The sequence below is a fragment of the Rhinolophus hipposideros genome, assembly GCF_964194185.1.
Source record: "Rhinolophus hipposideros genome assembly, chromosome: 25".
Taxonomy (NCBI): domain Eukaryota; kingdom Metazoa; phylum Chordata; class Mammalia; order Chiroptera; family Rhinolophidae; genus Rhinolophus; species Rhinolophus hipposideros.
In genome coordinates, this window is record NC_138071.1 from 29,567,724 (window position 1) to 29,807,149 (window position 239,426).

The following is a 239,426-nucleotide window of genomic DNA, read 5'->3' on the forward strand; positions in this document are numbered from 1 at the left end:
GTCTTTCCTTAGCTCTTATGTAGTTATATCAGGAAACATTTGTTCCCACCACAGTCATCAGCTGCATGAAAGCTTAAACATCTGATTTACAAGAGAACTACAGTATAATTTTAATACTGTACTTGCTTATATTTTACTTTAAATACAGAGTAATCTTTTAAATTGAATTTACCTATAAAACTTTCATAAAATAAAAATGCACGATCTCATAAAATCAAATCAGTCTTTAATTGTAATAATAAAAATTACATTTAAGTAATGGTGTCTCTGAGTTAATAGCTCCATAAAATCGCAGCTGAAAAGCCAATCTTTGCTACCCGAGTGACTATTTCTTAAACATTTCTGCAATTAAAAGATGAAGTTCTGATACGAACCCAAACTTGGCAGAAGTCCTGCCTGCTGTGAATCCCTAACCTAGCTCACCAGCCAGTAGGGAAGACAGAGCACAGGGCAAAGACATGTTTTCTCGGTCTCCGTATGGGTTATTCATTTTAACTAGAAACCAAGGTAAAATGCCAACATTAAACCAGGAAAAAAAAAAATCTGTGCCAACATAATACTAATTCATGTAGAAATGGAAGTAATTTCCTTTGTGGGTTTTTTTTTAATGCACACCAGGAATAATATTTTCCCAACATTGTACATTGTTATTGCTAATTTGTAAATTAGGGGATTTATAAGCATGATCTCCATTTTTAATGCCTCATGAAGCAAGCCAATGAGGAAATTCTACCTTACAAATGCATTTTATTTCTAAGGAAGGCTCATATTCATTTAAATATTCAAGGTAACTAACACATGTTACTTTTGTGCATCAAAGGAGAATATTGGAAAGGAAGGAAAGGAAAGGAAAGGACAGGAGAAGAAAGGGAGGGAGGGAGGGTGGGAAAGAAAGAAGGAAAGAAGGAAGGAAGGAAGGAAAGAAGGAAGGAAGGGAAAATAAGGAGGAATATCAGCAGAATTAAAAGGCAACCCATGAAATGGGAGAAAATATTTGCAAAGCATATATCTCATAAGGGATTGATATCCAGAATATATAAAGAACTTCTAAAACTCAACAAGAACAAAAACAACAACCCAACTTAAAACTGGGCGAAGGACTTGGATAGACATCTCTTCCCAGAGGATATCCACATGACCAACAAGCACATGAAAAGCAGGCCAGTCTTACTGAGCATAATTACTTGCAAAAAGCAAGACTAAGTAGTAACTCTGGTCTAAATCAATGGCAGAGGCTGGCCTCTGAATGATCTGGTCCACACAGCAAGAATATGCTTTTTCTTGATTACTGGAACGAAAGGGACCGTGGGGACTCTGCGAAGACCTCTGGGCAGAGGACCTGGGAGACACAGGCCTTGCCCCTCGCCATTACCATCAGTCCCTGTGAGTCCTGGGGGAGGTAATGTGCCAAAGAGGGACCAGACCAAGGACCCCTGCACCACTGGCCTATGTTCTTGGCAACAAGCTCCCAGCCCCACGGTACAATCTAGTAAACGGGGCTGGCTGTGAAGAGACCTTTTGTCCTAAGCTGCTTAGGAACAAATGACTTTAAACCGGCAGAATGCATGGCTGCCTCTTTATTGTCTGCCTCTGCCCTCCCTCCCCGGACCTGCAGCGGTGGAACCACAGCCTTGATCTGATCGCTATGGTACAAAAGCAGTTTAGTTACACCCACTGGGGCCAGGACGCCAATTGCCCACCCAACACCCAGCCCCTCTTGCTGGTGACAGACACTGACTTTTGCAGGCGCTTTGCTGCCAGGAGTGAAAGATCACATCCTCCATCCTTCCTGGAAACTAGGTGTGGCCATGGCACTAAATTCTGGATGACAGTGTGCGAGTAGAAGTGCTCTGAGGGACCGACGTCAGCTGGAAGGGGTCTCTTTTGCTTCCTCTGTCAGCTTTGCCAAAATGACTGCAGCTTCAGAAGCTATTTTAGTAAATGAGGTGACCTTGAGGATGGAAATCACTCCAGCAAAGCAGAAAGACAGAAGGATCTTGAGAGTCAGATTATTTGGGGGAGCTGCCTTACCAGCCTCATTCTGCCACATTTCTTGTGCATTTAAGTGACTGTAATCAAAGCCCCATTATTTACAGTGAAATATAATCCCAACAGTGCCCCCACCCTAAGCCTGCCACCTCCAAGAGTGAAGACACAGAGGCTGAGATGAAATCCACCCTAAACTTTAAAGTGCTCAGTGCAGGAAACGGGTCCTGTTCATCTTGGTACTCCAAGAAGCAGCGTGCCTGTCACACACACCACATTCAGTGAATACATGTTAAACTGACCATAGAGCTTTATGTTGCTTATGCTTTAACAAACTGACTTATAAGCAATTCTGCAGCAGATTAGAAACACTAAGCAGACACGTTGGCTTCAATATCTCACCTCGCTATTTCATTCAACCCAAATCAGGACAGTTAGCCAACTTTCTGGCTGACTTCAAATTCTCCACATCAGTGCCATATAGTTCCACCCACGTGCTCACATGCGTACAAACTACAGGGTCTACTCTTTCCCCTGTACCCCGTGCCAATAATATGTAAGAAAGAAAGTATTCACTTACAGAGCTTTCAGTAGGTTCATAGTAAAGCTAGTAGTAAGAGAAATATAAAGAAAATATTACATATTAAATTTGTAAACTTCAGCTAAAGCAATAATTAATGAAAAATCTGTAGTCTTACTGTATATGTTAGAAAAGAAGAAAGCCAAAACTAAGTGACTGAAGTATCCATCTCAAAAAGAAAGAAAGAAATCTAAAATGAACTGAAGAAAATAGGAGAAACTATAAAGAGCTGAAATTAATAAAGATTCAATAAAGAGGATCAAAGGCCAAAAGTTTGTTCTTCGAAGTGATTAGAGAGGTTGATAAGTTTCTGACACTGAGCAAAAATTTAAAGAAAAGGAACAAATCAGCAACATCAGGAATGAAAAGAGGGGCATCACTACAGACACTTCACCAGTTATAAAATACTATTATACACAACTTTATTCCCACAAATTTGAAAAATTATAGCAAATTGGAAAATTCTTAATATATAAAATATTAGGAAAAATATAACTAATCAAACTGACTCAAGAAATAAAACAAAGCCTATATGGTTCTATGACAATTAATAAAATTGAATCAATAGTTTTTCCCAATAAGAATATATTGAGATGGTGTTATAAGTGGCTTCATCAGAATTTCAAAGAACAGATCACTAATCCCTTAACCAAGTAGGACTATAAGGTTAATCTTTAGCCAGATAAGGAACATCTACCAAAATCTGCATCCAATATCACTTTAATGGTGGAACATTAGAAGCATTCCTATCAGAAACAAAACAATGATGTCACTATCTCTTTTAGGCAAAATTAGAGGTACAGCTTGCACAATAAGAAAAGGAAATTAAAGTCATGATAACTAGAAAGGGAATTTTATTATTTACAGATGGCCTAACTGTCCAGAAAACCCAAAAGAATATTCAGACAAGTTATCAGAAATAATCAGTTTATCAAAATAGCTTACCATATGATCCACATATAATAATCAATATTATTTCTTGACTAGTGACAGAAAAGAAAAAGAAAGTGTAATACCATTCAAATAGGAAACAAAAACAAAAAGACAAAAACACCTTTCTACGTAATGAGGTATGAGTCTGACATAGTTGAGCCATCTTTTCAAGTTTCACAGAAAGGCATCCAAGAAGAACAAGTGGGGAGACCTGTGTCATGCACCAGACTCAACGTCACGACGCGGTCTGTCCTGGTGCGCACGCCATGGAGTCACAATCTCAGTCCTAACGAGGCTTTTCATGGAACGCGGCTGATTTTAAAATTTACACAAAGCCCCAAAGGGCCACGAATAGGCATGACACGTAAGGCAAGTGACAGTGAAGAGACTTGCCCCACCAGATAGCAAGAAATATTATATATCTAGCATCTGTATGACGGTGACAGAGCTATAAGCAATCAACCAGGAGAAAAGAATAGAAATCCCACAATTAGATACAAACATACATGGAAAGGTGATAGAAAACAGAGGTAGTTCTGCATACCATTGAGGAAAGGGTAGCTAGTTATTAAATGGTCCTGGAAAAATTAATATCTATGTTGGAAAAAACCCAGATTGGATCCCCACACTATATCATAAACAAAACTCTATTGCAGGTAAACCAAAGACGCTTTAGGGGAATATCTCATGATTTCAGGGTAGAGAAATACTCTTGAACAAATCACAACAAGCACTAACCATAAATAGAAAGTTTGATAAATTGGATTACGTTAAAATTAAGAACTTCTCTTCATCAAAAAATCCCACCCCTCCTGTTCAACATCATACAGGAGGTCCTAACCAGTTCAATATATATGGGGGGAACATATAGAACATATAGAAAATCTGCCCTATGATTGTAGAAATCTCAAAGCATCTATAAAATAAGCTTCTAAAACTAAGTGAGTTTAACAAGTTTGTAGGATACAAACCCCACAACAACTATATTTGTATATACAAACAATAAATAACAAGGAAAAAATAGAATACCAGTTACAATAGCTGCAAAAATGATACATTTAGGTATAAATACAAAACATATTCTGAAAACTATAAAACCCTGAAGAAAGGAAAGAAGGAATACCCACTTAGATGGAGAGACATACATGGATTGGAAGACTCTCCCCCACCAGCCTACGTATTTAATGCAATTCCAGTCAAAATGACAGCAGGGCTTTGTGTATACATTCAAGGTGATTCCAGAATTCACATGGAAAGGAAATGGATCTGAAATGGCCAAACACCTGTGAAAAATAATAGCAAGGTTGGAGGCCTCCCACCCCAATTTTAAGAATTATTTAAAGCTACAGCAATCAAGAAAGTACAGTATTGGCAAGGAATGGAAGAAACGTGTATCAGTGGAACAGAACAGAGTTCACAAACAAAACAGACCCACATAGATACGGCCGTTTGATCTTAGACAAAAGTGCAAGGACAACTAAAGGAAAAAGGATCATCTTTCAACTAAATGCTGCTGGAATAATGGAACATCCATATGTAAAAAAATAACCATGATCTAAGCCTCAAACCTTACATAAAAATTAACCCAGAATGCATCAGAGATCTGAATGTGAACTGTTAATGTATAAAGCTTTTAGAAGAAATCATAGGAACAATCTTTGTGACCTGGACTTAGGTAGACATTGCTTAGCTACAACACCAAAAGCACAATCCATGAAAAAAAATGAAAAATAGGACTTCATCAAAAGTACAGATGTTGCTCTGCAATTCCACTGTTAAGAAAAAATGATATGCCATAGACGGGGGAGATAGTTGCAAATCACTTACCCCACAAAGGACTTGTGTCTAGAAAATGCAATAAATTCAAACAACCTATTTAAAAATAAATAAATAAAACGGCAAAGGAAGACTTGAACAAACACTGCACCAAAAAGGACACACAGAGGATGAGACGCGGTGGGCCACGCCCACACTGCACTCTGGAATTGACAGCATCTTATCAATTAAACACACGGACCATACCACCCTACAATCTCACTCTTAAATGTTTAATCCAAGAAAAATGAAAACATATGCTCGCACAAAAATCAGTACAGGAATGTCTACATTCATGGTCTCATTCATGGTTGCCAAAAACTAGAAACAACCCAAACGTCCATCAGCCTGGGAATGGATAAGCAAAGTGAGGTACACGCACCTGATGGAAAACATCTCAGCAATAAAATGGAAACATGGATGCGTGTCACACCATGAATGAATCCCAAATGCATCATGCTAAGAGGAAAGCCAGATTTCGTGTATGTGTCCTTCTGGAACAGGCAAAACTACAGGGAGAGAAAACAGCGGAGGGGTTGCCGGGACCTGGGGCTGAAGGGAAGGGATGACACACAGATGCAGGGAAACGTTCGGTGATGATGGCTATGTTGTAAATCTTGATCTTGGTGGTGATTACGAGGCTATCTGCCTTGGTCAAAAGGCATGGAACTGTGCAGTTAAAAAGGTGTATGTATTTTTTACCTCAATATACTTGAATTAAAAATATACCAGGCCTAGAAATATAAATTTATAGAAAAGTTATTGCTTCAAAACAGGAAGCAAAGGAAATAAGTAAAGGCATCCTGAATAAATTATGTTACATTCAAACCATGTATTATTTTGCAGCTATTAATAGTATTGGCCTTCGAGCTTGAAGTTCCTACTAATAATTAGTTCTACAAACACAATGGAACAGCATAGCTAATTTTCTTTTAAGAGAATCATAATCTGGAAGAGTAAGAGTTAAGAGGACATGAATGTCCTATATCCCAAACCTCTTTCTTTTTATTGATATGGGCTATTGTTTGTTAAAACTAGAGAGGAAATGGGAGTACAGAGCAATACTGGAAAACAATTAATTTATCTCACAGTCTAATCAACCCAAACTCAATAAAAAGAATCTGAAACCAAATGTTCAGATGAAGATTATATGCCTTTGTTTTCTATCCAGTTTTTATGGTGTTTAAACAAGGATTTTTTTTTAAGCCTTGACTTTCAAAAGTCACATGTGCAGCATTTCCCTAAATCTTTGTCTGGTGGCACAACAAGGTGAGTTTCCTTAATGCTGCCTCGAAGCAGGTAAAAAGGATGCCGGGGGGAAAGTTAAATAAAAACCTATCTCGAATGGCTTTTTTTAAAGGCAAACAGCAACCTCGTAAGTATTAAAAGCACGTCCTAAAATCCACTCTGATGACAGTTTAAGAAAGCCGCTTTTATGTGCGCGGAGCCCTGCTCTGCAAGGTCTTTTAAATGCGGGTGTTTACCTAGAAATACAGGCAGGGCCAGAAGCTGGCCCTGGACAGGCGCCTTTTCATTGCACACAGTGAACTCAATCTTTAACTAATAAATTGTCCCACACCTTTGTCTCGCCCAAGAAAGGCAGAGGTCTGCTCTCTCACAAGAACGTACAAGCCTCTTTAAAGGAGTAGGGTTTTTTCACTCTGCGTCTCTGTACTTGTTGATTTAGAGTTTCTGTGAGTGACAATGCACATCACTGGGTTTTGTTTTGTTTTTAACTCTGTCATCTGTGCTACTGAGTATACTTTGACTCAGATCAAAGTTGAAAGCTTCTAGAAAGATACACAAACCACAGTGTGACAAATAGCATGCTGTGTTTGACCCAGCAAACAATAAATTACTTTCATCAATCCAGGTAAAGAATCCCATGTTTTCAATGCTAATTCTGAGCTCTGAAATGATAGAACTTTACCACATTCTCGAAGAGCAAAGAGCTTTAAATAATAAGGGAAAGACATAAATAAAACACATACTACAAGCACTGATTTTCCTTGTTTGCTCTTGTCTGAAGCTCACAGCAAAATTTAAACTAACTAGCACAAGTTCAATGAAACATGTTAGTGTGCCTCTATTTTCTTAGTTGAAAAATTATTTGTGGGGTATCTGTGCCCAAGCAGACTCTACAGAAAGAAGCTGTCAATCGCCTCTCTCTTTCCTGTATAACCTTGGACCACAAGGGACCCCTTAGTAAGGGATGGTTAATTCAATAACATTGCAGCAGAAACAAGGTTTGCCTGCGATTACATCACACCTTCACAACACATCACCTGTAACCACTCTGAAAGGCAGGCTGTGACCATTTCCTAGCACTTACAATCTGCCAGGCCCTGGATGAGTGCTTTACAGATATGACCTAATTTAATCCCCACAAAAGTCCTGGGAGACAGACACTCTTACTCCTATTTTCCAGATGAGGAAACTAAGCACAAAGAAGTTAAATAACTTGTCCCGTATCACACACGTCTAGTAAGTGACAGAGCCTGGATTTGAACCTATGTCTCTCTACTTCTAAAACTTCACTGGGGCCGGCCCGGTGGCTCACCCGGTGGCTCAAGTAGTTGGAGCACTGTGCTTGTAACGCTGAGGTTGCAAAGGAAAGGGGGAGGGCAATTTCATTGAATTATGGTGAGAACATTTTGTTCTAATAAACATGAGTTATGATAATGGTTTCAGAATTGATGCATTGGTCTTTCATTTCAAAATCCTTCCTGAATCAAAGAGCAAACAGTTGTCCTATTTGATCCCTTACTGAATGGTCTCCATGATCTAGGCATTTCAACGTGGAATTATGAGTTCAACAAAATCTCATCTGGACACCTACTATGAAAGGGTACTGAGCTATGTGCTGGGAACACTGCAGTTAAGAAAACAAGCAAAAGTTATCTTCGATTCCATGAGAACTATGTTTTTCATTTATTTTTTAAATGTATTCTTGGATTCCGATGTCCTGCTAGAAATTAAAAATCAGTAAATGAAAATTGAGCTAACCAGTCAACATTTCAAACTTTCACTAACCCTTCTATCCCCTATGTGACCCAGAAAAACTAGGAAACACAATTTGTGCAATGTGGACAGCAACTGGTCAGCAGCAAACCAGAGAGAGAAACAGCTTGCTCCGGGCTGAACACTACCAGCCCTTCCGTCAGCCGCTACAGTGAGGGGCAGGGTGACAAAGTGACCACAAAGCACTGTGCTGAGCAAAGCACTGGTGGCGACAGCAAAAGAATCATCTGGACTCTTGAGCAAATGCTCAGTGTTGTCGACTGGATTTGCTTCGCGACACTGAGTTTTATGGCTCTAAACTTCTTTTTTAAAGGTTATTACAGAAATTCCTACAGGAAAAGCATTCTTCTTTTCACAATGAAACAAAGTCTCATGAGTTCTGACTATTCCAGGCAGTGTAGGAATGCCCTCACTCCACACAGAGGGCTTCCGCCTTTCCTACCCGCCACGCCTGTGGTCCCCGAAGCTCCGAGTCACCTCTGACTCCTTCCCAGGGACCAGCGCCACTGCCGGTCCATGGAGAGCATGCCGGGGCCCGCCTCCTCTCCACCCCATTCCCTAGCCCTGCTCTATGGCCGTTCAGAAAACCCTCCCAGCTCCAGTCGCCTCCCTGCACCAGAGCAGGCGTCTTGTTGCAGGAGAGTCCCGATGGCATGTCTCCTGTCCCTGCCAGTCCTTCCCAGTGCCCACCAGACAATGTATCAGTTCTTCACGTGCCTACTCCTCTCCTTCTGAACTGCCTCCTGTGGGCACGGCCCTTCGCTGACTTATGTGGTTGTCTCTGTAGGTCCTGGCATGCTACTTTCCTAAAATAGGCATTTAATAGTCATTCAATGAATGAATGACTCAAACATGAATTTAAACACAAGGCCACCGGCTCCCCTAAACTGACTATGCTGAGAATAACACAGAAATAGACATCAACTAAAGTACACATGAAAAAGCTCCCCACCAAACCACTGAGACGATAATAGGACAATTTTAGAAAAAGAATTAACTTTTCACGTATTATTCCTTTATTTACCAGTTTCTTTTTGTATTCCTACTCGCATCAAACTACACCTTTTTCTATTAAAGAAGTTTAAGCTTGGTAAAGTTTCTTAACATGACATTTGCTCCAGTGTGGTGTTTATTCCCTCTTTTAGTAAGTATTTTAAGAGTCCTAAAGCATTTCAAGACAATCACAATAGGACGCTGTCACAACTGAGGCAGCTGGACCCTTTCAGTATTCAACTTCACACACTGCTGTGTACACAAAGCGTGATGCTATCTTATAAAATTCACACACCTGCTGCATTTAAATATACCCCAAACTCACTTGCTTTATGATTCATTTTAAGGGTAATAAAGAGATAGTGACAGTTATTATACTAGGATTTAATGTCAATTAAAAGTATAACCAATGTGCAAGACTGTCGCTACTAAAGGCTCATAACTAAGAAAGAGAGTGAATCCAAAAGAAATGAATGGATACTTCATTATGGAAACTAGAGGATTTAAGTAATGGTGAAAGTAAATACTGTATAAATGACACATACAACACTTAAAATTTTCACAAAAACATTTACTTCCAAATTACTTTGGTGCTGCGAAAAAAATCATATATGAACTGCAGAAAAGGACTTCACTGATCTCATTTATACTTGTGGTCTATAAATTAACAAATTCTGGACTCGTGGGTTACGATCTCATTTAAAAAGTAGTAATGATATGTTTCATATATGAAAATTAATGAACAGCCATCAGTGCAGTAGTTTTCTTGTATCCAACAGTGTCACCTGCCTGGACAAAGCAGACCATGAGGCCACACACAGGGCTGGGGGCGGGCAGAACTGCGAAGCCAGTGGCCAGTCTGGCTCCAGTTCGTCACTCCTCCCTGGACCCACCCATTAAGCCAGGCGACTTTGCAGTGCCTGCCATTCTGGTCCTGGGATGACTCGCTGACTAACAGCATGCTACCGTGTTTCCCCAAAAATAAGACCAGGTCTTACATTAATTTTTGCTCCAAAAGACGCATTAGAGCTGAGAGACCAGCTGGGTCTTATTTTCAGGGAAACACAGTACATACCTTGCTGCTGAATATCACTACAGTCACCTTCGAAGCACTCCCCTTGGGAAGCTATGCACCGAGGCCAGTGCCTAGTTCACCCTTCAAAGCAATTTTGAAACTTTTTTTCTGGAATGGCCATCAGAGCTGTCATCGTATTACCCTTGATGTCCTGAATGTCATCAAAATGTCTTCCTTTCAATATTTCCTTTATCTTCGGGTAAAGAATGAAGTCCTTGGGGGCCAGATCAGGTGAGTAGGGAGGGTGTTCCAATACAGTTAGTTGTTTACTTGCTAAAAACTCCCTCACAGACAGTGCCGTGGGAGCTGGTGCATTGTCGTGATGCAAGAGCCATGAATTGTTGGCGAAAAGTTCAGGTCGTCTAACTTTTTCATGCAGCCTTTTAAGCACTTCCAAATAGTAAACTTAGTTAACTATTTGTCCCGTTGGTACAAATGCATAATGAATAATCCCTCTGATATCAAAAAAGGTTAGCAACGTCCTTTTGACTCTTGATTTGGACTGACGGAACTCTTGGTCGTGGAGAACTGGATGACTTCCACTGTGCACTTTGACGCTTTGTTTCAGGGTCATATTGATACACCCATGTTTCTTCACCAGTGATAACATGGCCCAAAATACCACCTTGCCTGTCCAAAAGGGCTTGGCAGACTTCGACTCTCTTTTGCCTGTTCATCGGTGAGCTCCTTCAGGACCATTTTTGCAAATACCTTTCTCATGCCAAGATTTTCAGCTAAAATTTTCCTTGCCTGACCACTACACTGTACACCTGAAGGTGAAGTTGAACAATAATGAATGTCAACTACAAATATATATATATATATGTATGTGTGTGTGTGTATGTATATATATATATATATATATATATATATATATATATATATATATTTACAAGAAGCGGAGTACAGCATTAGGAATAGAGACAGTGGAAATGTAATGGCTCTGTGCGATGTCAGAGGGGTAGTGAATGGGGGAGAGGGGTTGTCACTGTGTGAGGGACATAAATGATAAATGTCTAAGTATTACATTGTTCTGTGCACCTGAAGCTAATTTTAAAAACGTTTAAAAAAAAGATTTTCCTAACTGTTTCTCTATTGATGTTTACTTGGTCTGCTATGCTTCTCACAGTCAGTGGATGATTTTGACTCACACTTCGACAAAGTTTTGCAATGTTTTTGTCAGTTCTGCTCATTACTGACCACCCCGACCTCTCTTCATCATTGACGCATTCTCTCCCCTCAGAAAAATGTTTCATCCATTTGCACACTGCCGTTTTCTTCATGGCATTATCCGCATAAACTTGGACTAACATGTCCCTGATTTCACTTCCACTCTTGCCAAGTTTAATAAGAAATTTAATGTTTGTTCATTGCTCTAATTCAAGCTCAGACATTCTCATGATGGCACACAAAAACACACAACAACAATAATGGACGCCACTCAGCAAGACACCGCCACACATGGACACGAACACAACTGTGAGACACTGATAGACCAAGGTGTTGAGACCTGACCAAGCTGTGTGCACAGTGCTGCCAATGGAAGAGCAAGGTGGCAAGTTCGCAAACTTCATTGTCAGGCCTCGTGGTGCCAGCTCGAAAACTAGACTGTGACATTCATTCACTTCAACTCTGACTTTTAAAGCGCAGTTTGGTTGCAAATGATCTGAGATTCTTCAGTGTGCCCCCGAGCACTTCTCACTGCCTCACCCTGTAAACACTTCCCTTTCGGAGGTCCTTCCCGGCCAACGTTCTTCTCCTTCCCTCTTCTAAGATCAGCAGTTGGTCTAATTCTGCCGGGCCTCCAATCAGTAACATTACCTGAGAGCCCAACAGGGCACTTTCATCAACTACATTAAATTCCGAATCTTTCACAAGATTGTCCATTTACGCTTTGCAATCTCCTTTCCTCGTGTTCTTAACAGTTTACAGTGTCCTCTGTCTGTGAGAGACTCGCAAAGATGTTGATGGCACAGATGACAGGAACGTAGGAAGGGATGTTTGCATAAAGCTGATTTTATAAATGGTTCAGTAGAGAAATTTGCTAATGAAACCGGATGTCAATACCTCAATGTTTTCATAATCTCCCCTATGTTTTAGAAAGATCTTTTAGAAACAAAAATTTGTACTAAAAATTTTTTATCTAAAAATAAAACTCGATACTTTTTATTTTAAAATAGCACGTATAGTGTGATTCTCTTATCTCGAATTAATTTTCACAATCTATCCGTCTGTACATAGGCATTGGGAATATGGCTAAATGACGGTCACCCAGAGGTCATGAGAACTTCTGGCTGGTGGGATTTTAAGTGTGTGTATGTGTTTGTTTTCTTATTTGTATACTTATATATTGTTAGACATTTTATAACAAGTCTCTATCATTTCACAAAAATAGTAAAGTTATTCTTTAAAACCAAAACTCAAAAATATGCAAATAAAGATCTAAATCTATTCATTCAATAATTTACTAACAATTTATTAAAGTAAAGAAATCAGGGAAGAGTTTAGAAATATATATACACCAAATAAATAGTAGGTACTAGACAGCAAAGAGAACAAGTAAAAACTTTTGGGATCATATAAACTAAAAGTTAGAAAAACTTAAAAGACAGAAAATGAGGGAGAAAAAATACAATGAGAGGGAATAAAAGTAAATAATACAACCGGGGACAGTTAAAGAAAATATCAAAGAAAGCCAAAGAAACTAAAACTTACATGGATTCACAAATTCTGGTTTTCACTCTGACATATAAAGAGCTTGCAGCCATCACTCCCATCCTCCCAACAAGAAAAAAGCTCAACAAACTGAAAATCAAAAGCTCTTCTTAGCATGAACAGAGGTTTTAGGTCACAGGGCAAACCACCCGGAAAACTGGGGAGTAGTGAGCGCAGGGAGTCCCAGCTTGCCGGGCATGAAAGCCCCCACTGGGGCTCCCAGCAGGCGGGAGCGTCAACAGTAACTGACAGTGCCGGCTAGCTTAAGGGTTAAACATCCCCAGCGCCCTGTCTTAGGGGCCCCCACATGCTCATGAGCTTCACCCCCAGAAGCCTAACCAGGTTCTGATGATGAATGTTGCAGAAAAATCCCTTAGTAGCTCCCATAAATATACTGAGTCCTGCCAATAGGCTCACCTAGGTCATACGCAATTCAAGTGACTGTGGCCAGGGCACTGTCATCTTCTGACTGGCATAGGCTGGTCATATGTTTCATCCCAGGACTGGCAAATCCCCAGTGCTACTGGTGGAGAAGGACTAATGGAGGCTGAGAGGAGAAGTAACTATGTCCCCTTAACATATAAGGAACCCACAGTTTAGGAAAATAGAGTAACTTGCCACTATTCAGACACATAGAAAATAAGTCTAGATTTTAACACAGGTCTTCCTATCTGGACCCAAAGCTCTCCCACTCTTCTCTCTGTGCTACACTAACACTCATGGGCACAGAATGAAAAGCCTCAGGACTGCCAACAGACTCTTACTTGTTTCTAAACCTATGACCAATTGGAACATAAATCAAGGTTACAATATTTGTTGGAAAAAGTTTGAACTTTTATGCAAAAGATTAATACCTTAAAATTAACTTCATTATGAATTTAATTTGGCTTATCAAAAAAATTTAGCTTGATTTTAGTCTCTTTTTACAAACTTCCAAACAGAAGTGGCCAGCTTAGAAAATTTAATACTACTAAGAAAAAAATTATCTTAAGTGGAGCTTCAAATTATCTTGTTTCTTGGATATAACAATATCATTTATTCCAAAGTTATGTCAAACATTTTAACTTTTAGTTCTTTAACAATCAATGATCAATTTCCATTCAACTTGGTAACTTCTTTTGATCTCACTTTCAGGGAAGTTAAAAAGGGGAGGGGGGCAGTACTCACATTTTGTATGTTTTCTTTGTACTTTAAGCTGAACTTTATTTCAATAAAAGTACAAACATAAGCTTAAATAGCACAATTGAGTCATTGTCATTATTTTTTTCCTATTGATTTCTGCTTCTGGCCACAATGGAGTATTAGAGATCAGATTTAAGCCCTTACTTCAAACAATGAAAAAATCAGACACAATACGTGGACCAGCGGTTTTCAGACACTGAACAATAGGCAGTACGGGACTGTGATCCTTAAGAGAAGGGAAAACGGAAGTGAGCCACGGCGTTTCCGGGCCACAACCAAAACAGTGGCCAACAGTCTAAGTGACGTGAGGGTAGAGAGTTACAAATTCTAGGAGGCCATACCAGCACACAGAGAGAAAAGACCCTCAGACAGAGAGCTACGGAGACCTGGAGAGAGTCCTTCTTTAGTTTCACCTGAGTTCTGAGGGGTATGTGCATGTGAGGACACTCCCCACTGACAGAGGAAGGCAGAACAATTCTCAGAGCCCACACAGGCTGGGAATATTCCAATTTCCCAACAGGGTGTGTAGAATCCTAACACTTGGGGGCATCCAGTAAAGCACTCAGAGGGTTTTGCTTGGGTCGTGGGGAAAAAGTACCCATGGGCTAAAGGCAGCAAACTGTTTCCAGGCAGCAAACTGACTTAGATGTGTTACACAGAAAGCTGAAAATCATTTAAAGGAACATGAAAAGGCCAGCATCCAACAACATACAATTCACAGTGTATGGCATCTAGTCAAAACTGACCAGGTGCACAAAGAAGCAGGAAAATACAACCCATAATGAGAAGAAAAAGGTATCAATGGAAATAGACCCAGAAAGTACATAGACGGTTACAGTTAATAGACAAATATATAAAGATGCCGATATAAGTATAGTCCACATTTTCAAGGAGCTGGAGGAGAGCGCGAGCATATTAGGAGACATACAGAAGGCATGAAAGCAACCCATTCTGAACTTCTAGAGATAAAAAGCACACCGGAGCTGAAAAATACATGACATGGCATTAAATGCTGTAAAAGAAAAAAATTAGCAAACTTGAAGACATAGCAATAGCAATTGTCCAAAATGAGAGAAAAAAACTAAACACTAAGAGAGCATCAGTGAGCTTCTACACCCGTGCATGTTCGTTGACCTACGACGGGGTCACATCCTGACAAACCCATCATGGGCTGAAGACACCCTACGCCTCCACCATCACAGAGCGTCTGACCGCGCGGCCGAGGGAAAGCTCCCGATTCAAAACTAAAGAACGGTTTCTACCAAATGCGGAGCGCTTTTGTGCCATCGAGTCATGAGAGCATGTGTGGGACATCTGCATATACACACACACAGAGAAGTCGGATGTAAACGAAACGTGTCCAGAGCAGAGACGGGTTGGAGCGGGAGGCAGAGAAGCTCAGTTTGAGTGCGTGGCTGACAGTGTGTCAAACGTCAGAAAACTACAGATCCGGGCAGCTGGGCGGCTCCCAGCTCAAGGCTCAGGAAGGGAGCCCCAGGGCTGACTCCGGCCTCACGGAGCGCGGCGGGGCCGGCACCGACGGGGACACTGCGGCAGGGCGGCCTCGCCCGGGGCTGTCACCGTCCCCGTCCCCCCCCCACCCCCTCCCATCCCCCCGCCAGCACGTGCCTGGCCGGGCTGGTGAGCATGCGCGGTGCCAGGGCCGGTCCTGGGGCGGGGCTAGGGCTCGGGCATGCGCGCCGGGGCGCCGGAGGGTGGCTTCCGCAGCGGTGGTTGCTAGGCAATGGCCACATCGCGGAAGCTGGGACGCAGGTGGCGGTGGGTGCGCGAAAAGCGGGAGTCGGTTGCCTGTGCGGGTGCCACCCGAGCAGGGTTAGGGAGGAGGGGAGGAGGGGACTGTCCCCCAGCAGAGTTAAAGGCAGCGTCGGGAGGCCGAGAGGGTTGGGGCAGGGTGCTGCGGCACGTGGCTGGGTGACGACCGGGACGCCGTGGGGGACCGGCTTGTCCGCGGTGGGCGTCCTCCTGGCCACGGGGCGGAGTCCTCGGCCCCCAGCTCAGCCTCGCGTGGCCGTGCGTTGGGAGGGCCTCAAAACACTGACAGTCTGAAACTCAGCATTTCTTACACCTGACGCTACCCGCTTCTTAAAAGGGAACCGGGTCCAAAGGGATGGTTCAAGTTTTTACAGGGGAGTTAGACCATGTCGTTTTTCATCTGTCTGTGTGCTTCTGGCCACCCCGGGTGGAATCTCCTGAAAACGTACAAAGCAGGAATTTACACGTTAGGATACTTGAGATCGTGTGTCAACTTGTACGTTTGTATCTCTTGTGTGCCTGTGTTTTTAATTAGCTTATTAATTAGCTTAAGGTTCCTTACACAATTGTAACTAATTCCTCTGACACTTCAATGGTACTTTCTGTCACCAAGCCCTACCTCTTTTAACTAGTTGTTAATACTGGAGTTTACAAAGCAACAATATTCCTATTAGTTTTAGTTCTTAATCCTGGACGAGGATTAAGTTTCTAATCCTACCATTGCCACAGTCTAGTTATATAGTCTTGAGAGTCACCTAATCAATCTCTGGTTACCTTTTCTCATGTATCAAATGCAGTTGGACTAAATATTTGAAGTTTCCAACTCTGAAATATGATGATACTATAGGACTTACAAAGGACACAGTTTTTAAAAGTTCTTCCCTTCCTGTTAATCATAGTGGCTTACGGTGCGGGCAGGAGATACAATCGTGGTTCTTAAACAATTTTTAGTGTGATGTAAACTATGTTCTGCCAAGCTACATATAGCATTTTGAAAGGAGGAAATTCTGGTAGGGAACTTTCAGCCCTTTAAATCCTTTCTACCATTTCTCCAACCTAGACTGTCAGGAGATGCTGGATAGAACTTCTCCTGCATCTCTTGATGTCAGGATTGACAGGGAACAGGCTGCAGTAACAGCTTGCGTCCAGCTTCCTGGGAGCTTGGCAGCTCCTGAGCCTTGGAGAGCTCAGATCTGCTCGCCCTCCCTGTGCTCTGCACACTCTCGAGTCCCTCCTGGCAAACTGATATAATGGAGGTGCTGACGCGAAAGTCCTTATCTCAGAGGATTTTTTCTAGTCTTACAATTAGGCCCTCAGGACTACCTTCTAGATTACGTCAGTAACTCATTGCTTCTTCCCATTCCAGCATAGTTTGGACTCATGTCTTCATAAAATATAGCCTTGTCTGAAAACTAAAAGGAATAATTCAAAATTCTTCCACCAGCTTTAAAGGCAGGTACAGCAAGAATATCCATTTACAGAGTATCCTCCATGTGAAAGGACCCATTTAAAATACTTTTAAAAGGTTGTCTTAATCCTAACCCTGCGAGGTGTGTATTATTATTATACAAGGTGTGATAAAAAAAAAATACGGTGAATGTTTCAATATTTAAAAAATATTACAATAAAAGACACACTGCCATTAATCCCCCTTAAAATACTCCCCCTTGCCTCAAACACACTTGTCCCATCATTCTTGCCACTTTCTGAAGCAGTTCTGGAAGTCCTCTTTCGTGCGTGTCTTTAGTTGCTCAGTTGTGGCTGCCTCAATGTCCTGAATCATTTTGACTTTGGAGAAGAACCAGCAGTCACATGGTGCCAGATCCAATGAATAAGCTGGATGAGGACACACCGCAATGTTTTTATTTGACTGAAATTGCCATACCAGAAGTTATGTGTGACTAGAGCTTTCCGTTGTAACAAAGTGAATGCTGCTGCCGAGTGCCATCCAATGGAAAGGCAGGGATCTTCAATACGGAAGGGAGCCATCAAACCTTAGTCACAGTGTGTGACAAGTTTCAACTTGTTTGGTGCAGTCAGTCGGGTGTGAGCTACGGTCGAGAGAAGGTGTGTTTTAAAGTGTGCCATAAATCACCATCATGACAATGTTCCATGCCACACATCACTAATGGTGTTTCTGTCACGATAGCACAACTAAAGACACAAAAGAGGACTTCCAGAACTGTTTCAGAAAATGGCAAGAATGATGGGATAAGTGTGTTCAAAGCGACGGGGAGTATTTTGAGATAGATTAATGGCAATGTGTCTTTTATTGTAATAATTTTTTTTTTACTTAAACGTTCACCATATTGTTTGGTCACATCTCATACCTGCTTTAAAATGAGGAAACTGACTCAGCTATGCAAAGTGTCTGGCCCAGCAAACAGGCAGAGCAAGACTGGAACCCACCGTGTGTTCCCCACAGACTGTGCGTCTGTGTGATGGGCACACTGCTGTCCGCCAGCATCCCTCTGCCTTTCCAGACTGCAGCCGTTCCTGTCCTCGGCACGCTGAGTGCCCACGTGCCTTTGTGGTCCTGTGCCCACCTGGAGTGTAGCATACTTGTTTGCCTCTGCCCTCCAACACCAGTGGGAGTGTTATCTCTGGAGGATGTATTTCACTTAGCAGCCCTACCTTTTTGCTGTGAGGTGTTTTACACTTACGTTTGCCATCATCCTATTGATCAATGGCTTGTCCTCATTTTTATGTGCACTCTGACTTTGTGTTGACGGTGTCTTCACAGTAGAAGAATTAAAGGAATGGAATATGATGACGATATAATTGGATGTAGCCAAAGAGCAACATTTCCTGATCAACATGTTAAAAAATAAGGTACGCAATCCTTTTTAAAACCATAAACAATGTTTTACTTATGAGTATGTTTTAATTCAGCTATTTAAGTGTATAAAAACATGGTTCGCAAACTTTGCTTGAATCAGGGAACGTCAGCTGTATATTTACTGCAAGCATCTCTTAGCTGCATGGCAATTTTATTCTATGTTTTTTACCAAAAAAGCCTGTACTTAAATGTAAGATTCTCTTTAGTACAACAGAAGCAAGATTTGCCTGGAGTCCAATTTAATTATAGTGAGACAGAATGTGTTCAGGCATGCACAGTGTTTATAGGTCATAATGAATTTATTCATATTATAATTAAGGCCTCAGTAATTCAATGAAAAGATAGTACCATGTCGTTCACATAAACAACACTGGGCTTTGCTCCGACTCAGGTAACCACGGGTCAAGCATTCTTTACTAGTAGATTTGGTCTAGTCTGCTTCAAGGTTGGGAATTAATGCCTCTGTTTTCTTCTAAATGCTCCGTTACAAAATGTCCTGGATACATGACTCTTTCCTACTTTTTAGGCTCGTTCATCTAAACAAGATCGCTTAGCGGTCACTGCTGTTGCTTTACAAGATCACATTCTACGTGACTTTGAACTTCAAAGTCTGCCAGTAGCAGATCATTCTAAGACAAAGGTACAAAAGAGAGAGAACAGAGCCAAATTTCTAAAAAGAAATGCAAAAGCAATAATAGATACTGGACTTAAAAAAACGACACAAAGCCCCAAAGCAGAAGATCCAGAAAGAGAATATGTTCTTGACCCAAAGCCACCACCATTAACTTTAGGTAAGCTAATCTCGTCATATTTGGCTTATTAAGAGCTAAAGAATTTAGTTGAAATTAATAGTATGATTTTTTTCTGGTACAGAAATAATTTATAATCTTACAGGAAGCTATGTATGTACTGAAGCTTATAAATGACAATGGGGCAATTTGAGCAAGAATATAAAAACAGTAATGATAAGTAGAATAGGTAAAAACAGTAGAAAATAAATACCCATTCAGCCACACTGATAGAAATAACTGAATAAATGAATAACGGAAAAGAAAAAGCTCTTTCTTACAGTAGGATGACAGCGAGTAAAGCCAGGGGACAGGCTGGAATATGAAATCGCCACTGGCAAACAGAGTGACGACACACTGCAGCGGTGCTGGACCCGCAGGCCCCCCCCACAGGTTCAAGTTCTGTGCAGAGGGAACCACGGCTTTACCAGCTAACCCTGGGCAAATAGCACCTTCACCGAGTGATCAAAGTGACCACACCAACAGCCGTGCCTCCCCATCCAAGGCTCTGAGGACGCAGCACCTTTCTTGGCATTCCTGCCAAAATGCGTACCCGAATCTAATCCTGAGGAAACAGCAGACAAACCCAAGTTGAAGGCCATTCTACACAGTCCCTGGCTAGTACTCTTCAGAAGTGTCAAGAAAAGCAAATAAGGACAGAGGAACTGTCTTAGATTATAGGAGATGAAAGGGGCATGACAGCTGAGTACAGAATGTAATATGGGTCAGAAGAGTCAAGAATGAAATCCAATAAGGAACGTAGGTTGACAGTGTCGGATCAACGTTAATTTCCCGGCTTTAACCACTGTTGTCGAGTTATGTAAACGTTAATGTTTGGGGAAGCTGGGTGAAAGGCACGTGAGCATTCTTCAACCTTTTACAAGTCTGAAATTATTTTAAACTGAAAATTAGGAAAGATTCTAAAATGCTGCTGGGCGTGGAAACCGCGATGCCCAGTGGACAGTTTCATCTTTCACTCTGAGCTGCTCACAGAGCTGGTTGTGTTCCAGAAAACAGCACAGAACACGCGCATTGAATAATGTTATATGACCATCAGTGAGTGTCTTCTGTGTGTGTACAGCTCATGAACGATCAGGTCTCCTCCTCACAGTCAACTCAGCAGGACAGATTTCAACCAGAAGGCAGGAAAAACTTCCCAATTTGGAAAATAAATGAGGTTATAAAGGAGAGTAAATGAGTCATTCTTTTAGGAGCGTTTTTTTAATTTTTTTTAATTATTATGCATATTGGTTGCTAAGAAGGTTGAACTATATGCTCTTAATTATTATCAATCTATAATAATATTGGTATCATCTAGTCTGTCACCATCTTCTAATTTTACGTGTTATTTTATATTAAATAGTCTTCATTCTGATTACCGTTAAATCCATCAGTTTATTTTGCATGTGGCGTTGGAAACATCAATTGGTATAAAATGTAAGTTAGATTCTCCCTTCAAACCCTTAGCCATCCTTCTTCACTGACTGGTGGCACCATCTTTTGCCAGGTTCCCACATGCAAGGGAGGGACAGAGAGACAGCGGGTGAGGTCTCGGTGCTTCTGCTTCTATGTCAGTATTTCACTGTTTAATTTAGTTTTGCAACATGTCTTAACTGGTAGGAAAAGACCTTAAATGTGCCCCCCAAAATCTTCAGAAGTGTACTCTCTCAATATGTTGAAGTGCATGGTGAGGTTCGGACATGGTGAGGTTGGAGGCGGTCCTGGACCCTCCCATCAACCTGCTCTCTGTGGAGGGCCTGCCCCCAGCATCAGTCAGCCTGTGCCTGAGGTCCTGGGCTCTGGTCAGGGCCTCTTCCCAGGACAGCATCCCTCCCCTCCTTGGTAGCTTCTGGAGGAAGAGTGCCCCAGGCCCGCGTGCAAGCTTTCCACCGGAAAGATGCTCCATTCTCCTCTCACATTCCATCTCTCGCTAATGAATTTCGACATGGCATCTTTTTCTTGTCAGAACTTTGAGGAACCATCTTCTAGTGCCTGTGTTGCTGTAGAGAAGTCCGATGCAATTCTGATTCCTGATCTATTTTTACCTGTTTTTTTGTGGGGTTTTTCTCTTTCTGCAAGTTTTTAGGATCTGCCTTTTGTCTCTACCCTTCTGAACGTGCACAGTGATGGGACTTGGTGTGAGTCCCCTGTTCCAGGCCTTGCTGGACCCTCAAACTCAAAACTTGCCCTCTTCTGGGAAATGTTTTGGACTATTTTCTTTAAAATGCTTATTCTCCATTTTCTGTTTTCTTTCGGGAATGCTGATATTTCAGACGTCAGCCTGTTAGACTGATCCTTTGTCTTATTTTCTGTCTCCTGCTTTATTTTTTTTCTCTCCTTTCTATGAGGTGATCTTAATTTCCTCTTCCAGTCTTTCAGTTGACGTTCATGTTTCTATGATTAAAAACTTCAATTTTTAAGAGCTCTGTTTTGCACTCAGAATGTTCCTGTTACCACTTCCTGTTCTTTCCTGGATGTGACACTTCCCTTTCTATCCCTGAAGACAGCCACTAGGGTGACGTTTTATCCATTCACTATCACTTGGTGCTCGCGTGCCTACATTTTGCACAACTTGTTGCAGCCCCTTTTCAGAGTGTATGTTCCCACAACGTGTAAGCTCTGGGCTGACGCACAGCTGACATGGTGGGTACTCAGATACTGTGGAGTAAGGAATTCATCCTGACAGTAATTACTCACTATAAGCATGTTTTAGCAAGGGACAAGCTTGATTGATACTTTATCAAGCTCAGTGGGGGCAGAAAGAGGCTCTTATTGGAAGAAGACTGTGAAGGCACAAAGATAAATTAGGTGACAAATGAGGAACTTTGGCCAATACATGTGAAAAATTGGTACTCAATTCTTCTGCAAAATTGACTATCAGTCCTGCCCACCTTATAGAATTACTGTACAAATGAAATGATATGGGAAATTATTTGTAAATAAGAACATAAGACACTAACATAAGGTATTGCCATCATTGACTCTTAAGTGCCTGCAGGAAGGCGGCATTCCATATGTGGTGGAATAAAGCACGTGATATGTTTTGCTTTGACATGTGTTTGCAAAACAACATCATTAAAATTATATATGAGTACCATGTTCTAAAATGTATTTTAAGTCATATTTTGTGTTGCTTTAACTTTAGCACAGAGGTTGGGCCTGTTCGAACCTCCCCCACTACCTCTGTCATCAGACGAATGGGGAAAAGTGAAACAGAGATCCATCCTGCAAGGGGATTCCATGCAGCCCTGCCCAATATGCAAGGAAGAATTTGAACTTCGCCCCCAGGTAGTTAGTGGGAAGATTAGATAAGAAGCCTGGTGGGCCCCTCTCTACTGAGGAGACACTGCGTTGGGGTTTAAGATTTCAGTATTCTCCCATGTACACTTTAATATGACACACTAAGTACAAAACAAAAGATTTGAGGCTTCTTTCTTCCAGTTCCTTCCTCCTATGTGATCCTCAAATACCTCCATTTTCTTTTCCATTAATTAAAGTACGTGTGGGAGGAAGAACTAAACACCCTCATTAAACAGTTCTGTTCATTTACTAGATATTAATTTTCAAGTACAAAAGTCTGTACAAAAGGAATGGCTCCATTGCACTGGCCATTAACAGTTGGAAAGAGAGTTGAGACACTGATGGAAGGTGTTCATTTTGCATTTCTAATTATTGTTCTCATATTTAGGTTTTCCTTACTTATAAGCCACAGTTGGCATTTCCTGACATTTAAAGATTTCAGAGGGCTTCAGCTAATCTCATATCTCTCTGAGGCAGGCATTAACCCACTTCACAGATGAGGAAGTAAACAATTGTGTGACCCACTGTAGGACAACTTGGCAGTGTGCGCAGGTCCAGTGAGGATCTAACCCTAACTTCTAGGACATTTTGTGTGAATTTACCACCGCCTAATCATTTATTTTTGGTATGTCAGAGAATGTGTGCCAATAACAAATACCTATGGACATTTTAAAGTACATTTTAAATATACAGAAGAATAATCTTATTCAATGTGGGTCATCAAATATCTGTTGGTAAAGGACTCTAAAAGATTATTCTACTAAATGAGTAATCAAGTGTACAAAAGACTGCTATTCAATTAAGTGGTGGTAATTAAAAAGGACCCATATTACTGAGTTTTTCCAATTTTGGCTTATTGTTGGCAGTAAGTCTCAAGAAAGGTTTTAGGTTTCTGAGTACTATTTATTTCAATATTGCATTCTTCCCATTTAAGAGGTGTAGCCTGAATGAAGGCAGGGGGATGGTCACTTTAAAATCAGGGTCAGCCTTCCCCCGGGGTAGGAGAGATGCCTCTCAGGAGAGAAGCCCCGTGGCCGCAGCTGGCCCCCTCCCGACCTGAACCAACCGTTGGGTTCCAGCCACATGGCTGTCCTACCCTCACCTCCTGGCTCTTCTTTCCACAAAAGCCAACTACCTTTTTCTTCCTTCGATCTAAGCTTCTGTTTTTTGTCATAGCCCAGAATATCACTATTTGGTGGGGAGTTTGGGTCACAGAAAGGGGACATCTTCTTGTGAGTACACTGTCCCTACATTTAAAGAAGAAAAAGTGATTCATTTGTCTCTAGGATTTATTGCTTTTTAATTCTGAGCATCAGACTGCCGTCTCAATAGGTGTGATTTTAAAATGTTTCAGTGTAGGTGCAAGCAGCCCTAAAAGCCCTATCGGCTTACACTTTCTCTGCTCCTCTCCCCCACCCCCACCCCTACCTCCACTGTGCGTCCTCTCAGGATCTGCCCAGGACATACATGTACTTCATAACTCTTTCATTTTTCCATACACGCTCATTTTAATGGCTTAAGAGCAAACTTCATGTGTGTGTTTGATGTTTCAGACTGCGGTTAACTTAGTGTTTCTTGTTGAGATTATATACCTGTGCTGTGCTAAATGTCAACACTAAATACTATAAATAGCAAGGTTATTAATTCGCTTTTCTAATTTTTCAAAGAAACAACACAGCTTACCTTTTAAGCATTCCGAATTTTTCTTTTAATTAATGCATTTATGCTGTTTCTCTTTTAAACTAATTTAAACTTCAAACATTTTGTTTGTCTTCTCGTGAGCAGGTGCTGCTTTCGTGTTCCCACGTGTTTCACAGAGTGAGTAAATCCTGCTTGTCCCCATAACAGTGTGTCTGTCATGCAGCATTCTGCAGCTCAGTGACATAGAGCCCGGTCCTCCTCACTCAGAGTCTCCTTAAAGGACCCATTTGTTTTATCCATAATCACCATTTCTAGTTAGAAATAGGACTTCAGGCTACAGTACAATTCATTCTGGTTTGGAAAGTGGGAATTTTATGTGACAAAAGAACCACACGTTTGTATGACAGACTATTGTTAGTAATGGACGTCAGGGTGCGTGATGGCTTGCGTCCCGTGCTTTCACTGAGTGGTAGCCTTGTACATGGGGTCGTCTACCACTACACGCGTGGTCTTCAGACAGTTTTGATATATCTGCATGTGTATTCTTGGGAAACATCATTTGGAGAACAAGTTTCCTGCAGAAGGTGTTAACATCTGATGAAACTTCATAATCTAAACTGGACTAAGTCTCATGAGAGAAAAGAACATTGTAATTAAATTAGAAGTAAAAATGTTGTTTATAAGTTTATAGTCGTAAAATTTTAAGTGCCATGTTTCTCTTCAGGCATGTCTTCAGGCTTTTGAAGAGTTCACAAATAAAAAAACCTGTCCCCTCTGTAGAAAGAACCAGTATCAGACAAGAGTGATCCACGATGGGGCCAAGCTATTCAGAACAAAGTGTGCGACGAGGTGAGAAGGGCCCAGGACGGCTGCAGAGCTCCGTGTGGACGCTCAGAGGTCCAGCGCGGTAATTCCTGTCCACAGTGGGAGGGGGTCCCCTCTGACCTTGGCCGTCTTCACCACACGGGCAGGGTGAGCTCTGCTGTACCCGTGCCAGCAACCGACTCACATTCTCCAACACCCGTGTTCCAGAATCCAAGCCTGCTGGAGGGGACACGTGGTTAGAAAATGGTACCGAGACCTGAGGAAGACTCTGCCTCCCACAGATGCCAAGTTGAGGAGAAACTTCTTTGAAGAAAAGGTAGGTCAGATGCTAAACTCTTGCGGTAGTGTCCACATGCCAGGGAGTGTCTCACCAGGCCGGGGACCACAGGAATCTTGGAAGTAAGTGGACTTGGGCTTGATTCTGAAGCAGTTGATAATGGGGTTCTTCCAGTGCCTTCCTGGACACTCAGGCAGCTGTTCCAAGCAATGCAGTTACCAGTGTGAGAAGAAAATCAGAATCCTGGCTTACTGTGATGTCACTGTACCTCAGATTGAGTTGCGAAAATGCACTTGATTGGCCTTGAGCAGGAGGACATTAAATGCTCTGCGAGAGCAAATGACCTAAAATACTGCATGTCTTGATGACAAAGAGGTTGAACCAGGGGGTAGAGACATTGGTGTCCATGGGGGAGAGGGGCAGTCTGAGCAATGGCCAGGATGCCAGAGTGCTGTCCCTGTCCCAGCCTTGGGAGGTGTCCCCTCCACTGACAGTGGAGTGAGAGTGGCTCTTTTCATTGGGAGAAGGGGATGGGGCAGGAGAGGCAGGCTAGAGGCTGTGGACAGAGAATCTGCCATTCCACACTTTTCCTACATTTATTAGGTTGGTGCAAAAGTAATTATGGCTTTTGTAGTTATTTTTAACCTTTTAAACCGCAATTACTTTTGCACCAACCTAATATATGAGGGGAAAAACTATTTTCCAAGTCATTCATGCACCTATAGCATGAATTGGGGAGCAATGGATTGTTAGGGAAGGAGGACAGCCCTAGTGAAAGGCTGCTCCCCATCCCTGTTTGCAACATCCAGTTCTTCCTCAAACACCCACATTCTAGAAGAAACAGCAGCTCAGCTAGAACCCCTGATGAGGTACTAGATCAAAAGAATACATGCTGGGGCCAGCCTGGTGGCTCAGGCGGTTAGAGCTCCTTGCTCCTAACTCCAAAGGCTACCGTTTCGATTCCCACATGGGCCAGTGGGCTCTTAACCACAAGGTTGCCAGTTCAATTCCTCGATTCCCACAAGGGATGGTGGATAGCACCCCCCGCAACTAAGATTGAACATGGCACCTTGAGCTGAGCTGCCGCTGAGCTCCTGGATGGCTCTGTTGGTTGGAGTGCATCCTCTCAACCACAAGGTTGCTGGTTCGACTCCCGCAAGGGATGGTGGGCTGCACCCCCTGCAACTAGAAATGGCAACTGGACCTGGAGATGAACTGCGCCCTCCACAACTAAGATTGAAAGGACAACAACTTGACTTGGAAAAAAGGCCTGGAAGTGCACGCTGTTCCCCAATAATAAAAAGTCCTGTTCCCCTTCCCCAATAAAATCTTTTTTAAAAAAAAATAAAGAATACGTGCTGCCCTCATCTTTCTCAGATGGGAACCCTTCCTCTTTAACTGCTGAGAAAGCCATGTGATCACCTGCTGTCTGTTTCCCAGTCCCTCTGAGTTTCTGATCTATTTTTCAAAAGCCTGTGTCCATCAACCACGGTCACAGCTGCAACCCAACCTGAAGTCCTCATGCTCACTCCCTACAGAATGCCTGGTTTTCTGGCCAATCGATCTATTTCTTAGCAACGTCTTTCATCGTTCATCAGAGACTGGTCATCACTGGTGTTGTCACTCATTCTCAAGTCAGTAAATGACTGGTTTTCATCCTTCTCAGGCTTTGCTACATTCTGTAGTCTGATAGGAAGGATTATTCTGAATTACTCTTAGCAATTCTAATATAAGATAGTATTGGCTCTCAAATCAGAAGTTATTCATTGTTTTCTCTTATAAAATTTTAATTACACATTTGATAGTCAGTTTACCTTATGTGTATAAAGTTTTTCATTTGCACCCCTCATCTTATAACGTTTGAACATATAGGCTACACTTTGCTTTCACATAAAGCAAAGTCATGAGACTTGACTGATAGTATGTCTGTACACAACACACAAACATACACACACTCTATAATTCAGATCATTTGTCAGCCAAAATATTAATTTGGTGACGTCAGTTTGTTGCACAACACAAATATGCATTTTATAATTGCCTCTGCTTCCTATTTCTTCCTCTTTTTTTTTTCTTTCTATTTTTTTTTTTTTTAAGATTTTATTGGGGAAGGGGAACAGGACTTTATTGTGGAACATTGTGTACTTCCAGGCCTTTTTTCCAAGTCAAGTTGTTGTCCTTTCAATCTTAGTTGTGGAGGGTGCTGTTCAGCTTCAAGTTGTTGTCCTTTCAGTCTTAGTTGTAGAGGGCGCAGCTCAGCTCCAGGTCCAGTGCCATTTCTAGTTGCAGGTGGTGCTGCCCACCATCCCTTGCGGGAGTCGTGGAATTGAACTGGCAGCCTTGTGGTTGAGAGGATGCACTCCAACCAACTGAGCCATCCAGGAGCTCAGCGGCAGCTCAGCTCAAGGTGCCGTGTTCAATCTTAGTTGCAGGGGGCGGAGCCCACCATCCCTTGCGGGACTCGAGGAATTGAACTGGCAACTTGTGGTTGAGAGTCCACTGGCCCATGTGGGAATCGAACTGGCAGCCTTCGGAGTTAGGAGCATGGAAGTCCATAAAGAACCAAAGAGTCCACCACCAAGAAGACATCCATGCAATGATTACTACACAGCATTTAGAAAGACCAAGGTAGATACAAAAAGATTTCCAGCAAAAGTCAAGAAAAGGCAATGAAAGAGGATAAGGGGTAGAAAAGTTAAGATGATAGGATTAAAACATAACAGTAATTACAACAAACACGATTGAGATAAATTTCCCTATTAAAGAACAAACTCTTAAATCACACTGAAAAAAATCAGCTAACAGCTGCTCATGAGAGACACATTTGAACCAAACGAAACAAAAATGTTCTATGTAAAGGCATGCTCAAAAATAAATGAGACAAATGCAAAAAAAAATGGCATAAAACAGAAAATCAATACATGAATTTTAAAGTGTATTTGGAAATTTAGAATCTAAAGTATACACTATTTTGGTGTTCGTGACAATAAGAACACTAGTATTTTGCAGTATACAGCTAAAGCTGTACTTAGAGGACAATTAGTACTGTTAAGTACATGTATTATTGAACATGAAATATGGAAAATAATGAACTGCCATTCAAATCAGAAATGCTAGATAAACAACACTAAATAATTTTATGCAGGAAGTAAAAAAGTATACAGATAAAAGAAGTAATTTATTAGGAAAAAAGTAAAACTGGTAAATGAAGTCAATAGCTGGTATTTTGGGAAACAGAAACTGTAAGATAAATATCCCATCAGAGTTTAAAAAACAATAACGGCTACAAGGTAAAATCTCACTAGGGTTAAAACAAATTAGATAAAACAGAATGGAGACACACATGGTAACCATAAAGCAAAATCCTATAGTACATACACAAAACATATCACTACAGAAAATCATCAATTCACAAAGGAAGAAAGTAATGAGGGAACTACACAACAGCTATAAAACAATAAGATGGCATTAGGAAGTCTTTACCTATCAATGATTACTCTTAATGTAAATGAATTGATTTCTTCAATCAAAAGGTGTAGAATGACTTGATGGATTAAAAAACAAAACAAGATCCAACTATATGCAGCCTACTAGAAGCTCACTTTAGCTTTAAGGACACATACACTCCAAGTGAAGAGACAAAAAAAAATATTCCATACAAGTGGAAACCAAAAGAGAGCAGAGAAAGCTATACTTCTATCAGACAAAATAGACTTTCACTCAGAAGTTATACAATGATAAATGGGTCAGTTCATCAGAGGATATAACAAAAATTAACTCAAAATGGATTAAAGACTTAAATTTAATACCAGAACACAAAATCACAAAACTCCTACAAGAAAACATATGAGGGAAAAATCTTCGTAGGGGAAAATCTTGACATTGGTCTTACCAACAATTTTTTGGATATAATACCAAAAGCACAAGCAGCAAAAGCAAAAATAAATAAATGGGACAACATCAAACTAAAAAACTTCTGCACAGCAAAAATCATCAAGATGAAAAGGCAGCCTGCAGAATGAAGAGAATATTTGTAAATCATGTATCTGATAAGTAGTTAATATCCAAGATATATAAGGAACTCACAGCACTTAACAGCAAAAAAAACCTCAAAGATCTGATAAAAAATAGTCAGAGGATCTGAACAGACATTTTTCCAAAGACATACAAATGGCCAATAGGTGCTCAACATCTCTAATCATCAGGGAAATGCAGATCAAAACCACAGTGACATATTACGTCACGCCTATGAGGATGGCCAATATCAAAAAGACAAGAAATAACAAATGCTGGTACAGATGTGGAGAAAGGGAACCCTCATGCACTGTTGGTGGGAATGTAAATTGGTGTAGTCACTATGGAAAACAGCATGGAGGTTCCACCCAAAATTAAATGTACAACTACCATATGAGCCAGCAACCCACCTCTAGGTATCTAACCAAAGGAAATAAAACCATGATCTCCAAGAGGTATCTGCACCCCCGTGTCCATTGCAGTGTTATTCACAGCAGCCAAGATGTGGAAACAACATGTGTCCATCCACGAATGAATGGATAAAGAAGAGGTGGTATGTATACGATGTAATGAAATATTATTCTGCCACGAGAAAGAAATCCTACCATTTGTGACAACATGGATGGGCCCTGAGGGCATTATGCTAAATGAAATAAATCAGAGGAAGACAGATACAATATCACTTATCTGTGAAATCTAAAGAAGTCAAACTCAACAGAAACAGCAGAACAATGGTCACCAGGGGTTGGGGAGGGCAGAATTGGGGAGACGCTGGTCAAAGGGCACAAACTTCCAGTGATATGATGAGTAAGTTCGGGGATCGAATGTGCAGCGTGGTGACTGTCGTCAACAGCACTGTACTGTACGCTTGACAATTGCTAAGATAGTAAACCTGAAATGTTCTCACCACGAAGAAGCAATGGTAATCATGTGAGACGATGAACATGTTATGGTAACCGTGTTATGGTTAACGCTACTATGGTAACCATGTCACAATCTAAACGTGTTTCGAATTATCACATCTTATGCCTCAAACTTACAGTGTTCTATGTCAACCAAAATCTAGTCCCAGGTTAAGATATTTAAAATAAAATAAAAATACAACTCTTGGGCTGGGTTTCTCATGATTTTTCCTTCCAGTTTTCCAGAACTGAACATGTGTACTGAAGTCCAGCTTCAGAAGAATCATTGTGTATAGGTTTCCTAGTGATACACCCATTTAAAAATAAATAAATTCCAAAGCTAAGAGTCTCCTTTGGGTGGGAGACTAGCTTTGTGACAGTCAGTGACATTCCAGAAATGCCAGGTTTTCCTGCAGAGGCCTGCCTTTCAGCTTGGCCTCTGACACCTGTCTTTTCACATACCTGTTCACCTTGTTACCCTCCCCAAGGCCTAAATGTGCACAGAACTTCGCAGCAATGAACTATGAGAGAGCTAATGTTTGAATTTTAGAAACTGGAAAGTTTACAAAGCCAAAGGTGCAAAATTCAAAATACTGGATATAAAATTCTTAATCATCTGTGGAACAACAACAGTCTTTAATCTGGGGTCATGTGTGCAACCACCAGCCACATTTCTAAGCTGTATCTCTGTTCTGAGCATTGGGGAATGGTAAATTAATGCAAATTCATTCTATTTTAGTCTAAAACAATTGAAGTTACAAATTACTAGGAGAAAAAAATCATGTGATAATCCCACAGTCAATGGTAGATAAATGTTGGATCTCTGGCCTCCACCAAACAAATAAATCAAGACGTGGCAGAGGGTTCTTCTCCTTTGTCTCCCAACAACTCATTCCAATTCTGTTCCCAGTGGTCTCCAGACTTTTGGAGTCTACAGAGCTGTCAAAGAGAAGCCTGGGTCTCCAACAAAGTTGCTGCCCACTTTTTAAAACTTTTTATTTTGCCAACTAAGAGTTAAAACACCATGTGCCATCAGAAATCACCTCATAAAAGAAAGACTATTTTAACATCAGAAAAGTAGGAAGTCCTTGGCCACGCAGGAAACGACAGTTCTTTCCATAAAGACATTTAGCTTTACAAAAATTCACTCCACTGAAGCTACATTTTCTTCTTTGCTGGCAGATGGGTGAAAACTTCTTTTCTGTACTTGAGAACCACTTTTCAGGGAAAAATAAGTCTAATCAATAGAAAAGAGGGGCAACGAGGAATAATAGTGGGATATTTTTAGGCACAATAAATTAGGAACTGCTTGTTTCCTTTAATGTTTTAAGAGCTCGAGAAGATGGATGTGTTTTTAATACTCTAGATTAGATTAGCTCTGGCCATTCTATTTTTATAAATTGATCTATCTTCCTTGTAAAAGAACTGTGGCCTTGCATTTTTACTCTTCTGTTACAGGGGGAATTAATGAAGTCTTTTCTCATTTTAGTTTTCATGCAGCTAGTTGGTGTTAACTAATTAATAAAATACCAGGGTCGTCTTTCTACAAGTAGTAATGCTTCCAACACACTGAGAACTCCTTTTTGTAGATTTGCCTTGCTTAAAAACAGACCTGCCACATTGCCAACAAGACAGAGCCCGAGTAAAGTGATGTCACACTACAGTGCAGGTTCCTTTAAATAGACGGTGGTCCTGTGGAAAGAACCCAGCAGGTCAGATGCTGAGTTTTGTGCCTGTGAGTGTCAGAGAACTCCCCTTGAGCCAGCAGTGCATTGTCACAGGACACGGTTGCTGTCGGGGGACGACACTGTAGTCCATGCACAGTAAGCTCAGATCAAAGCCGCCTGCAGCGGTCCCCAGAGCTGCCATGCTCACGCCTGTCACCAGTGTGTACAGAAAGGCCAAGTGTTGCCCAGAATGCAGTGCTTGGTCCTTGAATGCCTTTGATCTTTATCTAGAAATTCTGCTAGCATATGTCATATAATTGAGGCATGGTCTTTTATGGCTGCAATTAAAACTTTTCAAATGCATTATATTATCTCCACCCAAGCTAAAAGTCCTGCCCATTGTTTAAAAAGTTAGTGATTTGTCAGATGCTGTGGTTGACTTTAGGGGCTGCCCGCTCCCACACCCTCCCGCATGAGACTTCTCTTACTTTTTTCATTTACATCTCACCACACAGCGTAATGGTCTTGGAGTTTGTTTAGTCCTTTGACTTCCTTTATCACATAGAGATGGCAAACACTCTGTTGCTAACTTGGAGTGGCTCCGAGCAGCAAGACTGGGAGGACATTAAACCAGTAAGAGCTTATCAACTGATTCATTGATATGCTGTAAATTCCAGGCTTTTCATTTTGCTTTTGCGGGTGGCCCTAAGTCAACACATTAGTAAGCAATTTGCTGACATGAAGATGGATCACTTAGGGAGGCCTCCTGGGCAGGCAGAGTTCACCTGGGTACTTTTGCTGGTGTATTTTTTTAATGTTTAGCCGGTGTGTTACTTGTAAATGACCAGCAATTGCTTTAGGTATCAATAACCTGAACTCTTAATTACTTAATTTATCAAATATCTGAAATGAGACCTAAAAGTATATGAAGACATTCATTCTTATTAAAATTGAAAATTTTATGTATTTTGTCTATTTCTGTAGAATAATATTAACCAGTGGTGTAAAAACTAGAATTCAATTGTCTTTTATGTTTTTGCCAGTTCCTACCTTTTCAGTTACTTAGGGCATCTGACCCATGTGGCAGCCAGGGAGTAAATAAAGGAAGAAGGATGCTGACTACATAAGAATTTGACATTTAAGAAATATTTAATAAAAGCTACACTTAGGACATGGCTTTGAATTGGCCACAATAGGTAGTCAATAAATTCATGTTGATTTAACTTTTTAAAATATTACCCTTGCTAACTTTCGATACTTGAAGCTATGAGAATAAAGACAGCCACACAAGTTCACATTTAGAAATTTGCCATAAATAAACAGCAAAGGATTTTCAGTATATTTATTAACAAGCAAATGTCAATGTTATGATTATAAGCTAAAGGCCAGTCTTTCGTTGAGTCTTGAAAGTGGCATTAACTTCAAAATCATTCCACACAGACACTGTTGTTGTTTTTAACCCCACAAAGAAAACTATTGCACCCCTTCAGAACATGTACATTGGGAATATATGTGTCCTCATTTCTAATCTATTGCAAACTTAAAGTCAAAATTTTTATTGAATGCTAAGGGCCTCAGCAAGATGAATGCGGTACTTTGCTGAATCTAAGGGACTTATTTGAGGAGATAAGAAGTACACACAGGAGAACGATAACCACATCCAACCGGTGATAAGTGTCAAAAGAAGGGCCTACAAGTGCTCTATGAGAGCTCAGAACGAGAACTCACTTCCAACCCAAGTACATGGGCACGCACATGCCTAGTCATGGAAACGGAAAAACATGAGTTATTTGTGGGACTGAGGAAATGGGTTTGGCCAGACCGGAAGATTCACATAGGAAACAGGTTGGCAGGAGGCCCCACTGGCCCTCAGCACCCGGATGGTGCACAGATGGGAAACTGGGATCAAGTGAGCGGGTGCCGGCGAAGCCGGTAAAGAGGGAGTTACAGGTCTGCCCTGCGCCGAACTGGGTTCTGGCTGAGGAACAGGCCTAGAAGTGAGGAGCACTTTTCCAGGCAGAGAGGAGACATCGGACGTTGAGAAACAGAGGCTGGCATGACCAGGCCTGGTGGGCACAGGTGCTCTCCAGTGCCAGGGACCACCGGAGTTCTGACAGGTGACACAGCAGGGACCTGACGTGTGGCCGGTGACAATCTCTGCAACCAGTGAGAGGCCATTCCCAGGAGTGAAGGCCAGCAAGGCGGCCCAGGGGCCATTAGACACTGTGGACATGCCCAGAGGCAGGCCGACAAGATGTGCTGATGAATTGGATTTTGGGTTTGAGGAACAGAGAGAACTGAAGGTTGGCGCCTAAGACTCAGGCCTAAGCAACTGGTGCTAAGAACAGGGGTCATAGAACGGCCAGGGCCAGTCTGGGCGAAAAAGCAAAGGTTCGCTTTACGAAAGTCTGAGCTACCTGTGACACCTGGAAGAGAAGGTGCCCGCTGGCAGATAGCAGACAAGACTGGCACTTAGTCCTGCAAGAGTGCCAGAGTCTCTGTCTGCAGAGTTCTGAGCACAGCTGGGCACAGGAATGGACGGCTAGAGACAAGGTAGGCCCGGCAAGATTCAGTCCTGGAGCTGAATGGCTGATGAGACATAGGGAAGAGTCGAGACAGCCGTGTGTCAGATGCCAAGTGATCAAGTGTTTCCAGGGAGAGGATGTGACCAGCTGTGACAGGTGCTGCCATGGAGCGGTGAGGAGGGGGAGAGGAAGCAGGGCTCACAGCTCTGCCAGGTGCCTGCACAGATGGGAGCGGTGCCAGCAGTGTGCATGGAGGACGCACGGCTGCAGGGGTGTGGGCAGGGGACACTGCACAGAGCCTGGAGGAAAGTGCCATGAAGAGGACGAAAATGTCAAACTTCTTTCTGTGGCTGGCCCGCTCCTCTCCCTCAGATTGTCATGGTGCTTTTTTATTTGCTATTTAATGTTGTAAAGAAAACATTTTAAATTATTAGCATGAATTTTATACTGTACAGTGCCAATTTTAAGGCAAATATAAGAGCATTTAATCCATACATGGCCAAAATTACACAATCTGCATTTCTACCTTGTACACACATGCATTTCGTTCTTACCAGAACAGCTGAAATACTGAACAAAACTGACCCCGCTGCTGTGTCACTCACGGGGACATATCCTGCCCTCAGCTCACAGCACTGAAGGGGCTCTGCGTGTTTCTCTCCCAGTTTCTCTCTCCCTCTGTATCACCATTTTCAGGGTGAGTGGCTACAGGGAAGTGACATGCCCAGGCAAGGACATGAGAGGGTTCCATCCAATAACCAGGATTCAGAAGGAAAAGAGAACATAGGGACAGAGACTGTAGTTTAAAGCAGAACAGCTAAGAATTTTCCAGATCCGAAGGAAATACAAACATGACTTAAGCCAAAGGAGCCCCACTATGATTTTTTAAAGGACGAAAGAAGAAAGGTGTCTAGTGAAGATTCAGAACTCTGAAGGCACAGATCCTGGAAGCAGTGAGAGGACAGGGAGGTCATGCTCACAGCAGCAACAGTGACAGCAGAGGCTAGAAGACCGAGCGTGACATCTCAGTGTCTTGAAAGAGACAGTGACAGCCCAGAATTCCACGTACACAAATAGAAATTCCAGTCAAGAACGGAGAGAAAAGAAAGGCAATTTCAGACAAAAGCTGGGGGAGTGCCCCTAAAAAGTCTTCATTAAGGAAACTGTAATGATGCCTCTCCTGAGGAAGAGAACAGCCCACAGTCCGAGAGGAGAGGGGCCGTGAAGTGCAAGGGAGGCGCTGAAATGCAGTCGACCTAACAGACACGGACTCTGCATGACAAGCACGATCGTGTCCCGCTCGCAGGCTGGAAGAGAGAGCAAGATGAAATGTGTGACAGGGACCCAAGTCAGGAAGATCGGTCAACGTGCCAGAGACCCTGGCCCTGTGGAGAGGCTTTACGCTTGAATAACTGACGGCTGCACAGCTAGGGTACAGATCAAAGAATAAAAGTGGAGCTGTAACCCCAAAGTAGTCGAGAGAAAGAGAGAGATTAAAAACTCACCGACTAGGACAAGTAGGAAACACAGAGCGGGATGGACACAGTTCTCGGTGTGCTGGTAACTACACAGATTGGGCTGATGTGCCCATAAAAGATACAATCCAGTTATATGTCATTTGGAAGAGAGTCTTATGCATGAAAACATAAGACTAAAGCATGTGAGTATATAAATATAGATATGTAATTTATATATGTCATTTATAATATATTATCTATTTATACATAAATAAATTTAAACTATATATATACATATATATATATAGTATATATATATATACACAAAGAAAACCCAATACGGAAAAAACTGGGGTACTGATGTCAGACAAAATAGATTTTAAAGCAAAGAGCATTAACAATAATGGCACAGACCACCACTCTGCAATTGTAATGCACATATTCTTTCAAAGTACAAATATATCACTTCTAAAAATTGACTGTAAATATTTTCATCATAGCTTAAGGAATTTAAAATATGTAAAGCAATTAAGAAACAGTTCTAAATAACCTGTTGGTCAAAACGGAAATTAGAAAATATCTTGAACTGAATTAAAAGCAAAATACGTATCAGAATTTGTGGAATGAGACTAAAGCAATATGTTTCTCTGTACAAGGTGTCGTTGGCAGAAGCAAACATTTGAGCACAGAAATAGTTTGTGACTCTCACATGTTACAGCACATCCTAACTATTTATTTGCTGGTTTGCTACCTTACACCAATTAGCATTAAGATCACAGTATTAAGCATAAGGTCCACCTTCCCCAGATTTACTTGTTATATTTGCAAAACTGACGACAGTATAAGGTGCTCACCGTGGTCAGGCACATACTAAGTAAGCCCTTGAGAGACCTAAAGACCGAGTGAGGTGACACATGAAAACCCTTGAAAATCACCGTAGGGTGTTATCAGTATCAATTACGTTACACAGCCCCCGAATTTACAACAACATAACGAAGGACTCAAGGTGATGCGAACAGCATGGGAGGCAGGAGAGGGCTCATCTGGGTCAGGTGGCGACATTTAGGATTGTCCCCACTAGGCCACTAAGGAGTCCCCCGCCTGGGAGTTCAAGCCTATCAGCTCTATTGCCATCCCAGGGGTCTTATCTGAGGCTGTGAGACTTCACTGGTGTAACTTCAGGACAGCTGGGAGCCTTTCAGTCAAAGTGTAGAGAAGTACATAATGACCCACTGTGGGGACAGAGCCCCAGAGAGCAGTTTCCAGGCTCCCGGCCTCACGTGGGAAGGTGCTGGCTCGGGTAGTAGATGGCCGTCAGCTGTGACTGGATGGCCAGCAGCTGTGGCTGGTTGGCCGTCAGCTGTAACCAGTGAGCCACTGGCCACTAGTATAACTGTCGTGGCTACGCTAGCAGGGAGATGGGGGCTAGCAAGGAGATGGCGGCTGAGCCAGCAAGCGCGGATTGCAGTTAGCACGGCGGGTTGCAGATCCTGTGGATCCAGCCGCCAGCGAGACCATAGTGGGATGACTCCTCCACCTGTGGCGCCGTGGGTGTGCCTTTTTGGCCTCGCCGTGTCCTGCGTCCCTACGTGGGGAGCGGGAGCTGAGACCCTGCAGGCCAGAGACCGCTGGTCACACCAATGTGACTGTCGGAGCAGCTACATAAGGAAGCGCGTGTTTGCCACCTCTGCGTTTGCTCTGTTGCCGTCCGTGACCTCGGAGAGCTCCCAGAGCCGACACGAGTGGGGAGGTCAGGCCCCCAGCGGCGATGACTGACAGGCGCTGTGCTCAACGACGTGCACTCAGCAAAGGGTCAGGCGGCTTCTGTGACGTCTCCAACTCGGGAGCATCAGATCCCTGGGGGCCGCTGAGCACAGGGGCCCCCAGGTGGTGGCCCAGCGGGTCTGGGGCCCAAGAAGCTGCATTTCTAACACGCTCCCGGGCGCTGCTGGGCCGGGTCCACGTTCACACAGCCCCCAGAGCACCGCGGCGCCACGTGTCACGCGTGTCCTCCCCAGGCGGCGCTCTGGGTGCAGAACCGCCTGGGGACCACCTGGGGACCCGACACCCGTAAGGTCGGGACTGTGCAGCAAGAGAAGCCCTGAGCCTGGGGAACTCGCGCGGCTGAAGGGGAGGCGGCTGCGGACCCGCCCGGACGCAGCGCCCGCCGAGGAGCAAGGAGCCCCGCGAGCATCGCCCTGGCCACTGTGCCGGGGAGGCCGGCGGCCCGCGCGGAGGACGAGCCCCGCGTCCACAGAAGGCGGCCACGCGCGGCCGCGTCACGGGCGCCCCCCAGCCCGGGCCGGGACAGGCCGCGCCGCTCACTCACCACAGCGCCGCCCTCCGCCGGGGCCCACGTGGGTGACGTGCCGGGACGTGCCCGGGACGTGCCGGGACGGCAGCTCCTGAAGTGACTTCAGCTCCACACCCCGCCAGGCGGCTCCGGCCGGGGCCGTGAGGTGACCGGAGCCTGGGACACCCCGGACGCCCGTGACAGGACGGTGGCGCCACGGGGCGCCCACGCCTGGCCCTCCTGACGTGTGGTCGCCAGCACGCGCAGCCGCCGTGACGTGACGCCGGCGTGCCGTGACGTAACGCCGGCGTGTCCTGACGTAACGCCGTGCTGACGCAATGTGATGACGTGGTGTGGCGCCAAAGCGCGTCGCGTGGTCACGTGTCAGTGGTGCCGCTGACGGCGGAAGCGCGGCGACACGACTGTGTGCAGTAGTGACACCTGATGGGAACACACGGCCCTGGTGTACGTCCGTCCTTCCTGCACGGAGCTCAGCGCGTTTGCAGGGTTCCTCCGACTCCCACAGAGACGTCCGTGGCGCCGGCGGCCTCCCGCGCTCTCGGTCGCATGACGTGTGCCTGATTCCTTTCCGGCTGTTCTGTCCGGGTTCGCAGCCCAGGAGCGGAGGCTTCACCGCACAGCCGAGGTGGTTCGTGGGCGACCGTCTGGACGTCAGTGCCAGCACGGTGTTCGCACCAGGACGCCATCGCCTAAGGCCGCATTTCTCAGCACGTGCCCGTCGTCGTTAAACGGCACGTGGCTGGATTCGAAGGTTGGGACGCGCTACAGCCTCTAGGATGTAAGTCCCCGTGTCACACACCTAAGGGCGCATTCCGACGGCTCAGCTCAGCTCCTCCAGCCCAAGGCCATGACACGTAATCACAGAATCAGGACACTGCTGCTTGCTGGAACCAACGACCCTGGGATTTCAATCGCTGGAAATAGAAGCTTCAGTCTCATCCCGGACTGCGGCATGCCACCCACCCTGTGGGACACAAGCACTGCCCGCTCCATCCTTCTGCTCTGCCGGCCCGAGCCTCACACACCTGTGTCTGGCCGCAGAAACCCATTTCCACTTGGGAGAGCTATGTCGCGTGACCCCACCCAGCACAGAGGGAAGGAAACGTGGTTTCTGGGTGAGATGCCAACTTCTGGAGACAGCTCTGTGCAGGGGAAGGACAAACGAGAGCAAGGTGACAGGCACTCCTGTCACTCCCTCTAGACAATAGCTTAGCCCATGCTGTTTATATCCGTCTTCAAAGATTTGGCGAAGGGGCTGCTGGTGTGTTTCTGGGTGAGCTTCCTCTCCGTGCCGCAGATGATATAGTCTGTCCCCAGTGATGCAGCCACCAGCCTCACTGTCCAGAACAGGTTGCCACGGAGCCACCTGGGGCCTGTCAAGTCCTTGAAGAGAGGCAAGTCCGAATTCAGATGTGCTGGAAAGGCACAATACCCACAGGATTTCAGAGTCTCGCCAGGAAAGAAAGAATGCAAAATATCCCTTTACTAGTTTATTTGATCGATACACTTTCAAATGGTAATATTTGGGACATTTTAGGTTAAATAAAATATATTATTAAAATTAATTTCCCATCTTTAAAAACTTTTTAATGCAGATCCTACAAATCTTAAGAGTGCAAGTTTGGCTCAGGGTACATTTTTTTTGGTCAGTGCCAATCTAGAGCAGCTCACAAGTCCTACATTTTAGAAAGTTCTAAACACAACTATACTAAAAGGGTCTTTTTCCCTAAGTATATCATACACCACTTTGAGAAAATTGGGGAGAGAAAAATAATAAAATCAAATACAGTCTGATAATAAACCATTCACACTGAACCGCCACGCCCCAGCTCTTGCCAGTCTCAAGATTTCCTCCACAGCGAATGCTTGCCCTCGTACTCTGATAATCCAGATCTTAATTGAAATCCATGAAATTATTCTTCCTTCCCAACCCACGTGAGACTGACTTCTGGACTCTTCAAGTCTTTCGTTATCACAGGATCACTTATCAATCTAGGCATTTCTGCTAATGTGTATGTTTCCAAAAATCGTGCACGACTTATGGAAAAACGGGAAAACCATCTGAAACCTGTACACCTGTAACCAAAACACTAACAAAAACAATAATTGTCTTCATAAAACCCTACTACAGTTTAAGACATGTTAAATTTCTTTATTTTTTTTTTTAAGGAGAACATCTTGACAGAAGGGCATATACACAAGGGTTGACGGTTCTTAATTTTGAAGATTAAAATTCACAGATATCAGGGAGAATCCCGTAGTAAATATTTCCAAATTAGGGCACACGGCCAAACTGAGCCTAGAGGAGACTGAAGGATACTATGTTACGCTACTTTACCGTTAGCAAGTGTTACCTTGTAATGGCACAAAAATGAACCGGCTGAGGGAAAGCACCCATGAGTCCATTATCTACATTATCTAGGCATGGTCCACCTGACCAGTCACATCGGATTGAATTCACAAATCCATACACTGTATAGCAGGAGAGCCGATAGTCAATTTGTTTCATATGGCAATTCTGGTTTCCTGCCAGCAGGAGGCGATAGCACGCCATGCCACAACCAACCAATAATGTCCAACTAAATCATGTGTCCTAAGATCACTGGGCTTTTCTAAATCTTTTTGTATCAAAAGTTAGTACTTCATATAAAGAAATGAGCTTGGGAGAGTATTAGGGACTGTATTTCAGGGCAATAACTTCAAAGCAAACTTTCTAAAACTTTTGAGATAAAATGTAATGTGCTTCCCCCATATTTATGATGCTGGCAGTGAAAACAGAATTTTAAGTCCTGAAGATGTGTTCTGTAGCAAAGGGGCATACGACTGTCAATGAATTGATTGCATCAGCTTATGTAAAGAGATTTTTAAGGTCCTTAGGCAATGGGGGTTTTCAAATTATGATTTTAGAGCTCAGTGAGAGAAAGCAGGTTGGATGACTAGTTTATGAGGATGGATTTCCTTTCTGTAATGGTCACGCTAAATTAATTCATAATCTGCAACCACAGCGGGAGGATGGCTGGCAAGCAGAGACATGAACCAGTTCCAGCTACCCATTGCTTGGCCATAGCAACGATTGTCCTCCTTTTGTAAATTCTAACTCCCTTCTCTCAACTTTTAACTTCAATGTATTCCTTGCTGACAACCAGGTGAACCTTTCTGGTGATCTCTCAGCACAAATTACCTGGACATGGAGCTACCATGTTTCCCCGAAAATAAGACCCAGCCAGACCATCAGCTCTAATGCGTCTTTTGGAGAAAAAATTATATAAAAAATTATATAATACCCGGTCTTATATTAAAATAAGACCGGGTATTATATAACAATATAATGCTGGGTTTTATATTAATTTTTGCTCCAAAAGATACATTAGAGCTGATGGTCCAGCTAGGTCTTATTTTCAGGGAAACACGGTATTAAGTAAATAGTCAGAGGTCTGTTTCCCCAAAAAGCATGTTCAAGCAGGGACTGGAGGGGAACCAGGAAAACGAGGTGGTCAGGACTCCAGAGGCGCTTGCCTCCTCCTCCCCCAAGAACGGCCCCCTCAGCATGAAGCTAGCTCCCAACTCCAGTGTCCTCAGTTCACAGAGATCAGTCACCGCATCCTGTGCTCCTTCCACACGGACGTAGAAGAGCTCTTTGCAGAAATCGACCGCTGCTTGGCCATAAACCGCAGCGTTCTGCAGCAGCTGGAGGGACAGTGTGGCCGTGAGCTCACGGACGAGGACTGGCGGAAAATCCACATGCAGGTAGGCGCTGGTCAGTGACTGGGAGCAGCACGGCTGCAGGGGTCTGTGGTGACGCTGGAGGGGAGGCTGAGGGACTCGTCAGGGGTCGGGGGAGCCAGGCCAGTGCTTTTTGCTGGCTCCAGCAGGAGGCCCCTTGGACCTTCCTCACCGAAGGCTCTTCAGTTGGAAATTCGGCTTTGATGATGGCATTTTGTGAACAATGAAACACCACAGGGCAAGACGTTACTTCCCGCGTGTTACTTCCTGACGGGTTTCCTGCCCTGCCCTTGCCCTAGTCTGTAGCAACTAGGATGAGCTTTACACAACGAAACGTCTTTGTCTTCACCAGATCCATCTCTTAAGTATACAGTTCTCTCTTCACCCTGGAAATTTCCTCTTAGGATGACAGTAAGAGCCTTAATCTCGTCTGTGTTGCAGGCTCTGCACCGGGAGGCCTGCGAGTGTCCCATCTGCCTGACCCCGCTCTCAGGGAGCAGCAGCTGCCAGCGTGAGGCGTCGGGGACAGGTGGTGGCCAGCCCTCCCGGGAGACGGTACTCCTGTCCTGCTCACACACGTTTCACCACGAGTGTCTCCTGGCCCTGGAGGAGTTCTCCTGGGGGCACAGCTCTCCTTTCCATGTCTGTCCAGTCTGCCGCTCTTGCTACCAGAAGAAAATTCTTGAAAGTTGAACTCATGGTCAGGAAGTAGCATATCATTTGGGGGGAGCCTACCTTAAATGTGGACGAGTTGTGGGGGTTGGGGTTAAGTACCACAATGTAATCCATTCTCTTAGTTCATACAGGGGAAACCCAGCTATGCTATAAAAGCTAACAGCCCATCCAGTTTTATTTCACCTATAAAATTTCAAATTCATTCATTTAATCGGCTCAAGTGAGGAAATGATAAAATTTGGGTTTCAGAGATTCTGGCATTTACTGACTTGCTGTACTTCTCATGGACCAGTAAGGATTGCTCAGAACAGTAAATTACTCCCTTTCTTCATCGAATTAACTGGCCTATTTACACAAAGTTATGAATGGCAGCAGTGGGCCTGCCTGGTTCCAGAACCGTGTCCCAGGCCTGGCCATTGGCATGGGTACTGCATACAGCTCACGTTTGACCAGCCCACTGGTAACCTGAAAGCACTCTTCAAATAAAGCGCCTTTGAGAAGGGCGGTGTACACAGGAAAGACCAGAATGTCTGTCACTTCACTCTCCAGGCAGACTGTCCAGCCAGCACAGAAGGGGTGTACACACTTCCAAGAGGCCATAAATGGAGACCTGCGGCATTATGTCACTGCCACTGCAGTCCCAAATCCGTGATGCCCAGGACCACCGTCTATAGCAGTGTGTTCTTTTAATAATAGCTTTCCAAAGGAAAAGACATCACACAGCACTTCAGTAACTGGTAAAACATCTTCCTTGGGTTCTCAGCCCCCCATCTGACTTTCCACCTCCACACATCCTGACACTAAAGGTCCCTGTTTCGCTTCTGTCCTCAGACACCACGGACAGTGGCTGCTGCCTCCTGTGAACGCTACTTTCTGAGCACGTTCAGAAGGCCATAATACCAAAGTCATGTCCAAAAGTGACTGGGGTTGTCTGACTTTCCTATGTGGTTACATTTGAATTTGCAAAAACGTTTTCCTAATTGAATTACACAGAATTGGAAGTTAAATCACTTCTCTTGAAAGCTAGCTCCTAGCTCTGCCCCTTCAAGATATATGGATCAATCACCTAGTTTTGAAATTTTGTAACCCATTTTTCAGTTTTTGCAATTTCTACTGATTTTAATTAATTTTTGCAGTGCAACAATTTGCATGACAATATATTTGCTTCAGTCGTGTTTATAATCACGTATCTTACCTGAACAATTTTCACAACCCAAAAAATGGTCTTTGTGTTTGTTCTTCTTTCAGATTCCAAAGTCACATTTTTCAAACTGAAGTTTACCATCCATTAGTAGTTCAGGAAACGACTTAGGGGATTGTATCTAGAATTTTTTAAAATAACAACAGAACAGAAATTGCCAGCATACACACATAGTAAAAGTAGGTACGGTTTTGTTAAATGTTAGTTTATACATATAGAAGTGTGCTGTACACTGAGTTACAATATAAAATGTGTCTTCCTGTGGCCAAAGAGCTTAAAAGCCACTGGTGTAAAGGCTCCTGTTTGTCACCTGAGGCTGGTGTCATGTAGTCTTCTGGGAACTCGGGATGAAGCTGCCTGGACACAATTAGGTGGTTCAGGCCTTCTAGGAAGAAATTAGAAGAACCAAATCCAAATAATTCAAACAACTAAACAACATACATAATTCCAATTACTTTTGCTACATTTCTTTCAGGTTGCAAGAAATCGATCTCTGGATGAAGAGAAAGGAAAGAGAAAATACCCACTTCTTTCTCAGTTCTGCATGGCACTAGAATAATTATTGCCATTTATAAAACTGAAACAGAAGTAACCTATATAGACCCTTAGACATGACAGTATTTAAGATTTTTTTTAAACCACATATTTGAGTGCCTGTACGCCAAAATATGAACTCACTTTTGTAAAATTTTAATTTCTATGAAATTTAAAAAGTCACACTGAAAGTATCTCATAGAAACAAACAAGACTGACAATTTTAAACAAAACACTGTAAACAAAAAACATTTTTAAAGTAACATCAAACCAGATTTTTAAAGTTTAAAAAGTCAGCACTTCATGTGTGCTCATATTTTTTAATTACTGTAAGAATTCTGCCTTTATGCATTAGATGCTCTGCTAACTACAAAAAAAGCCACATCGGGTTTCCCAATGAAAATCCGTGCTGTTGGCAAACTCAGGTTCACTGAGGCCACAGCGGCAAGCGCAGGAGGTGCGAGGGTCCCGGAGTCAGAACCACACAAAGGTTCCACCCTCATCCACTGACCCCGTCAGTGTGATGGAGGTCACACTCGTGTGTAAAATGTTCACATAAAGTCTCATATTTGAAACAGATCTATTCTGTATAGAATGCACATAAAGCTAAGTAAAAACTAAATCTAAGAAATACCTTGGGAAGTCAGTAAAAATCATTACCAATGTTATATTCTGTAAATTTGATGATTTTAAAATAACTTATTTCAATATTGCAGAACCAATTAACGGTGGGCCTTGGCCAGGTCCCTGTAAGAAACTGAGTACAGTGGCGAGCTGGGGGTAGGGGCAGCCGGGGTCCAGTGCTAGGGGCATCACAGGTACTCACCCTAGGCCCCACTCGGCGCTGCACCCTCACCAGCCACATCTGCAGCAAAGGGAGACCCAAAAGGTGCGTGTCCTCACCAGTGTCCAGTGCCAGGCCTCAGGGTACCGTCACCCACTCCTGTTGCAGGCTCCGGTGTGTGTCCACAGGCACATCTACATGTAGGACAAGCCCCTCCCTCCAGAGGAAGCTGCCTGTGTGTAAGACTGGGACACACTTGCTGTCTGCAGAGCCCCAAGGGGCTGTAACTGCGTGTATTTGTGTCCATAGAGGCACCTGAGCCCCCAGGTTCACACTGTCCCCCCACGTGATGCGTGTCCTCTGTTCCAACAGCGACAGAGACAACCAGCCTCAGAAACTGATAACACACATTACCGCCGACTAACCCGAGGCCTCAGGTCTGCAGACAGAAACTTCCAATGAACAGAGTAGATACAGACATTGAAAAGTTTAATACTTTACTCAAAAAAGTTCAGACATCTTACAAATACCCAGGAACACTTCCTCTGGACGTGCCCTGAAATCGGTGTAACTTAAAAGTGATATTGTTGTATTTGAAGAAGTCTCTTCCACTCCCTCCCTGACCTGGTCTGCTCACAGCATGGACGGCAGGCAAGTCTCAGTGAGACACAGAGCTTGCAGCTAATGCTTACAGAGGGGCACGTGCATGTCCATGAAACCAGAAAACAGCCAGCTTTGCTTAGGTTCTCAGTGTGTGGACCCGATGCTGGGACAGTCCCCAACACGAGGACTAGTGGTATTTACCGGGTGCTATGTACAATCATAAAATGTTCCTTTTTTAAAAACGAAGCTGCATTTTAACAAGAGAAGCTCAGAAGGAAAGGCAGAGGCATAAACAAAGGACACGCATACTCAATGGAGCTTACAAATATACGATTCATTTTTCTGATTATTTTGGCTCTAAGTGGAAATTTTGGACATCAAGTAATGCAGCCTGTTTTTCATAAATATCTCCTTCCCAAAAAGGCTTTAAATTCAACAATTTGAGAAAAATGTTGTTTCACTCTTGTCTGAACACAGACTATCAATTGCCACACACGTGGATCATATGACACATCGTGCATGTAACACAGTGCATGTGACATGTATTTACAGAGATGGAATGACTACAAATGTGTGCAAACAGCCCATCTCATGTTCCGTGTGCACAATTTTCAGTACTCTGCCATAGGATGGTCATCTCACAGTTTTTATTCAGTGGACTTAAAGTCCAGAAACCACCCCAGGATTATTTACAACTTGATAAGTGAATGATCACTGCAAAACGATTCTTGCCCCAGGAATGCTGGTGCTGTGTGTCTGGGTATTAAACTGGTGACCTTCATGGGTCTGTGGGTTAAACTGGCGTATATAAAAGTGACCCCCGCTGCAGAATGTGTTGGGATAAGGGATTCTACCACAGAGTGTGTGTGGTCTCAGAGGGGACGCAGAGGCAGAAGGAATCAAAGGATTCTGAGAAAAGGCTGAGAACTGTGAGTGCCTGTGCCTGGGCACAGGCAAGGTCCCAACTCAGCAGTGCGGCTGGGAAAGGAGACGCGGCTCCTGCTCAGACTGCGTCCCGTGGACTCTACCCAGGCACAGGCTTCAAAGGTATTTCCTGTCTTCCCAAGACTCAAAGTCCACTCAGCATCGCTCCGCAACACAAATCAGAACTATGCCTTGTGCTTTTTCTTTAAGGAAGTGAAAACGTGATTTGTGATTCTCACAGTTCGAATGCGCCTGCAATGAGGACGTCAGTAAGCCTCATGCTCTACAGCGCCTTCCCTCGCACCCCAGCACCAAGGACGCCTCGCACGCAGGCTTCTAGGTTCTGAATAACAGGCTGTGGCTTCCAGTGAATCCTTAGAAAGGCTGACGCTGGCCTTTCTGGCGTCCTCCTGGGGGTGACCACCGGCGGGTAGGAGCAAACATGCACAGAGGAGCGTGCCGCCAAAGGCGCCCGCATGCGGCTGGACAGCACAGGGCCTGCGCCAGCACAAGGTGAGCGCTTGGGAAACTCTGGAAAGAGGACAGTGACAGGTCCGGCTGACTGTGGCCTGGCTGCCGCATGCCGGGGGCACGGGTGCCCAGCTGCAGGCGGTGCTGTGTCTCACAGCGCTTTCTGATGCCCATTTGCAGAAGGCTTGCTTGTTCCTGCATCCCCTGAAGTATGTGATAAGTGGAGCTTATGAAGCCCTGCAGGAAAAGAAGTAAATGGTGAGATATGATGCCCGAACAGCGCTGGCAAAGGGCTGGGAGAGTAACAAGGCCAACTGTTAAATGCTACCTTGTGAACAGAGGTGCTGACCAGACCCCCTTTAGGGTGAAAGTCTCTTCCCCCGCTGGCAGCTCCTGGGGTGGGGGGTGGCGGGGGCTAAGCTGCAGGCAGCTGCCAGGGGGGAAGTCACGCCCTCTGTCCAATCCAATGTGGCCCCAGCTCCAGGGCCATTCCTTCGTCACCACCCCCAGGGCCCACTAGGGCTTCTGATGAGAAGCACATGGCCCACTGGTGCCTGATCCCAAGAACGCTCCGAGAAACCTCCTGCAAGCTTGTTCCCATCCCGGAGTGCGCTTCCCAGGGAGCCTAACCACAGACAAGTATGATCCTACTTTGTTTTAAAACACACACGCACACATATATACACACACAGGAAAACGTATGAAAGACACCGCAAAATGTTAATCATGTAATTAAAGAGAAAAAGATTACGAAAAAGAGGAAGAAATAACAACAACAACAAAAAAAAAACAGTTGAAGATAAGTAATATTTCAGTACTCAGGAACACTTCACAGAATAACAAAGTACCATTCCCTAAGTTACATTAAGTTCCCTCTGTGTCACACAGCAATAGTTGACCTGATGTGGCCAGTACACAGAACAATACTGCACCCTGCTCTCGCGGGGAGAAAAGGTCAAAGACGGTTTAAGAGTCCCTGTGACTGTAAAGCTCCAGGCATCTGAGTCCGTGAGGCACAAAGGCACTCAGGAACACATGTAAGGAAGAGATTCTGAGGAAACAGCTTTTATGAGGCTCAGATCTTTGTGACAACTCAGAAACGTACCTGGATAAGATTATTTGCCCCCTAAAATTCCAGATGTTATCTGCCTGACAGTTATGCAACTTTATATCACTCTTTAACCAACATAGCACTCCTAACTGAAAATTTTCTATCACCTGCACATCTTAATGAAAAGAAAGGAAAAACTGAGTCTGCCTGTGATGGATGAATGGGAAGGAAAAACTGAATCCAACACAGAAAGCAGCTCTCGCCTAGGGATGGCAAAACACCGAGTGCGACAGGAATCCACATTGGTGGCTGTGAGCTACAGGAGGGAGAGCAGCTGCGAGGGGACTGACCCCCCGGCTGACACAGAACCCCCTTTCGGTAGGTTATTTCCGCTGCTTCCTCCTGAAACGTGGGCGCAGCTCTGAGGACCCATGACGTCTGTCTTGTGCAGGACCAATCGCCCCCACCGCCATCCCCACAGCTACAGTGAGTTTCTACCAGGTGCCAGGGACTACGGCATGGACACTGCTACTACCAATGACACAGCAGCAGAAAGTACCTACAAGGAAGGGAAGAGAGGGGACGGTCACACCGTACTCACATTATGACCCCAGTGAGACCTCAGCTTACCCCTTGTCATGCGTACTAAGGGGGGCCTCTTCCTGCGTGTCAGGCATCACTTCCTTAGAGCACTCCAAAGAATGACAGAAACGTGGGAAAAATCCAAATCTATCGGACACTCTACACGACTGATGATCCAGTCGGTGCGGTGCCGACGGCGCAGGACGGCTCAGACACAGGCCTCCCCAGCCAGCCGCCATCCAGGACACCTAGCGGACGTTCCTGCAGTGCCTGGACCACCGTCTCACTTAGTGAATGCTAAGCAGGAATTGCTCTGAGATCATGGCTAACTAATGTTGCTAATATTATATCAGGTTTAAAAACGAAGTGTTTTTAAACTGCACACCCAAACTGGTCACCCGGCTGAGAGAAGGGTCTAATGACGTCTGACCAGCACTGCAGAACCAAGGCATTAAAATGCATCCATTTGCTGGTGCTTCCGCTGACATAAGACCTAGATTTTCCCTTTCAGGCCGATATTTCATCAGTCAGCCCCTCACAGTGAATATAAAGTAAAACATGAATGAAGAGATAATCTGAAGTCCTTTTCCTTCCAAAGGTCATCCTTTCAATCATCAGGCTTGAAAAGACTTGGTGGGTGCAAAGCTTTACCGCTGCTCATAAGGCTTAAGTTATGTGCACTTCCACAACTGAAGTGTTCTGCTGCCTTTTACAGTAGCCAAAGCCACAGTGGAACACAGAATGCTCACATTCAAATGATGTCAATTCATCCGTGAGCTAATGTCAGGATTTTCTGCAATAAATCACTGCCTTTCTTGTCTTTTATTATGAAAGTACACGGCCCAAACCCAAAAGGGTTTATAGAGCACGATAGTTTCCATTGTCCTAGTATTCCTAAAATGTAAGGCTGAAATATGTTTAGTGCTAATGCTATAGTGAGCATGAAAATGCACTCCTAGGTTACAACTGTACCCTTTATACTTCAGCCAGGCTCCAGAGCTCTTAATGCTATCACAAAGCATGTGACTCATGGAATACACATCCTATTAATGCCAAGAATACGAATATTTTATCCTGAATTATTATTTAGCTTACTGAAGAGAATCAAGGGTCAGCCTGATACTTGTAAAATCTAAGCCTCAAAAAAATCCCTAACTGAAAAACAGTAAGAGGTATCATTACCAAAACTAAGCCTTCAGCACACTCTCACACTCATCTCACAGTGACTACCATTAACGTAACAATAAAAGAGCTATTTTCTGAGCCTTTCCAATGTCCCAGTACAATGCTGGGGCCCTTACAAGAATTATCTCAGTTAATATTCACAACCATCCTAAAAATAAGAAGGATGAGGAAAGGGTTATTTTACCGATGAGGAAGAGGTCATTTACACAAGAGCACAAACAACAAGCAGGGTCAATTAGTAGAAGAGGAGACAGTGTCCATCCCCCCACGGATGGATTACCTAGGGCCTTGAACAGCTCTTCTCGGACGGCAGACGTGAATTTTCTGACCAGACACAGTGTTGTCCCAACGGCGAAAAGCAAATTGTAGGACAAGACAATATAGAAATTTCCCAGCCAGTTAAACCTTCCAAAGTCTCCAAGGAGATCAAATCTAGTGATTCCTGTTAAAAACAAACAGAACAGCCCTTAATAAAATCAGGTATGATGGCTTTATACGTACATGTCACAAAATAAAGTACAAAGCAGATCAAATTCCACGGATTTCTCTCTTCCGTCAGTGAGAATCCCAGTTTGAAGTACATCGTGGCTATTGTGTGGAATGACCTGCAGGAACAGCTGGCCCTAACCTATCCACTTATCCACTTGCCACAGTCACTTGGAAGTGAGGAGCCATGAGGCTGAATGATTCTTGCCAGTCACTCAGAATTTACACTCTCGTGGACAAGAAGCCCACTGTGCTGCTCATGTGGGGAGGCCAGATGAATGCTCAGCTGAAATCAGGAACTAGAGTCATGATGGAAAAGACACCTGACAAACCCGCACACCTCTGCCACCGCTTGTCCCCTCTCTCCCTGCAGGTCCTGGTTCCTAAGTCACCTCCTAACGAGGGCACCTATTTACCCCATGGAAAATAGCTGGCCTCTCCATGGCCAGATTATGGCTCTTCACAGCACACAGTACCTGAGGTGTTTGCTTTGCTGTCTGGCTTACTTTTTGCCTAGCTCCCCAGTAGAATGTGAGTTCCCCGAGGGCAGGGACTGTGTCTTTTCCCCTCCTCTGATCCCAATGCCTGCGTATACTCACAGTTATTACATAAATGAGTAAACAAACAGTTATTAGTTATTAGTGTGCATCGGATGCTACAGGCTGTGGAATTAAGTGACAGAGGTGGCAACATAGTGTGGGTATGTCCTATATGCACTGGAGTTACTGTAATTCACCTACACACATTAAAAAAACAAGTCCTCTTATTTAAAAAAACAATTTAAATAGTCATTCTATTCAATGAACGTGTGCCCAAGGCCTAGTACTTACTGAAAAGAGTATGTGAGTGGTTGGATCTTTCTGACCACTGGTATATTGTGGACATTTTTCAAGGAAGAAATCGAAGAGCTACACAGGGCCATAAAAATTTTTACCCAGAAAGGACTGTGAAAACAAAACCATGGACTTTCACTTTATAGGTGGTCTAAGGATTTCAAGGATAATTTCGACTGAACTGAATTTCACCCTACCAGCCAGCTTTGGAACTTAACTCTCATCAGCACCCCATGCAATCCTGTCCCCTGCTGGAGCGACAGACTCCACAAAAGCAGCTATGGAGACAACAGGAAAACCTTCACATCCAAACAGTGTCAGAAGGATGGGAAGTTTCTTTGTAGCCACATCTACCCAGGGCCGATGGATTTGAAGTTGAGAGACAATAATCTACCATAACCTTTTAAAGGGACAGAGGATTAATGGAAACACACAATGAAATCTCTTTCCAAAGAAGGCACAGGGCTCGACCACAGCAGGCTGCGTGGTACAGCTCACACGGCATGAGATCACGGTGGCCGTGGCAGCCGCGGCTTCTCAGACGCCTTGACGAAACTGTACTTGTTACAAGGAGTATGTATCTAATGATACATTTTATTTTCCAATAAAATGCCACCTATTTCACCTAGGAAGCCATCTTTAGACAAGATGTAGCCCTTACAGAACCAACCTCGTTGGCTTTTGGCCTGGGGTCCCAGACAAGTGGTTTATTTGATCACTAGGCCCAGAGACTCCTCTGAGAATCTGGTGAGAGGCATGGCTCTTTCACAGGAAAAGCACACATCTGCACACACAGAGAACTGTGTATATCATGAAGCTTGTTTATGTAGGCACCCAGAGACCACAGAACACAAATCCTTGCCCAGATGCCCCATAGGTTTTATCTGGTCTAAAAAATGTTTGATCATACTCCACCATTCGCAAAAACAAAATTAGAGCACATATACCCAACATATGTGTGTGTGATTATCTATAAACTATATGTGTACTATTCACTGACAGATACATTATAAACAGACAAAAACTTTAAATCACAATTCCAGCAATAAAGATAAATCCAAGTTTTAACAGTTTTTTCACGGGATACACACTCCACTGGTGAAGCCACTGGTACGTGCTGAATTCAGCCACCACCCGCATGTGGCCCATGTACAAGCTGGGCCGCATTAACACACATGCGAGTGAGGTCGGGGGCCCAATGCACCAGCATAGAAAGAACGGCAGATGCGGTACGAACGATGGGAAAGCGTTCTCGCTAGAACTTCTTCGTGGACTCAACTTGGTATCTCGAGAGTCAGGATCAAGACCAAAGATAAAACACCAGGCAAAGAACAATGTCTGCTGTTAGATGCTTTGGCCCCAGGACACCTCACATTGATTTCACACAGGAAGCCGTGAGCCTGCTGATACAGTGGACTCAGGCATGATACAAGCTGTTAGGTTATAGGGACTAGTTCTAAAGGCATTATTTCAAATTCAACATTTAAAAAATCTAACTAATATTGACTAAAAGATTACTCTGCACAACACACACTGCTCTTCAATTCTGAAAATTCTGTAAGACTAGACAGCAAGAAACCTTAAACTAACATTTCTCTAAACTTCTGAGAGGTTTTTGTCACAGCAATAATTAAATTGTAAAATGTACTTTTTTATTGAAAGTACCAACACTTAAGAAAAAAGTAATATTACTTAAAGTTTAACTTAAAAACACTTACTATGCAAATGTATAATACTTCAAAATCTCTTTCTGGAGAAAGGTATACAAGTTTTAAGGTAGCAAAATTTAAAATACTACTAACTGTAAGAAAATTCATTATCAAATGTGGTTATCTACCTCTCCCAGTCAAATACTGAAATGCTTATTCCCACTTAGAAGTGCATTTCTTTAAAAGACAAGTAAAATATGTACCAAGTAAGAAGCTTAGTGCGTTAAGCAGGGGATAAGCATGAGGCCACATTATCTGGATTATCTGTCAATAAACTACTCTTCACGACAAACCACACATCAGCTCTCCCCACTAGGATTCAGTTGAAAATGTTTTACGCACAATTCCTTGAATAAAGACCTTTTTCTATTCAGACCTTATAAAAGAACTAGGGTACAAAACAAAACCTCATTTCAAGAAAAAGCTGGTTACTCCACCTGCAATATGAGTCAACAGAATTGACGTTCATTAGCCCACCTGAGTCAACTCCGACTTTTAGCAAGCATACTCCTGTGCCTTAACTAGCAAGAAGTTGGGCGCAAGTTTATAAACGACATGCTAAAGGGCTCATTAAAGTAACTTCATTATAAATGATGTTTGCTGGCGTATCACACAAAGGGCTGACGTGGCTATCCATGGTTTTACTATAAGACTGCCAAACAGAGCACATACATCATGTTACAGAAAAACAAATTTAGAGATTAAATGTACTTTGATGAAACATTGGGATTAACACATTTCTCCCCCACTCTAGACTCTCACTATGGTTAGTTTAAATTTTCTTGACTAGGTTTTCAAATTCCCTCCTCTAAACCAGACTTCTGAAATAACTTAGCCTAACGTAGTATCAAAAAATAAATGCAACTTAAAGAAACAGTAAAATCTACAATCATTTTAAACATCATCAATTTCAGATTAATGTAAATAGGCTCATTGCCAATTAAACAATTTGTTCAAAAACAAAGTCATTCTAAAAGTATAGAGGTTCTACTTTGGGGGTAGAATGAAAGATGGTGCTGTTGCAGCACGGACTTTACCTTTGACCAGCCTTACTGTGCAAATAGAGTTTCGTTAAATTACATCAATTAGAAATATGTTTATTAATTTCATGTTCCAGCCAACATGGAGTAAAAGAGAGCAGATGTTCCCTCACACATGAAGTTTTGGGGAACTCAAAGTTAGACACAGATGTTTGTGACTGTGTGGGGGAGTTGGTGCTCCTAAACCCGGCGTTATCCAAGGGTCAACTGTATTTCACAAGCTACAGGAAAGATTGAACTTAAGTAGTGATATGGAAGAAATAAAACAGACCCGAGTTGATCTTCTACAAAGAAAAATTACAACATAAGATATTAAACACACTACATGGGATTAATGACATTAGATGCTGCAAAAGAAGAGATTAGTGGACTTGAAGAAATCAATAGAAACTATTCAAAATGAAACAGAGAAAGCAAAACAGACAAAAAAATGAATAGAGTATTAGTGAACTGTGAATTAGTTTTAAATTGCTAGTGTGCTTGTGGTGAGAGTTCCTGAAGAACAGAAAAGTGAGAATGGGAAAAAAAAACATATTTGAAGAAGTAATGGTTGGACATCTTCCAAATTTGGTGAAAACTATATACCTAGAGCTAAAAGAAGTTCAACGAATTCAATGAACAAGATTCTGAAGAAAACTATACCAAGGCATATCATAATCAAACTGCTTAAAACCAATAAGAAAATTTTTATAAGCAGTCAAATTTTAAAAAGGATAAATTACATTAAAAAGAACAAAGATAATTAGCACCGAAAATTTCTTGTCAAAAGCTATGCAAATAAGACCGTTAAGTAACATCTTTAAAATATTGAAGAAAAAAATAACTCAATCTAAAATTCTATACCCAGTGAAAACATCCAAAAAAAAGGGGCAAAATAAAGACATTTCACACATTGAGAAAGCTGAAAGAATCCATCACTAGTAGACCTGAATTACAAGGACTGTTAAAGAAAGTGTTCCCGGCAGAAGGAAAATGATGTTAAAAGATAATATGTCACGACCAAGTGCGGTTTGTCCCACGAGTGCAAGATTGGTTTAACATTCAAGAATGACTCAATGTAATTCTGCACGTTAAGAATAAAAAAGAAAAGCCACTTGATTGTGTCAATAGATGCAGAAAAAGCATTTAACAAAGTCCAGCATCCATTCCTGATTAAAAAAACAAACTCCAGCAAAGTAGGAAAAGAAGGAAATTTCCTCAGCCAGGTAACAGACATCTACCAAACAAGCGAACAGAAACTACAGCTAACGTGGGTTACCGATCAAAGACAGTGCGTCCCACCAGCACAGGCAACAGGTCCAGAACGTGGCTCGCACTATTCTGGTCAGCATGGTGCTGGGGGCGCCGGCTCACCTGTTCCGTCTGCGCTGACTATGTACAGATGTCCTACTAACACTCTCAGCCAGGTTGGGGGTCTTGATTCCTAGTACAAATTAGACCCTTACCATAGTTTGCTTTCTAGTTTTAATTGTAACATTTTAATTGTTAACATTTTAAAAATTACATCTTAAGGCTCCTTCCAGGTAAATGATCCTAACTGGAATTATTTTCATCTGAAAAATATTTTATGACAAACTTCAATTTAAGGTATTTGAATGTATGTCACCAGATAGCTCAGTTATTTAGATATGTGTGGCTGTGACCTTTTCTCAGGCAAGATTATAAGCCTGAACAGGAACAGTGTCAGAAAACAGAGACACTGAGACAGGGCATTGGGCGGGTGAGTGCCAGTCACTCTCTGAGCTCTCATACACTGGATCAGAGTACTTTCCCTTTATTAAAAATCCTAACTGGGGGCAGCCAGTTAGCCCAGTTGGTTAGAGCATGGTACTCTTAACAAGGTTGCCGGTTCGATCCCCACATGGACCACTATGAGCTGCGCCCTCCACAACTAGATTGAAACAACTACTTGACTTGGAGCTGATGGGTCCTAGAAAAACACACTTAAATACATAGAAGTTTTTTTAAAAAAATCCTAACTAGCTATACAAATTTACTGTTCAGACGAGAACATTAGTAATCCATCAAAAGTTAATTAGTATCACTCATTTATTACGTTCTGCAAAGCAATTGAACATAATTAAGTCATACACAAATTTTTGCTGAAAAATTTCCACCGTGGGGTTTGGAATTATTTCTACATCAAAATTATACTTAGGGATATATATTACGATTTATACTTCTATTTCACATCTGTCATTTCTAACCATCATTTATTTCTGTTGGACTCTCAGAACTAGAGAAGGAAAGCCCAGGGTAAAGACGAGTAGTATATTTATAAATAATAAAAACCTCTCCAAAAAGGACAGGATTTTAAACAGGGTTCCTTCATCAAGGAACAAAAGAGAAAAATCCACTTTATCTCCTGCAAAATGATGGACTATATGGGACCCAGATGAGAAATATGTGGATATACTAAAAATAAATTCAAGCTGATTTGCAAGGGTGTTTTTGTTTTGCTATCATAAGTATGTCATATTTTTAAATCTGCATTTGGGCCTTGAATAACATACAAGTCACAGAAAGCACTTCAGGATGAAAAAATTACTATAAAAATAATTTTAAAATAGTAATTAGTAAAAGTACTGCAAAGTCTGTTGGTTGCATTTGAGAAAATTTTCTAAAGGATATTTCAAATATAGAACACAAAAAATGACAATCTCTCTGTTTTTGGATGAAGCATAATAAAGAACACGTCGGCAATTGGACAAAATCTGTTCTTACAAAATTCATTGCTAACTTTAAAATATCTGATTATAGGAAAGTTTGGGCATCTATAGATCATTTATTAGGCTTGACCCTGTTCCATTGTCACCTTTGTTTGCAAATTATCTCCTCTAATCACCTTGAGAGTCTGTTAAACCAAATAGTAACTCGTTTACTAAAAATATGGATATCACATCCCCCCAAATGTTGGATTCCTCAAAACTGAAGTCTAAACAGGCAGCAAACAATGTTTTGGAAATCATCCACTGGCATGGATGGCATTGCTTTGAAAAGGCTTTAAAGAGTTTGAATAAAAATGTCAAGCACAGAGTCTTAGTCTTTCCTATAAATAACAAAACTGTCATCTATATTAATTATGTTGATTAAAAATACATGGCCAAAATTTTTCTCACAAACTTTCACAGCCAGTGATATGCGTATAAAATCTACTTAGTGGTAACTTTTCAATTAGTACAAAATTTTCCACATTCAAATATAAGAAGGTATTCCAAAGGGATTCTTTAATAAATATGTTATATCACACCAGCATTTAAATCTAAAGCTATAGTTTATATGCAGGAACAATATCAGTTGGCAAATTAAAGAAAAAAAAAAAACCCTCATAGAACACTGAATTAATTATTTTATATAGGATTCAATATAGTTTAATCTACAATTAAAGTTATAATCATCACTAAACCATTATTAAAATAGGAGAAAAGCTGCGTGTGTCCAGGGCAATTCAGAGCATCGTTACTTCATTTCCCATTTAACTGTAGGTGACGCGATGCCACAGCAGAGTTCACAGGAGCAAATGAGAGTGCCCGATGGGTCAGGATTTCCTTGTGAGAGGCAATGAGAAGAGAGGAGAATTCCACAGCCTGGAATGTGGTTGCTACACACATCTTCTATTCTAGTCTTATAAGCTTTGCAGCTAGTAAATCAAAATCCCGTTATACAGTAGGATAATATTCATGACCATTCTCTACATTTTTTCTTCTTAAAACCAAAGACTCAATTCTAAAGGGTTAATAGAGGAATTACAAAGTAACTCTCTAGTTTGCATTTCCCATCATACGAAAATAAAGCTTTTCCTTTTAGTCTAGAAATTTGCTTTTTTTAATACTGTGAAAAGCCTCTATGAATCTGTTTAACGTATTTACTTCTTTTCATCTATTCAGTGCCACTGGGCATAACGCGTACCGCAGTGCGTGTGGGTATTCTGCAAAGCACCACATGATTCACTGTACCCGACCATACTCCATTAATCCTGTTTGGACAGCTGGGGCCAGGCATCTGCTAGTGCCATTTTAATTGTTCCATCTTTCTTCTTCTTCTTTTTATTTATCACTATGGCAAACTACACAGGAATTTAATTTGTTGATCTTCAAAAAGCAAATTTTGCGTTAAACTGTTTTCTTTGTATTAAAACTATACTCAGCATGTAATTTTCTTCCGTAAAAATCAGTATGTATTACTATTAACAGTTAACCTTCAATAACAGCGGACAGTGAGTTTCATAAATGACAAAATGGTAGGGTGACTGTAATATCACAGGAATTATTTGTTGGACTTCAGAATATACACGACAACATTCAGCTACAAATGAAGTTACTAAAGTGCTTATGTTTGGTATTTTCAAGGTTAGCATGCCATTAGGCAGGTGTCAAAACACTAAAAGTCCTATAAAGCAACCATAAAAGAAATAGGAAACGAATAAGCTTCGTATTAGTCTGTGGAGAAGGGTCCCTTTTACATTTACACCTAGACTTCACTTTTTATTAAAACGTGCAATTCCTTTTAAGAATTACAAAGCTAAGTATAAAGCTTATACTTTCTCGGCACAGCCCGCACCCCTCATGGCCAGGAGTCCTGAATAAATAATGGAGGTAAGAGCTAGAACAGAAGCAACTCAGAGTTCCGAGTCATTTGTCAGGAGCTGAGGCCGTACGATGGGATTTTTCTCATCGTTTGTGAACACTCAAGTCAAAACCCAAGTCTAGAAAACCGAACAGAACTGCCTAATGGAAACTGCCTGAAACAATATTTAGTCAAGAACTGAGCGTACAGCCTGCAACAAAGCTTCATAAAAGGTAAGGAGGTCAAATGAAGATGCATTCAGCTACTCAGGGACCAAGTGGAAATGTCTTACTTTCGAAAGAAGATCAAAATTCTCTGGGAAGTGAAAAATGAAGGAAATGTTATAAATGACAGGCAAAGTAAAATCCTAAGGACGAAAGGATGTCCTTTAAATCCGTGTGCTCTCACATATGTCACTCTTTCAAGTCGGTTCCAAGGGCACAAAGCAGCTTAAAAACCAGTTTCACAGTTTTTCAATTTTGTAAACCACAAATTAAATTACAAGTTTTTAAAAATATTTCGTGTAAGAAAAATTAATTTCATATTTTCTAATCATTAAACATTCTTTTAAAACTCAGTTTCTTCACTAGCTTAACTCAAAAGCTTAACTAGTCAGTGAAAAACCAAAGTCCACTGTTTAGAGAAGAAATGTTTTTCAGTATTTAAAAAAAACTAAATGATCTTTATTTGATAAAAGTACTTGTTTGGTATAACTCTGCATGTAAATGAAGTATAAAAGTAAAGGGATCAAATAATGTGGGAGGAAATATTATATTCAAAGGACGATCTTTTAGAAACTGCTCGTTAAGGAAGAAGTGTAGAAAAGGTATTTTTAAAAGGTATGGCCTTTGAATGAAAGTGTTACACTCACCCAGTGTTCTTGACATCACAGGCAGAGCGGAGCTCAGGACCAAGATTGACACACAGTTCCCAATGATCTGTCAAGAGAAGTCAGAAAAACACTTGTCAGTTAAGCAGGAGGATGGAAAATAAAACCCACTCCCCTCCTGGGAAGCTGCTGAATATTCCAGTTACCTATCGGGCTGTGTGCTAACTTCTTAATCATACTATTCAATATAGACTTTACAAAGAACAAGAAACCAGGTCTACAAACATTTCAAGTTATATATAAGTTCTAGAAGATATTTACACAGCCTGGCACAAACATAAAGTTACAGAACACTTAAATTACTTTTTTGTGCTTCCTTTGGCAGCCATATATTAAATTACTTTACACCCCAGACAATGCATTTTACATTATTGATTGAGGTTGCCAATTTCAAAGGATTTGCCTGTCAAGTAAAAAAGAATTAATACATTTAATACTTCTGACTCTATTTTTAAAGCCGAGTACTGCTCAAGATTTATATAAGATCTACGTCTAATATTAATATGTTTAACTATTATAAGATTTAATACCAGAAAGCTAGAAATCCAAAACACCTAAATTCTAGTTAATTGATTTTCAATGTATCGTATGCTTATTCTTTTTTTTTAATTAAATTTATTGGGGTGACAATGGTTAGTACAATTACATAGGTTTCAAGTGTACATTTCTATAATACATCATCCATATATCAAACTGTGTGTGCTCACCACTCAGAGTCAGTTCTCCTTCCATCACCAGCTTATTCTTTCATAATAAATATGAGGAGCTGAAAATACTGATTAACATGTAAGGTCCTTAAACTAGATGCTAAGTATCTCAAGAAGTCACAGCATTTTAGATAGATAGATAGATAGATTAGATAGATAGATAGATAGATAGATAGATAGATAGATAGATAGACAGACAGACAGACAGACAGACAGATATAGATACTACGCAGACGATATGATTGATACATAGAAAATAACTTCTCTCTTTGAAAACAAGATGACGATACCCAGTACGTAATACAAAGAAAGGAACCCAACAGCTCTTCCGAGTTCTTCTCCACTGTCGGCCTGTGGGGACGTTCTACAAAGCTGCGCCACTATAAAGATAACGGCCTTTGTCACTCAGAAGCCAAGGACATACTGTAGAAAGTCCAATCAGCCTCAGACTACAAAATGTTTCTGAATAGAGAGCTCTTCCGCCTTGCTTTAATTATTCAGATTTGAAATACTTTGTCTCTACTACTTGTAGCAACGAAGTTGTTCAGATTGCAGACAAGCTCCCTGAAGTACAGTTCGCGCAGTCCCAGTCACTCATTAGCAACAGTCACTCATTAGCAACACGTTTTCTTTAGAGGAAAAAGAGTCCTTTCAGGAGCCTTCCGCAGCTAGCCAACGGCTCCTGCGCCCTCTGCATTTACAAGTGAATGGACGCCTTCCAAAAGAAACAGAGCACATCCTTTTCCCACTCCTTAAGCGGTCTGAAAATCTTCCCGTCTGTGTTTACACAACTTACAAACAAGTACCTATCACTGCAAGGGAACCATTCAGGGTGATTACCAACTAAACCAGTCCGCAGTTTGTCTGAGACTTCACCTCACCTTTGTCATGGTTGTGTCATCCTTCTTGGGAATAAAGTCTCCAAAAACTCGGAGGCTATAGAAACCGACCACGGAGGACGCCATGAGATAGCTGGGAGAGTCAAAGGAAAACTCTCCACAGAATGCAGGTCTCTTATGTTCTCAGGAGTCCCCACATGTGTTAAGGCCCAAAGGAACCGCCAAACACTGCAAAACCGAGCCCCTTGGCGTGCCTACGGAACAATGACTTGTTTTTTCTTGCAGGCAAGTGTCTTGGTAAATGACCACTGTCCCAGAAAACTGGACAGAAAACTTAACAAACAGAATGTTCAGCTTAAGAAAGGATACAAAATCAAAATGATTTCAAGAGCAGCTCCCACAAATCCAAAAGCAGAAAGAGAAGCATTTCCTATTCCAGGGCCCTGGAAAAAAAAGAAACAACACTTTTCAGAATTCAATGACACTATTATATTTGGTTTCCCTAACACTGGTGTTTATAAATATAGGACAGTTGAAATCAGGAATGTTTAATACCCTAGAATAGCATCTAGACTTTCAAAGGACAATAAAACATGACATTAGACAGTTAGCATCAACTCATTCAACCACATGTGGACAATTTAAACAAGCTCAATAAATTGCACATTTATCTCAAATTTAAGTTACTTATCAAAATGATATGATTATGCTTACTGTGAAATTCTGAATATTCTTGGAAAAAAGTCTTTTAAATATGATAGTACAACAGGAATAAAATACATAATTATCTGAACCCTGAGGCAACATATAAAAATTATGCAATTAAAGTATGTCAAAAGTAAGCTAAGCATAGAAAGAAAGTAAATATGCATATCCTGTTTCTACCCTTGAAAGGTTCGTTTCCCCAAATCTTCCTTGGGAATTCAGAGTTTTAAAAGATATAAATCATGAACCCAGAATTTCAAAATGTAATGCTATAATTTTTTTTCCTGAACATTATACCTATTCTCAAAAACCTATCTTTATCTACAAAATATACAAACAAACACAAAGAAAAAGTAACATTTATTAGTGAGACCAGACTGGCAAAAAAAATTATTTCTTAACTGAAGAAGGAACAATATGTTCAAAGCTTATTAATTAAAGGAACTATCTGAATATAAACGACTATTTTACTATCAGCTTCAATTGCATCTAACAGAAATACCAGGATAATTTAGAACGTACAGTCATACTAAGAAAAAATAAACCAATAAATAATATTATGCATTTTTATGTATTCCAATTTAAGCATAAAGAAGGAAGACTACCATGAAAATTTCATATATAAATAAGGTAAGAGCAAAGAATTGATCAACTTTTTGTCAATATTTGAATAAGAAATGAATGATGCTAGTAGAAAGCTTACTGACTTTGCTGGGGGTCAGGGCAGACCACCCCAAAATATGCCAAGGTGGCACATTAATTATTTCAAATTAGTTACTTGAGAAATAGCCAGTGCAGGAAGAACACTCTAACCCTCGTCTGTTCCACAAACACAAAAAGCCACGGGAAGGCATTCTCCCTGTGCCTGGAGAACGGGGGACGTCCTTATCACCACGGAGGGAATTTGGGGTAGAGGACGCTACAAACAAACTCTGTTACTTCTTCGTCAGTCACTAATCCAAACACAAACCCTTTGTTTTATGCAATCTTCACAAGTAATTGTTTCTTTTTCTGAAAATGGTATATATACTACCTACTTAGGTTGTTTCTTAAGGTCTCATGTCTATGGGGCCTCCTTACATATGTAATTAAATTTGATTTTCTCTGTTTATCTGTCTCATGTCAAATTCTCAGCCAGAAGAACCTAGAAGGGTAGAGGAAAAACATTTCTTCCCCAACAACTGGCATGGAAAACATTTTGGAAATATTCCCTGTCTCGAGAGAAGGCCTACAGGCAGGATTAGGATTATTTACACAATCATACAAGGAGCATACGAGGTATAAGTCCCTCTCTACCATGCACTAAAGGGATGGTACAAAAATGTCCCATGGGGCTTAGGACTTACCTAGAGTGTGGTATGTTGAATAGGTTAAAAGGTGGAAAGAAGGCACCCTAGTAGGTGACTTCTTACTCTGTAGTGGATTTGGGTCTAAACAAAAGACAAAGACCAGGCTGTGGAGAATTGTTTATTGTTGTTGTTTGTGGTGGGATGAGGTACCTGGTGCCTGCTGTTAGGTCACACCGGTGGAGAGACAATGGCCATAACAGATGGAACTGGAAAGTCTTGGAAAGGTATGTTGGGGTTACAGGGGAATCTAAATCGAGAATATGGCTGAAAGAATTCGCTTCTGAAAGAATACGGTATCTTGGTCTTGGACTGGAGAGAAGGAATTAAGATAGACATTGGCTTTTTTCTATGAGAGAAAAGGTATATCATATGGTTCAGAGAGAGAAGTGGCATCAAAAGTCTAAAAGAGTTTTGAAGTCATTTCTGTGGTGAATGGGAAAGCTGCTGACTTAGAAAAATATCATAAAATGTCAAAATTTAAATGCCATTTCAAGTATCCAAAAGTTTATAGACACACCTAGAAAAAGTATGCCAAATATGAATATTTAGTGATAACTACCTTCTATGGAAAATATATTCAAATCAGCTAATTGATAGAATTTAATATAATCATCAATTTTTTAGTTTTTTTTCTTTATTGAAAAACTTAAGACTTGAGTACATCTAATAAAACCAATTTCTGGGGGTGGGAGGATCAAAACTCACAATAGAAAGGAAAAGTTAACACTTCTGGGTTATAGCAGGAAAAATCATCAATTTTTAAACAAGAAAAAAACTAAGTTAATTCATAAAAAGATGTTCATCTGACTCCCCTCCAGTAACTGAATATTTTGACTCAGTTTCATAAACTGTGACTTTTGAAGCATGAGTCCCTACAATCATACATTTCGATCTTTTGCAAACCCAGTGAGTCTCCTAATAAACTGTTCATATGTCACTATTTTGGAGTATACATTTTCTATCACAAATAGTGAATTTCAGTAAAACAAAGATAGACTCTGATACAAAGTATAAAAGGAAACTCTGGTGCTTGTTATAAGGCCCATCCAATCCAAAGTAAGACATCAGAAACAAAAATCATAGTTTGTAAATACTGTTTTATGAAGGCTCCTTGTGTAAAGAAATTCATACAATTTGAAGTATATACATACAGAAAGGTGGCTGTTTTAATTGGCTCATTTGAAACACTCAGGGTATACATACAGAATACTCTTGCAAAAGAGACATTTTAAAACATTTTACTTTACCCTTGTTCCCTTTGGCATTGCTGTTTCATCGACCAACAGGCAGAGAATATTGCAAGCCACCAAGAGGACCGAGATGGACTACAACACAAAAAGTAAGCCATCAGTTCTAAGTTTCAAACGTATTTGCCAATACACTGACACTAAAATCTAAGTAACCAACCAAATGTATGCTTCAGAAGAGAAAAGTAGTCAAGACCAAAATTCTACGTATAAACCTACAATAATCAGACTATCTACAAAACTCCAGAATAAATTCTAAAGAGTCTGCAAATTATTATAATTTTAAGGCTTGTGACAAAAGCTAATAACATAGATCCATTTACTAACTGATTTCACAACTGGAAACCCACAACTCCACAGATTTAAAAAAAGTGGCTGAAATGTTATCAGAACTAATTTAATAATATAATTTTCATATTTTATCACAGAGTTTGAAGCAGGATATCTATAGCACCTTGCCTCAATTTTCATTGAAACAAAAGAATGAATTTCCTGTTTTCTTGAAGAGATAATTTTGAAGACTTTTAAAAAATTACCAATGAATTTCTATTTTTGCTCTAAGTTTTCACAAATAAAGTCATAAATGGATTTTAATCTTGTTGATAGAAAACCAGTTTACCTGGAACCATTTAGCTGAAGGAGTTGCCATACTCAAATGTTAAAGTAAACATAATTTGCTTTATATAACTAGACAAATAAATTCTTACTGTCTCAATAAGGAGGAGAACCATAACAGCAGGATACACCAAATTTCTTTCCCATGCTGATGCCTTTTTTCGCCTCTCTATTAGAAGGAAAAACAATACAATAAAAGATTTCAGTAATTGTCAAAAATTCTCTCCAGATTCTCATTTTCATTTCTGACAACTATCACCAATATGTATTAGTTTTACCAAATTTCTTTTTTAAAAAACACAAATTATTTTTAATTTTCCTCCAACTATAAATATCAGAGTTTTAAAATCAATTTGCTCCACGAAACAGCTCAATCCTGTGCTGGTTATATTTTAGCTCTGGGAAGATATTTCAGAGACACACACAGAAGAAAAAACCTGAAAACTAAAGGAGCACACTTGAGTTAGGGGCAGCTTCGGGTCAGCTAAAGTATATGAGATTGCAGTCCCTGAAAAGGGAAGCACAGAGAGAAGAAAAAATATTGGGAAAAGTAATGGCCCCAAATTTCCCAAAGTAGATGAAAACTATAAATTCCCAGATCCAAGACTCAGTGAACCCAAAGAACAAGAAATATAAAGAAATTCCTCTAAGGCACATCTTAATCAGGTTGTTCAAAATGAATGATCAAGAGGACACCAGAAAAACAGGTAAAGAAAAAAGCCATTGAAAGGAAAGGACAACACGATTACTTGTCAGAATGACTGCAAGTGAAAAGTCAACAGAGCGAAGGCTTTGACGTCAGCATCTATTAAAGTCATTTTGTACACGTACAAAACAAAACAAAGTGAATCAATAGATGCTTAGCCTCTTCCCAAAAAGACAGCCTGTACCAAGGCTTTGGACAAACTGAAAGCTTGTAATTTAAAGATTTCATAATTTTTTAATATTTTGGACTACAGTAAAATCTTTAATAAAAAACCAAGACCAATTGCAATGATACGGATGGACCTAGAGAACACTATGCTGAGTGAAATAAGTCAGACAGAGAAAGACAAATGCCGTATGATCTCACTTATATGTGGAATCGAAAGAATAGAATAATGAACAAACTAATCAGAAACAGTCTCAGAGATATAGAGGGAAAACTGAGGGTTGCTAGATGAGAGGGGGGCGGGAATGAAGGAGAAGGGTTAGAAAGCACAAGATTGCCATGGGGATACGAAAAACAGTTTAGGGACTATAATCAATAATGTTGTAAAGATTTAGTAGGGTATCTCATGGGCACTTGTCTCATTAGGGAGACCACTTCAGGGATGGTGTAGATACCTGATCGCTGCATTGTACACCTGAAGCTGAAGCTGAATAATAATGAATGTCAAGTATAATTATATATGTGTGTGTATATGTATGTGTGTATATATATATTCACAGGATGTGGAGGACAGCATAGGGAATAGAGTCAGTGGAACAGTAACAGCTATATACGATGTCACAGGGGTAGTAGACGGGGGGAGAGGGTTATCACTTTGTGAGGGGTGTAAATGTTTAACTATTACATTGTTTTGTACACCTGAAACTAATTTTTAAAAAAACCATTAAAAGAAAAAGCATACTAAGCTGGGTGGTGGACACTAGGTGGTAAATAAGATGGACATGAAGCTTCATCAATAGAGCGCTCAAGGGTCCCTTCTTGGTCTAAAATCCTGTGAATGTGTCACTTGATCTGCTGTTCAGAAGGAGCACTCAAATTTCTAACAATTAAGTGCCTGCAGAAATCTACCTGACAGACTCAATATAAGTTGACTTGAATTTGTCCATGGCACCGTCTTTAATGTCCTTTTAAATAAACATTTTCGCATGAAACGTGGCAAAAAGAAAAAAAGAAACCAAGACCAAAACACAAGTCAAGGGGAAAAAATGTACAATACCTAATTTTGTCTTAAGAATCTTTACATTTTCAAGTTCTTTTTCCAACTCCATCACGTTGTATTCCACTGATGAAGACACTCCTAGTGAAAACAAAACTGTTTTAGAAGTATAGTAAACAACCAAACCCAACAGAACAGAGCAGGGAGCGTTCACATTTAATTAAAATATAAAATAACACACCAAATTCTGATCATTGAGAATAAAAACAAATGCTGCTGTGATTCACAGAAGAGTACACCCATTTTTTTACCATTTAACAAGTCCAAGTTCTTACTGATTAAACATTACATGTTTCCTAGAAAATACATTATTTTGGTAAAATTCTTATTGGATCTATTATTAATTTTTTATCAATTCTAAAAGTATCATGTACTTATTATAGAAAGTAAAAGAAAGTCCAGATCTCCTGTTCACGATCCCATTTTCCTCCTGTGACAACTGTTAACAGCTTTCTTCACATTTGTGTACATATTCATCTATTCATACACTCCTTACGTATAGTTTTCATTATATATGTTACTAGAGTGGGTCAAATCCCCCACGTTATTTTACCACTTGCTTCCTAGTCGATGACACATCCGTGCCCACAGTGCCAGGTCCTCAGCTGAGTAATAGCCCATAGTATGAGTGCACTTCAGTTTCGCCCAGTCATTCCATGTGTCAACACTCAAGCTTCCCTCCATGTTTGGTCACTACCATGCTGCGGAAACACCTTTGTAAGCGACCAGGACATTCTGGCTCTATTGCTTCTGTAGGACGTAATCTCAAGGGTCCCTTCTTGGTCTAAAACTCTGTGAATGGGTCACTTGATCTGCTGTTCAGAAGGAGCACTCAAATTTCTCTTGGTTTTCAAATTCATCAGTTATACCACGTTTCCCCAAAAATAAGACCTAACTGGACCATCAGCTCTAATGCGTCTTTTGGAGCAAAAATTAATGTAAGATGTGGTATTACACTGTATTATATTACATTATATTACATTATATTACATTACATTATATTACATTGTATTATATTATATTATATTATACTATACCAGGTCTTATAGTAAAATAAAACCGGGTCTTATATTAATTTTTGCTCCAAAAGACGTATGGTTCAGCTAGGTCTTATTTTCGGGGAAACACGGTACTACCCATTTTGTTTTCTTGAAGAAATTCTCCTAGCAGACGTCTGTAGGCTGCCCCAGTCTGGACCTCATGACGCTGTCATCCTGGGACCTCCTTCTCTTCTCTCCGGCAGCACAGCTCTTAAGTCCCATTGGAATGCCTCTTCTTTCCTGGCCCCGTCCCCCTTACTTCGGTGGGGCATACCTCCAGCAGCCTGCTAAGGAATGGTTAGCACAAGCCATTTTTTTAAGACTATACAAGTCTGAGTATTTTACCTTTGCTCCTCTTACACTTTGGTTGGATATAGAAATCTAGGTCAAAACTAACTATCCTTCGGAATTTTGAAGTCATTGCTCTGTTGTCTCCCAGCTTCCAGGTTTGGTTTGGAGGAGTCCAAAGCTCTTCTTCCTATCCCCATGTGTATGAACTGCTTTTCACTGTCCCTGTGGAATGTGTAGGACCTTTGGCACCAGTGTCCTTGTGATGAGTCATTTCAACGTAGCGTGGCAGCACTAAGCGAACCCCTTTCCAGCTCCAAATTCATGTCCTTTAGGTCTGAAAATTTTTTTTGATAACTTCATGTAATTAGATGTTTACACACAGAGCAGGCTTCACAGTGGGTTTTCCAGAAGCTCCAGTGACACTGAGGGACTAAACCCTGCTATCCACTAGTTGGCTTATTACAAAGACTGGTGCTTTCTCCTTTCATGGAATTTCATAATGTCTTTTTGTTTTGCTCTTTATTGCTTCTTTTCCCAGCTGATGGAATTTCTGTTGATTCCTTTCCCCCTTTAATTTGGCACTCCACTAGTTACTTTCTCATGCGGGAGGTAGTCAGAAGTCTGAAACCAAGGTGTCGGCAGGACCACGTTCCTATGGAGACTGCACAGGAGAACCATGTCCTGGTCTTTTCCAGCTTCCAGAGGCTGCAGCTTCCTTGGCTCATGGCCCCTCCCTCGGACCACTCCAGCCTCTGCCTCCATTGCCACATGTCCTCCTCGGGCCCCTCTGCCTCATCTTTCACTCATAATAAAGCTGTGATGACCCTGGGCCCACCAGATCATCCGGGATAATCTCGAGACTCCTTAATCACACTGCACGAAGGGGACATACTTACAGGCTCCGGGGGTTAGGACCTGGATACCCTGGCGACACTGCTACTGACCTTGGATGTCACCTTCTGTCTGGTGAACAGTTCATTTTTTCCCCACATTCTAGGCAGTCCTTTTTCTGCTCTAACTCCTTGAAAGTCTGGATTACTTTTGGGGACTAAGTACAAATTCTCTCCCCATGTTAGCCTTCGCCACTCAGCCTTAATAAGGGAGTGGCAACTTTTCTTCATCTGCTGCTATTGTTCCCTGCACACCTAATCAGGTCAGACAGGCACTCCGACAGTGAGAGAGCATCTGGAGGGCCCAGCAACTTCCATGGTGAACCGGCCAGAAACCTGGCCTGGAAGGAAGAAGGTTCAGTGCTCTGGGGGCTCTGGAGGCAGGACCAGAGCGAGGCCGCAGGGGTGCAGGTGCAATAAGGGAATTCAGAGGCCTCTCTTTCCAAGCCCCAAACTCCAGTCTTACCCTAGGTTTCTAGGAAAAGTGAGTACTGCCCTCCCCTCCCATCTCCTTCCTCACTTCTGTCCACCACTGAGGACACAAATCCAACACCCTCTCTTGTGGAGAACGTGAGTTCTTGAATGCACTGGAATGTTACATATTCTTTCCAGAACTTGTCAATATATAACTTATAAGAGAGTGGGAGTGAAGACAGTACAGAGATATTCAAGTAGTGTGTCCCAAAACTGCTCAATTTTGACTACAAATTTAGTTTAGAGTTTCTAGCAGCCAAAGCAAAAAGGGAAAACATTAAGTCATAGAATTAATGGATATTTCCACATAACAAGAAGACGGCATAGCACTGTAAGATTTTCAAGTGTCTCTGAATATAAAGTCTTAGGTATAAGTACCTTTTACTTTTTATCCCATTCTTTATAAATTATATGGTGTGTACCTACAGCTAATGCTCATTTAACTTCTAGATCTGATTAATTACAAATACAATCCCACACTACATCCCTGTACTTGTAAAAAAGTATTATTCCAGAAACCAGTTCAGCACCACAAAAAACAATCTGGTGAGTCTTCAAAATTTTGAAAGGGGATAGATATCAGAATAGACAATATTCCTGCTGCCAATTTAAAATTAAGAGAAAAGATACAAATGCCTGCTTTGTGGGTCTGATGTCTACAAAGCTCATTACAACGTATTTGTTTTCAAAGGAAAATAACTAACATGGTTCTGAAACACTGTTTACGTGGGGGGTAACACAGGGCAAGGGCCACAATAGGCAGTTAATAAATACTGCCTTGCATACAAAAATCAAGAATATGTTCTTACTGTCCTCAAAGAAGTCATGCTTTTATTAAGTGACTAGATTCATTGGGAATAACACAAATTTCCAAGACATTCCCGTCCTTTACTACACACCATCACCTAAGTGAGAGCAGGATGCTTTCTGTTCCGGCAGCAGCCCCTACTGTGAATGACCAGAAGGAAACAATGGCTGTTGTCAGAAAGCACAACTGCAAACAAATCCTGGAACGGGGCACAAATTTAAGCTGCACCAACAAAACCCTCAAACCGTCCTGGAGAACCGTGTTGCCATGATTTTACCTCAAGACGGATCCAAAACGCTCACGTCAGCATTGTCTAGTCAATAAGTCAAATTGGTAGACCAAACCTGTTTGGACTAGTCATGAAAAATAAAAAGGGATTCTCCAAGAAAACCACAAAGCAGCTCATTTAAGGTCAATTTAACGGTATTATTCTGTTTTCCTTCCAGCCTCGACATAAGATTTCACTACCTCAAAGGAAATTGTAAGAGTATCTATTTGCATTCCCCCAGGTGATTGGCAGTTCAACACCAATTAGTTCAAAATTACACTGTTACTAGCGTGCAATAAAAACAACACCTTTCATCTTTCTTACATCAGTAAGAACAACTTCAGAGCCAATAACTTTGATCAAATAAGTATTTTTGATCCTGCCCCACCCGTCTCTTTGGATTCAGGAAAACTAATGTTGAAGGCAACTTTTCCCAGCTTTACTCTTAAGCTGAAAAACTAGTGTGATATTGAAAACATTTTGCTTCCAAGATATCAGAATTTCCCAAAGTCTAGCATTTCTTCAATAACTAAGTTGTCCTTATACGTTCTTGATGCATAGGACAGCCTTAATTGACATTTTGATGTTAAAGGACAGGTCCTAATTATTTAGTTTAAAACATATAATAATGTATTTCTTAAAACAAACGTAAGTCTCCAACTTGGTATGTAAACACTCCAAATCACCTGAAGCAGTAAGATGATCTCCCTAAACAATTCAGTGAACTGAACTTCGTCTCATAACGAATACCATTTAGAAGTGGACACCTATAGCATAAACAATTATTTTCTCATGTATCTTTTTAATTTAGCATATAACCAAAAAGAAACTTGATTAGAAAATCTGTTACCCAAGTAACAACTCTTCAAATTTTGATCACACTTAGTACTTTAAAGTAACCAGAGTGATCTCTCTCACCAAAATGTGAGGTCACACAAGCACTTTTATTTCTCATCACTTAGGCAAACAATTTAGTTGCAAGCCCAAGACTCCCAATAACTCGCTGAGTGAACCATCTCCTCCCCTATGCCAATAGCAGTGCTGTACACCAGCAGCCGAGGCTGATGAGGCAGACCGCAGAAAGCGGTCCAAAGCCTGGACGCTCAGATGGCTAAGCATCGTTTCCGCATGGACAAACACTGTTACTATCTACAGGGCAGACAGAAACTCCAGACACTCAAAACTTCTGTTTCTAGAAAAGTTCTATTTCATTTGCAATGCTGATATCTGTTAAAATAATAATAGTTTCCATTTACTTCTGACATAGTCACAAAAATATGGCTAAATATGGAAACAAGTAACATGAAACTTTTGATATCCAACACAATTTTGAAAATGCTAATATACTCTCATTATAAATGGCCACAAGATAGAAAATGTTAAACAATGAGGTTTAGGAACATCATATAAAGCTATGTAAAATTAATGGTTTGGCTTTTTTTTCTACTTTAGATATACGAGTACATTACTGGTAGATCTTAAACTAGGTTATTTTTTAAACTTCGTATTTCTGTGTGCTGCCATCGGGAACACCGTCACCCAAATGGGCTACAGCTGAACAAGTAGCCTCTGGGTATATATATATATATATATATATATATATATATATATATATATGAAAGTCGTCCTCTGCTAACAGATTTGGATCATTTATATAACACAATCTCTCTAAATGTCAGAGAATATATGATACTTGACTCAAAATTATTTTATAGTTTCTCATGCCAAAGTATTCCTCTTCTACTGATGTATTAGCTTGAAAACATTGTATTAGCTTGTATCTCTTCAGTCACATCATTTCATTTTGTAACAAATAATCTGTTTGGGCCACATCTTATTGTCTTAAAAGTGATTATATGACCCAAAAAGCTGAATAAATTGTAACAAGATGTCTCTCACTGTTTCAAAGCCTTGGACCCAAATGTTGATATGTTACTAGAAAGAAACCATTTAATTAGTAATACCAGTAAAATTAATATACTTTCCAGTAGCTCAGGAAGTCGAGATACTAATAAATACTTTCTTCTATCACAGTGTTGCCAAAGAAGGGGTCAATTCGGTGTCAGTAATCTTTGCTACGTACGTTCCTGATGAAAGCTGGTATTTGATCACCTTCAGCCTGTCGAAGCCCAAACCTTTCTCAAAGTGGCTCAGAGTCTGACAAATATGAGATAGTTTCACTTTAGTGATATAACCAACAGTAAACTGTATTCGTAGAATAACCATTGCTAGACTACAGAAGAATACCTCGAGAGAGCCAAGATGAAATAAGGTGCAGAACATAAGATAAAATCTGACATAAGTTTCCTTATATCATTAGGGGTGTTAGGTGAAAGACATCAGATAATAACCAAATTAGCAAATCATCTTGCCAATGCTGATGGGGAATGCCTCTGACCATACGCTATTATTCTAAAGCAAGCACAAATACCACCCTCAACCTTGGCATCCTCGTAAAATGGCCTGGCAAACTCAACTCAGTTGTAAATAGCAAGACTCAAGGATGATGGTGACAAAATGCTTCTGACAGGTCACTAGCCCCATGGAAAGGTCGATGTGTTGGTTTTTTAAAATCCTTTATTTTTCAGAATACAAAAGTATTACAACCTGACTTTCAGCAAAAATGCAACAAGTACATCTTTGCTCTTAAGAATAAAGAATACAAGCTTCGACAGAACAGGCTTTAAAAAGAGATTAGAATCAACCAGGAAAGTAACTGCTACCAAAAGTGATATACAAACGTTTTATCGTGAGAATGAAAATAGCACCTAACAAAATTCAATTGAATCATTAAGTTCAAAGTCTACAATATTTTTAAATAAATTACATTAAAGGAACTGTGAAGGGTTTGAACTTAAACAACAAAAACTAATTCCTATTCATTATGGTGTTTCTAAAGTTACCCAGTACACCCAGAGGCTACACACACACACACACACACACACCCCAAAGCTAATTATTTCAATTAATGCTGCTGCAGTACTTAAACATTTAAACATGCTAATGACACATGTACCTCCTAATCCTGGACAGGAATTATAAAAGATTTTCTACCACAATTAATGTAATGGGACTTTCTGTTGGGCTGCTCTGCAGGGGTCTTGGAGCAGAAATGGATCTTGCTGCTCAAACCTCATGGCTTAACAATGGGGAAAATCACCCTACTTCTCCTTCCGCAGCAACACCCCAGCACGCATGGTCCTGCCACCCCTCGACCCCAGCTTGTCTCCAGGACTCCACCTCGGGCTTTCCCAGACACTGTCCACAGGCTGCCACCACCTTCCACTTTTTTCTTCTTCACTTCTGTGGCACATGACAACCCCTGCATGTTTTTCATCTATTTATTTACTCAATCAACCCACTCTGTGTCTGCCACTGCCATAGGATCAGGGGCACAGAAAGGAAGGAACAAGAATGCCTGCCCCTGCGGTGTTCCTGCTCTAGTGTGGACAGATGGACGACACACAGAAAGTAAAGCAGGGTGTCAGACAGTGGCAAGTGCCATCCGACGAAATACAGCAGGAAACGAGGAAAGAAGTGGCAGAGTGGAGGCGGGGCTTAGCAAGAGCAAGCCACACCCCGAGGTTCCAGGGAGAATAATTACAGCACATCTCCACGCTGATGGAAGCGACCCAAGTGGGGAAAGCCACTTACGAAAGGAAGACACGGTAGTGGAATCACTTGCTCGCGCCCTTGAATCACTGATAAAGGACAGAATGCAGGGCCCTGGGGGAGGGCTGACTTGGGCCAGAAGCACAGACAATCCAGGTACCGCATAAGGAGAAGAGGCAGCTCATGGAGGAGGCTGCCCATCAATAGTGAAGGAAAAAGCCTGGGAACATTTCTTCATGATTGCTTCTATCCTCTCAAGCAAGGTTATCAGCTGAGAACAATGGTGAGGAAGGTTTGAGGACAGAGAATGTAAGTCATCTAGCAGAGTCTAAAGTAAATTGAAGACACTGATCACACCGTTAAGGAAGGCCAGGCTTTGCAGTCAGGTGAACAGGTGTGAGTGTGGAGATGTGAAGAGCTGGCTGTTGCCCAGAGTGGTGGGTGGCCTAGCACGAGGGCAACAGAGTAAGAGAGGACTGATTGTGCCAGCCCAGGAATTCCAACTGTGTAAGGACACGAGCAGACAAAAGAAATCCGGGGGAAGGTAACAAAGCTATCAGGATAGATAAACGGCAGATTACCTCTCAATACTGAAGAACTATGGGAAACAGAGTCCTACAGGAAGGGAACTGAGGGTAGGAGGTGGAGAGTGGGATGACGGGTTCTGCGATTATGCAAGGACATGAGTCCCTGCTACTGTCAGCACCAGGCTTCTGATCCCAGGCAATGAGGGGCGGGGGGGCTGTGCAAAGAGAAAGGTCAAGGAGTGTCCCCGAGTCCAGGAAAGGTCACCCATGTACACACTGCCAGCTCCAAGCATGATGACAGGTGTTGTCCCAGAGAGAATGATGGTGAACGCGGAGTTCACGTCCTCGATGATGGAAGAGTGTCGTGCGGGGTGTGCGGCGGGGCGGCCTGCAGGGTCTCCGCTCCCGCTCCCCACATAAGAACGCAGGACATGGTGAGGCCAAAAAGGAACACCCTCGGAGCCATAGGTAGGGAAGTCATACCACTATGGTATCACTGGAGGCTGGGTTTACACGACGTGCGACCTGCTGTCCGCTTTGCTGCCAACCGACCGACTCTCCTCGACTCTCCTTACTCTCCTTCAGTCTCCTCCTTCACTCTCCTCGGCTCCCCTCCGTAGCCGCGGCAGTTATATCAGTGGCCAATGGCTCGATGGCTACAGCTGACGGCCATCCACTATCCAAGCCAGCACCTCTCCACATGAGGCCGAGAGCCTGGAAACTGCTTTCTGGGGCTCTGTCCCCACAGAGGAATAGCTTGCGAGGTGAGGAGTGACTGGAAAAGGGGGATGTATTCGGGTCACAGCCCAATGATGTGAGTTTGAAAATAGCAAAAGAGAACAGGACACCTACCCAAACTCCGGGAACAGAAAAATGAGGGATCTGGGAGAGGGCGGAGCTACCACCGGAGAGGGTGGGCAACGGGACAAGCAAGGGCGCTGGCACAGCCAAGTTTCTTCAAGCAAGATGGTGAGGTTGAGGCTACAAAGGTTTTGCTGCTGGGTCAGTGCTGTTCCAAAGGGTACAAGCACAGTTCCAGAGCTACCATAGGAACAGTGGGAAATCAGGTCCGAAATGGGATGAACAGACGTGGGGCACAGAGTCTGAGATGCAAGGCACCTGGATACGCTGCTCCTTATGCTGACTACCAGAAAAGGAGAAGGGCAAGCGCACTCATTACCCCTGCAGAGCTCAGGCTGTGCCTGGGATGGCAGGAAGCAGGAGTCACGCCACACGGAGTTGAGTCTGGGGACGTGTCTCTATCCCACTATGACGAGGTAGATAGCAGTGGGGCTCTCTCAACCAGATGGCAGAGAGCTGGGGCTCTCCTGCTGCAGAAACAATGGCTTCTCTGCAATTTCTTTTTTCCAAGTGCTTCAGTTCTGGATAAAATCTTACAGATTCTCACTCCTCTTCTCCAGTCAATTAGTCTATGTTTTGAGACTCAGAGTCTAAATTCATCTCCACAAAACCTGCTGCTCCGAAGAAGACACGCAGGAAACAGAAAAGGGAGGAGAGTGTGGCACAGTCTGGAAACAGGACGCTGGCTCACCTCACAGAAGCACACAGGTCAGCTTCATCTTATTAACATATTTAATGCAGTGAGATATTTCAACAAGAACAAAACCTCTAGCACCATCGAGTGGCAAACAGGACGATGGAGGAATCACCGGCACACACTGCATCCGAAAGCAATCCTGAGATGTGGAAAACCGGGCACGGAAGCTCATCTCCAGTAATATAATAACCACAACAAGTCATATTATCTCCCAGAGAAACTAGTGCTGTTCCTGCACTAAAGCACTTCTTGATATTAAGTATCATGTTTTCCAGATAACTGGAAAGCTGGGCTCAGAGCAAACCATGCAGATGTCCCCAGGTCTCACGTGACACGTGTCCCCACACGGACCCAGACAGCACACTCAGTGTGCCATTCATTAACAAAACATCACCTCAAATTCTGGGTAAATTGCCGCTGTAATCTGTATTTTTTAAAAATCTTTTACTCTGATAAAAGTAATTTTATCCAATTCTTTTTAATAGCCCAGAGCAAAAACAATGAAAACTTCACTTGTAAAAAATAATTTAAAATGTAACTGGTACCACAAAATACATTTCACAAAATTCTAGATGAACTAAAACCCATGGGGATGATTTCTATTACTAACTCCCTATGATCTACATTTTCTTAAAAATAGCCAATCAGCAACTGTTGTTTAGTCCCATCTTGGTTTCCTTCCCCCACCCATGTTGGTAAATATACTGAAGCTCACGAGCCTTACTCTGTTAGTAAGATGTCCATTTTGCCACAGAGCCTCTTATGTCACAAACCTATTCTTCTCCGCCTGAAACAGTCCCAGTGCTAGCCAGCAGCAAACAGCAAAACTTCAGCAAGTCCTCCAACAGACTGTTGGTGACTGTCACTGGTGAGACTGAGGACAGCTGGGCAACAAGCAGTCAGGGGTAGCGCGCAGCTGACCAGGACGGCAGAAAACAAATCACACTTAGCTATGGCACCATCCCTGGTCCTCTCCACACGGACATTTCTGGGCTGGCTTCATTTTATAATATAAGCCTTCTGGCAAGTATTTCCTATTCAATTTCTTTAGGTATTACGAACCACTTTCGATTTGAGGAGCCAAAGAACCTAGAAAGATTCTGAAGGACTTTTTTTTCCTACTGTGTCAGAGCAAAGTAATAAAAGGCTATATTTTCGATTTGGTTTGGTTCTGATTAGACTTACTTCAAATTCTTTAATTTATGGAGCACTACACTTTACTTTCCTGGACCCAAGCCTCCTAGTCTATAAGAAAGAAATGGTCTGCACCTCCGCCTGAAACGTGACCCCACATTGCAGGTGGCAGCCAGGCCTCTATTCCTTACAACTCTGGCATCTTTATTTCACAATAGCATGATTATCTAAATAAGACAAATTTATGTAATATTTGTCACTTTCATGAAATGTTATAAAGCTGATAGTATCGATTAAAGTTACAACTCTAGAACTAAACAGGCTTAAATCTTAAAGTAGATTTAATAAAGTTAGAATAATAAAAGATACATGTAATTTCAGTCTAAAAATTATCAGTATCAAAATATACAATATTATTGACAAGAATTCTCCAGAACAGATGCAATCTGAAATTCGCTGATCTAAGAACAAAGTTATAAGTATTATCAACACTTTTTGGATCGATGATTAAAATTCAGTATTTGTAACTGAAAGTAGGTATATTTCTTTCTATTTCTTAGTATTTCATACTTACAGTAAGCCTTCATTTTAGACCTACTCTTGCATTATGATTCTGAAATACAGTTAGCTATTAATAATATGACATTGGTGGTGGGTTTTCAATATTAAAAAAATACTTTATAAGAGAAAAGCGTGCAGGGTGAAAATCACCGAGGTAAAATCAAAAGAAAATTTACCCAAACAATGTCATTTCTCTGTTAAACTAGTGTCATTACTATTTTTTTCATTGGTTCTACATCTGAAGCCAAAACTGATCAGTAACGAAACGTAAAATTTTAAAGTCTCTGACATGCTTACTTGGTTATCAGCTGACAATGAACTGCATTGCCAAATAACAACAGAGTACAACTTAGTCCAATTTCACACCTCAGTGTCAAAGAAACACACTGCTTTTTACCTGAAAGATTCAGCATGAGAGAAATGAAATAGGGATATGACAGTCACTAAGCAACTGAAGTCACAATGCTCCCAATACAGTAGGACTGGCAGTAGAGGTATCCTGCAATGGCCAGAGTCTCGGAACTGACCTTGCTGACTAAGCCAGGCAGTCAGGGAAAGATGGGAATTTGACCAAAATGGCACTAGTCTTCAGCACACCCTTCCCCACCGGGGAGGTCCACGAGCTGCAGCACCAGGTACTGAGAAGCTTGTATTTTTCCTCTAGGTTGTCTGTCTTTTTTGAATTAAATTATTTTTATTCTGGTCTTAATAGGTAATATATACGTACCAATGAGTCGTCTCTGAAGGGCTTCTTCCTCTAGGGTAATAATATAAATTTGTTCATCCAGGTCTTCCAGAATCTAAATTTAAAGAGCAAACTATTGAATGATGAATGATGCGACATACAACACTAGTGCTCATGAGAAGACCAAGGCGATTTGCTCTGTAATTTAGACCACCACTCAAACCACGAGGGGTTAAAACAAAAGTACTCAAACTACTCTGTGTACAAATGAAGTAAAAATATTCTAGTGTATCACTAAGTACATCAAAAGCTGATGATCACAAAATCTACATATTTAAATCGGATTTTTTTTTAAACTTTAAAGGATTAAATTACTCTGCAGCTCTCTCAATGGCAAACAAATGTATAAATTCTAAACATCCAAAAGGGTAAATACAGTAATATTTCATTATGCCCAGGCCAGTATTTTAGATCTGGAAGAAACAGATACCCAGTCCAACGCTGGTTCCTCATCTCTATTTACCCACATAATGTTTCAAACAAGAAATCATTACCATGCAGTACTTCCCATTTATATCATCTTTATAGACTATAAAATTTTCCACAGATATTAAACACTGGTATTATAAAAATCATCCTGTAGACAGAACCCTAGAGAAATAGTAAGCTCTCGCAGATACAACTCACTATCACACCACATAACACGAGTAAAAAACAACCCAAAAACCACTAATCAATAAGCAATTATATGGGACATTATCTGCACTGTCTTTGAAACTGATAAAACCTAAAACTGTTGAATTCTAGCTTTGTTAACACAGCTTTCCTTCTTGAGACAATCCTAAGCATGTTCCCAGCTCCGGGAAAATCTGAAAGGAAGAAGAGCTGATATCAGTGTCCTCTGTCACTGAAACCCAAACCACTTACTCCCAGCACAGCAGTAAACCGTGAGGAGCTGACGGACAAAACAAAACGATGGAAACCCTATATGTGTATATTCTTTCAGCTGCCTGATGAAGTATTTTCAGGAAAAGGACTCTAAAATCATGCAATCCCTATCAGGTACCAAATTTGCAGAATTTATACAAAACGTATTTAAAACAATCCAATAATTCCCAGTATTTCAGTAAACATTGATAGTCTCCTATGGCCTAGAGCTAATAACAAAATAAAAAATATAAGAATAAATATTAACAAAACATAAATAGTTAAAAAAGATACCATCGTGGGGAGACCCATTCGGCAGGCGGCCAGCGAGGCTAGAGTGGAGGAGAGAGGGCGCACTGAACAGCCAGGAGGCAGTGACCCGGGGCTGAGTCGCCCAGGACAGGCAGGGACTGTATCTTTTTGGGCCACCATCCCACGTTTCTTTCCCTTTGGTGTTCTCGCCACTTTCTACTGTTTTTACTTTCTTTCCAGTCTAACACACAAAAGGATTTCCTCTTACTGTGCGAACTGTCCGATAACGGCTGACCGCCACCGGTCTGTGCTGTGTGAGTCACACATGAATGGCATATTTGTGTCGAGTGTTTCTGAGCATGGTCCCCTTGATTCTACAACAAGCCCATGAAAACACACTGTTATCATCCCCATGGGGACCTCAATACAGTCAGACATAGTCCTTGACCTTCAATGGCTTATATTCTAGTGTCCAGGCAGGATGGAGTGAGCGCTGGGCCAGAGCACAGGCTCGGAAGCCACCCCCAGTCACCTCCCAGACCTGTAGGCCTGAAGAAGAGACGTGACCTCCCTGACATGCAGCTGCCTTGGCCACAGCATGGGGACACCACCACCTCACTTACAGTTTGTCATCAGGATCCATGAAATTACGTGTGTAATAAAGTACTTATTGCAAGCACATAGCAGCACATACTCAGTTACTCAGTAAGTAACCATTATTATTGGATGTGAGGAAGATGAAAACTGGCAAAGATAATGAAAGTTTTGAGGAGACTGCTAATAACAGACAAGTCTGGGGAGGGGAGCTGAAGACGTAGTTTGGTTTCACGTACGCTGAGTTTTCAGCTCTGTGGGGTATTCAGTTCCAGCACCTACCCTGGACTGAAGTTTGTTCTCACAGGATTAGACGTTAGGAGTGAAGTAAGTGGCAGGGGGGTCAGGAGAACAAAGAAGAGCACTGTAAACCCAGGACAGGACTTTAAACATCTGCCTCTATGTTAGGGGGCAGGAAATGAAAATGAAAAAAAGAGACAAAAAAACCCAAAAACACCCAGAGAATTAGGAAGAAACAAAATGAAGGCAGTGTCACAAAACCTGTTGAAGAGGGCAGTGAATTTCAAGATTTAATAGCATGGGTATCATATCTGAGTGTGTGTATATTTGGGTAGCAAGTAAAAGAATCCAATTTATTTAAAAGAAGATATGACGAGATTTGGTCATTTACAAAAAAAAACTTTCATAATTAAGCGAGCATTTGCTTTAAAAAAATCGATTATGGTATCTCCTCACTCTTCTCCCTTAGTGAATCACCCTGATAGGAAAACAAACATAAAAACATCATCATTTAATAAGGGCAACTAGTAAGATACAAACAAAGGGGAATATGAGATTGCAGAGGAAGGAGCTTCATTCTCTCAACATAAAGAAGAAGTGAGGGAAGGTTCAGAGACGGTAGTTAAGTGCATGGACACCATAGCCAGACCTAAGGGGGCTGCCCGGCGGCTGGCAGGGAAGGGACGCTGGCGGGAGAAGCCCTCAGACGTGCTTGGGGAGATCGCGCTGCCCACTCCAAGCCAGCAAGTCAGCTGCCGCCTCGCACAGGAGTCTGTGGGGCAATTCAGTGGGAAGGCTGGGAAAGGCCCCAGGACACACAAGTGGTTTAGAGTTTTAGGCAATGAGGGGCCATGAGAGTAATTTCAGTGACAAATTCCCTGCATGAAGCTAAGAATTATTTTCACATTATTAAATATTTGACAAAATAGCTAGAGGCCAAGAAACTTAGGGACAAATCATTAGAATTACTACCAAATGAAAATCACTTAAAAATGAATATATAGAATTTCCGAGACTAAGGGAAAAAGTACAACTTAATTAATCAAGATGTAATATGCAGCCAAATTTTCAGAACCATAGCTATGCCACTTCACAACGTAAAGGGTGTGCAAGTGCAATACTTTCCTTGACAAACCGAGTGGTTTGCTGGGATGGACTTACCGTGGGCTTCACCAGCAGCTGACCCATGACCGTAAACATGCGCGAAAGGCCAACTGGAGTGCACACTGCAGGGGGATCACAGACAGAAAGCTCACTTCAGACTCAGCAGATGAACCACCAGTCCAGAAAATAAAGCAGCTCAAACACTACTGCTTTAAGCAAGTTCTTGTCTTGACTTAGAGTCTCTGAGTTTGGTCGGAGGGCTCATCAGCATCTCTGACAAGGAGCTAAAGGGGGTGTCTTCCTGTACTTAAGGAGAGACGGGTGACGACTAGAGAGGCTTAGAGCACGCAAGACTCTAGCAGTTGAATAGTAAGTATTTTCACTTAAAAGCAATTAAAGAAAACCAACGAAAGAACAGATTAAATTTCAAGTACTAATGGAAGTGAGAACCAGACAAGAATATCTAAAAGTGACAACTATAATCTTAAATCCTTTTAACTACATTTATCTGCTTATAATATCCCTGAGATATGTTGTAATGTCTTAAGTAAAACTAAACAAACTATGAAATAAAGACCACAAATTCACCATACACAATTCTACCATCACCATTCAAAAGTAGAAAGTAGTGTTGCAATGGCAGTGTGTACATGTGTGTGTGCGTGTGTGCACATGTGGGGTGCACGTGCATGAATCTCGCCCTCCCCAGCCCGCCCCCAACCCTGTGGAAGACACTTTCTTTAGAGAACAACATAGTGTCTCATTATTTCAAGCCTTCAGTTTGTCAAAATCTACCCTGAACATAAAAAAAGTTAAGAGCCAACTTTAAAAAAAAAATCTCCAAGTTATTAAGGAATCTCATCAGGAAGATTTCCCATAATTTTCTAGAACACAGAATAATTCTACTTCCCTATCACATTAAGTCAGAAAAATACTTACAGAGAAGTAACAAACATCCCATCAGTGAGATACAGGAATATAAATAGGGTAGGTAGAACTCCCAGAGATCTATAAAAAATGTAAATATATTTTAGTAAGTCCAAAATACTGTACATTAAGATACGGGCTGACTATAAATTAATGTATAGTAAACATTGTAATTGCCTGTTTGAGTCTACTAAAACCATATAATTTCTAAATTGTACAATAAAAAGATCTAAAATAGAAGAACAGGAAATAACCCCCTTGCAAAACCTGTTTGGAGGGAGAAAAAAAGCCTCCATGGAATTTTAAGAACAGAAACCAACTAACAAAAAAAAAAAAATCTGAAAAGCTGCTTACAAGTTCTGCATATAGGAAACACATGAGTATTCATTTCTTTTCTTAAACATGTCTGAAAACTTAAGTCTGTATATTAACAACAAGGGTTAACTCTACAAAGAATTCCTGAAATACTTTAAAAAGGGACTGGTGAGTACGGCCCCCATCAGAGAAGCTGGTCTGGGCAGGGCCATGCCTACCATACAAGGACTCCATGCTCGCAGCGTCATTGTCGATGAGTGCGGAGGCCACCCACACTATCCCAAAAATCAGTAATGCGAGAAGGATAAGCATGACCAGGGTCTCTAGAATCCGGGCTCGGATTCCCTGAAAAATATAACAGACATAATTTTAATATTTTATTTCATCTCATGAACAATTAGGTTTCTGTCTATGTGAAAGCATAAAGATTCTTTGGAAGGAGAGGAAATTTATATTTATTAGCTGGACAAAAAAGCACTAAAGGCTTACAGTTTATAATGTGTAGACTGACACATTCAAAATGACGTAAAATACCATCAAGCTTTAAAGAAACCACCCAAAAAATGCTTCATAAAAACATTTTGCATAACTATTTCAAATAATTACTTTCCTAACACTTTCCACCATGAACGTAGATTAACAATTTTTTTATCTGTGATTCTAATCACAGGAATGTAAGGCTAACTGGGACAGCCAAACGGGTTAGTGCCCGCTGCACTTGAAGGCACAGAAGCCCCAGTCCGCCCGCGGGCACAGGCGTCGTCCGCGGCGCCCAGCCTCCAGCGCCCTCTAGTGCGCGACCGGAGAACTCCTCGTGCTAATCCCACCTGAGAAACCAAGAGGACAGTAGATGAACCAATTACATCTCATTCCTCTCCACATGAGACAGAATTCTCATTAATGCACGAGGCTGGAAGATAACAAAGAATCCTTATGCACAGTTTGCTATAAATATAAAGCAAGTTCTGACCTCAGGGCCAAACGAGAGGGCAAGGCAAAAACAAAAAACAAAGAACCTTCCTTACATTCCTGCAGTCACCAAATGATTGAATCTGTACCTAAACTTAAAAATTCACACAGATATGGTAATGCACTAATCTACAACACCTAACACAGTAAACAAAATGATAAATATTTCCATGTTTCGCAATAAACCACGCAATCTTTCCTTCTGCATTAAGGATAGTTTAGAGATACGAGCTATAAACAAAGCTCCTAAACATACACTTATTTTAGTTTTGCCCTAAATATCATTTTCCAATTTCCAGGTTACAGGAATAGGCTGCACTTAAATCATGGCACTCCAGTTCCTCAAATTCAGTGGCGAGGGCAGGTGCGTCCTAAACCAGGGGTGAGCAGGTTTTCACATGGGTCCAAAGGGCCCAGCACCACCACCATGGAGCTGGTCTGCCCAAGTGAGAGCTGGCGCTCCTGTGCCCACAGGGAGGAGACCGCTGAACCCGAGCCGATGAGACTCATAGTTTACATCTACCGTAGCGACTATTCCAGCGAGATGAAATGTGAACAGTCACAAAACAAACACCTAAGTAACACACTCCCATTTCATGGGAGAACCCTCTGAACCTGACTTCACAACTTTCAAACCACTCAAGCTACCCAGATATAACCACCACTTTTTAACAGTGATTTCTTTTTCTTTTTTTCTCTCTTTCTAAGCGATAATCTTTCTTTTCCTGAGCAAGAATCATTTTATTACACATTAACTATTCTGTGGAAAGCCTATAAAAACACAGATAAAGAGCAGGTACTCTGGTGCGTGTGTTATACGCTCACATTTCGCGCCTGCCTCTTACCAGCCCATGGGAATATTAGGGCTCCCACAACACGTAACATGTGTGTCTGAAGTGTTGTGATATGTGCCGAAGAGTATACCAGTGTTAATATCTATGAGCTAAGAGTAGTGCTCCTTGGAACTATTTGAGACCCGCTGCCCAAGCAAGTGTTTTAATAGTATGTTATAATTATTGTATTAAACAGTTACAACAATGTAACCGTGTTATGATGATGATGATAAACGGTACGGTCTCAATCTCCGTAAGATTTACTCACTTCCTCTGATATTAAGAAATGTTTCATAGCAGTTAAGTTTGTTTTTCTTCAAGTATGTTTCCGTGTTGGGAGACGATGGATGGGGCTCTCCCATTTCTGTGCAGTTCACAGCAGACGCGGGAATGGTCTTTTCAAGGATGCATGTATAGCAAACAGCCTTGGGAGACAGAGACTGTGTCTCTCGGAAGCAGAAGCAGGTGTACGTATTCACTGTCTCGTACGAGAAAGCTAATGTCCCCTTCAGAGCGAGGTCAGGCGGGTTTGCTTGCGGCCCATTTTAAATAATGTGAGTGCCCGAAGCTCGGGTCCCTCAGCTCGGCCAGGAGCCCACCACGGGAGCAGCCTCCAGCTGGGCTGCACCTTCCACGGCACTGGCAGCTGCAGGAAGCTGGGAGCAGGGAAGTCCTTCATCCCTGACTGAGCCACACCTACACCCAGCGTCCGCACAGAGGGCCGACTCACCTGTCAGCTGGCAGTACGCCCCATGAAATCTCTGCACCTCTGCAGTTCTGGGCAGCTCAGGGTGACCAGGGTGGGAAGCTAACATGGTTTCCTGGAGAAGAACAAACAGGGGCCCCCACAGGCTGGGTTGGGAGCTATGGAAAGACCTCCAGGATCTGACAGTGAACACTCTCAGGCAGGCAGGAAAAAGAAGGGTCCCCAGTGACCCACCAACTGACACGTGTCTGGGGCTGAGCTGTGAAAGGGAGTGAGACAGCCGATGATGGCTTGGCTGCAGCTCCCCCTGCCCTACGCGGAAGCAGGAAGAGGTGTTATGGTGACAGTGGGACAGCCAGCCCTGCAGGCCAGCCAGGAGGGACTGTTCCATCGCTAGGACTCCGGCTACGAGGAACTTCGCTTCTTGTGTACTTTGTGCTTCTCTGGGTTTTCTGAATTTTCTAGACTGGATGTGCATCACTTAAGCAATATGAAAACAAACTAATGTTATTTTTGTTTTTCAATTTTTTTCTTAAAAGAATCAATTTCCAGCAGATTGACACCCACAAGAATAGCTTTTAAAAAATATCCAAGTTCAGTTTACAAGACAGACTGTGTAGTGAGCTAGTTAATACCCCAACTCCAGCAGCAGACTGGTTCAAATTCGATTCCATCGCTGACCGACTGTATAACCCCGGGCAAACGACTACTCCTTGCTGCGCCTCAGTTTCCAAAGGAGGAGTCCTCTGTAAAATGGGTTTGTTACTAACGCCCTACCTCGTGGGGTTATTGTGAGGACCAAGTGAGTTAATATACGGATCACTTAGCACAGTGGTGTTTAGAAAGCACCGTACAAGGTTAACGTAATGACTCAAATCATCACCTCTGTCTTTGAACTTTCCAAGGCTTGGGAGTTCTCGTACCACTTGTTTCTCTGAATGAAATTTATACCCCCTTCTAATGCCAGTGTATACCCTTCCTATCTGTCACCTACCGCCTACAGACTTGTGACGAACAATCCCGTCTTTCTTAATGATACGTGCACCTGGCTGACAAGCACTTCTTGTCACATCCTGTCAGCATAAGAAACATACAAGCTCATAAGAAGCTGAACTCCATTCTACATCTACTACAGCCACCCCCGCAGGCTCCACTACCACGCCCCCTCCCTCGGCCCCATTTCCCACTTTCTCTGACACTTCCAGTCCTCTCTCTGAGCTGTGTCCTCACCATTATAACCTCCACTTCCTCCATCCCCCCACCTGTCCATCAGCCTTGTCCTGCTGGCCTGTCCCCTCCGGTAGTTGACAGATAACCCAGTAGCGATATAGTCTGGGATTCCTGGTCCCTCTGGCTTCCCCAGGCCAGCTGAATTCCACTGGCAGCTCACTCCTTGACTTCCCAGCCCTGGGAGAGAATGTACAAAACCATGAGAATTTGTGCTGCTGAGTTCCGAAGTGGGTCTTCAGCGTTGCCTGGCCATCCTTACACCGACCTCCGGCTCAATGACTCCTGCTCTGAGTTTGGAAGTGTTTTATGTTCTCCTTGAGTCCCCGTCACATCTCCTCTTGCTCCACAGCTGACTGGCCTCTCGCTCAGTGAGGCATGGCTGACACGGTCCCTGGCCTCCTTGCCGAATCCTTCATCTCGGTCCCTGTCCTCACGTCTCTCCTTCTCCAGACACCTGTTGGCCCCCTTTTCTCCCACCGCTCAGTCTGAGAGCCCAGCCTCACAGCTGTGTGGGTGCTTCTCAAACCTCAGCATCACAGTTCCCCAGGGGCTTGCTAGCCCGATGGCACCTCTGTCTGTTCTGGAAAGATGGCTCACCCAACAGTTTGCGGCCCTTCCCCGAGGCGACCTTGCCTCCTCACGTGGCAAGGAGTCTAAAGTTTTTACCTTTAGTCCAAATCTTCCCACGAGGCCAAGACCCATACGCCCCCACTTCCACCTCCCGTAGGTAACTCACAGGCACCTTCCACTTAAATCTGACATCAAGCCACGACTGACTCCTGAAACCTGTTTCTCCCTGTGTCCCTCTGTCCCCCCTGCTGCGGTACCGCCCCCAGCCAGCGTAAGTGCAGCTAGGTGCGTCCACCTCTCCTCCCACCGCGCGGGGCCTTCCGCCGGGACGACTCCCTAACCTCCTCCCGGTGTCCTGCCCCAAACCTGGGTCTCTCTCCGACCTGTCGCCAACAGTGCGGCGTGAATGGGATCCTTTCAAAACGCAGATCTGGCCAAGCCACTCTCAGTTATAACTCGCCAACGGGTGCAGCCTGCAACTGGGGACAGATGCACTGATGTGACAACAGGTAATGCAAGTGCCCTCGTGAGTGCCCTCTCTAACCAGCTGACGTGCTACATAAGTGTATCACAGAATGGGGCCTTCCTTGCTCTTTCTTCTGCTGTGTAGACAATAAAAAACAACTGCAGAGCAAAGAAACCGCGTTAGTTATGACTTACGAACACAGAACAGCGCTGTCCAATAGACCTTCCTGTGAGGACGAAAAGATCCTCTACTGAGGTAAGCCGAAGTGACAGCCACCAGCAACATGTGTCTACTGAGCCCTTCAATGGGGCCACTGTGACAGAGAACTGCCTTTGCATTTTCTCTCACTTTAATTACTTTAAATGTGCAGGCCACACATGCTTAATGTTCCCCATAGTGGTCAGAGCACGCTGGGAACAGCCTGCTCCTAACAGGATCTGACATAAGAACTCTCGGTGCTCTCAAGTACTTTCTGGGCATTTTCTACATTTAACCTTGACATAAAATTCTTCGAAAAACAGCTTGGTTGAAGTAACCTCCTCATTTAACAAGTTATGGCTCTATTTAGTGTTGTAAGTAGCATTTATATCAAACAGAGGAAATCTACTATTAAATTCAACAACTCACCCCTTCTGTTTATACTAAGAAAAAGTATATTCTCTCACTGAGAAAAATAGGCAGTATTTAAAATACAACCTACGTATGACAGAATCTGACCGAACATGTTACTAGGGTTAAATATCCACATATTTATCCACATATACTTACAAACTAAGTACCCCCAAAAATCTTGTATGTGTTCAAAAATTACATGTGAGCAGTCTTTCTAAAAAGAAACAAGCTACACAATTCCAAGAGTATGCTTTTTCTATTACAGATACATGATTATTATCAAGAAAAAAGGGTCTAAAATGTATATTCACATGCTTAAGCCATCAAATAGGAAACATTTAACCAAAAAACCCTCTGTAGTCAAATCACATAAACTGTTACAAAAATTTATTTCAAATGGATTAATATTTCTTTTGAAAGCTAGTAAATAACTCACAAACAGAAATCTATTTTCAGCTATTGATCTAAATAAAAAGAGTAAATTAGCAACGTTACATTTACAGAAAAGGCTGCCACAGAGCGAGCCACTGAAATCACTGAAAATGATTATATATTTATGAAATATTAAAGGTGACTGCTGTAGTAAGAAATAATTGTTATTCTGACTTAATCCACTAGGCGGCTAGGACACTTACGTTTTTCTTTTGTGAATTTCATTCTCTTTTTGTGGTTAAATGAGACAAAATCAGCCCAACTTGAAATCCATTAAGTGTCACATGTATGAACTTTAGCTAAACTAATAGAAAAACATAACACATTTGTTCATTAAATGCAATGTGGCAGATTTCTTACCCTGAGCAACTTTAGGATAAAGAGAAAAGGAGTGATGGGACTATAAATAATCAGAAACTTCACTTGTTAATTCAGGATCGACTAGCTCATACAAATACCAAAAATATAAACTTATCAGTACCTTTCTTGAGATCATAAAAATATTACAAAGCCTAACGAATATGAGCTTTGTGGCATGTAACGTGTGAGATTTTTAAACTTCTGTATGTGATTCTGTCTGCAAAGTAATGAAAAGCATTGTGAGAGCTTTTATCACCACCATTAATCACCAGCAGGACGTCATATAAGCAAAAAAAAATATGCCTAATGCTCATTTTTCCATTAAGAGTCAGAATCAGGAGGGGGAGGCCCCAGGGGAAGGTCCTATCAACTCCATTCTCACATACACTGAGCTCAAAGATGTGCCAGATGTCAGAGTAACGCACTGAAATACCCTGCAAACCACAGAGTGGCCAACACTGTTTGCAGGAAGGCGGCGTCCACTGCTCATCATATGAAGACAGATGCGACTCCTGAAGAGAAGCTCAGAGGACTGAAAGAACTGCTGCTTATTTTCAACAGCTGCACCTCCTTCACGGAAGTGTGAGGGCTTCAACTGTCACATACCACTAAGATTTCACCAACTTCCTAACATTTTGGTCCCCAGTATGAATATTTATCCTAACCCCTCCCAAAAAACCATAAATCCAAGTTACTATATGAAACTCCATTACTTTTATTAAACTCATAGTGGAGTAAGCACTCAGTGTATTAGTAAAAACACCAAGGAAACAAAGTACTTTCTGCCAATGAGATGCCATACAATTCTTAAGAAAAGCAAGCTATGTAATTAATTATACTCGTTTCAGACCAGTATTATTTCAGAAATCACAACTACCTCCCTCAACCTTATAACAGTTTGTGTTAGATTAAATAGGCTAGTGAAGACTAAATACATGTAAACTCATACATGTCTTTTTAGATTTAAGTAAGTACTGAATGAGTAAAGTTAAAACACTAAAATAATTATGATATAATTGCTTCTTGAAAGTTTTTGGCTGGTCAATCACTCATTTAATTGCTCTGCACTGAACATCAATAAAGTGAAAATTACAATGTACTTACAAAAGCTCTAACAATAAGCTGATATGTTTCTATGGTGATGAACATTTAAACAAGATTCTGCCTGGATATCTTGACCTCTTGGAAGGTATGTAAACACCACTTTATATAGTATGTCTCCACCCATCAGGAAAGCCTGGGAAAATTTTCTACATTCACAGAACATTTAAAATAAATATCAAGCCATTGTTTTCATTTAACAAAAAGGGTCTCCTGGTAACATTAAGATAAGGTTTGCTCAGCATGACATCAAGACTGCACCAAACATACATGCAGTCATCTGGGTAAGATCGATAGAAGCACTAAGAAAGAACAGAAAATAAAGGCAGGTATTCATTATTTTAAACCATGAAAAAGCTACCAACAAGCATCTCCAGAGAGTGTCAGACATTCCCTTCTCCGCTCCCAAAGAAATCATTAAGGGTATGGGCAGAAGGGTTTGGGTCCCAAGTCAAAGAAAACAGCTTTACAGAAAGCGTTGTTAGGCTCTACAGGGAACTAGTTTTTAATAGCTAATTTTTAATATTTTCTGCAGTCTATTTTATGCTATATACTTATTTAATGTACTCCATACAAGATAGAAAAACTAAACCTACAAGATGCTCAAGTTCATAAAATTTGACAAAAAGTATTTTGGTCTGAGTTAAAATGAAAACACTAACATAGCTCGTTCATTGAAGCACTGTATTCAAGATATCACTGTATTCAAATTCATGGGCTGAATTTCTCATGACATTAACCAAACAAAAGTCCTCCAGATTGCAAGTAAATACATTAATACAGCAAGTTTCCAGCATGTAAATGAAAGAACTGAGCTATAAAAAGACTGCTGGGACGTTACAGCAAACATTTTAAACAAAAATCTGAATTGGGAAGGAATTCTTTCTCAGTATACTGTATCCCATCACTTCCCGGCTACCAGTGAGGGTCTGTCCCCCTAATTCTGTTCTAATTTCAGGACAAAGAGGGGATGGGAGCTGACATTTGGAGAGCTCCCACTAGTGGCTTTAGATGTGCTCACTGAATCTTCACAATCAATGGAAAGGTGTATTTTATTACAAATAAGGAAGCTCACACCGAAAAGGCTAAACAATGTGCCTGTGGCCGCACTGTTCAGTGGCTGCCAGAACTCACTTTAAGTCCGGGCCTGTCAGTTCCCGCAGCTTTGCTTTCCTCTCCCAGCGTGACAGACATGAGACACAAAGACAAACCAACGTGGTAATAGGGAGGTGAGGATGAGGCTGAAAACATACTTAAGGCAAACCTATAATTTTAGTAAAGAAATCAAAACAAAACATGTAAGAGCTCCTTTTACTAGAACATTCATTTTCCATAACAGCTAGATGGTGCTGAGGGCAAGCGCTCCGTCCTATAAGACACTTCACATAGTAGGACATCACAGCACAGCCTTACTGTGCGTTTCATGAATACCCAGGCACAAGCTCCAGTAGAGACACAACAAAGGGACGCCGCTAGGGTTATTATTCATTCATTACAGCAGCAGAATGTCCAAGATATTAAGGTGTTGGACAGAATATAAAGCAGTGCAACATGCTAATGCAGACACCGGTGTCATATTGCTTATGTGGCACAGAGGACACTAGGAATCCCAGAACAGCCCAGAAGAGCTGTCCTTACGGCAGGGAACAACACAGGAAACATGCCCGCAGAGCTGGGGGCTGTCTGCTCTCACCCGCTGTGTCGGGCGCCCCTCTCCCTGACTTCCTCATCCCCTCCGGCTCTCAGTAACGGCTGCTTTGGTGGCTAGGTGTGCATTCACACGTGCACAAGCATTTCAGTTAGCGTTTCCTACTGAAAACCAGTAAATTGGCATTTTGCTTTTACCTATCAGCCTGTTCGCTCATGTGAGCCCATCCCCAAGAAATAAGTCACCTTTTTTCTTTCTGTTTTTAAATAATGAAAGGCCACTGTTTGGCTGTGTACGGCTGTGATACCTGTGGCTGCATCACCCAAAAAGCAACAGACCCAGGACCCAGGAGGCACCCAGCAACCTCCTGCACAACACGCTGCCCAAAGGTGGCCACCAACGCGGTCATCGTGTATGTACTTTATTACAGTAAAGTGCAGAGGACAAAACTGACCCCCATAACCGTCTTGAGTGCACAGCTCAGTGGCATTAAGCACATTCACTGTTCTGCAGACATCACCACATCCATCTCCAGAACTTTCTGTCTTCCTAACCTGAAACCACTAACTCCCCTTTCCCCCACCTCACCCAGCCCCACAACCATTCTATTTCCGACTCTGAATCTGATGACTCTCAGTGCCTCATACAACGAACTCATCCACAGTAGTACTGGTCTTACTGTGCCTGACTTCTTTCACTTAGCATAATACACATCTCTTAGGTTTGGTTTTTCTATCTTGCATAGACTACATTAAATAAGTATATAAAATAAAATAGACTGCAGAAAATATTAATATTAAAAACAGTTCACTATAGAGCCTAAGAAAGCTTTCTGTAAAGCTGTTTTCTTTGACTTGGGACCCAAACCCTTCTGTCCATACCCTTAATGATTACACCTTGGGAGCGGAGAAGGGAATGTCTGACACTCTTTAGAGATGCTTGTTGGTAGTTTTTTCATCCATGTGTAGCATGTGTGGTAATTCCCTTCCTTTTAAAGGCTAAACAATATTCCATTGAATGTGCACACCGTACTTTGTTTATTTGTAATACACTGATGGATAGTGGGTTGTTTCCATCTTTTGGCTGTTGTAAGTAACAGTGCCCCCAAACGGGGGTAAAAATGTCTGTGCAGTCCTGTTTTCAGTTCTTCTGTGCAGATCCCCACACACAGGACTGCGGGATCACACGGTGATGCTGTGTCCAGTCTCTGAGCAACGACCGTGACATCCACACAGTCTCACATGCCCACCAACCGTTTGCAGAGCTCTGACTTCCCACAGCCTCAGCGCTTTTGGTGTTTTCTGAGTTGTTGTTGTTGTAGGGTTTTTGCTGTTTGTTTGCTAGAAGCCCTCCTAGTGGGTGTGAAGAAGTACCTCATTGTGGTTTTGAGTTGCATTTCCCTAAGGACTGTGGTGCTAAGGTCTTTTCATGTGCTTATCACCCATGTGTATACCTTCCTTGAGAAATGTTTATTCAAGTCCTTTGCTCCTTTTTTAATATTTGATAAAGTTCTGTCACCATGTTCTTCGGAATTGCTTTGGTTGTCCTTAATGCTCTGCTCTTCCGTGAGAGTTTTACTATCTGCTTATCCCATAACATAACTTCTTAGAATTTTTATTAGGATTGCACTGACTCTAAAAAATAATTTGAGAATGGATATTTTCACCATATAAAGAAATTCACAAACATAGAAATATCTATTCATTTATTAGGTCTTCTTTAACATCTTTTGATAAGATTTTTTGCTCCCATATATTATTTCCATAAAGGTTTTACATATCATTTGTTGGATTTATTTCAGCATACCTTAGGCTGTCTAATCATTATGAAAGGTATGTTTAATTAGGTTTTCTGTTTATTGCTGTTATTTACTGATTTTCTATATTAATCCTATTTTCACCTTCCTTGATAAATTTTCTTATTTGAATTAATAATTTATCTTAAAATTCTATAGAATTTTTCAATAGACAATATCACGTCAATAATGATTATTTTGTTTGTTTCTCTCAATTATTCCTTTTCTTCCCTAAAAGTCTACTATAGTGTTACTTATTATTAACAATAAAAGTGTTTAAACTGGCATCCCAATTTCAAACCTTTAACATTTTACCGTTAAGTACAATGTTATCTGTAGGCTTAGGGTAGATCCATTATCAGGGCTAAGCAAGTTCCCTTCAGTTCTTAGTTTGCTTTTTCATCGTGAATGGTTATTGATTTTACTGAATGTGTTCTGTGCCTCTTTTGAGGTGCTCACTTGGTTTTATTCTCCTTAACTCTCCTATTAGGAATTACAATCATCAGTTTCCCAATATTAAACCAAACTTGCATACCTGAAATAAATTTTTTTTGATGATGATCTTTTGTACACATGGCTGGATTCAGCTTAATATTTTCAGGTTTACAAGTATTCATGAATAAGAAGGGCCTATAACATTCCTTTCTCATATTATCCTTGATACTTTCAGTATCAAGATTATACTGGTCCCATAACATAAAACTGTGAAGGTTCCATCTCCAAATCTCCAGATCAATTTGTATGAAATTGGAGTTCTCCATTCTTTGAAGAAATACCCTGGAAACTCTCTGCACTTGATTTTGTTTTTATCAGAATGAGTCAGTAAAACTTTCATTTCTGGCAATATGGAGGTTCTGGCAATATGGAGGTTGTTTTTATCAGAATGAGTCAGTAAAACTTTCATTTCTGGCAATTAATTCCTTCTGCCACAAAACATCTAAAATGCTAGATCAGGTATTTCAAAGTCTCCCTGAAATCTTCTCTGTCTATTAACACTTGTAGTACACTGAATTTGGTGTTCCTCCTAGTACTGGCTTTTCCCAAATGTCTCATTATCTTCTCAGTCCCTGCTCATCTTTATATTCAAGAGTTTTTGCCCTGCCTGTTCTCTTTACCATCTCCCACCTCTGGTGACAGTGATCTGGCTCTGGGGGAGGTGTCTCAGTAGCGTCGGTCCTGGCAAACATCTGTAAGTACGGACCGGACGCTCAAAAGCCAGGACCTACATCCTCTTCTTTAGCCCAAAGCCAGCGTCCCTGTTGCTTGCTGACTGCAGCCCCTGCCTTCCTCCCCGGCACCTGGTCCTTTCTCTTACGTCCTTTGCCAGCAGGGCCACATGGTTTTAATTTTTGTTAAAACCACGTCAAAGGAGAATTTGAAAACCCCAGATATACTTAATCGGAAATGCTAAATAAAATCAATTTGCTACTAGACGCAAAACTGGATAATATCCAATGGACAATAAAATGAAATGTTCAGAGCTGTCTTATGTGTAGAGAGGAATCAATTACATCTCTATCAGACACAATTCATTTGCACTGCTCTCAGTTTCCTATCAGTGAACTCTGACCCTAAGGACATGTAAAATGGCCAAGTCATCAGAAAATCACCAAAGCTGTGGGCCCTCCGCACAACGTGCAGGACCCCCTGACAGAGGACGCCTGGCAGAGGAACCCCGGGGTCTCCTGCACCCATTTCCAAGTCCTGGACAATTTTTCCTGCACCAGAAAATTTATGTACACAAAGTGAATTATTAAAGTAGGGACACAAAATATATGTACACACTAATTATAATTATACAATAATCCAAGGACAAATGTTGACAGGTAATTTGCAATGATATAAAATACACTGCAGGGTTAATTGGCTTTCTCTAAAATTGTCTCAATTAAAATTAAAATATTAATGAAAAACCGACAGAAGTCAAGATACACAGGAAAATCAGCCAAAATCATCAGCCTTGTGAGCATGCTTCATGCAAGCCAAGTAAGACACAGGAAAATTAAACATTAAGCATCCTGGAATACAGAGGTAGTCAGGAAGGACTCATCTGTTGGTAAAAATCATCTTGGAATCACGAGAGGGAAACTCTAAAGACCAGATTGGAAAAGATCTTTAAACAACCTTAAAGCCATGAAAGGCCAAAACAGCTACAAAGCAGAGAGGAGAGGCCAGGAGACAACACCGGGACCCGTACTTGTCAATGAAATCAGAACTGATTCAAGCAGGGATCACAGAGCCTCCCAGATCTGGGAAAAGACAAAGAACGCCCCCAAATTGACAACTAACTGAATTACTACTATGTGCCAGACAAAGGGCCAGTAAAACTAACAGGTAGAGAGAAAGAGGAATCAGGGACATTGGTTCAAGATGCTGGATTAAACACATACCGGTACAAACGGGCCCAAATGACTTGTAAAGTAACATGCCAAGTTCAAGCTCCATGTGGGCCAACATTTCCTAGCGATCAGAAGAGTCACACTGTGACATCCTGACAAATGATTCTACAGACAAATAAATATGCATGTCAATGCCAAATAAATGTAAGATTTTAACAGTCTGAACTCCAGCCCCTTGGCTGAGCTCTTTCCTACGGGTCTGTGGTGTGGGTCATAATTATGTAAAAAGCTCCGTAGTCAGCATTAAATCTGACATTTAATTTTACTTTCAAATAAAGTTCATCCCAACCAAGGGTGGACAGTTTTCAATTCCCCCAAAAAGTTTTAGAAAAGAGACTTTAATTTACAATGACTATTTCTATAAAATTGTTTCATGAAAATTAGAAGTCTTAGGACCAGTTTAATTAAAATTACAATGACTTTAAAACCTAAACCTGGTGATTTTTTATTTCCTCCCTACCAAAACTTTTCCCTATTTAACAAAGAGCCCTGAATTATGAGACATTTGTTGGTAATTTAATCGTCATATAAAATAAAGCTTGAACTTTAGTTACCTATTAAACATAATACCTATTTTTACAACCCATACTACTATAAGATAAAACAATTTCAATTTCAAAAAGTAAATAAACGAAGCTGGCTGCCTGTGCCCCTCTAATTTCTCACATCGCGTTGCTATAGACACCGTATAAAAGCACTCAGTCCCACCCAAGCCTTATGGTGTCTCACAGAGGCTCGCACAGCTGCCACCTGCGCACCTATTGTCCCTGCCGCTGCAGCTGTTTCTTGAGAAATCTGCAAACACTGCACGGGGCGACTGAGCCCCTCAGAAATCCAGAGACAAGGTAACACTGCCAGCCCATTTCACAGACGGAGACACCGAGAAACCTGCCTGAAGGCCCAGGGTCAGCCAGGAGAAGAGCCAGAATTTAAGTCCAGGCCTAAAAGCTCACGTTGTTGCCACTACACTACTGAGCCAATAAAGAGACACCTAGCCCAGGAGAAATCTCTCCTTTTCGATAAGTGGAGACGAGGATGAAAGTGCTATATAATAATAGTCCACTTCAAAGTATCGGACCATCAAAGGGGAACCGAGCGATGTCTTTTAAAAACACAGCTGCTATGTAAGAAAAACAGAAATGTTACTGAAGTTATAATTAATTCCCTCCGATATGCAACTGTATAAGAATGGAGACAAAATGAATGTCATTTCATGAAGTAAATGATTTTTAGCTCAAAATCTTTATAAACTCAAATAACTTCTAAATGAAATAAATATATTCTGTTCCTCAAAATAATACTCTTATGTCTTTCTCTGAAGTCCTATGTGCCAAGCTTCCAGGTCTGAAATCTCGGCTATACTGGGGTAACCACGCCTCTTACAGTAGAGTGACAATTCCTAAAGGAACCTCGAGTATAACAACACCGCCAGAATCGAATGTTTGAAAAAGAATCATTCTTATCCATGTTGCTTCTCTGGGGGAAAAAACAGCGCTGCCCATTGCGGGAGGGGGGAAGGATTCTATTAATAACCTACTGAATGATTTTTTTTCTTGAAGGTGTTGGGAAAATCACATTAACACATAACAATAGTTAGTGAGATATGACTCCATCTTCTGTAATAAACACCAAGATCAAAACGCGACCCTGGGTGAATTTCCTTGAAAGGTCCCCAGCAGGAGTTTCCCTTTTGGACGTGATTTCCTCTGGCCACAAAAACCTGCAGAATATGCGCCTGTGCCACTGACACTAAGCAGTACTTCCTTAGTCACTCGTTCCAACAATTTATGGATGAGCAGCGGCAAAAACGAGCAAAAATAATGAAAGAACGCAATGAAAGCTCACGGAGGCCGCGCGGGACTTCCTAGTCGGCCCTGCATCTCTTTAGATGGAGGCCTGATACAAATTAGCCACTGCGGGGAAAAGTCATCTGCTCATAAAATACAGTACAAGGTCACTTTTATGTAAGTTTGCCAAAAGGGACATAAACCAGGACAATCTCAAACTGTGACACAGGATAGAAGCATATTAAAGCGATCTCTGTTCCTCCTCTATTGTGCGGCCGTGGTGCCCGGCTTTATGGGCTCCAAGCACCAGCACGGAGCTCTTCGTTTCCACCTGGTCAGTCTAATTAATTAAGAAAGGAAGTCACCGCAAATTTTGTACTTTTTGCTTTTATTATCAAGCACTCCGTTTGAAGTTATAGGAGTTAACCTCTTAATCCTTCAGAGCGTGTGCTATGTTCTGGACATTTCGGGATGTCTGGATGGTTTGGGTAATTGGTCAGGATGTTGCTGTCACTTATGTTAAATTTTATGCTATGATTTCAAATCAAAGATGGGCGTTAAGGTGAGGCACAGTATTAAGTTCCTCCCACAAACATTTTTGGTTTAGGAATTAATCTGTCACTGAGGAGATTTTTTTCACTTTCGTTCAGTTGTTGAGTTTTTGTCCTCATAACATTTTAATGTAAGAGGTTAAAACATAGTATGAAACAAACATGTTGTTTACTCCCATTCAGACCCTGGCCAGAGTTTCAACCTCTGGGTTCCTCATGAGACCGGAAAACTCTCTGCCATCCTCCAGATAGCCCAGAGGTCTCGGAGGCAGCGGGCAGCTAAGCGGCAGTATGACGGGGCCAGCAGCCCGGCGGCCCGGAGACCCTCAGACTGGGGCACACAGCTGAGTGGCCAAGACACAAACTGTGGGGGAAGTGTCTCTACCACAAAACACCTACCAGAAAATGCAAGCTTTTTATCAGGGTTGAAACATGAAGGTGTGGGCGTGCGGTCAGGTTCAAACTCATATGGACATAAACGATGTTCGCTACAATACATATAGGTGACAACAAAATCATCTACATTTGGTAACCATTCAGCTGGTAATAGGAAGTTAGAGTTCCAAGATAAAGCAAACAAACAAAAACTGCGTTATCAAAACCATTCACGTTCTCCTACCTTTGGGAATTATAAAGACGAGAAACAAGGAGACCATGCCGCTAAAACAGAAACACACGCCAGGGTAAGGCGAAAGAAGAAAGGCTACTTGAGGCCCTTAAAAGGACATGGCCAACCCCGCAGGCCCAAAATGTCCTGTTTGAATTAACATAGAGGCTTAATTAAAAACTAAGCAGAGAATTCTGCTTAATTTGACTTTCAGTCCAAGGCCTGCGCCCGCCGGTGGCTAGCAACCAATTTCCGCATCTCGGCACAACATGCGAGCGGCTGTTTTAAAATCGATCGCCCAGGGGAATCACTGGGAGGACGCGGGGCCATATGCCTTTTGGGGACTCCACCAGACGTAGACACAGTAAAACAGCACCAGGAGGGTGGCCGCGGAATGCAGAGGGACTTTAACTCAACTGCATTCCAAGCTTGTCATTACTCAAATTATTGCCCATCTACCAATTAGAGGTGTTTCCAAGCTCTCTGCAGTATCGCTGGGAACTAATGTGTCAGACGTAACCAATGAGAAAGAGCTTCAAAGGAACATACACAGATCTGCGCTCACTGGCCAGCTGTGTGAAGCAGGCAGCGGGGCCGTGAAGCAGCAGAGATAGTGACTGACACGGCCGGTGGCACCGCGTAAACAACCAGAGGTCGTGACGTGACTAAGACTCTGCACAGTAATCACCTGTGGTCGCCTGTCACAGAAAGGCACAACCGTGTGCTTTACACACATACACTTCACTGTAGTGCTAACAGTCCTTGCAAACGTTACGTCATTCATTCAAACTGAAAACTATGGCTATTTTAAAATAGCATCATGATCCCCTTAGTTTTAAAGCTTTCCAAACATTTCTAATGAGGTCTAGAATGCACCTTATCTTCAAGCAGGTTTGATTCACTTCAGTCCAGGCCATTTCAAAATGGGAATAATAATTGGGAATCTTAAAACTGCCTACGGTAATAAGTGAACAACTGAGAGCTAACTGTTATACTGAGTTGCTTTCGAGAAATCCCACACAACATTCTAGAATACTTATTGGTCAGATGCACTGAGCCTGGGTTAGTGGCAGTAACAGCCACCATTTACTGAGCTGCGTCCTGTGCTATGTGTTTGCTACTAATGAAGAATCTCCTCCATGTCATCCACCAAGGAAACTCTCATTACTGTGCCCATTTTACAGAAAGAAAACCTGAGGCGGTATGAGTCTCGCTGCCTTCTGCAGGTCCCTGCCCCAAGCTACGACCCCTCACCCTCCTCCTTGAACAGCACTAAGGACCCAGTTTTCCGTTTGGTTTCTATAATCTCCGTTCACTCCATGACTACGGAGCCAGATGAGCGGGAACCTCCCAAGTGCTGGCTGCCTTCTGCCCGCTTCTTCAATTCTTGGTTGTGTCTGGAAATTACTCAGACTGGTCATGCCAACGGTACCCTACCATTCACTGCGTCAATCCCCTTTGCTCATGAAATAGAGCTGGTGATCCTGAGGAATTCTGAGGAGAGTAACAGAGGCAAAGATGAGCTGAGAAGAGAATATTCAATCGCGGATAGAGGGACTTGAAGTGAACAATGTAGAGGGAAGAATGCTGTACAACTGTAGGCGCGAAGAATCTTTAATAACCTCGTGTCCCTCCTCGAGCAGATTTTCCCTTTACCCTTAATCTACGAGAGGGACACGAGAATACTGACGTGTCACTAGGTTTCTGTGTCAGTTTCCTTTTTGATTTTTAGAGATAGTTGCTAATTCTGCTCTAATCGCAGCTGCCAAGTCCCTTCTAGTTGGTTGGTTCACAAGACAGGAGGACAATCATTGGCAGGCAGGGAGTTGTCCATATTACACACTGGGTTTTTTTTTTATCTATTTAATAACTAGATTTTGGTAAAAAGCATAAGCTGGGTGCCCCCTCTGATACCAAATGTGAAAGCAGATTTAACACTGAGCTTTCGGGCTGCTTGGGCACATGGTGAGGGGCACCAGGCATGCAGACAGGAAGAGAGGATGTGGCGACCTCAGGGACATATGTGGAAACATTCATTTAACAAGAGCCACGTGCGTGATTGGTTCAGCATGGTGGTGCCGCTCCAAAACACAGGGTTTCGCCTTGCGTGGCGCACGTCCTCCTTCCCTAGGTGACATGTTTAAACTCTGTGCTTTTATCTCTGGATTGAACTGAAACAGTAGATGCGAAAACCCTTCTCACTCCCTGCTGTCGAGAGCGTAAGACCCACTGAGCTGGCGGAGGGTGCAGGCCTGCAGGAAGTGACGCCGCTGAGCCTCTGACCTTCACCTTCTGGATCTATAGCACGTGCAGCCATTCCCTGAGCTGGCCAGAATCATGCCTGCAAGGCCATCACTCAGGTAAAAGTCTGCTCACCCTTCAAGGCCCCGCTCGAGTGCAGGCGGGAGCTCGGCGGTCGGACGCCCACTCCTCACGTCCCTGCCACCGTGTGCTGTCCCTGGGCTCTCTGATCTCGTCCTCTGGCACACTGAAGGCAGGAGCCCTGTCTTTTCAGGTCTGTCCCCAGGAAGCTCCTCTAACAGCATAACAATTAGTACTTAGTAAGTGCTTAGTAAACCTCTGCCACGTGAGTGAATATCTATCAAAAGGCTCAAAATGCCCACAGAAACTGCTTTCCCAAGTGTCTCCATGGACCCCATTTCCTCTCAGTGCTTACCCACAGCCCCTCGTGAACGTGATGTTTTACATGCCACTCCCTTAGACACTCTCGCTTTTGGCTTCCAGGAGGTCATCCTGCCTTTGTCCCCAGGCCATCTGACAGTCCCACTCCAAATCCTTCCTCTCTGCCTCTCTCCCTTTCTGTCCTCGGCCAACTCACCCACCTTGCTGGCTGGCCTCGCACTTCCCATAGCATTGACATGTTTAGAACATAAGCACTCTGGGATGGGTACTAGTTCTGCAGTTGTACACATGTGGTTCACAGACACTTTAATACCATTTAGTAGCTGTGGACCTCAGTTTTCTCCTTACAAAAGGAGGGTTTGAGCTAAACCCCTTTCAGCAAAAAAAGTCCTATAATTTCTTCAAGAAATTATGAACAAAGAGCTTTTTAAACTAAAATTATGTAATTTTTCACATTACATAAATGACTTAAATAAGTTAAACACATCATAATAAAAAACAAGTCCAATATATAAAAGCCAGTTTTGTCAACGTAGGGTTGGCTGCCAAACACAACCACCCATTGCAATCTGGTTATTTACTAGATATGAAATCAACTGTTGGTTTTCCGCTGGACACTACCAAAGTATGGAGTGGCATCTAGAAAACAGGAAAGGGACTCTGCTGAAACAGCACTGTCAGTCACCTCACTGGTTTGTTCACGGAACCCTTCAGTGGACAGGTCGAAAATGCACTGTACGTAAGGTTTGAAATCGGAAAAGTTGGGAAAATGTTAGCCTAAACAAGTTCCCTAAGAACCTACAACAAGGTATATGAAATAAGAAGTACACACACTGCTTACAGCTTCCCATGCCAGATTTATTTAACTGGCCTGACAGTATTATTCAAGAAGATACATAGTCACACTTATACTCCATGTATCACAATATGAATGGAACTAAATATTAAAAAGGTATACATCTATAAATAAACTATAACACTAGAACTATTTTGTCAAGTTTAAAAGTCACCCAAAAAGTATTAGCTACTTATATCTTTGCATTATATTCCAAAAAATTATAGCAAAGAACTCCACAAACTATAAACAGAAACTCTATTCCTCTCACTTTAAAATGTTATGCTCAAGGGTAGGTGAAGTGATCCCACTTCAAGTCTGGACTGATTAAGATGCTCTTACAGAGTCTATCGCTTGGCGCACCTCCAACCCCCACCCCTACTCACCTAGCGTCACCAGCTGACAACACCGTGCCACCTGACAACATAACGGACAGGTCTGATTGTACATACAGTCCCAAAAACACAGGCTGTGAAATCAGTGTCACATCAAGACATACTTTCAGATTTGTAGAATTTCATGGCATGCTTTAAATGAGACAGCCTACAAGAGGAACAGTAGCTGTCACACCGGATTTATCCACTCCACACAGGCATATCCCACCACGTTTGCACAGACCGTAAAAGCATTCAAGGGCCGAAAGGTGCCTTTTGCCCTGTGTGCCGGCAAAGGCGTCCAATGAGCAATATTACTAACCTAACTGTTGACAAGAAGCCGAGAGTAAACCTTTTCCATTGCCGTCCAATGGTGTTTACGCCGACTTTTACAGTTCAGCATGAATGACATTTCCTTCTTCATGGAACTCATTGAATTCCACAACACGGTGCACTCACCTTCTTCAAGCCAGCGAAGCCTTCGGACTCCAGGAAGAAGAACGCAAAGGGCATCAACACGAACAAGCACAGGTTGGAGAAGAGGGAAGCGAGGTTCCACAGACCTGCAGAGGGCGACAGGGCAGCCGAGGGTCAGACCCCAGGCCTCGCAGAAGGAGCTACACGCCAAGGCGGGTATTAGTTACACTTTGTAACAGTAAAAAGAAACAAACTTGGAGAACAAATGGCCAACACTTAGAAGTCAGAGGCAATGACCTATTTATTTAAATTGTGTGTAACTCTGTAACACATACCTATTGGTGAAAGCCAACCGAGAAATGAATTATTTTTCCTCATGCCCTAAAATAAATTCACTAAAGATATGACCTGTGCGGAGAGCCAACGACACAGCCTCTTTAGACATATTGGCACCTGAATATTTAAATTAGAGCCACTAGCATTTATTGAGCACTTAATAAATGCCAGATACTCTACTAAACATTTTACATGCATAATCTCGTTTAATTTAAGCCTCATAAAAACTCTAAAACTAATAATTAGCATTCATTGAGCCCTTACGTGCCAAGCGCCATTCCAAGTGATTTACAGACCTGATACAAACTCATTTACTCTCCACGGCAGCCCCCGCTCGCACAGCATGCCAAGGCTGCAGAGCCCGCCAGCAGCCGCGCCAATTCCTGCCATGTTTAAAAACCAGCACATCCCCGGAGTTTTAGTGAGCAGTTCCAGGTGGGGAAGGAAAAGGAAGAGAGGCAGGCAGGCAAGCCCACATACCTTTTTCCCTCTCAGGCACATCCTGCGCTCTTTTATGAGACCACAGTAAAGAGCGACTAAGATGATAAGAATAGATTTAGAAAAACAGAGCTTTAGGCGTGTCATTGAGATAGTATTTGGCCCAACAGCTCACACTTTTTAAAGGTAAAACACTAAAAGTTAAAACTGATTTTCAAAACGATGGCTATAATCTTTATAAGTTTATGAAACCAAGAATCATGCTAAGTATAAATTCAACGTACTACATGCAATTATAATTCAATACTTTTGTCTTATTAGGGAGCCCACTTCATGGACGGTGTAGATGCCTGACCACTGCAGTGTACACCTGAAGCTGGAGCTGCATAATACTGAAGGCCAACTGTAATCTATAAATATATAGATATATATGTATATACACACACATATATATAGTCACAGGATGTGGAGGACAGCATAGGGAATCGAGTCAGTGGAACTGTAACAGCTCTACACCATGTCACAGGGGTAGTAGATTGGGGGAGAGAGGTTAGCATTCTGTGAGGGGTGTAAAAAAAAGAAAGTGGGAACGGATGTTCTTCCAACGCCCCTCCTGACCAGGCTGGAGGGACAGTGAGCAGCAGACACCAAGTGTCTGCCCTCACGGAGCTAACACTTCAGGTGCAGATGGCACACAGCCTCTCAGGAATCACGGTACACGAGGCCTGACTGCACTGCTTACACATTAACATATATGTTTCATAATCGCCTAAATCCTTTTTGGAACAGCACGAACTACAAGCAAAAAGAAGGAATGTAGCACTGCGCAGGCTACCTGGAGAGATTTGCTTCCTTGAGTAGGTGAGGCGGAGTCAGTAGCAAAAGCACTTTACAGTTTCTTATTCAAAAATTTAGACAGAGTTAATGAATTTTACCATATATTCATCTTAGCAGGAAATAAAATGTTTCATAATTTTTTTAGAAAACGTCTTACACCTTTCAATGGAAAAACTTTAATTTGGACTTTTTAAAATAAAAATTGTTCCAAAGTACTTTTCTACTTTCCAGCCTGCAAACATCTTAACCCTTTCCTTCATTCAAAGGGGTCATGATTAGTCAACTGTTTTCCTCTGAGCACCTAGGATGTGGGTAAAAGCACAACCTAGATTTTCAGAGAGACCAGGGTCCAAGATCTGTATGCATCTCCATGTGACAGCCTTGCTAAGTCACAGGCTCTTACCTGTACAGCAAAGGCTGAGGACCCTGTCTATAGGAGGTCGTGAGAAGTGAGGGAATATATTCCTGGACTCCACATTCTATTGATTTGATCTGTTTGTCTGTCTATGCTGATATCACGTGGTCTCGATGACTACGGCTTTCACACAGTCTTGGAGTCCAGGACTAAGGCCTCCGATTTTGTTCTCTTTCAAAGCTGTTTTGGAAATTCTAAGTTTTTTGAATTCCCATCTGCATTTTAGATTAGCTTTTCAATTTCTACAAAAAAAGCCTGCTGGGGTTTCGAGTAGCACTGTGTTGACTCCATTGGGGGAGAACTGACGTCTTCACCGTATTATCCTCTAACCATGACCACGATGGAGCTCTCCATCTACTGCGGTACTCTTTAATTTTTCTCAGCAGTGTTTTATACTTTACAGTATACACCTAGGTCCACACGTCCCTAAGTATTTCACATTTCTGATACTACTGTCCATAAATGGCATTGGATTTTAAATCAATTTCCAATTTTTCATGGCTAGTATAGAGAAATGCAACTGCATTTGTTATGTATATGGATCCTGCAACCTTGCAACCTTCACTTGTTGGTTCTCATAGTTTTTCTTAACAATAAATCCCATAAGAATTTCTATAGACAATCGTGTCACCTGTTAATAGAGTGTTTCCCTTTTCCCTTTCCAACCTGAGCATTCTTCATTTTTTTTCAATTACCAGAATAATGTTGCACAGAAGTGGTACGAGGGCGCATCCTTACTTTGTCCCCATCCCAGGACAAGCATTCAAGTCTTTCACTGTTAAGTCTGATATTACCTGCAGGGTTTTCATAAATGCTCTTATCAGGATGAGAAAATGCCCTTTCGTGCCTAGATGGCTCAGAGATTTTATCAGTAATGGACACTGAATTTTGTCAGATGCTTTTCTGCAAATACTGTGATGACCATATGTCATTTTTAGCATGTGAATATAGTAAATTACTTTCACTGAGTTTTTTTTAAAGTCAAGATGTATTCTCCTTTTTATATATTGTTATATTTGATTTGCTAAAACTTTTGTTTATTATTTATGCATCTATGTTCATGAGGGATAGTGGTCTGTAGTTTTCATGTAATGTCTGTCTGGTTTTGATATCAGGGCAATGCCAGCCTCAATGAGTTAGGAAATATTCCCTCATTCTCGATATTCTAAAAATGTCTGTAGAATTGTATTATTTCTTCCTTAAATATTTTGTAGAACTGACCGTAAAGACCTCTTGGCCTGAAGCTTTATTTGTGAGAATGTTTGTTAACATTTCCACAATGTCTGACTCAGTAACTCTTGCCTTTCAAGGAATTTTTCCGTTTCTCTAAATTGCTGAGCTTACTGAAATAAAGGTGTTCATAACATACACTAACTGTCCTTTTAATAGGTGTAGCCTGTATAGTGAACTCACCTTGCTCATTCCTGACGTTGGCAACTCATCTCTTCTCTTTTGGCTTATAAATTTTATCGATCTTCTGATTTTCTAAGTATTGCTCCTGTTTTCCATTTCACTGATTTCTCCTTATCTTTTTTTTTATTTCTCATCTTCTTACTTTGGGGTTAATTTGCTCTCCTTTTTCTAGTTTCTTAAGGTGGAAACTGTGCAAACTAATTTGAGACCTTTATTCTTTTCTAAAACAGTGTTACAAACATTTTGAACTGATTTTTGTTCATTTTTATTCAATTCAAAATACTTTCAAATTTCGCTTTTGATTTTTTTTTTTTTTGACCTATGAGTTATTGTGAAGTATGTTATTTAGTTACCAAATACTTAAGGGATTTTCCAGATGTTTCTGTCATTAATTTTCTGTTTAATTTTATCATCATTAAAAAACATATCTTGTATGACTTAAATCCTTCTAAAAGTATAGAGACTTATTTTATGGCCTAGAATATGGTCTCTTAATAACTTCCCAGGATACTTGAAAATGTGTATTCTACTATTGTTGGGCAGAGTGTTCTAATAGATGACGCCAACCTGGTTAAGAGTGTTATTCAAGTCTTCTGCAGCCTCAATTTCTTCCTGTCTACTTGTTCTATCGATTATTGAAAAGAGGAAATCGATATATCTGAATATAATTTAGATTTTGACTATTAATCCCTTCCTTTCTGTAAGTTTTTGCTTCATGTACTTAACAGCTCTTTATTAGGTCGATAGATGTTTATTATCACGTTCTTTTAATGAATGAATCCCTTCTTCATTATGAATCAATCTTTATTCCTTACCCTTTTCTGACGATAATATAGAATTGGCATGGCATATCATTTTTCCCCTATTACTGTTAACCTATTTGTGTCTTCATATTTAAAGTGGGTTTCTTGGAGGCTGCATATATTTGTGTCTTCCTTTTTTATTCAATCTGACAATCCCTGCCTTTTGATTGGGGTGTTTAGACCACAGATGTTTACTGATATGGTCAGGTTTAAGTCTATCAATTTGCTCTTTGTTTTCTATCCATCCTTGTGCTGTCCTTCCTTTTTCTTCTTTTTCCACACTCCTTTGTTTTAACTATTTTTTATGGTTCCACTTTGTTTCCTTTGTTTGCTCACTGACGACCCTGCCCCACTGAGCTATTTTAGGGTTTTTAGGTCTACAATAGACACGTTAATTCATGGTAGTCCACCTTTAAGAGCTGTCACAACAGCGAGAGCGCAGCATCAGAACCTTGTAACAGTGTTTCCATTTCTTTCCTCCTCTCTTTGTGCTACTGTCACACATTTTACTTGCATGTGTTACAAACCTCACAATATATTGTTACTTTTTAAAATTTAAACCAATTATCTTTTAATAACATATAATAAAGACTCTTTTATGTTTACCCACAAATTTCCACTTCTAGTGTACTCCATTGTTTTGTAGTCCAGATTTCCAGGTCCTACCAACTTGCCTCCACTTACGTTTTGTAGCACAGGTCTGCGGTGATGAATTTGTACCTTTGGGATGTCCGACACTGTCTATAATTATCACTGGATCTAGGTTGGCAGGGTGTTCCTTTCAATGTTTTAAAAATGTTGCCCCACTGCATTTGGCTTGCTTTTTTCCCCCACAAGAAATATGCTGGTTTTTATCATTGCTCCTCTGTACTTTACATGGTTTTAAGATTTCGTCTTTCGCTGGTTTTAAACAATTCGATGATATGTCTTGGTACAGTTTTCTTCACATTTCTTCAACAGTTTTGACCAAGTTGATGATGTCTCTTGGGAGTTTCTTCCACACAGGGCTTTCTGCACACAGGGCTGGTTGAGCTTCTTGGGTCAATGGGTTTATAGGTTTTACTTAATCTTGACCTTTTTCTGCCATTAATTTTTTACATGTTTTTTCTTAACCCTCCGTCCTTCAGAATCATCATATCACTGATGTCCCGCTCAGATCTTCTGTCATTCTGTCATTTTTTTCGCTGGGTATTTCTCTTTTGGATAGTTTTCACCACTGTGTCTTCAAGTTCACTAATCTCTTCTGCAGTGTCTTATCTGCTTTTATCTCATCCAATAAATTTTCATGTCAGACATTATAGGTTTCACAATTCAAAGTATGATTTGGTTCCTGTTTATAACTTCCATGTCTCAGTATGCTCTATCTTTCCTCTAGTTTCTGGAACACATAGTTATTAAAACTGTTTTCATGTTCTTGTCTACTAATTCTGAATCTGTGTCAATTGTGAGTCAGTTTTAATTGATTTTTCTCCTCATTACGGGCTGTGCTTTCCAGCGCTGTACTCAGCTACACACTTCATGTAGGCAGTGTGGACCCCCAAAGACGCCCACACTGATCCCTAAACTCTGTGGATACACTGTTACATGGTATCTTGGTTTTCTAGAGCTGCTGTAACAAAGTATCACAAACGGGGGCAGCTATGTTTTTCCCTCCCAGTTTTAGAGGTCTGAAAGTCCAAAACCAAGATGTCATCAGGGCCACGTGCCTCCTGAAGGCTCTGGGCAGAACCCCTCTTTACGGCCTCTGGTGGGTGCCACAGGGCTTGGCATTCATTCGTGGGCTCATCTGTGCACCGTTGCCTGCCTGTGTCTCCAGGTGGCCCTCTCCCTCTGTGTCTGTGTCTCCATCTTCTCATAAGGACAGTAGCAATTGGATTAGAGCCCACCCTACTCCAGTATGACCTCATCTTAAAGAATTCCACCTGCAAAGAAATTATTTCCAAATAACGTCACCTTCTGAGGGTCTAGGTGGACATGAATTTGAGAGATGGGGGAAGACACTATTCAACCCAATATATGTGGCAAAAAGGACTCTGCAATGCAGATATAACCAAGGTCAAGGACTTTAACGAAGAGAAGGGAGATCATGCTGGATTTACTAACCCACCAGGAGAGGCTTTAAGAGCAGAGAATTTCTCCTGCTGGAGTCAGAAAGAGGCAGCACAAGAGCAAGTCAGGGAGACCCACCTTTGCTGGAAAACATGAGAAAAGTGGTAGCAGCCTCTACCACTTTTGGCACCTGGCTGACAGCCAGCAAGAAAACAGGCGCCTCGGTTGGACGACCAACAGAGAGCCAAGTTCAGCCAATAACCAGAAGGAGCTCCAAGCGGATTCTTTCCCAAAGCTTCCAGGAAGAAACGCAACCCTGTGAAAACCTTCATTTCTGCTCATGATCTTTTTTCTCCCCAAAAAGAGAACATTAGTTTAGTAAGATTTCATTATGGAAAATGTTTAAATGAGAATATGACAGCCATTAATTCTATCCATCTGCATAAAACAAAATGTGCAGCTGAGCTTCTGATCGTTTCTAAGACACTAAAACAGGACTGAGCACTTCTATGTTTGCATTTATTTGTGTGCACATGTACACCCAAACCTTCTTAACACACCCAACTCCGAGCAAACACCGAACGTACTACATGTACTCCGTGCACTAGAATGTCCTCCAACAAGACAAGGTACCCACACTGTTCATGATGGGAAGGCCCACCCAGTCCTGCTGGCAGATGTCTGAGTGAGTGGCACTTTCTCTGACCAGCCTGGGTCTGCACCATCAGCTACATGTGACCTGGAAAAAGGGCTTCACCTCCACTGTTCTCATGTACAAAACGGGCTAGAACCTAACTGCTAGGGCTTTCATGGAGAACAGAGAGAAATAACACTGGTAAACAAAGGTCAGTGCCTCTCCCCACCTTGTCTCAACATAATGCAAATGGTCCAAAAAACTGAGAACTTCTAATGCACGCCAGCAAATAAACCAGGTAAAGACAAGAAAGTGATGTGAGTTACAGCTAAAATTCATTCTCAACCCTTTCCTTAAAAAATCATTCTTATTAATTACACCAAAACAAGCTTATACAATGAAAACCTGCATATAGACATGATAGTAAAAATATGTAAAAACGATGAACCGAAAAAACACATAGAAAAAAATTGCAAAGAAATACACCAAATTATTAACAATGTGAATACAGTGAAATTATAGATGATTTTTTTCTTCCTACTTTTCTTCATATTGTAAGTTTTCTTTAAAGAGCACATGAAGACCCTTAAAAATCATGAAATGTATATTTAAAGCCCCTTGTGAAACAAAGTTCTCCACACCCCATGTCATAGAACCTCCCTGCAGAATGTGTAAGGGCCGAGGACAGAAAGCTGCACTGAGGGGCAGATGCCAGCTGGGCCCCTGGCCCCACCACCCACTCGATCACTAGTCTCCCTGAATGCACAATTCAAACTCCAACCTCAGTAAAATCGCATGTTACCAGTGGCAGGGAGCTTCAAAGGCCACTCTCAGATAGTCGCAAACACGTATATAAAACCTTGAATGCTCAGAGCCCACTGTACTTTATAATGGGGTGGGGGGGACTTTTTACCTAGTTTTTGCAATTTGAAATAATCACCTATCATTCCTAGCACAGGAGACTTTTTTATTGTTGTTACTGACCTATAAATACACATGCTTCCAGAATTGATCTTTCTGATCATATATGTATGTCCCTTTCATGCAGTGAAAACTGCAAATTCAAATTGTTCTCTGGAGTCAAATGTTAAGATATAAAACTCTGCCTCAGGCAAAAGCTCACACATCAGTAAAAGTACCTACTCTGACTAACCCACACACTGAAAACCAAGACAGTTATGAAAAGCCAATGAAAGGAATCGGTACCGACAGATACTAGTAGGCAGCAAAGTCTGCTGAACAAGTGAAGAAAACAACAGGGTAATCACAAGGCTTCTGAACACCGACTCCTTTGGTTTGTCAGGAAATCTGATGCCGTCTTTTACGTACTGAACTTTATCAATACATGTTATATGAAATGTAACATTTTGTATCTTCCCCTAGCTGCCTCTTTCCGGGAGATTCAGCATGACTGCTGCTGGTGTTGCCCACCACAATCGTAGAAAGGCTTACGATGTAACCTAGCACCTGCCTGTACAGTCAGTCAGTCATACAGCACAGTCATGACCCGACACTGCAGGCAATGACGGGCCATATATTCGGCAGTGGTCCCGGACGATGACAACGGAGTTGAAAACTGCCTGTCGCCTCCTGACCTTGTAGCTGTGGTGAGGCCATCGTAGTCATCACGACGTCATGTGTCAGGGGTACCACTGACGGGGTGGAAGTGCGGCGACACGACTGTGTACAGTAGTAACACCTGATGGGAATACACGGCCCTGGTGTATGTACTTCCTGCACTAAACTCAGCGAGTTTAGAGGGTTCCCTCCGACTTACACAGAAAAGTCCGCTGTGAGACGGCGGCTGTGGCGCCGGCAGCCCTCACGCAGCTCGTGTTCACGGGGCTCTTAGTCGAACAAGTTCTCTTGTGCCTGATTCATTTCCGGCTGTTTTGTACAGTGACATGGCGCACAGGCGTGTGGCCCAGGAGCAGGAAGCTGTGCCTTAGCCCAAGTGTGCAGCAGGCTATTCCATCCAGGTTTGAGTACATGCCTCTATGATGGTCGCACAACAACGAAAAGGATTGACTAATGACGCATTACTCAGAACATATACCCCGTCGGTAAGCTGCATGTGACTGGATTGATTTTTACAAAAAATGTTCACTTAACACTAACAATTTAAGAGTTGATGGTCTTATTCTACCTAATAGGATAATCATCCATATAAATAACTACCTCTTTTCAAAGTCTAACTAATTAAATGCAAACATAAGTTTATTAACCAGAATAAATGTTAAAGTTTTAGACTTAGCTTACGCTAATCTAAGTATCGAATTTGCAACATACAGAAAGTTAAAGTTACTATGAAAAGAACATCTAAAATATAGAAAAATAATTAGATCTAATAGATCTAATAATAGATCTAAGTAGTAATTATATTCTTAGCAACTGTCTAAAACTTAGTAAGTTCCCAGCATTTTACATACATCAGACATACCCCTAAGAATATTCTATAATTTTGATAAAACATTCCTAAATTAAAAATAAGGTCTAATACACATAACATACTACCACTGCCCTTATTTTATTATGTATTATTACATATTAAACTGTAAAATAAAAAGAAATATTAACCAAATTTCTGTACTTCAGAAAGTTAAAATTATGTGCTTCAATACAGTAGAAAAACCTTAAAAATTCAGAGACCTTGTCTAAATCAGTATCAATGACAACCTTTTTGAAAGATATCCAATGACTATCCCCAGAAGAGGTACCTGAACTTAAACAAAGATTATTTAATAATTCCTGAATACTTGTTAAAACCAAACCACACCACACCAAACTGAATTAATTGCTAGATCACCATAGGATACATTAACTTCTAGTGCCATCTGCTGGCGTCACAAAATATTTCAAAATACTATGCATCACAGAGCAAAAACTTCATACATTTAAATAAGAAAATTAATCCAAGTTCAGCTATATTCAGTAACTCCCAAAATGTCAAAATTAAGCTAAAACAAATATTTCAGTGGAATTGAGAATCTAATCCAATGTCAAAAGGTGACTAATAAAATAAAATAATTCTACCGAGAAAGCATAAGCCTTAGAAGAAAGACAAGTTCCCTTTGGAATAGTGAGTGTGGTAAGAACTTCAGTTCTAGAATAGCTTCGGCTTATTTACTTAGAAGAAAAACAAATGAACACTTTTTGCAAAGAGTTGTAAAACTTTTTATTGTAATATAACGTTTTTCTTATAACAAAAAAGCAATGCATGTCCACTGTAGAACTATTATGCAGTGCAAATCCCAAAATTAAATTTTACATTATATTATCCTACCACCCAGACAAAAACATTTTCTTCAACACCTTTCTGTAGCAACAAATACTCATACTATACTATACTATACTATACTATACTACTATAGTAGTATATAGTATACTATACTATACTATACTACCATCTATAATGGCAAAAAAAAAACCCACTGCTCGAATCTTCCAAAATTTAATTAAGCAAAGTTCCTACTTTCAACATTTAGATTGTTTTTATTTTTATTATTATAAACAATACCGCAATAAATATCCAGCAACTAGTGATGCACACTATAATACATGGCTAAACTATTGAGACCAAATTGTTAGTGACATTTAACTAAACAATGGGACATTAAAATTTATTAAGGGTTGACTTTTAATTTAATATTTATACATAAGAAAGTACAATACCTTTTTAAAGTTTGATTTCTTATCATCTAAAATTTTGATGCTTGTCTCCTGTGGGACTTGAAAATGGATAAAATCCAGATGGATTTTATATCTTTCATAATGTCCAAACAGCTTATGGCCTATTCCTGTTGACAAATGAGAATAAAGCACATACACCTTGCAGACCAGCCACGTGTACTATGCTTGTCTTTTAACTGCACACTGAGCAACCAAGTGAGGATGGAGAGCTGAGCTAAAACTGGGCCCCGGTGGGGGAAATATCCAATAACGAAAGAATTCTGTCCTGACCTTAAGGCTACAATTTTAATTCCATCATTCTCCTACCTTCCAAAGATGTACCGCTGTTTGGATGTTATCTTAATTTTAAACTCATATTATCTAAAATTACCATTTCCAGTGAAAAACCCAGTGGCATTCAGCACACTCACAGTGCTGTGCAACAACTACCTTAACTAGCTCCAAAACGCTTGCATTACTCCCAAAGGAAAACCCAGAAAGCAGCGGTATCATTGTTTTTCTATTTATGGAACTGAAGTTTTACATTTTTCTACTAATTGTTTAACATACAAGCTATAGAAAGTGAATACAAAAGAATATTTTCTTTTTTCTGTTCATTTTTTTCTCTTTTCCTATTTTAATTATGACAACAAGAATACGAATACAAAGTTTAGCTACCATTTTAATTGGTCATCTCTGCCCACCTTGTACCATCCTATAGCCTGTAGCTGTGGGCATGCAGTCACCCACACTGAGAGATGATGTGACATCTCCCCGCTCCCTGCTGACAAGTGACAAAGACCCCCGGCTGAATCTGCAGATGCCCAGATTATCCTGCCTCACTCCAGCTCCAATGCCATTTTTGTATATTACCTTCTTCAAGCTGTTTTCATCACTCTCTCATTGTAGACAGAGATACATCTTGCTACACGACAGAGATACTTGCTACACGTACTAAGATAATATGGTTAGCATGCAACCAAACCCAGGTGTCCGGAATCCAAACACTGTACTGAAGCCAAACAAAATATATTTACACAGATGAAAGCATTGTCAACACATACTGCAGCCTCTAATCCGTGGGATTTACACTTTAAAGGCAAATCAAAAACATACATATTGGCAATTTTATAGGATAAGCCATTAAGTTTCTTTTCAAATTAAGTTCATTTTTTACCAAAATCTTCCTAACAATACAATTAATAACTTGTATGCATTCCATCAGTGAATCTTTATTGAACATTTTCAGTGTAAAGTTCTGGACTGGGTGCTCCGTGAGAGATTGAATCTTAAGACATACTCTGTATCCTCAAAAAATTTAGTATAAATTCATGACAGGTTTAACCAAAAAAAGTCTAAAACAATTCCAGAAACTCCCATGCATGTCACAAGATGGTAAATGACTGGCCAATGCATGCCAATGCATGCGGATGACATAACTGCACTGGCATGAAGGAAATACCCCGACTTTCCAGGACTGCTGAGCACTGGCTCTGAACTGACACTAACTCCAGGAGACCCAGACGGTCACTGTGGTCCCGCCGTCAGAGTGGGGACTTCTGGGGGTCAGGTGAACAGTAGAGCTTTCTCTCAGGTGTCACACATCTCAGTGGGTCCCCAAACCTTTCTTGGTTATGTCCCAACGCATGACTGGAATAGACATCCTCAGCAGCTGGCTGAATCCCCACACTGGCTCCCTGACTCGTGCAGCAAGGCCTGCAATTATGGGAAAGGTCAGTGGAAGCCTCTAACTGCCTCTAACTAGGAAAATAGTGCACCAAAAACAATGCCACATCCCTGCAGGAACTGCAGACATCAGTGTCACCATCGTGGGTTTGAGACACGCAGGGGTGGCAAGGCCACCGTCCCCAAGACGGACAGACCTATGGGGTGGACAGGGGCTCAGCACAAGCTTAACCTGGTGGTGACTCCTAAGGCCGCAGCTGTACCAGATGTGGTTTCATCACCAGAGTAAATTAACACATGTCCTGGTCCCTGGTGTGCGGCTGATGGGACAAATGCCTTTGTCTGCAGCCGTCTAAGGCCTTCAGCTGGAGAGGCCCACAATGCCCCTCACTGTCCTACTCTGGGGGTACAGCAGCTCCCCATCCCTGTGGCACAGGGATCTGTGGCCTTTCCCTCCCACTGCATATTACACAGGACACTGTCCTGATGTCAGCACGCTGACTGGACCTAGTTAGCAAGAAGTTGCAACTAATCTAGACTCGTCGGTAAGAAGTGTGTCAGCAGGTGGGAAATCAACCCACCCAAAAGCAGGGCTCAGTGGTAAGGAGCACACTGAGAGACCCTTCTAAGGAGAAGGTCAGTTGTGCATGTGACCCAACGCCTCGCGTTCCTCACTTGGGTGTGTGACCTCGGCCCATTTTCCGAGTGACTGGCAGAGCTGCTGTAGAGTAGGGCCCAGAACGAGAAAGCTCTGCAGCAGGCGCAGACGCCCTGGGCCGGAGGACCCAGCGGCCCCCATGGGGAAGAAGTGTCGGGGGCAGCCTATTGGGTGAAGCATAGCATAGGCCCCCAGGTTCTGGAGTAAAGACCTGCAGCCTGCTCTCCTTTGGGGAGACAGCCTGTGGCCTGCTACTGGCCTCAGCAGGCTGCCCACGTGACCATAACCTACCAGTGCCCACGCGATCGTGCTGCCCATCATAATCGGGGTGCTCCATGACCCACAAGCCAGGGTTGGGCATGCACAGCAGCACTCCATCACCCACTGGAAGTGGGACACACGTGCTCAGGCACAAGTGAGTCCATGAAGAAGCAGCCCATGCCCACGGTCCCACTCCCGCCTTCTCTCCCCAGCCTGCACCTATAGTCTCACAGGGTGTTCGTAACGACCAGCTGACAGAAGACAAGACTCGGACCTGGCTCACACGTGCCTTACGTGAACAGCTGCAGCAGTGCAGCTAGCCGTCTGCAACATGGCGGATGGACAGCAGTGAGAGGGAATCCCTATAGTGGCCACACCTCTGAGCAGCACACCTGGTCGTTCACTGGCTTGGAAAGAGAAAAGACCAGAAGTGCAATTATATACTGAGTCATGGCCTGTGGTCAACAGTGTGGCTAATGGCCAGGGGCTTGGAAAAAAAACGACTTGAAAACTGGTGACAGGTGTGGTGAGGGAGACCCTGCTCGCTGCACCATGTGTCATGCGAGGCAGCCTGCGGGGCCTCTAGTCCTGCTCGCCACATAAGAACGCAGGACATGGTGAGGCCAAAAAGGAACACCCACGGAGCCATAGGTAGGGGAGTCATGTCACTATAGTCTCACTGGAGGCTGGATCCACACGACCTGCAACCTGCTGTCCGCTTCTCTGCTGCCAACTGACCGACTCGACTGACCAACCAGCACAGCCGCGGCAGTTAGATCAGTGGCCAGTGGCTAACTGGTTACAGCTGATGGCCATCTACTACCCGAGCCAGCACCTTTCCACGTGAGGCCGAGAGGCTGGAAACTGCTCTCTGGGATTCTGTCCCCACACAAGGAAATTTGGGGAAGACACATGCAGAGAGACTCTCTGAACGGGAAAAAACGTGAAGATATGTGTGTATCTTCTGCTCACCAAAGGGGGACCTCTGCAGAGGAGAATTTTAATAATCAAGTGGATGGATGACCTGTCCATGGGTCCCAGTCAGCCTCTTTCCCCCGCCACCCCGGCATCAATGGGCTCGAGGACAATGTGGCCCTCATGGCAGGGACGGAGTGACACATGGGCTTCCACTCACCAGGCATACCTGGCTGGGGCCACCGCTGAGGGGCCCGTCTGCCAGCAGCAGGGACCACGGCTGAGCTCCCAACATGGAGTCATTCCCCAGGGTGACCCGCCAGCTACCTGGTGGCGGGTTGACTGCACTGGACCCCGTCCACCATGGAAGGGGCAGTGTTGTCCTCACTGGAACACACTCCACATATGGATTTGCCTTCCCTGACACCGTGCTTCTGCCAAAAATACCATCCGTGGGCTCCCAGAATGCCCTGTCCACCACGTCTTCTGCCAGCATTGCTCCTGGTCAAGGAACTCACTTCACAGCCAAAGAGTATGGCAGTGAGCCCACGCTCGTGGAATCGCTGGTCTTACCGTGTTCCCACCATCCTGAGGCAGCTGCCTTGACAGAATGGCGGGACAGCTCCTGAAGATTCAACTACAGCACCAGCGAGGTGACACTGCCAGCTAGGTGACTGGCACAAGGCTCTCCAGGAGGCTGTGTAGGCTCTGCCTCTGCATTCAATATATGGGGGCATTTCTCCCACAGCCAGGAGTCACCAGTCCAGGAATCGGGGGGAGGAACGGGAGTGGCACCTCTCCTTAGTACCTCTAGTGACCCACTAGCAAAATTGCTGCTTCCTGTTCCTGCGGCCTTCTGTTCTGCTGGCCTAGAGGTTCCTGCTTCAAAGAAAGCTTCTGCTAGAAGACACAACAGTGACTCAGCCAACCAGCCACCTGGGGCTCCTAACACCTAGAATCCAACTGCCAAGGAATGGAGCTCCTGGGCTGGCTGTGGGCACGGACGCTACCTACCATGGGGAAACTGGACTTCTGTTCCAGCGAGGGCAGGAAGAGCAGGTCTGGAATACAGGAGAGCCCCAAGCACGTCTCCTGGTACTCCATGCCCCACGACAAAGGCCAATGGAAAACCATGACAACTCAGTCTGGGCAAGATGACTAACAGCCAAACCCTTCGGAAATAAATGTCTGGGTCACCCCACCAGGTAAAGAGCTGTGACCTTGCTGAAGACAAAGAACAGGCAGTGGAAAAGGTAGTTATAAATACCAGCTATGACCAGGGAAGCAGTTCCAGAAATGAGGACTGTAATTGTCACGAGTGAGTTCCTCCTTAGTTTGCTATGAAGGTGTTTGTGAGTATAAGTATACAGATATACATATATATTAAGTCAGTATCTTTGTTTTCTTCCCTCTTATTCCCTTATCATGTAACATTAGATGTATTCATTGACTTTGTCTCATAGCATGTAAGTATTGTTAACTTTACAACATAGTATTTAAGTTATGGGCTACCAAGGAGAAGAGTAAACATCACTCAAGAACTCTACCTCCTCTTCTGGGGATGGGCTCAGTGTGTTTCCACTTGTATGCACGACCTTGTTACTATCTGTACAGAGATTGAATACAGTGTCAAGAGATGGTACAAATGACTGCTAAGGTGACGAGGGGCGGACTTGGGATGGGTAATTTTATGTGTCAAATTGATGGGGCTGCAGGGTGCCCAGATATTTGGTCAAACATTTCTGCCTGGGAAGGTGTTTCTAGAAGAGATTAACATTTGAGTTGGTGGGTGGAGTAAAGCAGATTGCCTTCCCCACGTGAGTGGGCCTCACCCAATCTATTAAAGGCCTAAACAGAACAATAGGGCAGGGTAAGGAAGAGTTCTTTCTCTCTGCCCGCCTTCGAGCAGGGATACTGGCCTTCCCTAGCCTCTGGATTCAGACTAGGACTTACAGCACTGGCTCTCCTTGTTTTCAGGCCTGCACATTCGGATTGGAACTACACGATTGGCTCTCTCGGGTCTGCTTTACAGCAATTTGCTCCCATGAATGGTCACAATTTTTTAAAAGCCAAGATGCAAGTATATCTAAGGTTGGCAAACCTTCAATCCTAAAACAATCTAAGGGATTGATAAGCACTCCTTTGGATGTCATCCACAGGTTAAAGAAAACTATAAATTCAGAAGACAAAGATGAATATGAAGCGTTATGAAATTCACTACATGCAGCAAAGGAGACAGCTCTAGCAAAGAATCCAAAGTAGAAAGAAAGCCGGGGGTCATAAAAGCTTCGAGAATGAGTTCCAGGGCTGACATCCCAGGTCTCCTGAGAATACACTTTGAAGTAATGACATCATTCAGAAGGTTCTTCCTCTGAGTCCCCAAATTCCGGCTGATGTTGTTTACTGGAGGTTAAAGTTACTGTTTTTATATAGTTTATTCATTCAACATTCGTACACTGGGTGACCACTATGTGGAAAGCACTGCTCCAGGCCCTGACTTGTAAACAAAATAAAATGCCTGAGCTTACATACCTTACCTTACAATGAGAAGGACAGCTGATACAAACAAACATTACTTCCAAAGCTAAGGCCTCAGCACCAAACACATGGCATGTCACGTGTGGGTAGCTCTTACTTCCAGCCCATCAACAGAAAAAAGAAACAGCCCTGACTTAGAGTATTTAAAGGTCATTAAGTATACCATGCAATTTCTACTTGGTAAAACTGAAAACAAAGACCAGTTCACTTGTCATTCTGGCTAACCCGGCTGAGACCACCAGCTCTGCTTGGTGAAAACACGTGGAGCCCCACCCTCAAAGATAGGCCACAGGGAACTGTCCCAGTCTTCTTCAAAGGTTTTTAGACAACACATACAAAAACCATTTTGTATACTATATGTTATCTAAGTATTTGTTAGTAACAAACAGCACTGTCATCTAAAAAGAACTCACCAGGAAGTCAGAGCCACACTTTCCAGGTTGTTTCCTGCCTTTCCTAACAACTGGTGACTGACCTTTCAGACTTACTTTTTATGTCCATTTCAGTAACAACCTTAGTTTGCTTATTTGGGTTTTCCAATTGCTAAGCAAGAAAAAGAGAGTAATTTCTTTTTATTCACTTTATAATTAGTCCTAACTTTACTGAATTCATTTGGTCTTCAGAGGGTCAATGACTCCATTTGTTTCTTTTCAAGCATGTCAGAAACCACAAGACCAGATTAAAATAGAAGACTAGACTCAAATGTTAAAATTCTTCATGTCAAAAACAGCTTAAGTAGTATGAAAGGAAATTGGGAGGAAAATATTTGCAACGAACCTGACAGACAGCTAATTATTTAAAACCACTGAAAAAATGGGCAGAGAGCATACAAGTAGGCAATTTACTAAAAAATATATGTGAATCGCCTAAAATGTACTTTGTAAGTGTCCACCTGCACTAGTAATTAAAGAAATGTAAATTTAAAAGAAATTTTTCATCTAGAAATTTAGTAGTTTTTTTTTTTTTTTTTTTTAACTAAACACCCAAAATTGGCGAAGATACATTCTGGGACTAAAGACTCTCACATACCACCCAGAAAAGTGAAACTGCTGGTGAAGTTCATAAGGCTTTTTTGATGGATAATCAAGAAATATCTTTTCAAAAACTTTTAAAGTGCTTACCTGGAAAGCGAATTGCAGAAATTTATCCTAAAGACAAATATTTATTTATTAAGATGTACAATGTAGCTTTTCTAGTTAAAAACTCTGGAACAGTCCATGGTTATAATGGCTCTAGGCAATATTGCAACAGTGTAGAAAAGCACTGAACCTCCACTTGGGATGGAGAGGATACAAAGTAACAGTGAGCACAACACGGTTCCCCGGGGGGCACCAGCTCGTTTCCACATGCATGCACACACCCAGGAAGGCTACAGGCACAGCACACACAGTAGCTCTCTGCACTACAGAATTCTGAATAATTATACTTTTCTTCCCCATAAATTTTGTTTTCCAAATTTTCCATAGCAAACATGTATTTTTTAAAAAATCCATAAAGGGATGAAAGAAAAGGTATGCGTATAAAACTCCAGATAGATCAAACAGATGTAAACAAAACCATTTTTTTAGAAAAAAAGGGTATATTTGTCATATCTCAGGAAGGGAAGGATCTTCTAAATACAAAAACAATTAGAGAAACCAAAGGAAGAAAAAGACAGGACAACATAAAAATGTAAAAATTCTGTAAATCAAAAAAGCAAATAAAATTCAAAAGCAAAATAACAACTAGAAAAACGTATTTACAAAAATTGGATAAAAAGTTGATGCGTCTGATACACAGAGAGCCCATAATTCAAGATGGGGGAAAAATAAAAAGAAGCAAGGGACTATGAAACATATAAAAAGATATATGTCTTAGACCTTGTTATATATTTTATAAATTAAAATTAAAATATCCTACCTCACTAAAAATTTCTAGAAAATGGCAGTCAACTCTAGAACGCTATTTGGCTTCAAAGCAATAAATCATGTTGCCTACAGTAAGTCATTCTTTCTTTTAAAGCCACATTATTTTTAAAATTTGTACTTGATGAAAGAGTTCCTCCCCCACCAATCATACATTTTGAAATGACTGAAGAAACTAACAGCAAATAAATAAAATGGAAACCACAGCTACCTTCTTTAGATCTTAAATGGAGGTTGAGTTCTTTGGACATGTCCAGATAAACCAAACTCTTCTTGCTCAATATTTCAATGAAAATTTACCCATCAAAATCATGGCAAGTATAAAAACTGTTCCTTGATTAAGTAAAACAGGAAAGGCTCCCGCAGCTGACAAGGAGTAGGAATGCTAAGTAAAATGTGGTTTGCGGATTTTTACTAAGGACTCAAACGGTTTGTTGGAGGGAGATGCACACCGTGAAGGAAAGTACAAAACGGCAACGCTTCAAGTACAGGGTAGTGGAGACTGAAAAACCTTAACTGGTATCATATGAAGAGATATATACTAACCATGAATCAGGGAACCATTCAGCCACTGAATATAGTAGCTGTGAGGAAAAGAAAGCAGGATTTCATTGCTGATTATTGAGAAGGGTAAAAGCAAGACAGCCCCAGCTGAAACCGCTAGAGTGAACGTGCTCAGAAACAACCTGCAAGAGAAGAGAGTCATTGTCACCAGTGAGTGGACAAAGCAAGGAACGTGGAAGTAACTCAAAAAGAACAAAACTCTGAAACGATTTACTCTAACGAGATTCATGTAAGAATTTAATTAAACACACGTAGCTGGAAGACAAATGATTATGTATCATCCTACAAGTTAAACTAGATGAACTCTAAAACTCCTTACTGGGAAAAGATCACTAAATCTAACGAGTAGGCCCTAAAAGATAAACACACTCAAGACAGAGTCCTTCACATATTTTCCATAAAATAAAGTCTCGTTCCTCTTTTAAATTCAAGTTATTTATTTCACAATTGCATTTAATTAACCACTTTGGCAATTATGCTAACAGCAATGCAACAACTGTTTCAGGTGAAAAAAATACTTGTGAAATCAGTACAAAAACGTAATTATTTCAGGGGGAAATAATTTACAAAGCCATTGGTCTGCTACCTGTTAAAATGGGTATAGTGTAAATAAATTATACTAGTAAACAGTAAATAACTACTAGACAACTATACTATACTATCAAACAGTATTTAAAACACTATTTTGTCATTTTTTAATACACTATCTCTAATATGTACTAATACAAGTATGGAAAAATGTCTAAAATAAGTTTTAAAAAAAATAAAAGAAAGCATGGACAATCGAAAACATGACCTCCCCAAGAAGTGCATCTACCGTGTTTCCCCGAAAATAAGAGCAGGTCTTATATTAATTTTTGCTCCAAAACACACATTAGGGCGTATTTTCAGGGGATGTCTTATTTTTTCATGCACAACAATCTACATTTATTCAAATACAGTCATGTCATCTTCTTCTGGAACATCGTCATAACATACTAAATAAGTCTGGCTGACGATCTTAACTGGGGCTTATTTTCGGAGAAACAAGGTATATCCACAAAAAAAATGGAGGTACAAGACAAATCTAGCAGATTATAACAGTCCCATAGGAGAGAGATTTTAAGGGCTTTCACATTCTCAGTTACACACGTCTGAAATGTTTGAAATTTTATATCTAATTTTGTATCTAATTAAAGATTTTTTAAAATGGGAACCTCATTAACATTAGAGAGAGAAATTTAACATCAAATATAGGAAGCATCTGAAAATAAATGTGAGAAGGTATAAGAAAAAAACCATACTAACCGCCCAAAATACACGTCTAAGAGTAGCTTTGAGGCCCGCGCCACCTTGTGGCGACCCACAAAAGTGTTTTCCTACTTAGTAAAAGCCCAAGCCACCACAAAACTCTGCGTTCAGTAAATCAGTGATAAATTTTGACATGTACACCGTATGGGACATACCAAAACTACAACTCAAATCAGACACAGGAGAAGTCTTGTAAGTGGTTTTGCTGAATGGACATGTTTCCCGGGAAAAGCACGAGGACTATCTACGTCCCAGGGGGCCACTGCCCACTCCACCAGTGGCCAGCCCGTGACCTCAAGCAAGCTTCTTCAGTTTTGTCCTCACAAGTCTCATGGGGAAGTTGTCCTGTTCACTAATTCTGTCCTTCCAAAGCTAAAACTAAGGTCAAGTCCACAACCCCCACGCCAGGTCCTGCACAGGCACCCAACGCACTTTTCCAGACTCTTCTCATGTCACAAGAGTCCCACACACAGGCAGACTTTCCTAACCTCCTCGTACCCCAAATGGCTCCGTGCCCTGGGGCACAGTGGGCTCTCTCCCTAGAGCCCCCCTTTACCTCATTTGCCCTGGGAAGCTTTTCATTCCTCAGCATCTCCCTTCTCGCTCCCGTCAGTAAAGGCAGAACCCTTCTAATTGGCGCCTATGACTCCGACCACATACCCAGCAAGGAAGGCCAATCAGTTTCCAAACCAAACCTGGGGCCTGCTATAAGCCTCCAAAGATAAACAGACAGAGTAAGTCAAGTCACAAATGACCCGGGAAATCCTGAATATATGCACTTCAGGATTTTAACTGTCATGCTGGCTCTTTCAGCAAGTCTTCTAGAATCTATGGCATTTTAGGTATTGTTTTTGAGCCTAGAGGTACAAACACAATAATCCCATCCTCCCTGACGCCCTTGAATAGCTACAAGGAGAGCCATTCATAAAGGTAGATGTGCTGGAGCTAAATGCTGGCAAGGGGTCTTTAAGGTACGGCCTGAGTCGAATGGGAAAAGGGTAGTGGTCAGTAATGATGCAACTCTAAAAAGTGCCCCCTAGGAATTAAAGAAGTTTCCGTGCTCGCTTCGGCAGCACATACACTAAAATTAGAAGTTTCTGTAATGCCTCCTTCTAACACGTAGTGGACTCTGGACAGAACCCACAGGACTTCCGGGGGTGAGGTGAGAGCGGGGTCAAGGATGACTGAGTTTTCAGCCTGACGGTGGCAACGGTCCCGTGGTACCAACTGCAACGGAGCGGGCTGGTGGGGAAGTAAGGGCATGGGGAGCCGGGCACGTCCATAAAACAAGGTCACAGAAGCAGACTCTGTGCTTGTCACTGCAAGCTCCCAGGGGGTCTACCCCACCCCTGGTCACATTCTCTCTGATCACTGGTCAGGGTGGGGTCTGCCAGGGCCCTCCAATCCCAGGTTACCTTTCCAGTTTAGAAGTACTGTCTGGGAAGCTAAGCTTGTAACTAGGAAAATATCCTGAGCCTCGTCAAAGAAGTTACTCATTTATTGATTTCCATCCGTATGACTCGAGACTGTTTTGTTTTATTCTGTGTAGGATCCATGACAATCATGACTTAGAAGCTCAGACTGTCCCTAATTTGGTGTGAAAGCCCTCAAAGCCTTCTGAGTCTTGTTGACATGCCCGCCATCATTCATTCTGGCACGACGATATGTACAAAGTGACCTGGAACTGTCCCTACCCCAGCCCTGCGCCCGTCTTTCCCCAAGGAGCCCTGGTTCCTTTGAGTGGGAAGCTGTATATAGAAGTAAAGGTTTGGGTGCTCTTGGGCCTGGCGCTCCCAGGCGCTCAGTGGACAGCAGGCCGAGGCTCGTAAGTGTGCTATGCATGCACGCGCCTGTGAACACAGACACACACACACTCACGTCTGCATCTGGTTCCTCTGTCGGCACTGAGCATGCGGAGTCCACACCGCTACCTCCAGCTGCACTGCAAGAGCTCAGTGCTCACGTTCGTTGTCTCCCTCTCCCCCAGCTGTGACTGGTATCCATCATCCGAATGGACCAACCCTGTGTGGTCAGTCTCCCATCACACTGCCTCCCCCCGCCTACGCAGAGCTGTCCTCCTGTCCAGGTGATTCCCCATATTGGACTGTCCTGCCCATGGACACCTTCCCTCTCCACCTGAGCTCTGACACCCATGCCAGGACATTCATCTGGAGACACCCTCCTCAGTCTGTTTGGGTTGTGCCATCCTGCACAGATGCCCTCCCTGCCCTGTGTGAGATCGGACTCCCTGTGACAGAGTGCCCCTACCCTCCTCACCGCCTTGGGAGGGCACTCATGCCAGGATTTCCTCTGCAGGGAAACGCCCCTCCCCCTCTCAAATCCCGAGAGCCCACAGCTGGCCACCCTCTTGGCTCTGACACTGTGCCAGACCTCTCTCCTGCTTGGCTCACAGGCCATCCTTAAAGCAGTGTCACCAACTAGGCACTGTATTGTATATGGACTGCTTTGATCCAAATCAATCAAATCAGAACTAGCTGAGAGCAGCCCTCAGAAAATGCCATTTCTGGTTGAGAAGGGCAGAGGGAAATCCTTTGGGGGCCAGAGCAGGGAGCAAGCACAGTCAGCGTGGGGCCTCTGTCACGTGGCCTCGCAGGGCTGGTGATCGATCACCTGCATTTCAGAACCTGTCTGAGAACTTCCACTTTCTCTCCTCCTGAGGCTCAGCCTCTGGTTTCTCTTCCTCTTCAGTGCTCCACATCTCCCTTCAGTGGGAGGAACTAAGACAAGGAAAGAGGGCTGAGTTCAAGCCCACGAAGCAGCAAACACACGCCCAGATTGTTTCACATGTCATTTAATCCACGCGTGGGCACTACAGAGTAGGGGGAGACCCACCTCTCATAGGGAAAGCATGAATCTTTGTTCCTCAGTCTCTTCTGGACCCAGGGTAATCTTGAGTCAGAATTTGAACCCAGGTCTGCCTCACTCTTCAGTTCTCACTCATTCCATCACAGAAGGAAACCAAGGCAGTAAAAGACAGGGGTCAGTGGGTAGGGGCCAGGGCCACAGGTCAGCCTCCTTCTCGCGGGTGCCCCTCTCCTCCACGCCCCACTCCTGACTTGACAGTAAGACCACACCCATCCATCTTCGGAAGGGGAGTCTGTGCGCAGGGCTGGATGCAGAGGACCGGAGCCCTGGGACGTGCGCCGCCAGCCCCGTGCTAAAGCAGGTCGAGGAGGTAGGGCCGCTCCTGAGCGTGGCAGGCAATGTCACCCTGCCATAAACACACTGCGGGGGCAGGAGCCGGTGACGTGCTCTCGTGCGGCTATCAATTATTGATGTGCAAATGCATTTAGACAAACGCACCACCCGAGGGGAGCACAGACCCAGGGGGCAGAGGCGTAAGTCACAGGCTCTATGTGCGAGAGGGTCGCACTGCGGAAGAATTAATGAATTAATGTGCGCTTCAGTCGGCCTGTCAGCACAGTGACTTTTTCAAGTAAGTGAAGCCGACTGTTCTGTTTTTACAGGAGCAGAACCTGAGACAACGATGATTCACGTAAGAATTTTCACAATGCCATGGTGCTAGGAATGAAACTAAGACCCCTACTCCAGTAAGTTAAAATCATCAACTTATAGGCCTAAGTTTTAAACCCATACAACAAGAATACCAGTATGGGGCAGCCAGATGGCTCAGTTGGTTAGAGTGCGAGCAAGGTTGCTGGTTCAATTCCCACATGGGATGGTGGGCTGCGCTCCCAGCAACTAAGATTGAAAACAGTGACTGGGCTTGGAGCTGAGCTGCATTCTCCACTAGATTGAAGGACAATGACTTGGAGCTGATGGGCCCTGGAGAAGCACGCTGTTCCCCAATATTCCCCAATTAAAAAAAAATTTTATAAAGAAAAAAAGTTGTTTAGAAAAAAAGAATTCCCACTATGAAATGAAGTTACAGTTGTCTGCCCTAGGGCGTTTAAAATAATTTAATTACCAAGTAAAGCAGATTTATACTCATTTTCAGTTACAAATCAAATCAGCCCTGTTTGTTTATTAGCTGAAAGTTTTTGCTTTCTTATTGAGGTAAAATTCACATAAAATGAACAATTTTAAAGTGAACAATTCCGTGGCATTTAGTGCACTCACGGGGTTGTGTAACCACCACCTCTGTCTGGTTCCAGGACCTTGTCATCACCCCAAAATAAAGCCCCACAGCCATGAAGCACTTGCCCCCCACCTCTCCTCTCACCTGCATCAGACTGCTTTTGCTGCACTTCCTTTTCTAGATGCTTCCATACTGAACTCGTACACTGTGGCCTTTTGTGCCGGGCTTATCTCAGCAGCACGTTTAGAGGGACACCCATGTTGTAGCGTGTCAGCACTTCACCCCTTTTCATGGTAGAGTGACATCCCAGGGCAGCGAAAGCATGTGAGTGCGTGGGCACACGCAATCTCTGTCTCCGCCCGCATCATAGCCTGACACTGACCTGAAGGAACATGAGACGGGCCACCTCACTGGCCAGTCATCTTCCGAGGTGTGACTGAGGCCAGCGCAGCGGAGGAAACATGAAGCAATGTCCCAGGGTGCCTGCCGGTGAGTACTGGGCCTGACAGCGGCCCGCACTGTGGCTCTGCACTGGCGCCTCCTGCTGCAAGGACACCATGGGGACAACTGGGAAGCTGCAGTGGAGCACGACGGGTGTCAGTGCGAACCTCATCGTCTGACACTCAAATGCTAGATTCATAGGCGAACACACCATTCATAGAAATCAGACGTGGAAGTATCCTGAGGAAATGGACCTTCCGGTCCGCAATGTCTCCCACAGTTCAGTGAAAAAAAGCTCTTTGCATCATATTTCTAACTTCCCTATAAATTTGGGACTGTTTCAAAAAAATTTTAAAGTCTCAGTAAAAGCAATCCTGGGATACAGATACCCTCCTATGTAGTCTGTGTAATTTCAATTTTTAATCAAGCAAAATCTGATAGAAAGGAATTCACCCATCTAGTTTGATTCCTCAGAAAAATGAAAGGGCATTTATTTCAATCACATATCATCAGCGTACATACGCAGAAGGGAGCTTGAGGGTGGGTACCTGTAAAGCCCATCTCCTGCTCACAGCAGGTCAATGTCCACTTAACCAGACCACATCGGCCACCACTTGCAAAGCCAGCACACGCTTCTCAGCAGACCATTCAAATAGCCAAGAGCTTTCTTTCCTACGGCCCAGCAATTTCCCCAACCTGACGCCCATTTCCTGGTTGAATCTTCTGAACATAAAATCTGTCGGCTCCTTAAACAAGCACATGTTAATAGGAAGCGATCAGTCCCCAGTTATCCGCGCCTATCTGCCTCTGCGCGCTCTCCGGGACAGGACTAACTGATGGAGGTGTGATAATACTTCAGGTGGACTTCTTCCCCCATTTCTGCCCAAAAGGTAGGAATAAATGCTGACAATCTGTGACTTCAGACTTAAAACCAGACAATGGGACTTGGGAATACGTACGAAATCCTGTTGACCACGGCATCTTCATCTTCTTGTTCATCTGCAAAGATGTTTAAGGTATTAATACTCTGGTATCTTCCAACAAAACGCTCTATTAACTTACTAAAAATATAAAGAAGCAATTATTGAAGGAAAATAATTTTCAAACAGCACTGTGCTTATTTCAACACAGATCTAAATTTAAATCTCATTAAATGAGATAGGATAGCATATAATTAGAGAATACTGTTGTTTTGATTAATCAAAAACTCCTGATTAACGAAATGCCCACATGTAAATTAAAATGTTCCAAATAGTCAGTGCTCAAGAAAATAAAAGTTAGTAGAACCTCAGAACCCTATCAACATTGTTTATTATTGTTTATTATTATACAATGTAAGTGAAATTGCTGATGAATGAAATTTTCTGGTCGATAAAAGTTAAAAAAAAAAATGTTTATTGTAAGATTAAAACCAGGACCTTCGAACTCGTGTACTTCTCTACAATTGGGGTTTGCCACTGGGAACGACATTAACAAGGATTCTCCTGAACCAACCAGAACCTCCGTGGATGCCGTCACCCCCCCAGTTCATCTTACTGTTCAGGCTACAGACACAAATGCATCAAGTTTCGTGTATCTTTTTGGGTAGCAGATGGTCACTCGTCCACCCCTCTCCCTGCCTCTCATGGCTGTCACCATCTCCTTTGTCCTCCCACATAAACTTCCCAGCCAAAGAAACTAGGATCTAATTACAAGAACACTGCACAGCACCGGCCCCTGCTTCCCCTCACTGCCTCGCTGGAGTTGTCATCAAAGGCTCCTTCTGTGTGTCCCTCAATTCTGCGTGCCCACCCGCTCCAGTGTCAGTGGCATATTTGGGCCATTCTTTTAGTCCCATCTCCATTCTTAACTACAGGTACCCAAAACAGCTTTACAACAAAAGGGACCACAAAACAACATATCACAGTTAATTTGTATAGTGTTGTGCTCACATCCAAACACTATCAAACCATGAAGACTACGTTACTATCTCCACGGCCACTTCAGTTCTGTGCCCAACACTTTACCAACTAGAGCCAGAGTCCTCACACCCTTCCCTGTGATTACTCTAAAATGCATCTAATACAGCTCCAATTTTCCCGGTCATCATCCCCTACCGCCCCGAAACAACGCTTTATATTCATTTATCATCTCTCTCTCTCCTATGGCCATAGTCTATGAAAGCTTATGCCAAAACATCTTTTAAAATGGCTAAGATACTGCCTTGGATCCCAGGGCTTCAAAATTTTGAGAGATTATAAACTCCCAGGGGGATGTCAGTGCAGTCAGAGCCCAGGACTGAAGTGACACACTAGAGCCAGCATCATTCCTGACTGCTCTCAAACACCTGACAAGTGTAATGTGACAACGTGAGAAATCTTTAACATGTGAAATCCTTAAGTATTCATACAGCACCTATTAGCCCACTCTCACAGGTAGAAAATCCTGTGATTTCTAGAAAATTAACAAGCAGGCAGTAAGGCAACTGCTTAGGTACTTATAAAACCCTGGCACAAAAATCTGTGAGATAATCAGCAGAAAGTTCATTTAAAAAAAAATAACTATATAGTGGTCCCTTTGGCGAGATAAGATATCTATGAAACAATAAAAGGATATGGTATTATGGAGACTCTAAAGTCTACATCACCTCAGAGAAAGAAAGACATTCTGGTAGTCTAAGAGGATGGGGTGAGGATGTGCAAATTCAGGGCCAGTCACAAGGAACCATATAGCCTCAGCAGCTCCGAATTTCCCAGCTACTGAACAGCCGGACATAAGAATGCGATAAACAAGGGCTCAGGCCTAAGAGGGTGACCCCACAAGTAGTCAGACTCCCTGGAGGTTATTTTTAGTGCTCTTAGTACCAGGCAACTGCTTGCTGCAGTCACAGGCACCCTGCATATACTGCCACACTGACAGGCACTTGCCATGCCTAGGCCACCTGGCATGAGAATCAAAGTTTTCATTACAATGTTTCTACTTGCCTGATTTTCTCTTGTATCTTGTGATGATGAAGTAGGAAACGATGTAGAGAATGGCAAAAAGAAGGAAACATATCTGAAATGAAGCAAATTTGACAGATCATTTACATTGTTTGCATATTTTTTTTAAGTAATAGAAGATACATCTTTGGTATTTATAGGAAAAACGATTTAACCTATTACAAACTAAACATTTTAGATATTTTGCTAATATAAAGTTTGGATGAAATATTAATTTATATGAACTAGTCAGTTACCCCAGTTTAATACGATTCCAGAAAAAACAAAAAAGCCCAATGGAGATTTTCCTTTTCATAATCAAATTGTTTTCAAAGTCACATGAAGTGTAACAAACCATTATGTCAGCAACAATTCTGAAAGATAAAGTCAATGAGAAGCTACCATACCTACCAAATACCACAACGTACTACTATAAAGCTTCAATGACATTTAAAGAGCGTGCTGGCACCAAAACATGACAGATCAACAAAACAGATTCTATTACATAAAAATTTACGTAATATGGTTACACATCCAACAGGCATCACTTAATTAATGGAGGGGGGAAATAATCGTTCAGTTAACACAGCATAACAAAATAAACAGCAGTTGAACAAAAGACTTTAATATTAAATTCCATTTAATTCCTATCAGATCCAGGGGAGACAGGCAGGCAAACATGGACGGGCCGAGGAACAGGAGACCTCACTACAGTCAAAGAGTAAGTGTGCAGAAATAAAGGCTCATTAGCGCTGTGGGTCACAGTGGAATGTTCTGAAGACTCTCGAGTGGAACCATTCCAGGTGATGCAATGAGGGTATGCATGGATTTCTGAAGGTGGGCACATGACTGAGAATGACGTTTGACTACACGGTGGACATGCACCATCCCATGTGATCCAGTAAACAATATGCTGAGGATAGAGAGGAAGACTGAGCTTCCCCCAGTACACACGGGAGAGTGACACAGACAATCCTGACAGTGGCCACAGCAGCAGTCAGGGGCACCAAAGTGGCCTGCTGCAGGGAACCTGCCTGGAACTCCAGGGAGTAAGCGAGTGTGAACACCAGCACCCCTACCTGGATCCTCCAGAGTGTGGGAGATGGACCAACAAAGAAAGCCCGTTATTGGTGAAGAAATGTAAACAGAGGGGTCTTCTAGGATGTGGGCACCAGGGGAAGCTGTTTACAAGGGAATGGGTTCTGAGAAGGGCCAGAAGAGCCCTGGAAAGAGGAGTGACGCACAGAAACACTGCGAGTCATGAGCTCGAGTCCCCCTGACGAAAGGAGTCAGCAAAAGCTGACAAGGGAGCAGCAGGTAGAAGGCAAAAGGGACGCATCCTGAAAGCTTTCTAGGAAAAGGGAATTCCCAACTGTGCCAGATACTGCTGACAGGCTTAGAACTGATCGTGGATTTGGCAACATGGAGGCCATTGCGACCTTGACAAGACTTGTTGTTCTGGAGGCCTGGAGGCAAAACCCTGACGGACATAGATTAAGAGAGAAGAACTGGAAACAAATTAAGTAGACAGTTCTTTCCACGAGTTTATGGTAATGGAAAGTGAAGGAAAGGTGAAGAAGGTTATTTTCTTTTTGGGGGGAAATTCTTAGCCGGTGTCTTTTTTTTTTTTTTTTTTTAATTTTATTGGAGAAGGGGAACAGGACTTTATCGGGGAATAGTGTGTACTTCCAGGACTTTTTTCCAAGTCAAGTTGTTGTCCTTTCAATCTTAGTTGTGGAGGGTGCCGTTCAGCTTCAAGTTGTCCTTTCAGTCTTAGTTGTGGAGGGCGTAGCTCAGTTCCAGGTCCAGTTGCCGTTACTAGTTGCAGGGGGCACAGCCCACCATCCCTTGCAGGAGTCGAATCGGCAACCTTGTGGTTGAGAGGACGCGCTCCAACCAACTGAGCCATCGGGGAGCTCAGAGGCAGCTCAGCTCAAGGTGCCCTGTTCAATCTTAGTTGCAGTGTGCTGCCCACCATCCCTTGTGGGAGTCGAGGAATCAAACTGGCAACCTTGTGGTTAAGAGCCCACTGGCCCATTTGGGAATTAAATCGGCAGCCTTCGGAGTTAGGAGCACGGAGCTCTAACCGCCACCAGGCTGGCCCACGAAGGTTATTTTTAAGATTGGAGAAGTTACAGGTGGTTGTAGCAATAATACAGTAGAGAAAATTTACTGATGCCAGAAAGGAGAGGGAGACCGGCTGAGGAAATGCGCTCAAGCCGCAGGGCTGGACATAAACTCATCCAGGGGAGGGACTAACACAAGCAGAGAAAGAACACGGAGCTCCTCGCAGGGAAGAGCGGAAGTGGTGGAAGCGTGCTGGCTTCCATCTTCTCAGTGAAACAGAAGCAAGCTCATGGAGTGGGAGGGTGGGAGAGTACCCGGAGCAGAGAAACACACCAGACTGAGAGGCATGATCAGATGCAGTGGCCTGTAAAGCCCCAGGCCAGCCCAAGCCAGAACTCCAAGCAGTGCGGATGGCCTGGTGACACCTTAGAACATGACAGCACTTCTCAGACGCTGAGGCGATGCAGGCAGGATCCCCAAGAAACGTCAGTGGCCTGATTCTAAGATGCCCTGTTCTCTCTTCTCCCCGTTAGAGCCTATACCTGCAGACTTCCACTTTTCACCTCCCACTCACTCTTCCCGCCACTAATCCAACTTCACACCCGCTGACCAACTCACAGTGCTCTGGTAGTAGTCAGTAACAATCCAACAGCCAAGCTGCACTTTCTTGTGAACACTTGACCTCTATGCAGCAATTTCCACGCCAACAAGCTTCCTCCTGATTGTTCTTCCAGCCTCCAGCACTAGCTTCCCTTCTCCTGGCAGCCTTTAAACGCTATTCTTCTCCACTTCCTGGGCTGGGCCAGAAATCCATTCTCATTCCACAAGCTCTTCATAGATAAACTCAGCCACCTGGGATTTAACCCCGAACCCCCAGAAATCCCCAGACCACTGTCTGAGAACCACTGCTTTAGGGTATTAGCAAGGCGAAGAGCTTGGAAACCTAAGTAGTTCTGGAGGAAAGTGAAAGCGAGGACAGAGGACAGATGGGAGTGGAGGTTCACGGGGAAGCAGCTGCAATAAAAGACCTTGACCAAGGAAGCTGGAAGAACAGAAGGTTGTGGTTAAAGGATGTTCCAGGATTTTCAATTCATTTTTAAAGGTGGAGAGCAGTAGTTTCAGGCACTCAGGAAGTTAGTGCAGAAGTGATGAATGAGAAAGACGAAAGTTAATGGAAAAAAGGAAATCAAGGAACCAAAGTGCGTGGCATGCAATAAAAAGACCAGTGGAAAGCAACTCATTCAAGAGTAGAAGTAAGACTAACAATTACAAAAGCAAACGTATTATTAATTTGGAAATAATAGCTACCCACAATGAAAATAAAAATTCTACTATAACAGACTGGACAAAACCACACAACTAGTGGGACCAGGAGCAGGAGCCCCTCTAAATGAGTATGTCTTTAGAGAGAGACAGACCCACAGGGACGAGTGACATGAAAGCAAACCGGATGACAGCTCCTGTCCTCCTACATCCAGTGTGACGAAGGGAAATCCCTAACCAAAGGGAGAAAATCACTTGAGCGCCTCACCAGAGCTGGCAAGGACCAGCTGATCGAGGGAGAGGGCTCTCCTGGTTCCCTGGGGAGACTAAGCTTCTCCCGCTAAGCTTCCATCAGGGCAGGATGAGCAAGGTGACAAGCTCACCAGCAGAAACAGCACAGGTACATGGCCTCGGTGCCAGCTGACCCAGAGGACAGGCGATCGGCCCTCTGGGGGCCACAGGCTATAGTCCTCGTGCTGCTAAGAATGGCTAGGCATTTGGGAGCTGAGGTTCCCGGTCACAAGTAACCTGATAACACATTTAAATTATGCTGTTAGAAGCTAATACGCTTAAATTCCAGGTCTAAGATGTGTACCTAAATTCAAATGCTCCAGGCATTTTTCAAAATGGTTACTTTCCCCCTTCCCCTGCTGGAAGCACAAGGGGATTTTTTTCTGATTTTTTACCCTGAGAACCAGGCAGAGTTCCTGCAGGTAAAACTCATGACAATTGTGGGGGCGCCCTCCAAGACTGGACCCCCCAGAGTTTCTAACTCTCTTGCTAGAGAGTCCACACTAAGCCTCACGCAATCTCCCTCTGTCCTCCCTCTGTCACGCGAGACTCCCTCTGTCCTATGGGTAATGTTGGCTTGGAAACACAGGAAGACTAACACCAAAAATCATGGGTAAAGGAGGTGGCATCCCTTGCATGCCTACGTCTCACAGGAACCATATCTCCAGCTGTCATTTAAGAAGGAAGAACAGAAGAAAGAACATCTCAAGTGCAATTAGGAATGCCTCCATCTCCGTTAACCTTAAGTACAAGGGGAGACGTCGGCAAAGCTGCTCTAACTAGTTACCACGAACTTCGTGACTTAAAACAACACAGATCTATTACCTCATACTCCTGGAGGTCAGAAATCCAACAGGGGTTTCGCTGGACTAAACACAAGGTGTCACAGGGCTAGCTTCTACTGGAGACTCGCCGGGAGAATCCATTCCTTTGCCTTTTCCAGAGCTTCTAGAAGACCCCCCCACCACCACATTCCTTGGCTTGTAGCCCCTTCCTCCACCTTGTGCATCATCCCACCCTGTTCTGGTCACAGCTCCTTCTCACCTGACACTCCTGCCGCCCTCTCATAAGGACCCTGGGGATCACCCTCCATTCACTCAGATGCTATAGGATGACCGCCCCCTTCACCTGACCACATCTGCAGTCGCTTCTACCACAAAGGGTGACATATTCACAGGCCGCGGGGATTACCATGAGGACAGCTTCATGGGCCATTGTACTGCCTACCAAGGGAAACTGACTGAACCCGGTTTAGAAACTCAAGGACAAAGACTCCTCTATCCCTCTGTCCCTCTCCTGCTTGCTGCCGTTATGATTGCATCTGCATCCCCTCCACTACTCCACTGTATGACGCTATGACCACATGAGAAAGAGAAAAGCAGCCAGCCTGCTGCGCTACTTATTGAGAGTGTAAAAATGGTGCAGCCACTGGGAAACAGTGACAGGTCCTCAGGACAACCTTGTGGTCCAGCAATCCCACTTTGGGTATTTATCTAAAAGAACTGAAAGAGCTCAAAGAGACATTTGTACACCAATGTTCAGAGAATTATTCACAGCAGCCAGGAAACAGCCCAATGTCCATCGATGGATGAGTGGACAAGCAAAATGTAGTCTCTCCATACAACGGGATATTATCCAGCCTTAGAATAGAAGGAAATTCTGATGCACGCGATGACGTGGATGAAACTTGAAAACGTTCTGCTAAGTGAAATAAGCCAGTCACAAAAAGACAAATACTGTATGATTCCACTTAGGAGATACCTGGAATGGCCAAATTCATAGCAACAGAAAGTAGAGGGGAAGTTAACTGGCTGCCGGGGGGAGGGAGGAACGGGGAGTTTTTGATCCCTGGGGACAGTTTCAATTTGGAATGACAACAAAGTTCTGGCAATGGGTAGTGGTCCTGATAGTACAACAATGTGAATTTACTGCATGCCACTGAAATATGCACTTAAAAATGGTGAATCGTAACTCACTACGCTTGGTCACTGTCTGCCCTGGTTCTGTGGAGGGTGGAGTACACTCACCACCCAGGGGTGCCAGTCCAGAGGAAGTGTGGGAGGAGAGGGGCAGAACTAAAAGACTCTAGAATCAGTGCCAAAATTGAGTGGTTTCCAGAGTAAGAGACAAAAGTAATAAAGTTCCTGGATACTATGCCATGGGTCCCTTTCTAAACCCATATGATAGAATACCCAATTAATTAAAATTAAAGCCAAAAACAAATAGACCGATGGAACAGCATAGAGTTCAAAATTAAAGGCCACAAATACACAGTTACCTAATTTATGACAAAGGTCATAGATGGTGCTGAAACAATGGGACATATATACTTGAAGAAATATATATGACTCCTACCTCACAGCATACGTATGAAATAAATTGCAAGTGAACTGCAGATCTCAGTGGGAAGAGCAAATCAATAAAGCGTTTAGGGAAAAGCACAAGCAAACACCTTCATAACCTTTGACTAAGCAAAGGGACATAACACAAAAAAGCACTAACCATAAAAGAAAAAAATTTGATCAAGTGAACTACATTAAAATTAAGAATTTCTGCTCATCAGAAGATATCATTCAGTGAATGAAAAGGCATCCACAAAATGAAAAAAAATAAGACCTAGGCATCATACCCAGCAAACATAAAAAACTCTTGCAAACGGTTTATAAAAGATATATAAACTAATTTAAAAATGGGGGAAAAAACTCAAGGATACTTCACAAAAGATTTCCAAGTGACCAACAGACATGACAAGGTGCTCAGATTCACTGATCGGCAGGGAAATGCAAAGGAAACATTTTGTGTAATAAATGCTACGACACACTTACTGGAGTCGCTGAGACAAAAGGGAAGAGAAAGTGCTCGGTGTTGTGAAGATGGGGAGCGAGCACCCGTGTCCTACCGCGCAGCTGGGAGCCCAAGGCTGTCCGAGCACGTGGGCAACTGCATGAGAAGTGCAGGTGAACAGGAGCACTCCCCACGGCCTCCCCGCGGTCCGGAAATGCACACACGCGGTCACCAAAGGACACGGAGAAGGCTACGCGTAGCCAAATCTGGAAACCGCGGCGGGGCCCGCCGACGGCGCCGTCAAACAAGGGACGCGGTCTCCACCGCGGCGGCACGGAGAATGAATCACGCCCGCCTGCGGCGTGGAGGAACTTCAGGAACACTGCGGAGGGGGAAGCAGACCCAGAACGGCGCGTGCCGGAAGTTTCCGTCTCCACGGCGCTGCAAAGCGAAGCAGGCGGGTGTACTGGCCGGACAGCGGTTCGCGCTGGGGAGGCCGAGCGCGCGGGGACCAGGGGCGGGCGCCGGGGCTGCCACGCGCCGACCAGCGCTTCCGGCCGCGCAGCGGCGATCACGCGCTTTTCTGTGTGTCGGAGCTTCAGTTTAAAACAGGACGAGCAAAGGCAGCGCGCGGCACCCGGGCGCACGGGTCGGGGCGCCCACGCGCACGGCCACGCCCGCACTTCTCCAGCCCAAACGGGCGCCGCCGCGTGGGAGCAGGGCGGGCAGGGTGTCCCACGCGGCGGAGACGAGCACACACGACGGCCGCGCGTCCCGGCGCCTCGGGAACGAAGCCCGCGCGGACTTCCCGGCGGCGGCGGCCCAGCGGGCGGAAAGCAGGGCGGTCCTCCGGGGGGCTCGCGGGTCACGGAAGGCGCGGGGCTGAGCGCGGGGGCGCAGGAGGGCGCCGGCGCCTGGACGCCCCGCCACGCCGGCCCGGAGCGTGGGCACGCGAGCCCTCGGGGGGCCCCGCGAGGCCGGGAGGGCGCGGCGCGGACAGGGCGCAGGTGGCGGCGCGGCCCCGGGGGACACCGGGGACGCGTCCGAGCGCGCGCGGCGCCGGGAGCACAGCGGGCGGGCGCGGGGCCGGGGCGGAGCCGGGCAGGTGGCCTCCGCGGGGACGGGGCGCCGGCGGCGGCGGGTGAGGACCCGAGGGGCAGGGGCGGGCGCGGGGCGCGGGGCGCCGGCCAGCTCACCGTGGACTCCCGCACTTGGCTGTGGAAGTGCTGCTCCCGCGCCGACACCTCGTCCTGCCCTTCCATCCTCCTTCACGCCCGCCGCCGCGCCATCGCCCGCCGGTCCGAGGGGCTGCACGGCCGCTCCGCTGGCCCGGGACGCCCGCTGGCGACGGCAGGGACCGCCACCGGGACCGCGACCGTGGCCGCCGCCTCAGCCGCTGCCTCAGGCGCTGACGCTCGGGCTGGGAGGGCGGGGCCTGACGTCACACGAAGGCGCCGCGCGTCAGAGGAGGCGCCGCGGCGTCGGCCGGGCCTGAGGCGGCGCGGGCGGGGGCACTGGGCGGAGCCTCAGGCCTCGGGGCGGGGCTTGGGGGCACGCCCCCAGGGCGCGGAGGCGGGCGGGCGGCCGCGGGTCTGGCCGGGGCCGGCAGGGAGCGGGGAGGCTCGCTTCGCGGGGCGGGTCTCCTTGCTCTGCGGGCGAAGCCACGCAGATGTGCGGCCGGCGCAGGCTCGGCGCTCTGCTTCCCCACCGGAGACAGGCACCATCCGTGGCCACGCCAGGTCGGGCCCTCACTCCGCCCAGCCTGCGGGGCACTTGGCAGAGTCCAGCAGTTCTCGCACGGAAACTTGCACTGTGCGGCACTAGGTCGTTTCGGGACGCGCTTTGGGCGGAAACCCCGAAACCCGGGTTCCCTGGGTGTGATAAGGGGCGCGGGCCGCACCGGCCTGGCCTTGCCCACCTGGAACCCGCAGATGGCCTCGGTCGGCAGGCCTCCGAGCTCTTCCTCCGCAGCTCGTTTATTTGGGGGAACGCTGCACGTGCCAAACACGGTAATTCACCCCATTCTGCATGAAGTATCTTTTATTGGGGTTTTTTTTTTGCCATAACCCTGAATTTTAAGGAATATTTATCATTTTACTTCTGAATTTATTTGGCTATAAGGAAGTCATTTAAATTGCTGTTGGCTGGGATTTTTTTGGCATCACTGAGAATTCTTAGGAAGTGAGAAAATCTACAAATTGCTTTCAAATAACTTTTATGATATTCGTCAATTTAGATTTTGCTGTACTTTTTGCAGTATTGAAGTAAAAAATTTTTTCAAGACTCAAACTTTTGTATGACTTCTGAAAAGCGTGTGGTCCCCAAATACTGTGCCTATGACGCTTTTTGCGGGAAAACGTTGGTAGTGGGAGGACACAGAGAACAGGAGGCTTATCTGAGCACGTCTTCCTGCTGCCATAGCCTGATAAGACACCAGGAATAACTTCCAGCTCCTTAAATTCAACATTCATCTTTATTTTTAAAATGTCTTAGAGCCCTAAAGAACCAGCGAAAGACAGAAAAGCATCCGGACGCCCAGGGTCTGAGAGCTGGCACAACGGCTATCATGCAGGGTCTCAGCTCCTTTGTCCCCACAACGGCCCTGGATCATTTCTGGGTTAATCTCTCCACTAAGAGTGTAAGCACATTAGATTTTAAGATGTGTGCCATTTAGACATGTATTCCAGAAAGTGGATGCTATGGCACTTCTGATCTTCCTGAGCCAACACTCCAACCAGCTAGACCTTTTTGTTTCTTTTGTGCGGTTGTCTGTAGAGATTCTTCCACCGTGGTCTTAGTTATTTCCCTGTTACAGTACTTAGAACAGGGTAGTAGCCATAAAATGGCCACAAGCTCACCCCTCCCTACACGCTCACCCCTTTGCTGTGTGGCTTTGTCCCTCCTCGGTCAACAAGTGGAGTCTATTTCCTACCACTTGAGTCTGGGCCTGGACATGTGACTTGCTTTCGCGAAAGGAACAATACAAAACAGGAAGCTACTGACAAGTTCTTGTGCATTAGGGCTTGTCCCTTCTTCTGGCCCTGGGGAAACCTCCAACTGCCACTGTGTAAGTAAGCCCCAACCAAGCTGGAGCTGGGTGGCCCAGTTATCTAATAGAGACACCCCAGCTGACACCCTCTTTTCTGCCTCCCTCTGAAACATGACTCTTCCCAAAATACACGTTTCCTCTCCTTCAATGCACTTCAATGCAGTTCTTCTCATTAACTACAGAATAAAATCTAACCCCTTAACATAGCATTCCAGACTGTGACTTTTGGACCCCACCCTGCCCTTCCAGCCATTCTCCCCACTTCTTTCTGTAAAGAGGCCTTTCCTGCAGCCTGGCTTCCTCCCCTCTCCAACCCCCAAAGCCTTCCCAGGGCCGAGGCCCAGCACCTTCTCCCATTCCGTATCCTCTTCCCTCCTCTTCAGACTCAGGGCTACCACCCTTCGGAGGCGACACCAACATCATCCTTCTCCACAAAGTCTTTCCTGACAATTCCAGTATTTCATTCACTCTCCGATTGGCAAATATGGACGCGCAACGGAAATAAGAGCACTTGTTCTCACAGAGCTTATTGTCCAGGCGTCAGACAGAAAACTTACCAGGAGTGATATTCCCAACCACTGATTTGACACTTAGCACACATGTCCTTATATTGTAGGTCAACCCTTCATATACGTGTGAGTGAGAGAGAAATTAGGGTAGTAGGGAGCTAGCTTTTGTAGGGTAGATAACCACATTCCAGGTGTTTCACATACATTACATAATTTACCCAACACAGGAACCCTGTGAAGGAGGTACTGGCAGCTCTAACATCGAAGACAGCGAGGCTCAGAGAGGAAAAGCGACCTGACCCAGTTTACACAGTCCACATATGAACCGAGATCCACCTGACTCAGTAACTCTTGTTCTTTTCACGGCACCATGCTCCCTCCCATGCAATAAAACCAAAGCCTTGTTGCAGCACGCGTGACACACAGTGACATTCCCAGGTCCCTCTGCTGGAGATCATGCCCTAACCACTCACTGTCCCCTCCCCCGTAAATTCTTCTACAGTCAGTTAGCCTAAGTATGTGCTCAGGCAATAATGCAGTCAGAGCTCTCCGGAGAGACAGAACGTAGGAGACAGACATATGGACAGCTAGATGATGGTCAGATAGATAGGAAATAAGGAATTGCCCCACAATCTGACGTCTGCACGCTGGAGACCCAGGAGAGCTGATGGTATAGTTCCATCTCAAGTTCAAGGGAATTCAGATGTCCCGGCTGGAAAACAGGCGGAGGGAACTCTCCCTGACCCCCTTTTGCTCTATTCAGACCTCAGACGATCTGATGAGACCCACCCACCTGGGGAGGGCAGTGTGTTTTGTTCAGTCTACAGATGCAAATATTAATCTCATCTGGAAAAATGCCCTCCCAGACACCCCCCGCCCACGTTATGTCAGACCAAATGTCTGGCTCCCGTGGCCCAGACAAGTTGTCACAGAATTAACCCTCACAAGCAGGGCCTGTCTCTACTCCACTGGGCTCAACCGAGAGCCCCCTACCCTCTAATCCTCATGGAGGATGTTGGGTCACACCTTCCAGGCAATTATGCAGGACACCACTTGGCTCCAGTGAACTAAGAGACAATTTAGCACAGTTTCTAAGGCAGTATCATAAGTACACATTAACTTACTGCAGGTTGGTTTCAATCATTTTTATTGGCTCATAATGTATTCAGTCATGTACCATCTTTCTTGACTTTAATTATCCATCTTAACTCTTTTTTTCCTTCCAACTTCAGCCCACAAAATTTAGGAGGGAAATGAGTCAAAGCGGGAAAAGGAGCAACCCATCAAATGAACCTCATCATGATACAGAGGGAGCGAGACCCGGAAGAATCACGGAGGTTGACGCCAGAAGGAGTCAGAAACCTTCTAGTCTAATTACAACGAAGACCCACAGAAATGGAGGGACTTTCCTAAGGAGACACAAGTTAGTGACCTGGAAAACCCGGGCTTGCATTCCTCCCACCATAACCCATCCCCACAAAAGGAAAATTCACCCCCTTCTCAGCTCCTGACCCACTCCTTCAGCTGGGTCCCTTCACTGTCCTGGCCTCGCAGCACCGCCCCCAGACCCTTCCTACCCTTTCCATGGAAGCTGCTGACCCTCCTGGTCCTGCAGAAATGTCACAAGCTACAACTTCGCTGTGTTATGCCCCGGCCTGGAGTTTCTTGAACATTTTACCCAACTTTGCACCATCTTTAAGTCCTGCCTGCTTTTTGAACTTTCATTTTTTAGTGAAAATAACAAACATGTCTGAACACTTATTGTTTGCCAGGCACCATTCTAATTGCCTTCCGCGTATATCTAGTTTAGCATTCACCATCGTTCTATGTACTCATTACATCCACTGTACAGTTTAGAAAACTAAAGCACAAAGAGGTTGGGGATTTGCTCGAGGTCACACAGAAAGAGGATGGCAGAACCAGAATGAAACTCAGGCAGGCCATTCCAATAATTCAAATCACTAAGACAGACGGCCTCTCAGAGGCTAGTGTTCCCAGAGTCAAGACGCTGTAAAGTAACGCAGAGACCGTGAGCTAACTCGTCAGTCTTCTGGGTGTAGATAGAAGTGTAAGTTCCTCCGAATTTTACCAAGGATTTGAGGTCGCTTTTAAAGAGAACAAAAAAAAAAGAGGATAGATAGATAAGAAAGTATATATATATTTTTTTAATAAGACCCAAGGAATATGTATACTAGAATAATAAGTGATGGAAGAAATTAAACTTAATTCAGCATATCATAAAGTACTCCATTTGCGAGTTTTGAATTAAATTTTTTGAGCTCCCTGGCATCACAACTGAAGAAGAAAATAGGATGTGTGACATCATGTTCATTAGCTATAAGAAGAAAGCATATCTGCTCTTCAGAAGAGACAGCTTGCCCCAGCTCTTTGCTCTTGAGGAAATGCTCTCATGTAGGCCTTCAGGTGGAAAATATTTTAAAATGTGGTAGAAAATATCTTCAAAAATATCGCTTCAGCCAATGAGGCAATAGTTTCATGAAATTGTTTAGTTTAGTGTCCCTTGATTTTAAAAAAAAAAAAAAAAAGTCAAGGTGATAACCCCAAAATACAGATTAGTGAAAGCACTTTTGTAAGAGGCTTTGCAAGCAACAAAACAGAACCCTGACAAATTTAAGCAGAAAAGAGATTTAGTAGAGGAATTTTATCTCATGCCTACAAAAAAAATTAACTAGAATGATGGGATGGCGTAAGCAAAAATGAAAGAATAAGAACCTCCAAAAATCCCCTCCTCTATAAAAGCAAGACGTCGGAATCAATATCATCGGCATTCTGGAAATTAACCACAGGTTTGCAGCATTGCAGGTATCTCTTGTTCAAGAAAAATGGCTGGATCTTGGTAAGAATGGCAGGCTTTGTAGTAAGAAAAAGGAAACGTGTACAGCTTCATGACCTTGGATTATGCAAAGGTTTCCTAAGTATCACTCAAAAAGCACAAACAGTAACAACGAAAGACAAGTCGAACTTAATCAAAATTAAAATTTTTGTTCCTCAAAGGATACTATCAGGAAAGTAAAAAGAAAACCCATAGAAATGGCTTCTTTTCAAGGTGATGAAAAAGTTCTGGAACTAGACAGTGGTGATGGTTGCACCCCCTTGTGAATATATTTAAAAACATTGAATTGTAGACTTTAAAAGGGTGAATTTTATGGTATGTGGATTATTTCTCAATTTAAAAAAATGGAACATAGACTTAAATGTAAAATGCAAAGCTCCGAAACTTCTAGAATGGAGACAAAAGCAACTCTAGCTGGTAAAGGTGTTTCCCGCGGTGGGGTGGTAAGCAATCTGGAAAATGCTGTTCATTGTACTGCAACAGAACAGACAAGTAAGTGGTGGGTGGTGGGTGCCAGGCCCCTCCCTGTTGCCGTGGGAGGTTACGCATCAGCCAAGGGAAGGCCGGGAGGAGCTGTGTGCTGATGGACTAGAGCTGGAGAACTGGTGACAGCCTACACTCAGATGGACAGCTGAAGACACAGCTGGAGAGGTGCATGTACACATGGGTTGGCAGACACACACACACCTGCGATCCCTTCCTAACTCTCATTGAGTATCGATAAAGACCCTTTCGGGACTCTGTTGGTGGAAGCAAGCAGGAGAACAAAGACCTGAATAAGCGTGTGTAGTCACAGTTTGGCCTGTTCCCCTCCTGTCGTGTCCCGGGAGGCCCCCAACCTTCACACAACAACACAGCCGATTTGAGGCAGAGAGACAGAGAGAGACAGGAGAGCAGGATCCACTGAGTCCCAGAGAAGGGACCTGTGCAGGTTCTGTACCGGTTCCTCCTAGCAGTGCCGACATCAAAACACCTTCTCTCTGGCTCAACTGACACCCTGGACGAGGCGAGATTTGTCAGGAGCCTCTGAATAGCAGGAAGTACAGCAGCAGTGGGAGGATGGTGTGGGCCAGCATGGCAGGCAGTCAAAGAGGGACAAACAGGACAGGCGGAGGCCAGCAGGGCGGACTCGTGCTCACTGCAGGCGTGGTTTTGTCTCAAACAGCTGATAGCCCCCAGGGAAGTCGGCAGGCCCAGGGGATGGGGCATGTGTCCTGGTCCCGACTGCACGGGTCTCTCTGGGCCTTGGGAGCCAGCCGTGCAAAGCCTAAGGGCAGAGGCTGTCTGATGGAGAAAAGGTTTCGATGGGAGAACCACCTTGAAAACTCCCAGAATGGAGCACAGAGCTTTGGAAAGTGGTGCTGAACTTGCCCTTTTTACATTCACTTTTTTAAAACTATACTTTCTAAGGAGGGAAAAGATGGAAATGGTGAGGCAGTGCATTTTAGAATCTGGGCTTTCTCCCCTTGTGTCCAGATCCCTCCCTGGGAGGGATTCTCTACACGGGTATGAACACTTGTTTATTACACCTTGAGATCTGTTCTGCCACCTGATATCCTCACTTAACAGTAGGTCGTGGCTCTCGTACTAGCCCCTGTACCGATCTGCTCCATTCTTTTCACCTGGGCTTGATTAGTAGCCGACTGACTAGTACTTATCACATTATTTAACGTCCTATGTGGACACTCAGATTATTGGAGGCAGGTGGGCCACGTGGAAGTTTCCTGTCATCTGCCCAGAGGAAGCTGAAGCCACCCAGACGCATTTGGGAAAGGCTGCCCTGGACCCAGCCCCATCAAAGCAAAGGGCTCCTAGAGGACCATGGTGGGGAAGACCGCCTGTAGGAACCTTGGAGAATGCCCAAAAGACGCACTGAGGGTAAAGTCAGCAATGGCTGGGAGGGGCCTCTGGGACTCTCCCAGGCCACATGCTGGGAACTGGGCCCAGGAGGGAGCAGGTGGGGGAGGACACTGAGAGCGTCCCCTTGTCCCCACACTGGGGTGTCCTGGTTACTCCCAAATGTCTGTTTTTCCAGATGGACTTTGAATCATTTGTCATTACCTCCCAACCCCCAAATCCTCTTGGCATTTGGTTGAAATTCTGTTGGGGAAAACTGACATTTTTACAGCAGTTGAGTCTTACTGTCTTAATACTTATTTGGGTGAACCAACATCTTTTCATCTCTTGGCTCTTGGGTGGCAAGTTGCATGCCAACGGACAAAACAGGAAGTTTTCTGGGAATAGGGTTCCTCCCTGTCTAGTCTTCTCTGCCACAGGGCACACCACGCCCATGGTGGCAACCTGGATGTCTATACAAAGTCCAGGTAATAGCCATGGTGACACACCACAAAACAGAACCAGCCCCAGGTGGCGGCTAAAAGCTCCCAGGCACAAAGCATGTCCGTGCCAAGTATTCCTTACAGGGCAGAAAGCTGATTGAGGCGATTCGTAGACTGTGACAGAAACGTCTCGTCTGTCACCTTTACGCAGCTCTGAGCTGTGGCATTCCTGAGCATCCTGCTGGTAATGGCCCTCTTTCACAGCATTTTTAAACCAAGTTTCAAGTGAGTGTCATAAAGTCACTCTGTCCGGGAAGTCAGCTCAATAACGGCCAAGACGTAAACATTAAAAGCAGGACGGAAAATGCCCTTGGCATGCCCCGCCATGCCTTGTCACTGGCGTGGGAGTTCATCAGCCAGTCGTTAGGACGCGACGACGCTGGGGGCTGAGTGAAGAACCACTGGCCAGGTGTAGCTGGACCGGTTAGCTTTGGGAAAACTGATCTAGGAGGACAGAAAAACTACTCCATCTGTGCAGGACTCACTAATTTCTAAGTTTGTCTTCTGGGAAGGTTTCTAGGACTAAGACATCCAGACAGACACACGAACAAAACAGCCTGAGTGCTTAGTGTTGCTTTGTGTTTGAACGTGATGGCAGGTGCGACAGAAGTCCTTGCTGATGTCATCTTTGTGTGTGTGTGACTTGTCTGCGCAGGAGCAATTCTCTAGAGGCAGGGATGGCCTCCGGAAAGGACTTTTGTAGCCAAGGACTCAGAGGTCACAGTGACAGACTCAGAGAAATGCCTCTTCAGGAAATCTTCAAGTGCGTGAACCGGCCCTAACTATCCACTTAGAAATCCAACACGAGAACCACACACAAGCCTGGCCTGGAAAACGCAGCCTGCAGAAAACGCTGTTTGGCGCCGTCACATTTGTCTGGTGTGAGCAGTGTGCAGGCCGGCAGTGTTAGAAAAAACGGCAACAGAGGGTTGGGCCCCCTCTCCCCTCACTCCTGGCCCTGCCCCCTAAGAAGCCGCCTCCACGGGTCCTGCTGCTTGTCCTACCTAGGAAAGGGGGCGTTCTGAGGGTGCTGCCTGGCTGCACTGTGAGCCCTGGTGGAGCTAGGGGGCAGCAATGGCTTGTGAGACGCCCATGACACAACACCCCCGCCCCTGCTGTCTGAGCAACCGCTGGGCTCAGCATGTCTTCCTTCCTGCTCCTGGGGCCTCGTCACTCCCTCCTCTTGCCCAGTCATGGTTTGGAGCCCAGGAGCCCATCACGAATCAGAGTACTGGCCCGTTTGGGACCAAGGTGGTGCTATATATCCTACTTATCTTTACACTTACCATGTTTCCCCGAAAATTAGACCTAACCGGAAAATAAGCCCTAGCATGATTTTTCAGGATGACATCCCCTGAACATAAGCCCTAATGTGTCTTTTGGAGCAAAAATTAATGTAAGACCCCGTCTTATTTTCGGGGAAACACGGTAGCTTTTCCTAAATCGTGGGCTTAGCCCAGATCTTAGGGTGATGTCTTCTAATGGGATCAACCAAGGATGTTACAGAAGAGGAAACTGAGGCTAAGAGGGGTAAGCACTCTGCACGCATCCACTCCACGGTCCTGCCCCAGCGGGCGGCCAGGTAGCCTGGGCCTCGTTCCTCCTTCACACCCCACAGAACTCTCCCAATGGGCAAAGCACAGTACACTACAACTGTAGAATGGGCCTCAAGTGTAGAAGGCACTGAAGAATGCGCCTTAAAATGAGAATGTCCCCTAATTTATTATCACTGCCACATGGACCCAACATTTTTGTTACTAATAATGCTTACTTTTTATGTGGAATTTTGTAGCCCACAAAGCATGTTATCCGTTATTTAAATTCACAATAACCCAATGAGATAAACTAGGGTTACCATCCCTTTTTAACAGATGAGGAAACTGGAACATGATGAGGTTAAATAACATACTGAGGGTTGCAGACGCAACCCCAAAGTTCAGATCTCTGCTCTAAGTCCAGGGTATTCTCTGCTGCTCCCCAGAGCTGTCCCAGGAAAGGGGGTAGGGGGGAGGGATGGGGGGAAAGTGAGAGAGAGAGAGAGACACACATACAGCAGAGAGACAGATGGAAACACAGCTAAGTGATGGAGGTGGAGACGGTGCTGCCATGGGTGTAGACACGGGTACATGGTTAGACAGAGAGACAAAAAATGCCCCTTTGAGCTGGCCGAATTATAAACTCTAACATGCAGCCAGGAAGCCCCAGGTGTAGCATCTCCAGCCCCTGGCCACCCCATTGGTCCACAAAGGTCTTCTTTAAGGCAGACGGTGCCATAGATACGGTCTCTGCCAGGCTGCCAGGTTCTGTGGTTGCCGGTTCCACGTACTGGAATGAACGATAAAGCCGCATTCTCTTGGTCATCAAAATCAGCTTGCTACATATTTAGGATTTTTGGAGCTGTCTGGGATATTCGTTTATGAACAGTCCTACTTTGTCGTTATATACATGAGGATAAAAGGTGAAACTCAAAGAAAATGTTGAATATTAAAAATATGTCTTATAATTTTTACTGTTATAAAATTAAATTATAATTTAAGAGCTCCAATGCATCCCTAACTGTGGTAGATTTTAAGGTAATTATGTGTCTCTTCAGTAATATATTTGCTATCAACTTATAACATAAAAGGATTGCTTGTGAATTCAAGATTATTTTTAGATTTATAGCCCTTTCAAGGGAAAGGGGGTTTTCAGAAGTACTTCCGATTTCCAATGTCTGGTGAATCCTCCATTCACCATCAATAATACCACCTCCAGAAATCCTCCTTCATATAAATCCAGCCTGACATTCCCATAATGCACAGTGACGAGGAGTGCTCTCAGGACGGGAGGTGATATCTGTGAATTATATCAGGCCAGCATGCGGAAAACAAGTCATCCTGCAGTTTATGAATTCTGCTGCTCCCGGAACACGGTCCAGTTTTCTAAAGAGATGTGGGTGTTTTTATATTCATTGGATGTCTTGATAAATGTCTATTGTGGGCACGGTGAAAACTGCTGATCTGAAAACACACCTTTGTCATCATTCTCTCTGTGTACCTCGAATGTTTAGTACTCACATGATCAGAATGGTGTGGCTGTAATCCCAGCCCACGGTCAGTCTCGGGGTTGTTGGACTTTTCCAACATAGACGGTTGATGGCATCAGCTGACACCGCGGAGTCTGGCTGTCCCTGCAGCCCTGCTGGGAGCCTCGGTGTCATGGACCTTGCCACTGACAGCTGAGTTCACTGTCCAGGGACAGCTTGGAGGGGACCTGGGGAGGCAGGTGAAGATGTTACAGAACATAGGGTTATGTTGTCGCATTAAATGAGGAATTATTTTTGAACACCACTTAGTCACGTTCTGAAGTTAGGTCATTGGAAAGAAAGAACACATTATTCTTTTTTTGAAAGATTTGTTTCAGAAGCATTAGAAATCCAAGTGGGAATAAATCAGATTAATTTTCAAAATTAGGAGGGATAAGGTTTATCTGAAATCATGGATGTTCTCTTCTAATTAAATGCAAATGTGGTTAATACCTTGTAGGGATGTGACAACAGTAAACAATGGACTGGGGAGTGGGGACGAATATCTGTGATCCCTGGGAATAATTAGACTGCTCGGCTTACAACGCATAATGTCTAACACTGTAAAAATTCCCACCTTCTACTTCTGTCTCATTAGCAAAAATAAATCGGTTTGTGTTGGACTAACGCAAGAATTCAGAATGGTTCAAGGACACACGGAAGGGGGTGCAGGGTGGCTGGCAGGGGTTTTTCCAGCTTGGTTCTCCTCTTCCCAAAAACAGGCTGAGGAAAACCATTAGATTAGGTGCTCGAAGTTATACTTCTGGTTGTCAGCCAAGGGGCAGGCAAAGAACTTATTTCTGCCTCTCCGAAGGTGAGGGATGAGGGTTCAATGAGATGATGGCAGTGGTCAATGTGAACATGGCCACAGACCCAGCCGGCATCATCCTGCAGACGTTCGCACAGCCCACTCTCCTCATTGTGCTTACAGAACCTTAAAGGACATTATTCCACTTGGTAATAACCACAAATAAGAGGAGAACCGAGCTTGTACTGTGGACAACAGTCAGACTTGCTGGATCCAGCTCCGTGTCCTGAAGCACACCGGGAGGCCAGCCAGCCCCTTCCCTGGAGTCATGGCTCCCCAGGCCCATGCAGCCTGCCTACAGGAAAACAACCACCTGCTCCTGTGACCATCTCACTGTGCATTAAATACACCAACAGTCTGTTTTCATCACCACTCTCATGAACTTGGCTTGTGTGCTCTGTCCTAGAACTGATCTGCCCTAGGTCCTCAGCTGAAATCGAGTTTCTGAACCTGGGAAGCTCAGGGCCAGACCTGAACTGTGATAAAATGACAGAGTTAATGAATCTGACCCTGGGAGTCCCTTCCCTGGAAGAGGCATCCCCTCGACTGCGCCTCTAAGCATTCTCAGCGCAGGTCAGGTGAAGGCTAGAGGGGGAAAGATGCCCTCCTTGGGTTTCATTCGTCTCCCTCAGATAGTCCTGGAGACACACAGGAAGCCTGGATCCCTGCTGCCCTCCCTGGACCATCACCGCGTGAAATCTGCCAGCTAGCGACAGAGGCCTGGAGCCCAACACACCCCCTACCCTATACCACCACCTTTTTTTTTAGCTTTAAAGCACATTGTCATACTATATGTGACTCTGTATCTCTTTGAACATAGAGGTAATGCCACAAATAAAATTCTAAATGGGAGAGTTTCAGAGAAAAAAAATGGAACCCAGAATATTCTGGGCCATTTAAACTCTTCTGGAAAAGTGGAAGGGACAACCGTGGAAGTGTTAATATTTATTATATATTGTGTTTAGACCACATTTTAGAAGGTCAAGTTTGTATGTGATTGTGAGATGTATATAAATGGAGGAATTATTATAATTCTATCATAATTTACGACTGGACCAAAATAAACTAATAAGATAAATAAATACAGCTGCTCATGGCCAGTTGACTAATATGACCTGAATAGAAATAAAATATTGAGTGAGCTGCAGAGGCCAAGTTTAAACTAGATTAGCCACAGAATCTCAGTGTGCTGTTTCAATATAATTAACGTGATGATTTAATGTGTTTTTAGCTCAGAATCGTTGTGAGAGGTTTTTTTTTTTTTGTAATAACGTAGAAATGAATACACACCCGTCCAAGCTGCAGAGGAATAAAAGGTTGTAATATTTTTGAGTTCTCTTGGCAGAGTAATCCATTCTCATCAATCTCGCACTCTGCAGGAGGACATAAGGATGTTTTTCTCGCAGTCATTCACGGCCATTATTTAATATAGGGTAACGGCCACAGTCTTCATTAATATATTAACCTATGGCTCAAAAAGGCCTTGCAGTAAACCAAGTGACGACTCCTCCTGATGGGTTTATATCATCGGGCTTGGACATGTTACCCATTGGAAACACTGACCTCAGGAAGAAGCGTAGTGTTAATAACCAACTGAAGAGGGCTAGCCAGCCAGCGAGAAAGAGGAAGGCAAGAACCAGCTCACAGCAGGCACAAGTTCTTCATGTTACTCGTTAAAAACATATCTATAGATCACATGTTGTAAAATGGTACAAGTAATGAATGTGTTAGATGAAAAAAGTGAGCACAGAATAAGCACATGGAATGAGCTCTGACCGGCTCCACATTCTGCACTGAGGTGCCTTGGCCTGACCTGACCCCTGAACGCTAGCCCTCCGATGCTCCCTGGAAACCCACGGCCGGGTTGTCACTGGCCCCGGCTTCCGGTCCCACGACAGGAAATCACGGTGCTTATAGAAGCCTAACTGGGCTGGTGAGCATATGACTGGATTCTTTCTCTACTTCCACATCAGTCACAGTGCAAGGTTCAGGACATAAGCCCGTGGGTCTCCCACCCACTCACCCTCAAGTACAGCCTGACAGCAAACACAGAGCCCACGCTCAGCACGCCCTTGCCTTTTCCTGAGCTTGAAAGTCAACAAAAGACAACCAGGTGTTTCTGGGAAACCAGAAATATGAAGAAAAAAGCAAGACAAACAAGAAACAGGGTATCAAGAAGCCATATGTAGCTATGACCCCATATCAATTAAAAACACGTCATATGTTTGTAAGCACACCCACATATGTGTGCATATGCGTGTGCGTTTCTGCAAACAGATGCACCCAGATATTAACAGTGCGAATCCCCAGATGTCAGGCATGATTTTTTTCATTGCTGCATGTTTCCATTTCCATTTTCCAAATCCATCTTCCAATTACATAAATGTATAATGCTTCTAAAATTGTAAGAAATAAATTTTTTCAAAATAGGAACAGATTAAAACAGTATTTTAAACACGTACCGTGATTTTAGATATTGCAGGAAACAGAACACAACTTTAAACAAGAATCTAGTGTCCTCAGAGATACTGGGGAAACAATGCATTTGTAAAACAAAGATGATATGAAAAAGGAAACATGAGGAAAAGAAACCTCAAGAAGAATGCTGACATTGAAAATAAATCAATAGAAAAGTTGGAAGATACAGTTGAGGAGAAAGACAGGAGATGAAAAATATGGGAAATCCTAAAAGGATTAGAACATCAATCCCTCCAAAATCTAACATCTAACTAATAAGTGTCCCAGAAAGACAGCGTAAAGAAACTGAGAGGTGAATATTGTTAAAGAGATAACCTGCGGAATTATCAGAACCAAAAGACACAAGTCTTCAGATTTAAAGTTCTCAACATGATAAATGAAAAAGACACACACCCCAGGATATCATTTCAGAACACAGAATGGGACAAGAATCGGATTGGCATCCAGTTTTTTATAAACAGTGCTAGATGCTAGAACACAGTGAAGCAACGTCTTCAAATTTCCAAAGGAAAAAAGCTATGTTTAACCTAAAATTCTGTACCCCGCCAGCCCACCAATCAACGTGAAGCAATGTAACCATCCTCAAGTCTGCCCATATAGAGAGAGTTTATGGATTCTCCTCCTCCATCCTGGAAGTTATTCAAGGATGTGAATCGAAGATGGAGGAAAGGGGGACAAAGAGTGACATCTGCCCCTTCCATTTTAGGAAGCAGCCCTGCGCTGAGGCCCGCTCTGAAGGAGCATCTGGTCCTGTCCCAGGCTGGCCACAGCGGCCCTGTGGCAAACGGCCAGAAGGACAATGATAAGCGGGCTTTAGCAACAAAATCTGTAAGCGTGCTGCGAAGTCTGAAAAGGTTTCTGTTGGGGAGAGCAGAGTAAGATCGCCTAAGTGTGCAATTTCCTGAAAGCAAGTTAATGAAGCTTAAAGGATGTAAAAACTAAATTAATTTTTTAAGCTATTCATCTCCAATATCCACTGTCTAAGCTAAACTTTTTTTCTTTTTTCAGGACTTCACTTTTTTAGAGTAGTTTTAGGTTTACGATAAAATTGAGAGGAAAGCACAGAGATTTCCTACATACCCTGTCCCTACCCACACACAGCTTCCCCTACCGTCAACATCACCCCCAGATGGGACATTTGTTAACAAAGATAAACCTACAGGACACATCAAAATCACCCCAAGTCCATAATTTAGATTAGGGTTCACTCTTGGTGTTGTACATTCTATGGGTTTGTACAGATGTTTAACAATGTATATATCCATTATTATAAAATCATAAAGAGTAGGTTCACTGCCCTAAAAATCCTCTGTGCTCCACCCCTTCATCCCTCCCTCTCCCTCACCCACTGACCTTCTTACTGTCTCAATAGTTTCTCCTTTTCCAGGATGTCCTACAGCTGGAATCATACAGTGCGTGGCCCTTTCAGATTGGCTTCTTTCACTTAGTCATATGCATTTAAGGTTCCTCCATGTCTTCTCATGGCTGATAGCTCATTTCTTTTTAGCGCTGAGCAATATTCCATAGTCTGGATGGACCAGTTTGTTTATCCATCACCTCACTTCCAAGTTCTGGCGTTTATGAATGAGGCTGCTATAACTTCAGGTTCTGTGTGGACATAAGTTTCAGCTCCTTTGGGTAAACACCAAGGAGCACGATTGCTGGGTCACATGGGGAGAGTGTGTTTAGTTCTGTAAGAAACCACCACTGTCTCCAAAGTGGCTGCACCCTTTGCGTCCCTGCCAGCAGTGACTGAGAGTTCCTGTGGCTCCACATCTTCACCAGTGTTTGGTGGTGTCAGTGTCCGGAATCTGGCCGTTCTGATAGGTGTGGGGGGGTCTCGTTGCTTTAATTTGCATTTCCCTGATCACGTACGATGTGGAGCTTCACAGGCCTGCTTGCCATCTGTCTTACTGGGTGAGGTGTCTGTTACGGCCTTTGCCCATTTTTTAGTCGGGTTGTTTGTTTTCTCATTGCTGAGTTTTAAGAGTTCCTTGTATATGTTGGATAATAGTTCTTTATCAAATGTGTCTTTTGCAAATATTTTCTCCTAATCTGTGGCTTGTCTTCCAATTCTCTCGATACTATCTTTTTGCAAAGCTAAAGCTTTTAATTTTAGTGGAGTCCAGCTTTTCAGTTACTTCTTTCCTGAACCAAGCCTTTGGTGTTGGATCTGGAAAGGCATCACCATACCTAACAGGTTTTCATATCCAGTTTTTCACCTATGTTTTCGTCTAGGACTTTTCGCTTTACATGTAGGTCTGTGATCCATGGTGAGCTAATTAGGCTAAGCTTTTCACAGTATTCACAGTACAGAGAGTTCAAAACTAAAATCGATAAGGTTGACTGGGTCCCGGACAGCTAACTGCACTCCCCAGTTCTTACAGCGTTACTTACAACAGCCAAGATACGGAAACAGCCTAACTATTCATCAACAGACGAACAAAGAAAGAAAATGTGATGAATACGTACAGTTGACTATTACTCAGCCTTTACAAAGAAAATATGTGTATTCTGTTGTACGCTGCAACATGGATGAAACCTGAGGACATCATGCCCAGTGAAATACGCCAATCACGGAATGACAAACACTACAGGATTTCACTAGATGAGGAATCTAACGTAAACTCATAGATGCAGAGAGTAGGAGGTGGGACTGGGGGGAGGACTGGGGGGAGGGAGAAATATGGATATAAAGTTCAATGGGTGTCGAGTTTCACTTACACGAGACAATTTCTAGAGTTCTGCTATATAGCACAGTACCTCTAGTTAACAATACTGAATTGTGCACTTAAAAATGAATTACGAGTGTGGATCTCATGCTAAGTCTCTCACCACAAAAAAAGCGGGAGTCATGGAGAAACTTTTGGAGGTGATGGGTAAGTTTATGACCTTCATGGTGGTGATGGTATCACGGGTGTACACATATGTCCAAACTCATCAAATTGTAGACATTAAATGTGTGTTTTATGCAGCAACTGTACTTCAATAAAGCCGTTAAAAAACTAAACGAATAAGGCTATCGGACACTCATGTTGAGTTATTTTTGGAAAAGAGAGTCATAAGCTCTAGATATCAGCATACTGGCTTTTGGTGTTCAGCAGCACTGAAGTTGTATTTTCAGCGTTTAACACCCTGATTTATATTCCTGTCCTCCGAAGTACAGCTATATCTTCCCATGGAATAGGATTGCAAAAGCACCAAAGACAAGTTATTTTTCAAAAAAGCAACTGGAGGTTTATCTCAATACCCAACAAGTACTAGTTATGGAGTCATCGTGCTCCACTAAGTATAATAATTCCTGCCATTTACTGAGCAGCAGCAACAAGCCCAGTATGAAACTCTTCCATCTCTTATCTCACGGAAGGCTTTGACAAGTAATATTTTAACGGCATCCTCTCCGATCATGAAAGAACTAAGGCTTCTGGAAATGTACACAGACAGGGCCACCAAATGATCGACTGATGTAACTTATTAAATACGCTTCCTTGGTATTATCAGTGCAGAGGCGAGAGTGAATCTGACAAGGACGGCTATTTTGATGTTGGTGTAACTAGTATTTTACTGTTGATCTCGACACTAGTTGACCCGTGGATTTAGTGGTCTTTTTGAGGCCCTCTGGGAACATCGCAGTAGTTCTGCCTTCTTCTGATGGGGGAGTGGGGGGCTCCTACCTACTTAATTTTAGAGACCCCATGACCAGATGGGCCAAGAACTATTCTGAAATCTTTAGATGTAGGGGCCATGCACAACGGAGCAGTCTTAACATAATTACACATGGAATTTGATGTCAGCAGGCCATCTGTACCCACTCTGATTTTCTCTGTGACATTATGATAAAGGCAAAAGGTGCATTAAAAGCTTCGCATCTATATTGAGGTCGTAAAATCTGGCCCATAGACAGTTCCTGTCTAGGGATTCGTAAGCCAGAAATAGATCAATAAAGGCTGCGAAAAGTTCTACAGCGTTTCCAACCAGCTACTCTGTCAAGCACAAGTGAGCACTCACTCCCCAACACTGCAGCGTTCCCGTAGCTCTTTATACAATTTACAATTCACTCAAATAAAATAATTTGTTTTCTATTTATTTTCTTGGGAAAATTCATCAAAAAATATTGCACTGGGTCTAACGCTGGCCCAACGCACAGTAAATACCCTGCGTTAGGATAGGTTGTCTCATGCAAGAATATTAATGGGAAATAAACCACATCTAAGATCGCCCTGCATGAATATTAAGCTGCCTGACAGTAAAGCCTTTCACGGAAACAGCAAAAACAAAGACAGTAACAAAAAGTAATGAGAAATCTTACACAACTAACAAAATAGCTTTTATCAAGAAGGTAAGTGTGCCTGTGTCGAAATGTAACTTCCTACCCTTAATTCATGAGCATTTAGGTAAGAAACACCCTGCCAATGGGGGAAGCATCTCTAGATAATACACAAGCACACCGAACATGGGGAGAGCAGGAAGACCTAATGAAAATTAATGATGCACTGAAACAGAGCCAGAGGGAGAAGTCACTTTATGTTACTCGGACAAAGCTTAAGTGCTGACCGGCCCGGCCCCGCCCAGCAACAAAGGTTCTTGTAGGGACTTTGGTAACCGGGGAGGAGACCGATAGCCATAACAAACGCCACATTAATAAAAAAGGGAGCAGCGACACCGACAAATATATTTACAGATCATTGCCTCAACTTGAGGCCCAGATGTATCACTGCTTTCAAATTTATTTATAGATCCATGTCTTAATGTGATAAACACTTGGCTTGTAAACTAAAAATATTGAAAACCACAACATATAACTATGCCTTTTTTCACTTTTCTTTGCTGGGCAAGAGATGGAGGCACAGGTCTATGACCGAGGGACGTCTCCTTAGTCATCTGGTGAATAGTGTCAAGTGGTGAGCTTACCCGACAATAAAGCCTAAAAAACAATGGACTGGAGGCCCTGTTGACAAGCTCAGCTAAGGCCGAGTTTCACTAGAAGCCTCTCTCACCGAAACGTCCTTCTCCAAGTGTCATGCAAGCCCTGCTACAGCTCATAGCTGACTGAGCCCCACCTGGGCCTTGCAGCCTCACCTGGGCCTTGCAGCTCTTGGCTCCACTGCTCCATAGACAGCTCACATACCAAAAGGAGCACAGTGGATGTGATGGCTCTGAAAGTTCATTTCTGCCCCAACTCAGCATTCGCTGAGTCTTTTGTTCACTCATTTGTTCATTTGCCCAACACATACTTGAGTGCCTACTGTGTGCCAGGTATGGACCCTGAGGGTGGGAGGGGAGCAATGAGCAAGCAGCTGAAGAAGGCAGAGTCTGAGCTCTTCCCTCGGCACAAAGTCCAGCGTGGGAGTCAGAGATGACCACGGAATCCCCACAGGTGAGGGTTAGGGTAGGAGTAGCAAACCAGCTTGGGGACACAGGGAAACTGTCTCTGAGCAAAGTAGGGGTTGGTCAGGCAGAAAACAGGAGAGTGTTCCAGTCAGAGGGCACATGAGGAGTCAAGGAGTGTGACACACACGTGTCCTGATGAACCCAGGATCCGTTGGGGGTGGGGCAGCTCCCGCTGGGCTGAGGTGAGTGTGAAGGGGTCTTGTGTCCCAGGCCAGGCTTCCCTGCTGGTTTGCAGGCCACAGGGAGCCACTGACAGACCTGAAGCAGGACAATGCACGGAGAGGTCTAGGCTTAGAGCCAACACTCTGGCAGCCAGGGAACTGCAGAGGACAAAGGGAGGGCCTGGCCGGGGCCGCATTGGGACTGTGGCCACAAGGACACAAAGAAAGAGACTGGGCAGCACCCAGGTCTGACCAATGGCGGCTGGCTGGTGAAGGAAACTGAAGAAGAGGGTTTGGGTGACCCCGCAGCTAGGGCTTCCCACTCCCAGAGCATCTTTGTGCTGACCTTTCACCTAGCAGATGGGCAAAAATGAAAACCCGAGATGGGTCAGTGAAGGAGAGAGTATGGGGCACAAGCGTAACACTCAATGTGAGCACGAGTTGGCACAGCTTTTAAGGCTGGAAATGGGGCATTATGTGTTAATGAAAACCAAATATTCTAGAATGATAGCCTTGTGAAACACTTGCACAGTCCTGCAAACACACACACACACACACACACACACACGGAGGAATATTTGCTATAGCATTTTAGTAGTGCAAAAATTATACATTTTGAAAAGGAAACAAATATTCTCCATTAGCAGATTGGTTATGTAAATTATGCTCATAAAGCCATTGAGAAGAGTGAGGGGTCCAGAATCACTAATCTGCAGATTCCAATCCTGACTCGGTGGGTCTGGGGAGGGCCCGGGACGCCACTTGCTAACAGGCACCCAGTGGTGCTACTGCCAGGACCCAGATCACTGACGGGGAACGAGACCTAAGCTGTACCACCCAGAGCAAGACAGAAACTGCAAACAGTGTAGCCTGTTTTGGTAGCAAAATCACAGTAACGCAGGTTAATGTCTGCATGATAAATCTGACAAATTTGTGGAAGGAAGAGCTTATGGAGGACTTCCCCTTTCTACATTAGACACAGGTAACTACAATATTTCCATTTTTATGGTGAGCAAATTATTTTTGTATCAGAAAAAAATAGGGCCGGCCCGGTGGCTCAGGTGGTTGGAGTAGGGTGCGCCGAGGTTTCGGGATCAATTCCCACAAGGGCTAGTGAGCTGTGCCCTCTACAGCTAGGATTGTGAACAATGGCTCCAGGGCATGGGCCAGGGAGCTGAGTTCTACACAACTAGACTGAGAAATAACCCTGGAACCAGAGTGGAGGGGACGCAGAAGGGTAAAAAGAAAAAAAAAATTTAAAGAAAAAACCAATATTTTAAAATAATCAATCAATATATTAATGCATTGAAACAAACAAACAAAAAAGCCTGTGAACCTGGGTTATGGACTGTGTCCGCCAAGTTCCTATGCTGAACCCTAGTCCCCACGGTGACAGCATAAGGGGGTGGGGCCTTTGGGAGATGATTGGGTCATGGGGGTGGAGCCCTCAGGATGGGATCCAAGCAAGGTGGGAAAGGAACCCCTCCCTCTCCCTCTACCCTGTGAGGACACAGCCAGAAGGTGCCCCTCCAGACATGGAATCTGGCGCCTTCACCTCAGCCGTCCAGCCTCCAGAACCATAGGAGAAAACATCTGCGGGTTAAGCCATGGTTTGTGGTATTGTTATAGCAGCCTGAACGGATTAAGACACTGAGTTAAAAGGTCACACTTTAAATTGTATGTCATATGACTCTTAATAGATCATTCGTGCTATTATTTTTAAAGAGCTGTCAGGCAAAGCCCCAACCAACAATTTTTCCTTGCTGGGGGCCAAGTGTCTGATGCAAGAGCCTCTGTCTGCTCAGCGTTCCTGACCGCCTGGATCAGCCCTGTAAGCAGCAGGACAGTCTTTCCCAAACACAGGTCAATGTAGGTCACTCCCCCCAACTCTTACCCGCTTCTCCCCTTACAGCACCGGCTTCCGCTGCTCTCCGAACAAACACAAAATGGAGCACCAGTCACCACACCTGTCACTCCTGGCCCCTGCCTGCCTCTCCAAGCCCGTGTCTTGCAGGCACAGGCACACACAGGAACACACACACACACTTGAGCACACACCTGCACGCTGGCCCTACGACTTGCACATTCCCTACTACACACTCATCAGCCCCTGTGTCATCAACGTTCTTTTAGGTTTGCAGCCGGATGGTAGTCTCCTATTTCCCCAGCCCAGCCCTTTCACCAGGATTGGAGAAACAGAACTTCCTCTCCATCAACTGCCCAATGCCTGGAGAGGCCTGGGGAGAGGTCCTGAGGAAGGGTCCTTGAGAGGATCCTGGGGAGGGGGCCGTAGCAGTTTGCAGGCTTGGAGGTACAGGGCTCCTCTAGGTGAGAAGCAGCCAGAATAACTGCCAAAAGCCTCCTTCACATTGGGATCTAAGGACGAAAAATATCCCCAAGATTTGCCCACATCAATCCCCCACAAAGTCTTAGAAGTTGTGGCTTCAGAGCCAAGAAAATCCCGCCCTGGGGAAGCCAGAGCGGACACAGCATCCAGGGGGCAGAGTGTGAGCAAGCAGAGGACTGGCGGGAGCCGGCCTATCAGGAGGGCACTGGCATTTACTGAGCAGCTACTATGTGCCAGAGCCCTTCTAAGCACTCCATAGGAGGAAATGAATTTTACCTATTTGGTTCCTGTTAAATGGGATAGTAGCAAGGGGGACTGACTCCCTCTCCCAATTACCCCCAGAGAAATTACTGAATGAGAGAGAGGCCAGGGCTCCAGGGTGTGACAACAGCCGTGAGAACCCTGGAGGGACCTGGGTTCTCAACCCTGGGGGCCAGGGTGCTGAGTGAGCAGCGGCTCGGCAGCCCTGGAGGTGGACACAGGCAGGGATGAGCTTTCTCCTCCGGCTCTTGCCTCCCTTCCACAGCCCTGCACGCTCAGCCCCAGCCCCTCCGGGTAGAAATCCGCCAGCCCCACCAGCCAGGGCACAGAGGGGACTACCCAGGAAGGCTGGCCCGGCACCCCTCCTCCTGCTCCTCACGCCCAGACAGCTGGGAGTCCCTTGGTCCCCTGCCCTAGGAGAAGTGGTCTGGGCAGGTGCGCGGTGCCTGAGCGCTGCACACTGGACCTTGTAGGGCCCATTCGGCTCTCACCTCAACCTTTGAAATCAAGGTGCGGGCAGGATTGGCTCCTGGGGCTGCAAGAGAGAACGTGTCCAGGTGTCTCCCTTGCTCCTGGTGGCGACCAGCAGCCCTCGGATGCCTTGCCTTGTAGATGCATTGCCTCCATCTCTGTGTGGCTCCTCACGAGGCCTTCTCCCTGCAGAGTCCAAACTTCCCTGCCACCAGGAACACCTGTCATTGCATTTAGGGCCCGCCGCCACCCAGGATGGCTTTCTCTTAACTTGGTTACATTGGCAAAGGCCCTATTCCCTAATAGGGTCACGGTCACAATTTCTGGTACACGTGAATTTGGGGACACTAATCATCCCGGTGAAGTCCATCAACAGAGGAATAAAGAGGGGACCAGCATCCCAGGACAGACCAGCAACCGGAAGCCGAAGGCGAGTCATTACGCAGCACCAGAGACATCTGAGGCCTGGGGTTGAGGGCGAAACCAAGTCCCAGAACAGTGAGCTCAGCACGGGGACGCCCCGCAAAATTCACGCAGGAAGCAACAGGACACACTTACCTGTGGGATATGCGCACACCCACGTAAATGCACATGTCCCATAGGAAAAGACCCACGCCCCGCTGACAAGGACGGCTACGTCTGCGGCAGGGCCGGAAGAGGCCTCTTTACCATCATCTGTAGGGTGGTTTTTCCCCATTTATTACGTGAGAGCGTGTTGGCGTACTCACAGTGGGCTTCAGAGGCGCGCTTGCTGCCGCGGCTCCCTGCGCTGCCGCCCACCCGCCAGCAGGGGGCGCCGCCCGCCCCGCCCCGTGTGGCACGGAAGTCCCGCCCCGGCCGGAAGGCAGCGTCGCTGCGTCCGGGAAGATGGCGGCGTCCACGAGTGTGGGAGCGTCAGGCTGGGGCGGCAGCCGGCGGCGAGCGGCCCGTAGTCGGCGCGGAAGCGGGCGCGGGCTGCCCCGCGGGCGGCGGGGCGGCGGGGAGCGGGTCCTGGAGCGGCTGAAGCTGGCGGTGGAGGACTTTGTGCGGGCGACCTCCGAGGGCGAGAGCCCGGGTGGCCGCGAGCGGCTCCGCGCGGAGGGGCGCGTGCGTCCCCGCGGGAGGAAGAGCCGCCGGGAGCTGAGGAAGGAGAAGCGGCACCTGAGGAGGGCGCGCCGGCTGCAGAGGGCCACAGGCCCCGCGCGCGGTGACCCCCGGGCGGAGGGCGTCCCGCCGTCGCCACGCCGGGCCCCGCGGCCGCCCGAGGCGCTGCCGCCTCCGCGCGCCCAGGCCGCCCCGGCCCACGCCCAGGCCCGGGGCCCGCGCGGGGGGACCCGGCCCTCGGCCGCCGCCGCCCGCACGCGGGCCCTGCTGGCGGCCAACGAGGCGGAGGACCGAGAGATCCGGAGGCTGGCGCGCCGCCTCGGCTGGCACCGGCGCCGGCGCAGGGACGCGGCCGGGGCCGTGCCGCCCAGCTTCGCCCGCGATGGCCTGGACTACGTCCTGGGGGCCCTGGGGTCGGGGCACAGCGGCGGCGCGCGGGAGGCGGACGCCCCCCGGACGCCCCCGGGAAGCGAGCCGGACAGCGGCCCCGAGGACGGGCGGGCAGAGGGCGGGGAGGGGACGCCGGAGGCCCCGGGAGCGCGAGGCGCAGCGAGCGACGGGAGGCGGCGACAGACAGGCCGCTTCGCGGGCGATGGAGAAGGCAGTGACAACTCCTCGGAGGCCGTGGGCGCGGCGCGCCGGGTGCGTGTGGGCACCGGGTCCCCAGGAGCCCCTCGGGGCGGCGCGGCGGGCACGCCTGGCGTGTGTCCTGGCGCTGGTGTCCGCCGAGCGCGTGAACCGGCCTGTTCCGTCTGCTCGAACGTTTTCAAGCTTCCGTCGTGACTTAAGCGAGAAACCTTCGCTAGAGGCCTTTGTGTCCCAGCGACCCAGTGGCCACCCCACTGTTGATCATTAGGGGACAGTGAGCCGTGGGTTGGTTTTCATTTTATCATGGAAATTTGGAAGTTAGTTTTGAACAAGCTTCCGATTCTTTTAGAGCACGGTCCCTCGAAAACTGGGGGCACATTTACTTTAGGCGTGTGCGTACAGCCCTGCCTGCCGTAAGCCAGGCCCAGACAGACCTGTGGAATACAGGGCTCTGCCGGCAGATCCTGGAGGGGCACGCATGGACGCTGACGTGGTGGGGACCCCCGCAGACTGCTGAGTGGAGTAAGCCCAGCACTGTCCTGGGCACTCGCTCAGCACGTGACACCTACAGAGCAGACATGGTCGGTGCTTACAGCTTCTGCCAGTTTGGGGAAATTAACATGTAAGCATGGGTGTAGCAAAGGAAAAACAGATTCGTTCAGTGTACATTTTTTGTAATTTATTTTTTGTCTTTTCAAGCAGAGTCTTTATGAAAATGGTGACAGGTACGTCCCACCCCATGTAAGGCGGGCTGAGGAGACAGTGGATGCCCAGAAAAGGGAAGAGCGGGAACGGCTGAAGAAGCAGGTGCAAGGCCTAATTAACAGGTAACCTCGCAACATCATCATATCGCATCTCTCAAAGACGTCTGTTTTCTGAAAATACAGAGACTATCCTAGGAATTAAGCTGGAAGTGAAGGGGCGGGGCTATCGCCGTGATTGGCTCCTTTCTGTTCCCTTCTTGATATCGCTGGACCTGGACAAGCAGGATGCCCACCTTTGCTCTTTGGTACTTTGAACCCTTGAGCTTGAGAGCAGCAACAGTGCCCACGTGGATGTCCTGACAAGTCCCAAAACGGGGGTAGCAGGCCGCCCTCCTCCCTGTGGGGTCAAGTGAGGGCCCCACGGTGGCCGCCATCCCCTTTGCTCATTCTTCATCTGCGTCTCACACCAGAGGCCCTGGGTCCCCACCTCACAGCCAAGACAGAACCGTCCCAGCACTGGACGATTCTCTCAGGCTATGCTTATGGTCACACAAACCACCCTCCCACTGCTTTTTTAAAAATTTATTTTCAGTTAAAACACTTCCTGTGGTACAGCCTGGATTCTACTGAACAGGCCGTTTGGGTGCACAGTGTGAGCACAAGCACGGATGCAGTGTGACAGACGTCCCCTCCTCGTAAGCAGGGCAGCCTTTTCTCAGGGTCAGGCACTGCATGTTTTCTGCCAGTGGGAAAATGGAAGCTAGAGGCTTTCCCAACAACGCATACTGATGTGCAAGTATGATTCCCGGCCTCTGCCTGGCAACTAGGGTCGGCTCCCCAGGGGGCATCGTCAGCACAGTCTGTGGTCTTACAGGGAGCCCTGCGTGTCCTTTGCTGTGGGGCGCTTCAGCTGGAGAGACAACAGTTGCACATTAAGAGTCCAGAAGTGTGTGTGTTGTGTGCGGTAGAAGCTGGGTCATTGGGGCTAATAAGAATTGTTCACAGGGCAATGTGTACACAAAATAGGACGTGTTGGTAGTACTGATAGCTTTTTCATTTATTTTAATTGACCTGAAAGTAATTCCTCTTTCGAAACGTCATGTGGCTGTCTTTTCAATGGTCTGCAGGTTGAGTGAGCCCAACATGGCCACCATAAGTGGACAGCTGGAGGAGCTGTACATGGCGCACAGCAGGAAGGACATGAACGACACTCTGACGGGTGTCCTCATGAGCGCCTGCGCCCCGGCCGTGGCCGTGCCCAGCCGGCTGGTGATGGAGCACATGCTCTTGGTCAGCATTCTTCACCGCACCGTGGGAATCGAGGTAGGGCTCTGTCGGGGTCTCAACGTGCTTGTTTCCGTGACAGACCTCCGAAGGCTCAGTACGACTCGGTCTGTATCCCATCATCGATGGCCACGTTCGGGGAGCCCTTGGTTTGGGTCAGCGTCCGCTTCTGTGTCTGAGCCCTTCGAGCATGTTTGTTACCTCTTAGGCCTCAGACGGCCTTTTCTTGGTGTTCCCCACGTTAACACTGGCTTGTTTCAGACGTTCAGGGTACAGTGGTTTGTGTGGTCTTGCTCCCAAGAAATTTGTACGTTTTTTTCATAAGGGAGCCCCCAGAATGTGAGGTGAAACTGGACGCCCAGTGAGGAGCTGTGCGACAGGCCTGGCTGGGCCGCCAAGTGGCCCGGAGGCCTTCCGAGCCTGTGTGTCGTCTCGGGTGGGGCTGCAGCAGCCCCCTCATGGGGTCTTCATCAGGATTAAATCAGACGCTGTGAAGCGCCTAATAGCTGCTGCTGAGTAAACAGTTGCCCCCACCTCACTCAGTGTATTTGGCCCTTGCTCACTGACCCTCTGGGTTAGCTCTGGTTCCACAGTCACCCACCCCTTCCGGGGTCCTCCTCTGTCGTAACCTCCCTGGTCCGTATTCTTTCCCTCGGTGGAGCTGATCCTGGCGTTTATACTAAGGTGGGTAGATGGGCGGTGACTCAGCCAGTGAGGCTTACATTTCCCGGATGACAATTTTATTCTGAACGTGTTGGTCGCTTGGATCTTTACACGGTAGTGTCTTAAAGGTGGTCTTTACTTTCTCCGCCTCTGACAGCCCTGCCACCAAGACCAGGCCTCGCGGCAGAGCACTGCAGGTCCGAGCCAGTGCAAGTACGCACACCTGATGTCCTCGTCATGGTCCCCGACGAGATAACAGGGCAGACACTGATTGAACCCCCCCCCCCTTGGCTGGTGCAGGGAGCCACGGAAGAGCTTTGTGACGGTCCTGAGAGCGCAGGCTGTGAAAGGACTCTGGAACTTGTTCTCAGCTTCTAAGCTGGTTTCAGCGGCACTGCTCTTCCTTCTGTTTATTTTTCGATACTTTGTTCTCTGTCGTCGTCTAAAAATCATCTGCGTCTAAAAATCATCTGCGGTCTTAGAGTGGGGCTCTTAACCTTAAAGTGCTCAAACTTGCCAAAATGAATTCTTCGTGCTGTGAGGGGTTTTGCCATGACAGCCATGTGGTGTGTGGGGACGCCGCTGTCCGCGTCCAGAGCACGGCTCTGCCACACACCAGCCGTCAATCGTGACCTCTGCCTCTGTGACGTGTCCTCTGTAGAGTTGGTGTAGCGACATTTACAAGGCCTGGCCCCTGGAAGTGCTCAGTAATTCGCATGAAAGATGGAGAGTCTGGGAACTAGTGGGTGTCAGGGGCCAGGGGACAGCGGACAGAAGAGAGGCTCAGGCCCCGCCGAGTCCTCTGGGCGGGGGCCAGGACTGTCCTGGCTGCGTGCACACCAGCTGTTGAGGGAGTCGCTCCCCGACATTAAGGGCTTCGTTTCTAAGGACTGAGTTCATTTTCACTAACGACGCCTAGTCACGCTCTGCATATCGACGCGGAGGGGATCATGGGACACCACTCCTAGTGCCTGGGGTGCCAGGGCTTCCTTAGTGTCCTGTGGTCCTGCGTCAGGCCGGGTGCTTCCTAACCTGACGGTTTCAGCACAGGCGGCGTTTGACGCTCCGGTAAAAGCCGTAGACCTGACCGCCCACAGCACAGCAGGGCCTCACTGGGCTTGAAAACTGAGGTTATCGTTCTGAAACCTTCACTGATGGGATGAAGGACACCGAAATGATGCATTCCAGGGGAGTCATTGCAATACTTTCTCCAACAACACCCCTGAAGCAGCTGCCGCAGGTGATGAGCTCTCCGGATGCTGCTTCTGGGAAGCTCCCCATTCTGTCAGAAGAAGAGCGTCCTCAGGGACTCGGGGAAGGAAAAGCGTGTCGTGGGTTCCACGGGGTCAGTTGCAGATTTGCTTCTGAGTCATTCAGAAATCAAAATCTGCAGATTTGTGTTAAAATCCCAAGTCAGAATTACTGTGCATGCTTAGAAAACGTCGGCAGCATGAATGTTCCTCGAGTTTTTAAATGCTATACTAAGTTACATTTTATTTTGAAGACATGAAATGGAATTTAAAGTGTTGACAAATTTTGACATAAATAATTCCATTCGTGTGTTGAAAACCTACCTGAGTATATCTTCCGCCTGAATTTTTCTTGATGTCTGCAGAATTGTCAGTTTTTTAGTTACATTTGAACATGATATAGTGGTAACAGGAGAATACACTTGTGAGGTGTATCGTCAGTGAGGGGTTTGAGGGGCATTTCCACGTGAGACCTGTTGGCTCTCAGGTCTCTATAAACAAGGCGCAGGCCCAGCCTCCAGAGCTGGCCTCCATGGAGTCACTTCCCCCCTGCCTATCGGCACCTTCTCTGGAATCTTCTAGCATTTATCTGCTGTTTAGCAGTGACGTGTGTATGACCCTTTGCTGTCTGGTCAGTCTCGTCTGTACCCCCGATTCTAACTGCCACTCCTGCTCTCCAGCCAGCCCTGCCTGGCATTCTGTGGCTCCAGCTGATGGCACCTGAAACTGGTTCTGTGCAGCCCACTCACCTGCTCTTCCCAGCGCCTGTTACCCAGGCTTTCAGTCTTCTACCAGCAGTGGCCAGCCACACCTGCCGTTCTGTCTCTGGGTCACTCTTGTGCCCAGTCCCTCTTCCCGGGGCCGGCACAGCTACGGTCACTCAGGTCATCGTTTCTCGGCTAGACCGTCACCATTACTCCTTATACCACTGGGTCCTGCTTCCATCTTCTCCCTCGAGGCTCGGCCTGAGCTTGAGAAGTGAGTGGCGAACAATAGTAGTATAGTTCAGAGACGTAGACGCGTCCTTAACATGTTGAAGGATTTTTCCAGGGAGCCACAATGGCTGCTGGCCCGAAATACCAGCGTGTTGGTTTTAAAGACGAGAGGGCGTGTTTACGGTGAAGGTTTGACGCCGTGCTGCCCTGTGTTGTCATTTCCGAGTCTGTGTTTTCGCACAGAAAATGCACTGTGCACTCAGACCTATTTTTTGACATTGTATGGCCCATTGGAGTTCATATCTGACCACATGTCTATTTTATGCGTTACTTCTAAAAATACTGATTCTTTCAAGTTTGTTGAAAGAGGCGGGGGGTCCCTGAGAGTGGCTAGCCCACCCGGTTGTCATATGTTTGCAGTGATGTTTGGTGTCCCTTTCTCCAGGTCGGAGCTCACTTTCTGGAGGCCGTGGTGAGGAGGTTTGACGACGTCTATGAAAACGGAAGTGAAGGGAAGGAGTGTGATAACCTGTTTACCATCATTGCCCACTTGTATAACTTCCATGTGGTACAGTCTCTTCTCATCTTCGACGTGTTGAAAAAACTGACTGGGACTTTCACAGAAAAAGATATTGAACTGATTCTGCTGATGCTGAAGAATGTCGGCTTTTCCTTGAGGAAAGATGACGCTCTGTCCCTTAAGGAACTCATCTCTGAGACGCAGGCCAAAGCCAGCGGGGCACACAGCCAATTCCAGGACCAGACCAGGGTACGAGCACGGCACCTCACCCGCTCACAAACTGACCGGAATTTAAAATAACTATTCGGGCTAAATAGTACCTCTCATTTCCTGGTGCTCCCTGGCATCTGCCTCATCGGGTTTGATGGCTGTGCCGTCAGTATGTGAGCAAACTTGTTCCTTTTTTAGGAACACGGGTACTTTGTGAGTTCGGAATCAGTTTACTTAACAGTCTTCCGTTCAAAAACCTGTCTGCTGCAGAAGGCCGCGTGGCACGGGGCTCCAAGCCAGCCCTCCCGGCTTCCGGCTCTGCCACTTGACAGCATCGTGACTGAGTCTTCTGGGCTTCAGGTCCCATCAAGGAAATGGGGCTGATCATGGCTCCTGCCTCCTTTGCTGCTTGGGGGTATGGGAGGGCGTGGGGAGCCCCCTAACGGAGGATGGGATGCGGCTTGTGTGAGGAACTAGCAAAGGGCTCGTGTGAGGAGCCCACGGGAGCAGGTCAGAGGCCTTCTCAGGGTCCTTGCAAACATCACAAGGAGTTGGGATTTTATTCTAGAGGCATGTGAAGCGTTCTGTGCAGGTACATGACATGGGAAGTGTTCGTGCTAGTGGTCACGTCGGTTACAGAGTAGAGGAGGGAGGTGGTCAGGCAGGGAGCTGCCATTTGGGGGTCGGGGACGGTGGTAGGAGGGCTAGCATAGTCGGGTGTGTGGGTTCAGGACTTGGGTGACCAGACTGGGTGTGGGTTGGGGGGCCTGGAGGAAAGGAGGGGTCAGGGCTCAGCCCAGGTTCCCAGCTTGGGCCTTCCGTGGGCAGCAGTGCACTCTGGAGCACACAGACTCACGAGGCAAGAGTGGCCCGTTTCTGAAATCCCGAAACGAGAGCCCCTGGGTTTGCAGGGAGGAGGCGTGTGCTGAGCCCTAGGAGGGGGTCATGGGAGCCTTGAGGTTATGGAGCGCCGACATTCGGAGGCATGGTGGGGGAAGCCGAGCCTAAGGAAGGCCCAAGGGGACAGAAGGTGGGGGACAGAAGGGGAGTGACTGTTAGTAGGTTTGGAGTTTCTTTTGGGGGGTGCTGAAAACATTTGAAAATTGTGGTGACAGTTGCACAACCCTGAATATAATAATTGTACCCTTTAAATGGGTGAGATTTATGGTATGTGAGTTATAGATCAATAAAAAGTTAACATTTGGGGAAATCTCAGAGAAGGGTATTTGGGAATTCTCAGTACTGTTCTTGCAACTTTTCTCTAAATATGGTATTATTTCCAGTTTAAAACTTTAAAAAGTCAAAATGCCGGGAGTGGGGAAGAAGTTGAAGATACAGCGGAGAGGAGAGGGTAACAGAGCACAGTCTGCAGAAAGGCACTGGCAACCCGGGCTGGGTGATGCGGGCGGGTCAGGTGGTGGCGCAGGAGAGGGAGCCTGCGGTCATGCCGGCGCCCCGGGGAGGGCGGGTGACCGAGGCGTGTTAACATCCTGCAAAGCCCTGCCCAGCTGGTGCATTAGTGCAGGCCAGGACCACGTCTGACGTCATCAGTGATGACCAGGTGCACAGAATTGGTTGATTTCTTCCCAAATTGAAGGCTCCATTGTTAGGCAACTTGAAATGATGGTTTTTGTTTTTTTGATTGGTTTGTTTGAAGGTCCGGTTTATGCTAGAGATCATGCTGGCGCTGAAGAATAATGACATGCGTAAGATTCCAGGCTATGACCCCGAGCCTGTGGAGAAACTGAGGAAGTTACAAAGAGCTTTGGTAATTCGCGCTCCCTGCTACTGCTTCTGAGCTTCCGTGTCTGCACGAACCCCCCGTGAGAGTAGAGGGTAGTCGGAGCTACGAGACAGGGGCCCGTCTGGTTAGTAAGAGTTCCCGGAGCGCAAATGGAAACTGGGGGAGGGGGATGTCCCTGTGAGTGGCCGTGGGGGGGTCCCGGTGAGTTAAGCGTCCCCCACACATAGCCTTTGCTACTTGACTCGGCTGCACAGTAGGGCCACAGTGGAACCCTCTGGTCACTTGGGAAGAGGGCAGGCCAGGGGCCTCCCAGACCAGTGACATTAGCCCCGTCCAGGCTCCCTAGGGGGGGCGACAGCTGAGACCCACTGGCCTCCGCAGTCAGGGTGAGTCCGTCAGATCCAGAGCGTGGACTCCAGCAGACCACAGGCCGCTCCCGGTCGCGTTCCTTCCACCAGCCTGATGGGGCTCCTTGTGGCCTCTGAGTCCGACCGAGCCTCTTCCCTTGCTGTGGCAATGGTGTTTGACAGACCCACAGACCTCAGACTCGGCTCCTGGGTGTGCGCCTCCCACTGGGCATTATTGCAGGCAGGTTAACATCCAGTCGGCATTACCTCATCACAACGTCCCTGCACCAGAAATGCCGTCGTCAGAAACCAAAGCCTGGGGTGGTGGCATGCAGACTGGACCGACTGCAGCGTCTCACCAGCTCCTTTTCTTTCCGTCAGGTGCGTGGCGCTGGCTCCAGCCCAGAAACTCAGCTGCGTGTCTCCTGGGACGGCATCCTGAACGCCAAGCACACTGGGCGCTGGTGGATCGTGGGCTCCGCCTGGAGCGGGGCCCCCATGATTGACGGCACTCAGCAGAAGGTCCCCCAGAAGCAGCTGGCAGGCACAGTAGGTGACCCCATGCTCACTGCTACCATGCGTGTCCCTGTGTCCCTACGGTGTCTCACTGGCTTTCCCTGCAGCGCCCACCTAGTATTTGTTGGACTTAACTTGAAGACCCTGTAGAAATTGCTAGCTTTCTAATACAATTTAATTTAGTTTCTGTTGTTACTTTCTAAAAGATTTGTCGAAAGCTGCGAAACGTGTTGCTTAAAAGACTTGAAAGTTGCCTGTACTGAGGGGAACAGAAAATGAGAACGCGCCTGCTGCAGACAGACCCCAGGCCTTGAGACGCAGACACCCCCAGGAGAGGGGCTGCTGGTCCTGCAGCCTCGGGTTTCAGATTGTCAGAATCCTTTGTATTGCTCGTTAACTGAAGGCCATGTTACTCAGATGGCCTTTCTTTCCCCTGGTGTCCTCTTACTGTCCCAGGATTCCACATCACGCTTGATTGTGCTGTGCTGGCTCTTGCAGCAGGGACCTCTTATCCCCGTTTTATTTCATTGTTGCTGAGCCTCACAGGTCATACAGCTCCTGGAGGTCTCTGAACCTGTGTTGTTCTCTTCCGGGGCTGCCGTGTCTCCTGGTGGTTTTCCTCTTTGTGGGGGTTCCCCGAGAATAGAGGCTTAGCGTCTCCGACCATGTATTTACCTATAATTTCACTTAGGCTTACATCAAGCCACAAAATCACACGTGGTTTGTTAGAAACCTAGCTTGAGTTCCAGCTTTCATTGCAACACTCGCATGACCTGTGCCTCGGTGTCCTTCTTCAGGTCAGCGCGAAGGTGCTGGAACTCGCACGAAAGCAGCGGATGAACACTGACGTCAGGAGGAACATATTTTGTACGATAATGACAAGTGAAGACTTCCTGGACGCATTTGAAAAGCTTCTAAAGTGAGCACTTGTGTGAATGAGCTGCAGGTGGACTGTTGTTGTCGGAGGAATAAGAAGCTCAGTTTGCGTCTTGGCCGGGCTGCTGGGAGGAGCCGGGGTGGTCCCGGTCCTCGTGCCCTGGACACCAGCAGCCCACGCTCCTGCCAGCTGGCCTCTGTGCGCTCCCAGTGAGAGCACTTACGAGTTGTTTGGATCAAAAGTATGAGGTGACCAGCTGGGAATTCTCAGTGGCTGTTGGTCATTACGAATTGCTTAAAATCTTCAGATTAAAGTTGTGTTCTAATCACTTCCAATTTAAGAACTTCCTGGTAGCTTCTATAATTAGTTGTAATAAATTTTTAAAAATATACATGTGTCCTTTTGCAAAGCGCTGCTAAACAAATGAAATATTCATTTTCCTTATTTGCTTCAAATTCAGAATGAGATACAGGGAAAAGTTACAGGACTACAAACGGTTGTCCAAACCCAGCACTGTGCACTGAAAGGATGAGTCTTACTGTGTGAATTAGCCCATCAATTTTTGAAAACATGAGGAAGTCAGTGATGGCAAGAGCCTGCTGGGGCCTGCTGTTGAGTGTCAGTCCTGTTTCTTGTCATTCGGGCATCAGTCAGCGGCCTCTGGGGGGCACAGACCCCAGGCCAAGGTGTCGTCTCCACCTTCACATTGTCGCAAACCCTGAGGTCTGAGAGGTTAGGGCCGGGCCTCTAACTCCTGTCTTAATTCCCCCACCCCCTCCGCCTGGCTTCCTTTTAACCAAACTGCTGACAGGATGTGTTCCTCGGAAGGATTTCTGCCTGAACCTGCTGAAATGTGGCAAGTCAAAGCTTTGTCATCACTCTGTTCTGTAGGCTTGGACTTAAGGATCAGCAGGAGAGAGAAATCGTTCACGTCCTCGTGGATTGCTGCCTTCAAGAGAAAACGTACAACCCTTTCTATGCATTCCTAGCTGCTAAGTTTTGTGACTATGAAAGGAGGTTCCAGGTAACTTTGCCAGCAGGCCGCCTGTCCCCCACGCTCCGCCCACCTCCGAGTCAGGAGCCCACCCTGTGTGAGAGCTGTGCGCGGGGACTGTCACAGGATGGGGTGTCACGGCCTGGTGGCCTGATGAGTACCTCTGGCTTCGTGCTGCCCTGTCCTTTTCAGTGTTCTTTTCTATTGTGGTACCGATGGGAAGGAAATGACTGCAGCCACAGAGATTAGTGGGAAGCTGTTTCAAACTGCTGTGCGTAGGAAGGGGGTGTGGGTGCTCCTAAAAGGCTTGGCTTTTAGGATGCTACAAATGAGTGAGTGAGTGGAGTACCTTTCCATTGTATTCTTAGGGATTTATTCTAATAATTTGTTGCATTTAAATTGCTTTTTTTTTTCTTTTTAATTGTTATATTAGATGACTTTCCAGTTCAGCATATGGGACAAATTTCGGGACTTAGAAAATTTGCCAGCCACTAATTTTTCTAATTTGGTTCATCTGGTGGGCCACTTGCTGAAGACAAAATCACTTCCACTTTCCATCTTAAAGGTTTGTGTAACAGATAAAATTATTGAAAGCAATGAAATTGCTAATACAATCGTTTCTATTTGGTACCTTAAAAAGTATATTTCCTCCTATTCTGAGAAGGGATTCATGGTCCCAGCCGTCAGAGAAAACAGCTAGATGAGCACCCAATGTGAGTTGTCTGGTAAATGGAGACATAGTCACTGCTTGTGCTCATCTAAGTGAATCAGTTTCGGGGTTCGGGGGTGATGAGTAGGTCCTAGTTGTGAGTCCTGTGCTGGCCGCTGATAAGATAGGAGAAAGCAGGGGGTGGAGGAGCTGGTCTCAGCGACAAGGTTTCCAGCCGGCGGCCGTACCTCCCTTTGCTGTAGGCATTGAAGTGCTGGGCGCCCCTCCCCCGTCTCGTTCCCACGGTGCGTCAGAGCCAAGGAAATGCAGATGCCCAGGCGCTGTTCTGCAGCGCATGGTGAAGCCTGGGTGCAGGAGCTGGGCTTTGAGGAGGCCGGTGAAGCCGCAGTACCACTGGGGACGGACCGGGAGAACCTGAGCGTCAGAGAGTTCGTGGCCTGGACGGACTTGTGTGCCTTCTCCCTGGTTTGCAGGACAGACTGTAGCTGTGCTTTCCTATTTATATGTATTTATCCCTTCACCAGAGCACTTAAACTCAGGCTGACCTTGTGTCTCTTTGGAGCATGGCGTAGGGTTTGGGCCACTGTACTGAACATGAAGGCACTGAGCCGTATACAGCAGCGAGCAGTCCCCATTTATCCGCAGGGATCCGTGCCAAGACCCCCAGTGGGCGCCTGAAACTACAGATAGCAGCCAGCTCTGCCTACACTGTTTTTTCCTACATGTACAGCCCTATGATAAAGTATAATCTGTAAGTTAGGCGCAGTAAGAGATAACAGTAATAGCTAATAGTAAAATGGAGCAATAACACCATGAAAGTTACGCGAGTGTGGTCACGCTCTCAGAATACCTATTGTCCTGTGCTCACCTTCTTGTGGTGCGAGGTGATACAGTGCCTACGTGACCAGGTGACGGGAGGCATCGTGACGCACTGTTAGGCTGATGCTGACCTGCTGACTTGACGTCCAAAGGAGGGTTGTCTGCTTCAGGTGGTCCTGATTCATCAGCCGTGACAGGTCAGGGTTCAAAGGCAGGAGCAGATGATGCCGATGGTTTGGGAGATTGACTCATTTCTGACTGAAGTTGGCTGCGGGTAACTGAAACCACGGAACGCGAAAGCAAGGTTGAGGGGAACTGCCTGACCACTTTCCAAAACCGGAGTAGGCTGCAGGGCCCCCGACGGCGCGGCCGCAGGGCAGGGCCTGCGGAGTCCTTGCAGCTCAGATGTCCTCAACGCTGCCCCGCAGGGCCGCCCTCCCCCGGGCACGCTTTGTGCTCTTGCTGCACCTCTATATCTGCAGGTGCTCCTAGCACCGTCGTCCGTGTTTTAACCTCTGAGGATGGTGGTGTGCAGTCGCCATACTTAGTATCCTAGTACAGGTTTTTTAATTCAACTTGAGTTTGAAATTTACCCATGTCAGTATCAGCAACCCTCTGAGTTGATTACTTCTGTGTAGTAGGACACTGTAGTATCCTAGCATGTGTAACTGTTTTCTAGGGGGTGTGTATGTGTGAATTAGTCTCTCCTAGTTCTAAATTCTGTGTGTGTGTGTGTGTGTGTGTGTGTGTGTGTGTGTGTTAATTAGGGCGGGGTTCTTTAAGAATGTGTGTGGATAATACATGTTTCGGTTTTAGAAATTAATTTCCTGATTCCTAAGGTGTACACCCCTGCCAGTGGTGTGTAAGGTTTGCCGTGGCCCCGGGTCCTTGCCAACACTGTTCCTTTTATAAAACTGCCAATAGCCTTATTTAAAGGGCGGAGGGATAATTTTTTTACTCTGATTATTATATTTGGAAATCATTGAAAAAGTTGGCTAAATCAGTGTGACTTTTTTCTTTTCTGTCCTGGCTCTGTTAGGTAGTTGAATTCAGTGAATTGGACAAACCCAGAGTCCACTTTTTACGAAAAGTGTTATATATGCTGTTAATGGAAACAGAAGTTGAAGACCTTGGTTTAATTTTTGCAAGGTATGTTCCCAGTTTGTCCTGATAACACATGGAAAAGAAATGAAGTGAGATTGATTTATAAAAGCAAAGTAGTTGTACTTTGAATGTAGCTTAAATCACTTTCAGTTTTAGTTTTAAGCTAGTGTCATGTGCATTAGATTTGGGGAACATGAAACCCACCTAATAGCAAACTAATAGCAATTGCTAGGAAATGGAATGTCTTAAGTTCTTCACTGAGAATTCTGTGTTTAAAATAAACGAGGTTTCGTCTTCATGTTGGAGACCCCCCCCAGAACTGAGGCCTAGGAGAGAGTAGTGAGCCCGCGTCGCTGATGCTTTGTGCTGTCCCTTTCCAGGGTGTCGGACAACCCAAAGCTGGGCGTGCTGCGAGAAGGCTTGACGCTCTTCATCAGACACTTCTTGTTGAAGAACACGCAGGTCCCTGGGAGTGCTGAGGAAGCCAGTGTGCTGAGAGCGAGAGCTGACCTCACCACCAAGGCCCTGCAAGGACGGGCTTCCCTGAGGATGTAGTCGGTGTGGGGTGGGAGGCCGCTGGTCAGCCACGTGCCCTTTCAGACACACAGGCCTGTACTCTGCTGACTGTAAGAGCTTGGTGCAGCTCTTTCGTGGTCTGTTGTTGTTAAAATACTATATTTGGAAATAATTTTGTGATCCAAGGTAAATACTCTGTGTTTTAAACCATTTTCGTGTGTGTGTCTGACAGGGTAGAGGGAGGAGAAGAAAGGAGATGGGGGGAAGTGCTGGACGGTGTTCTCTCTGGTGTGATGGGGGTGTGGTGTGCACGTGTGTACACGCATGTGTGGTTCTTGTTTTTGAATAGACAGAATGGCCCACCAGAGGGTGCAGTTATCATAAAGAAAGTGATGCTTCTGAAATCCCTTTTACATATTGCTTAGAAGTTCAAAAACCATCCATTCAAATGTGGTACCTGATATTTAATTGACTCTTTGAAGTATTTGGAGTGCAAGTGTTTTTGGAAAAGTCAACAATTGATGTAAGCCTTACAAATACTGTTGCAATGTAGCACATGTGGGAGTTTTTCCATCATCACTCATCCAAAGTGGTGAAACGATAAAGAATGTTCGTTCCTCCCTGCCTGTGTCTGTCACTTATGCTCATCAGTTCCAGGCCGTCTTGCCCTTTCCTGAGCAATTTCGAAGCTGCCAAACATAGCCTGGGCACCTCACGGGTGCTGCATGCCGAGACACGGACCCTGCCGCGCGCCCTGTCCTACATCGTGGACACCTTGGAAAGCTGCCCTGACCTCGTGGACGCCACACCTGTCAGACTCCAGTTTTGTCACAGACTTTCAAATACCATCTTAACATGACCCTCCAGCAGTTTGTGTTTCGAGACATAACGTGAAGCCATATGTATCTCCGTGTGTATCTAAAGTAATGGTTTAAATTGTGAAACGTCCAGGAAACGAAAAAGTTAGTGCTGAGATTAACTGCAAAGCAGACACTGCTCTTTCTCGCGCTCCTTGACCCCACATCCAGGACCTCATTTTACCCAAGTCCACAGACAGCCCTGTCTTCCCGTGGGTTCTGAGCTCAGCAAAGAAAGAAGACCGTGGGTGCTCGGGGCGCTAAGTGAGAGCCTTCACTTTATTGAGGGGCTTTTCTACAAAGGTGGGTGCTGAGCGGCGGTGGGGACTGGGTTGGGGGTCAGCTAGCATGTAAGTTGCCTGCTCCATTTGTCCAGGAAGTCCTGCCACGGTGTGCTGACAACAGGTCCCTGCCTCCACGCAGGATGGCAACGTGGATCAGCTGAATGCTGCTTGTGACCTACCGAGTCAGAAGTGCTGCGTGTAGGCCGAGAGCAGCTGTGAGAAGGAAGATTTCTAGAGACATTTCTGATGATATGCAGAAGTTGGTCAAGGAGCGAGGGGAGTTTGGGGAACCTCCAAGGACAGTGGTACCTTCATCAGCGTCAGGACCAGAGATCAGACATACCAGCTGTACACGGGAGCCAAAGGGCCCTGGAGGAGAGAGTCGTGTGAGGAAGGGGGCTGGGAGCGACACTGGGCAGCACCAGTGAGTGCGACAGTAGAGCCTGCGAACGGACGATACAGGCAGGGGACCTGGGCTGCCGTCGTCCCGTGTCCGTTCCGAGGCACATACCATGCTCCGCGGTTCTGTGACTAGAGCAGCCTCACGCAGAGCTCTTCCGTTACCAAGGACGCTAGGGCCGCTGCGAGCCTCCTGAGAGCAGGGAGGGTTAAGGGTGCACAGCCGGGCCATGTGGACACGGCGTCATGGAAGGTCCGCCAAACGGGTTTTCTTGGGGACACGATACTGGCCCGGGGATGGGAGCTTCGTTTTTTCTCACCCTGACATTTGGCATCGTGTGCTACACTGACGAAGCTGGCGGGAGGGTCGTGTTTACAGGGTGGCATTTATCTTGAGTAGAGCTGGGTAAATGATGAAAAATGATGTTTGCATGATAAGATGATGAAAGGGAAAATTGGGACCAGTTTACATTGTCCTAAGGATGCAAGGGTCATTTCGGGAACACCGAGAGCTGGGTATGTTTGGGAAACAATGCCTCGTGTGTCCACGGGCCACTGCAGCTGAGCGAATTTGACCTTGAGCATGTCCAAACGAGGATGTATGGGCCGCTGACCTCCCGCGGGTTATCAAGTCGGCACTTTCCCACTGTCCCAAGTATGGAGGGAGGTTTCTGAAGCAGACTGACTAAGCCCATGGCCGCGGCTCTGTGTCCTTTAGGCCTGCTCCAGGGACCAGCCTGTGACCCCGCCCCGCCTCCTGCGGACCCCCTCCACAGAGAGTGAAACAGAAAACCAGGAAGGGCTTCAGCTCGAACCAAAGTAAAAATGATTAAAAGCATTTTAAAAATTACTCTCTTTGGGAAACCATTCCTTAACCATCCACCAGCACCTCCTGAGAGAACATTCTCCAGTGACCTGTGCGGTACCGTTGTCACACCTGAGGACACGGGAACTAGCTCAGTGGTCTGGCCGCACAGTCCAGTGTCACCTGTCACATCTGAGGACACGGGAACTAGCTCAGTGGTCTGGCCGCACAGTCCAGTGTCACCTGCCAGGTGATCGAAAGTGAATTGTCTATGGCTTTTTCTTCCCTACATAGACTACGATCAAGATTCAAACATTGCATTTGCTTTTATTTCTCTTTTAATACAGAATGCCCCACCCTCTGTTTCTTAAAATTTCTCACGACAGGTTTTTGAAGGGTCCTGGCCAGTTGTCACGTCCAATCCTGGATGTGTGTGGCAAGCTTCCCTGAGCACACTGGGGACGAGCTTGGATGCGCGACGCTCCAGCACCTGGCTGAGGTCGAGGTGGCCGGGCCTCCACCAGAAAGGTACCATCTTAACCTTTGTAATGACTAAGGGGGATGAATTACCAAACGTTAGGGATATTTTACAGGGGAAAACATTGGCAAACGTGGGTTTCCTGTTCTCCACCATTACTTTCCCTAGTGGTCTAGGCAGCCATTGGTGGTTCTTGCCAGAATCGCTTTTTCCTGTGGGTTGCTAAATGGTCACTTGCTAATTCTGTCATTCCTCCATCGTTAGCTGGCATTCTTTAAAAATGAATCTTCCTATGTCCTTCTCCCCTTTTCCCAGAAAAGACAAACTAGCCGTGTACAGACTACTGGAGTGGTGACAGGTGACTGAATCATAAATCAGCAGATGTCATGGGCTGTGGCAAGTGCAAAGGTGTCTTCTCAGCAGGAGTCACCAGGTTGGGTGGGGGCGTCTGGTGGGCATGGCTTCTCAGTCCTGCCAGCTTGGTGGCCTGGTCTCCCTGTCGCGGGCGCCATTCTGTCCCCTCACCATCCCCTGCCCCCCCACCCCGTGCGCTTACCAAGCCTCTGTAGCTCCCAGGATATTCGTGGCCCAATATCCAGGTTTGAGGCAGTTTCTTATTACACAGCAGCACAATTGTGTCACGTTGTCCATGGGATATTTATAAATAGATTAGACATCATACCTGTGCAGCCCCGTTTCTACTCTGTAGGCGTGCCGCTGCCAGTCATGAGGTGTGGAGGGACCGAGTGTGTCACACCTGGCCGGCCAACTCCGCTGAGCGTCCGCCCACAGGTCACCCTACCATGAATCATTACGTTTGCTGTCGCTGTTGAGGTCGGTTTCTAGAACAACAGCAGTAATCTGTCCAGGACTCAGGATGCGTTCACTAACAACAGAGCAAACTGTTCTCATTTCTTCTCCACGCTGATCCTGAATTGCGTTCATTGAGAAGAACGGGCAAGGAGACCGCTGTCCTGCTTTGTCCGGGAATCGGCCTCCTGGGACAGAGTTCTTTGCTCAAACTGGGAAAGTCCGAGGAAACCGGCGTGGTCGGGCACCCGAAGTCAGGAGACAGTGCCCAGCATCCAACCAGCTCCCTGGTGAACTTGGGACACGGCGCGGCCGGTCCTGAGATACAGCACCGGGATGCTGGACGGCTTTCCGCTGTCAGGCCCCCCGTGGGCCCTGGCCGTGCCTGTGCCGGAAGGGTGTCCTGTGGCAGCTCCAGCTCTGTCCTCAGGTCACGTGCTCTTCCCCATTATTTCTATCAAACCTTGACCAGAAAGGAAGGTAGGAGGCCAGTTTCGCTGACAAGCTCACCCAGGCAGGAGTTAGGGCCCTTCTGACTCGGTCTGAGTTTACGACCCATAACAACTTGGTGTCCTTCAAAGGGCCAGGCACTGTTAGTCACCAAGCAGGTTCCTAGATAAGGAGGTGCTTGTTCATTGTTTGACAGCAGACCCTGGTTCCCGCTCCCTGAAGTACAAATGGGGGGCGTGCTATGTAAGGCTGGCTCCTTTCTCAAGCCCCATTGTGCCATGAATACCGTTTTGAAGGTCTGTGTTGGTATCTACTATGTAATTCTTACAGGTCAATAGAGAGGATGGTCCGGGACGTTTTCACTGTCTCTGAGAAAAGTATCCTTAATGAAAGTAAAGCAAGGCTGGTAAAAAAGTTCAAAATGAAACAAGACGCTGAAGGCCCAGCCGGTCCGACCATCTCAGAGTCACGTGCAGCAAGGGACCCGGCAGCCACACGCCCAAGAACCGAGGGCTGCGATTGTGCCCATTGCGGTTGTTACTTAACTCTGCCCAGCCTTGGCCGAACCTCTGATTTGCTAGACTCAGCTCCGAACAGATGCACTCAAGGGCATAGTTATCAGACGAGATGCATAATGCATCACAACCCTAGTTTTCCCAGTAAGTACTTCTCCAGTGACCACTGAGCACAGGAAAGCGAGCTCATGTGCCAGGGCATAAAACACACTTACTTAACTCGTCAAAAATACAACGTGATTATTGGAGATTTATTTTATTCTTGCCCTCCAACTTTTGGTGACTGTCGGAAGTGCATTTCTATCCAGTGCCAAGCTGGCCAGTAAAACCTATGTAGCGGTCGTTAGCGCCCTTACGCTTTCTGACTCAAATGGACAGATTGTTAGAGCCTTCTCTGTTTTCTAAATCAGATTTAATGGGGCAGGCAGCGTCTGCTTTTCTACTTTAGCAGCAGTGGGACTAACCAGCCGCAGGGGCCTGGCCAGGGGACGGAGGGGCTGGGCCTGCCCCGCCGCGCTGTGCTGCCTTGTCCTGAAAAAGTGCTATTCCCTTACACGCCACTGGAAATACCCAGAGCTGTGAGAGAGAGCCCCCCAAATACAAACACCCTTCCAGGGCTGGGCTGCTGGTGAATGAGCCCGGGGATCCTCTACCTGTCTTCTTAACTCAGCTCCCCGATAAAGGCAGGCTCTGTTCAGAAGAGAGAGGGAGCTGCGGCCTGCCCATGAGCCTCGAGTGTCGGGAGTGTGGACGACGACTCCTGTTTTGCCATCGTCACTTTCCGAAGCTTCATTTCCCTTGGGCCTTGGCTCTCTGCAGTAAGGCCCGTTTACTGGACCTGCATTTTGTCAGGCCAGTGGGTTCCAGTAGCCACAGCCCAGCTCTTCCAGTGCTGGCTTCCTGCTGAGCCCATGTGGACCTTGCACAGAAAACAGCCACTGGAACCTGGCGGGAGCCAGGACACTCATTGGCCTCCTGCCGGTGGGCAGAAGGACCCATGACACTGCAGGGCACCTATTCAGGGATCCTGGGGTGGGGGGGGGCTCGTGGGGCCTCTGCCCCCGCCTACCCTCCTCATCAACCTGTTCTCAGGGCTCAGGGGGCTCTCAGGAGCAACTTGGGTGACCCACACCTGCCGCCTGAGAGCTTCCTGCCACTGATGCCCAGCCACCAGCATGAGGGCTCCCTACCTGCCTGGCGGAATAATAAAGCACTTTGTTACCCGTGAGTGAGAGGCCCGATAAAAGCAAAATATTATCACAGCATCTGTGATTAGGAGGCAGCTGGGCACTGGAGACTTTGTAACATTTATGAGTAAATATAATTTATTTCTGTTCTCTGATTATGAAGGTCACCGTGGTTTAACCCTGTGGGGAAGGCCTCAAACCCATTATCTGCTCAAATAGAACTGGGAACGAAAACACCGGCACTCATTAAAAGCGAATTACTTTGTTTTATGAAGATAGAAAGGCTCCCAGGCCTGGCGATGCAGGACACCGGGCGTTTCCACAGCCGAGAGCCAGGGCTGGGACACACACGGACCCTCCGGCCCACCTTCAAAGGGGGAGCTGTGGAGAGCAGCATTCAGAAGGCCACCAGAAATCTGGGCAGGTCGTGACTTGCTTGGTGGTTTCTTGAAAAGCTCACGGGGTTTTGCAGGCGGTGTTGAAAGCAGCCAGGAGTGCACTGTGATGAGTCTGGTGTTTTCCATGAAACTAAAGGAAAGGGATTCTGAGAACTACAAAATCGGCCCACATTTCAGGTTTTAAATGTAGTATGTTTTTTGATGCGCAGGCTTTATCATTTAAACTGAAGTGTTCGCCAGGGAAGATAACTTTTCAGTCCCTCCCGAATCATTCTCCTCGGGCTCTGGGGATGTCCTCTCAGTGTGTCACCTGTTTGAGTTACACTGAGAAATGCAAGAGCCTGCAGGAGCCAACCTGGTGAGTCCTCGTGAACCCCTGTCGCTCTGGGCTTCGTTTCTTGGCCTCCTGACTGCCAGAATAGTGGATATGGTCCTTGCATGAAAGCAGCTAACAGGCCAGCGTGGGGGAGGACACACTCAACAGTCAGAATGAAGACCAGACAGGAGCTGCCCACTCCTGCTACCCCCCTGGGAAATCTGGCCTTCCATCCACTTGGCTCAGGCCGGTGGCTCAGCGTGGCTGTGCTGAACCTCAGACAGGCCCCGAGGCGCATCTGGTCCACAGTTACTCTGTAAATAGTACTCGAGGCAGTGAGGCAGGGTCATCACCATACTCGCGGCGGGGCCTGAAAGGACGCACTATGCCCAGGAATACGCAGTAGATCAAACAGGCTTTTCTCTGCAACAGGCCACCACAGATGCAGTGACCTAAGGGCGTTTAGTAACGCATCTTTCTGTGGCTTGGTGATGAGGGTGGGGCTCCACGGGACTCACCCTTGTGGCCGCCACTCAGCTGGCCCGCATGTCTAGCATGTAGCCAGCTCCTCCATATCAACTATTGTGCAAGCGTTTTTCAAGGCTCCCGTCGTGTCCCAGTTTTGAACACCCCTGTTTGGTCAAACAGGATCCGTGTCCACGTGTGAGACACAGAGGGACTGAGCACGCCAGGGCCAGGAGGCTGACTCACTGGAAGCCGTCGCCCTCTCTGTCTCTCTCTGTCTCTCACCCCCTCCCCACTCCCTCCCTCCATTCCTCTCTCACTCGTTCTCTGTCTGTCTCTTTCTCACGAGTCCCTAGAAGTGACCACACAGCGGTGCACACGAGCTGACCTGTCCCAAACTCAGGGCTAGTTAGGCCCTGGGTGCGTGTGCCGCCTGCCAGACGAGCCCAGGGGGGCAAGAGTGGAGAAAGGAGACACTGGGCAAGAGTGCTGAGGGGGACGGCAGGAGGGGCTACTGTGGGGGGGCTACCTGCCCTTTCCCAGGTGCGGTGTCCTTTACAGCCAGCTCATAGGACAGTGCTGCCATTCCCACTTCACGGACCACCCTGGGGCCCAGAGAGCTTAGGTCACTTGCCCAAGGTCACCCAGTCCCTAAGTGCTGGAGCCAGGATTTCACCCACACCTCTGCGTCCTGGCTCCTGTCCTTGGATTTCTGTGAGTCCCAAGGAATCTTTACAAAGGCTTCTCCCCCACACACACACCCTCCTCTGCCTGGCCCCATCTGGCGCATCTTCCCAGACTGCAAGGCCCCTCGCTAGAGCATGTGGGCGTTCTGTGTGCCATGCGGGTTGGAGAGACACCATGGGGGGGGGGGGTTATGCATCTGTTTGTGGCAGTCCCAGGAGCCTTTATGTGGCACCTGGCATGTCACAAACATTCCATGTCTAACCTTCACGGCACCTGTGAGACGGACTGATAGGGAATGCTTGGGCACAGGTCTAGGGTGCTGCCCCAGCCACACTGGGTGAGGCAGGCCCAGGCAGCTAAGCAGGGGGTCCTGTCCCCCTCCACTGCGCTCTGCTCTGGGCACAGTCCCTTCATGGGAAGGGCAGGCTTGCATCCTCTGAAAGAATGGGTAGGACCCGGGAAAGCAGGAAGGATGGCATGTGCAAGTGCGTGGACTCAGCACACTGTGTGATGTCAGGTGGATGTCACAGGTGTCTGATGTCACCAAACGTGCAGGGAGGGGTCAGTCAATGTCCTGCACTGGGGGTGTGCGAGCATCTGTGCCTGATCCCCTACTTCAGAGAGCTCCTCGGATCTCAAATTGGCAGTGACATTTTTGTTTTTCTCATTTTCCAGAGTGGTCTTAAATGTGTTAATTATTAAAATTAAGAAATTGTGCACCTAAATATGAATACGTTCTATGAATTATATATCAATAAAGGGAAACAAATCATACATATAATCTATTTCTCAAAATTCCCACTTCCACCATCCACACATCCCTGTCCATTCTGTTTTCTGGAATATTTACCCCACCATAAGAGTTAGGAAAATTTGGGGCCGGCCAGTGGCTCAGGCTGTTGGAGCTCCATTCTCCTAACTCCGAAGGCTGCCGGTTCAATTTCCACATAGGCCAGTGGGCTCTCAACCACAAGGTTGCCAATTCAAATCCTGGAGTCCCGCAAGGGGTGGTGGGCTCCGTCCCCTGCAACTAAGATTGAAAGGACAACTTGACTTGGAAAAAAGTCCTAGAAGTACACACTGTCCCCAATAAAGTCCTGTTCCCCTTTCCCAATAAAATATTAAAAAAAAAAATAAACAGGAACATTTGAATGTGACTCTTGGACAATTTGGACTCAATAAATATCCCCCACAATTTTTGAAGGTCCCTAATTCCTCTCATCCAACCCTTACAAGGCAGGCAGCCCGTACCACAGCCCAAATGCTCATGTTCGCATCACACACTGCAACACCGTCCTGTGTCAGGTGACAGCTGCCCTCCCTTAGTCATACTTCACAGTGATCTACACATAACGTTCTGTGCTTGTGCGCTTTTTACACTGTCATCCTCGTGCTCATTGTTTGTTACTGTCTTTCTCTTCCTGCTACAATGTAACTCCAGAGGGTGGAGACTTGTCTCTTATTCACAATGTATCTTAGTGCTTAGAGACCTCTAGTATGTGGCCTGTATTCTAAAAGGATGGGTTCAGTGAATGCATGGGTGATCTTTTGTATTGGCTGTTATTGTCTATTTTGTGGGTGAAAAGGCTGCAGGGTCACACAGGTACCTAGTCCCAGGACGTGGGAATCGGACAGCACCCCTCTGGAATAAATTCATAACCAGGATCAATCCACCAGGGTGGTGCAAGTTAAGATGTGTTGCAGACCCAAGGAAAAAAACAATTTGCACTTCCTTTTCAGATCTAGCCATTAAAAAAACAACCTGGAAGTTTCCTGTCACAGGTCTGTCCCGAAGACGTTGGGTGTGGGCCCTGCTGAGGGCAGCGCCCGAGACGCACTTCGCAGGAGGCCGCTAAGCTCTCGGTTCCCTGCGGAGCCGTCTTTGTTTTTCCTTTCCCTTTAAGGCGTTGTTTCAGCGGAGGACGTTCTATGCCTGGAGGAAAGGATATTGATCGTAAGGTGAACCGCAATATTTAAAAAAAAACCCACGAAAGTCCCAGGTATTCTAGCAGAAACGGGGTAACTTTGAACAGCAAGCACAGGCCTTTGTGGACGACCCGCACCCCCACCGTTTTCGGTCCGGAACCCGAGGGCCTGGAGGATCGCTTCAGGCGCCCCTTTGCAAGCCCTGGGTGGCGAGGTCCCGGGTGGCGAGGTGGGGACGCGGCCGAGCAGCAGGAAGCGGACAGGTCGCCGCATCCCGGACGGCCCAGGGGCCCCGGCCCAGCGCCCCCTCGCCGGCCCTCCCGCCGCCGCGCCCCAGGCCTGACCCCGCGCTCGCCCCGCCCGCGCCAGATAAGGCGGCGGCCTTTGTTCCTCCCCCCAGCTGGGTAAACCGCGCCCGCCGCCCCTCGCGGGCGGCCGGGTGGGGGCACCTTTGTCCTGCCGAGTGCCGGCGGACAATGGCCAGAGGAGCCGCACGGAGTCCGACACCTTGTTTGTGTACACTTGGGGGGGCGGGGGCGGCCAGGTGCGCAGGCCCCGGAATGCAGGGTCGGCGCGGGGCCGCGGGTGGGGGGGCGCTCCCCGCCTTGGCGGTGGAGTCCCGCGGCCTCGAGGGGTGCGGGGACCGGAGGGATCTGGGGCTCGCGCCCCGCGAGGTTGAAGACCCCCGTGGGCCGGCCCAGGACCGCAGCCCCCAGCCCCGCCCGGCCCCGCTAGCGGGAGGCTCCAAGGGCGGTGCGCGACGGGTTCCGAGTGGAGGGGCTGGGGGCTGCTTCTTGTTGGCGTCCAGTTTGGGACACACCTGGCACGTTGTAAAGTGATTTACGAAGTGAAAGTGTTAAACGAGGCCACCAGCTGGAGGCCCGACCGGCTTGATGGGTTTTATTAGGTGCCCTATTATGGAAAATAAACTTTAATCCGACCATAAAAACCAAATCTGAAAACCATATTTGCCCTTGTGGTCTGGAACACGGCAGCATTCCTGGAGGAGGTCACGCCTCCGAAGGGATTAGTTTTATTGAGGGAGACACTGAGTGCGCAGGACTTTGATACGGGGTGGGGGGCCACGTCCTGCGGCAGCACCCCACCACGGCGCCCACACCCTATGCTGCCGCCTCCCTGCGGCCCAGGGTCCCCCTCCCGGTGGGTCGTGCTTCCCCCCAGAGCCCCTCCCAGCGGCGCCCCCTCCGCCACCCCCCCCCCCGCACCACGGGGCCGCTCCCACCGCAGGAGCGCAGTCCCCGCCTGGCCACTCGGCCACTCGGCGACGCAACTTTCCTCCACCCCTGGCTGCGGTGGACTTGGTAGCAGGGGAGGCCACGGAGGGCAGCTCACCCAGAAACCTGGGCGCTGCTCAAGGGCACCCGCCTGCCGCGCAGGGCGGGTGAGCAGTACCGCGCGACAAGCAGCCTGGCAGCGCCACCGCCGGCCGCGGGGGCCTGGGGGCCCGGGCTCCCTCTTTGCCGTCTCTGCGCCCTGTGCTCCACAGCAGGTCTGCCCCGCCTTTAGGAGGGCAGGAGGAAGGCCTGGTTTAACTCCCTTAACCACTTTCCAGTGTCGAGCATAACAGTGCTACCTGCACGGGCAACAGATCCCTAGAATTGTTTCATTTTGCAAAACCAAAGCTCCTACCCGTTGAACACCTTCCCTTCTCCCCTTCCGCCCAGCCCTTGGGCAGCAACCTTTCTACCACCTATTTCTAAGAGTCTGAGAATTTTAGATTCCAGATCTGAGCAGAATTATGCAGTATTTTTGTGACTGGCTTGTTTCACTTGGCACGATGTCCTCAGGGTTCACCCCAGTTGCGGTGTGGAGCAGGATTCCTTTTTTAAGGCTGAGGAATATCCCATTGTCGGTACAGAGCCCGTTCATCTTGACCCAGTCATCAGTTGGCAGACCCTCGGGTGCAAATAACTCTTCCCAATCCTGTTTTTAATAATTTTGGATATACACCCAGATGTAAGATTGCTGGTCATATGGTGCTTCTAGGTTTTTTAGGGCGCTCCCCAGTTTTCCAGAGTGGCTGCACCATTTTGCATTCCTGCTAACAGTGCATAAAGGTCTGGGTTTCTCCAAGTCCTCCCCACCACTTGCTGTTCTCCGTTTTGCTTTTGTTTTTCTAACAGCCGTCCTAGCAGGTACGGGTGGGTTTATTTGCATTTCCCTAATGATTCAGTGCCCCCCAGCACCTTTGCTGTGCTGTGGATCACTTGAGTGCCTTCTTCAGAGAAACGTCCATTCCAGTCCTTTGCCTAGTTTTAAATTGGATTTTTGTGGGTGGTGTTGAGTTGTATGTGTTCTTCATGTATTTTGGCTGTTACTCCTGCATCGGACATACGGTTGGCAAGTTTCTTCTCCCATCCTAGGTTACCTATTCATTCTGTTGATGATTTCCTTTGCTGCACAGAAGTGTTTCCATTCAGTGTGAGATCCCATTCGTCTATTCTTGCTTGTGTTGTCTGTGCTTTTTGTGTCATAAAAAGTCCTTTAGGCTGATTTTGCCAAGTGACTTCTGTCTGGGAACAGGGTAGGTGAAGGTCCACCGCTGACAAGAGCAGGCCCCGTTCGTTTTCATTCTAGTCATTTCTGCTCTTCTCAGGCTCCTGGGGACCCTGACCCCTGGGCCAGAGTTCCATGTGGACAGGAAACCCATGGGCCGTCGCCTGGAGGGCTCGTGTAGATTGGTTTCTTTGTCACAAAATGGGCTTTCTTCCCATTCTCTTGCTCCGGCTGGAGACACTGGCAAACGGCCGTAGGCCCCTTTCAGGGAACCAAGGAGGACCTCCCTTTACAGTGAAGAGAAGGAGCCCAGCGGGCCGGGCTGGGGTTCCCAGAGGATGGGGCCCGCCTTGGGTGGGGTGCCCTCATGGGGGTCGCACAGTGGAGCGGGAGAGACCCAGCCTGGTACCAGGGCTCCAGGCCAGAAGACCACAGCAGTGGCAGGGAAGGCTGGGCTTGTGTGAAAACAATGCCTCATCTCCCTCTGTCTGGGCTCTGGCTCTGCAAACCTGTCTTGCGTCTTGGGAACCAGGTCCTCGGGACTGCAAAGCCTCTCCCTGCACAGGGTCAGTGGGAGGCCAGAGTGGAGGACGCACCCCCGAGGCAGACGAAGCCGGGCCTGGAGGCGCTCATCGCTCGGAATGAATTGTTCGCTGTGCCCGGAGTGGGTGAGGACGAGCCAGTGATTATATTTAAATTTGCTATAATTGATTTGGGGAAGAGCTACTGTGACAAGAACGAATTGATCATTAAATTTATTAGTGAGATAAATTCCGCTGCGATTAAGCAGCTGGCTGGAGCCGCTGGGGCTGCGTGCTGTCCGGCCTTTCTGGCCGCCAAGTCCCCACGCCAAGCCCCGGCTGGCTCCGCTGGAGGCCGGGGTGTAGGTCATAATAATTATACCTTCTCTAGGGCCCCTGTTCCCCACGGTGCAGAGGGAGCCGGCTGCTCCCTGCCGGGTGGAGGGAGAGAACCTGCGCTGGGGCCTGAGGCTTGACTCCCAGGCCGGATGTCCCCCCCACCCCACGCATCCCTGGATGCCTGGAGTTGTGGGGGCGCCAACATAGGGCCAGCTGAATAGGGGGTCAGGGAATAAACCCCAGATGTGGAGCCAGCCGGGGAAGAGATTGCTTCAGGCTGAACTCACCAATGTGTTAGAAATTAAAATGAGATGTACACTGATTGCAGGTTGCTTTTAACCCCAAACTGCATGGCTTTCTCCTCTCCCACCCCCTAGTTTTCCCACCCCCTTTCTCAGGGCCTTCTGGCTGTCCCACCAGTTGCAAACCCAGTCCCCCGTTCCCACAAAGCACCTTTGGACCCCAGGCGGCCAGGCCCGCCCAACAGCTGCTCCTGCCGGGCTCCTGCCACCGCGCCCCAAGCCGTGGCTGAGGTTGGATTTTATGGAAGGAGCTGGGGTGATAACGAGCTGCCAGAGAGGACAGTAATGTCGCCCCAGCCCTGAGGTGGAGTGGCCCCACTCCCCCGCACCGTAATCACCCGGCGTGAAACGCCAGGCTCTTCTGAATTCATTTATCAGCTGGGGGGGCCCTCACGCTGCGCCCAGGGGACGGGGGAGAGTGGGAAACAGAAGGAAGGAGGAAGGCAGAGGGAAGGGGAAAGAAGCAGTGTTCCGGGATCACCTGTGTCCTCCAGGCCCAGAGAGGCCCCGACTCAGCGGTGGGGGAAGGGGAGGCGGCGGAGAGCGCGGGAGGCCGGCATGTGTGCAGCACATGGAGCGGCGGCTCGCCCGGGGGTGATTGATGGCGCGCGATGCCGAGGTTTATTAACCCAGAGCCATTGCAGCCCGGGCGTGAAGCGTTCCTGTCCTCGTGGACTTTCCGTACAGATCCCGGGAAACCGGTCCTGGCCGGCGACAGGGAAGTTCTGCGCTGTGGGGGGAGAGGAGCAGGGCCGGGCCGAGCACGGAGAAGCCCCCGCCGCGCTCCCAGGCCATCGGGGGAACGTTGGAAAGTGGCGCCTGCGACACGCGGCCCCAAATGCCAGTCAAGTCTAACCGGGTGAAGCTGATTCTCTGAAACATTCAAACAGTGGGTTTCCACTTCTGGAGCGCCAGTGAAGCAACAAGGCCCTCAGGGAAACGGGAACATAGACACCGAGACCAGGGCCGCTCTCCTGGGTTCAGGTCCGGGACAGATGTGACCAGGCCCCGGACGCGCGCACCTGGCCTCGTACTTTAACCAACACTTCACACCTGTGACTGAGCTCGGGGTCCGGAGCGGGAGGTGGTCCTGACACCCATTTGCGATTCTGGTTTTCACCTGCTGTCAACTGTGAACACCCCCACCCAAGAATCCAACAGAAACAGTAAAGCTGCCTTCATAACTCCCCCAAGAGATTTGCACGCTCATCCAGTAAAAAACCAATTTATTTTACATTCCATCCTGGGCGATGGGAGAAGCTAAATAATAATTTAGCATGCATAAGTAGACGTTTCTTTTATATATAAATACAATGTACAAAAATAAAGACAGTACAGCTTTGAGAGTTCCAGCAGTTTGAAAGCTCATGACATAAAGTCCCCCCCCCCCAAGATACATAAACACAAAACGTTTTTTTCTTTTCTCAGTACTCGGGAGAATGGCGTTTCCAGAGAAGGTTTCAAGTTCCCAGGTCGTTTAACACTGTCGGGTTCCGCCTTCTCCATTCGGGAAGGGGTGCTGGGAGGCTTCCCCCGGGGGCGGCGGGTTCTCACGAATACGGCCCCCCAACACTAACTGAAATGAAATCCAGTAGATCAAGAGTTCAGGTTCGAGCGCCGGGCGTCCCTCTTGGGTCCTTGCACGAGCTGACAGGTGTGCGGCCGGACGGGCGCCCCCAGGACGGCGGCACCGGCGGGTGCGGGCGGCCCAGGCCCCTACTGGGGCGGCCGCGGGGGCGGCGAGTCGGGCCCGGAGGAGCCGTCGGAGGACGCGTGCGCGCCGGCGCCGTTGCTGTAGGGGAAATGGTCCTCGTCGTCGTCCTCGTCGTCCTCGGGGTCACTGTCCCTCAAGTCCCGCCGGCGGCGTCCGCTGCCCTTGTCGCCCGGCGCCGGCGGCCCCAGCGGCTCCTCGTCGCCCTTCTCCTCCGCGCCGCCGCCCCGGCCTGCGCCCCCGCCCCCTCTCTGCTTCTCTGCCTCCTGCGCCGCCTGCTCCTTGGCCTTTTTGCTGCGTTTCCACTTCATCCGCCGGTTCTGGAACCAGATCTTCACCTGCGGGCACAGGCGGCATGAGACACGGTCACCTCCGCCGCCACCTCTGTCCCTCCGAGTCCCCTGGCACCTGCACCGCCCCGGAGGGGTTCAGAGGGAAAGACTCGGAAGCTGCAGGGGTGCAGCAAACCCCAGAGCTGGGCAGGGGCGCCAAGGAAGCTGAGACTAGGACCCCCAGTCCCTGGACCTTTTGTTCCCGCGCCCTCCGTCTGCGGAGCAGCTCGGGTACGGGCACAAGGCTGGGAATCTCAAGATGTTCCTTCCTCTCTTTCTGGAACAAAATCTCTGGAATGTGGCCCGGGGACCCCGTGCTGCAGGGTAAGGGAAGGGGGAGTAAAATGCAGACCCCTGCGCCTCACACCAATCTGCTGAATCGGACCAGTAGGGGGGTCACTGGCACCCCGCGCCCTACAGGTGGACAGGGAGCAGCCCCGGGGACTGAGGCCTGCGGACCGTCCAGAGTGGAGAGCTGGCAGTGTCCCCCGGAGGCCAGGGTGGTTTGGGGGGCAGCTCACCTGGGTCTCCGTGAGCATCAGCGACGTGGCCACCTCGAAGCGCTTGGGCCGGGACAGGTACTTGTTGAGCTTGAACTGGTGCTCCAGTTCCAGCAGCTGCTGGCTGGTGAAGGCGGTGCGCGGCCGGCGGCACTTCCCCAGAAGGTTGGACTGCGCCTGGGCTGCGGCGCACAGGAGGTGAGGCCGCAGCCGGGCTCGGCCCTCCGCCCGCGCCCGCCCGCCCCGCAAGCACCTGCCCGCTGGCCCTGAAGAGTCCCCATTCTTCTCTCCAAGTCAGTGGCCCCTCTGCAGAGGACGCGGCAGCTGGAGGAGGGAGGCCCGGGAGCCCAGGACCTGGGGGCCAGGTAGAACCTGACGCTTTGGGTTTAATGGGACCAAGTCTTTCTGTCTCAGACAGGGTCTGGGTGTCCCGATCAAAGAGGGTATCGGCCAGGCACGCCCTTTCCACCTGGGTGGGCGCTGGGAGAAGGGAGGGTGACAAAGGCCAGAAGCAGGGCCCCAAGGGCAAGCCACCTCCCGCTTCCCACCAAGCTTCCCCAACTCAGGCCCAGATCTACACAGCTGCATCACTGCTGCTTTCCACGCGGCTAGGGGCTGGCAGGATTCGCACACTGCCTCCAACTGTACACAAGGAGGTGAAGACAGAAAAAAGAGAAGGGAGGGAGGGAAGGGAAGGGAAGGGAACCAAATCCTGGGCCTAAACATGTGTATTCACCAGAGACCCTCCCCATTTAAAATGTTTTCTTGACAACCAGGCCCCAGGGTACAGGGGGGCCAAGGCTGAGTAGACCGGACAATTCTCCTTATGCTAACGAAGGCCTGTGCAGAAGGGGGCTCCGCTTTCTAGGCATGCAAGGAGGTCTCTCACTTTATTTACATAATTTCACACGCTTACAGAGAATTTTATGACCTCAAAACGAGACTTCCCTTGATTTCCCAGGAGCCTGACAAGGGTTCTACAATACAAGAAAGGAAAGGGAAGAAAAGAAGCCAGCCCAGGGCTGGACAAGCCCAGGCTCCCCCGAGATGGGCAATTTGCTTTATTGGAAGGCCCACGCCTCCTGCTTTAGTTAAACAAGGCCCTGAATTCCCAACTTGACAATACATTAGAACTTTAATTAAAACACTGGCTCCGAAGGGACCATTTGCGAAATGCCATCCAACAGCAGAGATGACCAATTAAAGGAACCGAACAGGTTTTCGGAGACCAGAGGGGGCCTGAAAACACATTCCACACCCTCCCCTGCCCCTTGCTGCTCTTTAGGGCTCCGTGTCCACATTCCTTTCTGGACTTCAGGCTGGCTAGGTTTTAAATCGGCTACCTCTTGGTCAAAATTAGAAATCAGAGATGTGCGAAGTGTGTTGGCAAAGGGATGTGGCTTTAATCAACATCCTGGGTGACCTTGGGCCCCACGCAGGCCCAAGAGAGGACCAGGGTGGCCAGGGAACCCAGCACCCAGGGTAGGCCAGTTTAGAAACCACTGCTGCCCCTCATAGTGGGAGACTAAGCACCCCAGGCTCTGGGAAGCAAGTCAACAGGAAAACTCCAGAGGCTGGCTCTCCATCAGAAGGGGTGTGCTGGAGTCGGTGCCAGGTCCGGAAGGGTGCCCTGGGTTTGGCTGACCCGGGATCAGCGGGTTCAGCTGCTGTCTGAAGCAGCAGCCCCCCAACTGAGATGTGAGAGCAAGCTTTCCCTCTTCTCTGGAGGGACCCAGGGGGGGGTAACTGTCCAAAGGGAAGGGATGGCTGGCCCTTAGGGCTTCAGGGAGCTGAGCTGGGGAATGGCCGGGGTGGCCTCGGGCAAACACTGCCCAAGCTGGGATTTTCTCACTGGTCTGCGACTTCGCCAGCCCTCCGGGCTCCTAGCTTTTCTCTGTTTAGTCACAACCGCGGCTTCTAGCAGAGGAATCTGAATTCTGGCAAGTGTTTATTTCTGTTTTCTTTTTGGCTCACACCCCCCACCCCTCGCCTGCATCTCCTCAGTCTAAACAAATCTACGCAGATGGAAACAATGGGGTCCCTTTGTTTGGGCGTTGGGCGCTGGAAGCATGAAGCCTTATGTCTTCCTCCGAGCGGAGCCCTGAGCGCCCACCCAGGAAAGCCCCAGCGGGCACTGGCCTGAGCGAGGGGTCCCGCCTGATGGCGAGCCCACCACCCAGTGCATCGGCGGTGGGGTTGGCGCTGCCCGGCGCTCCCTTGCTCCTTCTGGGGAAGGCTTTCTACGGTGTTGGGCGCCTCCAGTTCGGGAACGTGCACTTGCTGCGAGTCCCTGCCATGGGGTCTGGAAGGAGGGTGCCCCGCCCGGCCCGCAGGCACCCACCACAGCTCCGGTCAAGTCAGGCCAGCCGCCTGCTGGGCACCGCAGCCTGGACTCGGCCCCCTTCCAGAGGCGGGCAGCGGCCGGAAGGTCCCCGGCTCGGGGCTCGGCCCTCGGCCTGTTGGGGCCCACGTGTCTTTCCCTGCTCCCGGATCGGTGTCCCTGTCCTGGGAGGTGTCCGGAAGCCAGCACGCGGGCACCAAGTCACGTCTCTCCCAAAGGACAAGCGCCTGGCTCCGGTGGCCGGATCCCCAGGCCCGCCTAACCCCGGGCGCTGGCGGCTCTGTCCCCCACCACTTCCTTCTCCTCGCGCTGGCCGGTTAATCATTAGATTTTAGTCTCACACCTCCAGCTGCCCCTTCCCGTTAAAAGAGAAAGAGAAGGCAAGGCTCGCGCGTGGCCATTTTAAGAACCCCCCGCCAGCCCCACGCCGCGCAGCCCGCACAAGTCGTCGCGGGCCGGGGGCCGAGCTGAGTGGGCCTCGCCGCGCTTCCACGGCCCCCGGGAGCGCAGAGCACGGGCAGGACGTGCGGGCGGGGGCGGGGGCGCGAGCCCCGCGCGCGTTTCCTCCCGGGTCCCCGGGCCCGCGGGCCGCGCGATACTCACAGGTAAAGTCGGGCATCTTGGGCAGGATCATGCCCGCGGTGGACGCCCGCAGCCACTGGTCCAGCTGGAAGGTGCCGGCGCCCAGCTTGATGGGGTCGGCGGGGTGCGCGGGGTGCGCGCCCGGCACCTGCGGGTACGGGTAGGACAGCGCGGGGTGCTGGCCGGCCAGCGCGGCGGCCGCGGCCGAGTAGCCGTACACCGGGTGGCCGTAGAGCGCCGCCTGCGCCGGGAGGCCCGCGCCGGCCTGGGCGCCCCCCGGGTGCAGCCCGAGCGCCAAGCCCCCCGCGGCCGCGGCGTGCGCGTGGGGGTGCGGCCCCGCGGGCCCCGCGCCGGCGCCCAGGAAGCCGGGCTTGGGGAGCAGCGCGCAGTGCGCGGCCAGCAGGCGCGGCGGCGACGGGCTCTCGGCGCGCGGGCGGTCGGCGGGCGCCGCGGGCGGCTCCGAGGACGCGGGGCTGCAGCCGCCGCTCGCCCCGCTGCTCCCCGCGCCGCCGCCCGGGCCGGAGGCGGCGGCCGCGAGCGACGTGACCAGGGCCAGCGGCGCGCTCTGCGCCGAGGCCGCGCGCGGGGGGTCCACGGCCAGCAGCGCGTCGATGCGGAAATTTTTGGATTTTTCCATCGGCTCGTTGGCGGCTGGCGAGCGGCGCCGGGCGTGGGCGGCGCGGCCGTGTGCGGGCTCGCGGACACGGTGCGTGGCGTGGCCAGCCCCAGGGCTCTGCACCGGGAGGGCGAGTGTCTGCCAATAATCAAAGTCGCCGCCGGCAACTCAGCCGAGAGTGACCGGGCTCCGGAGTCGCGCCGGCCGCGCCCACTCGCGTCCGCACACACCCCCACGCGAGTGCTGGGCGCCGGGGCGCGGAGCCCGGCGTGTGCGCTGCAGCCCGCAGGCGAGCGCGCCGAGGCCGCTGGCGCGGGGCTGGGGACCCGCGCCCCTCCGCGCACTTGAAGCGCAGCGCGGCCGCCGATTGGCGCGCGCGGCGGGGGCGCGGGGCCCCGCCATTGGCCGAGGGCCGCACCTGTCACCGTCCCCGGCCGCCGCCCCGCCCCTGCGCCGCGGGGTCCTAAACACCGGCTGCCGGCCGCCCCGGGAGGGCGGAGCAGCGACGCGCTGGGAGGCTCCGAGGGGCGCCCGCGGTCCCCGCGGTGCGGGGCACGGTGGCCGGCGCTGGCAGCCCCGAGGCTCCGTGTGGCCCCCGAGGCCAGCGCCCGAGACGCGCTGTCCCCACCTGGGCTCGCGTCACCGGGAACCCGCAGCGCGGCCCCGCCCACCTCCTCGTGGCGCCGGAGTCTGTCCGCCTCTGCGCCGGGCGCCCGGGCAGCTCCGCGTCTAGTAGCCGCGCCGCTCGGGGCTGGCAGCGAAGGCCGTTCTCGTGCCGCGCCGCACAGGAGCGCTCGGTGTCCCTGTCGCCAACCCTCTGCAGGTGGAGCCTTCTCACCTCCGCTGGGAAGTCCCACGCGTCTCGGGTGTTGTGTGCGGGCGCATACAGGTGTGTGTGCGTGAGTCTGCCTCCACGGGTCTCGCCGTGACCCCCGCCCCCCTACGGCGCAGAGGGCAGCGTCTGCGTGCCCGCGACCTGCGGGCCCAGGGCGGCTTGGACACCGAGGCCACCAGCCGTTGAGCGGGTGGTCGGTGACAGAGCACTTCCTGTCTGCCGGGGCCCCTCCATGGGCTCGCAGGGAGCGGTACCCGCCTCGGGGGCGGTAGTTACTGCGGGGGGGGGCGGCCGTGATGCGGGAGCCTCGCGCTCTGACCCTGGAACCCCCAGGCCCCAGGAAGGCATCAGGCCTCTCCTCCTCCTGCCTGCAGCTCCCGGAAAATCAGACGCCGAGGCTGGGCCAGGCCGTAGAGGGGGAACCCAGACCCTCCCCCGTACAACACTTCAAATATTTACAGTAAAAGCACTTCCAAGAGCTTTTCTAAGCCGAATCAACACGCAGGTGGCCCCCAACACCAGGCTTTGTCAATAGCTGTTTTAGACCGAGTTATCTTACCCAGACAGGTGTGGGAATGCGGGAAGGAGTTTCAGGTTCTCATGCAGGTGAGAGGTGAATAAAGGACAGGAAGGGGACTGTGGGAGGGGCAGAGCAAGAAGACAACATCAGGGCCAGGAGGACTTGAAAAGTAGGTCAGCTAGCTGCAAGAGGGATTTTTAAAAAGGTAAACACTGTATTGGGACTGTGTCATTTTTCTTCAAAGGGCTTTTTACCTGCGTGAGAGTCCACAGCACTGATTCTGTTGGCAAGTGTTTCTTTTTCATTATAACAGGGTAGTTGGAGGCTAGCACGGGTAAGTGACAGCCATCCAGAGTAAATGCGCTCGCTATAGCTTTGCAAAAACCAACAAGAACGTGTCAATAGAAGTGGTAGCATTGACGCGGTGTTTGTCTTGTCTTTCAATATCTCTTTGAGGAGCTAAAAATGCATTGAGCCCTGCCTCCATGTGGAGAGAACACTTACATTTCTTGGAAGATGCATTTTACAGAGTACAGGTTCAAAGACATTGAGACTGTCCCCCCCCCCCACACACACACACCAGCAAACTGTTCAGACTCAGAGTTCAGATGGGTCCCTGTCACATGGCAGGGCCGCAGTTCCCACCTGCTGCCCTCCATCTCCCAGTGTCCTCAGTCCTGCTTTATCTGCTCCCTTTGGGGAAGGAGAGTTTGTAAAGGGACCTGAGATTCTGAGCCATCTGTTCTGGGAAGAGACCCTTGGCTGTCTCTCTGCCTCCGCGGGAAAGAGAGAGCAATCATGGCCCCCACCCCTGACAGGGGTGCGCTCTGAGGCCCACGTGCCTTTCCCGGTCTCATCACCTCCCTCCTCCTCCATCTGTGGGACTGGTCAGTTGGTCCTGAGGGTACCCATTCAGGAGGTTTGGGACAGGGCAGGGAGTGGCTGCAAATTAAATTCCCTGAGACTGATCTCGGAGAGCCTACTGCCCTCTCTCCTACCTAAAACAACACTGCCATGGCTACAAGTATTTTAGTTGGTGATGGGCCATGCAGTTGACACTCAGCAAATCACCCCATCTTCCTCAACAAAACCATTCTCTTTTTTATAACTCCCAGAGGAATTCATTTCAGCCCTTTTTGTTCTACAGTGACCGTGCCCCGAAATCCCTCCAAATCTCTTCTTTCCCCTGTCTCCTCTGGGTCGGGCAGAGCACAGACAGGAAGAGACCCCCACACCACCTGTGCAGCCCAGGGAAGAGCCACTAAGAGGACAAAGCCGCCAAGGGCCCTGGTCCTGGCCACCCATCTAACTGCAGTGTGACTGCCCAAGCTGAAGGTCTCATATTTGTGGATTTCTGTTTCTTTGGAAAAGTCACTGTTAGACCAAATGGATTCTGGTTCTCAAGGGCTTTAAAATGCTCTTGTATGCTGTTTACATTTAGAATCAGTTAATACACATTGGAGGTTCTCTGTGAAGTTGTATGGAAAGAGAGGCAGCGGTCTGGGAAGTTGGGGCCTTTGTGTGGTTTATGACGTGTGAAGCCGTGCGCTGGGGCCCTTCCTGTTTCCCGCATCTGCATTGATCCAGCCGGGCTGGCTTTGAAGGTTTGGGGCAGACAGGAGGAGGGCTTGGGTCTTGGGAAGGGGCATCGTGGGGGATCAAATGTCGGGTCCAGCTGTACTGCTACCCCATGTCTCTGGTGACCCCCTGTCCCACGGCCCTGGGAACAAGGCAGTGAAGCCCTGGTGTGCCTTTGGTCAGGCTGGCTCCCATCCCGGCCCTTCCCTGACACAGGGCACCCCTTTCTCTTGCACACGGGCTTCCTTTAATGTACTGAATACAGCCTGTGGCCGCCCTTTCTCCCACTACTGAGAAGGAGAATTGGTGATTTATACAGTCACAGAGGAACAGGCTGTTGTAACCGGGCCTGTTCAAGTCTGGATGGAAATGCATGTCTAGAGAGCCGGGGGACAATCCGTATGTCCTTGTTGGAGGGCGGGGGCAGCGCCGTCCCTCGCCAACCGTAACTGCTTCCTTCCCCGAGAAGCGGGTGGGCGTGCAGAGCAGGGGACACGAGGATGAGCCTGGAAGGACTGCTGGCTGGACCTCTGGGTGGACGATCCGTCGCACACTTCCCACCTTAGCCTGAGTTGAAGCCCAGGACCCGAGCAGCTTATAAATCCACCCTGCGGAATCCGTGCCCTGGGGGGTGAGGCGTGGGGCGACTGAGTTAAACTTCAGTTTACCCTTGCGGGGTTTCCTTCAGGAAACGGAGGCTGGGCGGTGCTACTAACCTGCCTGGGGTCAGGGCATAAGCTCTGGCGGCTGCGATGGGACCTGAGCCCGGGGGTTGGGTTACCAGCAAAGATGCTGAGTGAGGGCACCGCGGGGCTGTGGGTTGGGACATAGCTGGGTCTGCCCGGAGCAGCCCGGGGACCTGCGCAGGGGCTGGGGGCGCATGGACACCGGGATGGGCTGGGGTCACCGGAAGGCGAGCGCGGGATGGGAGGAGAGGGGCGGATTCATGCAGGTGCCCCCGCCCCCAGGGCCGGAGGGCCGAAGGTATCACGTTGTTAGCGCTGCCCTTTGATCTGCTGACCTCTTCCCTGACCCGCGGCCACTGCGCCTTTAAAGGGTCTGGAGTGGGTGGGAACTCCTCAGACCCGCAGCTCCAACCCGATGGGGGGGCCTCAGGTTGCTCTGGTGCCTTTTCTCTTGGTCTCACCCTTTACACCTGCATTCCTGTCACTGCTATTCCAGTGTCCCGGCCTGTCCCTCTGCACCCAGCCCAGCCCTAGCTTCAGACCACCAGCCCAAACCCTGGCTCAGTGCTGGGTGCTAGTTAAAAGGACAGGGGGTTGCCGCAGGATTTAAATGAGTAAAAATCCAGCAACTAGTGGGCCTTCTATTTTTGGAAAATTCCTCCAGAGACAAAAATATCTGGTTCATGCCCAGACCTGGGGCAGTCTCCTGCTTCCCTGGACACCACGAGAAGGGACAGCCCTGGCAGCCCAGCCTCAGCACTCCGCCCCTGGGGTGGAGGCAGGACCCATTGCCTGCTGGTTTCCTTTTGACCCAGGAAAGAAAGCATTCCTAGTCTCTTCTGTTGTACACATTCGAAGCTCCTGGGTCACAAAGAGAAACAAATTTTCCCCCACCCCCAAGAATTTGGGGAGCATGGGGAAGCTTATATGAGCTGCTTTACTCACGCTGGGGGGCAGCAACCCTCAAGACAGTGGAAGAACTTCCAAGAGAAGCCTATATTTTTGCTGAAGGATTTTAATTTTATTTCATTATTTTGCAGGTTCACCAGGACCATGAATGTTTTACATGGTCAGGGGCTAGGTTGATGACAGCCCTCCTTGCGAAATTGGCTTTTTCAGCACGCTGCACCCTGTACAACCAGGACCGAGTCTGACCTGCAGCTCTGGGTGAGTGTCTTGCACTGGGGACGGGTGGGGAGGTCTCACTTTAAGACAGAGAACAATGCATCCTCGCTCAGGGAGAGCCCAGGTCCCCAGTGTCCCCATGAAATGTGTGGTCATCAAGGACTGGCTTTCTAAGGGCTCCACGTTGTTCAGATAGCATCTGCCCGAGGTGGGGCACCGTCTCTATCCTCCCGCGCCCTCCCCCCACACCCAGCGGGAGGATGGGAGGGTCCCCAGTGCCACCAGTAACTATGCCACCTGGCAGATCAGACCCACGCGGGCTGTGACTCCCACGGACAGGCTGGATGGGCACAGAGGGAAGAAGCACAGATAACAACAGGTCTGGCTCCGACAGTTCAGTGCTTCAGTGCGTGTATGTTTTAGTGCATTCCGACTTGAAATTATGGCTGAATAGTAGCGCACTAATGTGGGACTCCATGGTAGGTAATGGCAGGAAGTCGTCGCTAATTGGTCTATTTAGCAGTTGCTGAGGTGGCAGAAGCTGTGGCTGCTGGAGAATTGGGGGAGGGGGGTAAGGGAGGGGGAGGGAGAAGAAGGGAGAGAGGGGGGAAGGAGGGAGAGAGGGAGGGAGAGAGGGAGAAAGAGAGAGGGGGAGGGGAGATGGAGGGAGGGAGAGAGGGAGAGAGAGAGGGAGACTCTCATCTCCTCTTGATGCCCCTTTCCAGAGCTGGGGGATGTCCCCAACATGGGCAATTGGTGCTGCAGTGAAGTCCACCCAGCCCCTGCCTCTTTCCACAGGTGCACACTCAAGGCCCAGGGACAGATTGTAGGCTTGGGGTGGACTTGGGGGGTTCCTCTTTGCAAATTGTACTTGGCTGGTGTGCTGGGATCCTTATTCCCACTGGGGTTAGTGGGAATGGGGTCTGGGGGGCAGAAAAGAGCGAGTCTGTCAAGAGCCTCCTACCCACTTAGAGGCCCTGAGCTCCCATTCACACACATAGTAAGGGGGGGAATGAACCTGGATTTAAAATGGGGTTTTATCCGGGTGATGGGGGCCATGCCCTGATGCCGCCCCCCTATGTGCTACAAGCGGTCGGACACCGAATTCAGTGTGTTTCAATGGCCTTTCAGGTATAGTCTCATCCCATAGTTCTGACGACTGGAAAACATCTCTCGTGGGGCCAAAGCCAGGCTCTGAGAACCAGGACCCACTGCAAAGGGCCAGGTTCCCACTTCAAGTCTAGCAGTCACATTCATTATTCTATTATTACCTCCTCTTCTAATAAGTGTTTCCCCATGGCTTTTGACCCTGCTGGGCTCCTACCTGTGGAACCTGACGGTGGCAGAGACGTGGGATGTGTGCATCTGAAAGCCGCTGGGTCTGGGGTCCCTCTTCCTGACACCCGCCAGCAAGGTCTTTTCTCCCCTTCCCTTCACACGGGCCCCTCTCCACTGTTTCCACCAGGGGTGGGGACCCGCTGACCCCTCCCACTCCTCCTCCCCTTCTCAGGGACCCAGTGCTGCGGGCAAGATAATTTGGCTAATGAACTCGTTAAAGGGTCCCTGGTGACCTGCCCGGGCCTCCCCTTGGCCCATCTGGGAAATTCCACTGAAAGGCTGAAGAGGCTCCGTGCCCGCCACCGTCTGTCGCTGCAGGAGGCGCTAACCCGGCGACGTGGGACCCCCTTGCATTTAACTAATTTCCTGGCGGAACAGGTGGCCCACTCTGGGCGCCTTTCAAGCATCTGGGCCGAGGAGCTGCCACCGCCAGGGGAGGACAGTGGCCCACCCCAGGGCAGGGAAGGTCACGCATGCCGCCCGGAGCCCCGGAGGGCGGAAAGAGGCTTTCAGGGCGGCGGGTTGTCCCCGGGCACCTGGGCCTCTGTGGCTCCACCGGCTGAAGCCTGGATGGTGCTCGGTGAGCGCAGGGGAGCTGACCGCACCGGGCCACCTGTGCCACCGAGGGAACTCCTGGGAGAGGGTATGGGGCAGAACCTCAAACTCAGCCCCGCTGGCTCTGAGGTCGGAGCAAATCCTTACATTGAGCTGCGCCAGGGCCGCGCAGGGAGGGAGTGGGGCGCGTGGGCAGACGTATGCACAGGTATGCCCTGGTGTGAGCGGCTGTACTGTGTACCTGCGTGTGCATGTGCTTGTATAGGCTCAATCTGAGTGTGTGTGTGGCTCCCAGCTGTCCCCACCGGCCTGGGAAGCACCCTCCAGCCCTCCCCTGCGCCCATTTCCAGGCGGGGTGGTGGCGAAGGCAGCAGGAGGTCCTGCTGTGCAGCTCGAAGAGCAACGCAGCCCAGGCGCGGGGCCAAGCCTATTGCCAAAAACACATATTACACTGCGACATTCTGTAAATGAGATAATGATACATAAACGGGGATGATCGATGTGACATCCCCGGGATGTCTTCTCTAAATTAGCTGCTCGCATCGACTGCTAATAATGGTGAGTTTATGAAAGCAGTTTCGGTGCAGAATGCGGGAGGGTCTTCTTACTCTAATCAGCCTGCCTCGGTTAATGGACGAGGGCTCGGGCTGAGAGTTACTGACACGCCCGTGCCCTTAACCTGTTTCCCAATAAAGCTGATTGGTTTTTGTCAATTCATCAGCTAACCGCTCTTGCTGGGACTGCATCAAAGTCTTATTTGCTCAGGGGAAATCAACAAGTCACAGATCAGCTCCATTAAGTGGCTGCCAGGCCAGGACGGTCCAGGAGCCCAGGGACACCCCATGAACCTCACATGCCCCCCACCAGGCACCCAGAGCAGCTGACAGTGTGCCCCCCCAACTGCGACAGGAATAGACGTACACAGTGGCTGGTCTGAAGACTTCCCTCTTTCTCAGGGCTGAGGTGGGCCTCTGCGGCCCAGGCCTTGGGTCGGCCCGTGGTTCTGGTTTGCCCTGGATCACCTTCCAGGCCAGGCAGACATGGGCAGTGGGGTTGAGTGGGATGTCGCCGGAGGCGGGGAGCAGAGGGCTTCAGTGAGCAGCTTGGGGTCCATGAAGGGTCAGAGGGCGGCTGCAATCCCTGCTGTGCACCCCCACCAGGCAACAGGAGGGAAAAGAATGCAAGACCCCAGACTCCCCCTGGGTAGCTTGGCCCTGAGGGATGACCTCAGGTGGGATTGCACCAGCATGGGACCGCACCTTGCTTAGCGGCCTCAGCAAGCTTGGGGGGAGGGCACAGGGCCCCTGGGGAGTGCACGTGGGCCGGGGCTCCGGTGTTGCTGCCCCTATTTGCACCTGCCGGGCTTCCACCCCTGCAGGCAGGACTCGGGGATCCACTGCGGGGCAGAGGGAGCCGCGGGGGAGGAAAACGTGCCTTGTCCCTTTAAGTGTCTGGCTACTGCCACCTCCCATCCCCATCCCCCCTCAATTTAATTTCATTAAAACAGAGCATGAATATTTCTATTAAACCTAAAATGAAATATGAAGCCATTTAGACTCTGCCTGCACCAATCACCCAGATTTATGACTTTTATTCATCACATCAAGAGCTTGGAAAAATGAATTTTCTTCACCCAGGAAGGAAATAAAACCTCAGGCTTGGTCATTTCCAGAAAGCTGTTAATTTGACCATGTGGTAATTACTTTCACAATTAACTAAAATACAAATCAACTTGACAAATTGGGCTAGTTTATATATTAATTAGCCCGCTTAAATTTATTCATTATGAAAAGACAATTTAAGGGGACCTGCGGTGTCTGTTTTATTGCAATAAATTATTGTTAGGAAATGGGCCTACTAAAATATCTTAATATTTAAGGATATTGTATACGCGGGGTGGGGGGGATGCTTTATTGACCATTTCATTTTCCAATTAGTAATTTGGTTGTAATACGCCTGCGAGCCCGGGCTCCGGCCCCCGCAGACTCTCCTGGCCTGGGGCGTCGCCAGTGGCGGTGTCCGAGCTGCGCACCGGCCGTCGGGCCCCCGGGTGGCCGCCCGCGCGAGCACAACCCCGGGCACAGGCCCCTGCGCGGCTGCCTCGCCCGCCGCCCGCCGGAGGGGCCTGATTTAATAGCATGTCGATAGAATCATTCGATGCCTTTTAGCTTGTGATCTTTATAAATGTCCCTCTATTAAATTAGAAAATGATTCTGTTCTCGTTTAATTGTATTCTTTCGTTTCTTATTTCCAATTAATTAGTCCTATCGACGTTGCCATATTTTAAGTGACTCGAGTCCGTTTCCAGTTAGAATATATAGGTCAGCACATGCAATTTTATGCCCGACAGAACTATATAATGTGGGTTTTAACTACTCGTTCTCATCTGTCTTCAGCATCTGGCCGGAACGCGCGCCGGGCCGCCCCTCGGGGTGGGTGGGCACTGGGCGGGCTCGCAGGCCCCCTCGGCCCCCCGGGGCCTGTGTTTGTAGAAATTCTTTCTGTTTAAAGCCTTGTCCCGCCAGCCCTGCCTGGCCCTGCGAGGACACCCTGCAGACGAGCCCGTCCCCTTGGGTCAGGGGCGCACGGCCCAGGGATGCCGGCGGGGCCCCGGCGGGTGGGTCGGGGCGCAGAGGGCAGGGCGGCCAGACGCGCTCCGCAGCGTGGGCCCCCCCCCCACGCCTCCCTCCGCGCTGCCTTCCAAGCTGGGAGGTCACTTCTCACAGACGTGGCCTTCGCCCTGTCCTCGGCGAAGGCGGTGCCTGCGCTTTGGGGGCCCTCGCGGTGGACCTCTCCTTTGCCACAACGCTCGATCCGAGAGGTCAGCTTAACGCGGGTGGGACCCTCCTGTTCTTAATTAATTGGCAAATTAACTAATCCCTCCCAGGAGGATTTATGGGGCTGCTGCTCTGTGCCTGCACGCCCCACCCCACTCCTGCAGGGGCCCCCGGGCAGGGCTGCCGCAGCCCCTCCCCGCGCCGCCCCGCCCCCGGGCCCCACCCGGTCCCAGCCCGAATCCCCTGGGCCACCACGGGGCGCCAGGCCGCCCGCCTGTCGAGGGCAGAGGAGCGCAGGGCGGGGGCGGCTCCCCACGTTTCCTGCCCGGGCCAGCCGGGCCCAGGTCCCTCCTCGCCGCCCCCTGCACGGCCTGGGCCCTCGTCTGTCCTGAGGGCCAGTGGCCGGGCCCCCATGGCGTCCCGCCCATCCACCCGGATGGGGGGCTGGAGGGTAGTTCTTCCAACTCCTCTGCCTTTGGAGGGGGGGCGCCCCCCCACGCATCCCGCCGCAGCCTGCGCCCACCCCCACCCGCACAGCGGCGGAGAACCACCTGCGGCTCACGGTCACCAGGGCCGTTTCTAGAAGCCGGCGCTCTTAAGGCCTCCTTCTCCCACCACAATCTCCGGACCCCCTTAGCCTCCCTTCCAGCCTCCTTCGCAGGGGAACGAAGTGAGAAACCTCCTAGAGTGGGAAGGACTCCCCCAGACAGTTCCCGTCCCCTGGGATTTCTTCCCCAGAGGCTGGGTCCTCACAGCGGGAACATGAAATGACTGAGGAGCCGAGACAGCCCAGCCCCCGCCGCCCACAGAGCCCGGTGCCCCCCTTCTCCCGACCCGGACCGGTCCTCGTCTTCCCGACCCCTCCCTGATGCGGGCATGGCGCTGATTTGGGGAGGAGGATGCGGAAGTTCTAGCATTTTAACTGTGACCCTTAGAGGCCGTGGGAAGCCGGATGGAAGAAGTTAGGGTCTTGTCCAAGGTCCTGGGGCAGACCTAGGGCGTTCGTGGGGACTGCCAGCGGCTGCCCCTTGGTTAAGTGGCCCCTCTGCGGAGAATGCCTGCTGTCACACTCACTCAGGAGGATTGCAGGTCGATTGGAGCTGGCAGCTTCCACCTTCAGCGCCTCTGCCTGAGGTGGGAGGGGAGGACCCTGCGATCTGAACGACCTGACCAACTTCTAAAACTCTCTCAAACCCACCATCACCCCAGCTTGGCTTTTTCCAGGGACTGTGATGGGCAGGCCCACTCCTTCTTCACCCTGAATCCATCTGCTAGGTCATATCAGAAGTCACTCCTGTCCTCTTCCTGGGGGTTAGCTAGGATTCTAGTGACAGGTTAAGGGCAATAATTGTCCTTGGCAATGACAGAGCACTAGATGAGTGACGTCTGCCCGGCTCCCTGGTCTATCAGGCAGCCTGGGCAGTGCCTGAGGCAGAGTGGATGGACTTTAATTTCATCTCCGCTGCTCAGTCTGAATGTGGTCAGAGCCATGGCCTAAGACCAGCCAGCCGAGGGCCCGGGAGCCCACGTCATCTCCCACAGTGGGTTCTCTGCCTGGTTCCCGGTGGAGCATCTCACACTGTGGCTGGGGAGGAGACTTTGGGGTTCCCTCGCCTGCTCGGAGCGACACGGCACAACCGTTTTCTGGTCTCTGGGTCCCACATAGGCTGTTTAACAGGATCCGAGTCAGCAAGTACTTATTAAGCCACTTTGCGTGGCCAGCTTGATGCTAAAGAATAAGGCGGTACCTTAAAGTACCCTTCCTATGTTAAAGGAACTTAATTCCTTCTTGGAGGAGAAAGAAAAGTGCACATATGAAATGGAGAACGCTGCCAAATCGTGTATAATAAAGTACAAAAATGAGGCAGGAAGCACCGCTGCATCGCAGCCAGACTTCAGCCTGTATTTGTGACAGTCGGATGTGTCACAGGCTGTCTTTCCTTGATGGCGTCGGGCACACAGTGTCAGAGTGTTGCTTTTCTCCACCTCATACAGCAGAAGGATGGCTAGTCCAGTTCTCGCCCTGCTTTGGCGTTTTATTAACTATCACCTTGGCAATTTGATTAATTTCCTTTGGTTTCAATTTCTTCATCTGTGAAAAATTTATTTTGCCCTCCTCACAGAGTTATTATGGGGATTGGAAAATAAACATAAGGGAATTCTTTTAAATTTGTGTGTTTTTGATATGGCGGGCGCTCAGTGGAGAAGGGGTAATTGAAACTGTCGGAGAAGCTAATATAAGTCAGCTGCCAAATACTGTCTTATGCCCATTTTACAGGTGAGGAAATAGAGACTTGGGGAGTTTGGTTGATTTGCCCCTAAATCACACATGCAGCAAGTAGCAAAGCCAGGATTTGAACCCAGACCATGTGGCCCAAGACTCTCCTTGCTCACCTTACTCCTGCAACAGCTGGGCAGCTCTTAGCACAGATACCTTTGCAACAGAAGACCAACTTCTGTCCTAGTACCTCATGGGGAAAATTTGCTATTTGTACACAGAGGATATTTGGCCTGTCTGCAGGACAAAGTTTCATATTTCTGATGAAAAACCAAGCATCGCTACTCTATCAGCCCATTTCTTTGTCACTCAAGAGCTGGAGCTCAACCACCAACATATCCAGAGCACCCCACCAGGCACCGAGCTGTGGGGGAGTTTGGGCATACAGAGAGGGCCACCAGGGCAAACCAGTGACAACTCGCGGAGAAAAACAGCCGAGTGCCAGGGCCATCTGAGGCAAATGAAGACATTATAAAGCTATGCTTTGGTGCTTGGGGATGAGGCAGAGAGAAAGAAATGAGAAAGAAGATGGAAAAATCTCCAGGAAGTTCTGGAAATGGTTCCCAATACTGGTGGGTAAATGTTAACCATAAAACCGTTAGGGATAACCCTTAAAAAGCCAAAATAAAAACTACAGAACTCAGACCAGAAAAACAATCATAGCCAAAGGGGTGTGAGGGGAGGAAGGGATGCATTAAAATCTTTGAGGCTGCCTTCTCTCGCCATGTCTCAGGATAGACCCCAGTGAGGGGCGGGTGGCTGTGGGTTCCAGCCTTTTTGTTCCCCACTTGGGGGAACTCCCAGGAGATAGCTCCCTCCAGGGGAGAGGGGCAAGCACCCAGGAATTGACATAGGCAAGAGCTAGTGGAATCTGAGATGAGAGGGGCCAGGCGTGTAACACTGGGGAAGGAGAAAGGGTAGAATTCAGGCCAAGGTAATTGTGGAATGCTGCCCGAGGTACGTTTTTGTCTGCTGGACCTCAAAATACCATGAATCATTGACAAGAAACCAAACAGTGTTGGATCTATGCAGCAAGTGGGACCTGTAGTGCTCCAGGTAAAGTCAAAGGAAAAGTCTTTCCCCAAGTCGATTCTGCGAAGCTCATGCAGACCCCAGATAGAGAGGTGCTCGGTGCACGTGATGGCAGCCCCCACCTCACACCTCCACGCCTGGGTACTCGCGAGCACAGTCCCAACACCCAGCTTGTGTCAACACTCCACCTCTAGATAATGAATATGAGACGCCACACACACTGCTTTTAATTGCATCGATAAACTGGGATTAACCCCCAAGTCAGGCTTCACTATTGCAATTAAATGTCCTCAAATAAATTGTTTCCTCAATAAACAAATGGAAGGGGCTGTGTTTGCCCTGAATAATAACAGGTGTAATATTTTACTGGCTACAGTTAACTATTAAGTGGAATCACTTGCTGGATCTGATTTATTCCCTGAGATTGGAAAGTCATTTTTCATCCGTCATGTGCTTCTTCGGTACTGTATAAACAGCTAATAATGCACTAAATCAGCCTCGCGTGACCTTGCACTTCAGCTAAAGCCACCAGGCCTCAAAACGCTGATGTTGACGGTTCTCGAGAGAGGGCAGTAGAGACTGTCCTGGGGAGATAGCTGCTTTAGGGGTTTTGTCTTTAGCTTCTGGTTCTAAAGTTCCGACGTGAAAACCCTTGGAGTCTGAACAATCCAAGACTCCCATTCTCTTTGGGATTTCTGGTTGCTGTAGAAGGAGCCGGAAGGCTTGTCCTCAGGGGAGGCTAATCCTTTGGCCGAGAGCTGACTTTTTGATGGGGTGGGGTGGGAGGTGGTGATGTGTCCTGGAAGCCGTTCATGAAAACAGCATTACTTCTGAAGTGACTGGGATCTATTCTTCTAGAGTAAACTAGGACAGAGTGATATTCTTGTTCTATAAGTCGATTGCGGGGAGGTCAGTGTGTTCTAAACCGTGAGTGGCGATTTGTTAGAACAAGGACGACTAAAATGTCCTAACTACTGGTTCTTCATTTTATCTGGTCCTTTGGAATGTGTGTATTCCTTTCCTCTGGTTCCTAACCAAATATCTAGTCATGAGAATTTGTAGTGTAAGCACGTTGGTGCTCATTAGAAATCTATTTTATACGTTTATCTGGGTATACCCTTTCTATAATTTATTTAGTCTTGCTTCTTAAACTTTGCTGCATGACAGCTCCCTCTCATTTTTCCCTATAAACCTTATACTTGCCAAACTGTATTTAAAATAACGCTCTGCTTTGTCTTCTGATTCCTCAACTACCTACTGAGCTTCTCGTCCAGATGAGAGCGGTAACACCGAGCTGAGATAATGTCGGTCCAACCAGACATTCTGAAGCCTGTAGTTAAGGGAGCCTCATGGAGAGGAAATGCAAGATTTCTGTGAAGCTTTTAATATTAATACATTGCAATGATCTGAGAAACACTGCTCTCCCCTCCCCCCACGACTCACTTCTTAGATGCCTGGAGACCTGGGGATTCCAGGTTGGGATTTATTGATTTACTTAAAGAGCAACTTGGGACACGTTTTATTACTATTCCTATCGTGAGCGTCACTATCACCCTAACCTTTTCAGTTTCCATCACATCATTCTAAGTGATTACCGAGCCACACTTATGTTTAGTTAGTGAATCTTTCACACTTATATTGCCACAAGGGGAAAACGCTTGCTCGGGCTCCTACTCAGACAAAAATATGCATGGGAGTCATTTCATGCCTTAAATATGTCAGATAACCTTCCTTTAAACGAAGCTTTGTAACTGAGGGGATGGAGAGAGTTTGGTTTGCCTGACTGTCATGAAACATCCTTAGGTGACAAAGGCTATCAGAGGAAGACAATGAAATATTCAACGTGCAGACCCTCACTCGGCATGAATGTATCCAGAGACAATTGTAAGCTCCATGGAATCCTTGATGGGAAATGTATTGATAATGCAATCTTTCTTTTGAAAGGGATTGTAATGATTGCAAATTTGGTTAAATAATTAAATTAGTAGGAACGATTTGATTCAAACATGGGCCTTTTAATGATATATGGAGACTAATACTACCTGTCTGGCCAGCTAAGAAGGTTTTAAAAGACCTACTGGGCCTTCTCTGATTAGGCCACCTACCTACCCTTTAGAAATGCATTAATCTTTATATAAAAACGCACTTAAACGTGGCCTCTGAAAATGTTAAAGAAAAATCAAATATAAAATAGTTCACAACAATATCCTTGTTTTACTGTTGCAAATAAAAAATGTTAATATTTGTCCATAAAAGAGGGCTCTTTAAATTTTAGGCATCCATGGCAAACAGAGACACAAATATCGAGTGTTAAAGCATTTTGGAGGAGGGTCACACCAGCTAGTGATACGTAAGATGTTCAGAAAGCAGTGTCTATACTTTACACGGAATGCGTGCCCGTATGACCAACTGCTGCCTGTGAGGCAGCGTGCATCGTGCGGGGGCCACACTGTGTGTTGTTACGTGACCCTGGGGAGGTACTCGTCCTTCTCAGCCGCGGTTTATCTGTATCTGATCTGCAAAATGGGGATAATGACACCTGTCAATCCTAACAAGGTTGCTGGCAACTCTAATGGAAGTACATGTATTGGGTATTGGCATATAGTATGACCACATGCTGGTCCGCTGGGGTCCGTGACATGTGGTATTGACTAATTGTGACCAATGGTGGTGGCGGGAATTTACATGGGTGTGTGTGCCCGCATAGGCTGAATGCTTGTGTCCCCCAAAACGCATATGTTGAGTCCCGCACCCCCACGTCATGGTACATGGAGGTGGGCCATGTACACAGTGGGGAGTCCCTCAGATGGGTTGGGCTGACTAGAGACGCAGGGGCCCTGGGGAGGCCCGGGGGACTCCAGCTCTGGGGGGAGGGGGTGGCTGAGCCTCACCTTCCCCAGCTCTGGCCACTCTGGTGTGACCGGGAGCTGATCCTGAGTTACCCTCTGCATCAGTCCCTTTGGGGGCTTTTCAAGGGAGTGACTCCCTGGTGCCACCAGCGAGCCAGCGCTTAGGGCAGCGTATTTCCAGGTAGCTGACCTGCTGGTCGTGACTTTTCGCCCTTTCCAAGGTCAGACAGTCACAGAAGCCTTCCACAGAGTGAAGAGCCTCGGCGAGGTAATTGTCCAGGCCACAGAGCTGCTGGGTGGCAGGGCCAGGATGAGAATGGGCTTGTAAGCATCTCAGTCTTCTGTCTCCTGGGAAGGGAGGGGGTCCCCAGGGCGACGTGGGGAGCAAGAACTAGATCAGGGAGTCTGAGCCTAGACCCAAAGGGTGGCCAGCATGAGTGACAGCTCCTTCTAGGCTGGGCCTGCTTTGCAATGTCTGATAGCATCTCTTGTCATTCACGCTCACACTGAGAAAAGGAACTTGCCCAAAGCAACAGAGTTTGCAAGGGGCACAGCTGGGGCCCCAGCCCAGGGCATCTCCGACTGCACTCTGCTGAGCGCGTTTGCTCTGAGCCCAGCTGGAATCCAGGCTGGGTAGCTCCAGGTCCCACTGGCCAGGGTGGGGTTTCCAGTGTCCTCTGGATGGGCTTGAGGCCTGGCCAGGCCAAATCTTTAGTGTAAGGGGCTCACCATGTGCTCACCAAGAACAAAGACACCTCAGGAGCTCTGAGCACCCCCCTCCGAGCTCATCTGCCGGGTTCTCAGCCTTCACGCCGCCCCTCCTGCCCCAGGTGATTCCAGGTGAGGAAGGTCAGTTCCTCTGTGTAGGTGTCCAGTGGCATGCATGCCAACGCCGTTGCAGACATACTGAGGGCCTGGCAAAAGGACTGGCCTGCACGGCTGTGGAGAGTGGTCACAGAGGGGGGTCGGTGCAAGTGCACAGAGGCCTCAAGATGCTCGGAGGGCCCCAGGCCAGAGCAGACCCTGAGTCGGGAGCTGGAGGCCCAGCCCAGGACAGGGACAGCTGGTGGGCGTCGTGTGGAGCGCAGTTACTTCTTCCACAGTCTCCTGTCCTCTGCCCTGGGCAGGAGCTGGGTGGCCTGGGGGCAGGTTGGAGTGCTTTCCAGGCGCTGCCAAGTGATTCGGGGCTGAGATTCTGCCTCGGTCCCAGGCTGTGGGACGGGAGGTGCCCTCAGGGTCTGTCTGAAGATGACAACCCTTTATATGCTTGGAAACAGCTGGAGGAGAAATGCCCTGGCGATGCTAGGTGGTTCAGGGGTGGGTGGCAGTGGGCCACATGGGCACGTGACTATATACAGGGACATGGGTGTCACAGAGCCGGCCACCTTCAGGGGACTTTCTAAACACTAAATGCAATTTATTACAAACTGTTTTGTAAAATATTGTTAATTTCCCAAGAGGTTTCTCTATATTCCTCTAATTGCTTTTTCTTAGGTGACTAATTTTTTAAATAGCTGTTTTGTGAAAATAAAGGTCTAAGTATTTCTAGAGGAGAAGTGTCTCGGTGGGAATATGGCTTTCAGAGGTTTGTGATCTTTATTTCTGGGTTTATCTATCACCCTTCTATTGACGCTGCTTTTTGATTAATACTGTGTATAACACTCCTTAATGCATCAGCAGAATTAATTATGCAGAAACATTCTGGCGCACGGACATTGTATTGATGAAATGACGTTTTATTGACAAAATGACAGTTTAATACCGAGCCTTCCTGAAGCTGTATATCTAATCGACCGCCTCAGTTCTGAGTGAACCTGCCGGGTAAGGACGATGCACGTGTCCTGCCTGCACCACTCATTCTCCGGAGGTCGGCTTGGGGCCGAGTCCCGCGCGGGGCAGCTCTGGACAACGTTCTGAGTCTGGTTGAGCTTTACATGATACCACAGCCTGTCCATCCCGGCAAAAAATTGGTCTGGAGTATATCATGCTGTGTTTCTTTTACAAAAGTCTGCAATTTGCGCCTTTTACTGGCTCAGCCTTGCTCCCCCCGTTTTATGGGTTCAACTGTTTCCCCAAGAAATGTCGATGTGGCCATCCTAACCGCCAGGACCTCAGAGTGTGACCTAGAAAGTGGGACTTTACAGATGGTCAAGTGAAGATGAGCCATTAGGGTGGGTCCTTCCCAGTGCCACGTAGCTGGCATCCTTGTGAGCAGAGGACGTTTGGACACAGCCGTGCACACGGGGTGGGGGGGTGGCCATGTGATGATGGGGTTCTGCTGCCGCAAGTCCAGGGCCCACATGCCAGGGGACAGGCCGGGAACAGCCTGGTTCCCAGCCCATTGGGCGGGAGTGTGCTTGACCTTGCACTTCTGGCCCCTGGAACTGTGACACATACATGTCTGTTGTTTAAGCCACTCGTTTTGGGCACTTTGTTCCAGCAGTCCTAGAGACAAATGCATCCAGATTCCAAATCATAAGCCTTTCTTCTCTGTTGGTTTCCACGTGGGGACACCAGAAGCAGGGCTGTGCAGAAGCTGTGGTTGTGTGGGCTTTGCTGTGGACCCAGGCGGCTCCAACTCCTGTAGGCTGGGGAGGATGTTAAACATGGGTGGTGGGGGTCTGGGGTGAAGGGGTGCAGCCCCCACAGCTCCAGAGACCCGTTGCCTCCACGTTGCAGTGAAATCTGAGGCCAGTGGAGGCCGGGCTGCAGCACGGCCCTTGGGCCTGCCCAGGAGATCCCCAGCTGCATGTACGCTCCTTCCCTGGCTGTGCTTCCTTACACACTTGTGGCATGCGTGGGGCTGCTCTTTCTTTCATTCCCGCCCACCCGGAGGCAGGCTGGGGTCACCATCTGCCAGGTGCTGGGCTGTGAAATGCCTCCCAGCCAGGCGGAGGCCGGCCTTCGCCACAGCCGACGCGGTCAGGTCAGCGTGGACACTAGCGAACCGCAGCAGTTACACTGCAGTACCCAAGGCTGTCTCATCTTGGGGACACGCGGTGAGCACCTTCCCCACGTTCTTCCTTGGGTCCAGAAGCAGGTCAACAGCTGCTCTGCGGCCTAGGCACGCAGAGCTGGCTGGCATCCGGTGCGCGAGGCCGCTTTCAGGCCGCCCTCAGAGCTGGTGGCAATGCACGTGCCTCTGGAAGCTCGATCATAATTGGCAACTGCAGCGAGAGGTCTCAGAGCGAGTAGGGACCGTTACGTGGTGGAGTGCCACCCGCGCTTCTGGTGGGAGCATTTGTCAGAAGGGCCACACGTGTATTTATCATTCTTAGTGAGACTGCCAACGTTACTTCCGTCTCTCCTCCATTATCCAGGTCGATGGCTGTGCTGGCACGTCATCCTGCACTTGCCTTGCTCCCTCCTGGCTCTCCCGCCAGCACTGCAGTCCTGGCACCTGCCCGGGCAGGATGGTCGCCTGGGCCCTCTACCAGCGACTGCTGCCCCCTGCCCTGCTCCCTGGGGGTGGGTACTGACCCTCTGTGCACAACTTGACTTATTGCCCCTTGAGGAATCGCTCAGCTGAGCTGGGACCTGGCCTCAGTGTCAATTCAGCCTTAAATCGTGGCCATGTCTGGTGTGGAGGACGTTCTTTTGGAGGCCATCTTTTCTGGGAGGGAAAGTCCTACTGACCATGTTGTTCCCGCTGCCTTGTGGACGGTGGCAGGAACCATAAGAGGTGCTAGAAGGTGGCGACTTTGGCTTCCTTGAAGTCAGGCTGGCTTGAGCAAAGGGGTACAGAGTCAGGGCTGCTTGGGTAACAATTGTTGGGGTTCAGATCAGATGTTCTTGCTCTTTGGGATGCCCGCCTCAGTATTAGAGCCCCTCAAAGGGTCAGCGATGAACACTTTATTCTGAGAAGCAGCCGATGTCGGCCAGCTCTGGCCCACTCACCAAAGGGTAGCCCATAGCCAAGGACAGCAGGCCACCTGGGTCACCACCAACTCTCAGGTGACATATTCCTGAGATATGTCTGGCTTCTTTTACTCAGCATAATTATTTTGAGATTCAACCATGTTGTATCATGTATCAGTAGTTCATTCTTTAAAAAAAAAAGTGGTAAAAAGCACATTTCTAGATAATATTTTTGGCCATTTTTTCCTTCATGGGATGTTCAACTTTTTCTTTTTTTCTTTTTTTTTAAAGATGTTTTATTGGGGAAGGGGAAGAGGACTTTATTGGGGAATAGTGTGTACTTCCAGGACTTTTTTCCAAGTCAAGTTGTTGTCCTTTCAGTCTTAGTTGTGGAGGGCGCAGCTCAGCTCCGGGTCCAGTTGCCGTTGCTAGTTGCAGGGGGCACAGCCCACCATCCCTTGTGGGAGTCGAACTGGCAACCTTGTGGTTGAGAGGACGCGCTCCAACCAACTGAGCCATCCAGGAGCTCAGCTGCAGCTCAGCCTAAGGTGCCCTGTTCAATCTTAGTTTCAGGGGGCACTGCCCACCATCCCTTGCGGGACTCGAGAATTGAACTGTGAACCTTATGGTTGAGAGCCCACTGGCCCATGTGGGAATTGAACCGCCAGCCTTCGGAGTAGGAGCACGGAGCTCTAACCGCCTGAGCCACCGGGCCGGCCCTCAACTTTTTCTTATTGATTTATAAACACTGTTTATATACTGAAGGCCTTACCCTTTAGTTATCACATATGTTGCAAATATTTTCCCCAGATTTTTATTTACCATTTAATTTTGTTATTTTAAAAATATGCATCAGTATTTTAAGAAGAGTCTTTTTGTTCGTTGGTTTGTTTGTTTACAAAGACTAGTACTCATATAATGGTCAAGGAGAAACAGAGCCAATTTCCAGGTCATGTAAGATAGTCAGGGCAGCGTGTGGGTGACCGATTAGCATGTCGGGCTGTTCTGATGTCTCTGTGTCCCATGGATAGACCTGATTCCAGCCATAGTCTGAGTAGGTCAAACTGGAGAACAAGGTCATGGCTATGATTTGCCATCGTGACTCTTTCCTTTAGTCATTTACATGGGCGTTTTCTGACTTCCGTGTAGAAAAGCAGCTGACGAATAAGCAGACAGAAAGCAGCATGACTTCCTCATCTCTGACAGACCCTAACCTGCTCAAGGATGAGACGGTCACTTGGGGGGACACATCCTCTACTCCAGCCGTCAGCCGGGCGCGTGGGAAGCCCAGCTGCTTGTAAATATCGCCGCAGCCTAAAGATCTCAGGATCCTTTAGGAAGCCAGCTGAGCGGGGTGATTAGCATAATGAAGTGAGAGGTGTTATTGACATCGTGTGTGTAACATCCTGATGGTGCTGCTGCACGAAAAGGGATCTCTCAGCACTAATGGGGGTGTAATTGATGTAAAGCTGCGATTCTCACAAAACTGGACGGCAGAGAGCTGGCTTGTAAGACAAATAAGACCTGAGCCCCCAGCATCAATCCCACTGGCGGCCCCGCTAATCAGCAAGTGACTGATTCACACAGGTACCACCCACATTTATTCCGTTCTCCAGATCAGGCTGGCCTCCTGATGGATAAAGCAGTACAGCCGCTCAGGATTTCATCTCTCCCCCTCAGCCAGTGTCTGTGGCCCTAGTGCCCCACGCTCTTTTATCATGGATGTGATGGGCCCTTCCAGTCCTCATGGCTATTCCATGGTCTTCCACATGCCAGGGATCAGAACTACACCCCTATCCACAAGCACCCAGTACCGCCCTAGCCTAGCCCGGCCCCAGTGACGCATGTGTCTTCACATGGGGTTGTCTGGTTACAGAGGAGTAGACACCCGTCAGCCCAGCTTGGGTAGAAGAGGCTTTGCTGAGAGGACGCCCAGGCTGTGTCGCAGATGCCCAAGGCAGAAGCAGAACAGCTCTGCCGTCTGTATCGCACAACTGGGCAGGCCAAGGCCAGGCCTCTCGCTGTTTCACGGTGATTTGTGGCCTCTGACGCACACACGTGTACACACACGCACACATGCCTTTAGCCTCCTTAGCACTGACTGGCTCAGCCCTACTTGACCTTGCATTCAAGAGCTCACCATCCACACTGCTCATCCCCGTCTCCTGGTTCAGATTCTCTGGGGACAGAGGAGATATGGATTGATTGATTTTTCTTAGGTGTTTTTCTTCAGTATCGTCAGCTGTGGAAGGAATTAGACAGAGATAAAAAATTTCAAAGGCAAGGGCAGAAGCTAGGGCTGGAGCAAATTCCCTAGGAAGGGGTGTGGAAGGGAAGCCAAGACAACTACTGGTATTTCTATTTCAGTGCTTAAGAAGTGTTTATTGATTGATGAACAGTGACTCCCCAAAAGCAATGGAACAGGTGACTGCCATCCACACGGCTGTTTTCTGCCAGCACCCAAGTTCCGTGATGCCAGCAGGGGACCCTCTCCTGGTTCTAGGGAGAGAAGGGCTCCCTCTCCCTGTGGAAGCCAGAGGGGTCCAGTCCACTGTCTTCTTAGCTCCTGTGCCCCTGCTGGTCCAACAGATGTTCCCACACATGTGTTGAGCCTGGAGGTGGTGGCGGTGATGAAGGGACAGGTCAAGATTCGTTCACAGAATAGCTCCAGTGGTGGCAACAGGCAGCTCCAGCCAGTCTGTCGCTGCCCCAGACCGTGGCTATGATTCTGCCGTCTGCCACTCTGCAACCCCTTCAGCTTCCTGCCATTTTCTGAGCCTATTCTGGAGCCTTCCATTCATCCCAGGAACTAGTTGATGTATTTCCAATAAGTTCCTCTGTTGCTTAGTTAACAAAAAGTCCTGTTTCTTGGCCAAGGACCCAACGCACTGGCACTTAGCGATGACTGTTTTGTAGGTGAGTGGCTTAGTGGCAGCCATGGGTCGCAGATGAAAGATTGCTGTGCTTTGAAGGGGCACAGACTACCCTTGACAGCCGCTTCCTCTGAGCGGCGTACGTTGGTGCCACTGGGCCAAGGCTGGCTGCGGGCACCGGGAATCCCGAGTCCCTGCTGTCTTTCTGCTGGGTGATGGTAGTGCTTGCTCTCAGCGACCTCTGAGGGATGTGGGTATTGCGTTCAGTGCCCCACACTCTCTGCTTTGATGCCTTCCCCACCTGGCCGGTACCGTCATTGATTAGGCTACAATGGTGAGGTTAAATATTTATCAAGAGCGTGTCTGATGCCAAGCAAAGACGAGGGTCTCTTGATCCAAGATGCCGTAAAGGTGTCTTGGCCCATGTTTACAGGATGTTTGCAGAGAGGATCTTGGGTCACAGGATATGTTCATTTAAAGATTTGAGAGGTAATGACAAACTGCCCAGCACACACAGCACCCCTGCACCCAGCTGTGTGTGAGAGGGCTCGTTTCTCTACGTGAGACATAGTGCTTTGATTTAGACCTAATTTGCATTTATGGTTTCATTAACAGTAAGGAAGGAGGACCTTTTCATGTGTATGAAACTCTTTGTATGTCCTCAGGCAAGTTACACAACCTCTTGACTGTCCACTTTTTCATCAAGAAAGTGGCACTAATGACAAGCATGTCCCAGGTATTGTGACAATGAAATCAGGTGTGCGCTATAACAGACACACAATAAATCTTATAACCTGAGGGTTTAACCAGGGGCATGAAACTAGGGGTCCATGAAACAATCACAGAAAAGAAGCAAGAAGAAACAGAATTTTGTTCAATGTGCAGTGTTGGCGATTTAGCCAGTTCTGGTGCAGTCTGATTGGCAGGGTGCCATTCAGAACAAAGAGCGGGTCCCATTCCCTTTGAGGCCCCCAGGCTGGTGAGAAATTAACTGACTTTGGACTGAAGGGCAGATAGCAAGAAAGGCCTTGGGCACTGGGGACCCTGAGGGGGGTCCTGCACTTCTTGTGCGGGTCCCCACCTGGGCACAGGTGGGCACCATCGTCACCCTTGCCTTCCAGGAAGTGACTTTCCAATGTCACCCTCCTGCCCAGCCCCAGAAGCATGCTGTGCCCACTCCTTTCTGGAGCCTTCTTTCTTTGTTTGAGCTCTCGCCTGTCTGGCTGAAGCTTCCAGTAGGCGCCCCCGGCGATTTTATGTAAAACACAGGAGCCCAGCCTCTCCTCCACAGCTCCCATGCTTCCATGCACAGTGTCTGCTTCCCACCCTTCGAGAAAACCCTGCCCTGATGTCCAGGGTGCAAGCAGGCGCTTGGTTTAGGTTGAAATGATGGACAGTGTGTTAAAGCCATTTTTAAAATAAGTAAGAGAAAAGTATCAAAACCAAAAACACGAGGGTTGCTTGTGAATAAAAGAGGCATCTTGACACACTGAATAAGCCAGGTTGGTTCTCCGCAGTGATGGAGAGAGTTCAGTTCCTGTTTGTGGGCCTCTGGGGACATAGTGGGGAGGTGCCCTGATTAGCTGCAGGAGAGCCCGTGGGGAGCCCTGGGGCTCCAGCCTCATCCCCTGAGCTTTGCAGAGGAGACTGCTGTGCCCAGCTTTGAGCTGCACTTCCCTGTCTCTCAGGGCTGCCTGGACCATCAGAAGGGTCGTGCTAGCTGTGCCCCTTCCCCATTATAAGGCCTGGCCCATTTCAACCGAGTGTTTGGAGTAACCCAAAGCCTTTGATCCAAGGTTGTTTACCTGCCCAGGGACAGCAGGGAGGCTCCTGAACAATGGCACAGCTCCAGGGGCTTATCTGAGGCCAGTCAGTTACCTCCAGAACAGTCAACTGTGGGTTGTTTAAGAAGGCTTCGTACATTAAAGCAGCCATAAATCAGGTGAGAAAAATTCATTACACATCTGAGCCAGGGGCTGTTCCTTCAGATGCTGGAAGCTCCCGCCTTGGAGGGCATCAAACGGGGCCAAATGCAGTGTTAACACATCTCCGGTCAACAGAGAACATTGCACATTTGGGGGGGCCAAGGGGAAAGAGCCCAACAACCCACCCAAATGCAGTGCTTTATTGTTTCAAGCTTTCTTGGGGCCAGTGGTTTAGCAGGGAGAATTTATAAACATAGTTCAACCTTTGGCAGGATTTTGGCATAATTTGGGGCTCTTTAAGCGAGGAACAATGCTTGTCTCGGTCTCTACAGAGTAACAAGAAAGAGAGAGGTGGCTGTTTATGTGTCTGAAGTCCCGTCACGGCCCCGAAACCCGCACACTGTCCAAACTAAGTAGGTCTGCCTCCCATCCTAGCAGGACGGAGGCCCGAGAATGTCTGGAAGAGGCACAGGACACGAAGTGTGTGCCTGCCAGGCACCCAAGGTCGGCTGTCTTTCTGAAATCCTTTCCTTTGGAAGTGAAAACGCTGATGCATTTAAGCTCAGTCCTCATTTGATTTCCATTTGCAAATGAACAGGAATGATTTCTTCCACTTACCCTTGGTGATTAACCGCTGGCAGTCAACACTGCCCAAACAAATGAGCCTGCCCCAGTTTTCAACTTCATAAATTGGACACTTCAGAAATGTCACATCTCAGGTTTCCAGGCCAGGAGGGAACAAGCCCAGGTAACCGCAAGTAGTCAGCAGTGAGCTCGGGGTCTAGGCTTGTTCTCACTGCAAGTCTCTTCAATTATTAGTCCTGTTCTGGGTTCTTTCAAGTGGGTAGTCGCCGTGGAAAGTGGCTTTTCGTAAAAAGCGCTGTTGGTTGGCTGGCCTTGGTGATCTGCAGACGGAGAAACTGCAGGGTTATTGGGGTGTTTGTTCCAGAATCAAGACACCTTTCGGAAGAGTTGTTGAGAAGGGTCCGACTGCTTCGGCTATTTGGGAATCCTGCTTCCCCCAACCCCAGAAGTTGTCAGAACAATTTGCCACGTTCTGGGTGCTATCTGGGTGGCCCTCACTTCCGTTAGAGGGAGGTCCTCAGCACCCAGGGCTTCCTGGGGCTCTAGCTGAGAAACCCAGGGACACCTGTCTGTGGAAAAGAAAAGGAAATCCGCTTCCAGGCCCATATATTCCACATACTAACAAATTTGACCTTGGGAGGTACATTAGGAATACTCAGGCTGCAATCAGCACTTTGTCACCACCTGGGTCCCCCAAAGGGCAAGGGGAGGGCTTAGGGCAGAAATGTCATCGGACGGAGAGAGAGGAAAAGAAGTCACCTGATGATCTTAGATGAAAAACAATCCAAGATACAGATAGTTTTCAAAGGACAGTTATATCATTAACTTCCCTTCCCTGGCTTCCTCCTTCCTCTCTGGCTGTAACTCCTTTGCTGGGTTGCAGGATACATCCATTTTCAATTTTAAAAGGAACTGCCAAAGCATATTCCACAGCGGCTGTAGTGGTTTATAATGGGGTGCGGTGGGGGAGGGGACGAGCAGGTCTCACTGCGACGTGGACACATTTTCAAGCTCTCTGTAAGTTTGGTATGGAGGTGGTGAACCAGCACATGACAAGTTGGTCAACGTCAGGGCCATCAGAGACATGGACAGGAAGAGGACAGTGAGCTAGTTCTGTACACCTATCAAACAACTACGATGAAAATTGTGATCAAGTCAGATGCCGACGGGGCCACTGAGAAACCAGACCCCCCATATTTCCTGGCTTGGCGGCTGTGGGACATAGCTGGGCAGTTCCCTTCAAAATGAAATGTGGACGTACCCTGCCACCCAGAGATGGCACTCTTGGGCATATATTCCAGAGAATGAAAACTTACTCTCACATAGAAACTGGAACACAAATATTTAGAGCGGCTTTGCTTGTAACAGCCCCAAACTAGAAGGAGTGAGGGACCCCTGACGCAGCTGCTCTGGGAACTTGGGACTCAGCGGCTGCCAGTGTCCACGGGTGACTCCGGGAGCAGCTCTGACAGTGCATCAGCTGCCATGTGCGCTAAGGGGCGGAGAAGGAAGAGGGCACAGGCCCGGGGGCAGCCAGCGGGCAGGTGCCAGCCTGGGCGTTTCTCCCTCCGTTTCTGCCAGGACTAGTCTCTTCTCTCTCACACCCCCCGTTATCACCTTATTAGTATTATGCTAAATCCTACCTCTGTTTTTCAAAATAGTGGTAAAATACACATAAGATGTGCCACCATTCACATTTCTGAGCATACAGTGAGTTCAGTGGCACTAATGCACCCACATTGCTGTGTAGCCATCCCCTTTCCTCTGGCAAAATGGGAGCTCTGTGCCTGGCTCCCTTCCTTCCTTCCTTCCTTCCTTCCTTCCTTCCTTCCTTCCTTCCTTCCTTCCCTCCCTCCTTCCTTCCTTCCTTCCCTCCTTCCTTCCAGTAACTCCAGCCAGTTTCTATTACTTGCCGTAAGCAGGGCCTGGGGACGGAGCAGGATGTGTGTGCGTCGTGGAGGGCTTGGCAGTGTCCAAGCGAGAAGTCGCGGGTGGAAGCCAGACTGGACAGGGTTGCTGTGGGTTCTGAGGTTGGCTGAGCTGGAACCTCGTTTTCCTGACGACGGAGGGCACTGTGTATTTGTGAGTAGCGGTGACAAGTGTAAAACTGTGCCTTGGGGAGTTTGACTTGGCACGCTAAGTCATGTAGATAGAAGAGACATATGAAAGGAATAAGACAAGTGCGTTCATTCAACAAATATTTATTGAGCTCCCGCTATCTACCAGGCCCTGGATATAGAGCAAGGAACAGACTAGACAAGGTCTCTGCTGTCATGAAATTTATGTCTACACGTAAATAGTAATGAATACCCTTATTTACATGTACTGTACAAGTGGACAGATGCACAGAATTTCAGAGTAAACACTGTTATTGAAAGAGAAACAGTGACTGGGGAGGCTGGAGTCTTGAGCGGAATGACAGTGGGACGTGGAAGCGACAACTAGGGCAGAGTTAGCCCACGAAGAGCTCAGCTCACAGACCGGAATGGGACACCTGCCTGCCTCCGACGCTGTCTGTGTCCACACCTGCGTACAGTCCAGTGGTTTTGTGCCTGGATGGAGACGGGAAGGAACAGGGCGACAGGCTAGAGGCCGTGCAAAAGGCTAGTGAATAAAAGTCAGACAGCCATTGAAAGAAGTCGGAATGTCTGAAGGAGAGTTCGTTTCAGGGGAAAGTTGGTTCATTCAGTTTGGACGTGGCCATTTGGGGGTATTAATGTGACCCCCAACTGGAAGAGTCCAGCAGACCCAGAGGTCAGGCCTGGAAAAGTCAGTTCTAGAAGGATCCTCAGCTCCGTCTCCCGCCACCTCCTATCTCTGTGGCCATCTGGCACTGTGGCGTCCACCAGCTGACAAGCCAGCGTGGGTCCTGAGTCCCTCCACTGCCATGGCCTGAGGCCGAGCTCCGGACACCCCGTGCTCGACAGTTTCCTTCAGGACGCGAGGCTCAGAGGAGGTGCTGCACAAAGGCTGGCCGTGAACGAAAAGGACTTGTACCCGAGATGTGCAGAAAGACGGGAGTGTTAAGTTGCTGAAATTAGGAGCTGGCAGCCTTTTTATATTTCTTTTCCAGACTGGTGGGAAGAGGAGGTGTGGGGTTCCAGTGTGGCAGGAGGTCTTGGCACATAGGGCCACCAACCCCATGGCGCTCTGTTGTCTGAGGGAGGTGCGGCAGCCCAGCGGGCATGAAGGGCAGCTTGGGGCTTTGGGGGGCATGGCGAGTGTCTGGGGACCTCGGAGCACTGCTGAGCAGTGGTAGCCACATCCTGGGGTACAGCCCAAGCCCCTCCCCCATTAATTAACAGTGACTGGTGACCTCTAAGTAGCTGGGTAGTTGGCTTGGTGTCAGGACACGTCTTTGCCAAGTGAGGTGCAGGCCGGGGCAAATCAAGGCTCAGAGATCGCAAGTCAGTTCTTCAGGGCCACACAGTGTGGCAGTGGTGGCAGATGGCAGAGGGGGCGTTTGCACTCCCGAGGGTGAGGTAGCTCCGGGGTGTCTAGGTGCCTGCTCTGTCCCAGGACGAACCCCCTCTTCCCTCCTTGGCACCCCTGACAAGATTTACTGAAGTCAGGTGAACCTTGGTTCAACCTTGTTCGCAGGTTCTAAGTGGTCGTTTCATCTAAGACATTTAACTAAAAGCCCTTTCCATAAACCAACTCCCGCAGGCACGCTGCCAGCAATTAATGAAAGATGATAAAATAATAAAAGGAGTAATACATTAGCGGTATTATCCTTGCGCATTTGGGCAGTCCTTTCATTATGTCCTCCTCATGGACACCTTCCAGCAGCGTCTGAAGAGCTCCGTTATTGCTGTGCTCTGACTGCCCAGGTCTGCAGACATTAGCGCTGCGGCAGTGCCCACAATGCCGTGGCTCCATCTTCGTGTGGTCTCTGACGCACTGGCCCAGGGGCCTACGTCACCTCCCTACCCTCTCCTCTGCCTGGCGAGTCAGCGGAAAGGCCACGTGGAATGACAGATTTCATACATGGACTCTTAGCCCTGAAGGGAATTGGTTGGCTAATTAAGAGAAATGATGCAATTGGCCTCCATCTCTAATTTGCTTAAAGAACAGTTTGATCTAGAAGCTAAGCGTCCCCGTGGAGACTCACAGTTTCCAGCTCACAGCCCATCGTGGACATGACTGAGATCTTTCATTCCTGAGCAGAAGGCCTGTGGTGACACTACATACCAGTGCCTCTCCTCTACCCACTTGCCCCCCGACCTTCCATTCGTGCTTTAACCAGCCTGATACCAGTTGGATATGTACACCTAAGACCCAGGTCCTTCCTTACAGAAAGAACTCTGACTGTGGAGGGCATGGAGTGTGTCTAACTGAAACACTAGCTCTCCAAAGCCTCTTCTGCAGCCATGGTGGCCATGTGACACAGTTCTGACCAATGGGATGCGAGGAGAAGTATGGAGGAGACTCCTAGGAAAGTTTATGTGACCATGTGACACAGTTCTGACTAAGGAGATGCAAAAAGTATAGTGTGATTTCTGGGAAGGTTCCGCTAGCCTGAACAGGAAGCACTTATTCCTCCCTTTCCTTCCTCCCTTCATTTCCTTTCCCTTTCCTTTCCTTCTCTTCTCCTCCCTTCTTCCTGTCTGGGAGGTGGGCAGATGACTCTGACAGGTAGCCTGTACCTGAAATCACTGGCTGATAAGCCTGCCTCTGGAAGCACCCATTTTGGGGAGGAGGAGCAGAGAGACAGAGCCCGGGTCCCTGGTAGCACACCTGAGCTGCGGCACCTGCAAAGCGGCCCTGCCTCGGGACTGCTTGTAACACCAGACAGAGTCCCCAGGCGTTGGAGCCACTGTGGACAGGTTTTCTGTTACCTACAGCTGGTCCCCTTCCTCTGATACAAGATCTCACCTGGGAGAGACCTGGGCTGGATGAGCTGTGATCTCTAATAAGGGGAGAGGACCGAGTATCAGGCCAGTGCCAGCCTCGTTTCCGCTACAGACTTGATTCTCATGACCTCCCTTCCTCCTGCCCTGGTGGCCCTTGTCCCAAGCTTGCCTGGCAGTAATTAACCTCTTGAGCCCCTGACTGACTTTGGCTGGGGGCCTCTCTCCTTCCCAGCATCCCATCTGGTGTTCCCACCTCAGCCTCAGCTTCTTGTCCCGACTGTTGTTGAAGGAGACGCAAGCCCTCTACCTCTCCGTCACCAGAACCAACCCGCGTAAGGGACAGGGCTGTAGACGGGGCAGACATCGGGAGAGGGAACCAAGGGCCAGAGCTGTGGTGGGCATTCTCATGCGCGTGCCGTGCCCGCCAACAGGGAGCACATTGGGCATGGCCCTGTGTCTTCCTTCCTTCTCTAAACCCTGATCTGGGAACATGGCTGGCTTTGCCGAGCTAATCAAAGGAAAGGCATGAGCCGTAACAAAACAGAGTGCCAGGGGAGAAACTGAGCTGTTGGACTCCAGTGACAGTGGCTTCGCTCGGGGTGTCAGATAAATGCGGTGAGAAGGGGAGAAAGTCTGTCAGGGAGCCTGCAACACACGTTTACAATTGCCTCTAGAAATTTTATTTTCCTGCTGTTTTTATCAAGAACTTAATTCCCCCTGCAATGGAACTACTGGTCTCTTAGCCTAATTGTACTTCAGGTCCTTGGAAGCTGGCTGTCGTTTCAGTTGTGCTTCCAATGTGACAGCTTTCTGGGGCAAGGCCTTGCTGAGTTTTGCTTCTTTCCTTCTGTCCTACACCCCCTCTCACAGAGGGCAGCTGCTCTTTTGTGACAGCTGCAGCCCCTGCCCCACCATATCCTCAGCGCTCGGGGCCTCCATTCTTTCTGATAAAGGGTAGAAGCGGGTCTAGGCTCAGGTGTGAAACACATGATGGACTGAGATGGAAGAGGAGCCCCCAGTACAACTGAAGGTCAGGAGCCCACGAGCTCAGTCGTTGCCAGGCCAGCTCGGGAACAAGGGCGACCGGTGACAGGAAGGGAGTCTAGGAGCCAGAGAAGAGAGCAGACCTTTTCCAAGCTTCATGTACCTCCCTGCTCCTCCCTTTCTCACAGGACCTTCTGGAATATCTTCTTCCTGGCTGCTAAGGCTCAGGTGTCTGTGGGCTACCTGCGTTCACAGCGGACCTTGGGCTCTACCCACTGGCCGTGACCTTGTTGATCAGACCTCTCGCTCCTGGGACAGCTGCAGGCACATTGCTCTCTATCCCGGGGGGAGCCCGTGAGCTCGGCTGGACAGTCAGAATGTGGGATCCTGACCTGGGTCTCTGGTCCTGACTCCCATGACCACCCACCCAGAGCTGTCCCCGTGGGAGTCTGAGCCGGGGCTGTAAGTGCCTTCCGAAGCCCCTGTGTGTCACCAGCTGCAGAGGGCGGTGGATGCTTGTGTCCAGAGAACAAAATAGGACACTCACAAATCACGGTAAGAAAAGGTCCTCCCCGTCACGCTGCTTAAGCTGACTTGTTCAGTGACATTGATTTGCTCACCAGTAAAACAATGGCATATAATTCCTCTATTAAAATTTTGTGAATGGTAATTTTTATGTATCCTCTTTTAGTCCTTTTCATTTTGATCTTGGAAGACACCCTCGTAACCTTTCAATTTAGAGATTTTTATATTATTCACTATGGAAATCAAAACGCTCTGCCAGATGGGAACTGAAATGTCAATTAATTGTCAATTCATCACATTGAGTAATTGATTAATTGGCACAACGTTAATCTCTAAATCAGTGCTAATAAATTACTGGGTTTTTAATCTTGACCTCCAGAGTGCTGAAACTCTTCAAATTGCCATTGTTCCTGCGGGAAAATGACTGATGAAGCCACAATACTGCCACCACTTCTGTTGCTCCTAAAATTTTGACCTAATTGAGTGTCACGCAGCGCCTGGAAGCCAGCTGTGACGACTCAGCCTCAGCCCTGCCCAGGTCAGGTAGGACTGGATGCTATCTGGGCCGTCGTGCTGGCTGCCCGAGCACACAGTCAGGGAATTTTTTTTTTCAAACCCAATCACTTTAATATATAGAATTAATTTAATAGGTCCCCAATTTATCACAAAATGCATAGCCAAACTATCGGGAAAGTGTTCTTTTCCCTTTTGTTCAGGGATGAGGCCAAACGCAGAGGAACTGGGAGCTGCGTGGCTGTGTGTTCTGCGGCTGTTGTACCTGGCTTCCCAGTGTTTCGGTTTCACTGCTACAAATCTGCAGCCTGACCCCAAATGGCTTTTAAAGGTTACCATTTCTATCATCTGGAAAGCCGTAGGAATAGCTCCTTTGAATTTTCTTTTTCAACCTGGGCTTTGATTTTTGTCACATGCAGGACACAATTGGGGTGACACTGAGAGGGGGGCTGACGTGCTTCTGGGCTGCTGGGCTCTGCTTCAGCCCACGGGTCCATCCTCCTTCTTGCCCCGCTTTTCTCTCTCTCCTCATAAGGTGAGCAGATGACTGAAGTGTGGACATGCCCCATTTCAGGGCTACTGAGAACGGACACCTCCCCCTGAAGAGGCCGCAGAGCTGTCCCCTGGTGCCCTGGGAGCCCCGCGGGCAGTCCTGTCACCTCTCCCCCAAGCTGCCTGAAGCTTCTTCTCACATTGTTCTTTGGCTGCTTGTTCGAGGCTGTCCTGGGACTGGAATACGTGCTTCTCTTAGTGATGGTTCACACGGGAGACTGAGGTCCAATCCAGGAAGCTCTAGAAGGTCTTTTGTCTGTATCCGGGGGCCCCAGGAGGCCGTTGTGTGAGTGCTGCCCGACGCCCACAGCGCAGTTCTCCCTACCTCATGCTGCTGGTTACTGTTGTTCTGTCTGTGGGACGTCACTTGATCGTCCCCAAGGGTTCTCCCATCAGTGAGACGAGACTAATACTGCTGGCCTCATAGGACGGTTTTGAGAAGTAGACAGTATGTGAACAAATGTTTAGGAAATGTAGCATTGTGTATATGTAAGTTAGGTAGTGTAACTAACTTGTTTGATGTTTCTGGGAGTTCTGGTAGAATCAGTGGCTTTTCTGGGAACCATCAACCATAGCGCCCCGAGGCCTGGGGGCCTCCTGACACTAGCATTGCAGGTCCCTCCGTCCTCCAGAGGGCTCAGTGTAGTGGCGTGGACTCCTAATTCTCGTGGGAAATGCCCAGCCCTGTGTGACATCCTGTGCGAGTTTAACACCTTGGACAGAAGTCCTTTCCTAACAACAGTATGAAACATGCCGGGAGGGGGCAGTGGGTGTGGACCCGGGCTTTCTGACTACGGGGGTGAGCACATGAGAACAGTGGCCCCAAGCTTGTGGTGGTGGCTCGGCCTCTGACAGAGCCGCCCCGGGAAGTCCCCACACTGACTCACGTCCCTCCCCCAAGGCAGCCTCGGGGTCGGGAGAAGAAGCAGATGTTAGCATAGAACCATGGCTTGTCACGTCAGGTTTCCCAGCCCGAGTCACACATGTGAGGCGATGGGCTCCTGTAGTCAGGGTGCCCCCAACAATATTTACACCCTCATTTTCCAGGTTTGCCTGGGCTTCAGTGTGTGGAAGTGACCCCACAGCCAGCTTCGTTTTCTTCCAGGGGCACCAGCCGAGGAGCTCACTACCAGGTCACTGGGGGGGGGGGTCAGGTGGGAAGACAACACCCCCTTTGAGCGCATGAAGGGCATCAGATTCTCAGCTCTCTCTTCTTTCCCCATAATTGGATTCATGCCCTTGGAGAACACTTCTGGCCAGAGACCACTGACCTTGGGTTTGGAGGGGTTTCCACAGGCCCATGAGAAGGAGCAGGGGAGGACACATTTCCCATTTGTTTGAAGGGAAAGGGGAACAAATCAATATTGGGGGTGAGTGGGGGAGAGGAGCAAAGGTCAGGTCTAGGAATGAGGGAAAGAGAGGGGAGTCTACAGCCTAGGATGGGGAGAGGAAGTATTTCAAACCAAATCCCACTTTTTACACCTACAAATATAAAGCTGTCCATTTTCATTAAGGATGAAGCAAATGAAATCTAGAGGGTGCCAAATAATTAATGACTTTAATAACCCTAATAAATTTGGATTCCATCAAAACCGTGCTGCCTATCGCTGATGCTCACCAGCAAGAATGGGGAGCTGTTGGGGGAGGTCCCTAACACCTGTGTGAAATGGGTGCCGCCGACATTCTTCCCAGATACATCAATTATAATTAAGGAGTAATAAGAAAGCCAAGATGGACTTCTTTAGCGCTCTGATACGGAGGCCCTCGCGTTTAAAACTCAATCCATTAATTGTAACTACTACGCTTTTGTGATCGCACTGGTGGGGCACAAACTAATTCATTGCTGGCAGTCATGCCAGTCTCTGCTAATTAAGTGTCTTGATTCATTCACGTGGGGAGGGTTGCACGCGTGTGCCCAAAATCACGCGGATAAAGGCTCATTAGATCATTTTGTTTAAGACAGTTTGGAATCTGATGGTAGTGACATGTGCACCTGGAGCCCAGACCAGAGTTGGCTGGAGGGAGACGCATGGATGGGGGGTGCCTGATGGCGTCCAGCCATTTTGAAGCTCGTGGGGAAGGAGGCGTGGTTTCCTCGTGCCTGCACAGTGACAATTTATTTTAAAATAAGATTTTTAATGGCCCTTGGCATTTTTTCTGATTATCCCAGATGGCAGCCATTTTGATTCCTCAGTTTTGACGCTGGCCCAGGGAGGCCATGGGGAGATGAAAGAATTAGCCCCCCAGCCCACTGGGATCGTCTGGAGGAGGAAGGTGGTGGAGTGATAGACTCCAGCAGGGCTGCCGTGTGAAAGGGCGCTCCTCTGGGTGGATGGGGCCCCCAGAGATGGGATCAGCTCACAGCAGCCCCTGGTGCCCACGTGTTATATTTCAAGGCCTGTGGGACTTCGCAGCAGGTGGGCAGCTGTGTCTGGAGCTCAGAGTGACACCCGAGCTGGATAAGCAGGTGGGGGCGGCCCCGTGTGGAGACTGGAAAGGAGAGGGGGGCGTCCTGGGGATGTGAAGAGCGGGATCCGTGGGGGAAACGTGAGGACCATGTCTCCCCTTTGTCTTTGCACCGGCTGTGGCTTCCTGGCTGTTCTCATGTCCCTGGGGCAGTCCCTCCCGAGCCCACCTCTCAGGCTGGCTGGGAGCCCTAGTGTGTAGCTCTGGATGTGTTGTGTGTCCTTGAACTTGACAGTAAACTTCTTCTGGACACGGTGCCTCTCAGTCACAGTACATAGCACGTGCTCAGAAGTGCTTTGGTCGGTGGGTTGCCCTGAACGGTGCTGTTTCTAGTCTCAGAGACCCTTACAATTTGTGGGCGAAGTATTGTTATTAAACAATGAACACAAAAGATGGCTACTCTCAAAACCCAGAAAATAACAAGTGTTGATGAGGATGCAGAGAAAATGGAGCCCTTAGGATTATGGGTGGGAATTTAAAACAGTACAGTCACTGTGGAAAACAGTATGGTGCTTCCTTAAAAAGTTAAAAATAGAATTACCACAAAACCCAACTTCTGGGTATACATACTCAAAAACAAAACAAAACAAACAAACAAACAAACGAAAACAACGTACAGGAGTCGTGGGTGGAATCATTTGCTCTCCACTGGCTGGGGTTAGGGACAGCCCTAATGAAGTGTCCTCACATGGTGTCACCAGCTGATCACTCGGCTCTGATAATACTGAATTGTGCCCCTGGAGCCCCTCAGAAAACTTCCTCCTTCAACATGACTCCTTCAACAGTCTCCCAAATACTTTGAACAAAAAATACATTTGTGGTAGGCAGAGTAATGGCCCCCAAAGATGTCCACATTACAATCCCTGGAACCTGTGGCTGTCACCTTACAGGACGAAGGGGACTTTTGCAGATGGGATGTTAAGGGCGTGGACACAGGTGGGCCTGTTATAGTGTAAGTGTCCTCATGGAGGGAGGCAGGTGGGTCAGAGTCACAGAGGGACTGGTGAAGACAGAAGCAGAATCACAGAGGGCGATGTGAGCCCCAGATGAGGCTGTCGGCAAGGACGCAGCGGCCTGTGGGAGCTGAAAAGGCAAGAGGACAGACCCTGCCTCGGCCCCCGGAAGGACCCAGCCCTCTGGCCACTTGCTTCAGCCCAGGGAGACCGTGAAGGACTCTGACCTTCAGAACTGTCCTGGAACACATTCGTGTTGTTTTAAACACTCAGTTTGTGGTTGTTGCTTACAGCCACCGTAGGAAATGAAATAACACTTACAGTCTCATCTCCTACACTGAAAACTCAAACCTTCCTTGCTCCATTAGAGTGAAGTTTAATAGAATCAAGATTTGCTGAGAATCCCTGGGAAGTGAGGACCTCGCTGCTCAGGGCACACAGGGCCCAGCCGGCCCCCCAGCACCTGCAGACACCCACACCTGTGTGATGGATCGACAGGGTGAGAACCAGAAGGCCAGCCCTGCCCCTGCCTGTCGCCTCTGGCTCAGGATTATTTCAGCCACATCATCACGAGGCCAGTGTTTGAGGAAGGCCCGATGGGCTCCTGTGCTTTATTCAATTCTTTTCCTAGGGCAGAAGCAACTAGCAATTATTCACATTATTCAGATAACTGGGCCATGGTGGCAAGATGGATGGGGCATTCTCTGCTTTTGGATTTTCGACACTATATTTTTTGTTCGCATTTCAGTAGACCTCTACAACGTACTCATATCCTCACCTATCCACATCATCTGCTGTCCACACTTTCTTCTAAGTCAAAGAGAGTTAAAATTTATTTTCATCTTGAGAATTTTTCCAGCCTGTGTTTTCAGTCTCTGATCTCCGTGGGAAGGCCTGCGGTTTCACCAGCTCAGGCGTGGAGCTCTGTCGGGCAGCGGGATTGTGGCTCTCATACGGGGTGACCAGCACATGTGCCTAATTTATTGCCTGTCACACACGGCTCATTCTGGACAGAACAGCACTGTACCAGGCTGTGCCACTCCTCAGCAGACAGTATGGAACAGTTGCAACTGTGTGCTGCTTCGGTGACAAGACAGCGCTCGAATTGCTGTGAGGTGAGTCTGAACAATTCCTGGCCGCGTGGAAGACACGAATGGAACTCACTCCACTGTGGGACACCTTACACGTGTAGGGAGGAGAAACATCCCAGACAGCAGGGACATGTTGAAATGCATCAGGGAGGGCACTTTCTAGAGCAAGAAACTCGGCGAGGTTGTTATTTTGGTTTATGAATTGTTTGTCGAGAAGTGCAGAACCCTGGCAGTGGCCTTCTTCTGGGCCTGGGGACAGAACCAGTAACTGGAAAGATTAGCTTTGTCTTGATTTCATTTCATCTCACAGCCCTAGTATATTTTATGGGTTTTCACGAAAGGTGTGATTTATGCTTTGAGACTCCTGGAAAAGCTCACGGCTTTTAAAAATAATTTCTGAAAATGAATTTCTTTTTCGGGGTCAGTGACTTAACCATGGCGCTCAGGAAGACTCGGGCCTGGCCCCAAACAGACTTGGAGATATCTTCCTCTTCCTTTGAAATTCGTGGGTTCTTTAGAAATCTTTCAACAAAATATTAGCTGCACAAAATACACACCTCTCATGTTCTTTGACACATTTGTGTTCCCGTCCCTGGCATTCACCCTAGGATCTTATCTGGGGCAGGCTAAACAATAGGTGTTTGTTGATTGAATTTCAGGGAGCTCACAGATAATTCAGCAGATGCGAGCAGAGGCCGGGCTGTTGTTCCAGAGCTGAGGGCCTCACGGGTGTTCTGATGTATGTCGACACTATGAGCAGGTCAGCACACTCAGGCTGATTTGCACGTCTGTCGCCTCACAGTTGCCATTTTTTGCGTGTGGAGTGGGCTGAGAAGATTTAAAGTCTAACTTCTTTGGGAATTTCAGGTGCACAACAGAGGCTCATGGAGTCTGGTCACAGTGCTGGCGTCTCTGGGACGCATTCCTCCTGCGTGACTGACACTGTGGACCCCAGATGGACATCTCACCATGTCCCTGCCCTCAGCCCCAGAGGCCACCATCCCACTCGCTGCCTTTGTGAGTCGGACTCTTACATTCCACATAGAAGAGATCGCCCAATGTTTGTCCTTCTGGACCTGGCTTATTTGACTTAGCTAACGTCCTCCGGCTCCATCCATGTTGTCACCAAGGACAGGATTTCCTTCGTTTTTTCACAGTGAATAGTATCTCATTGTGTATATATTTGTCACAATTTCTTTATCCACTCACCCACTGAAGAACGTGTAAGTTGCTTCCATATCTTGAGCAGGGTGAATAATGCTGCAGTGAACATGGGGGTACGGGTATCTCCTGGAGACCCCGACTTCATTTCCTCTGAATAAATACTCAGGAGTGGAACCGCTGGGTCACATAGTAGCTCTAGTCTTAATTTTGGGGGGAACCTCCATAGTGTTTTCCAGAACGGCTGCACCAATCTGCAATCCCACCAACAGTGCATGAGGGTTCTCTTTCCTCCGCATTCTTGCCGACACCTGTTGTTTGTGCATTTACTGATGATGGCCAAACTGACAGGTGTGAGGTGGTATCTCACTGTGGTTCTCATTTGCATTTCTCTGATGGCTGCAGTGGGCACGTTTCCATGCACCCGTGGGCCATGCGTACGTCTTCTTTAGAGAAATGACTATTCAGATCCTTTGCCCATTTTTAATTGGATTCTTTGGCATTTTTGCTATTGAGTTGTAAGAGAGCCCTGGTTTTGTTTGAAGCCACTATGTGATTTTGAAAACCACGTTTGTATATTACTTTGATTAAAAATGATCTATAAAAGAATGAGCAGTCCACGCCATACTCTACCTGGACGCATGGGTAGTAAAAGGAGTTCCCTGGAATGTGGATGACGGCACATCAACCTTAAACAGCCAGCTCTGGGGTGGGAGGGCAGGAGCGGGACCTACGCGCAAAGAAGAGTGCCAGCTAGCTGATGCTCGTTTCTCTAAGGCAGAGGGCGAGAAGCAGAGGTGGGTGATATCTCCTAAATCCGCGTGGTGTGTACGTGGTGTGTGCTACATGCTCTGTACTTGTGTTTGCAACATTTCATAGAAAACTGAGAGAGAAGCTGCCCATTATGGTGACATCTCCAATGTCAGAATACGTTAGGATGGGCTGCGTGAAAAATGGCACAGGAATTCTAGAAGTTGAGCCTGGAATATCTTGTCATTCCAGATGGATGAAGCCATCAAAAGAGATAACAACAAATTGCAACCTATGAACGTTACTTGAATCCTGACTCAAAGTAAAAAATTATCAGACAATCAGGAATCCACTTGATGAGTTAAGTAATTGTTTTTAACTTCTTTGGGTGTGGTCATGGAACTGTGGGTATGGCTTCGGAAAAAGCAGTCCTTATCTCTTAGCAGTGCATCCTGAGGTCTCTGTGGATACAATGATACAGGGTTTGGAGTTAGCTTCAAAATTATCTGGGGCTGGGAGGGTGGTGAGTGGTGGGGGAAGCAGTTGGCCAGAGAGGAAATGAGATGAACGACGGGTTGGTGATCGTTGAAGCTGGAACATCATTGGGTAACTGGAACACGAGGATTTACGATACCCGTCTCTTTACTTTTGCGTATGTTTGAAATTTTCTCTGATAAGAAGCTTTAAAAAGTTGTACGATATTACTTGGGTAGGTGAAACAGTATAACTCACTGCCACTCGTATCCAGCTCCACAGCGGAGGCTGGGGACCCAGGGAGTGGGACATCGCACCGGTGCCCTCGACAGAGAGGGCTTACCTGGCATTGCCGAGGAGGAGCAGAGAGCAGCCAGGGGAGGCTGTCCCGGGACCCTGGGCAGCAGCAGGGGCCTGCGAAGAGGAGGACCTGTGCGGAGGGAGCGACGGCTGGCTGCTCGGGCCAGCTCTCAGTGTGTTGACTTCTCGGAGTTCAAATTTTCTAATCTGTAAAGTGAGAGGGTTGGACCACATCCATGGCTATCAATCTTTGTTCTCCTTAATATTGATCTATTTAATATTTGTATGTCAGTCTTTGCATCTCAAAAATACATAAAATATTTTAAAGTAATTACGTTCCCTTGGGGAAAATATAATCATAAACCTACTTAGCAAATTTAATTTGAAAGATGAGCTGCAGGTGGATTAGAAGGCTTGCTTTCTATGCGGTATCTGACCATCGGACATACATTTATTTATTACTGTACTCTGTTTTTCGTGTAGAAATGACTGCCAAACCCAGGATATGATTAGGTTGTCCTTCGAAATTTTAAAGTTTAAATCTCTATAGCACATTCATAATACAGCTTTTTTATTACAAAGTCCCGGAGTGTCTGCTCTTAAATAGGTGGTGAATCCAGTCAGAACTGCCGGTTCCGAGAGCAAACACCCGTGTGTGTGAAGCCTTATCACTCTTCCCCACCAAGCCACCAGCCTTGCAATATCCTCGGAGAAGTTGTCATGGCTGGAAAAGCAACTAAGTCAACTTTTGTTTTCACATGCAGACTAGAGTTCATGTTTTCTTTATGTGGCTATAATTTTTGCCAGAGCAGAGATGAAATTTTGCCATTAAAGTTTAGTTCTATTCAACTCCTAGGTATATGCCCAGAGGAATTGAAAATGGAGACTCAAACCAAGAACGGTGGTAGCAGCATTTATTCGCTGTAGCCAGGAGGTGAAGACAGCCCAGGTGTCCACCAAAGGATGAATGGATTAACTAAAAGTGGTCTATACACACAATGGGATATTATGCAGCCTTAAAAAGGAAGGACATTCGGACACACGCTACAACCACGGATGAAGAACCTTGAGGAGATTTTGCTAAGTGAAAGAAGCCAGTCACAGAAAGACAAATACTGCATGAGCTCACTTATATGGAGTCCTCAAATCATAGGAAGTAGAATGGTGGTGCCAGGGGCTGGGGGAGAGGCAAGGGGACTCACTGTTTCATGGGCACAGAGTTTCCGTTTGGGAAGATGGAAAGTTCTGGAGATGAATGCGGTGATGTCTGCAGAACAATGAATGTGCTTAATGCCACTGAGCTGTGCACTTAAGACGGTTAATGTGGTCAAGTTTATGTTACAGGTATTTTACCACACTAAAAAAAGCCATGAATAAAAACATGTTAGGCTGAGCTCATTCATTAGATTTCATGCTTTGATTGGAGGAGGTGTGAAAGGTTCTGGAAGAGGGACTGGACATTTTTCTGTGGCCTTTTTTAGAAAACAGTCTGCCACATTTGCATTAACTTCTGTTTGTGACATAAAAATACAGTAGCTCGCTCAAATGTGTAACACATTGTGCTGTAACATTCAATTGTCTGTTACTGAGAATTTCCTTCCTTTTAAGATAGATTATAATGGCAGAGAGAACTGTTGACAGAATCCCTTATTCTGAAGGAGACCTTTCTTTGTCCACTGGCTGCCCGTTAGCTGTCTACCAGTTGTCCACTGGTAGAGAATGTGCTGGCGCCACTGAGTAGGCTCCTGGCTTCATTTGATACCCAATGGGGAAGGCTCCATGCGCCTAAACGAGGGGACCCTGAGGAGAAGGAGAGAGAACCGCAGTAACCAACGGCTGTGGCCACACCATTCACAGTCCTGGAACAGGCAGGTGCCAGGTTTGAATGACGTTTCCAGGACATTTTCTCCCCTGAAAAGCAAACCCCCAGTGGAGGGCTCTGACAAAAGCATTTTCTTTCATGGTTCTGTGACACATGGTCCTGTAACCCCTCCGCGAGAGGAAGTGAGATGAACGCACTCCTTCAATGGCCGGAGACACTACTTCAATGCGGAGTGTCCTTCGCAGGGACACTGGCTGTAATGTCATTGAGGGAGAGTCGTTTCTTCTAGACTTGGACATATTTTAAGGGGAAAAACTGTGCTCAAAATACGGCACATATGGCCATATCTTAACTTCACCAGCAAGCAAGATAGGGAAGGGGAGAGAGGATGAGCTGGTCAGGTAAATACCTGAGATAGTAAACACGGCTCACCTGTGAGCACCTACTCTGCAGACCAGCCTCTGTAGCGCCCACCGCCATCACCTTCTCTCCGGGCTCTCACATTGCGGCTACTAGTCACCCAGGGCCAGGTCTCAACAACTAGGGTGGCTCCTCAGCCCCCCAGAACCTGCCAAAATTATTCAAAGCTGCCAGTCCCAAGCCTGCTCAGCCTGCCTGGCAGCTCCTTCCTGCAGAAACCATGTGCCCCGTCCCCTCACCCCCATCCTGTGTGCCCCTCCTCTTGAACCTCTGAGTGACACTCTCCTTTCAGCGGCAGGGGTCTCCTGATCTGTTGACCTCACAGCCTAAATGGTAAGACCTGCCGCTGTACACCAGAATGCAGCCTGCTCTGTGTATCTCGCAAACATCTGCAGCTGCCGCAGACGTGGCTGCCCACTCTGTCACAGTGAGCTCCGCGTGAGCTCCTTGCATCAGAGGTTTACTGCCCTACCTGTAGCTGTATCTCAATTGAATGAAAATGTTAGCTTAGGGCTACTCTGATGGGCCTACGCCAGTGTAATTTTTGAATAAAATGTCTTCTCTCTTTGGTAGCACCGGGCACCCTGGTGTTTAACTGTTGGAAAGTACTTAAGGGAAGTGCTCTCTGCAACAGTCTTTACAACACCGCTGTTTTACAGCAGTTTTCCCCGGAGCAAACAGAAAAAGTTTTATGAACATCTTAGAGGCAGGGCCTCATCTGTGTTGGTGTTGATAGAAATTAAACCGTGACCTACTGCAGGTCCCAAAGCCACGTTCTCGAGGGAAACTCGGGTTCTGAGAGGTTACGCGGTAATTCCCGGCTGGAGTCGTCGCTCTGCTCAGACCAGCAGGCAGACTTGCCAGCTCGCTCCCTAAGGCCCAGTTTCTGCATCTGTGAAATGCGGACGGTACTATTTACCTGGAGGCTTGCCTGAGAAGGCAGTGAGTACAAGGCTGCACCCAGTGGCGACCTGACCGAAAAGAACGCGCGGTGCATGGCAGCGTTTGCTCTCCATGGCCGCTTTCTATACTCGAGCACTTCGTTACTTGGAGGTGACTTTGAACAGGAGCGAAAGTATATCTTTCCCAGACACAGCGCGCTTGGAGATGTAGTACTTTGGCCGAGCGGGGGGTGGGCTCCGGGACTGTCCTGGCGGCTCACCTCGTCCCAGTTTGGCCCCATGTTCCATATGCCGGCTGGCTGCCAAGCACACTCTTAATCGTCTAACCTTTTAAAATGATTGAAATGATGATGATTTTGCACAAACAGTGTTGGTAGAATGTTAGCACACTGACACTTGGCCTGTGGACGCTGTTCATCGTGGAACTGTTGTTTTGGCCTATGAACCAGGCAAAACGCCCTTCGGGTGCAGAGGTTGGTGCTAATAACAGTCTGAAACGACCAGGCTTATTCAGTATATCTGTATCACCAAAACACAGGTCCCGAGAGCCATGAGGCCCCGAGGTCTGTCAGTGGGGCTGGTTTCTTGGCTCGAGAGCCGGTAGGAATGTGGGGAGCTGGTACGGTCGGGCCCCGCCACACACGGGATTCTCAGCACACTGAAGCAAACGCAGGATGCTGTATCTGAGCACTGCCAGAAAGGGTGTCCATGGTGCACTCTGTACAAAAGCATGTTGGGGGCTTGCGGGGAGCATGATCTCTTTTAAGAACAGAACAATCCTAGACACACAGGTTGGCACGCAGAATAATGCCCCATACACCCAAAGATGTTCACACCCTCATCCCCAGAACCTGTGAACAGGTACC

At 46.8% G+C, this 239,426-nt stretch overlaps 4 protein-coding genes and 1 long non-coding RNA gene across 12 annotated transcripts; 3 read left to right on the plus strand and 2 right to left on the minus strand.

The window, feature by feature from the left end:
- Positions 1-15,983: 15,983 nt before the first annotated feature.
- On the plus strand, positions 15,984-44,235 carry RNF32 (ring finger protein 32). Of its 2 annotated transcripts, none has more exons than XM_081038828.1 (9): positions 15,984-16,079; positions 18,817-18,905; positions 19,439-19,703; positions 22,846-22,988; positions 24,786-24,818; positions 25,366-25,490; positions 25,674-25,782; positions 42,202-42,369; positions 42,787-44,235. In XM_081038828.1, the coding sequence occupies exons 2-9, from the start codon at positions 18,891-18,893 to the stop codon at positions 43,036-43,038; spliced, it is 1,110 nt and encodes a 369-aa protein (XP_080894954.1). In that variant the 5' UTR covers positions 15,984-16,079; positions 18,817-18,890; the 3' UTR covers positions 43,039-44,235. The 2 variants fall into 2 exon arrangements, with proteins under 2 accessions (XP_080894954.1, XP_080894955.1); XM_081038829.1 differs by having other exon boundaries at positions 16,022-16,073.
- Positions 44,236-46,011: 1,776 nt separating this feature from the next.
- On the minus strand, positions 46,012-162,603 carry LMBR1 (limb development membrane protein 1). Of its 7 annotated transcripts, none has more exons than XM_081038824.1 (17): positions 162,547-162,603; positions 149,894-150,089; positions 131,685-131,757; positions 129,681-129,720; positions 103,853-103,956; positions 83,694-83,820; positions 83,173-83,241; positions 82,291-82,355; positions 79,159-79,231; positions 67,269-67,349; positions 65,433-65,509; positions 64,726-64,803; positions 61,794-61,867; positions 61,467-61,557; positions 59,861-59,927; positions 50,636-50,797; positions 46,012-47,774 (listed from the first exon to the last, which is right to left on the minus strand). In XM_081038824.1, the coding sequence occupies exons 2-17, from the start codon at positions 150,034-150,036 to the stop codon at positions 47,689-47,691; spliced, it is 1,410 nt and encodes a 469-aa protein (XP_080894950.1). In that variant the 5' UTR covers positions 150,037-150,089; positions 162,547-162,603; the 3' UTR covers positions 46,012-47,688. The 7 variants fall into 7 exon arrangements, with proteins under 7 accessions (XP_080894950.1, XP_080894949.1, XP_080894947.1 ...); XM_081038823.1 differs by lacking the exon at positions 162,547-162,603 and adding an exon at positions 162,377-162,504; XM_081038821.1 differs by lacking the exon at positions 162,547-162,603 and adding an exon at positions 122,913-123,052 and having other exon boundaries at positions 149,894-150,087.
- A 57-nt stretch (positions 162,604-162,660) lies between these two features.
- Positions 162,661-176,852, plus strand: NOM1 (nucleolar protein with MIF4G domain 1). Its single transcript, XM_081038820.1, has 11 exons — positions 162,661-163,543; positions 164,192-164,316; positions 165,321-165,516; positions 168,771-169,094; positions 170,713-170,823; positions 171,528-171,695; positions 172,460-172,581; positions 173,431-173,563; positions 173,967-174,098; positions 176,062-176,171; positions 176,507-176,852. Exons 1-11 carry the CDS (start codon positions 162,686-162,688, stop codon positions 176,679-176,681), a joined length of 2,454 nt encoding a protein of 817 aa, XP_080894946.1. The 5' UTR covers positions 162,661-162,685; the 3' UTR covers positions 176,682-176,852.
- A 2,521-nt stretch (positions 176,853-179,373) lies between these two features.
- On the plus strand, positions 179,374-181,465 carry LOC308493100. The gene is made up of 4 exons (XR_013992615.1): positions 179,374-179,515; positions 179,781-179,823; positions 180,175-180,299; positions 180,418-181,465. It is a non-coding gene; the product is annotated as an uncharacterized lncRNA (long non-coding RNA).
- A 10,149-nt stretch (positions 181,466-191,614) lies between these two features.
- MNX1 (motor neuron and pancreas homeobox 1) lies at positions 191,615-196,001 on the minus strand (the record flags this gene model as incomplete). Its single annotated transcript, XM_081038459.1, has 3 exons — positions 191,615-191,947; positions 192,463-192,623; positions 195,386-196,001. The coding sequence occupies 3 exons, from the start codon at positions 195,999-196,001 to the stop codon at positions 191,615-191,617; spliced, it is 1,110 nt and encodes a 369-aa protein (XP_080894585.1).
- Between the last annotated feature and the right edge of the window lie 43,425 nt (positions 196,002-239,426).

What these genes read in the sequence shown, in the direction of transcription:
- LMBR1 (XM_081038821.1), bottom strand. Translation starts at nt 149,962, where the DNA reads ATGTTGGAAAAGTCCAACAACCCCGAGACTGACCGTGGGCTGGGATTA. An exon ending in GAATGGTTCCCTGATTCATG is followed by an intron (nt 103,957 to 122,912) that starts GTTAGTATATAT and finishes CGCCCTCTGCAG; the next exon opens with GTCTGTGGAACCTCGCTTCC. An exon ending in GGGATGTTTGTTACTTCTCT is followed by an intron (nt 82,356 to 83,172) that starts GTAAGTATTTTT and finishes ATCCCCCTGCAG; the next exon opens with TGTGCACTCCAGTTGGCCTT.
- RNF32 (XM_081038828.1), top strand. An exon ending in GCCACCACCATTAACTTTAG is followed by an intron (nt 19,704 to 22,845) that starts GTAAGCTAATCT and finishes CTTTAACTTTAG; the next exon opens with CACAGAGGTTGGGCCTGTTC. An exon ending in AATTTGAACTTCGCCCCCAG is followed by an intron (nt 22,989 to 24,785) that starts GTAGTTAGTGGG and finishes TCTCGTGAGCAG; the next exon opens with GTGCTGCTTTCGTGTTCCCA.
- NOM1 (XM_081038820.1), top strand. Translation starts at nt 162,686, where the DNA reads ATGGCGGCGTCCACGAGTGTGGGAGCGTCAGGCTGGGGCGGCAGCCGG. An exon ending in GCATTTGAAAAGCTTCTAAA is followed by an intron (nt 172,582 to 173,430) that starts GTGAGCACTTGT and finishes TCTGTTCTGTAG; the next exon opens with GCTTGGACTTAAGGATCAGC. An exon ending in ACTATGAAAGGAGGTTCCAG is followed by an intron (nt 173,564 to 173,966) that starts GTAACTTTGCCA and finishes TTGTTATATTAG; the next exon opens with ATGACTTTCCAGTTCAGCAT.